General features: G+C 38.1%; 2 protein-coding genes across 3 annotated transcripts in view; both read right to left on the reverse strand.

The window, feature by feature from the left end:
- The window catches only part of hs6st1b (heparan sulfate 6-O-sulfotransferase 1b), an 82,964-nt gene extending 38,485 nt beyond the window's left edge, over positions 1-44,479 (reverse strand). The window contains exon 1 of the mRNA XM_083530003.1: positions 43,395-44,479. Within this exon, the coding sequence (XP_083386129.1) occupies positions 43,395-43,915 (521 nt within the window). The 5' untranslated portion in view covers positions 43,916-44,479. The remainder of the gene's footprint in view (positions 1-43,394) is intronic.
- A 35,954-nt stretch (positions 44,480-80,433) lies between these two features.
- On the reverse strand, positions 80,434-226,157 carry LOC310719842 (craniofacial development protein 2-like). Of its 2 annotated transcripts, none has more exons than XM_083530005.1 (2): positions 224,310-226,157; positions 80,434-80,568 (listed from the first exon to the last, which is right to left on the reverse strand). In XM_083530005.1, the coding sequence occupies exon 1, from the start codon at positions 226,147-226,149 to the stop codon at positions 224,944-224,946; it is 1,206 nt and encodes a 401-aa protein (XP_083386131.1). In that variant the 5' UTR covers positions 226,150-226,157; the 3' UTR covers positions 80,434-80,568; positions 224,310-224,943. The 2 variants fall into 2 exon arrangements, with proteins under 2 accessions (XP_083386131.1, XP_083386132.1); XM_083530006.1 differs by lacking the exon at positions 80,434-80,568 and adding an exon at positions 158,217-158,323 and having other exon boundaries at positions 224,804-226,157.
- Positions 226,158-288,358: the final 62,201 nt, after the last annotated feature.

Here is a 288,358-nt window from a genome sequence, read left to right on the forward strand (position 1 = left end):
GAGCTGGCCGTCCGGCCAAACTGAGCTATCGGGGGAGAAGAGCCTTGGTGAGAGAGGTTAAGAAGAACCCAAAGATCACTGTGGCTGAGCTCCAGAGATGCAGTCAGGAGATGGGAGAAAGTTGTAGAAAGTCAACCATCACTGCAGCCCTCCACCAGTCGGGGCTTTATGGCAGAGTGGCCCGACGGAAGCCTCTCCTCAGTGTAAGACACATGAAAGCCTGCATGGAGTATCTATCTGCTATACATATATTTATCTGCACTTGGCAGTTTGCACAATGCTACTATTTGCATATCTTGTAGATGGTAAACATCATTTAAATGCTGTGTACCTGTTCTCTATCTATCTACCTATCTACCTATCTATCCATCCATCCATCCTAGGGGTGTAACAGTACACAAAATTCACGGTTTTGTACGTGCCTTGGTTTTTAAGTCACGGTTTGGGTTAATTTTGGTACAGTTAGGGGGAAGAATTGCAAAACCTAAAATTGCTTGTTTTTTATTAACCCAGTTTTTTTGTTTAATTAACATTTGTGATCAACATTAAAGAAATATAAAAAGAATAGATAGAACTAAATCAAATAGAACTAATGCAATACACTTTAATTATATTGATTAAATTTGCACAAATTAAATTAAATGAAATTAATTAAGAACATTTTTATTCAATAGTTTACATTTGCTAGACCGCATTTGGTTGTGTGTGTGTGTGTGTGTGTGTGTGTGTGTGTGTGTGTGTGTGTGTGGTTTTTTTACATTTAATACTTAATTTTCTAAAGATATGTCATACATAACTGTTCTACTTATTTCAGCATACTTTAACAAATTACTTCATTCCTTCCATACTTCATTCATTCTTCCCTCGAAATGCGGAAATGTCAGAAATTTTCTAAAATTTAAGAGAAATTCTTTAAGCTGGACATAAAACTTAGATTTGAACTACGTTCTACCTGTAAAAAGAATCTCTCTCTCTCTCTCTCTCTCTCTCTCTCTCTCTCTCTCTCTCTCTCTCACACACACACACGTTTTACCAATCCCATCCATCTTCACTGAATATTTAATCCATCCCAGTTTCACCAATTTCACCCACTTCTGGAAAGAGAAAAAAAAAAAAGTTTTCATAATTCCACCTACTCTGGCAGAGAATTTCACCAATTCTACTTGCACTTGCAAAAGGTTTGACCAATCCTACCCACTCCTGCAACAGGTTTGACACATCCAACCCACTCCTGCAGAATTATTTTCTTAGCCAATAACAACCACTCCTGTAAAAAAAAGAATGACCATATTCACCCACTCTCTCCGTTCTCATTTGTATCCAATCATTTGGTTCTGTTTGAATAAAAATGTAATATATTTGTGCTATGAACTAAAAAAGTTGAGTGTGGAAGGAGTTGAAACTGTTGGCCAGCATCACCAAACTCCATTTCTTAATTAAAATGGCCTTTATTTGTCTAGCGAGCTTTTTTCTTGGGTCCCACAGAACCGCACAAAATGTACATCTCTAAGGTGCAGCATGGAAAAAGCATCAATATCGGGTGGCTGCATCATTACAGGAGTTATAATAGTATACTGATATCAGAGAAGACTGCAGAATGCACAGGCAAAAAAAAGGCCACTTGTAAAACAGTTTAGGGTTTTTCTAGGTGTTTCAATAAATTGTACCACATACATGAGTCAAGAAATAAACATGCAAAGTGATAATATATCGGATTCATCATAAATTTTTCGACTTTCCTTATGCATTGTGCAGCCACAATATAATATTTTTGCTGTCCTATTTCTCTGCTAGTCCTCATTACTCAGCCCTAATGCTTGTCTTAGTAGCATTCAACATTCAATAAAGAAAACAACACTGTGACACAAAGTTTCTAAAGGACAGAGCTGTTTAACTAATGACACACATATCCCATATGGATAACTTGAGTGTGGCAGCTCGTTAGAAATAAAAAATAATTTCACTGTAGAATTAAACAGGCAACACTATTACACTATCCGAATTTTTCCCAAAAAAAAAAAAAAGTCACTGATATTTCATCGGCCCGCCTTTAGCTTTGATTACGGCACGCATTCGGCGTGGCATCGTGTTCGATAAGCTTCTGCAATGACGCAACATGTATTCCTGTCCAGAGTTGCAGTAATTTTTCACCACGATCTTGTATTGATGATGGGAGAGTCAGCGCAAAGTCTTTTCCAGCACATCCCAAAGATGCTCAATGGGATTAAGGTCTGGACTCTTTGGTGACCAATCCATGTGTGAAAATGACCTCTCATGCTTCCTGAACCACTCTTTCACAATTTAAGCCTGATGAATCCTGGCATTGTTACCTTGGAATATGCCCCTGCCATCAGGGAAGAAGAAATCCATTGGAGGAAATCCAACCTGGTCATTTAGTATATTCAGGTAGTCAGCTGACCTCATTTTTGGGCACATAACTTTGCTGAACCAAGAGCTGACCAACTGCAGCAACCCCAGATCATAGCGCTGCCCCCACAGGCTTGTACAGTAGGCACTAGGCATGATGGGTCCTTCAGTTCATCCGCGTCTCTTCTTTCCCTGATGTGCCAATCATTTTGGAACACCGTAAATCTGGACTCAGACCACTTGACCTTCTTCCATTGCTCCAGAGTCCAATCTTTATGCTCCCTCAGCAAATTAATTTTAATAAGTGGTTTTCTTAAGGCTAGTCAACTCAAGTCAAGTCAAGTTTATTTGTATAGCGCTTTTCACAACAGACATTGTCTCAAAGCAGCTTTACAGAAAACAACAGTGAAGGTGAATGGTGTGCGTTTGTCCCTGATGAGCAAGCCGTGGCGACAGTGGCAAGGAAAAACTCCCTTAGATGATATGAGGAAGAAACCTTGAGAGGAACCAGACTCAAAGGGGAACCCATCCTCATATGGGTGACATCAAGAGTTTGGTCATAAAAAGGCTACACAGCTGTTTAGTTGCAATCCCTTGAGTTACCTTCGCATCATGCGTGTGGAAATGCTCTTACTGTTTTTTCTACTGTTTTTTATGATTTGGTTTCAGCAAAGTGATTTAAGTGATTGCCGATCACAATCATTCACGATTTCTTGATGGTTTTCCACTAACCTTCTAGTTTTTAATAACGTGTTGGACAGTTCTTAACTCAATTTTAGTAGTTTTAGCAATCTCCTTAGATGTTTTCTTTCTAAATCATGCACACTTACCAGTTTATAAGCTGCTCTAACATTCTTGCACTTTCAAATACCCTTGTCTTGTCTTGTCTTGTCTTTATTATATTGATATGTTTTTTGTGTTTCTACACCACAGAGGTGTTTAAAGAATTTTGTTGTTTGCTTTGCTTGCAATGACAATTAAGTTATTCATTCATTCTTTGCTTGATAGATGCCAATAATTTGAACCTTCTGAAACAGATTAACATCTTTTCCACGACCACAGAGAGTGTTTTCCGACATGGTTGTTTATGAAATTAGAAGCTACTCACTGCATCTTTAATGGATAAATAACATGTTGCCAGGTGAAACAATCATCCATCCAGTAATTATCCAATGGGAGGCTCTAAATAAATCCAGATGGTGACTTGTTTTTTGGACAGGCAGTGTATGTTTATCTACTTGTACAGTAGTTAATTTACTCTCATTGTTAGCAGTGTTATTTTTTCCCCATTATCGTTTTTTCTGAAATTTTTTATTGAGTTAACATAAGTAAAGTTTAACATGCGCATCAGAATATAATGAAGATTACACAAGTGGACAAATACTATAAATGATGATACACCAGCATAATAACAGTGTGTTCGTCTAATAAAAGGGTCTATTTTACTACATTATGGATTTGCAGTATTTACAAATGTTTCAAGCTAATAGTACATATACACAACAGGGTTTTTGCCTTACTTGTTTATACAGGTGCATCTCATTAAATTAGAATATCATTTAAAAGTTCATTTATTTTAGTAATTAAAAAAAAAAGTGAAACTCGTTTATTATAAAGATTCATCACACTCAGACTGATATATTTCAAGTGTTTATTTCTTTTAATTTTGATGATTTTGGCTCACATTTAACAAAAACCCACTAATTTATCTCAAATAATTGAAAAAAACATTTTTAGTGAATTGTTGGCCTTCTGGAAAGTATGTTCATTTACTGTATATGTACTCAATACATGGAAGGGGCTCCTTTTGCTTTAATTACTGCCTCAATTAGGCATGGCATGGAAGTGATTAGTCTGTGGAACTGCTGAGGTGGTATGGAAGCCCAGGTTTCTTTCACAGTGGCCTTCAGCTTATCTGCATTTTTTTGGTCTTTTGTTTCTCATTTTCTTCTTGACAATACACCATAGATTCTTTATGGGGTTCAGGTCTGGCGAGTTTGCTGGCCTGTCAAGCACACCATCACCATGGTCATGGTCATTTAACCAACTTTTGGTGCTTTTGGCAGTGTGGGCAGGTGCCAAATCCTGCTGGAAAATAAAATCACCATCTTCATAAAGCTGGTCAGCAGAGGGAGGCATGAAGTGCTCTAAAACTTCCTGGTAAACAGCTGTGCTGACCTTGGACCTGATTAAACACAGTGGACCAACACCAGCAGATGACATGACTCCCCAAACCACCACTGACTGTGCAAACTTTACACTGGACCTCAAGCAACTTGGATTCTGTGCCTCTCCTTCCTTCTTCCAGACTCTGGAACCTTGATTTCCAAATAAATTGTCCAAAATTTTCGTTCATTTCATCTGAAAAGACAACTTTGGCCCATTGAGCAACAGTCCAGTCCTTTTTGTCCTTTGCCCGGGTAAGACACAAAAATACATCAGTTGTAGTCCACGGATACGTCTGTGTGGTGGCTCTTTAAGAACTGACTACAGCTTCAGTCCACTCTTTGTGAATCTTCCCAAATTCTTGAATGGGCTTCATTTCACCTTTTATTTACCACATTTTTCCTTCCATTCAACTTTCCATTAATGTGCTTGAATACAGAACTCTGTGAACAGCGGCTTCTTTAGCGATGACCTTGTGACTTACCCTCCATGTGCAGGGTGTCAATGAGCATCTTCTGTACAACTGTCAAGTCAGCAGTCTTCCCCCATGATTGTGTAGACTGAACCAGACTGAGACACCATTTAAAGGCTCAGGAAACCTTTGTAGGTGTTTGGATTTAATTAGCTGATTAGAGTGTGTAACCACACGTCTCCAATATTCACCAAAATTTAAAAGAAATAAACACTTGAAATATATCAGTCTGTGTGTTTTGAATCTATATAATATACGAGTTTCACTTTTTGTATTAATTGCTAAAATAAATGAACTTTTTAATGACATTCTAATTCATTGAGATGCACCTGTATAGAAGTTAAATTGACTTTGTTCGCTGTGGAATAGATCAACAAGACAAAGGTCAGTTATGACATGCTCTGAGAAACACACTGCCATTGCGGTTCTGCCAACATTTGGCACCCAATTAGATTTTACCACGGTGCAAAATTCAGGTTACGCCTCACAAACCTGTGTGAGACTATAAATCTATAATGAGCTGTAAATTCACTCCTTTAATTAAATACAATACAAACAATTATTTACAATCTCTCTATGCAATGAGATGTTAGAGATGTTAAGAATTATATATTCATTCATTAATTTTCTCCCGCTTATCCGTAATTCGGGTCGCGGGGGCAGCAGTCTAAGCAGGCCCCCGCCTTCGACTGCTGCCCAATCCTCACAGCACCGTCCCTTACGGTCCCTCCTGCAGGTGGTGAGCCCACTGGAAGGCGGCCCCACGTCACTCCGACGTCACGGACCTTGATATATATGAGCATAGAGGGTTAAGGGCCTTGCTTAAGGGCCCAAGAGTGGCAGCCTGGCGATACCGGGGCTTGAACCCCAGACCTTCCGATCACCAACCCAGCACCTTAACCGCTGGAGCCACCACTCCCCCAGAATTATATATATATATATTTTATTTAAATAAGAAATCTAGCCCTATGAATAATTTCAGATATATCCGTTGGATAGTACCAAGTTTTCAGTCTTCAAGCTTTGGTTTCAGCAATGATGATTTAAGTTAAGTCTAGTGTGTGTCTCAAACATCAACCCCAATGCACACACATTCCATACGATCTGGCAGGCAGACAGCAGTGTGTGGCTACATGATGAAGACATATGGCACTTGAAAGATTTATGAACGGTAGATACACTCGGGCGGGTTGCCAGACATTCAGAGTGATGATTGCAGGAGTGTTTCCTCTCACAAAAAGGTCAGGGAGTTAGACGAAGTTCAACTGTGACTTCAAAGATCCGTGCCACTGTTGTCTTGCTGAAGGAATGGAGTGCTACATTCCGGCAAGTTAGCGCTTCTGTGATGTACACACAGCGAAAAGACTATGCTTACAATGTAATACTGTTATACGGGACATCAAACAACCTCGACTGAAACTAAAATACACGAAACAAAACCTAAATGCCAAACTTGTAGCTACATTTGATTATTTTTAAAGATTTTGAGGTATTGTCCAAAAATATTATCCATGTGTTTTAATATTCTAAAGTGCTTCCTGTCGCTCCATTTTCTGCTTAGTCATGAGTCATCAACTTCCATATAAACACAGTTGTTTTTTTTATGTGAACCTTTACTAATTTTGAATAAATCAACTGTCATGTGTCATTAAACCAACAATACAAAACAGTCATGCTTTCGGAGGTCAGGCCAGGACAGGCCCACTGTTAATCTGTGCAAATCTGTAGGCTAAAGGTGCTTTTCTGCTTCCACTATGAACGTGTGTCAAGCAAACACAAGCTGGCGAACACTGGTAAAAACAGCAGTCCGAGAATCTCAAGCTAAAATCTAAAATGAAGTGACAAAAAAGAATGCAGTGGATTGAAATTGCATTCAGTGTATTTTTCTGATACAAGCTGCATTTCCTGGTGTGATAAATAAAACCATTTGCATAAATAAAAAGGAAAGTATTTTATCAGTCATGGGAAAGTACAGCGTCTCGTGAAAAAAATGTGACGAGCCAAACAGGTCACCGGTAAACTACAAATTCCCAATCTCGATCAAAAGCTTGTTTCTGCCATCTGTTTTAAAAGAGCTGAACTGCTTCAGCAGAATTAATGACTGAATGCATTAATATTTAGTTTATTAGCCAAATTGTATATATCATGTTCAGATTTCACTTTACTGGCATTTTCACCCAAAAGATTTGTTTATGCTTTTAACAGCTAGTTCAATTACGAATCAGAATCTCAGGTTAAAATGTCCACTGCAGATTAAATGTGGGATTAACGCGAACGTGTGCCACAGATTTGAAAATTTAGACGAACTCAACTAATGGTGCAACAGGTTTCATTTATAATCCAGATTCAATGGAAAAAATAGGGTTAATAAAGAGGCTGAACGCAATGACTGAGTCTTTTTTGCTATAGACTAGCCATCTTTAATTCAACTTGATCAAGTAACATAACCCCAACCCATTGTGCACGGCTTAGTCTTAAATAAAAGAAGCTATATAGAAAGATGAATGTTAAATCAAGGCCGAAGTGTCCTGGCTGTGCTGCTATAATCTCCATTACTGAAATGAGAACGGTCATACAGAGAGAAGAGCACTCCTGTGAGATTAGCCAGGGCCTGAACCTTGCAGTATAATGGCTGCTCTTTTTTACGACTCCTTCCTTGCGTCTCTCTCACACTGGGACGGCGTAAGAGTTCACTAATCTACCGTTAAAACCCTCTTTATGAGTGCATTGCCACGCCCCTACTCCCCCTGGCCTCCATCTTCCAGATTCTCTCCCTCCGCCTCTCCACATGCTGTAATGCCAAACATACTTCCACCAATCCCCATCACTTTCATTACTCTAAAAGCTGCATAACTGGTTCAAATGGAATGGAATGGAATGGAATACTCTGTAGTGATAAATATCACTGGTTCGTGGTCCTAGTCCCTATGCACTGCTTGTTTTTGTGTTTGGCTTCCGCTACCTTGTTCTCATTATGCGATTATAAAGAGCATTAATGAGTTGAGTGAGCAGTAAATTGTAGGCTAAAATTAGCCCGGGGTTACACGCGACAGTCGACTCGGCTTCAGACAGTTTCATGATGCACAATGGAGGAAAGTGCTGTGTACTAAAACCTTCTTAATTAAGTAAAGCGTTTCACCAAAACAAGACGCCGGAGCCAAACTTCAGCGCTATGAACATAACATGAGGTAACCTTCATTCCATACTGCTTTGCAAGACATAGTTTTGTAATTAAGAACACATGGAGCCTTGTTCCGGTCTGCCCCCCAAGCACATTTTAAATCAGAACCATAGACACACACACACACACACACACACACACACACACACACACACACACACAGCATGGAAGCACTTCATTAGGGTAAAACGAGAGGGGGTTGGCTAGTGAGTGTGTAATGCAGGGGTATACAACAAAACAATTGTCAGTACACAAAAGAAGCTACATCTACCAATCAAGACATGGATAAAGAACCAACAATAAAAGCAAAGTGAAGCAAAGCAAAATAACACTGCCTTCTTCACTGGTGGCCCACAGCCAAGAAAACAAAGGGTCAAAGGAAATGGAAAAAAACGGAACTCAAATTTAGAGACAGAAGTGAAAAGGAAAGGCAGACTTTCAGAAATTAGTCGGCACCTGTGCACCAGGGCACTCGTTTTATTCTCGAAAAGATGAATATTTCATTTCACACTAGACATACCACTGCCTTCGCCATTCACACACAGCAGTCGCTCAAAAGACCTCCCCAAGGAGCTCCCAGCTGCCACACAAAGTACTCTCCCCCAAAGGAGTATAACTCAGAAGGGGGAAAAAAAGGGAACTCAGAAAACCGAAAATCACCTCAGCTGCTTCAAAATGCAGCCTTAGAAGATTGGAATAAAGAGAACTTGCAGACTCATGGGCTGGACTGTTAAGAACAGATGATCTCCTAGCATACCTCTGTATCCATTTTGACTCCTTCTCTTGTAGCCTAAAAAACCGTTCTCAAGTTTCCTGGTCTAAAAGATCAGCGTCATAAAAAAAACTGGTCATTGGTCCTGAATTAGGATGAAGATTTTTTTAAGTACCATTTTTTAAGGTGTACAAGTAAATGTCCAGCTTGTCAGGAAAAGATTTTTAATTAGCTTTCATTAAGCAGTGCAACATAGCAGCTTTCTCATGTCAACTAAAGACCCTGAAGGCTGTAATTTCACCTGTATAACTAACTAGAATAATTGTTTTGTAAGCACCAATGTCCCACACCGTACTTCGTGTGTTTTCAGGTTCCCCAACACTTTTTAGGGTGCATAGATTAAGTATTTCAGAAACTTCTGATTTCATGAGACAAGTGTCTACGTTTTACACAGAATGGTACAAACCACCACTGTTAAGAGGCTTGAGGTTAAATTTAGCAAAATACCACTGACGTGAGGAAAATCCTGTAGGAAAATACAACAAAGCAGCCTCACTCTCGAACAAAAAAATAGCAATTGCGTTGAATAGACTATGGCATTTAACGCAAGAGCTCGCTGACTTTTTCCAATCGTATTGACGATTTGTTTTGTATTTTTATGAATAATACCAACACAATAAACCCTACAGCGGCATGCTGCCTCGCGCTTTTCGTCATGAAGTCTTCACCCAGACCTAGCATGGGTGGTTTAGAATTCAACCTATAATCACAATATTCCATGCTATTTTTGTTGTAACTGTATAACCAACAAGGTGAAAATACAACCTTCAAGAGCTGTGTGAACGCAAAAATGGATCCAAAAAAAGTACTTCTCAATCATCACAAGCTAAACTATACTAATGAAGCAGGCTTAAAAACAACAGCAGGCAACGCTAATTCTCACAGGATTCATCTAACCTTGGAAGAATAAAAAAAAGGAAAATATTGCACAAATATTTTTCTTTTGTGAAAGTGCATGTCATCAACTATAGTGTGGAATTATGAATTCTTATTACAGGAGAGAATTTTACCAATACATCATGGATGATGTGATAAGATACAGTTCTACTGAGCAGCAAGTGAAGAGGTCATGTTTTTGAAGGCAGCGTGATATCCAGACTCTGACCGAGGAGTCTCAATATTCTCCAGTGGTCAAGGTTAAGAACTACAGTAGCATAACACACTGAACACTAACAAACGCTACAGCCTCACTATTGCTGCATTGTTCGTCTCCATTTAAACATGCGAGGCATATTTGTTATCCCTTGTCTGCTCCCCGGATCAAAATAGCCCTAGTTCAAATTGGGCTTTAATCAGATGGAGACAATATGATCCCATGGCTCTCATGGCACTCAAGCAGAAGAGCGCTGGCCTCCCGAGGGCATGCTTCAATCACAGTGTGATTCAAGAGAAGCTGAAGGTTCATGTGGCCAAAGCAAAACAAAGTGCTCCTGGAAAAAGCACATGAGGGGGAAGGAAGAGAAAAAAAAGGTTTTCTTACCTTTGGGTGAAAGTGGACCAACAGAAGAAACATGGAAATAAAAGAAAAAGATAAAAACAAGTTAATAAAATGTGTCGGAAATTTATTTTATATGCAGAAATGTGCAGATGTATTCAAAATGGCATGCGCATCACAAACATTTTTCATCTCGTAAAGGAAATTCATCCTTACAGCTTCTGCTGGGATTCATTCAGTTCATGAACATGTGAAAATAAACCTAACTGCATTATCTTTTACATCTTTGAGGCCAGAGGCAATAATGAAAGGTGTTGGTTTGTACATAATCCAGGACCTTAGGTTAATTATGGTTAATCATATTCATCGAAGCAATGTTGGAAATGTGAGTGTATGAACCAACCTGCATATGATTTATTAACCTGTTGTAGACAAAACAAACAGGGACTGCTGAATCAGCATCGAGTGTTATCTGCTAATCACGTTTTTCACATAGTTTGCAGTCAGACTTGACCGGTCACAGCTTGAATAAATGAAAAGCATTATTTGTATTTGTAAATGTTCCCGAATGATCTAACTCTCCCCTTGCCCAGACAAACAGAGACAATTCCTGCCTCTAAAGTGTAATTAATTCAGCATAGGGTAGAGCATGGGACCAGTACAGTGTTCTTCCAGAGCAACAACATTACCTGAAATGTACTAATAATGCCCAAGGCCTTGTGTAACCATAATGATCTGCAAGTCCTTTTGGTTAAACTGGTCTCAAATGAACGTGTTTTTAGATCATTACTGCTACATTCTGTACGCCTCAATAGCCTTGGGTCAAATATCCCTGTTACAACATAGTGCTAATGCGCTTGGCATTGTCTTCAGATCATCTTTCAGGATGCGACTCTTTCGACGGTGCTATGTTTCACCCTCTGAGAGCCTCTGATGTATTGAAACAGTTCGGTACAATATACTGATCTAATGTTACTGAAATGCATTAGGTTAAAATCTACTTATAAAAAAAAATACCATTAATATTTAGCTATAACTACTACAGACAACAAAATCTAAATGCTCAAAAAAAAAATTATATTTAAAAGAACAATAAAAATAAATCATACACCATGTTATAAGACAAGGCTTGATTAAACCAACAATGAATTCATGCCAGAAATGCAGTGTGAACATTAAAGCCAAATCTCAGACAGTCCACATCAGCTGTCTCAGCTACACATCTGTATGTGCTACAGGCAGAAGACACTGGTACAGTAGGTCAGTGGTCTTGATTAATTTGAATCCCAATGCCTACAACTATTGGGCCCTTTTGAAAGGCCCTTAAACACTGCTTCGTTGTACAGATGTGTTGTTTTACCCTGGACATAACTTATATTTAACCATAATGTTCTTGTATATATGTCCCAGGAATCAACAAAATAAGATATTTGTTTCTGCTCACATCCTTGAACCTGAGCGACTTCACAACTATCTTTAAACTACAGTTAACTAATTGAAAGATGCAGCGTTAAAATAGAAGGATTTTACAAGACAATGTTGTGTTATTGTATGCAAGACACGTAATTCATAAGTAACAGTAATTAAATTACTGAACAATTAAAGAAATCCCCCTTTTTTCCATTCTCAAAGTAGAAATCGTTTAAAGCGGTACTTAGAAACACATTACACCCAACACTGGAGGCTGTTAACAGGAAAAATGCAGACGTTTTCCTTCTAATTGTTTTAACTGCCCAGTGGATAACAAGGGGGGGAAGGATCTTTTTTTAGGCTAATATACAATGTTTTTGGCAGCAAAATCATTAAAAATAACAAAGATAACCAAACCCTTTATTTACAAATTTCATGAGACAAAGGACAGCCAAAATATTTGCGATTATATGGTTTATTTTTGCTACTCTGTTATCGTCCATTAAGGAGAGTCAGGGTACAAACATTGTGCTGTTATACAGCTACAGATTCACTGGAGTTTCTTCAGATTAGGATTAAAATCAGTGTCTAAAAATTGTAAATTTTTGTAAATTTGTAAAACTACCTGAAGTATGGTTTTGGATTGGATGGGATGTTTATGTTTATGCTATGCGCTTGATTGCAAATGAAGTAAAGAAAAAAAAGAGAGGAGGAAAAGAACGATGGCAGTACAATGGGCAGTTCTGAGTTTGATGCACTAATGCATTTCTGTCACAGCTGACATGAATTGAAAACTTTGTTTAAATGGAATCGGACGTGATACTAAAGTGAGGCTTGACGTGACATGTCTGGTGTTAATTGGCCTTAACGTATTGAAACTTGATGCGCCAGTGTAATGCATTTCGGAGACAATTCTATGATGTGTTTACGATACTCTTTTCCTCTATCATTGGTGCATGTCAATGTGTAGCTCACATCAAACATCACTATATGATATTGTACTTTGTACACACAAACACAAACACAAACACACACACACACACACACACACACACACACACACACACACACACACAGCCAGCTTTACCAAACTGAAACAGCTCAGTTGTTTGTCTCAGAGCCTTTCATTGTAGAAAGTAATGCCCTTTTTTATATGTAAAAAAATTTAAAAAAAAAATTAAAAAAATGTATATGAGAGAACAAAAAAATAACGGTGTGTAACTTGCAAAAAATAAAAATAAAAAAATGCTTAGTTTTGCCTTTGCCCAGTAGAAAAGAGTTCATTTGCTGCTGGCTGTAAAAGGGTGATTTCCAATGATTCCCAGAGTTTTAGAAGTAGATAATGATATGTGAGGCAAAGCAATCAGAGAGACAGGGAGAGATAAAATGAAAGACAGCAAAGAAGGAAAAAAATGTAAAAGAAAGAAATAGAAGAGCTAACAGTAGCAGAAATAGTAACCAATGATAAGGTCACGCTAAATCTTTTGCCATTTTTTTTTTCCCCCCTCTTTCTCTCTGTATATGCACTCCAATCAGGATGGAGTTTTGAGCGGGTGGTGGTGTAGAGTGGTGAGCGCTGTGGTCTTTCTACCGTACTCTTCGTAGTCAAATTACCTTTCTGGCCCTCATGCCAAAGGGATTCTGCAGAGAATAATCTGAACACCACAGGCAATCAGATGCACATAACCTTTACTTCAAAGAGGGATCAGAGAAAATCACCAACATTGTTATTCCTGTGATCAGCAGTACGTGCCCGGAATGCCAGACCTTAGAAATGAATGTAAAAATTCGGTTTAAAGGGTCTAAAGAGACATTAGGGGCACCTGTTGGATTTCATCAACACATTTTTCCTCTCTATTGACTCCGACCGGGGACTTTTAACAGGTGGCGAACCAGTGGCTCTTGGATCATTGAACCATATGGTCCCCCACTCCACACACTCACTCCAAAAGTGACTTCCAGCCGTGTGGCAGGATAAAGAATGGCTATCTGCGTGAAGCTTTCTGTTAGATTAAAAACATGCGTCCGTGAAAGAGAGCACCAACCAAACGACGCCAATAAAGAAAGAGCATCAATCAACCTAATGTCTTTAAACAGCAAAGCTCATCAGAGAGCATTGAAGGCTTGGGGAAAACAACTCAAACGAACATCACTAGTACAAACCTAAACCTCTGCAATAGCAAAAAATAAATAAATAAATAAATAAAGCCTAAACAAAAAAGCGTCATTTCCAACAGGATCACTCATTAACAGGATGAAACAAGATCCAGAATGATACCTCAGAGGTTTAAGAGTTGACCTGCTCTTGCCCTAATGGACCCTCCTGCCACGCTCAGCGGGATGCTCCCTCTTAGAACCCGCTTAGTCTTCCTGGAACAGTAATTTAATCAGCCTAAAAGGGTCTGCTGCTCCATCAACAATTTAAACCCCTTTTGGAACAGAGGACTTCTCCTGACCTTTAACCTCCAGACCCACTGCAGCCATTCAGGCCAGCATGCAGACTTTTACCGACCTCTGAGTTGACGGGTCTGGGAGTTTTTTCTTTGGTAAAAGGAGATGGAGATGAATAAATGGAAGACAGATGGCATTCTTGTAGAATGAGAAGGTAAACTGGTTAGCCATATCTTTTGTCGGCCAAAAGTCCTTCACCTATATATAAAGCTGGTTACCTTACCTAGTTAATGAATCGATACCTTGCAGTCGATCATCATTTTAAAATTTAGGTTCATCTCTAAAATTACGTCTAATTTGTTATGCTTTAGCGTAAAATAAGGGATGGTTTTTTTTTGTTGTTGCTTTAGTCGTCCCAATGTTAAACAAGTCACAATGCAATTCAAAAATGACTTTCTACAGCCTCCAAAAATTTATAGGAATGTACCTTCTAAGTTTTCATTCTGAAAAGCTGGAAATGTACTCCCTGTAGTGCAGCTAGACGAACAAAGAACAAATGTGATGCTAGCCAAATGGTTAGACCTTGCTCACAATTTTTCGGTTTTACTCTCTAGTGTTGACATAAGTGCTACCTGCATAGTTAATTACATATACAAACCTGGAAAAGTAAAAGCTCAACAGCGAAGATTACAGCTAGGAGCGAAGTTACTGGATTATTGGTTATTGGCTTTTTTTTTTATCCCAGTGATGTAAATTGAGAGTTCAGATGATTCAGGCTGGGCAGCATGGTTTATCGTGTTGGTCTGACTACTCCATCGCTCTTGGCCAGTGTGTCTTCCACATGAACATTAGAAAAAGACATGAACTGTAATCGTGCAGAAGAATCCAACAACACAATGTAGTTCAACACTAAAACCCTGGATCATATTTTGTGTATGGCAGTTAAAGCCAGCCTGGTGATAACACTTCTAATCTGGGCAGGCCATGCCACAAAACCACAAACAGCTGCTGAGCAAAACTGGTCGAGCATAATTACAGCCTTACTGGTAGGTGAGGATGACCAACCATATAATTAGAAAAGTCCACTCTGAGACAGAGCCAAAAAGAGTATTGAACGCTGCATTTAGCACGGCCTAGATTTGACCAGTGCAGCAGGGAAGCAACATATAAGTTATACATTTACACACATGCGTACACACACCCTCACTCACTCACTGTACACACTTGTACAGACGAGCAAAAGGAATGTTCTGAATTAGCTCTGCCGTTCACAAACACCAAATTAGCACAGCAGTTCTGCTCCTGCCTGTGACGTTGTAACATTCCTTTTTTTTTTCAAACTCGGTTCGACGAACAAACAGTTGACACAAAGCTCACAGCCAATAATTTCCTTTCGACTCCTTGCCATAAATACCCACAAGGGTTCTGAATGGAGATAAAAATCCTCTTAGGTCACATTGTTTAAAAACGTTCCCCATTTCTTTATACCGCACATCAGCCATTAGCCATCGATACACCATCTTCTTTGGATGATAGGAGGAGGAGGAGTAGAAAATTAGCATGTGCTCCCAGGCTGCGTTTAAACACATTAGCATGTGAATGGTGGCAATAGGGTCGTGAGCTCTGGGGCAGTCCATTGTGAATTCAACTGTGCAGAACGGGGAGGCGAAGCTCAGTTAGCAAAGCTCAGTCTATTTAACCTGGAGTGCACAATGACGGAGTGTCGGCCTGAACAAAAGAGGCGAATGTGTTTAGTATAACATGATAGCGCATTGATGAAACAGGGTCGGGTTTCTAAGCTTCAGACGTAAAACAGGCGAGACAAGCACAAGAGATGCGTGGCTTGCTTATACGTTTCATTTCTGAACAGAAAGGTCAAGAAAAGCCCCTCACAGCAGGGATCACAAACTGGCTGACCGTGATTTGGATTCAGACCCTGCAATGTGAGTGCTCTTAGTGAAGTATTTTAACTGTAGCAGCAGAGATGAAAAAAAGCTCACATCAACAAACCAAACAGATCAAAACTTTTAAACTACTGACGGATGATGAATTGACGATCATTTCTTTAAAGTGGCACGTATGGAAAGATATTCCGAACTTTTTATCAAAAAGAACTGAAATCGTTTTTGCGAATGCGTTTTTCCATATGTGGATGCATAAATTGTGGCATTTGAATTTCCGATGCCTTGAACGGAAGCTGTCAATCAAGTGTCAGGGGTGGGACCAGATTATTGGGCGTGTTTATAGTGGGAATTAATGTCAGTTACAGTCGACAGCCAAAAGGGGGAAATGGCAGTAATTCTGCGGAACGTTTTGAACAACCGAGGTAGTCTGTTTCCATTATAACCCCTGCCAACTTCTGAAAGCATCTACAATGGCCATTTGAGCACAAAAGAATCATGAATGACTATCTAATTTTAAGGCAACCACATTCCTTATTGGCAGTGGGCACTATCAGAAAGATAATGCCCCCTGCCACTCCACAGGAAAAACATTCAGGGATGGATTGAAGAACATAATGAGTTCAAAATGTTGACTTAGCCTTCAAATTCCCCAGATCACAATCTGATTAAGTATCTGTGGGATGTGTTGAACAAACAAGTCACAGCCTGTGGGGGAACCTGGTAACATACCGGATTTAAAGGATTTGCTGTTAAAACCTTGGTGCCAGATACCACAGCTCACTTTAAGAATGTTTCTGGAGTCCATACATCAATGGGTCAGGACTGTTTTGGCAGCACAATGGGACCCTACATTATATTAGGCAGGTTGGTTTTAAGAATATGGCTGACCAGTGTAGATATTTACATTAATTATTTAGCTAAAAGCAGGACTCTAGATCAGGCACTAGACAAAGATTAAAGAAGGTTTAAAGACAAATGGACTGAGAATTAGGCATTTCTTCTCCAAGTAGAAAATAAACCATAGAAAATAAGAAAAATAACCACTTCAAGGTCGTATTCTAATTTGCCATGAAATGATCGTGGTGACGCATTAAAGAATAACTCTATTTAGAGATTTGAGCTGTGCACAATGAATTTCTTGCTTGTATAGGTCATAGTCATGAACATCCTGTTCCTTTTAAATAAAAGGGAAAAAAAGTACAAAAGCCTTTCTTTTCATATCCACTAACAAGCATGACAACGTGCTACAGTCCACATTGACTTTCTCCTCGTTCAAACCAGTGCTTCATGCTTATAACTTTTCAACAGGAGTGGAAGCTGAAGGCTTTAGAGCTTATGGGGCTTTCCACTGGCCACCACCCAGAGCAAGGTTAAAGCCTTCACTCAGAGACTAGTGGGGTATGATAACCCCAATAACGCTGAGGTACAGCTGCCTTCTTTCAGAAACACACACACACACACACACACACACACACACACACACACACACACACACACACACACACACACACACACACACACACACACACAGAGCTAAGCCTGAAACGACAACATGTATGGAACATGAAACGTGAAAATACATACATGGCGATATACATGCATTTACATAGAGAGAAAAAGAACAAAAGATTTTGGCTCCAATGTGTAATTCGCACCCCTTAACAGCAGGACCATCTGGGCAGCAGCACCCTGACACATAAGGTGATTACTGCCTCAATAAATCATTAATCGTTTCCGCTGTTTTCCTAGCATAAAGACCTGACCTCTACAACCTCTACTGAAGTATGCAGCTTTTTTTACACACATATGCAAAGGCACACACAAACATTCACACAGAATGGGAACTGCGGACAAGGCCCACCTGTTTCACACAGAACAGCTCTGGATAGATAGCTCTGAAGAAGCGTGAAAAGCAAACTTTAAGCCATGAGGAACGGCAGCTGCCGAAGCCCTGCTTTAAACCCACAGACCAAACCAAAACACCATATGTCTCCATTAGCAGACCACTGATCCTTTATTTGTACGTTGTAGTCCGCCAAGATACGAGGCATTTTAGGAATGAAAAAGACATTTATTTTTTTTATATGAAAAGTAATTTTTTAAATCAAGAAAATTGTGTTCATGATAAAAGGCGAGTTCCCCACGTCCAATGACAAACACAGAAATAGATATTTTAGAGCAGTTTGTGCTTCACAGAGGAATTTATTACTCTTTGTTTTTCAAATCCTGTGACACAGTAGCAGAGATGCTCTTTTTTCATCTCAGCCCAAAAAAAGGTGTGAAAGTCCTTACAGGCCTCAAAGAAAGCAACCTCCTACAGTAGAAGAGCAAGCATGAACTAATCAAACATTTCCTGAAGGTGAGGAAAAGCTCTAGTGTGCTACACGGGCCCATGTTTTGGGTTGCCTGGAATTAGAGATAGCTAAAAAGTGCAAGATTAATGTAACATAATAATATGTGGTGAACTACTGTGCCAGTTAAATTCAATAATTCTGTCAAACGAGAGTCTATGATTAATAGTCTCTTTTCACAGAGTTTCTACTGTAATGCGCATCCACATCACATATAAGATATCGATTTTGTCTGGCTAGAGTCTTCATTTTCACATTAAACGCATGGCGTTCCTGCAGCACTTTGGGTTTTTTTTTCTACTCAGTTTAGCAGCTCATCCCCTAAAATGTTGCCTCCAACTCAAATTATGCAACACACCCTTCATGTCAATGCAGGGTCAAATCGCTTTCCTTCTGCAATCGAAGCATGCAAGTGGTCGGGTTGGAAGCGGTCCGAGAATACCTCACACAGATGCTCTAGGGGCATGTTGTTTTGGTCCAAACTCAAACACAACTATTTATGTTCTCATCTGGCTAAGCAAACTGCACCAGTGGGAAACAGACACAAGCATCTAAACGCTGCACAAGAGAAAGAAATGTAACCTTAATAATGCTATAACTGCTCATTTATTGGTTGATTTAATTACATATTTAAATGTACTGTTTCATCAGTATCCATAATACAATACAGTGGTCCCCCGGGTTACGTTCTAAGACCCCCTCCAAACGAGTTCCGAAAATCTGCAGATTTTGGACGCCCCTATGGTACCTTAGTGAAGTCATCTAAACAGTCACTTTAATACAATAATGTGTTTTAAAAATTGTTATGAAATGTGTTAGTTTAAAATGTTATTCCTAACATTCCTAAACATTCGGTCCAGCAAATTTTAAGAGAATACCCAACTTGCTGTTAGTTAGTTTTTAAATGAGAACCAGCGAATTTTCAGAGCCAGGAAATCCAAATTATCAGGGGTTGAGTGTATTAATAAGAAATGTCCATGCTTACTTTAAAAAAAAAAAAAAAAACAGGAGGGGGCACAAATAAATGGCACTGGCTTTGTTACATCAGACAGCTCTATGAAATTGCTTAAAAGAATTTCACAGCACAAAGTAAAGAGTCCCCAGAGAGAATAATCATCCCCAAATAAGCAAGGAAATCAGCAACATCGATGTGATTTCACTGTTTTCCCATAAAGAGCACACTTTCAGATTCTTTCCAAAACAACTGCATTTTGACCGAGACACAAACCAGCATCTCAGGGGCAGACATCCTGTCACTTGTATGTACCTCCAGCCTTTGTGTGGGCCCTAGTACCTTTCTAATTATGTTGGTTGTATATTTGTGGCTCTGGAATTGAGGGAGTAGTTAGAACATTCTTCAATGTGTACATCCCTCGTCCGGTTCAGGGGAACACTGAGGTTCGAGATCCTACTCCTCCTCACATTCTTGTGAGTTTGAAATTCACAGGAGTTATCCATCTATTCAATTATTCGTTGTATGTTCTGGAATATAGGATATTGTAACATGTGGAGTGTGTTTATTGGAAGGCTTTTCAAAAGTGTAATATACAACATTTTAATCAGTGGGTTTAAAATATTAATATTATATTGGTGCCCACATTGGCCAAACAGTAGTCTCCACACACACACACACACACACACACACACACACACACACACACACACACACACACACACACACACACACACACACACACACACACACACACACACACACACACACACACACACACACACACACACTCTTAAAATTCTGATGATAAAAAATTCACTCAGTTCATACACTCCAGCATGGGACAATCCGTGTCACATTTTGCTGCTGTCCCTGTTGAATAATTGGATTCCGTGCCCCATTGGCATTCAACCCGACACAGCAACATCAATCCGAAATGACAGAGAGCTTGAACATGACACTCAATTATGGAGTTATGCTTCACAACCTACCATGAGAGCTCATATATTCTATTTGGGGCTCAATAGATTGAGGGATTACATCTGACACAAGCAAACAGAGACAAGAAAAAGAAAGAAAGAAAGAAAGAAAGAAAGAAAGAAAGAAAGAAAGAAAGAAAGAAAGAAAGAAAGAAAGAAAGAAAGAAAGAAAGAAAGAGAAAGAATGGTTTTAAAAAAAATGATGACAAAGGGTAAAAGGAAAGACGATGAATAGAAATACGAGAAGTGCAGGACCTGGTTTTATTCCTGAGTGAGAGATGACCTTTGATTAAGAGGATCTAGGTGAATCATATGCGGGGGTGTTTCCCAGCAGGCTGAGTCTTGTTCTTTTTTATCAGACGCCCTCATCGACTCACACACACCGGCTGCTGAATGAGGAACAAGCTGACAGGAGACCGAAGTGCAGGGCCTGCAGCACGCAACAGCCCAGAAGAGGGAAGGCTGAAAATCACCGACTCTCATAGCAGTTTTAGGGGAGGAAAATAACGCAGTGCACACAGGAAAATGAAATTTGATCTCTCCGATGATTTGTGCATCTGATATCCAAAACAGACGGAAAATCATTTTCAGCATTTTTTTTTTTCATTGTCCTGAAACTTGTACTACGGGAGCATCAGCTGCTATCTCTTTGTGGTCTAGATCTTTTCCTAAGAAAAGAGGAGTAAAAAACATGAAAAAATAAAAAAGAATCAAGACCTGGTAAATAAATTATCTGAAGAATAACATACCCCCAAACCACTCCCCAAACTCCCTCGTAATTAGAAAGGCAGCGCTAACCAACAGAGTGTAGTTCTTTGAGAGACATATTTCACACCCCTGTGCCTGGGGTTCTCCGCTTAGCTTCCTGTCAGCCTGAGCGGATTCTCATTCAGTGGGGGACGAACAAAATCAGCAGGAGGTAGTGTTTGCTTTTCGTGTGTGACTTAAGGCCCATCCACCATACATTATAATACAGCAAACCATACTTTCACTCCCATAGCTTCTGCTTGGTTTAATGTGCCAAATACTGCACTGCGATGCTTATGAAGTTCTAAAAGGAAAAGAATCATTTTTATTTAAGAGACCAAAAAGAGCCAAATCTCCATAGGAGGAAATCATCTTCCAGAATCTCTTCTCACATTACTTATGGAGTGAAAAAAGATATATTTAATTAATCGACATCCCCGTGCTGAGCCCCACTGTGAAATGGCCCGAATACATCTCTTGGCAGGCATAGTAACCGTCCAACATTTGCATTTTCCACAATTCAATTATCACGCTTGTCGACCGGTTGGCATGGTTCACAGCCCAGCCACCCCAACCCAAGCAAACAGTGACTCGGCCTTGAGCAACTGAGCAGTGATATACACCGTGATCCGCTCTTTTCCCCACTCGACCCTGACCCACTTCTGTTCTGAGTCACCGACCCGATCTCCCGCCAATTACGTCGCAATTCGAACGTATCTACGCTTACACGCTATCACCTTCTATATAGTCCCCTCTGGAATGCGTCCCGGAAGTCTTCTTTTTGAAGCGTGTCGAGCGCCTTCTGCGATTTGTGTGTCAAAACGGCTACCTTTGAGCTGGGTCTTTGTCTTCGGGAAAGAGTGAAATCATGTGGAGCGTTCTCCGACGATCATCATGCACAAGTTGCCGAATAGTTTCGACATTTTCAGAGGTTGAGCTCCTTAAAGGTCTTCTTGATCTTTTCCTTTTTTATTCTAAAATGCCATTATAATGCCTTAATAAATGCTACATGCCCCAATATCATGCAAGTATACATCATTATCATGTTGCCTTTAAAAGTAAGGGCAAATCGCCTAGTTCAATTACACATATCCTATTTGGGCTTTTTATAACAGTACAGGGTAAGAAACACAGCATTTCTGTCCTTCTCCTAATCCACTATCCCTCCCAATGCTAGGAATTGTTTATTTCCTGCAATATCTTATCCTTGTCTAAAGATCAGCAATTGATGTCATCTCTTCTCACTGACGAGATGTTCTAGAAGGAAGCAGAAGCTTTCCTCACAGTCTATGCTGGGTCTAAAGAAAACCCATGCACAAGTATAGGAAAAAAGGAGGACTCTGGGCTGCTAGTCTATAGAATTGAAAAGAAAACCTGAATCCTTTACATTGCGCATTTACATTTCATTTAATTACCAAATTTGCATTCTGAATACTTTCTGTGACTATCCTCCGCTTCACTTTATATTTTGCAGTTTGAATAGTCAACATTAAACGCAATAGTAACCAGTTTCTAATGGCAACCAACAAACAATATATTGTGTTGTACGAAACACAATCTCTTTTAAAGCTTCCCCCACATTGTGTTATTATAATGCTGTTATTCCAAGCTCGTTTTTACAGCACGCTCATAAAATTTTAAAAACAAGCCTCAAGATCTCTTCGCAGCTTTAATTTCCTTCAAAACCCTGCTATTAAATGACCTGGTTTAATGAATTTCAGTTTTGACACCCTTGGTATAGAAAGCTTCATTAAAATAAAACATCAATCTCTTTAGAGTTTGGGTAGAGAAGGGAATTGTACCATATGGTATTCTATTTTAAAAAGCTTTATTACGAAAACCTTACATCAAATCGCAGCTAAAGAGGCCGTTGGCCATGTGCCATTGTCTGCTGCTTGAAGTTATTTCAATCAAAACGACTGAATAATGCAGCATGCAGAGAGACGTTTCAGTCTAGACAAGTGAGTAACATACTGAATCTCATCCTATTCCGGGTCTTGTGATTTTGCCTATGCGAGGAGGGATAGAAGATTTGCATAGTTCCCACTCTTTGCTGTCACCTTCAATTTTATATCTAATGAAAAGCAGTCATCTTAACAAGGTAAGCGATGTGGAAAATTATAGTGGACAGTACTTTCCAAGCCTCTAAAACTGCTGAACTGTTCACACCACACAACTTTCATTGCTCGTGATCGCTTGGATGCAGCCATGCACAGGCTATACAACTGATGGCAAACTACGCAATCCTTCACCTGGAGAGCCAAGACTAAACACTCTTGGCCCACATGTCGACTTTTTAATGAAAGCAAGTGCAAAGGCTGTCAATCATGCGATTTTGTCAAGAATAAAATGGATATAGTGGATATTTTTGCACTTTTTCAGTACAGAAACAAATAAAAAAATGATTTTTTTAGGGTTTTTTGTTCTACACACATACATTTTTTGTCTTATTATTATTATTATTACTACTACTGTGTTCCCAATGACCATTTGGGAGTTATATCCTGAATAAATTGTAGGGTTCGCGTTCGAAGCAGTATTATAGAAGCAATATTACAATGCCCCTGGTCCCACACAAATAGATTGACGACGGAAATAAATTCATGATTTCCTCTTGGCCGCTGCTCATTACTGTTCTTGCTGCTTGTCAAAAAATTTACTCATGCTGCAAGATTCATCGGCAAGAATTACAAGCGGACTTGAACATTTCAGGCACATGCAACATGCTAGCAGGCTGAACCGCTCACACCGCACAAGCATCCACTACAGGGGCATGAGATGATCTGCTAGCACGCTGGGGGTTATGGTTTCAAAACGAGATCGTTTTGGTACTGTGAATACTTTGCTCGTTAACATTTACCGCGTTTGGCAGCCGCCCTTATCCAGAGAGATTTACATTGATCTCATTTGTACAATTGAGCACCAAAAGGGTTATGGGCCTTGCTCAGGGGCCCAAAAAGGGGCACACTGGTGGAGCTAAGATTTGAACTTATGACCTTCTGATTCAATGCCTTAACTACTATGCTACCTCCTGCGCTTGCTTACTTTCCATGCTTGCGATCATTCTCTATCAAATGATTTACGTTTTCCCATTATACTGTCACAAACAAGATTTTAGAAACGGTGTAAACCTCAAATCACAATGATATTCCACAGAAACCAGTCGAGTACCCAGACTAAAGTAAGTAATGCCGCCTGAGTTTTTCTGTAGCAATTATAGCTTGATTTGCACTGGATAAACGATCTCTGAATAACTGCCATCTTTGCAGTTGTCTTCACAATGTACACATTGTAGTCGCAGAAAAACATATCTGTTGATTAAGTTCTGGGGAATTTGAAGGCCACACCTTAAACTCTTTGTCATGTTCCTTAAACCATTCCTGAAGCCCTTCTGTAGAAGCATATATATACACCGTAATTTCCGGACTATAAAGTGCACCCATATATAAGCCGCACAATTTTACAAATATTTTAATTTTAACATAAATAAGCCGTACCTGTCTATAAGCCGCAGGTGTCTACACTAATGAACTTTACACAGGCTTTAACGAAAGACACGTTACACACGGTGTAACGGGTGAAATATTTTGCGCTCCTTTTGGAGCATAGCGGTATTTTGGGAATTGCATGCCACTGCATTTTTCCAGTATTACTGCGTGTGTTCAAGAGGAGGATTATGTCCTTATTATTTTCTAATGTTGATTTCTAAGTTTCTTCGACTAACCCATAATGCTGTTGCCAAGAAAAATAAAAAAGCACGAGTTTTGGAAACCTGTCTGTGCAACTATTTCTCTCGGGAGTTTATCTTTTGGCATCGCCGTGAGTTTAAAAAAAAAAACGTTTATTCTTCCGAAGCCGTGCAGCTCAGAACACAGGTGAGGTGCGTTTTTTCGTTTCCATTCGGAAATTTCATTGGTCTAATGTTTTATATATATATATATATATATATATATATATATATATATATATATATATATATATATATATATATATATATATATATATATAAAAAACATTAGACCAAAAGTTTGGACACACCTTCTCATTCAAAGAGTTTTCTTTATTTTCATGACTATGAAATTTGTAGAGTCACACTGAAGGCATCAAGGGCTATTTGACCAAGAAGGAGAGTGATGGGGTGCTGCCTCCTCAGTCACCGGACCTGAACCCAATCGAGATGGTTTAGGGGTGAGCTGGACCGCAGAGTGAAGGCAAAAGGGCCAACAAGTGCCAAGCATCTCTCAGGGAACTCCTTCAAGACTGTTGGAAGACCATTTCAGGTGACTACCTCTTGAAGCTCATCAAGAGAATGCCAAGAGTGTGCAAAGCAGTAATCAAAGCAAAAGGTGGCTACTTTGAAGAACCTAGAATATGAGATTTTTCAGTTGTTTCACACTTTTTTGGTATGTATATAATTCCATATATAATTCCACATGTGTTAATTCATAGTTTTGATGCCTTCAGTGTGAATCTACAATTTTCATAGTCATGAAAATAAAGAAAACTCTTTGAATGAGAAGGTGTGTCCAAACTTTTGGTCTGTACTGTATATATATATATATAAAAAATTAAAAACAAAAAGCAACTAAAGTTTAGCGCAGTGTCATTGTGGCTACTCGCTCGGTAACGGAAATAAGATTTGTTTCGCATGCATGAAAACGCTAAATAATCTTTAGCGCTAGCGGTTTGCGGCTAATGCTGCCGCTATAGATTCTTAATCGTTTTATGTCTATCTTTAAGAATTTCTCTTAAAAGGAGAAAATCCGGACAGTTACGCATATCAAGGGAGTAAACGAATGAAGGATGGAAGGGATGAAGACATTTGTTAAAGTATGCTGAAATAAGTAGAACAGTTAAGTAGATCATATCTTTAGAAAATTTTATATCAAATGTAAAAAACACACACACACACACACACACACACACACACACACACACACACACACACACACACACACACACACACACACACATTACCCAAATGGGGTCGAACAGATGTAAACCATTTAATTAAATTTTCCCATTTAATTATTTTTATTTAATCATTACCCAAATTAACCAATATAATAAAAAATATTATTTGTTATAAAATATTATTTTATATATTATTTAACCAATCAGGCATTTAATTTAAATGTGTTTAAAAAATGTAAACTGTTCAAATGTTGATCACAAATGTGAACAATAATAAATCGCGCTAATAAAAACAAAAATTTTGCGTTTTTGCATTTCTTCACGCTAACTGTACCGAAACTGAATCAACCGTGACTAAAAATCCGTACAGAACCGTGAATTCTGTGTACCGTTAAACCCCTAGTACGTGGTGTGTGGATGGAAAATCCACATGAATACCAGGACACGTTTCCCTGAGAAGCATTGCCCAGAGCATTACAGTGCATCTATTGTTTTACCTTCTTCCTATAGTGCATGTTGGTGCTATCTCTTCCCCAAGTAAAAACACTCTTGCATCAGTAGGTACTGTGTAATGATTGCTGAAAATAGCCTACAACACAGATCATTTTCTTCTGGTCATATTATACATGGTACAATTTTGTCAAGATTATTTTAGATGCATAAATGCTCAAAGTGCAGTCTGACATATTCAGAATCGGAAGAACGCTAATTGTAAATACCCCACCTCCTCATATAGTTCAGTTCAAATAGAGATAAAATGAAAAGAATATAAAGGGGGAAAAAAAAAAACATAATTTAAGAAAGTAAATCAATGGTACAAGCATTTACAGAGGGTTCATGCACAGGTGTTGGAATCGAATGTGGCCTGATAAGAAAATGACTGCATCTGGCTGAAATGGTTGACTCTTAGGAAAATCCCATCACCCTGTCAGTGGCTTGACTAAAATTTAATTAACCCTTAAAAAAAAAAAACCTTTTTGAAAACAACCAGAAAGAATACTGAATCCATCAACATCCCTCAAGCAGCTCTAGCCATACTGTCCCTTTGTGTATTTCAACAGAACTTCATGCACTCTCATGATAGGCCTTAATAAAACTGCACTCGCTGGAGTGTAAACTAGCCTCTGGCAAGCTCGACATATGTACTTCTTTGTGCACAACAGCAGCAGTGGTGATATAAATAGTACCATACATGGATAATAATTTCACCACTGGAATCTACATCAATCCTGTGTCTGCCTACTCCCACTCGTGTCTTGCATCCATCTCTGGAAGAATGGAGACATCGAAAATGCTGCATGCCTGTCAGATGTCCTAACCTTCAACTCAGCTTGGGCGTTTAGGGGAGTTTTATTTTTCTCCTTTCTTCTTTTCCCTGCCTCCATTTGGATCGTCTTTTCTAATACTATTGGAGTCTTTCTGGCCATCTCGTTTATATACCGTCCCTTCGGCAGGTTAAAGTCATTAAGCTGCCATCAAGAAAGTAGCATGCAACTAAGTGGCAGCAGAGTAAATTGTAGACAACTCAAGTTCCTGCTGTTTGGGAAACGGCTCAACAGCCCTTCCTGACGTTTAAAACGTTTAAAACCGCCGGGTCAACACTGGAATGCGATTTCTATAAGTGACCGAGTATATCTGCGCTACCATCCAATGCTTTGGCATCACATCTACTTTCAAGTAAGACACGTTACAAAAGCTAATAATCAAATATGGCATTAAATCTCCACAGAGATGAGACGGGACGGTTTTTAATGTCTTCATTCACTCACATCTGTCAGACTCATTAGGGCTGATTTATACTCCTGTGTGAGCGTCTCGATGAGCACGTCAGGACCGAAAGTATTCGCACTCGCAGATAGCATGGAGATACTGTGTCGTGAAGCGGCCAGGAATTGAAGAATTACACAATGAACAAAAGGAAAATAAATAAATAAATAACAATGCAAGTTCAGTGTTCAGTGTTTCACTTGTATGAATAATTATAAACCAAGTGATTTCTCTCTGAAAGCATTTCAGTAAGTGTTTTAATCTGTCCGTGTTCAGCAGTATGAGGCTTTTGTGTAAAACGCATTCAACGTAACTGATTGCAGGATGCTTTAGTTTTTATTAATGTGCTACGGTTCGCATCACGTACACTGTACCTTTATGTCTTAAAAGTCCCATTAAAGAAAGAGAAAGTGCCCAATCATGTAGAAGTAAACTGGCCCTACTAATGTACTAGAACTAGCTGAGATAGATAGATAGATAGATAGATAGATAGATAGATAGATAGATAGATAGATAGATAGATAGATAGATAGATAGATAGATAGATAGATAGATAGATAGATAGATAGATAGATAGATAGATAGATAGATAGATAGATAGAGATAGAGAGAGACAGACAGACAGACAGACAGACAGACAGACAGACAGACAGACAGACAGAGACAGACAGACGCATATTGTATATATTTATAATTATACAATGTTTACCGCATAATAGATATTTACACAGACCTCAATGTGAATATGTCAAAGACTATAAACATGAGTACACGGGGGGAAAACTCAGTCTTTTTATACTCACAGTTTAGTGTGACAGTTTGATCATATCGCAAAAGGTTAAGAAATTCGCGAAACGGTTAAATCGGGGGGATTTACAGCTCATTTATCTGCTCCTATCTCAATCTGATATGTGGTTTTAACGGACTACTCTTTTAGAAAGCAGTTTCAGAGCAGGGGCTTTTTTTATAGAAAAAAAGACGAAAGCTCTGGATACAACGATGAAAAAAATAAAACAAACCCAATTATTGTTAGCAATTCAGAGGCTTTGAATAGAATTACTCTAATTAAAAGGAGGGTCCCGTGGTGGTCTAGTGGTTAAGATGCAGCGCTCCCACCGCTGCGACCCGGGTTCGATTCCCGGTCAGGGAACCATCCCCAGCCACTCTTAGTGCCGGTCCCAAGCCTGGATATATTGGGGAGGGTTGCGTTAGGAAGGGCATCCAGCGTAAAACATGTGCCATATCAAACGTGCGGAGGATCCGCTGTGGCGACCCCTAACGGGAGAAGCCGAAAAGAAATCCACTCTAATTAAAAGGACATTCATCAGCGTTTGATGAAACACGTGAAATACATGCCAGAGCATCTCATTAAACTGCTTCAGTGTACACAACAAAACAACTCCATGTCGATCCATTAGCAATTGTCCAACATATGGTGGTAACTCGGTAAGAAATGGTTCTACAGATTGGAAGATAAAATACCAGCTGCCCTTTGAACCCCAGCTGCATAACGGTGTCTGCCAAATGCAATCAATTTTGATGTTGTCTCGCATTTATGCCCACAATACCCTTTTCTGCATCACAAAGCAGAGCTACTATGTAAAATAGTAACACAGAAATACATAGAAATCACCTTTTAGAAGGCATTCTTTCCTCACCTTCAACCTGAAACAGTACACGATCTGCACATCATGCTGGATTAATGGGATTCATTAAGATTTGAGTGAAAATTACACAGAAAAGCAAAAATCTATTTCAATGCTATGGTTGACTGCATTCAACAAATGTAACCACCAATTGGTGGTATAGCAAGAACAAACTCTGTCAAAGGAAAACAGTATAAGCTTGTCCTCTAAAGTTTTAATAGAGGTTCTGGAACAAATGATAGCCTGCTTACCATTTCTGCACTGAATGCAACTGACATGGTTAGTTACACGTTGTGATTAGATGGGTGCCTCACCTTTAATTTCTTTCCCTCAAAATTTAGGTTTAAATGAATTTCTGTGAATTACTGCTACTATTACTGTAGAGTTCAAACTTCACTGGACTTAAACCTCATGTCCCATGACTGTGATTCCACAAGTCGCCTGCTATTGACCTTTCCTGCATCACACTACAGCAATTTCAGCAAACACAGGAAAAGGCCACACAACCTACACCAAATATTACATTTATGTACAGATGATTATTTTAGATGAAACAGTATTTTACAAAAGTGAGTACACCCTCATATTTCAGAAACCGTTTTATTATATCTTCTCAAGGGACAATACTATAGAAATAAAGCCTGGACGTATTTTAGAGTAACGTATGTGCAGCTTGTATTGCAGTATAGATTTACCGTCCTCTGAAAATAACTCAACATACAGCTGCTATTGTCAAAATAACCCGCAGCAAAAGTGAGTACACCCAAAGTGACCATGCCAAAGCTGTGTCCAAAATGTCAATATTTTGTGTGAGCATCATTGTTATCTAGTACTGCCATAATCCTCCTGGGTACGGAATTCACCAGAGCTGCACAGGTTGTTGCTGGGATTCTCTTCCACTCCTCCACAATGACATCTCAGGGCTGCTGGATGTTAGACATGGTGCTTCTCTACCTTATGCTTGAGGATGCCCCACACGTCTAAATATTATTTTATTTGGTATAGTATTAGGCGTACAGTTATGCTTATCTACAGTTCCAAATTTGCTTAGAAGCATACCTGATATGAACTGCTAATTAAACCAATTTCTTTTTTTCACCGCAATGACAAAACATGTACACAACAACTCATGTGTTTACATGTACTACTATCATCCGTCAGTGGTAAGCACGGTAGGATTGGCATTTTACCCACAATGTTTACAAACTTAGCTGTTTTGGCCATAATTCAGATGCTGTTCTTCTACATCATGGACAATTTCTCTGTTGCTATGCTATTTATATGCATTTGTGATTGTGATGAAAGTTGAAACGTATAAGTTTATTGGGTATAAGATTGTTTACCCTAAGTAGTTTATCCCTATGGAATAAGCCAGTGGCGACTCCAAGGATAAACTGCCTGAGATGGTATGAGTAAGAGAGAAACCAGACTCAAAAGAGAACCCAATTTCACCTGGGTGGCACCGAAAGTCATCAATAACCAGCAATGACATCAATCACTGGCACACAACAAAGTCAGAATATAGACAATCTCTAGCATCGAGAAGCACTCTGCCAATTTCCAGCCCTGTATATATACATCTTTTTTTTTTTTTGTATTCATTTTGTTAGAATAGACTAATATATTTGATGACCAAACATTCGGCAACCTTAATTGCAAACCAGTCACGTACGTGTAAAGTGTACCTGACCATGATTCTCTTCACTCAAATTTTATTTAGAGGCCTGCCACTGATAGCCTGGTGTTAATTTCTGCAGCAGGCTTTCTTGTTGCCTCAAGTAGAGGAGGAGGTGACAGATTGCCTGAGATCACCATGATAGGCTTCTAATCTATTATTAGTCTGCTTCGCTGAGATGGGCATCTTTGTATTTAAGTGCGAGACAAAAGCAGAAAAGCATTCTCTCTCTCTCTCTCTCTCTCTCTCTCTCTCTCTCTCTCTCTCTCTCACGTCTACATCTAAATCTGTTCATAAACTTAACTTCAGTAACCAAAAGCAAACCTTTTAGCTCTTTTAATGTATGCATATTATTCAAATTAATAATTTTTTGTAAAAAAAATACAGGGAAAAAAAAAACAAAAAACTTTCCTCTTGGGAAACTTCAGGAAAATTCCCCATCCTTTTTTGCAGAGGTTTAGTTCTCAACTAGATATAAAAAAAAACAAAAAAAAACAACAACATTCTGATGTGAATACACGCACACAAGCACATAGCAAGCTTCAATACAAGCCTGTCTACTGCTTAATCAGTCATCAGTCTGTAATTTGGTCTTTCCAGAAATCAATCTGATCTCTGGATAGCCCATTTTTCCCATGACCAGCCGGAGAGCAGGAAGACTGGGTTTAGTTTCAAGTCAGTATGCGCAGCTGTGGGTTCTTCATTACCGATGATGAGGAATCCAAGCTGTCAATTATATCCTTATTTGTTCAAGTGTTCGATTTTTTCGAACTCTTCTACTTAACATTCCTTAAAAAAAAAAAAAAAAAGAGAAAAAAACAGAGAAAAGCGAAAGCTTTTCTTAGGCAGAGTACAGTATATACAGTCAAGTGTAAAAGGAAGTGCACCATCGTTGAATTCTTTGGTGTTATGTATCAGGACATAATAATCCTCTGGTCCTTATCAGGTCTTAAAATTAGGTACCTCAGATGAACAACTAGAGATGACATATTACACAATGTCATTATTTATTTTACAAAGATTAAGCCAAAATAGAAAAACCATGGTTGGAAAAACTAAGTACACCTTACAATTAAGTAGCTTGTAGAACCAGCTTTAGTAGTAATAACAAAGTAATTGTGTTCCATGTGACTTTACCAGTACCAACTATTCTTAATAACGCTTCTTTAGTTCATTCAGTTTCGCGGGCATTTATTTACGCACAGCTTTCTTAAGGTCCTGCCGTAGCATTTCATATGGGTTGAGTTCTGGATTTTGACTGGTCCGTTGCAATACTTTGATTCTTTTCTACTTCAGACATGCTGGTGTAAATTTGCTGGTGTGCTTAAGATTTTAGGAATCAGGTCTGACCTTCGAATGACTTTGCTGGAATGTTTATTCCTGAAAATATCGGTGACTGTCTTGAATGCAACTTATTTCATTGTTGAATGATGAGCTTTAGATTGTTTGGAAATGGCCTTAGAACCCTTCCCAGTTTGATAAGCAGATACAAATTGTTCTCCAAAATCATTAATGCCTATTGTGTTAACACATAGCTGAATGCTCCAGCCTAGCAAACTGCTCAAACTTTGGCTTTTATAGAAGTGGTCACACTTACTGAAAGTCAATTAATTAAGGGAATTTAATAACTAGCACATGACTGCTACTTAGCCACTTTAATTCTATGATAGAGTGTGTGCTTAGTTTTTCCAAACATAATGACCAGATTATTTTTTATGTCCTGACACTTAAAACCATAGAAATTCAAAAAGAGGGGGCACTTTCATTTTCACATGAATTTATCTGGTAGTGTGAAATTAAAAACTGCATATTTTTTTAGAACATTGACCACTGAATTTTTGTAAGTTGTAATATGCACTAGTGTTCCATTACATATTTTGCACATAGTTGTACTTTCACATGTGATTTGTAATGATGACATTTTAGGACTATTTCTTAGCCATATGTGGGAAAGAATTATGGGGAGGTGATAAGTAGTAAGTGGAGATGTTGGACTTAGGATCAGAAGGTCATAAGTGCACATTCCATCCACACCAAGCTGTCACTGATGATCCCTTGAGCAAGGACCCTAACCCCTAAACTTCTAGGTTGTATAAATAAGATAAGTGTAGATCGCTCTGGATAAGGGGGTCTGCCAAATGACGTAAATCTAAGTAGGTAGTTTCAGGCCCTTGCTTTGAATAACTATTAGGCGGAGTCCTCGTTTCTTTAATTGTGCATTCTTTTTCCCTTTCCTTCCTTCCTTTCTTCACTTCTGCTGAAGAAACAAGGAGCAGAGGAATCAAGGAAAAACATATATCAAATGTTTACCCACTGAAGCATAATTTCAATGTAAAGATACTTATTATGGAGGTCATTGATTAAAGCATTATTACATATGTACAGTATAAATAATACACTTTATTAAATAGGTTTAAGACTAAACAAAACCTTCAAAAACCTTTTAATGCAAGAGACATTTATTTATCATTGAATCATTACCATTGTTTAATTACCGTAATTTCCGGACTATAAAGCGCACCGTTATATAAGCCGCACCCACTGAATTTTACAAATATTTTTATTTTTTAACATAAATAAGCCGCACCTGTGTATAAGCCGCTGTCTTCACTGAAACTAATGAACTTTACACAGGCTTCACCGAAAGAGAGTGACTGTTACACGGTGTTTAAGAGCAGAGCAGCTTTTTGGGAATAGCACGTCACTGCATTCTTCCGGTATTACTGCGTGTGTGTGCATGTGAGACTGAGGATTATGTGCTCATTATTTTCTGATGCTCATTTCTAAGTTTCTTTGACTAACCCATAACGCTGTTGCCAAGAAAAATAAAAAAGCACGAGTTTTGGAAACCTGTCTGTGCTTATATGATTTCTGTTGCAACTGGAGTTAGTGAGCTCTCCCTACACCCAGACTCAACACGCTACAACGGCTTGTATCTAAACAGTAGCCTACCAAGAAAGTCATTGTTCACTGTCTTCCTCCTTCCTTTCACAACTATTTCTCTCTGGAGTTTATCTTTTGGCATCGTCGTGCGTTTAAAAATCAACACCGGTGGAAGTTTTTCTCCCGAAGCCGTGCAGCTCAGAACACAAGTGAGGTGCGTTTTTTTCGTTTCCGTTCGGAAATTTTATTTGTCTAATGTTATGTCGCTCAGTTTTTTGTCTTGAAGTTTTTGAAACCGGGAAAAAGACAGGAAAAGTCCAAAAAGTTCAAAACATGGGGAAAAAAGTAGCGGCTTATAGTCCGAAATATACGGTAGTTTTTTTTTGCATTTGCTCACATTTAATTATTTATTATAATCGATCTTTGGAGAATTAAAGCACTTTTACTGCATAGTAACATTACAGACAACACATAAGAAGTGCCTGTGTGTCCAAAATTCCCCCCTCTCATCAGTTCTTGATTACTCTAAACAGCTTTAAAATACGTATTTTCAGGTGATCGAATGGAGGAATCAATAAGGCATCAATTACAGTATGTGGACAGACCCATGAACACAAAATAAAAAAAGAAGAACAACAGTAGTGGCAGTAAAAAGAAAAAAGAACTGTGACAAAGAAGATAGTTGGATGTCACACTGGGATATTTTGCAAAGAAGACGAAAGAAAAAAAAAAGTGAAGTGGTAAATTTGAAATTTTCCCCTCTGTAGTGTTTTGTCTGCTGCTTTCGTGATTATCATCAAACTAGGAAAGAAAGAAACTACAAATCACACAGACACTCCTCATGGGGACACAAATGACCATGGAGCAATCACGGAGAGTGGGAGGCCTCCGAAATAAAAATGCTGTGTTTAGAAGGGTTGTTTGTTCGAGTGCGCATACTGCCCTATGAAAAAAAAAAACACATTTAAACCATCATCAAAATAAGCTATTTTCTTACCCAAAATCTTTTTAATACTACAAGTTCATACAGTGGAAGGTTTACAAGTCATTACTTGATCCTGTGTAACATTCTGAAATGTTCCCAGCTCAGTGATACCGTTAGAACCACTTTTAGATAACGTGAATAACATTAATTATCTTGTTACTCTGATATCTGTCAAAAGGTGGGATACATTAGCAGCAAGTTTCAGTCAAGTTTCAGTTAAGATTCAAAGTTGGTGTGTTGGATGCAGAAAAAAATGGTAACTGACTTTGACAAGAATCGAACTGTTGACAGCTAGTCGACCAGATTATCTATTAAATGGAAGGTCTTGTAAGAGGTTCCTAGTACACAATAGTTAGACCAAATCATGCTTCAGACCATGTACACCCCAATGGTATTCCCTAATGTTAAAGGCATCTTCCAGCAGGATAATGAACCCTGACACACTGCAACACTTGTTCAGGAATGGCTTGAGGATCCTGACAATGAGTTCAATGAGTTGATCTCCAAATAAAACCGATTTTAATTTGATCAAATATCTGTGGGATGTGCTAGACAAACAAGTCCGATCTAGACAGGCCCCACCTTTTAAGACTTTAATTATCTCCTGCTAACGTCTCGGTGTACCAAGGCCAATACCACAGCAAACAGAACCTTCAGAGGTCTTCTGGAGTTCATGATTCAAAGGGTCAGAGCATTATTTATTGGTGGCACAAACACAATATTATGCAGTTTATAGATGCTTTTTTTCCATTTCATTTTGTATAACAGATTTTATTAAGCAATAAAGCAAGCATTGGCAGTAACTATAGCAATATTAAATGGGTGTTCTCACCCTGCTACTGTGTTTGCTCTTTCTCCTGCTTCCATGATCCAGTACAGTACAGCACCACCACAAGCACTGAAGGGATTTGCATAAACTCCATAGACTGCTTTGGTGTCAAGCGGTTTTAATCCCCGCTGATCTGATTGGATTAGCACACAAAGGGCTGTCCATAGCCAACCAGAGAGATGCACACATACACACACACAGCCGCTATTCTCCAGGTGCCACACCTATTGCTGTTTGGTCCCAGCACCATGACAGAGCTGAAAGTCTACACTAATATCTGAGCACTCCTGGCTATGAACATGGTCTGTGTGAATGACGTGCGGAGAGTGATATGTACCTGCTTTTTAACCTGCACACACAAACTAGCCATCCTTACTGTACCAAATAAGAAAAGGATAAAGCACAAAGAATAAAAGAAACCCTAGTGGCTGGGACAAGCATATCTACAATATTCCAATTTTTTATTGTATAGTTGCTCACAAGGTTTAACAAGAAGGGAAAAAAGTCTACTTCTTATTGGATTTTGCAAAATAAAATCTCCATCAATTTGGATGAGAAGATAACAATGCTAGCTAGATTTGAATATTATGAAGATTTTCCACAGTTGATAAACATTTGCCAACAACTTTTTGTTGAGGGTACAAACAAAAACTACTTTCTTTAATTAATAAGAATAATAATCTTATTAGGGTTGTACTTCCCCTAATCTGTATTAATGCACTTACCTCATTACAGGCCTTGCTTTAGCTTGTTAGCTAACAGCATTGTTAACCTAGTCACCCCTGTTTGCTAGCTAAAAAGAATGATGACATGTCCACCCCTGTTAATGCTGGCAAAATTGGCAATTTCACAAATTAGGCCAACGCTCAGACTCTTGTTCCTAACAAATGAGAATATTTTTTTTCTGGGACACAGCTATAGTGTGATACAAGTAAGGCATTTGTAGAGGTCTAGTTTGCACTCGGCTGCCAGACCGAAACAGCAAGATTACAGTGAAAATGGCCCAATTACTGTCATGCAATGACTATTTGAGTCTTAATGAATTAAATGTAGCAAATTAAAAATCTTACACATTCTGATTTGTTAAAAGTGCAAACTGCTCCTTAAAATGATTCATTTCTTCGCCTCTCATCATTCCCCTGCCCAGTTACACTTTGTGAGTAGTACGAAATGTAAAAATAGTGAATGCTGGAAATACAGCAGTACTCGTGATTTTATTCCAATAAAACATCCAAATGATTTTTAAAGCTTGAAAAGAGGTGAGTGTTCATGTAATGATCCTGGGAGGTGTTGAGGTGATGGGAAGGAAGAGAGAGAATGAGAGCGGGAGAGAAAGAGAGAGAGAATGAGAGAGAGAGAGAGAGAGAGAGAGAGAGAGAGAGAGAGAGAGAGAGAGAGAGAGAGAGAGAGAGAGAGAGAGAGAGGAAGTAAAAGTGAGGTATAGCTAAAGAGAACTTGCTCCTCATTTGTCTCAGCAGACAGGCAGTTAAGGGCTTAGCAAGCTCTGTGCCTGCTCAGGCTGGCCTGTCCTCAGGCTTCCTACTAAATCACATCCTGGAGCCAGCTCTGCTATTATTACCACCAGGATGCACCTTTCTCCAGAATTACACCAGTGGGCCAAAGAGCATTCAAACCCATCGAGAGTCTATCTATAACCCCTGATCCCAGTGCTCTCCTAACCTTCCTTTCATAATCAGCCTCCGAACTTTTATACTGCCCCGTTTTAATAATGCACATGCCCCATTTGCCAGCCTCCTCTCCAGTGAAGGTGAACTGAAAGTTCCAGTGTCCTTCATGCTTGATTGAACTTTATTTAGTACTTATGCAATAACTCTGTTGGATTCTTAAGTCTGACTGTATGGAGAAATGTAGATTTTTTTGGTTAAAAGAAAAAAGGGTTAACCCTTAACCCTCTGTGCTCCAGGGGCATTGAATCATGGCTGACCCTGTGCTCTGAGCCCAGCTTCCTAACATCTGTGGTATATGCGAAAAAACTATTTCACTATGCTTTAATGTACATGTGACAACTATAAAGCACCTTTACCTTTAGAAGGTTGCTTTTCTAACCAGCAGTACGGTTTCTGACATGGGAAAATCCTGAGGAGAGAACTTCCTTGTTTCTGAGTAAGACAACAAGCTGTGTTCATTTTTCTCATTAGCTTTAAAAGAGGGTTAAAACATGACATGTGGCATATGTAGGCATTTCCAAGAATGCTAATATTTCGTATAACCACACTGGGATATTTCTCCACTTAACTGTGTTCACCACAATGTTCCACTCAGGTCGCAGCGTTTACTACAGTAGCGTTAGCAACACATTGACATTGCAAAACAGAAATTTGAAAGTCATGAAAATAAAGTTTAACTTGATTCTAAAAGCTGGAACAAATAAAATTGAAGAGAAACCAATTTCAATGAAAGAACCTTTAACAAAGCTGTATAAAACAATGTAAGCTAGGTAGCATGCTAACGTTCAATAAAGAGAATGTAGGTTATTTCAGATATATTACAACTAGCAAAGCAAAGATATACTGAACATTTGGCTACATTGTGCTAGATATCCCGGTATTCAGTTTGACTGTATGTCTGCTTGCATAATATTGATTAATTAATACGGTAAAAGCGTAATTGTTGGTAAATCGCAATGTTTAAGTGGGATAGCACATTTTAGGTAATAAGGTTTTAAGAAATTAATCTACTATGCGTATAATGCCACTCTGGTGTGGATCATTTTTATCCGCATTTCAGCATGCTCCCTTGAGTGCTATTTTTGTTATATAAGCTCCAACCGTAGCTTCAGCTACTGCACTCATTTTAATAAATGATAGTTTCCACAGTAACGACTTGTTTGGCATATTGCTTAACATTGTTGATATGGTGAAGCAGTAGGAGATGGTCATTTATTTCCGTTTTGTAAGGGGTCACCATAGGGCTTTATAACATACAGAGGTAAAGCTGTTACTTTATGTTTTCCAATATTAGCATTTTCAAGACAAAGGTCTTTCTGGTTTCTGTGTAACAGCTGTTGCTTAAATTCAAGCAGAGAAGAAAACAAGGCTGGTCTGGGAATGATGAATGTTTATAGCTGCTAAGCTTCCTCTCACCTTAAGTACTGTACATCTTGCCAAGTAAGCATGCCGCCATCATCTTGAGACACTATCTGTCAGTTTAGGCCCGCTTTACCTCAAACACTCCTTCAGCTCCGGTTTCTAAGAACCTATTTGATGCCTTCTAAAGCGCAGTTGGAGGTGTGAAACACTGTAGATGCTAAAATGGCAATCCTTAGATCACTGCTTCAAATCCAGCTCAAAGGAGAGTTTGCATTTAGCGAGGTTGTAGCTCAGGGGTTCTTCTGATTAAAGAACCACCAAGTATCCACTGCTGGGCCCTTGACTCTCAACTGCTCAGCTGTATATCTGCATATCTTTCCAAGTGTTTAATATACATTGGCATACATTTGGGCATTGTAGCACCCTGGCAAAAAATCTGATTTTGCTATTACAATATCCTTGGCACCCATTTGCTACTCCAAAATAAAGTCATCTATGCTAACATTGTATGATGTGCCATGATTTTTATTTTATTTTATTTCTTTTTTCATTTGGGAAACATACTGTACCGCAACAATTTTTTAAGGGGAAAGCTGAATCCTTTTTTGCTGCTATAGATTTTGTTTCCAATCTGTCCCTCACATTATTTTGGAAGATGATCCTAAATCAATATTCCTCATCTGAGATATTTGATAAGCACAAGCCTGAATTGTGGGTTTAGTTTGCGTAAGGATAATCAAGTACTGCATACATACAAGAATAAATATCTATATGGCAATCTATCTATCTATCTATCTATCTATCTATCTATCTATCTATCTATCTATCTATCTATCTATCTATCTATCTATCTATCTATCTATCTATCTATCTATCTATCTTTACTGAGATATACTGAGGTAAAGTGAAAAATACAAACAGCCTGAATTCAAATTGAATGCAAACTCTGTGTTTACTGTGTATTTTTTGCTTTCTCAAGGTCTTCATTAACTATGTCTTCAGCGCAATAATGACTCAACTGGGGTTTCGGTGTTTTCCTGAAGACATCCAAAGGGCAAGTCAGCCCAAGAGCACTAATGTCTAAAATCAGTTCCACTGTAGAAAAATCCAGATGTTTTACCAACAACCACATCTTTTTTAAAAAACAGATACATGGGAAAAGCCTTGTTGCATTCTAGTCACCCAGAACACCCTTAAAGCATTAAAGTGGGAAAAGAATAATGCTATTTACTGTGTAATTATTTAGCCAAGCAGCTGCTTAGCCTAGCACACAGATGTTTGTGCACAATCTGCTGCTAGTGGCTATGGGTTAGCGTTAGAGAAGTCAACGCCTGTGTGTTTAATGGGGGCAATAAAAGCTGCTTCGAAGTGATAATAAGTGACTCACCTTGTAAAATCACAGCAAACACTCAGAGGGGAGGCCTAAAGCTAACATTCATGTGGTTAGAGGCCTTAAGAACAACAATAGGATCATTGTCAGAAAGGGATGCCGAGGTTCTTCCCTGGTTACATGAACAGAAACTTTCACTTTCAAATATTCACTGCTTCATGAATGCTTGGTTTTTGGTTTTCATATAACTAGAAAACAAAAAACAATGATATACATATTGTAAAAAAACAACATCAAAAAACAATTGTATTCCAACGGTTTTGTTTAGCTGATGATATAAATTGCAGTCAAAGTTAAGATTAAATTTTGAATGAACTCACTCAGTTATGCATCTAATTCTACAACATGAGCACTGAATATGAGTATATAAACACTGCAATTTAATAACTTAAAATCCAGAGCGAGCACCACTGCCACCAGAATAATCCACCTTATTCCGGGATGCTAATCTCAGTCCTCAATCTTCTGGTTAAGTCACACCGAGTGTGCGTGTGTGTGTGTGTGTGTAATGTATATTACTGCGACATTACCCCCGGGACATGCCCGTAATCCTTACTGCACACACCATGATGATCATAATGAGCTTCTGCCTCTCCCATAAAACCCATTAAATATCAGGAGATTAATCCAACACTCATTCACATCAGAACCAAAGGACCATTAATAAGCCGACCACTAAAATGCTTTTATTAAGAATGTAATGTTTCACTGGAAAATTTAGGAGAAAAAACAGCGGCTGTTTGTGCTACACAAGGATAACGTTATTCTTCTTCCACTGAAAGTGTCAAGTCTGTACACAAACTGTTTAACAGTCTTCTGCCAAAATACAAGAAACGCATCTGGAAACCATGACAGGTGCACGTCTGACCATAGTTTTACTCTTGCTCAAGTTTGCCACGTAGCCCTGATTATATTTATGGTGTATAACCGATGAATTCAAAGCGCTGTTCAGATTTAAACCACTTGATCTGATTTGGAGACCTTGCTCATCCTTGTGATTGAACCTAACCATCTGTGAAATTCCCACTTTCTATCAGCTTTGTCTCCTACACTGAAAGTCTTTTTTGTTTTCCTCCACCAAAATACCACTGAAAACAATTAAAAACACACAAATACAGGTTTTCTTTTTTTCATGTGTGACAACAAGCCTCATTTTCCTAACCAATGACTCCAGCTGTTTGAAAGATGATGTGCATCCCATGCAAGAATAAGCACTCAGAGGTGTTAATAAGCAACGAAGAACTTTCTTCTGCTGGCAAACACAATTTGGCTCAATTCTGTCATGAAACACTCCAAGCTGAGGAGAGTCTGGAAATGTAGCATCTTCCTGTTTTTGTTTTTTTCCTCAGGATGCCTGGGTTGCTATTTTACCTCGTGTAAAATCATAAACCAGGATTATTGCCATATTTCAGGAAGCTCATAACAGGAAATAATTTTTTTCCCCCTGAATTCAGATATTCCATAGAAATTACTCACAACAGGACATGCCATTAAAGCATTACAAAAACCAGTCAGAATTCTTAATTACAATGAGCTGTTTTACTATAATCAGCATTTCCTAGAATAGGTGTAGACTTTTAAAGATTCAGCAAACTACAGGTATCCTCAGTTTGTTTCTCTGAAGAAGCATGTTAAAGGTCGTCTACTCAGGCCTACAGAAGAGCAGTTTTTGTTTTGGTCGAAAAATGAACCATTAAACGCCACAAACATCCCTTGAGATTGTGTTGTTCTTGCCAGCTGGTGTTTAAAACACAAATCACAACAAGTATGTGAGTCAAATTGAAACCAAGATATACAGTGCATTTTTGTTTCCTGCATTTTTTTACTATACGCTGGCGATGCGTGTGGTTATAACATTTATTTTGAACTGCATTTAATTTCCAAGAAACAGAACAAGGCTGAAGTGTGGTTTCTTGATTTTAACACTGTCATCCTTTTGCTTTTTCACAAATCATACAATGGCATCAGACCTCCTTCAAACTCAGTTTGCAGTCATTTTGAAGGAATGGGAACAGGAAAAGACTCAATGACACAATATTAGAACATTAAAGAAACAACATTATTCAGAATTCCCAGTAAGCTCTTTTCCTCAGAACAGTAATCAAGAGTTCTACAGATCGATGGTGCAACATCTGGGGGGGAAAAAAAATCTGGTGGTGTTGGGGGTTGAAACCAGCAGACTACCATATTCTTTACTTTGCCATTCCTACAAAAAACTTTGTGTGGCATGCAAAAGATTGTAAATGTATTCTAGCATTAATAAAACCATTATAAAAAGTGCAGACATTAAGGAGGCAGAACACATCTTTCCAACCTTCAGCAGGAATGTTGTAGATTAAATTTGTACATAATATACCTTTAAATCTTTAATCAGAATAGCAATTTAGTCTAATGTATGTATGTATGTATGTATGTATCTTAAACCATTTCCAGGTTCAACACTGGGGGAAAAAAACCCTCCTTGAATTTGTAATGGTTTTAAAGGATACAATGAAAACTCTAATGGTCCGTTTGAGTCTCCACTTTATTCTGTTGATGGCATGTTATGTCTACCATTAAGGGCCAATAAAACACCTCAGGCAACACCTCCATCACAAGTTGGTATCCAGTGGACACCAGTAGGGACAATTAGGGCATCATTCCAAGTTTCTACAATGTTTTGATTATAATGGTTTAATGATGTACACATACACACTGTGTAATGGAAACCAGGTGGCAATGGTTTTAATAGGGATTTTTTTATGTTCTAAACCATTAAATATTCTGTGCTGGTTAAATTGATATTCTTTAGCATGGAAGTATTCCTCAGTGCAAGAAAGGCACTTTTTTTGTTTGGTGTGCATGGCATGGAGAAGACTAAGTGAGATGTGTGCAAATAGGAACCTTGAGATATCTTTGTATACGAATGTCCAGTATAAGTAAGTACTTTTCCCCTCTAGATCTACAGATTCCCAGTAGAATTTATGATCCTACGATCTTTAAAGGGATCTTAAACTGCACGGTTGTGATCCAGAGCAGTAAATAAACCAATGTTATGCGAGACTTCCAAAATAACCAGACAAAAGCCGAAACTGAGGCATGTCAAGTTCGAGCACTCGGGGGATTTAAATGCACTAGAGACCCTCACCTCAGTTTCTTTGTCTTGCTCTCCTTCCTGTTGAGGACTCCGGGCACGCAGTTGGTCAGCTCGGTCCAGTCGGCGTGCAAGCCGCAGCTCCAGCCGGTGGAAAAGCGCGAAAAGAGCCACGTCTCCTTGCGGTTCGGTCGGTAGCAAGTGCACTTTTTCTGGCCCGGCCTGCAATCACACGGCACCTCGAGCCGCACGTTTTGCACCAGGTGCCGTCCGAAAGTGGTGCCGCCGGTCTTCTGGATGTGCAGGAACACGATCACGTCCTCGCCCTTGATCTCGAAGTCCACGCTGCGCTCCAAGTCCCTTACCGGGAAGTAGTACTTTTTTACATAGTGAGGATCCGGCGTGGGAAAGATTGTCATGTCTTCCTCTGCGAGGTAGCCATGCGCCGGCGAGCCGAAGTTGATCGCGCCGGGCGCAACGTACTGGTACAGGATGAGCATGAAGAACACGGAGCCAACGACGATCAGTACGAATTTGCTGGCCCGTTCAGCCATGGTCCTTCCCGCGATGTGCATCTGTCACCATGTCTCACACAGCGGGGGCTTCGGGGCAACGGATTTGGCTCGGTACTCGCGCCCTCCGCGGATCAACGGGACCCGAGCGTCGCGCACACGCCGATCGCTGGCACATTATTCTCCACCGAGAGCCTTGTGTCTGCCAACACGCCTGATCCAACCGGAAACCGCGGAGCGAGCGCTAAAAAAAAAAGAGGAAAGAAAAAAACGGGACTTGATACAGACTGATTGTTCTTCAACGCTGAACCGCGCCGTCTTCTACGGCTTCCTTGTCTGGTGTGATCATTGTGTAGCGCTCGAAGCGAGCACACAGCGACACCCACTTACTCTCACTCACTCGCGCGCACACGCACGCACACACACACGCGCGCGCGCGGCTCATAGAGAGTAAAAGCAAGCCGAGCAGTTTTAATACTCTGGTTGCTGTCCCACGCCGACTGTGTTTTTGGCAACCGAGTCACCTATGAGATGATCACACTTTAACCGAGACCAATTAAAGTATGCTAAACGATAATGGCTGTTAAAACTATACAATAAAAATAATTAAGCTGCAAACAATCTGAGCTTAATTTTCAAGCATTTTCATTAACTGACATTAATTTCGGTGTGACTTCCTGACAGTGACTATTTTGACCGAATGCCCAGTAACGCAACAAAGTTACGCATATAAGGGTGCACATGATCCGATTTGTTATAAAAAAGTTGAACACTAGTTGCGCCACCCACTGGTGAATGTGGCAATCAGTATGTGGAACGCCTGTTGGTGAGGTCAAAGACTGGGGACCATATTTGAAAGTAGCTTTAAGGTACACAAGTACACAAGTGAAATCGCCAGCACGCGTTCGTACATTTTTCAGTGAGTGACACAACTAGCAGTCCACCTTTGATGGCAAACCAGGAGACGGATCACGTGTGCTCTGCTTTCTTTACTCCCTTAGGTAGTCGCTGCACGAATTGGCTTCGTATTTGGATAAAGCAAAATCTTTTTTCAACTTTGTCCTGTTGTTGTAGTTGTCGCTCACGACGTTGAATGGTTTCTGGTTGTTTTGTCGTTGTAAATCACCGCATGTGTGAATGGAAAGAATTCTCTTTGGCTACCAAAACTACACCATAACCCTAAGCAGATGTATACAAATGCCATAAAGCCAAATAAACAATAAGAAATCATGTGTAACAACAGCTAGGACAGTTTGGACATTGGATCCGTTTTTGAAATACAATATGAATTTGTGTCGTACCGTGTCAGTCTTTATAAAAATGATAGGTATTTATAGAAACTACAAACACTTCAAATATGTCAAGTGCACTGAGTAAAAAATGTTCATGGCCAATAGATAACAAGCTGCAGATCACAGACAAATTGCATGCAATTTGGTAATGCCATAAAATTAAACACATGGCAGGCTGAGTGAGCTCTGGCAGCTGCTATAAAGAACCTATTATACTGCAAAAAACCTTTACCACAATATTATAATGAGTTTTTTAGTTGTTATCGGGCATTATACATCAAAACCTACTTTTTTATAGTTTTTACTCATGCCATTACATTTTGACAGCAGCACAGAGGCCATAACATGAACAACTGAATTTACAGTACACTCAGTGTGCTTTATTTGCGTTGTTTTGTTTTGCATTTTAATTCTTCTAATTGTTGATTTTTATCTAGAATATACAATGTACAATAATTCATTGTGTAATATTATTAAATGATAAACTGTTTCATCAGCACTGGTTATGCACCTAAATCCTTCAAACTGTCAGTTATCAACCCCCTAATTAAGAAACCTGACCTTGACCCTTGACAGCTGTCCAACTACAGGCCAATATCAAACCTCCCCTTTATCTCCTAGATTTTAGAAAAGGTTGTAGCACAGCAGTTATGCTCACATCTACTTTGGAATAATTATTTTTAGATGTTAGTCAGGATTTAGGCCTCATCATAGAACAGAGACAGCACTAGTTAAAGTGATAAATGACCTGTTATCTTCTGACCAGGGTTCTGTCTCATTATTTGTCTTGCTCAACCTCAGCGCAGCTTTTGACACCATTGATCATAATATCCTCCTTGCTAGACTAGAGAATATTATTGGAATAAAGGGAACTGCTCTCTCTTGGCTTAGGTCTTATCTTACTGATCGCTATCAGTTTGTTGATGTAAATGGTGAGTTCTCCACACTCTCTGAGGTAAAGTTTGGTGTTCTGCAAGGATCTGTATTAGGTCCACTGCTTTTCTCTTCATATATGCTGCCTCTGGGTGAAATTATACATAAACTTGGTATTCGCTTCCACTGCTATGCTGATGATACACAGCTGTATATTTCAGCAAAGCCAGATGAGAGAGATCAGCTTAAAAATGTCGAGGAGTGTGTAAATGACATTAGACAGTGGATGGTTGATAACTTTCTTCTTCTCAACCCGGATAAGACGGAAGTACTTTTAATAGGACCACATGCAGCTAGAAGTAAACCTTCTGATTACATAGGATCTCTGGATGGGCTGTCTGTCTCATTGTGTATGGCAGTCAAAGACCTTGGTGTAATTATTGACTCTAGTCTTTACTTTGAGGCTCATGTGAATAATATTACCAGGATCGCCTTCTTTCACCTTAGAAATATTGCTAAAATTAGAAGTGATGTCTTTACAAGATGCAGAAAAAATAGGTTCATGCTTTTGTTACATTAAGATTAGACTACTGTAATGCTTTACTCAAGTAAGTGCATAAATAAGCTTCAGTTAGTCCAGAATGCAGTAGCAAGAGTCTTTACTAGAGACAGAAAATATGAGCACAATTTATCAGTCTACAATGGCTCCCCATTAAATCTCGTATTGATTATAAAATACTACTACTGACATATAAAGCACTTAACAGTCTCGCACTGTGATCCCCCACACCTACTTAGAACAAAAGGTGCAGGCTGTTTGTTGGTACCTCAAATACTGAAGACTACAGCAGGAGGTAGAACTTTCTCTTATAAAGCCCCACAGTTATAGAACAGCCTTCCAAACAGCTTTTCAGTCTCAATGTTTAAGCCAAGGCTAAAAACATATTTATTTAGTCAAGCCTTTTATTGGTAGATTTTTCTCAGGTAAAGGAGCAGATCTGGAGGGATCATGGATATAGAGAATTTGGTAAACTGGGAAATTTGCATGCTGTAGTCCCCTCACTCTCACACGTTCACTCAGGTTTGTTGTCTTTTATCCCAGAGATCCCTCATGTCTGTTTAACCTTCTGGCTCTCCGAGTCTTACCAGAGTCCCCAACTGCACAGTGTCCTTAACTTTTATACAACAATAAGGATACTTAATAATCCATATCCTTCTCTCCCGGTCACCCCTCTTCTCTCTCTCTCTCTCTCTCTCTCTCTCTCTCTCTCTCTCTCTCTCTCTCTCTTGGTTGAGTTAAACATGCTCCTAAGGTTCCAGTGACTACTGTTTGTGCACCACTTTTCTCTACTCGGATCTGCCAACTTCATCCCGGCCGACCTCTAGATGGTGTGTTCTTCCATTGAAGGCCACTCTGTGCAGCTGGGGATGTTTCTCATCAACGGCCTGGGGATCCATCAAATTATGGAGTAAGAACAGGAGCTTTGAGGATTTGGATTTGGACTGTAGTTAATGTCAACAGTCTGCTACACTGACTCAGGACTATAGTTTGCATCTGATCACCATCACTGAACACCTCAACATCGTTTATCTGTAATAAACGGACATTCGGTGCCACCCAGATGAGGAAGGGTTCCCTCTTGAGTCTGGTTCCTCTCAAGGTTTCTTCCTTATGCCATCTTGGGGAGTTTTTCCTTCCCACAGTCACCACCGGCTTTCTCATCAGGGACAAACTTACACATAACGAACATCTTGTTTATTCTTTATCACCACATTATCTGTGTAAAGCTGCTTTGAGACAATGTTTATTGTTAAAAGCGCTATAAAAATAAAAATAAATTGAATTTTAATTAATTGAATTATTGTGACTATGTAAAAGAACAACCTTATTTATTTATTTTTTTTTTTTACCAATTTCTTAACAAACAAAATAATCCTGCATAAGTACTAAATATTACACTTATTCAAGGGTTAATGCTTTAGCAACTATTGTACAGTATTTCCGTACATATGGTGCTTTCTCTGATCCTTAACATTTCCATTGGCTGTTTGTTTCTTTGTTCATTCTAACTGCCGTATCCTATTCATAGTTGTGGTGGACAGAATTTGGGGATATTAGGCACTGAGACAACACGCTAAACTGGATGCCAGTCAATTTCCGACTGGTGATGTTGGTGAAAACCAAAGACACCAGAGAAAACCTGGACAGACACGGAAAGAAAATGAGAAACCCAGACAAACAGTAACAAAGACCAAGCCTAATAAAGCCTGGTGATCTGTTGTTGCAGTCTATCCAGCTAAAGGTTTGTTCTGTTGTGTTGAAGAGTACTTTTCTGATTATACCTGGTTTGATAGGCCACTTTGACTTACATAAGGCTTCCTTTTAACTTGAACCAATCTGTTCATTATCTTCTGACCTTTCTCATCAACATTGTATTTGTACCCAGTGAACTGTTCCTCAGTGGATTTTCACACCATTCTGTGTACACTCCAGAGACAGTAAACAAGTTCAGTCCAAGTCAAATCCCAGGGTATCAGAAATTAGATCTGAAAACAATACTTAAAATAACTTGTCTGGCACCAACAACCAAGTCACCGTACTGATGGTTCATGTGAATGTTGAATGTTAATTAAAGCTCTTGACCTGTATCTGTAAGATTCAATGCTGCTGCTATGGTATGATTGTATATGTATGGGTATCGGTGTTCCTAATGGACACCACAGTGGCAAATGAATGTATACAGTATAATATGCTTTAAGATGAATAACAAAATAAATACCCACAGGCTTAAAGTGGCAGTGTGTCATTTTTTTCAGAGCCCCCTGGTGCCAGTAAATCGAATTGCAATTGTAATAAAATCAACTCCACCTCTTAATTAAACGTGGCTCAATATAATGTTAATTTAAACTTCAATATGTTGTTTTTAAGCAATTTTATTTTTTTAACAATATGTAATTTTAGTATGCTGAACAAACATGACAGGCTTGGTAAAATGTGAATACACCGATCAGGGATAACATTATGACCACCTGCCTAATATTGTGTTGGTACCACTTTTGCTGCCAATACAGCCCTGTCCTGTTGAGACATGGTCTCCAATAGACCCCTAAAGGTGTGCTGTGATGTCTGGCACTAAGATGTTAGCAGCAGATCCTTTAAGTCCTGTAAGTTGCGTGGTGGGGACATCAAGGATTGGACATGGATCTGGGAAATTTGGAGGCCAAGTCAACACTGTGGCTTCTGCATTATCCTGCTGAAAGAGGCCACAGCCATCAGGGAAAACCACTTCCATGAAAGGGTGTACATGGTCTGCAACAATGCTAAGTTGGGTGATATGTGCCAAAGTAACATACATATGGATTGCTGGACCTAAGGTTTCCCAGCAGAACATTGCCCATAGCATCAGTCTGCCTCTGGTTTACTTTCTTCCCATAGTGCATCCTGGTGCCATGTGTTCCCCAAGTAAACAACGCACACTCACTTGGCCATCCACATAAAGAAAACGTGATTTATTAGATGATGCCACCTTCTTCAATTGCTCAGTGGTCCAGTTCTGATGCTTACATGCCCATTGTTGGTGCTTTCGGCAGTGGACAGGGGTCAGCATTGGCACCCCGACAGGTCTGTGGCTACGCAGCCCTCTACACCAGAAATTGCGATGTACTTTGTATTCTGACACCTTTCTACCAGAATCAGCATTAACTTCTTCAGCAATTTGAGTTATAATAGCTGGTCTGTTGGATCGGACCACAAGGGCCAGCCCTCGCTCCCCACGTGCATCCATGAGCCTTGGCTTCACATGACACTGTTGCTGGTTCACCACTGCAACTGTTCCTTCTTTGGACCACTTTAAATAGATACTGACCACTGCAGACTGTGAACATCCCACAAGAGCTGCTGTTTCAGAGATTCTCTGACCCAAACATCCAGCCATCACAATTTGGTTCATGTCAAACTCACACAAATCCTTATGCTTGCCCATTTTTCCTGCTTTTAACACATCAACTTTAAGATCAAAATGTTCTCCTGCTGCTTAATATATCCCACCCACTAACAAGTGCCATCCTGAACAGATAATCAGTGTTGTTTACTTTACCTTTTAGTGGTCATAATGTTATGCTTGATCAGTGTATGTATTAACAATATAGTTAAAAAAACAACCAAACATGGCCAACATAACCAACATATGATGCAGTAGATTACATAGAGTTCAAGTTTGACAAATCACATCCGTGACTGAGAGCTGTTACATTAAAATGTGCTTTACGTCTGATCCTTTCAGTCATCTGAGGGCCGGTGTTGCAACCTACTCCTGTTCAAACTCTATTTGTATATGTGAGTGTGAGCCAGCAGTGGGAGGATCGCTCTTGACCCCTGTCAGGTCACACATTCATTATTCCTCTTCTAAAAACACACCATAAGCTTAAACCTTCAACTAATACGTTTACAAATATGGAAATGTTCAGTTTATTTTCAAGTGACATTTCCATAGTATGGCTGTACATGGCAGTTGTGTCAGTAATGCGTTTTGTGATAAATAGTTTTGTTCTGCCACTGCATGGACAAGGATTTAGGGTACACTCAAAAAATTACAATAATAAAAAGAAACTCCTAAAACCTTCAGTATCACATTTTGTTCAATTACTTTTGCTGCAGTAAACTCTTTGTGGAAAAGCTACAGGGAAATTCACTTACAGTATAGAGTCTCCTGGTCGAAAAGGTAAATTAAAATGTTTGATGTGAAGTTCAACGCATGTTTGGATTCACATCATTTTTTCTACTCCTCATTAACTGTTTGAAGCTTATCAGCACTGAATGAAACAACACGGGCTTTTCTTTATTTAATAAGCTGCCCTCAAATAAGCTTACCCACAAAGAATCACAAGGAGAAACTGCCCTTATACTACATTACTTTATCAATTTGTTTAATTCCTACTAAACTCCTAAAGCAATCATTTGCCTTTAAAGACAATTACAAGCTTAATATCTTTACATTATGGACCCTTTTTTTACCCAGGAGTGTACTAGACAAAGTATGCCTACACATGTCTGCCAAAATGTCGATGTGGAATAATAAAAATAAAAACGACCAAACATCAAATACTAATATTGACTATGTAAACCGCACTCAGGTTTAATCTTCAGGGAGGAAATAACTGTTAATTGAACTGTCATGTATTATGCACAGATACAGATTATCCAATATCCTCCAATCATCCCAGTGTCCAGAAAGTGAAAATTGCATTTCTAATGTTTTATTTTATGTATATTTGTGAGTAACCTCTTCTCAATGGCAGAGTAAGGCAGAGTGATAGTTTTAATTTCAGTTGCTTCAACTATTTTTAAATTCATGTCTAATATAAACTTTTCATGTAACTGTGCAAAAATGTATATGCAACAGTATTAATATGCAACATTATTATATATATATATATATATATATATATATATATATATATATATATATATATATATATATATATATATATATATATATATATTTTTTTTTTTTTTTATATATATATATAAAAAATTCCACCATGCTTTTATTTTCTGGCATGGAACTAATCTGGGTGGCCTAAATGCCCCAGCAGGGCTAAGGTCCTTTGTTTTTCAAGTTATAACAAGACAAAAAAAAAGTTTAATTTTTTGCATCAGATTACATGGAATTTTGTGGAAAAAATAGACTGTCAAAAAGAAAAGTGTGCAATGAAATAAAAAAGTGACACTAAATTTGATTTCCTCCTAGCCCAGTCTGTAGATTACTCCAGCCTATAAATGTCATGTCAGGTGTTCACACATAGCCTGCAAAACAAAGACATATTGTGTGGAAATTGGGTTGTTCATGCAACCTGCTTTACTGACAAATCTGTAACAAATAATGAGCTATGATTAAAAATATGCAATGTAGCTCATTTAATGCATCATCCCTTTTTTTTCGCAATAGTTTTGGACGAGAAACTAAAAGTAGATAGACTGAGCACACATTGTCCAATTATAGTACAAGTTGCACAAAAGGGAAAGTGACAAAAAAGACTAAATGTAGGGCATTGCAGAATTGTAACACTTCCTAACAAATGCATCTACTTAAGTTTATGTAATAATCTGCCCCATTTCCTTCTTGTTTTGACTTCATAAAGATATTGACTGCACTATCAAGTTGAGCAGCACAAAATCAACACAAATGCCTATGGTTAATGAAATACACTCAATGCAGATCACATGAAATCTGGCCTCGGTCAGCGCACCGCAAAAGATTTTTCTGACATTAACCTTAGCTATTTGCCTTTAGGGGCTGAAAGCAGTAAAGCGTGGAGGCCGCTCAACTCGCTAGAAAGTGCAAGGACACGGTACCTCATTCCCTCCCTTAATTGCATTTAATTAGGCTGTTTGCGACCAACAGGCTTAAGGTTTGACCCCTCCTAAGAGAAGACCGCTAAGAGCCAAACAATTTTTCATCTAAGATTATTGTTATTTGGTGTTATGATAACCAAGCACCTTATGACATGCAGATTTGTTGAAGGCATGAGAAATATTTCTGAGCATGTGTCGCATTGCACTATATGTTTTACACAGCCTGTCTGTTCCACAAAACAAAGCATTGTTCATATTCAGCTGGTAATGTTACTGGATAGATTAGGTTCATTAACACAAAATACATATTTATATATATATTTATATCCGTCAGGGCCAGTAAGGTCTTTTCTGCTGGCTTAAACACTATCAGAATCACTGACTTGTGTTTTTATATATTTTTTTTCTATTATCCCAGCCATTAGGGTTGCACAAGCCAGTGCATTTGGTCCCAAGCCCGGATAAATGGGGAGGGTTGCATTAGGAAGGGCATCCAGCGTAAAACATGTGCCAAATAAAATATGCGGCTCACAAATCAGAATTTCATACCGCCTGGGTTACCAACGACCGCCACAAGTATTGTTAGCCAACAGGGTATTGATGGATATTGGGCTTCTGTTGGCCGAAGGAGGAGAAGGAGAGGAGGAAGATGTCTACAGAGACAGCAGGAAAGGGAGAAGTGTAGGAGAGTGAAGGTTTGAGTGGGTACTTCAAATGTTGGTACTATGACTGGTAAAGAAAGAGAGTTAGCTGATATGATGGAGAGGAGAATGGTATGATATGTTGTGTGTTCAGGAGACCAAATGGAAAGAGAGTAAGGCCAGGAACATTGGAGGTGGGTTTAAACTGTTCTATCATGGTGTGAATGGAAAGAGAAATGGTGAAGGGGTGATTTTGAAGGAAGAGTACTGTAAGAGTGTAGTGGAGGTGAAGAGAGTTTCTGATAGGGTGATGAACATGAAGCTAGAAGTTGTAGGGGTGATGATAAATGTCACCAGTGCCTATGCTCCACAAGTGGATTGTGAGATGGAGGAGAAGGAAAAACTCTGGAGTGAGTTAGATAAAGTGGTAGAAGGTGTACCTAGGAAAGAACGATTGGTGATTGGGGCAGACTTTAATGGGCATGTAGGTGAAGGGAACAGAGGTGATGAGGAGGTGATGGGTAGGTATGGTTTTAAGGAGAGGAATGTGGAAGGGCAGATGGTGGTAGATTTTGCTAAAAGGATGGAAATGGCAGTGGTGAACACGTATTTTAAGAAGAAGGAGGATCATAGGGTGACCTTCATGTAGAGATTGGATTTAAAATTATCTCAAAAGTTTAGCTATTTTATGAGCTGCTCAGTAGCTCCTGGTTCCATGAACTCAAATGACTGTATAAGACTGTAGAAAGGACATTACTCATAATCTTACATTAAAGATTTTTATTCACACCCACACTTGATATCATCTAAATAAGGATGGGTTCCCTTTTGAGTCTGGTTCCACTCAAGGTTTCTTCCTCATAACATCTAAGAGAGTTTTTCCTTGCCATGGCTGCTCATTAAGGATAAATACACATTGCTCACCTTAACTCTTAAATTGTGTAAAGCTGCTTTGAGACAATGTCTGTTGTGAAAAGTGCTATAGAAATAAACTTGACTTGAATTGACGTATAAGAGTGGAGGAAGGTGCACACAGATGGACTACATTCTATTCAGGAGTTGCAAACTGAAAGAGATTGGAGACTGTAAGGTGTTGGCAGGGGACAATGTAGCTGGACAGCATCGGATGGAGGTCTGTAGGATGGTTTTGGAGTTGAAGAAGAAGAGGAGGAGAGTTAGAACTGAAAAAAGAATTAGATGGTGGAAACTGAAGAAGGAAGATTGTAGTGTGAGGTTCAGGGAAGAGGTCAGACAGGGGCTCGGTGTTGGTAAGGAGGTGCTGGATAATTGTGCAACTACTGCAAAAGTGATTAGGGAGACATCTAGGTACTTGGTGTGACATCTGGAAATAGAAAGGAAGATTAAAAAATCGTGGTGGTGGAATGAGAAAGTGCAGGAAAGCATAAGGAAACCAGAATTTGGATCAACAGAGTGATGAGAAAAGTAGGCAGAACTACAAAAAGATGCAGCAGCAGGTGAAGATTCATGTGGCTAAAGCGAAGGAAAAGGCACATGAGGAGCTGTAGGAGAAGTTGGACACTAAAGAAGGAGGATGTGCTGCACGTTAGAACAATAAATGATGGAGATGGAAGTGTGTTGACTAGTGAGGAAAGTGTGTTGAGAAGATGGTGGGAGTATTTTGAGCAGCTAACTAATGAGGAAAATGAGACAGAGAAGGTTGGATGATGTGGAGATGGTGAAGCAGGAAGTGAATAGAATTAGTAAGGAGTAATTGAGAGCAGCTATTAAGAGAATAAAGAGTGGAAAGTTGTTTGGACCAGATGAAATAGAAGCATGGAGATGTTTAGGTGAGATGGTTGTGGAGTTTCTAACAGTGGTTGTGGAGTTGTTTACCAAAATTTTGCAAGGTGAGAGGATGACTGAGGAATAAAGAAAGAGTGTGCTGGTACCGATCTTTAATAATAAGGGAGATCTGCAGTGCAGACCTGCAGTAACTACAGGGGAATAAGGTTGATCAGTCACACCATTAAGTTATGGGAAAGAGTAGTGGAAGCCAGGCTAAGAGAAGAGGTGACCATCTATGAGTATGGTTTCATGCTGAGGAAGAGAGAAGGTCAGAAGGAGTTGCATTCTATCTCTGTGTATCTAGAAAAAGCATATGACAGGGTGGAGAGAGAGGAGTTTTGCATAAGAAAGTGAGGTGTGGCAGAGAAGTATGTGAGGGTGGTGCAGGACATGTAGACTTCTGTAATGCTTTACTGTCTGGGTGTTCAAGTAAGTGCATAAATAAGCTTCAGTTAGTTCAGAATTTAGCAGCAAGAGTCCTCACTAGAGCTAGAAAATATGACCACATCACCCCTTTTATAATCAGTCTACACTGGCTCCCAATTAAATCTCCAGTGATTATAAAATTGTACTACTGACGTATAAAGCACTTAATGGTCTCGCACCACAGTATCTGAGTGAACTTCTGTACTAATATGATTCCCCCATGCCTACATAAATGTTGGTATTTGTTGGTACCTTAAATAATAAAGACTACAGCAGGGGCAAATCTTTTTCTTCTAAAGCCACAGTTATGGAACAGCCTTCCAATCAGTGTTCGAGACTCCAACACAGTCTCAGTGTTCAAGTCGAGGTTGAAAACATATTTATTTAATCAAGTCTTTTATCAGTAGATTTTTTTTTTTTTAGGTAAATGAGCAGATCTGGAGGAATCATGGATGTAGAGTATTCGGTGAACTGGGATATTTGTTTCCGTCGTCCCCTTACTCTCACACATTCACTCAGGTTTGTTGACGGTGGTGTGGTGAGTTGTCTCTTATCCCAGAGATCTCTCATGTTGTGTTACCTTTTGGTTCTCCCCTTTAGTTATGCTGCCATAGCGAGTCTTGCCAGAATCCCCAAATGCACAGTGTCCTTAACTTTTATACAACAATAATGACACATAATATTCCACATCCTTCTCTTCCGGTCACCCTCTTTTCTCTTAATTGTGATGCTTTCAGTAGTAAATTTTTATTTTGAAGTTTCCATTCAATAATATTTCAGCCATCACATGTTCCAAGGTCAAAAACAGTGCAGCATCTGTAGCTTCGGATATATTAGAAGGAAGCTGTTGCTCTAACCATTCAGATTTCAAGTTGGTGTCACAATGTCCATCTACTGTAGAAGGCATACAATAACATCAACATTTTTACATCCTTTAAATGGATGGTCAGAGAGTGGACTAGTCAGAGCTTGTAAACGGCACCTGTAGCAAACTGCACAAAGCTCAAGTACTGCATATGTGTGTAGACTTAATAGTTTTTTTTTATTTTTATTCCACTTTGGTTGACGGAGGAGATAGATCACAGATAAACAATACAGACTTTTTAAGAAAAGCTGGACTCCATGAGGAAAGGTCAGCCAAAACATTTCAAAACAGCTGTTTTACTGTTTTGAATAGTCTTTTTTATTAACCATTTATACTTTTGTGTTTTCTTTCCAGTACAAAAACACAATTTCCTTACTTTTAAATCCCCCAGGAAAACCATAATGCATGAAATAAATGCAAAAAAATGCACAGAAAACCTCGGGTGAACTGAATTTTGGTCATTTGAAGAGGTTAATAATTATGCTTCTGCTAGGTGGGCTTGCCTTGGCCTAATACAATTTATTCTAGCTGAATAAGATACCTATCTGTGATGAAGCACACCATTATACCATGTTGTCATTATGATGGTATTAACAGGTGGATTGATTTAGTTAGGACACCAGGGAAAGCCTATGCATAAAATGTCCATTCCACCCCACCACTGCTATAAACTATATATTGTACTGAGATGTTGATAGTTTATTGTTCCATCTGTGAAGGTATTTAATGTTTCAAAACCAATTCAAACCATCTATAGTTTCTAAGTAACAAAAACCTAAACGGTACAAGGTGCATGGTAGCACATTGTTTATCTTTATTAACCAGCTCTAAGGTTTCTGTTTTTTTCCTCATACCTAGAATTTGGTTACTGTCGGTGCGGAGTTTTACATGTTCTCTCTGCCTCTGTCTGGGATTGTTTCGGATCCTTTCTGTCCAGTGGATTGTTAATGATTAATTGCCCATAGGTGTGAATGTGTGTGCTTGGTGCCCTGTAATGCACTGCTGTAGTTCATCATCAAGATGTATTTCTGCCTTGAACCACTGAAATCTTGACATGAATAAATGGTTACTGAGTGATAAGTGAAACTAAGAATTGCAGTAATGCATTAATTGCTTGGTAAAACTTTTCCAGGAAACACAAGGTTAAAATGTTTAACAAATAAAGGTAAACAATTTATTTTCTCTCTGGTGTTTTAGTAGATACAATCAAGTGAGCTCATCCATCTGTTAAGACTTAAACAGCTGAATCGAAAACCATATGCGTCTCTTTAACTACTTGAATAATTAGGAAGTGGGAAAGGAATCAAGCAATCATGTTTAGATTTTAATAAATGGGACCATTCTATAAGTAGAAATGTCACTTCAGGTGTTCAGGGAGGCCATGATACATGAATAACCAAGCATAACTAAAAAAGCATGACTTTGTGCATTGATTAATAGAGTCATGTTTCACATAAAGCCAAATGCCATAAAGGCCAATAGACAATGCTTACCACATTAGCATGTGTCAGATACAGGAGAAAATGAAATCAATCAAAGTGGTGGAGGAAGACAGAAAAATTTGCACCCATATTTTCTATTTGTAAATAAAATTTTAGCAAATTAGTATTGGTTGCTAAATGTTCATGTTTGAAACGATTTAGTGAATTAACACATTACACTGCTGTTTTCAATTCCTCAAAAAATATGTTGTGACAGTTATTTTGAGAATTGTTTTGGGAGTAGTTTCATATTGTTTCACAGTTAAACATCTCATTGTGACATGACATAGAATATTTTTTCATAGTGATTATGTGAAGTCTGGGACATGAGAAATAAAAGACAGATGTAAGGAAAAACCAAGACAAAATGTTGGACCATTATAAGTCTTTATAAGTAAAAAAAACAAAAACAGAACATCATTCTTCTGTAAAAAGCCATAGTATATGATTTATATAATTGTTATGCTCAAAATCTGTCAGTTGGCCTTTGCATATATGGAACATGGACATTTAAGAAGAGGCCACTAACAAATGATTAGAAATGCTTCAACATACTGTAGGTTAACAATGATCAGACAGAATGTCTTTGTTGTGACTCTTGTCTCTAGCCAAAGTCAAACAATGGCAGTAAAATGCAACAGCATAACAGACTTTCTATTGTATCCTTTAAACCGCTGTTTGTAGGTTTACAAATACATTTTAATTTGAACTAGATAGCAATTGGAATATTTCATAAGGTGCTGTCACATCTAATATCCAATGGTTTTACAGTAAAATTTGCAATCTGTGAAATAAAAAGAAGCCATTCTCATTTTGTCTGAGTAAGATCTGTATTTTTCAATGTCTTAAAATCAAGTTTTCTTTTAGTTTCATGGTGTATAAATTTGTTTTTATATTCATAAACAAAACTAAATCATTTTAATAGCTGCCTTACTGCCATATGCTACGAAAATATATCTTAAAGATTTCTTATATGTTTAATATGAATTAGAAAAAAATAAAATAAAATTAGCACAAAAACTCGAGTTTCTTGAGGTTACTTTATTTTTTCTTCTTAGAGCATGCACCAAACAGTGGAGCACGAATCATTCAACATGGTTTCAAATAGAAGGGAAAAAACAAAGTACAAAATGAAACAAAATAAGAGAAAACTTACACAAATGATTAGCACTTTATATTATGACAAATAAGGAATTGGATACTAGTCCTACAAACTCTTAGTTATTCTTTCCCCTCTTGGGAAACAGTAGGGGTCTTTATAAATAAGGATCCTCCCCACAAACGGACCAATAACAATACTATGTAACAATCAGTAATCAGTTACAATCTCATTAGCCATAACTTTTCTTGAGAATTAAATGATCTTCAACATCATCCTCTAAACATTGTCATTAGTGTCTTCTTTAAGAAGCTCTATTTTCAACCAGACAACTAATGAGCATTTTCAAAGATATGCATCCAAAATAACATTTAAATAACATTCTCCACACTCTCCTCCTATAGGTGGAACAAATATGGATTCCTATTTGCCTGTTGGCCTCTCCTACTAGTAAGCTCCAGAGGGGAAAAAAAAGGATCATTATCAAACAAACCAATCTTTGTCTAATTTTCATTTACCTTTACTTAATCACAAAGACTTCAAAACTAACAAACACCAGTCACACTGAAATGTGCACCTTCTATGTGACTGAAAAAGGTGACAAAGGAGACAATGAATAACGTTATCTTACACAGAAAGCATGGTTCTTTAAATGTCACAAAGGGTATTTAACATCTCTCAATATGATATTATCATTTAACAAATGTACAACAGTTATGCCTAATTCTGTATTTAGTTCTTTTTGTCTATTTTTTTTTACATATTTATTTTTATCATGGTTAACTTTAGTCTGATTCTATGAAAAGATAATTCTTCTATCTAACAATGCTTGTAAGAAACAATAATATATATTATAAATAAAACATTTAATGCCTAAAATGCGTGACCCACCACACACAGAGCATGGGTTTCATTTACTTTAAAATGGTAGTTTTGTTAAACTTTGGAAAGTATGCTTCCAGCAGTGGTGGGCTGTGCAATTGGTACCTGGGCCTTCAGTGGGGCCTTAATCAACTTAATCCACCTCTTAATACCACCACTATTATGTCGCAAATTAAGGAAACCAACAATACTATACAAAAATGTGATTTAACAACGCGTGGCATTACAGAGTGAGAGGCATTTCGTATATTGAGGGTGAATACCATTTTACTAAAGCAAGCTCCAAACCTCTCAACTACAACCACAACTGTGCAGTTCACAATCAATGTTTGTCTAATAACAGGACAAAAACATTAAAAATGTAAATAAAATACAACCTACTCACCAGAGATGCATACTTATAATTTGCACCGCTCCTCAGAGGCTGTAATCCAGTGGTACCGCTCGAATTCACGTGTCTGGAAGTGGCGAGCAAACCCTTTCCCGGGCTGAGATAAGCTAGCTAGCTTCAGGGTTGGCCGACCTCCTCACGATGTCTAGCTTCTATTGAAAAAGTATTGTATGTATTTTTAAGAATGTCTGAGACCAAATCAATTTCTTTTCCTCCATCAGACATTGTGAGCATAAAAGAGTCTAACTCAGATGTATTAATGTGTGCAGAGCGCTACAGACGTGCACTAGTCGAACTTGGCTGTAACAGTTTCCCTCTGACCAACCAATCAGAGGACGAAAAAATGCTGACGCTATTCTGGGCCAGCTAGCTGGCCGTGTGAGCCGAATTTGCAATCTGATTGGTTAAAGAAATAGACCCATTGCTAATAGAGACTAAGGTAAAAAGGCCAGTAGTACTGACTTTAAAGGTCCTGGGCAGATTAGATTGACATGGCAGTACATAGGGGCTACATACAAAAAATCTACATACACGTACTGGAAGCAGTACAGCCAAGAGAAATGCTATGAAATAAAGAGAATAGACTGTTGGGAATAAATAAATACAATTTCATTATTCAATTTAGGTTGTGAATGTAGGTCAGTGCTTCTGATAGTGTTTAGACCAGAAGAGAAGGCTTTGCTGGACATGACCACCCACCACTGGCTTCTAGTATTGCACTCCCTGAAAATGTGAAATTTCTCCCTCCTCCACAACCATACACACCTGGTTCTATGTCTCCCTTTTTTAACATACTAAACAATAGTTTTTTTTTAACAGGAGTTTATGCATCAACTGCCTTCAAGGTCAAAAAGTAACTTTTTCAATGCCTAAATGTGTAATCACAGCATCTGTCTTTATAGTTTGAATAAAAACAGCGTTTTACTATTGACATTCAGTTTACAAGTGCAGATGTACACGAAGGCAACATGGCTCTACAAACCTCCTTAAACAGTTTAAATGTAAGGTACACATCAGGTGATTGATATATAAAAAAAAAAGAACAGTATGTCGTGAAGAGTGTCGTTCATGGCACTAACCAGAAGTCGTGAAAAATCTACATGTAGTTTAGAGTGCAGTTTTAAGTTTGCCAATAGACACCTCAAAGATCTTGCATTATCATTACATAATATTTCATTGTCAGTTGAAATTAAGAACGTTTCACAATAAATGAAGAAAAAAAACATTATAACTGTGAAGCATAGTGGTGGGAGCATAATGTTGTGAAGATCTGCAGGAACTGCTGAACCTGTCCAGATGCAGGATGATGGATTGGGGGAACGGATAGATTCTGGGAAAGAAAGGGGTCTGGTGAAGTTTGCAAAATGTTGGAATTCATATTTCAGTAGTACAAACTACTATGGAGTGGAACAAAGTGGATTTGGCATATCCGGGCAAGTTCTGCAAACTGTATTGAATAATTTGCTTTCAATTAGCAAAAAAAAAAATAATAAATGATTAACAGCTTGTAAAGTTCTGCAAAGTGGAGTGGGGGAAGATCTCCAAATACAGGTTTGCCAACCCTATAGAAAGCCTTATAGAGAGCCTCTTCCAAGTATTGACTCTGGACAAGTATACATGTAAGACATGAGGAAACTGCAATGTAATATTTTTTCACTACAATCCACTACATATATTTGGTTGTTTGGTTAAAGGAGAACAAACGGCATTTTAACCCATATAATTTACTGAACCTAATAAAACAATATGTAAAAATTTTTAAATAGTTTGTATTTATGTGCTATCCAGTGTTTTATGGTTCACAATGACAGATTTTAAAAGCTTCAAGCTACAACCCAAGCCATTTTTAGTAGAAACAGATAAAGGCTCGCTCAGTAACATATAAACTCTTCAATTTTTATAACTTAACACCAGGTTCCAGTTCAAGCACTTCCAGTTCCTTACTAAATTTACAAGAACCTCTCTTCTGTTTTAGTGAGGACATGTGTCCTTGCACAGAAAACTGTATGCATGATGTAAGTGGTGCAAAGTTTTGTGGGTAATCAACTGAACATTGCTAGACACTCCACCCAATCCATAGCACTTATTTCACTATAAATCAAATGCTTTCGCTGAAACAGGGTGTGTGTGTGTGTGTGTGTGTGTGTGTGTGGGTGAGTGATTTAGAAGGTTTAATTCCACACTGCTTTGCTTATTTCCATCTATATCTGTGTAACAAGAACAGCTGTTGCATTGGCATGCAGTTCAGCAGATGCAAAAAACCTCTTAAGATTTAATCAGGAGTTGTTAGATTTCTGTCTGAAATACTGAAAAAAAAAAAGAAAACCAGTAATAAAAATGATTCTTCTGTGCAAATTTAATCATACTGCTATCTTTTATGAATTAATTTTAGGTATGACATTGGACATGGCAATAATGGGCAATAAAATGCAGATAAAGCGGCACAAAAATGCCAACCACACAATGAAATATTAGTGCTTACCCAATGAATTTTAATGAGTCAGCTTCAAAGAGCAGGGAATTTTTATGGCCAGGGATTAGTTGGCCATAATAAGCATGTGGCTCATTAACCTAAAACTCACTGACTGACTGCACAGAGCAGAATTAGTTAAAAGCACAGGTATCATAAGCATGTGTATGTCCTAATAGCACTAACTACATTTTTACCATCACATCATTTGTCCAAATAATTTTCAGCATTTCTGTAGATCTGCATATTAAAACAATATAAAAGAAGTGAAGTCAAATATGATCTAATAAATACGCGGCCAACTATGAAGAGTAATGAGTTCATTTAATTTAAATATCTTCCCGAGGCAGGCTTAGCAGTGTGTCGCTAATTCATGACAGTGCCCTGCTGTTATACTCTCCTATAATTAAATGAAATCGAAAAAAAATATATTTTCATAAAAAAACAAAAAAAAAACAGGCTTTATTTAAAAGTTAAATAAATTGAAGAAAAGGAAACGTGAAGAGAAAGAAACTGACTTAAAGTATAAAAATATTATTTTAATACAAGAAATATTCAACACACTGATAGTAAGCAACGATTCTATGATTGTGCCTTTCACCTCTTTCCTAATTTGTCATACACTTGCTTTCAAATAACATACAATCGAGCTGAATATAAAACACTATATTTTGCTATTATAACAAGCTCCACTCCTCTGGGAAGTTGTCCCTCTAGATCTTTGAGTGTGGTTGAAGAGATTTGAAACTGAAGTCATTTCTTTTCCAATTAGCCTCACTAACAAGGGGTTTTCTTGTGGCCACACAGCTGTTCAGTCCCACTCCTATAAATTCTTGTTACATTATGTGTGGAAACACTTTTTATTTTACTATTTAACATACATCTGAATTATCATGACTTGACTTTTGCAAGAATATTAAAGATCCCCAATCATAATAATTCAAAAGTTCTTTATAATAAATCCATGTCTTGATTTCAGTGATTTCAGCAATCTCTTTAGTCATTTTCTTTGCTTGATGCAGGCCAATAATTTGTGCCTTCCCAAATACAGTAACATATTTTCCAAATCCACCGGAAAATTGGTTGTTTACAAAAAGAGGGATTTACACATTGCATTAGTTAGGGTTAAAAAAGATTGTTGGCAGCTGAAACATATAAATTACTGAAATATGGTCCAATCAATGGCTTTTCAGTATACGCTTTTTTAAATCCAGTGACCTTTTTTGACCAGACAGAGTGTGCATGTATGCACATTTATATGTATGTACAGTATATAAGTATGTATCTATGCAGTGTTGGGCAATAACGCAGTTACTTTTGACAGTAACTAATACTGTAATGCATTACTTTTTAAATAAAGTAACTCTGTTACCGTATAGTGCGTTGTCCGTTACTTTTTAAAATGAATTATTTTTGGCTGACGTGTAACCTACAGTCTAACCTGTTTACAGCAGCGACGGATTGTAGGATTGGTGGATGAGAACCACTGTAAACACGAAGAAGACGCACTGTGAGCATGGGCGTATTCAGTTTGTGCAGGTCTGACTTAAATAAAATAGTGTTTAAAAATTACTTTGTGTTTAAGTCAGTTTTGTGTTTGTATAGACCATACGCATAAAAGGGCATTAATGGGAACATTAAAGAACGTTCTTTAAAAAAGTAACTAAAAAGTTAATTTTAACAGTAACACATTACTTTTTGGTGTAAGTAATTCACAAAGTAATTGTTACTTTTTGAATGAAGTAACTAGTAACTGTAACTAGTTACTATTTCTTAGTAACTAGCACAACACTGTATGTATGTATGTATGTATGTATGTATGTATGTATGTATGTACAGTTGAAACCAGATATTTACATACACTTCATAAAAGAACACAAAACATTTTATTTCTTTACTGTCATACATTAAATCAGAGTAAACTTTTTAAATCAGTAAATATTAACATATTTTTTGCTTTTGTTAAATGTCAGAATCGAGCAAGGGAAAATTTTAATGTATTTTTATTATTACTTTCATCAAAGTCAGAAGTATACATACACTTCCTTAGTATTTGGTGGAATTGCCCCGAAACTGTTTCACTTGGGCCAAACGTTTTGGGTATCCTTCCACAAGCTTTCTACAATAGTTTGCTGAAATTTTGGCCCACTCCTCTTGACAGAACTGGTGTAACTGGGTCAGGTTTGTAGGCCTTCTTGCTCGCACTTGCCTTTTCAGTGCCGCCCACAAATTTTCTATGGGATTGAGATCAGGGCTTTGTGATGGCCACTCCAATAGGAGGTATGCTTGGGGTCATTGTCCATTTGGAAGACCCATTTGCACCCAAGCTTTAACTTCCTGGCTGATGTCTTCAGATGTTGCTTTAATATATCCACATAATTTTCTTTTCTCATGATGACATCTATTTTGTAAAGTGCACAAGTCCCTTCTGCAGCCCCACAACATTATACTACCACCCCCATACTTGACAGTTGGGACGGTGTTCTGAGGCTTCAAAGCTTCGCCCTTTTTCCTCCAAATATATCGTTTATCATTATGGCCGAACAGTTACATTTTTGTTTCGTCAGACCACAGGACATGTTTCCAGAAATTACGATTTTTTCCTTCATGTGCAGTTGCAAACTGTAGTCTGGCTTTTTTATGGTGGTTTCAAAGTAATGGCTTTCTCCTCCCAGAGTAACCTTTCAGCTCATGGCTGTACAGTATTCATTTTACTGTGGATAATGACACTGTCTTACCAGTTTCAGCCAGCATCTTTACAAGAAATTTTGCTGTTGTCCTGGGGTTGATTTGCACATTTCGCAACAAAAAACGTTCCTCTCTGGGACTCCTTCCTGGGAATCCGTCTCCTTCCTGAGCGGTATGATGGTTGTACATTCCCATGTTTTTTATACTTGCATATTGTTGTCTGAACGGATGAACGTGGGACCTTTAGGCATCTGGAAATTGCACCTAAGGATGAGCCATACTTGTGGAGGTCAACAATTCTTTTTCTGATGTCTTGGTGGATTTCTCTTAATTTCCCCATGATGTCAAAGAAAGAGGCTCTGTGTTTGAGGTGTGCCTTTATATGCATCCACAGGTGTGCCACCAATTAACTCAAATGGAATCAATTAACCTATCAGAGGCTTCTTAAGCTCAGAATGGATTCATCTGGAGTTTTTTTTTGTTTAAAGGCACTATAAACTTAGTGTATGTATACTTCTGACTTTGATGAAAGTGATAATAAAAATACATAAAAATTCTCCCTTGTTTGATTCTGACATTTAACAAATGCAAAAAATATGTTAATATTCATTGATTTAAAACAGAAAAATTTTACTCTGATTTAATGTATGTTCTTCTATGAAGTGTATGTAAATATCTGGTTTCAACTGTATGTATGTATGTATGTATGTATGTATGTATGTATGTATGTATGTATGTATGTATGTATGTATGTATGTATGTATGTATATTTTTATTTATTTTCCTAAGCTGAACAAAGGCCTAGAGAAATTCTGATAAACCAGATAAGCCAATTTAATTCAACCGAGCATACAGAAAAAAATGGCTGATCATCTTGGCCTAAATCAAAGCATTCACAGTGGCACCAAGTTGTGTATCCTCAGCGATAAGGAGATAATAAGCACCTTGTTTCATCCCAAATGTTCTAAGTGCAAAAGTTAATTGGAGAAAGTGAGTAAGAATTGAAATTCAAAAATCATCTTCACTTCAAGTCATATAATCCTCTTAAGATCAGAAGAGCTGGCATCACTTAAAATTAATAATAAAAAAAATCCTGGGTTATTATAAAGGATTTACTGCAGCAGAGGAATGTTAATGTCAGAATTTAGTTCGAATTAGAAAGAAGATAGGCTGCTTGTACTTATAACTGCATTAAATACTATTAGATATGATTAACTCTAAATATTGGGCCTCGTTCATCAAATTGAATTTGTATAAATGTATTCATGAATTGTTTGCAAAAAGCATTTACACATGAAATGGGGTACGTATGAAAGAAAAAAAGATTTAAATTAGGTGCCATTTATTATTTTGGGCTTCCTGTAAGATTTTTTACCTTTTATAGAGTTTTTAGGATGTCACCAAATGTAAATTGGCTGTGTTGACAGCGAGCGGATACAGGTGAATGACACTGATCAAGAACTTTTTTGTGTCTATGGCTAAGAAAAACACATATTACACTCAATAAAAAACAACCTTACACTAAAAGCAGGTTTGGATATGAATTTAGGAACAATTTGTTCACTGAATAGCTGGACATTTGGTTTCAGTAGGTACACGTACAGGTCACTTAATAAAGAATATCTGCTGCCCTTTGACTGACCTACAAATTATGTATATTTGAGAGCGCAACACGCTATCAAATATACAGCATACGAATGTTAAACCATTTGCAATCTCTGACAAGCTGAAGGATCCCATGAACTTTTCTACATGTAAATGTGTGTGTGTGTGTGTGTGTGTGTGTGTGTGTGTGTGTGTGTGTGTGTGTGTGTGTGTGTGTGTGTGTGTGTGAACAGCAGCTAGGTAGCAAATAGCCTCCTGACTAGCAACTCCTCTCTATCCCTGAGGTAAGTAGATGAATAGAAATAAATAGCCACATTCCCACACCACCTATCATGCATTTATGTCAAATCTGTCCTGCACATGGCCTAGATCTGTGTGTGAAAAATCATAATGTGCGAAACCTCATGAATGAATCTTCATGAGGTTTGAAGTGGATTCCTTCTTACAACATTATCTGTGTAAAGCTGCTTTGAGACATTGTCAATTGTAAAAAGCGATACAAATAAAAATTAATTGAATTGAATTAAATTGATTATTTAGCATTTTTTTTATATTTACACTGTTTCCAAATCATGTAAAATGTAGCATGAGTAAAAATAAAAAGCGCTTAAATAACTGTGTCTTCCCAGTATGTTTTTATGTTTCAATCATTTTTTCATAGTAATACAAAGCAACTGAATGTTTTACCATTTTAATTTCATGAACAGCCATTATTGTATATATTGTATATGCTGTATAAACTTTCCAGATGATTGTTAATTATCATTGCAAACCTTATAAATATGAGTACTCCAATATATGTCTGGTGTCAATCCCCTCTCTTTCCTGAGGGACAAATGGAACCCCAGACAGACTGTCAGGACAGGTGTTTTTGTCCAATATTGTTGGCTGGCTCAACTTTGGGAAAGGAACGGCAAGCTATCACAGAAAACTCATAACCCCAGATGCTGATATTCTGCTTCATAACATGCCGGCATATGTTCTGTGGTTTGCCAGCATATGGTAGTTTCCAGCAAAATGCTCTTGGTCTTCGAGGTTGCAAACCAATCAAGGCCTGGAACATCTGCGTTAATGCATCTAAATATCCAGGAAAAATAAAATAAACTAAGCTTGAACTAGGGCGAGATATTAGCATGTGAATAAAAAAAGAAAATACCGGCCTTATGGAAACATTTAAATGAAGATGCAATGAAAAGGAGTGAATTGATAGTTAGTGGTTGAGAGAAGTGTAGTGGCAGGAAGGTTGCAGAAGAGTTGAACAGATGTAGTGGCCCCCGAGCTGAACCAATAAAAAGCATTTACCTGATTGTCTAGATCTTGTGTATGAATTCTGAAAAATGCGAATGCTCAGCACAAGACTCTTTCTCTCTCTAGCCAATCATGGGCATCTGCAAGTTCTACAGATATGTAAAAGAGCAGATAATCCTTTTCTCAGAGCATTTAGCACCACTCTGTGATATCATCTCTGTGACTGCATAAGTAGTAGTTTAAATGTGATTGGCTAGGTTCACATGTCTTGGCCTTTACTATCTTTGGTTTGTAGGCGGGACCAAGCTGGTTGGTGGGAAGTGACAGGTGACCGAAATGGTAGAACATTTCTAGAACGATTGTTCAACAGGGTTCATATAAATAGAAAATTCGGAAAGTATAGTAATAGAGTATCTGTCCTTGACTCTGCACAGCAATAATCGCCTTTATTTTTAGACACTCAAGAAGCCTTTTTTTTTTTTTTTTTTTTTTAGCTTTGTCTTGGTTTAGCACTCTATTTTCCTTGCTCATTAGGCTGCCTATAGAATTCATGCATAAACCTATAACAAGCATTACTGTGGGGGAAGCTCTGATGCATGTCACACACGTTTCGCTGTGTTCATTATCTGCTCTTTTCAATCAGCCCGAATTTGTTCACTTAATCAACAGTTCAAACAATAAAATGTTGAAAAAACAGATCACACTCTGATGTGTCTCACATCAAGGTGTGTGTTAAAGCATAATCGCTGCAGCAGCACTCACTGTGGCATGCTAATGTGGAGCGTGAAGAAATGAAAAGAAACAAATAAAGTGAAATACATTTCCATAATATGAAATGCCTGCTAGGGGAAAGACAGCACTTGTTTGAAACTTGTTGATGTATTAAGGCAGGCCACAGTGACCTAGTAATCAACACTGAACTAAATTGGTATTCACTTTATTTCCCAGAGGGCTCTCATTTTATATGTTAATATGCTCCAGCTGTTAGAACTGCAGGGTTAATTAACAATTGCGTATAAGAGACCCGTCCACAAAGAAGGACTTCCTGAGCACAGGTCAGGAGTGACAGCTCAGACTTCTTCTGAGGAAAAAATGAGAAGAATGAACGAGCAAGAGGGATAGACAGACAAAGTCACAATGTTTCAAATTATTTTTGATGGCACTTATGAATATTTTTATTACAAAAGTATTTGGGATGATCAAGCACAGTCAGTGTCACATTTTTCATTGCTATGAAAACCAATTAATTTGAAAAAGCTTGAGTTTGTATATCTCAGTTTGGCCTGCTTTGGTTTTGGTGATATCTAGGAAGTTATTTAGCTGTTCAACAGTGTAGAACCATTATATCCCCTGAGGCTGCCATCTTTAGCAACAGCACTATCGTGTGATTTTTATTTTTTTTGCATTACTTAAGGTCATCTGCAGAATCAGTATATTCACTGTTGACTGAACATCGTGCTTCTCTAAAAGTGCATCTGTGTCACATTAGTGGCTTGTGTTTTAAACTCCAGTGAGTTGTCAGGCCCCTCGAGCACACACTGCTCATCCATGGGTGCTGGATCAGCGGGTTCTCTTGTATCCTCTGTGTCCTCTATAACGCCATCACCACAAGTTCACCCTGCATCTGCACCTTCTAATGCAGCAGCGTTCTTGCCGCTGAGGAAGGTTAAGGTAAAAATATGCCACCTTTCATATAAAGTGCAGCAATAATTTTAGGAAGTTGATGATTTGTTTTACTACCGAAAGTTGTATTTTCTGCAATGGCTAGTTTAATCTCTTTTTCTGAGTTATTTTTTCTCTCTCTCTTTTAGCTCCCTGGTTAGTCTTAGATTCGAAATCAGTTTAATGACACAGTATACGATTGCATGCAAGAACATGTTCAGGAGTTTCATGTCTAATAAACATAGGCTTCAAGACTTTCTTGCAGTGTTAGCCAGCATTGGAAAAGGAACTTTATTCATCCTTCAGTAGATGGTGATATAATTTGCTCACCAATCTCACTAGTAATGGCAATCAAACAGTGTTTAGCTGAATCTGACGCCATGCATTTAGAGCTGTGTTGACTCATTAACAACAAAATACTACCTGAATTGTTCTGGTTACATCAATGAGAAATACTGCCTGGGGTACTGATCTACAAAAATGTTAAATTGTGTATCCTGAAAAGTCTGCTAAATCCATGATTTCAGAGATTTACTGGTTTTTTTTTTTTTTTTTTTTTTTTTTTACAGCAATACACATATTTGTTTAGTATAGAGCAGAAGCAATATCAACTTAAAAAAAGAGAGTTTAGCTCACTAAGACAAATCAAAACACAGTTGAGGTTTACATACCATTAAGTGCAGGTCTAACGATATGTGGAAAAGCATGAAAGGAATATGAAAGGAATATTTACAATATTATAAATTGTACAACCAACAGTAAGTTGGCCATTTCACAAAAATGTGGTCTTTCTCAAACTGTTGCCACAAGCTTGGAAGCACACAATTGTCTAGAGTGTCCTTGTGCACAAAGCGAGGTTCAAAAAGACATGGTTTGCCAAAACTGAAAGGAAAAACTCGAGTGGCCTCGAGTGGCCTGGAATTAATTGGAATAATGATAATCTGAAGAAATCTGCTCAGCCAAGCTTCAAAATCTAGCAAAAAATCTTTCCAGATAACTAAAGGTTATCATAACAGCAATGGGGAAATGAATATGGAACGAAATGTTTAAACAGCTTGTATGTATGTTATGGCCGGGTGCGCTGAGACATTCTTAGTGTCCTATATTTGTCACCTTAATGTAAAAAATATATATTTGTTTACATCATATGTGTGTGGCTGTGACAGGAATATTTTTGGCATGTCTGTTAGAGGTTGGTTAGAAGTAATAAATGATCAATGAATGTGTGTTGTGCAGCAGATTTTCACAAAAGAAACAATTAGGGTTCATTAAAGATTTCTGATCACTATTTTAAGGATAGAATTATTGGCATGCTAACTTGTGTATTTATGTTTTTTAGTAGGTGCTTTTATAGGGGTGTTTCTAGAGGTATGTACATTAAGTCTTGTGGTTCAATGTTTTAATGATATGATGTCTGATTAGCCTATGAGGAGACAGAACAGATGCCATTTATTCATTGTTGGCATATATTGGGTAGGAATACAAATCGAATATGAAACTGGTCTATCATAAGTCACTATACACTCACATTTATGCAGTGTATATTATTCAGATATCATGAGACAAAAAATACATTGTCTGATGGGGACCATAGTCTAGTGCCATAATCCTTACACCTGAGCTTAATCCTGAGGGAACCTGAAGCTTTATGGCAGTAGTGCTCTTTCCTGCACCAACATAACAACTCATAGCTTGGATAAAATGGATTCATTATTATAAACAGCTGTATTGAGTTTATATTGCAGTTAGGTGTGTCTATGCACAAAAAAATGACATCACTCTTATTCTGCACAACACCTATATTTATTTTCTGACCGTTAAACATTGCAATTTGGAAAGAACAAAAACATTCTGGCATCTGACCACCATGTAAATAGAGACATCAGTGTAAAAGAAATAAATTTTTTAATGAAATGTGTTAATGCCATGATTGTTTAGTTTGTTCAGCTAGTTAAAGTCTATTGCAAACTATCTTGATCAGAAATCCTTTAAACAGAATGGAACTGAAATAGAATAGAAGCACGAAAAAAGAAAAAGTGAATGAAATACAAACAAACCTCTGCGTTATATACTGTACAGTACAGAGAAAACCATATGCTGTTGTGCAGTGTAAAAGTATAGACTAAGAGAAAGATTCTTGTTTATACACATTCATCTCCATCATGTCTCCATCAGGCCTCCATCTTATGTATCACTCATGTATGTGTGTGTGTTTGTATAAGCGAGCACTCACAGAATTTATATTTGGAAACAGGCAGGCAGAAGCCGGACACATGGGTATCCTCAGGCTGTACACACATGGAGCTGGGTGCTGGGAGACTGTCTATGCCATGATCTCATCAGGCCATCTGTTCCACCAATAAACTGCATTGCCTACAGCAGCACAGAGGCCAGTCTGGCGAGAGAAAAGAAATGTAGCCTCAGCAATCGAAGCTTTTACTCGCCAAGTGTAGGGTGGGTGAGGTATTCAGGAATTCCACTTAGTGCAAGTGTCAGCCTGAATTCTAGTATGTTAAAGCATATGTGATAAAATATGTAGCACAAAAATAAAAATAAATAGGAAGGCATAGAGTAAAACAGTGAGGCATTATAACTGACATTGCTGGTATATGACACTACACACTAAAATTCAAATTGTGGGCATTTGTAGGCATCGGATTTGTTTTGTGTTTCTAACCAAGAAAGACACAATAATTAATTTTTTTGTACATTCACTGGACAATGTATGAATAGTTCAGCTCTATTTATTTTTTCCTGCAAACATATTTCAATGTGAATAATCTACACTATATGGACAAAAGCACACAATTGTTGTTGGAGTGGAAGATCTCTGGCTAATAAACCCTGACTCTTAAAAGATCAATTGGAATTCTGACTGCACTCCAGGCCTACTCACCTCACCTACACCTGACTTTACTAACACCCTTGTGTTTGAATGAGCACAAATCTCCACAAACACACTCTAAAATCTAGAGGAACATCTTCCCAGATGAGTGGAGGGAATTATAAGAGCAAATTGGGACTAAAATGCGATGTGGCATGCGATGCTTAAAAACCACATACTATAATTATGAAACTTTTGGGAATATATTGTAATTATGTTCATGTTCATTACAACAGAAACTGCATTTTAAATACACCTTCTCAGCCATTGCTAAGGCCTTTATTGAATAAATCTTTTAGCAAAATGGGATAAAGCTATGACTGAATTAATCTACAGTCAGGGCTAGACGGGAATCAGCCTCAGCCTTGCTTTTTCATGACATTCAGTGTTCTTACTGATAGTAATCTGGCTTTTATTAACAGTAAATAATCTAAAGTTGATGCTAAAACTGCACATTTACATTAGCTATCACTGCCCACCATGTAAAGAAACAATGCCTGGTCTTTCATTGTCATTGCCTTTAGATTTCTTTGCATGAATGACAAATCAAAGGTGACTTTTATTGTCATTTCAACCATATATAGAACACAGTAAAACAAAATAAAAATCCCCCAGGACCAAGATGTTAAATAAGTCAAAACACACTTACACAAGACAACACAGAACTAACTAGGACATATGCAGACACACATGACTGCATAATGTGCAAATATGCAAAAAACACGGTACAGTAAGAATAACACAACAATAGCACAAACGGTAATATTTTTCAGCACAGTTACATAGTAAAGCAATGTCATGTAAAAAACAAACGTTTATATATAATTTCATACAGTACAGTAAAAACAATACACACACACACACACACACACACACACACACACACACACACACACACACACACACACACTATAGACAAATTTTTCGGGACATACTGCCATACAGCCATATGTGTTTCCACAGAGTTGGAGGCACACAATTGTATAGGATGTCTTTGGAATGCATTCCAAGCCTCCTCACCCTACATCACTACCTGACTTTACTAACACTCTTGTGGCTGAATGAACACACGTGCTGACTAAATGTGGGATTGGATTTTTAAAAATCACATACAGATCTTATAGTCAGGTATATATACACCGACCAGGCATACCATTATGACATTATAACATTATGGCCAGTTAGCAAATAACACTGATTATCTCTTCATCATGGCACCTGTTATTCGATGGGAAATATTTGGCAGCAAGTGAACATTTTGTCCACAAAGTTGATGTGTTAGAAGCAGGAAAAAGGGGCAAGCGTAAAGATTTGAGCGATTTTGACCAGACGACTGGTTCAGAACATCTCAAAAACTGCAGCTCTTGAGGGGTGTTCCTGGTTTGAAATGGTCAGTATATATATACAGTGGAACCGAGTTATGTCAATGTCCTAGGGGGTCGCCAAAAAGCATCGAGGTAACCGATGATCGAGATAAACGAAAATCAAAATGGCGGCAGTATATTAACGTGCTTGAAATTTCTTTATGTACATGATGTGCGTTTATAAATGAGAAGGTACATGCACGTGTTTTTGAAGGTTTTTTTTTACACAACAGCGTTGCCGCGATTTGTTTGATGAAGGTATGCTATAAAAATACATACAGTACATGTTTATCTGTAAGGAATCCACCTGCCACGCCCCCTTCGGCCCCCTTCAGCGTGTCAGGTGCTTTCTCGGCCGCTTTCTCTGAAGCTCCCGGCTTCAATCGCGCACATATGGTGCTCGTTTATCATCATCACCAGCTCCTATTTAAACTTCCACACTCTCACTGTCCGTTATTGTTGGTATATATTGGTTCACGGCGGTCGTTGTTATCGCTTATGTGTATCCCGGTACGTGTCTTCCCACCGGCACTCTCTCACCGGCTGCTCTTTTCTTCCCAAAGCGCACTGCGGATTCCCCCGATCCTGCCGGTGTTCATTCTATGCTTTTGCTCATCCCACGTTCCGCGCCGCTAAGCGCGGCTTTCGCCTCCCGTTCATCGCATAACATTTAACAACAAAAGGCATATGTGCACTAACAGCAGAGATTCACCAGTATACAATACAACACCTGTAGTGCAGTTTGCTTCTGATCATCATCACTGTACCCCGCAGCATTGTATATCTGCTTTAAATGGACATTCGGTGCAACCCAGATGAGGATGGGTTCCCTCTTGAGTCTGGTTCCTCTCAAGGTTTCTTCCTTATGCCATCTCGGGGAGTTTTTCCTTGCCACAGTTGCTCATCAGGGACAAACATACTTACAAAGAACATATTTACGTTTAATCACCACATTATCTGTGTAAAGCTGCTTTGAGACAATGTTCATTGTTAAAAGCGCTATACAAATAAAAATGAATTGAATTGAATTGAATGGAACACCTGTAGCAGCTGTAAGGCTTGATTTTTCCGCCACTTCCGCGAGTTCTTCAAATTTTTCCCCCCTTGTGCTCGAGATATCAGGGTTCGGCGACATAAAAAAAGTCGACATAACCGATAAAAAATTGCTTAGAAAAAGTGAGAATTTGGCGGTTCCACTTCAAAAACGTCGAGGGTTGTCGAGGTAACAGAGGGCGAGATAACCGGGATCCACTGTATGTGTATATATATAAATATAAATATATATATATATATATATATATATATATATATATATATATATATATATATATATATAGAGAGAGAGAGAGAGAGAGAGAGAGAGAGAGAGAGAGAGAGAGAGAGAGAGAGAGAGAGAGAGATTGGGTTATATGTAATTTTATATATGAATAATTCTTTTCATTTGTTTTGTGTTTTGTCTTTTTTTACATATATACCTGAGATGTGTTGCATTTTTTAGAAAAGGACACTTTAATCTGTCTTTGCTTAACCTTTGTATGAGCAAATAGTTTATTTATACAGCTAAATTATGCAGTGTTTTCAGCATGTTGGTTAAGGACATAGGGGCAGAGGAAAGCTGCGTTTAGGAAGAAAGCATTTATTCTGCTAATTAATTTGAACTATTAATTCTGTTAGTGGTTTTTTTTGCTGCTACAGGGTCAAACTTACATTACTGAAGCCTCCTGAATTAAAAGCAGCAGAGTGTTATTTATGAATATATATTTGTAAAGGCTAAATGCTAAAAGAAAATAAAAATGATATTAATACTGTTAATTGGCTCTGTTTAAGGTTGGGTTTACAGAATGTTTTTCAGTATCAGTGGTGTCAGCTGAAGGCTTTGTAAACACAATAATAATAATAATAATAATAATATCAGTAGCATGTACAGTATGCACACAGTGTGTGTGTGTGTGTGTGTGTGTGTGTGTGTGTGTGTGTGTGTGTGTGTGTGTGTGTGTGTGTGTGTGAGACAGAGAGAGAAAGAGAGACAGAGGTGGGTGTGGGTGGTAGAGAAACAGGGCAAAATATGAAGTGCATACAAACCAGAAACTGGCCTGGATAAATCTGCACTTACTGTACTTGCGAAATAAAAGCAATATATTTTTTATATGATTACTTAATTTAGCTGGGATGAAACCCCAGCTCTAGAAAGAACACATGTAAAAATAAAAGTGTCAAACCCTGTGGGATCTAGGGCCAAGAAAACAAGGTCTTTCAGGTCTGTATAAAGCTATAATCCCATGAATCCAAGCCTGTTATTACAGGAAGCCCATATTCCCTCAATTAACACAACCGAATTAGAAAAAGTGGGATTCACAGCTTCGATTAGCTGCTGATGCTGTATACAGGAGGGGCTGAATTAAATCACATCTGGCTGGAGCATGGGGCTGACAAAAAATGGTAATTAACACTTATCTTCACAGCTACAAATGTCAAGAGATGTGTACGGCAGATATTAAAGCTTAGGGCATGGAGTTGGAAGTGCATGTTCAAAACTTAAGCTCATGCTTGCACATGCTTGAGCAACAAAGCAAAATGATTTGTAGCAGAAGGAGTAGCAGACAGGAAAAAAGTAGCAGACAGGAGGGAACAACAATTCAGCAAGACAATATTTGATGTAGAGAAAATCTGCTTGATTTCTTTCACTTACTTTTGGCTTTGCAGCCACAATGGCCACTTGAACCCGCTCGAGTCGTGACGCAGTGATTCCCCCCCTCCCTTAGACACTCTAGCTGGTTTTATTTAGATTCTGACTCAGTGCGTGGGCTGCTGAGTGGAAGTAAAGCAGTGAGGCTATATGTCTAGGTTCTTCAGTGACCCTCACCCACCCGCTCTAATGCACAGAATGAGCAAAAAAGCGTTTCATATCCACTCCACCCTCCTCCATAGCTCCTTGCAAAGAGACTAAGCATAGAGACAAGGTCCCATAGGGTGGGAGGGGGCCAGGAACGCACAATGCTCTCTGAAGTCCTGCAGAAGAAGTTGTGCTCTGTTTGCTGTTTAGTATATTAAAATGACCAAGCTGGGTGCTTTATCTCTCAAACAGTGCACAAAGGCCAGAGAGTTTCCATTCTCATACTCCTATATATATATTTATATAAATATATATATATAACTAAATTTCAACTTGAAGTGTTTGTCTGAAGAGTCTGAAAAGCCTTGTGCAACCTCAACCCTAGGAGTGCCTGGAGGATAAATCTGGGTGGGTGTACATCTCGCTTCAGCTCCCAAGATCAATATTTGCTTTGAGCTCTGAATTCCATTAGAGCTACAAGGACTAAATAACAAACTGCGTATAAGCTGCTACAAATTGCAATTATAATAAGCCTTAAATTTATTACAAATATATATATATATATATATATATATATATATATATATATATATATATATATATATATATATATATATATATATATATATATATATATATATATATATATATGTGACACTGGCTAAGATTAGCCTGTACTATTTCAACTAAATTGATTATCTGTTGGACAGCATGGGTGCTGTGGAATTCAAATGTTGGATAATGTTAATGTTTTATGATTAATGATTCATCAATGCATTGTGCACATTTTAATTTTTTTTAAGAAAGCTGGACCCGCAAGCAATGTGGTATTTATAAAAATACATTTAATCTGGCAAAACATTTATTTAAGAATGATTGGTACTTAGTAATGGCAATTTTCTACAAAACTTACATCTTTAAATATCTTAATTGAACACAATTTCTTTGTTAACAGGTTTTAAGATTGGAATAAGGACAGTGATGCAATGCTGCTGCCTGAATTTGTATCTTGTGCTTATAATACCTGTATGTTGTCTGATTTAAATCAGAGGTGGTTGAGATCCTGATTTATTTTTTATTTTTTTGTTAACTTCACCAGTATGCCATAGAACACTCTTTCTATAAAAAACAAAACAAATGTGTTTCCTGAATGAATAAACTATATTTACATTAGTTTGTAATATCAGCTTGTTAGTTTAATATGTTTTGATCAGAAAGAGTCACTAGACATTCAAATGGAATTCTTTAATATTCATTAGCATACAGTATATCAGAAGAATACTGCTTCCCAAATAAATCCACTATATATGCTAGATGAACTATTAGACAGCATCATGAGTATTAATAAACGTTACCACTTATCACTTATACAGAGCAGCCCTTTAGTACAGAAAACAAGCAGAACAAACTTGTACATGAGTTTAAAAATCATTCTTTTTTTTACCTGAAAAAGAAGAAAACAGAAAAGTTAAATGTGCATTGTGGATTTAAATATAGCTACTGCTTTATTGTGATTACGGTGCAGCACTGTCAGTGTACATGGAGAATTTATTCCTGCACATTGACCTGCTGCAAACTTGTTCATAGCGAACAATGCTTGAGTGCATAGCCCACTCGAACATAACCACTTCAGTTTTTAGTGTAGGCCATTAAACCCATTTCTGCTCTATATTACAATTTGAATATGAATTTGTATATGAATTATTGCAGTGGTTTATCTTATGAAACCATGCAGAGGGTACAGTATAAGACTTTTTCAGCTATACATTCAGGTGTCCTAAATGAAAGTAGTTCTTTTCCAAACTTACCACAAAGATGAAAGCACACACTTGCATTAAACATCTTTGGATGAGAGAGCACTGATTTTTCCCTTCATTTATATTTATGGTATTATAGCAAGACTCCCTTATGCAGAGCAACTTACATTTATCTCATTCATACAGCTGAGCAGTAAGGGCCTTGCTCAGGGGCCCAGGAATTGGCAGCTTGGTGTCGCTGGGATTTTAACTCACAACTTTCAGATTCCATAGTCCAATGCCTTAACTAATAAGCTACCACTTTTCCACTTAAATTAGGAGACACAAACCTGTTCCAGCATGACAATGTCCTTGTGAAGATATGGTTTACAAGGGTTGGAATGGAAGATCTTGAGTGGCCTGCTATAGAGCTCTGATGTCAACCCTATTGAACACCGTTGGGATGAATTGGAACACTGACAGCCATTCTAAGCTGGAGCATTATTACTCTGTTTCTGGAATATTTATTTATTTTGATATTCTAACCAAATAAATGCTTGACAGGTTCAATAAAGGATTATATTTGCTTAATAGTAAGCATTTGCATAAGAAATGCCACAAGATGTTTGAATACACTGTATACTACTATTTCTACTATTACTATCACACCAAGGTCACTGACAATAAAATATTTTCAAAAATGTACCAGCAAAAATGTTTCACCCTTCTTGAACATTTACTATACATATATACAGTTGTTAACAGTAGCAGGCCATCAGGGTCTTCTCTGCTGGTCTAAACTAGAATCACTGACTTATGCTTTAATATATTTTTGGCCATGAAATTGTATTCAGTTATTCCTAATTGTCTATTTTCTTCATTTCATAGCTTTTCTCTCTGGTGTGTTGTTGCTAGTAGTGTCTGTTTACATTGAAATTGCAATCCAATCAGCATCAAAGGAATCTATGTTGAGGCCTTCAACAGTGCGAGTGCTTGCAGCATACAGTTCATGTTGCTTAAAACTGTTGCTTCAATCAATCAGATTTCGAGTTGGTAGGACACCACTAAGGGCCGAGAAGTAAAATGCATGGCTTGCGGCTCATTGCTAACATAACTTTTTAGTAGTCTCTCTTTTCACTTGCACAAAGCATGGAAAAATTAACAATACCATTTTTTTCATGCTCTGCAGAAATGTCATGATATACATTGAAGGCTATACAGTAAACTGCTCTGTAAAGACATCATAATAGAGCATTGAAGACTGTACACTGCTCTGTAGAGGCATCATTATAGAGCATTAAAGACTATTCAATACTCTGCAGAGACATCATGATAGAGCATTGAAGACTGTACACTGCTCTATAGAGGCATCATGATAGATCATTGAAGACTGTATACTGCTCTGTAGAGGCATCATTATAGAGCATTGAAGACTGTATACTGCTCTGTAAAGGCATCATTATAGATCATTCAAGACTGTACACTGCTCTGTAGAGGCATCATGATAGAACACTGAAGTTGATGATGCATAGAGGAAGTGGTAGCAAGTGCCAAGCTGCCACTGTTGGGCCCTTGACCATGATTTTTAACACTCAACTTCTTAGTTTCATTAATTAAATAATTGTAAATTGCTAGGAATAAGTATAAAAATCTGCCAAATGCCATGTAAATGTAATGGCTAAATGCTAAATGTAAGTCTGTACACTGTTTTGTACAGATGCAGTAGTAAATAGAGATCTTTTAAAGCTCGTCTTTTGTGTTTAGTACAATCTACACATGAAATTTACTTCCAGATTTCATCAATCTAATGTTCCAGCTTTGTAGTTTTGTACTTAAAAGCATTACTTTTGTACTTAAACTTCTCCACATTCTCCACTTCTTCTCCCTGCATTTCAATGCATACACACATGTGCACTCTGTCTTACTCCTACTGACTTTCATTCACCTCTCCGGGCTCTTCTGAACCTGCTCCCTACTCTCACCACAAATCACAAGATCATCCGCAAACATCATAGTCCATGGAGACTCCTGTCTGACCTCATCCGTCAACCTGTCCTTAACCACTGCAAACAGGAAAGGGCTCAGAGCCGATTCTTGATGCAGTCCCACCTCCACCTTGAACCAGTCTGTCATTCCTACTGCACACTTCACTGCTGTCATACAGTCCTAATATATGTCTTGCACCACCCTTACATACTTCTTAGACACACCTGACTTCCTCATACAATACCACAACTCCTCTCTAGGCACCCTGTCATAAGCTTTCCTTAAATCCACAAACACACAATGCAACTCCTTCTGATCTTCTCTATACTTCTCCATCAACATTCTCACAGCAAATAATGCATCTGTGTTACTCTTCCTCGGCATGAAACCATACTGCTGCTCACAGATGGTCACCTCTTCCTCAGCCTGGCTTCCACTACTCTTTCCCATAACTTCATGGTGTAACTGATCAACTTTTTTCCCCTGTACTGTAGTTACTGCAGGTCTGCACATCGCCCTTGTTTTTAAAAATCGTTACCTGCAAACTCCTTCTCTATTCCTCAGGCATCCTCGCACCTTCCAGAATCTTGTTAAACAATCTGTTTAAAAACTCCACTCCCATCTCTTCTAAACATCTCCATGCTTCTACTCGTATATCATCTGGTCCAACCAACTTTCCACTCTTCATCCTCTTAGTAGCAGCTCTCACTTCCTCCTAAATAATCCTACCCACTTCCTGCTTCACCATCTCCACATCATCCAACCTTCTCTCTCTCTCATTTTTCTCATTCATCAGCTGCTCAAAATACTCCCTCCATCTTCTCAACACCCTCTCCTCACCAGTTAACACATTTCCATCTCCATCCTTTATTGCTCCTTTATAACTTACGGACCAGAACCAGCAGGTTCAGGGACAGCTTTTTTCCATCCACCATCACATTACTGAACTCTGCACTACACCGCTAAATCACTACAAAACATATATATATATATATATATATATATATATATATATATATATATATATATATATATATATATATATATATATATATATATATATATATATTTTTTTTTTTTTTTTTTTTTTTTTTTTAAATATATATATATATATATATAGTACACTGTTTATTCAGCTTGCTAACTCCTTAAATGCCATAATCTTGTGATCTTGTAACCTTCCATTTCTGCACATTTTTCTTAATCACTGTACGCCTTTATATTTATTCACTGTACTCTTTATACACTGAATGGCCACACATCTCTGCACTGTAATAGCCTTTATATTTATTCACTGTATATACTTTTATATATACCACTTGCTGTAAATATGCTAGATATTTATCTGCACTTTTGCACCACTGCTACATTTTGCACTTCTGGTAGATGCCAAACTACATTTCGTTGCTGTGTACCTGTACTATGCAATGACAATGAAGTTCTATCTATCTATCTATCTATCTATCTATCTATCTATCTATCTATCTATCTATCTATCTATCTATCTATCTATCTATCTATCTATCTATCTATCTATCTATCCATCCATCCATCCATCCATCCATCCATCCATCCATCCATCGATCCATCGATCTATCGATCTATCGATCTATCTATCTATCTATCTATCTATCTATCTATCTATCTATCTATCTATCTATCTATCTATCTATAACTTGCAGCACATCCTCCCCAGCTCAGTCCCTCTGCCTGGCTAGTTAGTACAAATCCTTTTCTCCTTCCTTAGTGTCCAACTTCTCATACAGACCCTCTTATGCCTTTTCCTTGGCTTTCGCAACATTCCCAAAACCCTACAGTTTCCAATCTCTTCCAGGTTACACCTCCTGCATATAATATAGTCTACCTGTGTGCACCTTCCACCACTCTTATGTCACCCTATGCTCCTCCTTCTTCTTAAAATAAGTGTAAAAAAAATAATAGTATCAAAATGATATACACATATAATGGTTAACTTTGATAGTTTAAATACAACTATACTAACAGAAGTGCTTTTTTTTCTGTTCCACATGTTGCAGGGGGTCTTTTTGTAAGTGCACATGGCAGGATTGGATTGTTACGCACCGAGACATTTTTTACATTGTGTGAAACAGTGTTGGATAATGCATTACACAGCAGTCTAAAAACGCCTTTGGCTGTCAGGGAGCAAGGTCAGCAAAGCTGGCTGCATTTTCTATCACCACCCTCGCTTACTGTGCCAAGGCGATGACCCAGGGGAAGGCGCCCTAATTAGTGCCTGTATGGAACTAAGGTGGGGTCACAGCCCTGTCATGGTTGGGCTGATGTGTCCTTGGGAGACATTCACTGTCACAAGGCCTTGGTGTGAGAAATGTGGTGAATAAAGGCATTTAATTAAGAGCTGAGGGGTGTGACATGACAGCCGCAAGGACCCTGAAGAAGAACCACAGAGAGTGGAGGGCAGATCTGACTATAACTCATACCTTATGCTCTTTCCAAATGTGCAACAAGTGAATTTAAACATTTACTGTAGCTTTTATTATCTATTTTGTATAGTGTGAGAAATTGTAATGGTGTTACATTTATTTATATTACACTAATGTGTATTACATTGTGTATTACTGTATGAATGTTTAACAAATAATGTAATGAATGTAACAAATAGAATTAGAATTAGAATTTGGAATTTGTATATGTAAATACGGCATTTTACACAGCATCAAAACTTTTTTGGAATGAGTACTAGTATAGAATACTACCATAAGTTTTAGTATACTAAGATCAAACTATTATTTGGAAATATTAAAATGCAACATTCTTAAAAACACCCTTCATCTAAGTAAACACAATTTGGTTCAGTAAAAGTGTTTTAAAACATTTGGTCTGAAACTGAATTATGAATGTATTTATAAATGTATTATAGAAGTATTTACATGAGAAAATCAGTGTTCATTAAAATGAATGAAAAAACATCATATAATTTTCATATCATGTTTCTGAATTATAAATCAGCTGTGCTATGCCTGGTAAATTATACAGGTTTAGCATTCATAATTGGGTGATGCATACATAAGTGAGTGCAAACCAAAATCAGCACTTTTTAAACATTTAAATTTGGTGAAAATGTTGCTTTGGTTTGCAAAAATGTTATAAAATTTTAATGAATGAAGCTTATTGTTATGTATGTATTGCACATGTGTTTATGGCATTCAATTGCGGTTTAATTGTTAGTTAATTTAAATAAACATGATGAAAACAATGCACAAATAACAATTAAAAGATTTATTTAATCACTACTTATAGAAATGTAGATAACAAATGAATAGAAATACTGGTTATCCTGTGGTGGGCATTTACCTGTAATAGTTTGTCTTTACTTCTCTTAGTAGGAAGAATTGCAAAATTATACAAAGTTATCATAATTAATCAGCAGGCTCAGGCCTCACTCAGTTTTCCATATCTGATGAGGTTGATAATAATGATGATGATGCACTTACAATGCTGTAGTTAGTTTAAAATTAGAAAGTGAAATTTTATGTGGTTAACATAGATGAACATTGTGATATACAAAGACAAATGTCCCTCTGCAGTTAGAGGAATATCTGTACCTTTGAAATGCTCCTTAACCAATCAAATTAGTGGACCAGAAGTGTTCATAGTATAATTTCTACTCTATTAGGATCTTCCAGGATGGGCATCATGTACACTAAATGATTTGATGAGGATAAAAAATATGCAAATCACATGCAATGACCTTCAAAGTCATAAGATCTTAGCAGAGCTGAACACCTATGGGAGATTTTGAGTGATGTGTTAGGGAGCACTCTAGGTCCCCTGGTGGTCTAGTGGTTAGGATGCGGTGCTCTCACCCCTGCGGCCCGGGTTCAATCCCCGGTCAGGGGACCAACCCCAGCCACTCTTAGTGCCAGTCCCAAGCCCGGATAAATTGGCGAGGGTTGCGTTAGGAAGCGCATCCAGTGTAAAAATGTGCCAAATTAAACATGCAGATGATCCGCTGTGGCAACCGCTGATGGGAGAAGCTGAAAGAAAGTTTGTTAGGCAGCACTTTCAAACTCTTTCCAAAGTGTACAGTTTAAACGTGTATAGTTCATAAAAATATTTTTAATTAGATTTAACTACTCTTTTGTTAGTTCTTTACATGTGAAGGTAACATCTTTAACTAATTTGTGTAAATTTTTGTGAATTTGTGCAAACTAATAACTTCTGGAAGAATTATGTTAATCGTTTCATTTCAGTTCCAGAGATTTGTTGAACCATTGCCAAGGTGCACTGAAGCTGTTCTTCATATTAACCACATAGTTATGTATAGATTTATGTTATCTTGGTTCATGTATTAAAGTATTTGATATTGTATTAATGGCAGGCCATATATTTCAGACCTAGGCCTTCAGTGGTGTAATACTTGAATCAATTCGACTCCTAATAAGTAGCTGATATGATGGAGAGGAGAAAGGTAGATATATTGTGTGTTCAGGAGATTAAGTGGAAAGGAAGTAAAGACAGGAACATTGGAGGTGGGTTTAAACTATTCTATCATGGTGTGGATGGAAAGAGAAATGGTGTAGAGGTGATCCTGAAAGAAGAGTACAGTAAGAGTTTAGTGGAGGTGAAGAGATCTGGTATTGTATGAGGAAGTCTGGTGTGGCAGAAAAGTATGTGAGGGTGGTGCAGGACATGTTTGAGGACAGAATGGTTCAAAGTGGAGGTGAGATTGCATCGAGGATCTGTGTCTCTGTGCCCTTTTCTGTATGCATTGGTGATGGACTGGTTGTTGGACAAGGTCAGACAGGAGTCTCGTCATGGACTATGATGTTTGCAGATGATATTGTGATTTGTGGTGAAAGTGGGGAGCAGGTTGAGAAGAGACTGGAGGTACACAATGGAGAGAAGGGAAATAAGTCAGTAGGAGTAAGACAGAGTACATGTGTGTGAATGAGAGGGAGGGCAGTGGATTGGTGCGGTTGCAGGGAGAAGAGGTGGTGAAGGTGGAGGAGTTCAGGTACCTTGGGTCAACAGTGCAAAGTAATGGAGAGTGTGTTAGAGAAGTGAAGAAAAGAGTGCAGGCAGGGTGGAGTGGGTGGAGAAGAGTGGCAGAAGGGATTTGTGATAGAAGGGTATCTGTAAAATTGAAAGGGACTGTGGGAGTATGCTGAGAATGGAGCCACCAGAAAGGAGGAAATGAGGAAGACCAAGGAGGAGGTTTATGGATGTGGTGAGGAAAGACAGTGATTTTTATTGTGTTTAGGCCAGAAAAGAAGGCTAAGCTGGCCCTGACCACCTGCCACGGTATTGTATAATATATTTGATTCAATCATCCTAAAGCAGCAAACCGTATAAATACATAATGTATATACGTTTATATACATTTGATTTGACATGAAATCTAATTGTTTTGATTGCATACTTAAATTACTACATATGATTTATTAAACATATTTGCCTTATATGGTTTTCTAATTAATTTGCACAAGTTAACTAGGAGAAAAGTTTGAACATTCATAAGTTACATAACACATTATAATTGTAAGGATTTTCAACAGAGAACATGTTTCCAAAAAGCCACTGCCCCCCAAGGTGTCATCACACATGATTTACAACCGATTCACATGCTGTGTTAAATAGCACTTATAAGCATAAGCATATAGCCTCGTCTTTTACTGCACTCTTTGTCTTCCGTGTGTTGTATCATGGTTGTTGTTTTCCCACAATGTTTTACTATCACCTACCAAGAAGGGCTAATTACTCAATTACTATGTTTACTGACAATTAAATATTGTCGCATACTAGCCACTTGCTAGTTCTTATTTTCTATGACTAAATCGACTTCTTATTACCGCCTATTCCAACAATTTGCTGTTTTGGAGCCAGAGCTTTTTTTTCATTGATAGCATAACACTCATCTAGCTTTTTGTAATTGAGATGACATGTAGGACTCCTATAGAGGTCATCATTGAATCTGGAATTTGTGAATTTGTGTTTGCTTCTGTTTCGTCTCCTAACTCAGCAAATGGATGATATTCGAGGACATCGTTTCGGAAACTACTGCTGGATTAGATAACTCGATAAGCAAAATGAATTATGCAGCATGCAGTAATATAACCTTTGAATAGCATCACCCCAGAAGGCCGTCAGCCAATGAAGTTTTGTTTTAAAAAAGATATGTCCTCTCTGAGGAAAACAGCTATGATAACATCTAGCTGGCATCTAGGAGGCTACATCATACTGGGCTAGAGAATTTTCCACAGTGCTTATTTCCCTTCCACTGATTGCAGTCTCGCAAAGCGGAAAGCGATGGAAGCAATCATTTATGTTACTGATTCAAAAATACCTCGCAGGAACGTTTGATGCAGAACTCATCTTTGCCTATAAGCAACTTAATGAAAAGTTAATTCAAAGTTTATGAAGACAAACAAACTGAGACTTAAATAAAAGACCCAGAGGAAAAAAGATGAAGCTGTATTAACTTTGTATAAAATGATCTAAAATGATAGATACACAGATGTCTCGGTGTCTCTACTGAAATTTTTTCATGCTTTTTTTCTTTGTTAAGATACCAGTATAGGTTTTATTTTACCTACACATATAAACGAAAAGATTTATCATCTCTACAGCCACCTATACATTGTTTTAGCATCATATATTCCACCCACAAGAGAATACCTTTTGTACTCTTTTCTGACCATAACCCTCAGGATCCTGACAGTTGAGGTCTGATTGACTTTCTTGTGAGTTTTCAATAACAGAATAAATGAAAATTTTGAATTTCATTATTTAAAGTTATTATATGATTTTGAGTGAAGCAAGTGACTAAATTAGTTATGAGCAAATGATAAGTGTTTTTCCAATTGGCTGCAGGAAAAGCTGGTCAGTAAAATTGTCTCTATCTGTTAAGGTAGGCAGCTCTTGGCCCAGTTTAGTTTATTGACAAAATAATACTCTCTGGTTAAGTACTCACAGGAAAAGATGTGGCTTGCTAAATAAACCTCTGCATGTTTTTATTTTTTTTTTTAACAAATGTAAATTGCAAACTAAATGTAATTGTTTCATTGATTTTGATATTAAAATGAATTATTGATATGATATTAGCCTGTAAGCCTGCAATTTCATATCTGCATGTTAGATGAGCTGCATGCCTAGCTTTATCGTATCACATGAATTAAAGTACTAAAACCCATGAATGTTTTGGTTATAAATATTTATTCTAGCAGTCTGACAAGCCCACACTGTGTCATGTGTGGCTGGGGTGCAGCTAAGGGGACACAAGCGCTGAAGCTGGGATGATCATCAGAACGAGAGATGTGTGACAGCTGGTGCCTGAGGGGAACTTGTCTCCCATCAATCACTCACCCACCACCTGCCATAGCTCCCAAATGCGTGTGTGAGAGAGAGAAAGACAGGGAGAGAGAGAGAGATAGAGAGAGAGAGAGAGAGAGAGAGAGAGAGAGAGAGAGAGAGAGAGAGAGAGAGCTTTTGTGTGCTTTTGTTTGATTGTTGTTACAAGACCAATTGTGAACACAAGTGAGACAGACAAACAACCAAAACAAATGAACAAATGGCTACAGGCTGATCAGGGTCATTTTAGCCAGTCATGTCATTTTAGCCAGTCATAGCCACATGCTGTTGGGAGAGATCCCCACAAGGACAAAGGGAGAGCAAGCACAGAAATGTGCATGCATCCAGACAAAATCCCAAACTCAGAATCAAACTAGGAGTTTTTATATATAAGGCATATAGGCATAAATTTAGGCATAAAATTATGACCTCCTGCCTAATTTTGTGTTGGTCCCCCTTTTGCTGCCAAAACAATCAGGAACCATCCAGCATTAAAAGCATTAACATCTTCAGCAATTTGTCTGTGGCCAGCCTTTGCTCCCAATGTGCATCAATGAGCCTTGGCCACCCGTGACCCTGTTGCTGGTTCACAACTGTTCCTTCCTTGGACCACTTTTGATTTTCACTGATTTTTCTGCTTCTAACACATCAACATTGAGGAATAAATGTTCACTTGTTGCCTAATATATCCCACCCACTAACAGGTGCTAAGGTGCTATGATGAAGAGACTTCACTGTGTCAGCTGCAAGTCTTTTTGGGTATGTCTCTACCAGCTTTGCACATCTAAAGACTGTAATTTTTGCCTATTCTTCTTTGTCAAACAGCTCAAGTTTTCAAGTCTTGCCAAAGATTCTCAAAATAATTTAGGTGTGGACTTTGACTGGGCTATTCTAACACATGAATATGCTTTGATCTCAACCATTCCATTGTAGCTCTGGCTGTATGTTTAGGGTCAATATCCTGCTGGAAGGTGAACCGCTGCCTCAGTCTTAAGTCTTTTGCAGCCTCTAATAGGTTTTCTTCTAGGATTGCCCTGTATTTAGCTCCATCCATCTTCCCATCTACTCTGACCAGCTTCCCTGTCCTTGCTGAAGAAAAGCATCCCCACAGCATGATGCTGCCACCACCATGTTTTAGTGTGTGTTTTGGTGTGTTCAGGCTGATGTGAAGTGTTAGGTTTCTGCCACACATAGTGTTTTGCATGTAGGCCAAAAAGATACTTTTTGGTCTCATCTGACCACAGCACCTTCTTCCACATGTTTGCTGTGTTCCCTACATTTCTTGTGGCACACTGCAAGATTTTAGTTTATAGTAATAGCCATCTGTATAATATGTTCATAGTACATACACATTTGTAAATTACTCCTATAATATTATTTTATTACATTTATGTAACTTATGTGAACACTGTATATCCTGCACTTGCTGCTATTGCACTCTGGTTAGACCTAAACTGCATTTCGTTGCCTTGTACTTGTACATGTGTAATGACAATAAAGTTGAATCTAATCTAATTTAATCTAATCTAAATGTGACTTCTTATTTTTTTTGTCAACAATAGCTTTCTTCTTGCCACTCTTTCATAACAGCCAGATTGGTGGAGTGCACAACTAAGAGTTGTCGTATGGACAGACTCTCCCACTTGAGCAGACATTTGAGCAGCTACTCCAGAGTTATAATGGGCCTTCTGGCTGGGTCTTGAATCAATGCTCCCCTTGCCCGGCCTGTGGATGGCCATGTCTTGGTAAATTAGCAGTTGTGCCATACTCTTTTCATTTTCGGATGATGGATTGAACAGTGCTCCATGAGATGTTCAAAGCTTGGGATATGTTTTTATAACCTAACTCTGCTTTAAACTTCTCCACAACTTTATCCCTGACCTGTCTGGTGTGTTCTTTAGTCTTCATGATGCAGTTTGCTTACTAATGTTCTCCAACAAATCTCTGAGGCCTTCACAGAACAGCTGAAATTATACTGGGATTTAAGTACACACAGGTAGACTGAAGGCAGTTGACTGCACTGGATTTTATTTAGGGGTATCAGAGTAAAGGGGGCTGAATACATATGCATGCCACACTTTAAGATTTGTATTTGTATAAAGTCTTTAACACCATGTGTCATTTTCCTTCCAATTCACAATTATGCGATACTTTGTGTTGGTCTCTCACATAAAATCCCAATAAAATGCATAAAAGTTTGTGGTTATAACGTGAAAAAATTTGGAAATATTCAAGGGGTATAAATAATTTTGAATTGCACTATATATATGTTGTTACCTTCAGTGTAGTTTCAGTAAGCTATTTGCAGCACAGTCTGCAAATGCTCTTTTTTCTTCTCTAGTCCCCCTTAAATGGTGACACGGCAGGGTTTTCTCTGCTCCCAATTCTCTGCTGTGGATTTGGAACGTCAATAATGAATCATTTCCATGTTTTACAATCCAAGGCAATAGCTTTGGTACATGGAGTCAATTATTTTTATTTCCATTGATTTGCTTGGATCATGTCTTCTTTGGCGCAGCTCTTTGTACATATTGGTCCACTTGATTGTTGCTGCCAAAGTAGTTGTTATAGTACCTGGGCGACATTCATTCAGCAGATGTTCCTAAACCACCTCAGCCATCTCAATTGAGTCGTCTCTTTGGCTGGTTGTTGCATTAGGTCCCGATGGTCTTGTTGTGAAATCAACAAAATAAAGCATCAACTCCAAGATTTGCCGCAGTCATCTTATTTGGGAAAACTTGAGTTTGTTGAGCACTGGTTTGAATAGAGTCCACCCCTGTGGGCTCTATTCAAGAGAATTCTAATTCTCTTCTATACAAGAGAATTAGCATGACCAGTATTTGGAAAAGATAGTAAATGCATAGAGCCTAATAAACGATTGTTTAGATTATTATTATAATTTTCAATAGCATTATTATTTTAACATTTTTAAACATTTTACTTTAAAACTGTCGCTCATTTTTCAACAAAATTAGTCTTATGCATGATTTGTGTTGAAGCTTGAAGTATATGTGCATATATCACAGCACTGTTGAATTTCAATTCAACAATAGCACATTTAATTTACTAGCAATTTGCAAGTTTCACTGGAATATAACTCAGCTCAGTATTTCTTGACTTATCTGCCCTTGACTGTCCCCATCTGTGATGCTAATTTGGAATGTCTACCATCCCAAATCAAACAAACCCAGCTGGGCTTGTAATAGACTTTTATCTTCATGGAAAAAAAACATTCATAAATAGTAGTAAAAGTAAAAGTAAATGTATCATATATTTGAAAGCACATATCTTACTAATGGAATCCCCTCTACATTCTCTTCGGGAAATTTCATTTTATAATTGTCCAACATCATACTTCAAAAGATGTTGCCTAATAATATTTCAGCTATGGCTTTTTATGTTGAATGCTTGATCTTTTTTCTTTACCTTTGCATTTCATGACATTTGACAGATGCCTTAATCCAGATTGACATCTGTAAAAAATGTATAGGGAAGCAGAAACCACAACTATATCTTAGTATTTTACAGACACACACTTTCTCGCTAATAACAATAATGTACACTGCATGACTATGCCACACTGTCTTGTCCTATTCCCTTCATACATATTATTATTCTTTAGGTTTAAGCAAGGTAAATTATTTTGATGTGACTGCACTACAATGAGAGAGTTTGTTGAACAAGAATGTTTGCTTAGTCTATATTCTTCAGACCTGATTTCTTTCCACTGTGATTATTGTCAGCACCGAAGATTATATTTAATTAGCTTAAACAAAACTTTGAGATATTGATTTAGTGGAAAGAAACAAATATTGACCTTTACCACTTGCGGATGGGGAATTTGACATTTACAGCAGTGCAAATATTAGGAACTTGAAAACACTATGAGGAACTCTGTACATGCAGTTGTACACATTATTACATTATAAATCGGGAATATTTTTTGTTTGGAGTACGTTTATTATTTCTCATGAATAGGTGAAAAGCAAAACATCTTAACTATCTTAAATTATGTTGACTCTGGTCAAATATTTTTGCTAGTTATATTGGAGATTTCATCTCTTTGGAGGTTTTTTGTCAAATAAGATTGAACATATATTATTTTGAGTCACACCCATTGTGTTTATGTATATACATTTCCTACACAACACTAAAAACAAACCAATACAAAAAAAAAAAAAAAAAAAAGATATTTCAGGGAAAGAAAAAAACTGATATAAATAGCTACATTTGGCTACATTATATAAAAAAAAATACTACATGAAACTGCACTTGTATAAAACTATTTAAAGTAATGTATACATTTGCTTCAAAATGTCATGTTCATGGCTGAAAAAAATTGAGATTTAAGTATGTAATGGGTAAATTTGCAAAAAAAAAAAAAAAAAGGGGAACAAATGGAAGATGCAGTGTTTCTAAATCTGAAACATGCTCTAACTGTGTGGTCCTGCTGTTTATCTACTGTTTATGGAACAATTTACCACACACACACACACACACACACACACACACACACACACACACACACACACACACACACACAGATGGAATCTGTTTCTTTTTTCAGCCCAACCAATAAAAACAAAACATGGACGGTCCACCTTTTTTAATCAAATACACACAGTGAGAAGTAATCTTTCCATACTTTTTTTTTGTAAATAATAACCGGTAGTGTGAAATCACTCTATTATTCAGCCAGTTTCCTGTTTAATGGTTCTGACACTACGTAAACAACACTGGTTATTCAAACAATTAGTTTTCTGCAGAAAAGGCGAATTAATTATGGAACTTTGCTGAAAATGTCTCGAGACCCACTTTCTCCTGCAAATATGAAAGAAATGTGCAAATTGAGTCTCAGGTTTGTGCATCCTTAATGACCTCACATTGTTCCATTATACATGTTAAGGCAAATTAAAATATGAGCATAATCTTTCACATGGATTCAACTGGTTTTGTTTACTCAGTCATTACAGAAGCTACATGAATGTACAAATTTAGACATGGTTTTAAGATGCTTAACATAATTGTTTGTATGTGATTCGTGTCAAGGATATATATATTTTTTTTTTACCATACCGTCCGGACATATTTAGAAGAAGTACGTAACAAGTGTGTAATGTTCTGACAAATAACCAGAACCGTGAAAACAAGAACCATATCTAAAACAGAGAAGCACATACTAGGCTAAATAGTTTGGATTTGTGTGATTAATGTGTTTTTTATTATGACAGTGTTTTCCCTTTTAAATGCTAATGTCACACAAAAGAAAATCAAACGGGGGTCCTGGACACTCATGCAAGAAGTTTCTAGACTGAAAGAGGCCATTAAGTCACCACAGTTTCTTGGGAGAGAAACCTCTAGTGTAACCGAAATGAGCTGCGACGTCCTTCACACAACAGTGAGGCAGAGCAATCTCCTCTGTATAGGTAATTGTTGCTGCAACATTCAAGAGAAAGCCAGGGGGAAGCAATGTCCTCCACCAGGCTCTTGAAGGATCTAGTTAGTTTGGGTCCATCTCCTCAAAACATTTACTCAGGGGTGCATGCAACCTATTTCTGAATGGTTCTGATCCAACTTCTCAGCTTTTTAAATGTAGAAAACATATTGTGCAACAATGGTCAGTCAAGATTTCTGTGAAGGCATGGTAAAAGAGGTGGAAAAAACTAGACAGTTCAAGCCTGGAAAAGTATTTCAGAGACTTTGCTCATGATAGACTCAGATTCCAGTTTCTGGCTGAAAGAAGCAGAACCCAAGTAGAACCTGAATGTGGACTCCTGCTTTTTTTTTTTTAGAACAATGTTGTAGATTCTTCAAATATTTTGCCATTTCCCAATTAGAGTGGTATTATTTGAAAAAACATTTTTTGCACCATGTTCTATAAACCATAGAGGCTGTATATGAAACACTGAGGAGAGCAACAGTGTCTAAAAATCCCAAACCAGCACATCCAATACCAACAACCTTTTCACAATTAAAACCATAAAGACCATGCATTTGATATGCTTTATATGAACATTACCAGAGGCTCTTGACCTTTATCTGCACAATTGTATGCACTGCTTCCACATGTTTGGCTGATTAAATAACAGTTGGATAGTAATTGCATTATTTACAGGATACCACCTGCTTATTGGTGTTTACAAGTAATTTCAGGACATAATATATTGAAATGAACAGTCTATGTTTTAATGTGTTTTCATGTGTAATCACAATTTGCATTTATATTCTCAAATCAAATGAGAATTATTCTGCCTCTTTTTCTTTTTTTTATTAATTTCATTTTATCACATTATAATGTTTATCAATACAAAAATAATGTTAAAGATTGATACTATAGTTGTTTGTTTCTGCTGCATTTCACTGAACAGAACCAGAAATACTATAATTAGCAATCAAAAAATCTGTTTCCTGTCTATATTAATGATATTTTCTTACAAATTAACTAGGTTTGTTGACTTAAAACCTTGATCCAAAGTGTACCTTAAAAAAATAAAGCAACAGAAGAACAGAAACATGCCTTGTGAAAACTAAGAAACTAGAAAACTAAGCCCTGTGACAACAGACACTCAAACCATGTGGCATTCTTAGGGGATGCTAGCTGCTTTGTCAAACCATCTGATTTAACACTCCCCTCATCTGTTAATTAGCTGTTGTTAACAGTAGTGTGGAGTGACAAACACATGTTTCACACTTACAGTTCTTTCTGTGAGTGACCTTCTCAGTCTAAACAGAATGTGTAGATCATATGTGAAGGTGTATTTGTGTGTACATGACTTTTACTGCAGGGTTCAAGAGCATGTTTGTCTTGACATTTTTACTTCATTATTATTTTATATATATTTCATATTATTTTCTCTTTTATTATGCAGCAGTAAACTATTTGCGGGAAAACTAGAAAGAGCAATATTCACTTATATATTTTTTTGCATACAAAAATAGTCAAGACAGTGGTTAAAATTTTTTGGTGTAAATTTCAACACATATTTAAATTTTCAAACTGATTTATCAACTGTTAAGACATCAGCTGCCAGGATCAGGGCCTTTGGACCTGTTTTCTATCAGCCACTGAACATCCATGTTTCAGAACACATGCTGCAAGTATAACCCACACCTGTCTCCTGTTTAGTGTCACTATTTCAACTCTGCATTCTCAATCTTGTTTTTGTCCATCCATGGTTTCTGCTTTGGGAATGCTTCCGTGTTGTCTACGCTCTGAATCACATGTATAATCGGTCCAATTAAAAGCGCTGCATGTAATGACCAGGAAGCTATAAAAGCACATGGAGTGGAACTGGCACTAGCTTTTGTTAGTTCAGGAAGCACTCTGTGTGTGTATGTTCGGAGAAAGAAAATTTTAAATGACTGGTAAGAGAAAGCACTCACTGGCCAGTCCATGGCTACCAGTCCATGTCTACTCAAAGGCACCTATGGCTCACCACAGGGCTGGGCTGCTGGACACCCCTCTGGTGCCTTGAGCATACTCTGGTCATGGAACAAGAAGTAGATACTTTCTTGAAGAAGGAGGCAATCAAGGTGGTCCCTCCCTCAGACAGGGAATCCAGGTTTTACAGCTAGTACTTCATAGTTCCCAAAAAAGACTGAGGGTTACATCCTATATTGCATCTACATCAGCTGAACTGCTTTCTTTTAAAACTCAGGTTTAGGATGCTGACCCTGAATACCGGATTTGTTTCTCAAATCCGGTATGAGGACTGGATGGTCACGATAGATCTAAAGGATTCATACTTTAATGTGTCCATTCTTCCATCTCACAGGAAGTTCCCGATGTTTGCTTTCAGGACCGACGCTTACCAATACTGGGTCCTTCCGTTTGGTCTTGCCCTCTCACCCCGCACCTTCACAAAGTTTGTGGATGCGACACTGGTCCCCCTGAGACTTTGGGGCGTCTGCATTTTAAATTATATCGACGATTGGCTGATATTGGCTCAATCGGGGGAAGCTGACAGTCTGGCATTGGAGATGTTGTTCTTGCCTACATAATGGGGTTAAGGCTGGCTTTCTCCATCACAGAGAACCTGGTCGTCATGTAACGCTTATGACAGATGCATCTCTCACAGGTGGGGGATCGGTCATGAGTCACCGCTCCGCCCAAGGTCTCTGAGGATGGACCCATTGGATGTGACCTATCAATTGTCTAGAGATGCTGGCCTTACTTTGACCTCTGAAGCATTTTTTTACAGACCTCAGTGGCCACCATGTGTTGGTGGTGGTTTACTATATCACCACCAGGGGGGTTTGTGATCTCGCCTCCTCTACAAGCTGGCACGTCAGATCCTCCTGTGGGCCCAGGTGAAGCTGTTCTCCTTGAGGGCAGTGTATATCCCAGGCCACTTAAACGAGGGAGCAGACGCCCTCTTGAGACAAGGGCCAAGGCCCGGGGAATAAGATAAGATAAGATAAACCTTTATTCGTCCCACAGTGGGGAAATTTCTTTGTTACAGCAGCAAAGAAAAAAATAAAAATAAATGCAAATATATAAAAGAATAGACAATATAAAAGAATAGACACAAATAAAGAAGAAAGTATGTATTGCAGGTAGTATTGCACATAGGTGGTATTGCACGTATTGCAGGTAATATTGCACACAGGTAGTATTATTACACAGTTAAACAGTAATAACAATGTGTCTTATGGTGACTGGTTTAATGGGAGCAGCTTTGATTGTGAAGTCTAATAGCAGCAGGGAGAAAAGACCTTCTGTAATGCTCCTTCAGACACTTAGAAAGTAACAGTCTGTCAATGAAGGAGCTGCTCAATGATGAAACTGTTTCATACAGGGGGTAAGAGACGTTCTCCAGCAATGATGATAGTTTTGCTACCATCCTCCTTTCTCCCACCTCCTGTAAATTGTCCAGGGGAATCCCCAGGACTGAGCTGGCCTTCCTGATCAGCTTGTCTAGTCTCTTCCAGTCTGCAGTAAAGATGCTGCTGCCCCAGCAGACCACACCATAAAATATGGCTGAGGCCACTACAGAGTCAAAAAAGTTCTGCAGTAGCTCTTCCTGCACTCCAAAAGACCTTAGTCCCCTCAGCAGAAAGAGTCTGCTCTGCCCTTTCTTATAAATTGCCTCAGTGTTGTCTGTCCAGTCCAGTTGTTGTTTAGATAAACACCGAGGTATATGTAAGAGTCCACTCTCACAATGTCCTTTCCCTGAATGTTCACCGATGGTAATGATGAAGTGTGTTTGTGCCTATGGAAATCCACAACCAGTTCTTTGGTTTTCCCCGCATTTATCTGGAGGCAGCTCCGTTGGCACCAGTCCACAAAGTTCTGTATAAGTCCTCTGTACTCCCTGTCATCATCATCCGTGATCAGACAAACGATGGCAGAGTCATCAGAGAACTTCTGCAGGTGACAGGTTTCTGAGCTAAACATGAAGTCTGCAGTGTAGACGGTGAAGAGAAACGGGCTAAAACCGTTCCCTGCGGGGCTCCAGTGTTGCAGACAATCATGTCAGACTCACAGTCACGAGTCCTCACATACTGTGGTCGTTCTGTGAGGTAGTCCAGTATCCAGGCAGACAGATGATGGTCCACTCCCATGTACACCATTTTATTCCTCAGGAGTGCAGGTTGGATGATGTTAAAAGCACTAGAGAAGTAAAAAAAAAAAAATGACTCTCACAGTGCTCCCAGCCTTTTCCAGGTGTGAAATTGCCCAATTTAGGAGGAGAGATGACTGCGTCTTCCATTCCAATGCTAGGCTGGTAGGCAAACTGAAGTGGATCCATTGATGGGCTCACCAGAGGTCCAAGATGATTGAGCACCAGCCTCTCCAATGTCTTCAATAGATGCGAGGTCAGTGCTACTAGTCGGTAGTCCACAAAGTCTTTTGGGCACGACGTCTTTGGAACAGGCACCATGCAGGATGTTTTCCAGAGCTGTGGCACCTTTCCCAGCTTCCGGCTCAGGTCAAATATGTACAGCAATATGCCACACAGCTGGTCTGCACAGGTCTTAAGGAGCCTGGATGTGATGCCATCTGGGCCTGCAGCCTTCCTCGCTTTGATCTTCCTGAGCTCCATTCTCACCTGGTGGACTCCACCCAGGTGTGGTGGAGCAAATCTGGGAGAGACTTTACAAAGCACAGGTGGGCCCTTTTTCCAACTCAAAAGACATCCCACTGTCCCGTCTAGTGCCCGCTTACAGCAACCTTACACCCCCAGGCCCTCTTGGGCTGGATGCCCTGGTACAGATGTTGCCAAAGCAGCACCTGTACGCCTTCCCCTGTCATGCTGCTCCCAGGAGTTTCGGAGAGAGTTCGCCTGGACGGAGTCCGTCTCCACCTGTTGGCTCCACGGTGGCCAGGCAGGTGCATTGGTTTGGTTTGCAGACCTGGTAGCCCTTCTTGAACAACCTTCCTGGGAGATTCCTCTCAGGAGGGATCTTTTCTCTCAGGCAGGGGGCACAGCAATTCACCCGCACCCAGAGCTGACGTCACCCTGCTGGTGATGCCGGGCTTTCCATTAGACTGATTACACACGTATCCCTTGGGGAACCATGGTTGCATATGTAACCTGGAGACGTTGTTATTGGTTTGCTCAAATTCAGGTTATGGTCTATATTTCATGGAAATTAATGTTTTGTTTCTTTTTTTCTGGACTAATTGTTTGTTTTTAAGACAATTGTTTGCCATTTTTGGCTTGGCCCAATTATTATTTTTGGAAAGTAGTGTGTGTATTGATGCTAAAAATTATGAATAACATATCTACATTAACAATGAAATCCGCTGCACTTGCATCTTCCTTCATCTCATTTTATGACAGAAAGCCAGACATTTAAAATGCAGCACAAATATCTTTTCCTAATCAAGATTCCATCCTAGAGAAGTATCACAAGCTTTTTAGGTGCTTCAGTGGAGAGGAGGCTTGGTGAGGTCAATCTGTAAATAGCTGGATGCACTACAGCCATTTACTATATGTCATATCTTGCAGGAGTACTAGCAAACCCAACATCAACCATCACCATCCACCCTTTAAGGACATCACTCAGCCTCCTTGCCCATCTGAGAATGTCACTCTCAATGAAAACTTGGTGCTCTGTCTCTCTGCCTCACTTGGGTTGTTGCTCTGCTTTCTTGCACTGCAAGTGAATGTAAACTTCTGGCTAAATAGTCAAAAGTCTGTGGACTTTGGACAATAAACATTTGCTTGTTGTTCAGTGCATTCCAAAGTAAATACCACCTGTGGTGCTATAACATTTTTCATTCTTCTAGCTGGAATTCCCACTAGATTGTAGACCTTTTCATTGGAAAAATTTGCTTATTCAGCCACAAGCTCATTAGTGAGATAGGACATTGATGTCATGTTAGAATGTCTGGTGAATAGTCAACTGTCTAATTCATACCAAAGCGTTTGAATGGAAATCAGGGGTCTGTGTACGCCATTTGAACCATGACCAACTTTTTGTCACATTCCACATATCAGGTTTTAGAATTTAGGTAAATACAATTACAGAATACACTGTAATACAATGTCATTATTTATTTAGACAAAAATCAAGCACAAATGTCGAAACCAAGTATAATAACTTGTAATTGTGTTCTCCTTGACTTTATCAGAGAAGAGGAGAAGAGACTTTCTCCTGTCCACATTTCCTAACAAACCATATTTGTTTAGTATTTCCTAATTGTTCTGACAAACTTTAACATTTAATATGCTAAGTGAGGCCCATTGAGCTTTAGATGTAACTCTGGTGTTTTTTTTATTTCTCAGAGCATGGTCTGACCTTGGAGTAAATTTGCTGGGATTTCCAACTGGCAACTGTCTAGAATGTTTTTAATTTATTAATGTTTCTCACTGTGGAGAGTGGCCTTAAAGGAAAAGCCTTATAACCCTGACCAAACTGATTGGCAGTTATAATTGCTTTTCTAAGATCATTGCTGGTGTCTTTTCTTTTTAACATTGTGTTAACACCTGAATGCTCCAGACCAGCAAACTGCTAAAACATGGTCTATTATAGAGGTGGTCACACTATTATAGAGGTGGGCATTTGATTAGCAACACATGGCTGCTACTTAGCCTCATTAATCCTATGGAAACAATAAATACATAATTGTTCACATATAGCGTTTAGATTTTAGTTTAATATTAGTAAAATAATAAAAAATAACAAGGTATAATGTCATGTGTCGTTCATCTGAGGTTTTGCTTACCTAGAAGACCTGCTGAGGACCAGATCATATGTATTATGTTCTGATACCTAAAATTTTTGAATTTGAAAAGGGTGTACTTTCATTTCAATGGTTGGTTATGCGATAGTTTAACGATGGTTATGTGTTAACATACTTTTGGCCATATAATGCATGATTTGCCTAATCTTCATCCTCACCAAATTATTTAATGACTTCATCTTTCTTGTGTCTATTTGCAGAATTATCCTGGAAGCAACTACTCCCATCAGGATGAAATTTTCTTTTCATAGGATAAACGTGATTAGTCAGAATAATTACATTTTTATTGACAGTAGCAACCCTAACCATAACTAGTGTCAGAAAAGTGCATAACTGAGACAATTTTTCCTTTGTCATGCATTTCTTTGGCCATATGTTGGTTTTGTAACGTATACAATCCCGTTCATGTTAGATGTTGCATAACCAAAATGCCCTCTGTGCACAATTTAGAATGATTCCTCAGCACAGTTATTAAAAAAAAACAACAACAGGAAATAGGAAAAAAGGTTTCCTGCTGTTCATCAACAACCTTGCTGACTTTTTCAAATCAAGTTTCAGAGGCAGGGTGGCAATCTACGGATCAAATTACATTCAAACACCTTTGAGCCCAGGCCACAAATAGAGGCAAAATTGCAGAAACCCAATGCCTATTTCATTTCCTCTGACTTTGCTTTCAGAGTGTTATCAATATAACACAGTGTTTCTGATTCATCAGACTTCAGAGAATTCGTCCCCTTTGTTTCTCCATTCACCACTATTGGTGCCCGTTTTCCAATGCTGGATTGGCACAGAGCAAATTCAATTTAATTTTTCAGAGTCTGAATAAAGTAATTTGAATTGTGTGTAGCACAAAGATGAATGTGCTCTGTTCCAGTGTGGTGCTAGGCGAGAAAAAAGAACGAAAGAGCAATGAACTGAGATATTCCAGCAAATGCTGAGGGCTTTAGTCATGTTAAGTTCATATCTGCAGAGAATTTGCTTCTGGTGCATGTGATCAGTCACATATATTACCACTGGGCAGAACTACGAGGGCCATTTCACAGTTCACAAAATGTTCTCTTTCTGGATGAGTTCACTAAATGAAGGGAAAAGAAGAAAAGGAAGAAGATGATAGCAGAGCAAAAGCTGAGAGAGGGAGACATTTAGTGATATACATAGCAGAGCTGAAATGGACATTGAGCATTCAATTGAAATAAAGAAAATAACTAAGCAAACCAAGACATCATTTGCTTTACAGTGAGAGGAACTATTCGGTGAAAGTAATTATTAGGTGTTATTGTTTTATTATATATGCGAGTAGAGTTGTTGCTACACATTTGCATCGAATCCTTATCTTATTGCACATAATTATTAGCCAGTGATGGGTTCGTCAGGGCCAGCAAGGCCTTTTTCATAAACTATTTATACTTTTGCATTTTTTTACCATACAATTTACACAAAAATACACAATTTCCCTTCATTTAAAATCCCCAGAAAACTGTAATGCATGAAAAAAATTGACAAAAATGTAACGCTCTGTTATACTGCATTCCTGTATAATATTGATGGTTTCTATATCCATGGTTTCATAATTATGATATTAAAAGGTGGATGGACATTACTGGACATTACTAAAGGCCTGGGTGTGAAATGTCCCACCCACCACTGTATTAGAAGAATATCAATATATTAAGTAATGACTACAAATTCAATAACTACAGTGTAACTCATATTAGGTAAAGAGGTTGAGGCATGTAATGCAGGTATTGGGAAAAATCGGTTTAAAACCAAACAAAAACAAATTAACAACAAATCACGACAAGCTTTCCAGAATTGAAATCTTTAAGCAATCGTAAGCATTTTAAAACATGGTAATTATAATGTAATTATTATTTTCATGTTTTACATAATGCCAAAATAACTTTTATAACCAACACATAAGTGAAATCACTGAAAATGCATTTATTCTTATTTAATATTACCACAGCAGGCAATTACAAGAAAATGTTCCTACCTCTACCCTCAACCTAATTAATATATTATATTAATGTCATTTTATTAAAGACATTGTACAAAGAACAATTAATCGCTTTTGTCAAACTCTGTAGTCTTATCAACAAAGCCAAATATCAGCCACAGCATTTAATGAGCAACAGCCACATTGCCTCTTTTGACTCAACTGTTCTTACATTTGTGTTGAAACGATTGCTGAATAATTTAGTCTCCTTCCCCCTTTCGATTAATATTCAATTTTACGTCCCAGTAGATGTCCGTTTGTGTGGGGTTTTTTTTTCTCTCTCTCTATTGGTTCTCCTTCCTGTCATTCTCTTAAGGTTCCTCCCCGTTTGGATTGCTATTGGCTGGGGGAAGTAATCATCGTTTGTCACGTGACTGCTCTTGTGGCCAATCTGGTTTGCTGCTGGGGTATAAAAAGAGGACTGCAGGAATGTTCAGGAGAGCACCTTTTGTTTTGCACCTTGTTGAAGTGTTCTGTTGTTATCTTGCCTGGTTCATGAGTATTTATATTCTGATAACAACCTTTGCATTTTCCCCAGGAGTGTTGGGCAGGTAGTATGTCACGTGACTTACATCTTGCAACACGTAGACGCTGTTATGTATAGAGACACTAGCTAGGAGTGTGCGTGCTTATGTATTTTTGGGTAGTTTAGCATAGGTAAGCTATGGCGTGTAGAGGCGCCGGAAACTTGCTTTGTTTAGAGTTAGGTTAGTGGTTTATACTGAGTTAGTTGGGTTTGTTTTATTGTGTTCTTTTCTTTAGCGCCACTCCCCGCCCCTCTCTCCTGTGGGATTATTTATGTTTTTGTTATTGATTATTTATGTAAATATTGTATATAATTTGTCACTTTCTTCCCCATGGTTGAATAAACCTTTTGTATTATATTTGGTTTACGTGTCCTTTTCCCCTGCCTATTCACAGAATGACCACAGTATGAATGTTACAGCTTCAAACCCTAGACTAACAACAAGAAGTCGTAACATTTAATGGGGGCTCGTCCGGGATACTGTCCCGAATAGTTAAAGACAAAGGTTAAAAACTGTGGTCGTTTTGTGAATGCTGGTGGAAACTGACTGTGTTTGAGTTGGTGTAACAAGGCGATGTTCTTGTGTGGAATTACGGAGTAGTGTTTGTTTGCTGGCTGTGCATTGCGAGAATGTTTAGCTTGTCGAAATGTATTGTTACTCCTTCGTTAGAGCAGATAGATTTATGTCGGAAGCAGGATTTATTTCTGATAGCTGATCACTATCAGATCGTTGTAAATAGACAAGGTCTGAAAAGAGACATAAAGAGTGAAATAGTACAGTGCTTGGTGGACCTCCAGCTGATGGTGCTTGGTGGACACGGCTGATGGTGAGGACACCGGCCGGGTTATAAGCCATAGTGATGTTGTTGTTGGGCCTCTGACTGTTGGAGATGAGGATCCGCAGAGTGGCATAGCTGATGCTGAAGCGGAGGGGCAGCCCGAAGCTAAGGCCGGCTTGCCGCCCTTTGATCCATTCTCACCCAGCTCTGTTGACTCTGGAGGGGATGCGCGACTAAAAGTCCGCCTGGCTCGGTTATAATACGACGCCCATGAGAGAGCCCAAACACGTCAGGCTGAGCTAACCCTGCGTCTGGAGGTACGCAGACCTGAAATAGAGGCTGACAAGCAGGTGAAGCTGCGACAGCTGGATCTGGAGGCGATGAAAGTGGCTGCTGCTACTGGGTCCGCTGCGCAGCCGAGCCCACGCGAGTCTGATGCTTCTCCTCTGGTTCATTCATCCTCGCCTACGTTTGACATAAGTAAGCATGTTGCATTAGTACCCCAATTTAGAGAATCTGAAGTAGATTCTTATTTCAATGCTTTCGAGCGAATTGCTACTTCCCTTCGATGGCCTAAAGATGTTTGGTTTGGCCTAAAGATCTTTTGTTACAATGTAAATTGTTTGGTAAAGCTCTGGAAGTCTGCTCTAGCTTATCGCTAGAGGAGAGTTTAAACTACGAGTCCGTGAAATCTGCTATCCTTCGTGCATATGAGCTAGTTCCAGAAGCGTATAGGCAGAAGTTTAGGGGCCATAAAAAAAATTCTACACAGACCTTTGTAGAGTTTGCATGAGAAAAAGGAATTCTGTTCGATAAGTGGTGCACTGCTAGCAAAGTGAAAGATTTCGACTCGATGAGAGAACTTGTTTTGTTAGAAGAGTTCAAGAGTTGTCTGCCGGAACGTGTTGTAGTTTACCTGAACGAACAAAAAGTAACTTCTTTGTCACATGCAGCCGTGTTAGCGGACGAGTTCGTTTTAACGCATAAAACAGTTTTTTCTTCCCTGCGCGCAGAGAAAACTCAGTCTGTTTCTCTCCAATCACAAACTTTCCGTTCTAACTCCAGTCCACCGCGATCTCGGGAGAATCGTGAGTGCTTTTATTGCCATAAATCTGGTCATGTAATAGCTGATTGTTTGGTTTTAAAACGTAAGAAAACGCAATCCCAACCTAAGTGTTGGATTTGCAAAATCCCTTAACTCAGCCGTTGCTGTGCCTTGTGAAGAAAGGATTGATGACAGTTACATTCCGTTTATTCTTAAAGGGCTCATTTCTTTGACTGGTAATAGTGAGGATCAGAAAGAAATAAAAATGCTTAGAGACACAGGTGCGATGCAGTCATTTATTGTGGCGGATAAATAAAATTTTTCTGAGAATACCTCCTGTGGTTCGATTGTCATCGTAAAGGGTATTGAGATGGGTTGCGTAAAAGTGCCATTGCACCGAGTACACCTGCAGTGCGACTTATGTACCGGGTTTGTACGAGTTGCTGTTCGTCCTTCTCTTCCAGTAACCGGTGTTGACTTTATCCTTGGGAATGACTTGGCAGGTGGAAAACTAATGCCTGTTTTAGAGGTTGTTGATAAACCTGATCTTTTTTGTCAGTCAGAGGATTTGACTAACTCTGATGTTTTTCCTGCATGTGCGGTTACTCGCGCTCAGTCTCGAAAAATGGGTGATGTAGTCGATTTGTCTGATTCGTTTATTCTTCCACTTTTTTCTGACGAGAACCCTGAAAAAGCTGTTGTATCTGAAGAACAAAAAGAGAATATCAAGAGTTCTAAAGTAGCTGTGACTGATGTAGAATTGTCAAAGCTGTCTTTGTTTCGAGAAGAAATTATTGCTTCGCAGATTAAGGACAAATCTCTTGTTCTTAATTTTAATTCTGTTGTTTCTTCTGATGTGATTAAAGACCAGAAAGTTGGCTATTTCATGAACAATGGCATGTTGATGAGAAAATGGTCCTCTAAAACGGATACGGATTTAGATCGGAATGCGGTGTATCAAATTGTTGTTCCTTCTCCTTATCGCCAGCATTTTTTTTTTCTAGCGCATGATCATCCACTTGCGGGACATCTTGGAGTTACAAAGACGTACAATCGAGTTTTAAAACACTTCTTTTGGCGAAGGTTTAAAAAAGGATGTGGCAAGTTATTGCCGTGTTTGTCATGATTGTCAATTGGCCGGGAAGCCGGATCAAGTTATTCCATCTGCTCCACTGGTCCCCATACCTGCCATCGGTGAACCGTTCGAACATGTGGTGGTAGACTGTGTTGGGCCGATGCCAAAAACAAAATCGGGTAACCAGTATTTGTTAACTATCATGTGTATAGCTACTAGATTTGCGGAGGCAAAACCATTAAGAAAGATCACCAGTCCTGTTATTATTAAGGCCTTAGTGTAGTTCTTTACTACGTTCGGCCTACCAAAAATTGTACAGAGTGATCAAGGTACGAATTTTCTATCTAAGCTTTTCAAACATGTATTGCAGTCTTTGGGGATTACTCATCCTGTTTCAAGTTCGTACCATCCAGAGTCCCAAGGTTGTTTAGAACGTTTTCATCAGACATTAAAATCAATGCTACGAAAATATTGTTTGAAGACAGCTAGAGACTGGGATGAGGGAGTTCCTCTGGTTTTATTTACTGTTCTCTGTAAGAGAAACCGTACAAGAATCTCTTGGGTTTAGCCCAGCTGAACTGGTTTTTGGTCACCAGGTAAGAGGGCCGCTCAAAATTCTTAAAGAACAAATGTTGTCAGTTGATTCTGGTCCGAAAACGAATGTTCTGGATTATGTAAGTAATTTTCGTGATCGTTTGCATGCTGCTTGCTCGCTTGCTAAGGAATCCCTAATCATTGCGCAGAAGGGCATGAAGCTCAGGTATGACCGTAAAGCAGTTGCGCGTTCTTTTACGCCTGGGGATCAGGTACTAGTATTTTTACCAGTTCCCGGATCTTCTTTGTCTGCTCGTTTTTATGGTCCTTATGTAGTGAAAAGGAAAATAAGCGAAACCGACTATATGATCCACACACCTGATAGAAAACGCCAAACGCGTGTTTGACACATAAACATGTTAAAAGCTTACTATGCTAGGGAGAATGCAGGAGAAAAAGCTTCGGAACAGACTAAAGGACCAGCCGTCTCTTCTATTGCTGTAACCGTGGAGCAGATTTCATCCCCCGATGTGTCCGGTGCTAACGAGGATGGCGTAGGACTGCGTAATGCTGCTCAGCAATGTGCAAGGTTAACAAATTCTGAGATGTTAAGAGATTTAAATTCTATTCTTCATCATATGTCTATTGACCAGAAAGCAGACATAGTTAAAGTCAGAAAGTAATTTAACAGTCTGTTAATTGATGTTCCTAAACTTACGAATGTTTTGCATCATGACATTAAGATAAACGGTGCCCGTCTGATTAAACACGCGTTTCGCGTTAATTCAGTAAAGAGATCCATAATGCGTCAGGAGGTAAATTATTTACTAGAGACTGGTCTAGCCAAGCACAGTTATAGCCCGTGGAGTTCACCTTGTTTACTCGTTCCTAAGCCAGATGGTACTATTAGGTTTTGTACGGATTTCCGTAAAGTGAATGCAGTAACGGTGTCGGACAGTTATCCATTACCCCGTATGGAGGACTGTGTCGATAATATAGGATCTGCCTCTTTTGTGAGTAAACTTGATATGTTAAAGGGCTATTGGCAAGTCCCTTTAACTCCCCAAGCATCGGAAGTTTCTGCATTTGTAACCCCTGATAATTTTCTTCAGTATACTGCCATGGCTTTCGGTTCTCGAAACGCGCCCGCGACTTTTCAACGTCTCGTGAACATAGTATTGGCAGGTGTACCTAATTGTAATGCATACCTTGACGATCTTGTTATTTACTCCGCAGATTGGACATCACACATGACTTCGTTGAGAACAGTGTTCAAGCGTCTTGCAAACGCTAATCTAACGCTTAACTTGGCTAAGTGTGAATTTGGCCAAGCTACGGTTACTTATCTTGGCAAAGAGGTGGGTCAGGGACAGGTGCGACCTGTAGAAGCCAAAGTCACGGATATTTCGGAATTTCCTGTGCCTACAACTCGTAGGGAATTGAGCCGATTTTTGGGGATGGCTGGCTATTATCGAAACTTTTGTAAGAACTTCTCGATTATTGTCAGCCCTCTCACTGCATTGCTTAGCCCCTCTAAATCTTTTGATTGGTCCGTTGAGTGTCAGTATGCGATGGATTGTGTAAAGACTCTCTTTTATGTAATACCCCTGTTCTTCTGGCTCCGGATCTTTCTCAAGGTTTTAAACTGGAAATCGATGCAAACGCTGCCGGAGCTGGCGCTGTTCTCCTACAAGAGGATATAAATGGTATAGATCACCCTGTTAGTTACTTTTCACGAAGGTTTAATAAACACCAGTTAAATTATTCCACAATTGAGAAGGAAACTCTTGCATTGTTGCTTGCTATACAACATTTTGAGGTATATATCGGATCCAGTAGTTTACCCATCATCGTGTTTACCGACCATAACCCTCTTGTTTTTCTATCTCGGATGTATGATCAGAATCAGCGTTTAATGCGGTGGTCTCTAATAGTCCAGAATTATAATTTGGAAATTAGACACAAAAAGGGATCTGAGAATGTTTTCGCAGATGCTCTATCGAGGGTTTAGAGATGTCACCAAACTAGTTGGTTCTTAAAGGGTGGAAGTGTTACGTCCCAGTAGATGTCCAATCTGGTTTGCTGCTGGGGTTTAAAAAGAGGACTGCAGGAATGTTCAGGGGAGCACCTTTTGTTTTGCACCTTGTTGAAGTGGTCTGTTGTTATCTTGCCTGGTTCATGAGTATTTATATTCTGATAACAACCTTTGCATTTTCCCCAGGAGTGTTGGGCAGGTAGTATGTCACGTGACTTACATCTTGCAACACGTAGACGCTGTTATGTATAGAGACACTAGCTAGGAGTGTGCGCTGCTTATGTATTTTGGGTAGTTTAGCGTAGGTAAGCTAGGGCGTGTAGAGGCGCCGGAAACTTGCTTTGTTTAGAGTTAGGTTAGTGGTTTATACTGAGTTAGTTGGGTTTGTTTTATTGTTATTTTCTTTAGCGCCACTCCCCGCCCCTCTCTCCTGTGGGATTATTTATGTTTTTGTTATTGATTATTTATGTAAATATTGTATATAATTTGTCACTTCCTTCCCCATGGTTGAATAAACCTTTTGTATTATATTTAGCTTGCGTGTCCTTTTCCCCTGCCTATTCACAGAATGACCACAGTATGAATGTTACAGCTTCAAACCCTAGACTAACAACAAGTCGTAGTAACATAAAAAATACAGTATCTCTACCGTGTCAGCAATGGTGCGTATGCATCACAGACTATTTGACAGCTGGTATTTATACAGTTAACAAAGTTCCTTTATGTCCATTGGCCCTTTAGTCTTATGTTTGTAATGTTTTGATCAAGTCATCATTTAGCAGTCACTTCTTAAGAAAAGCACTTAGTAAAAAAGCTAGCAATTATCAAACCTCCTCAAGGGAGACTGCATTTGTTAAAGATGTGCACTTAAAAAAAAAAAAAAAGTAAAAAATACTCCTTAATGTCTTAATGTGGTCTCTGCAGAAATTCTCGGTACGTTTACAAAGATGATTAAAAGATTTGACATCCTTTATCTACACACAATAGATATTCAGTGTTATCCAGCTGAGTTAGCACAGATAGCTCAATGAAACTGCATTGTATAGTTGCACCGCTCAGAACAATGAAATTAAACATTGGTAGAAAACAGTGAAGGAAAAAAAGGATCTTGCTCAGTTTTCAGTTGGTTATAACTTATGTTTGAGATCATTGAGCTTTTTCTCCTATTAAATGCTATGGGAGCTGTGCTCACAATGTGCCCCTATTAATTCTGACAGAAATAATGAAAATATGGCACAAGCTAACAAGCACCAGAACCACTAAACACATTCATTTTTAGTGTTTTTCAATATGCTAGCATCAAATTATTTTCCGGTGATGTGTACAGATGTACAGATATTTTCTAAAAGTGGAATGATAAAATCTTTATGATTTTTTGGTATACAAAAGCAAAGTTTAACCATAAAGCAAAAATCTAGTGGCTATTAATCAGCCCAACCATATCAGATGAAGCCTGATTCAATGCTTTTTTGGGATTGACTAGAGGAGAGAAACAGAAAAGAAATAAATCCAATCGCATTTTAATATGGTCACAGCCAGTGAACCCTCTGCACTTTCATGGCCACTCATGCAAAAATAACAAAAAAAAAAAAACAACAGATGTGCACTCTCTTTATCAACCCATTGCTGGGTTGCCCCTTCAGAAAAGCATTAGGATTAATAAAGTTCACTAAGCGTTCATTTTGTATCAGTTTAGTATGTGCAATCCTTTGAGCGTGTTAACAAGCAAGGCTATGCAAGCATGAATAATTGAGCATTTATACACACAGCACAGTTCAGATCATTAATCAACTCTACGACATGGGGATTAGAAGAGAAGGACTGAAGCTTAACACACACATATTTAGGAGCTTTCCTGTGAAACATCATTTTAGTAATCACACCACGACGATAAATTATTCTGTAAGTGTGGGACATTTTTTACACTGTACCATGGCAATATTAAATTCTTACATCTGACTGGTAAGCAGGAGCTGATTACATTTCTACCACTGCACCACTGACAAGTATTGCTGGCTGCAAAACTAAATTGAATATACATATGTGATCATTTTATTTGAATATTGTACTGTTTGTATAGGGATACTGTACCTAACCGAAAATAACTTGCCTGGTGTAGCATACCACACTGTTTAATAAAAAAAAATTGTAATGAATAGCAATCATAAATCTTTAACAACAAGTTTCTATGGATTCCAGATTCTAAGATTCCAGTGTTCCTAGTTTGCATCAGCATTTATAAATGTAATGGTTTTGACCTGTGAAGTAAGTTTTCCAGACAGTATAGAATAAAAGGGAAGGTGTCAAAAGTAGTGTTAATAAGGAATTGACTATTTTAGTATCTATATTATAAACGATAGCAGGAAATAATACATTTTACATTTGATTAATGGAACATTAAGTGCCAGCTCAGTGGTTAAGGCAATAACTTTTGATTGAAAAAATGGTGCTGTTTTTTGTGCCTTGAGCATGGCCATTAACCCCTTTACAGCTTAGTTGTATAAATACAGTATGATCATTGTAAATAACTCTCAAGTCAAGTCAGGTAGGTTTTAACCCTAAAAATTGCAGTAAACAGTGAAATGAAATAATGTTTCCCCAGGACCAGAGCACTATAGAGAAGTGCTACATAAAGATGCTGCTTTTAACAAGTAGTCAGGTTGAAGTGTGAGTGAAATAAACCTATAAATAAAGGGATTTGATTAACACCTCAATAGCAATGGAGAGGTGGTAGCTTAGAGGTTAAGGCATTGGCGTTTGGTTCCAAAGTTTGTGAGTTCAAATCCCTGCCACTCCTGAGGCCCCGAGCAAGGCCCTTAACCCCACAGCACTAAGGTTAATGTATGAGGAGAAATGTAAATTGTTCTGAATAAGGGTGTCTGCCAAATGCTATAAATAAAATGGCCTCTCAAGTTCACATTGTACCACAGTCTGCACACAGTGGGGTAGTTTAGATGTTGTGTAACTTATTATTACTATTTTCCTGGAATACAGTAGGTCATAAAACAAAACCACTGAACTTGATCTTACTTATTCCTTTTACTATTATAAAACAGTTAATTTTAGGCTAATAATGTGCCTGGAAAAACATTTTAGACATGCTGATATTTGGTATAAAATCACTTGTATTTTTAGTCTTTAATGTAGGCTATGATCCTACAGATTAATCACAGTTAAACTAAAATCCAATACAACAGCACTAGCTATACGCAGAGATTCGAAAAAATCTTCTTCTTCTTCTTCTTCTTCTTCTTCTTCTTCTTCTTCTTCTTCTTTCGGCTGCTCCCATTAGGGGTCGCCACAGCGGATCATTCGAATCCATACCACCCTGTCCTCTATATCTGCCTCTTTTACACCAACTACCTGCATGTCTTCCCTCACCACATCCATGAACCTCCTCCTTGGCCTTCCTCTTTTCCTCCTACCTGGTGGCTCCATCCTCAGCATTCTTCTGCCAATGTTTTTCATGTCCCTCCTCTGCACATGTCCAAACCATCTCAATCTCGCCTTCCTCACCTTGTCAACAAAACATCCTACATGCGCTGTCCCTCTAATAAACTCATTTCTAATCTTGTCCATCCTTGTCACTCCCAACAAAAACCTTAACATCTTTAGCTCTGCTACCTCCAGCTCTGCCTCCTGCATTTTACTCAATGCCACTGTCTTTAATCCATACAACATCGCAGGTCTTACCACAGTCCTATAAACTTTCCCTTTCATTCTTGCAGATACCGTACTATCACAAATCACTCCCATCACTATTCTCCACCCACTCCACCCTGCCTGCACTCTTTTCTTTACTTCTCTAACACACTCTCCATTACTTTGCACTGTTGACCCCAGGTACCTGAACTCCTCCACCTTCTCCACCTCTTCTCCCTGCAACCACACCACTCCACTGCCCTCCCTTTCATTCACACACATGTACTCTGTCATACTCCTACTGACTTTCATTCCCCTTCTCTCCAGCGCATATCTCCAGCTCGCCAGGTTTTTCTCAACCTGCTCCCTACTCTCACCAGAAATCACAATATCATCCGCAAACATCATAGTCCAGGGAGACTCCTGTCTGACCTCATCCGTCAACCTGTCCATCACCACTGCAAACAGGAAAGGGCTTAGGGCCGATCCTTGATGCAGACCAACCTTCACCCTGAACCAGTCTGTCGTACCTACTGCACACTTCACTGCCATCACACTGTCCCCGTACATGTCCTGCACCACCCTCACATACTTATCTGACACACCTGACTTCCTCATACAATACCACAACTCCTCTCTTGGCACTCTGTCGTACGCTTTCTCTAAATCCACAAATACACAATGCAATTCCTTCTGTCCTTCTCTATACTTCTCCATCAACATCCTCAAAGCAAATAAGGCATCTGTGGTGCTCTTCCTCGGCATGAAACCATACTGTTGCTCACAGATGGTCACCTCTTCTCTCAGCCTGGCTTCCACTACTCTTTTCCATAACTTCATGGTGTGACTGATCAACTTAATTCCCCTGTAGTTACTGCAGGTCTGCACATCTCCCTTATGCTTAAAGATCGGTACCAGCACACTTCTTCTCTATTCCTCAGGCATCTTCTCACCTTCTAAAATCCTGTTAAACAATCTGGTTAAAAACTCCACTGCCATCTCTCCTAAACATCTCCACGCTTCTACCGGTATGTCATCTGGTCCAACCGACTTTCCACTCTTCATCCTTTTAATCGCTGCTCTCACTTCCTCCTTACTAATCCTATCTACATCCTGCTTCACCAGCTCCACATCATCCAACCTTCTCTCTCTCTGATTTTCCTCATTCATCAGCTGCTCAAAATACTCCCTCCACCTTCTTAACACACTCTCCTCACTAGTCAACACATTTCCATTTCCATCCTTTACTGCTCTAACTTGCAGCACATCCTTCCCAGCTCGATCCCTCTGCCTGGCCAATCAGTATAAATCCTTTTCTCCTTCCTTAGTGTCCAACCTCTCATACAGCTCCTCATATACCTTTTCCTTGGCTTTCGCCACATCCCTCTTTACCTGCTGCCGCATCACCTTGTACTCCTGCCTACTGGCCAATCAGTATAAATCCTTTTCTCCTTCCTTAGTGTCCAACCTCTCATACAGCTCCTCATATACCTTTTCCTTGGCTTTCGCCACATCCCTCTTTACCTGCTGCCGCATCACCTTGTACTCCTGCCTACTTTTCTCATCAATCTGTCTATCCCACTTCTGTTTTGCCAACCTCTTTCTCCTTATGCTCTCCTGCACTTCCTCATTCCACCACCACGTCTCCTTGTCTTGCTTTCTATTTCCAAGCCTCTGTCTGACCTCTTCCCTGAACCTCACACTACACTCTTCTTCCTTCAGTTTCCACCATCTTATTCTTCTTTCAGTCCTCACTCTTCTCTTCTTCTTCTTCGCCTCCACAACCATCCTACAGACCACCATCCGATGCTGTCTAGCTACACTGTCCCCTGCCAACACCTTACAGTCTCCAATCTCCTTCAGGTTGCATCACCTGCATAGCACATAGTCCACCTGTGTGTACCTTCCCCCACTCTTATACGTCACCCTATGATCCTCCTTCTTCTTGAAATAAGTGTTCACCACTGCCATTTCCATCCTTTTATCAAAATCTACCACCATCTGCCCTTCCACATTCTTCTCCTTAAAACCATACCTACCCATCACCTCCTCATCACCTCTGTTCCCTTCACCTACATGACCATTAAAGTCTGCCCCAATCACCAATCGTTCTTTCCTAGGTACACCATCTACCACTTCATCTAATTCACTCCAGAATCTTTCCTTCTCCTTCATCTCACAGCCAACTTGTGGAGCATAGGCACTGATGACATTTATCATCATCCCTTCAACTTCCACCTTCAAGATCATCACTCTATCAGAAACTCTCTTCACCTCCACTACACTCTTATGGTACTCTTCCTTCAGAATCACCCCTACACCATTTCTCTTTCCATCCACACCATAATAAAACAGTTTAAACCCACCTCCAATGTTCGTGGCCTTACTCCCTTTCCACTTGGTCTCCTGAACACACAACATATCTACCTTTCTCCTCTTCATCATATCAGCTATCTCTCTCCCTTTACCCGTCATAGTACCAACATTTAAAGTACCAACCCTAACCTCCACTCTCCTATACTGCTCCTTTCCCTGCCGTCTCTGTAAACATCTTCCTCCTCTCCTTCTCCTTCTTCGGCCAACAGTAGCCCAATTTCCACCGGTACCCTGTCGGCTAACGATACCTGTGTTAACCCGGGCCTCGACCGTTCCGGTATGAAATTCTTATTTGTGATCCGCATATTTGATTTGGCACATGTTTTACGTGGATGCCCTTCCTAATGCAACCCTCCCCATTTACCCGGGTTTGGGACCGGCACTACAAGTGCGCTGGCTTGTGCATCCATAATGGCTGGGTTAGAGATTCGAAAAATATGATGCAAATATAATGTGAGGTCCAGTTAAGAGCATGACACCAAAGCAGGTATTAGTAATGGCTATTTTTACTTAAGTACATGTCATATTTTCTGCCATCAGTTTTCAAAAATTGTGTCTTTATTCACAAGTGTGTTTTTCAGTTTCTACATGAATCTATCTTCACAATGCATGTTTGTTTAGTTTTAGATGGTCTCATTTGTTGTTGATAACCTTTCCTTTGACATAGACAATGAACTATGGTTTTCGTTACTCAGTATATACTACAGCTTCAAATCAGGCAAAGGTGTTTTCAATCACATACTAACACAATCTCAGCACAGATCTTTGCAAAGAGTTGCTCTTGCTTTTTGACTTTTGTGACTCAGTAAGACTTTTTTGTAATTGCCAAGTTTCCACATTTGACTTTGAGTTCTTTTTATCAGCATTCCTTTGCCCTTGGTCTGTTATTTATACAATTAACTTTCACTTGCATTCAACCTACCAGTGATAGATACAGCATGTTACTATGGATAGTTTCTACTTTGGATAGTTTCTGCACAAAGAAGCATTGTTAGAGACAGCATCCATGCAGTCTACATGACCCACAACACATAACCCAGACAATCGCACAAATATACTCCATCCTAATTCTGCCCCTCTTCATGCCAAATTGTAGCCATTATTAGTTTTGGCCAATAAGGCTTTAGAAGATTGCTTCTCACATCACTCACTGTAATGGGATTTTACTTCATGTAAATGACTTTAAAGTAAAGTAAATCATAATATACATGCCAGTATTTATCAATCCTGGATCCATCTGTATTATTATTTGACAATCATTGGATAAAAAAAAGATCAATGCAGTTATCAATCTTCAAATATGCTTGAAGACTCACAAAGTGATTTGGGGATTTAAAGACCTCCATAGATTCATCAGATTAATCTGAGAATTTAATGGCCCAACTTACATTTTTTTTTTAATGAGGCATATAGAAAACTGTCATGGACATCACACAATGACAAGATTGTAATACTGAAAGTTATTTTTCTTATGAGCAGAAACAATCCCAAAGCAATATAACAAATTTCACTGCTTCGGCCACAACATGTTTGTGGTAGCCAGCTCTGGTTTAAGAATGCTTAATAAAACATAAAGGCCCAGTTTCCAGGACATCTATCCTCAAACTATTTCCCAATGTACTTTATTGTGCTCAGCAACTCTGAAACCTGACAAGGAAGCAAAAAGACCATCTTCAGAGGTTATTCAATTAACATTTCACAATCCATTAAAGGTTTTCTCCTGTGGACCTGATTGTTTCTGTTTGTTACAGCATGCATTAAAAGATATGCGCACAGACTTTGAAAGCTCATTAGCCAAGTAAAAAAGTCAGTGCACACCCTCCTGAAAAAGAGGTTAGGTGGCATGTCCGTGATAACACAGAATTAAGGAGAAAAAACATCAAAGATCAGGCTTCATACTGGCTGTTCATCCCATTCATTTTAAGCAGTATGTGTGCAGAATACCAGTTGCACGGTAAAAAAAGCTAAGAACAAAGAAAAGAAAAAAGCAGAAAAGCAATGCGACAAATCAAATCCTTATCCACCCAAGTCTGAAGGCTAACAGCAGACTTGAATAGAGCTAAGGATGTCCACATATGTTGGTAACAGACACAGCAATATAAATCAATATAAACATCATGTCTTTAAAGAGACTGTGAGGGAACTGATATAATTTAGTACAGTTTCTAGGAGTTAACAGGTAAGTAATGTGGAATTAGAAGTGATTCCTGATACAGTGGTTATATGCTGGAGTGTTACAGCATGGAACTAAAATAGACCTAATTAAGATTATGCATCATAGATTTCGCCAATAAATGTCCATAATATTTATGGGTGTGTGAAGGGAATCAATACAGTTCATACAATTATTTACAAATAAAACTAGTGACTGCATAAGGTTTCACTCCTGTTGCTATGAAATCTATACATTAGAACTGGCGTAACCAGTTACCAAACACATCTAACATTAACATGAATATCAAGAAGCTACACTATATGGACCAATGTTTGTGAACATCAGACCTCGTAAGACTTGTGTATGCTTGTGTATGTAACATCTCATTTCACATATAGTGCATATTTACTGTTGTAATGACCCACACTCTTCTGAAAAGATGCTCTACTAGATATTGAAGTGTGGTTGTGGAGATATGTGCTTATTCAGTCACAAGTTCATTAGTAAAGTCAAGTACTGATGTAGGGGGATGAGGCCTGGGGTGTGTTCCAATTCATCCCAAAGATTTTTAATAAAGTTTAGGTTAAAGCTCTATAGCAGTCCACTCCATTTCAACCCATGTAAACCATATCTTCATGAAGCTTGCTTTGTGCACAGGGGCACAATTGCTAAAGAAAAATGTAATGTGCCGCTATCTTTGTGTAACAGTTAGGGGAAGAATCACATATGGCTGGAAAAGACAAGTGTATTAAAAGAAGTCTGTATATAGCTAACAAAAAATATAGCAAAATATGAACTTGCTCAGGAAATCTTTTAAATCTTCCATTTAAAAATGGAAAAGAAATCATCCAAACAATGTGATCGATTGGGTAAGTAAAAATTAGTCAGAGAATCAAATAGTCACCTAAACAAGTAAATGCAATCGCTTATAGAGCAGCAGATTATTTTTTAATTGAAGTGACACCAAGGTTACATATGGCAGCTGTGAGTCATTTCTCACATTTCCCCCCAAAGTGGCCTATTCACACACTCAAAGCAAGCTGGGAAGAAAACAAACTAGTAGATTACATTGCTTGTTTGTCTTCGCACTGTGACAGTACGGACAATGTGTGTTTTTACACTCCATTTGAAAGATCTAAAACTCTCACACAGGAAACTTCAGCATAGGGACCTGCTAGTAGTAGTATTAACGAAAAGGTTCAAAAGAAACAAAGACAGACTTTGCCAGTGGGTTGATGGAACATTTTCTTATAATGAACTAAAATGAACCAGACACAAGCGACATTGTCTCAGGAATGTCTTTACAAGTCCATGTTTTTCAGTGTCCTTGAGGAATTCGATAAAGTTGTATCATCTGTACCGGCATTTATTGCTACATTGTTTCCTTTGTCTAGTAACAAGCCATTTTTTGATGATAACTGTTTCAACTGAATGGTTTCATTCCAATGTGACACAAAATTATTGAACTTTGGTTTAGTCTATGAACACCATGAAAATTCCGCCCGAAGAGAAGAGGCAAAGCTGGTGTTATTACAGGCAATGTGATAATTGTCACATGGAAAAGTGGACCTCTGAGGATCCCAAGCGACATAAATAATTAGTCTTAGGACCCTGCTCTGACATGCCATGACACACACCTAACAGTTTTATGTCATCCAGGACACACCAGCGACAGCCCAGGCCACTTGAGACTGTGGAAAATCCAAACAGATGAAATGATGCTGCCTGCAAATCTCTGAGGTACAATGGATGGTTAGTTTTATTTCTTGCTCCTTACTTATTATGTATTGGTTTGTAAATCTAACTTAATTATTCTTTGCCATTAAAATTTTTATTGAATAATAGTCTCACACATTTCTAAGTTGAAAAAGGGTTTAGATAAGCTAAAATTAATAACTACAAAATAGTCTACATTACAGAACTGCCATTACAATAGAATTGTAATTACTGATATGATGGAGAGGAGAAAGGTAGAAGGTGAAGGTTGTGTGTTCAGTAGACCAAGTGAAAAGGGAGTAAGGCCAGGAACATTGGAGGTGGGTTTAAACTGTGCTATCATGGTATGGCCTTAAGGAGAGGAATGTGGAAGGGCAGATGATGGTAGATTTTGCTAAAAGGATGGAAATGGCAGTGGTGATCACTTATTTTAAGAAGAAGAAGGATCATAGGGTAACGTATAAGAGTGGAGGAAGGTGCACACAGGTGGACTATGTTCTATGTAGGAGATGCAACCTGAAGGACGTTGGAGATTGTAAGGTGTTGGCAGGGGACAATGTAGCTGGACAGTATGTATGGTGGTCTGTAGGATGGTTTTGGAGGTGAGGAAGAAGAGGAGGAGAGTGAGGACTGAAAGAACAATAAGATGGTGAAAACTAAAAGTGAAGAGGTGCTGGATGATTGGGTAACTACTGCAGAAGTGATGGGAGACAGCTAGAACAGTATTTGGTGTGACATCTGGACATAGAAAGAAAGACAAAGAGAATTGCAGAAAACAGAATTGGGATCGACAGAGTGATGAGAAAAGTAGGCAGGAGTACAAGGAGATGCGGCAGCAGGTAAAGAGGGATGTGGTGAAAGCCAAGGAAAAGGCATATGAGGAGCTGTATGTGACGTTGGACACTAAGGAAGGAGAAAAGGATGGACAGGATTAGAAATGAGTTTATAAGAGGGACAGAGCAATAGGGATGTTTTGGAGGTGAGGGAGGCAAGATTGAGATGGTTTGGACATGAGGTATATCTGTAGGAGAATGCTGAGTATGGAGCCGCCAGGAATGAGGAAATGAGGAAGGCCAAGGAGGAGGTTTATTGATGTGGTAAGGAAAGACATGCAGGTAGTTGGTTTGAAAAAGGCAGATATAGAGGACAGGGGAGTATGGAGACAGATGGTCCACTGTGATGACCCCTAATGGGAGAAGCCAAAAGAAGAAGAAGACTTTCATTTGAATGTTAATGTTTCCAGAATTGTATTACAAGTTTTAAAAGCAGTACTATAACTTGTAATTGAAATACCAGGAAAAAGATAAACATATTAAAGTTTTTGGAAAATATTGTATGACAAAATATTTACAATGTGTTTTGCCATGTGGAAATGAATAAACATACAGGAAATAACACCTGGGGTTATGATGTGCAACTCAGTCGATAAAAAAATAGAGATGTACTGTTGCCAAACATAAAAATATACAGTCAGGAAAAAAAAAAAAACTTTCTAAAAGGCCAGACTCAGATGAGAGTTGATGAGAGTGATGTTCCATGGACAGAGTGTAAGCATAAACAGTAAATTTCACAAACAAATTCACTTTCCAATTGGACTTTATTCAGAGAATGAGTATCTACACTACAATCATGCCAAAGAAGAATAAAAGAGAGCAAGCAGAGAGTCACAGCAAAACAATTAGCAATATAAGACTAGATAATTTTTTTCTATAAGGCTTGCATGATATTGAAATCTTGAAATCTGTTGAGATCTGTAAATCAGTGGTGGACCATGCATTTCATATATAATCCTTCAGTGGTGTCCTACCTGAATTAATCCACCTCTTAAAACCATCATTATATTGCAACATTGATCGAAACCATCAATATTATACAGAAACATAGTATCACAGACAGGTACAGTATCTTATGTAGAAACAATAAATGCTATTCTTGAACCACAAGAACTCAATTAACACAATTCAACAAGTCTTCTTTCACTGCAGCCACAGCAATGCTGCCCACATGCATCATCTCTAGCAGAAGCATTAATATCAACCTAATGAAATGACCCTGGGTTTTTACTTGCGTTTTTATTAATTTTTGTCATTGCATTACGATTTTTGGGACAGAACATTTTGTTTTTGAGCAAATTGAAAATGAAAAAAAAATGAAAAAGTGAACTTTTTTGAGCTGTTTTGGCAGACCTTTTCTTGAAAAATCAGTCTTGAAAATGGCCTTGTAAATGTGTCTGTAAAGAAATGAATGTATTGTCCTCTGTCAGTCATTATAAAAAAAAACCCTAATATACCTACACAAATATATTTGAACTTGTACAGTTTGCTACATATGCGGAGTGCGAGATCTGACTAGTGTGAGCTATCGGACAATCCAATCAAAGGACATGAAAATGCTATTGTTATTGTGTGCTTGCTGGATGGCCCCAGTCTTAGATGCTCAAAATCTGAATGGTTAAAGCAACAGCCATGAAGCAACATGTACTGTACGCCCACAGGCGCCTGCACCTGAAGGCTTTATTTAATTGGATAAAAACTATAACATAACCATACACTACGGGAAGTTACGCAAACAAGAGTAACACTATGGATTGAAGAGAATAGACTATTGGAAATATTTTAATGCATATAAATAGCATTAAAATATAATAAGTGATTCTAAAAGAGTTTAGGCCAGCAAAGAAAGCCTTGCTAGCTCTGACAGCCCCACAACAGGTGTAAATTAAATCAGAGAATTAAATGGAAATGTTTATCAGGGGTCACAGTAGAATCCCTGAGGACTGCAGCATCTGTCAAAAGGGTCTTGCATGGTGTAATAATTAGTTTTGCCCTGAACATCCATAAGCAATTTATCCAAATAGGACTTTAGTCTGAACAAAACTCATGTGACTGTGTGGCAGTGGGAATGTGGTTGAATGTTGGTTGTGTACTGAGAGAAGGCAGGTTGAACTGGCAGGTAATGCACGATAATAGTGGTAGATTAGTGGTTAAGACATTGATCAGAAGGCTGTGAGTTTATTCAATTCAATTCAATTCAATTTATTTTTATTTGTATAGCGCTTTTAACAATGAACATTGTCTCAAAGCAGCTTTACACAGATAATGTGGTGATTAAAAATGAATATATTCTTTATGAGTAAGTTTGTCCCTGTTTAAATACCAGCACCTCCATGCTGCCACTGCTGGGCCCTTGAGCAAGGGTCTTAACCCTCAACTGCCATAAATACCATAAATGGAATGGAAATGGCATGATGTTTTGCACCTGTGTTTGATTATGGAAATATACTTAATGCTATATTTGTCTTTTTGGTGTCTGCCATGAGTCTGAGAAAGCATGACAGAGCTGGCAAAACCTGCATCACACAGAGCATGAACTCCGAACACTGAGTCGGAGGCTACCATGGAAACCTTTCTACTTTATACATTCATAGTGTCCTTTACTTCCTTCCTTGACCTGTACAATAAGAAGTAGCTGTGCTTTCAAGCCCTTCTTCAGGGAGAGAGCTGACAGGCTCTGCAGACAAGCTGCATCCTAAAACATTTCCCACTGTGTCACCATCCAGCAGCGGCCACCAACCAGCAGCGGACATTCACAAAGATGAGCTCCACCAACAATCTCATATCTTTTATCAAACTTTCCCAGCAGACAGCAGTTATGTGGAAAAGGCCAGAGGATTAATAGTCTCTAGGATATGCTACCCAGCAGCTGCCATCACGGATAAAGCTGAAGTATCAGAGAGTCAAGAGTATGTTCTGGCAGTGGGCTGGTCGGACACCAGAGTAGCACCACTGACACTTCTGGTCTCTGTAGCTCACCAAAGTTGGCAGCCCCTTCATCCACGTGCATCAAGTTGAAGGACTCCTGTAGGCTCTTGACCTGTTCCTGAGCAAGAGCTTTAAAGCACAGTTGCTCTTTGTGCAAGCTGTGGAGTACTTTACATTATTTAGTTTGGTGGAGACTGGAAAATTAGCTAACGATTTTGCAGACTATCAAACCTTCCATGGTGAAATCAAAGTCCTATGTCCATGGTTTCACACATGGTTTCACCACTAATGCACCTGGTGCATGCATGGAAGAAGCATCTGGAGGCAGGTGGAATTTAAAAATGATTTGGCTAATTTTAACTTTTACCCCGAGCCCTTCTCAAAATGCATCCACATGGTAATACAAAGCACAACCGTGTTTGCTGTTTTCCTATACAATACATTAGTGCATGTTTTTTTATTAGGACATTGTTCAATAATCATTTGAGTTGAAACCTCATTTGTAGTGAAATTCTGCTTTGACAGTTCATTCACACCCACTGCAACACAATCATCAGCCATCTCAAAGACACGTGTGGTCCTCATGCCTCCTCTCTCGCTTTCTTTTCTGATAAAGCTGTCTCCTGTGGACAGGCAGACACAGAAAGAGGAGATGGAGAGAGATAGGCTGGCTCTGTGCTGGTGCAGATGGTGGAGAATGATTTAGCAGGTGTGGGATATGAGAGTGTGTGCAGGGGATTATGGGGGATCTTCTCACAGCTGTCTGCCTCACCAGTGCTGCTTCGAGTTAGCTAACTCTTTTCTAGCAGTCCTTATCCCCCCATCTCCTTTGTGTCATGTTCTCTGGGACTCCCTGGGAGTCAATCATATCCCATAATTACAGTATAATAACAGGAGCCACTGCCAGCAATATGTGTGACATTCACATTTAAAAATAAGATAAAGTAAACAAACCACAAAAACAAAAACTTTCAGGTCTTACTTTAAGAAGATTTGTTTTTTGTCCTCAAATTTAATAGCCATTTGATAATTGATATTTATATTCATGTTGAATGTGTACTGTGTTTGACCTTTGCAGCAGATTATGCAAATTATGTATTTAGGGTGAAGAGAGAAAACTTATAGCAACATTGTTCCTTCTACATACCCCAAAACAGAAAGACAGCCAGTGACAATGGGTCTGAGAGGGAAAACATGCTGTCTGATGAAGTTCTACTGATTGTGACAGCCAAAAATAAAACAGCTGTCATCCTGGACCACAGATAGACAAATGATGTCAAAGTATTGGGCAGAGGAAATAAAACACAATACAAAACAAATTGGTGTTCAAAAGATAAATGATAACAAAACCTCCATAATTTTCTTAGAACAGCCTCAGTAGACAAATGATCAGCCTGAATTATTTATAGCATGTAGGCCTGCTGCTATCGATTATTTTAGTATTTAAGTATTATAACGATTAGAACACGTAATCTCTTTCTATTTTAGTAAAAATTTAAATTTTTATTGCATACAAGAATATCGGTGAAAACTAAACCCATTTATTGTATTTATTTCCATATTACATCAAAATGCAATACAGTGAGTGCAAAAACTTTTTAACAAATATCTAGGTTAAAAGTAGGGTATGGGAAACTAGTAATTTAACGAAACGTATAATTATTCTCACTCATGTATTTATTAATTAAATCTCGCACAGTATCAGGGTTTGATGTGGGTTTCTTGTCTTGGTAAAAGCTGCTTGAAATTTTCCATGAGCTAAATCCTTGTATTTATTGCCAGCTTTAAAAACGTGTTCCACTACCTACCTTAGGTGGCCACTGCAGGAGACTTTTTGAACGCACTGTCTTCTTTTTCTTCTGGCTGCTTCCATTAAGGGTCGCCACAGCGGATTATCCGTCTCCAAACTACTCTGTACTCCACATCTGCCTCTTTCAAACCAACTACCTGCATGTCTTTCTTCACCGCATCCATAAACCTCCTCCTTGGTCTTCCTCTTTTCCTCCTTCCTGGTGGGTCTATATTAAGCATTCTTCTACGGATATACCCCATGTCCCTCCTCTGCACATGTCCAAACCATCTCAATCTCGCCTCTCTCACTTTGTCCTCAAAAAGTCCTACATGCATTGTCCCTCTAAAAAACTTGTTTCTGATCCTGTCCATCCTCGTCACTCCCAATGAAAATCTTAACATATAAATAAAAATATAAAAATGTATTTTAAATTACTTTAAAAAAAGCAGTAACCAAACTGTATGGTTTTCTTTTTGTTTTTATTCAAAATTATATATATTATTTATATCAAAATTTCTGGTGTTTTATTTGCCCTGAATCTTCTTCTCGCCCTGTGCTGTTTTCTTCCCGTTCCTTCATTTTTTCATTCATGCTTCTGTGTTTACCTGGCCACAGCGCTCCAGAGTTTAGTGGGCAGTGCATCAGTAATAATGGTCTGTGGGAAACACAGTGCTCCATGTGTAGTTAAATGGACTAAACGAATCATCAAGGCAAATAATTTGCCTTAAGGAATGCTTGTAATCGAATTACTTTATTTACTTGAAAAATGGCTTCAGCCCTATTAGCATGGTATTCGAAACACAAAGTATTAGAATCATTCATTTAAGATTGTGGTCCATATTGACATACAAGCATTGTGTAATTGCTTATTTGAACTCCACAAAATGGCAAAATATGAAGATGGCCTCAATAATAAAAATAAAATAGCAACAATTAAACAAGTAGATAAAGTAATCTAGTATGGGATAACTAATTCCTTTGATTTCTTCAAACCTTAAAGCTTTAGGGTTAATCTGGAGGACAGCATTTAACCAAAAGTAGAATCAGTATTGTTATACTACTATTGTTGATAAGTAGTTGAACAATATTGTAAACATTTTAACTATTAACCTGATTAGCTTTGCATCCATGAAATAAATTTTCTCTAGCTTTTCCCCCAAACAGTTCACTGCAGCAAAAATAAATGAGCAAATGGTGGCTCAGAATCTCTCAGAAGTGCATTTGTTTTCATTCTTGCTAATTTCCTGACCAATTATTTGTTTTTTGCTTAATATTTTGCTACTTTATGGGTAAACATTGTTTGCATGTTTTTTCTGTTCTACCCCAGTCAGATCTTGTAAGTAAGGAGGTTAATGAAGTATACTGAAGGCATTGTTATATTCTTGCAATCATTTTGAGGCCACTTGTGGTTTTTGACTTGATGAATTACCTCAATGAAATGTAATCAGCAACAATGTACAATTTGTTCAGCCAAACCAAACATATCCCTCACCATTATACCACTAACACCAGCTTGAACTACTGATGCAAGGTAGTTTCTACATCTACAAATGTTTTCAAGTTTTCCAATTGTCCCAGAGGGGGAACCAGATATGGCTTTCTGTTGTAGTAACCCATCTAGAATCAAGCTTTGAATTGATCAAGCATGTTATATGTAAACATTGAACAAGATACCATAAGACTTAAAATTAAACCGAAAAAGTTTGTGTTTATGTATTCAGTATAGTATAATGTGATTCACCATAAATTTCATGCTAGGCCAAATTATTGTGACGATACAGTATTTATTTTTGCACTGTGGTTTTGTTATTATTTTGTTATTTATTAATAGCAATGGCAATTATTTTGTCCTGTTATAATTAAAACTCTTTTTGGGTACACTTCATAGCTGCTGTAGCAATCATGGTACCTAGACTGCTTTTCTCAGGTTGTTTACAACATCCCATGAATCTCATACATTTTCAAGGCCCGTCATTTTTCACATACTCAGCATATATAATAGTAAAGGTTGAAGGCTTTTACCTATTCCTTTGGACTGAGATGTCCTGTGTGAATCTTATCAAACACTCAACAAGTGTGTCACATTTGCTATATACAGGTCGTATTTAAATTTTTTTTAATTTTTAAAATCATGTGTTTAGTCAGGAAATTTCAAGCAGAAATAAAAAGTACAAAAAAAAAAAGAAAAGGAGACAGAAAAAGGGAAAGAAAAAAGAAAGAAGGAAAAAGAAGTAGTGTTTGAAGCTGGAAAGGATAAGATTGAACATGGCACAAGAGCGACAGATGAAATCATATCTTTACAAAGCTCATTAATCATCTCTTCCGGGCTATTTCAATTAAGCATAAGTAAGGCATTGTAGATCAGGCAGCCAGAATTAAGCAGCACTGAGCAACTTAGCCTGATTCATTTTAAAAAACCTATTTGCAGCATAAAAGTGCACTCTCTAATTAGACTTGATATATGCATGACTTTCAGAGAGAACGTGGCTCACACACCATTTTTGTTCCCGACTTGACACTGACGAAAATAAGAAGAGTCATATTTGCTTAGTGTTTACATTAACTGAAGACATTTTTCAGCCAATTAAAGGATTGAATAAGAAGAGTTCTACACGCGCTGTATAGTCTGTACCTCAACCCGTATATTTTGTTTACTGTGCAGTTTTTTTGTACATGTTGTTTGTACATTTGATCCTGCCCTTTTCCCACACCCCAATGTGGCTTCTTCCAGATTGCAGCTGTGTGCAGATGATTATCTATATAGACTTATGATCATGTAATTATAACAGAACAGTTGTACTTCACTATGTTGGTTGTACTTCACTATGTTACTCTCAAAATAGTAGGAACATATTAAATATAAATAAGAATGTCTTTAAAAAAAAAAAAAAAAATTTAAGATGTAATTGCTAAGAGTTTTATTTTTTTGAAGTACTTTGCTGTAAGTATTGCTATTACTATAATTATTATAATTGCTATAATATTTGGATTATCTGATGTGATTTATAGTGTTATTTACTGTACACCTTTACCAATGGAATGTACAATTTCCCCCATATTTCAACATTCTGTATAAATGGAACATGTTACATATGGCTTTTTAGAGCATTTAATTGACAATTTTAACAATGTTAACTGTTGAAAAAAATTATAATCTGTAATCTTTAGTTTAGAAATAGTTGCGTTGTTATGGTTAACAGTGGCAGAGCTAAAAAAAAAGAAAAAAAATTTAAATATGAGTAAACTAAGGAATATTTACACCATTTTTTTTACATTCTCATCGTTTTTTTTATTTGTTGAACCAAAAATAATCCACCGAATATTCCTAATAATTAATAGTAATAAAAATAAATAAAAAAACAAAAAAATTGTAAATACTGTACATAATAATCAATAAGTAGTTAAAAGTAAAAAAATTATTGAGTGTGTGTGTGTGTGTGTGTGTGTGTGTGTGTGTGTGTGTGTGTGTGTGTGTGTGTGTGTGTGTGTGTGCATAGTGCGCTGCGGTACACTGGCATCTCATCCAGGAAATGTTCCCACCTCACACACAGTGATCCTGGCCTGGGTTTCTATAAAATAAATGACACATAATCATCAGACAAAACTAGCGTTAAGTTGAAAAGAAATTGTATTATTGTTTATTTCTTCCAAAGCTGGTAAAAATGTGTCCAGATTTCAAGAAAAGTATATTTCTATGAAATTAATAAAAAAAAAAAGAATGAAACTGTTGATATAATCACATAACAGGTGTCGGTATGTACCCCAATGATTTTACCTCTATAATGCAAGACAGCTTCTTTGAGTAAGGATCTCACAAACAACTTCATGAGATTAAAGTTGGTGAGCCTCCAAGGTGAGGAATAATGATTGAACCCTTTCCAGTTTATATTTGTTGAGGTTCTCTAAGGGCTGACAAGTGTCACATTTGAAGAGCTACAGCGACAGCTCACTCCACCTATATAGCACACACTCTTAAATTAATTGCCAGGAGAATGCGAGCTGTCATGTATTAGCGCCAACACATCAAAAAACCAGGAATAATTTCACGCTGCAGGCATTTTAGAATAAATTAGGGTTGGAGAAAGGAAGCATTTAGACCATGAAGATGCACAGACAAAACACAAAGAAACACACAAAAAATATGCTAATGTTAATACATAAAGTCCCTGATATCTCTCAGGCGATGGAAAAGCAGTCTGATGAAATCAGAATCTGATTCAATGTTTCATGTTCATGATCCAAGTGCTTGCATCGTAAAGAATCTAATATCCCGTTTTTTATGAATTACAGAAATGAGGGCAAATATAAATCCTGCAGCAGTGCTTAGTCAAAATGGCAGTTCATTAGAATAATATAGCAATTTCTGAAATATTTAATAGGCATGATTTCATAACTGCAGCTAGAAACACATCATTAATCACCCAGTTTACATGCAACAAAAAAAGCCAAAACTGCAATCCATGAATTATGCCCTCTAGACTGATACACGCAACTCAATAGCTTTCTCTTGATTTAAAGCAATTTTACAGATTTATAGCAGACATCCTTATCCAAAACAACTTACAAAAGTACTTTGTAGTCTCTGAGAAAAACATATCTTTATTGTAGTACCAACAAATCAGGGATTAAAAATCTTGTAAAGAGTAGTTTGAAGCATGGCACTCTTGTTTTCCATTCCTTCTTTTAGGAATATACAGTATTTTTGTTTGCTATATTACAAAATCCTGTAGACCTGCAGATTATTAATAATCTTTATTTTATATAGCCTCTTTGAAAGTAACATCTGAAAGCGCAAAAAAAATAAATAAATAACGATACAAAGCCAAAGCAATGACTCCAAAACTGGAGAAATATGCTCACCAGACCTGGTCTTAGTCAGAATCCTAGCAACTGAATATTGGAGAACCTGTAATTTATTTAATGTAGGTTTTGATTATCAGCCAATCATGTGGTAGCAGGGCATTGCAAAAGATCAGACACAAAACCAGAGCTTTAGTTGATATTCACATCAAACACCTGAATAAGGAATAGTGTGATTTCTCTGAGTTTGATTGTGGCATAGCTGTTGTTATCAGATGAGCTGGTTTGAGTGTTTCAGAAACTGCTGATCACCTGGAATTTTCACACATAATCTCTGGAGTTTAAAAAGAAGGATGCGACAAGCAAAAAATAAATAAAGTGCGAGCGAACTTATTGTGGGTAGAAGGTCTGAGGAAAATGGGGAGATTGGTTTGTATCATTTAAATAATCTTTCTTTACAACCTTGGTAAACAGAAATATTTTTCAGCATGCAGGAAAATATCACAACAGCACTACAACAGCAGAAGACAAAATTGGGATTGACTCTTGGTAGCCAAGGACAAAAATCTCAGGCGCAGATTCAAATTTAAAGTAGACAGAATATTGGAAAAACAATCACCTTTTATTTATTTATTATTTTTTATTATTATTATTATTTTTTTTTTATATACAACGTAGTTTGATGTGTTTGGCATTTTGAAATGCTTTACTGCCCAACACAGCTCTAATGAGTGCTTATTTGACTTACTATACAATTCCTGTCATCTCTGATTTCCTTATAAAATCTCTTATGACCTTTCTTACAAAAAAAAGGTTTCAGCGTGCAGAACATCAAAGGACGACAACTCACCATTCTGTATAAACTCAAGCTTACATGTTCTCCCTGCCATGTAATGCAAGCAGGAAGTGGATGTACAGGGAGCACAAAATATACATTATATGGACAAAGTATTGGGACATCTGACCTTCCCAGCCATATGTGTTTCTTTCACAAACTGTTATCACAAAGCTGAAAGCACACATTTGTACAGGGTGTCTTTGGATGCAGTAGCATGAAATTTGCCCTTCCCTTAAACTTGGAGACCCAAACCTGTTCCAGCATGGTATTGCACAAAGAATACTCCATGAAGATATGCTTTAATGAATTGATATTTCACTACATCAACACCTGACTTTACTTATTCCCTTTTGTCTGAATTAGCACAAATCTCTACAAGCACACTCCAAAATCTATTGGAACATCCTGAAACAGAATGTGGAACGTGATGCCTGTAAAAGAGGTTTATGAATGTTTATGATGCTCTGAGATGGACTGCAGGTTAAGGGGTTAATAAAATTTAATGAATGAATAAACGATCGAATGAACAAATGAACGAACGAACAAATGAACAAACAAACAAACAAACAAACAAACAAACAAACGAATGAATAAATAAATGAATGGTAAATAAATTACAACCTGAAGGTTAATGGTGCTTTGTATAAGTGATGCACAGTTGAACTACAACCTGGTACCAATTTAGTTTAATGTGCCTTTATTTTTATATCAAATTTTGCTCATATTTTCATATCCATTTTGTGGCTCCATACCCTATCTATAAAGTTCTTCGATAGTCCTTACAGTATGTTAATAATGTATGTGGAGTCACATATTTCTGCTATGGTCATATTTACAAGGGCACCTGGCCCTGCGATAGCAGGAGCATGACACTTTGCCTTGCGCACCTGTGATGATAAATTGCCTCACTGCGTTTTTTTAATTTTCAGTTTTTCGGCTTACAACAAGGGGAGAGTGAAGAAAAATGACTTCCTTCTCTGAAATCTCAGGATTATGGAATTTCCTCCTACATATGGCATATGAGATTTATAGCAATCTGAAGCATGCTTGCCCGAAGTGTTGCTCTGTCCTCGTGCTGTCTCATGGAAGTCAGATCATTTAGCAAGCCATTTTTCTTATCCAAGTGTATAAAAGAAATCCCAACATATCTTGTAGAAATTCATTCTTCAGCATAAAAAAATATTTTGGGACGATATTTACTCTGATCCAGCTTGGTCAAGTTCTCTTAAAATCTGAGTTAATTTACTTTGCTACTAGTAAAGTGAGAATGCAACATAAGAGGAAAATAGGAGAAAAAAAAGGAGCATCATTTCACCTGCTCATGTTCAATTTCACAGAACTCTGTTCCATGCCTAAGGATCATTTTTCTCCTCCATTCTAGTGCAATCGAGGATGATCAAGCGTGGCTAGGATCAAATTTGTCTCCCTTCGGTCAGATTTGTCATTGCTGTGACAAGCGTGACCTTTCATGGTGCCCTCACACATCATGCTTGTCTAAAGAATCCCCTTGCTGTAACCCCCCCCAAACACACACACACACACACACACACACACACACACACACACACACACACACACACACACACACACACACACACACACACACACACACACACAGATCCCTTGAGGTTATATTCATTTTTAGACAATATAGCACATGCTGGAGCAATAAAAGTTCAACACAGCAGACTCTAGAAGAACTACCAATCCTTTATTTCTAGCATCACATTAAATGTTTATTTTACAATAAATGTTTATTTTACAATAAATTGAATTTCAATCATAATTATGTTTTTCCTAGCTCAATTGAATAAACATAAGCTATAGAATATTTAATATTAAATAAAGTTAGTTCCCTGGTGTTTCATTATAATGTTTACTTCATTGAGTCAAATGTTTCATACTTAAATTGTGACCTGAGCCTTATATCTTTGCAACCTGTTGCCAGCTTTACTATTGTCTTGCATAATATCACCACTTTTAACTTTCTGCCATATTATCTTCTGTAGATTGGGAGGTTCAGATCAGTTTGTGTTACAAACTTTCTGGAAAAGAAATGTAGAGTTTTGCTGTTGTTCTGCTGTTGTAGCCTATCTGCCTCAAGGTTTGCTTTTCTGCTCAAAAGAGTTATAAAAAATGGTTATTTAAGTTACCATAGCTATTCTGTCAGCTTGAACTATTCTCCTCTGACCTCTTTCACCAAGAAGATGTTTCCACCTTTAGAACTGCTGCTCGCTAGTTTTCATCTGCTTGTTTGTTCTACTCCATTCTAAAAACATTTATAAGTGAAATACTGTTAAATCAAGGAATCAGCTTAAACCAACATGTCTGGCAACAACAACCATGATATGGTCAAAAATCACCCAATCTTCCAGTACTCAAACAGAAACTTACATTACTTGAAGCAACACACCTGAGAGAAAAGCCTCGAAATGAAGCAAATAGACTATTAGGAATAATTTCAAGTCAGATAAATAATTTTAAATCAGTGATTCTAAAAGAAATTAGGCCAGAAAAGAAGGCCTTGCTGGCCCCTCCTCACCACTGCTACCTTAATGGTTTTATGGACTGCTAGAACATGGTTGCCTGATTATATGTGCAGATGTTCTGGATCTCTAAATAAAGTGACTGGTGATATAAGGCATTCCACTTTCCCATACCATTCAGTGCAGCAGTTTGAAAGTTTGTGATTCTTTATCCTTTTTTTTCTGGTTTAATTTGTTTGAAATACTGCTATCTCCAACATTAGCTAGAGGGAGGATTTCAGGTTTGAAACACTTTCTACTATCTACAAATATCAACGTGGAGTGTGGAAAAAAAGGATGGGCAGAACTGCTATACTGGCATGTTATTTTCATCGTTTTCTGTCTGTCATAAATGTATTTTATTTCCCACACCTACCAAACTGATTAATATGGCAAGATTGGATGATGGCAGATTGCACACCACCACTACTTCTGAAACTGTCTGGCTACTACCCAGAAAGCATGAGTGCATACATTTTAAATGTACAGATCCCAGTATGTTATGATTTAATTCAGCATATTTCTATCATATCTCTAAATGCTATATTACTTAAATTAAGCGCTATTTAGTTTTAACATGAAAAGAATATTCTTGCCACGGTTAATGGTCTATTGGCCCTGGTTTTTGTTAGTTCAGGAATGTTAGTTTGACACCCCTGTCGATACACTGATACTCATACTTTATTGCTTAAGTATGTTTTTAGTATACTTTTTTTAAGTATACTCACACATGCTCTTCCATGTTTTTTAAAAAGCCAGGAGAGCAATCTTTACATATACCAAATATGGAGGTCTTACAACTTGCTGGAGTGGACAAATAAAAGACCCTGTGACACTTGAAGTCCCTCTTCCTAACACTCTGGGAATACAGCCAGGCTATGATTATACTGGCATGATGTGCCAGTCAGCGCTAACAATTTGACACGCCTGGCCAGTGAAAAACACTCAAGGCCTAAGACATGTAAATGTGCTGACAGGGCCGACACCAGGAAAAGTGCTGACAAACTATAAATCCCAAGCATGCACATACAAACTGGTGCAGTAAATAGATGCAATAAGCTGCTATGACATCTAAAAAATTTAGCAATGGCTACTGTATCTATATCTGTTTCTACTCTAAAGTCTAATGCTTTTACATAAAAAACTGTCATATTTCACTGAGTGTGTAAATATTATTTAAAACAAAAACAAATTATTTGGAGAAATCCTGAAATTTTAGACTTGTTTTTTTTCTGACTGTGAAGAACTGAGCACCAGAAAGACTGAAGTATATCCTCTGAGCCAATAATAATCCAGCAACCGTTGTAAAAGAAGAGAACTGCTCTCCCCTTTAAATAAATCACACATGCACACATAATCAGACATATCCTTTCATTGTGAAATTCCCAATTCTCTGATCTGTGAATTTTCATTAATGGTATTTTAAATTATTAAACACATAACATTAGGCTTGCACTCCTCAATTCTCTTAGCTCAAATCTTGCACTTGTTCCCTGATTCGTCGCGTGCTGAGCTCCAGCTATCATTCCATTTTATTTATTTATTTATTTATTTATTTATTTATTTATTTATTTATTTATTTATTTAAGCAATACATTCCACTTTAAAGACCACTGCCAACAGTACACTGTAACAGTACACAATGACTGAAACAATCTCCACTGAGAGACAGGATCTCATTATTTTTGTCCAACATTTTTACGATTCTGTCAGCACACCTCCAATGCTATATAACTTTAAGTCCAAAAGAGCTTATCTTATCCACCTATATGCCAAAGTATGAGCAGAGACTGAAGACTGTTATTTAGAATTTTTTAAGAATAAAATGATACAGTATAAAGGGAGGACGTGTGCGGTGGTAATAAAGACTACAGGGGAAACACACAATGTCTTGTCACTACACAGTAAGGGCTGTATGGAGAATTGACAAATTAATATTAAAAAAATTCTATATTTCCGCAGGGAAAGTTACTCCTATTCAGGGTTACACAGGTGCTTAAATTGATTTTCTGGCCCATTCAAATTAATAAGAATTACCTGTGTGTCATTCATTTCCCTGAGGTTACCAGATTTTCCTTGAGTGGTATAAAAGATGAGATGTTTCCGTTATGTCTAGATCACTGCCTTTAAACACAATAAATTTAGAGGGTATTCTGTTTGTTGAAACTCAATGTCAAAATAATAGTTCAACTTTGTTGTGATTCTTGAGATGCCTTTCTTCTCAAAACAATTGTGCAGAGTGGTTATCTGCAATACTGAAGTTTTTATGTTAGCTTTAAACAGTCTAGGTATTCTCTGTTGACTTCTCTCATTGTTTCCATCATACAGAACTGATGATCACTGGAGGATTTTTTCAGTTAATACTCTGATGGCTACTGTGCATAAAAATCCCAGGGGCTCTGCAATTATAGAAATAAACAAACCAGCCTGCCTGGGACCATCATTTATGCAAAATTCTAAATTACTGATTGCTTTTTTTCCACAATGACTGATTATATGATTGCATAGATAAAGTGTACAGGTGTTCCTCATCAATTTTTAGATAATTGAATATAAATGAGAAGATAACAATGTAAAAATATTAGTTTTAATAATCATAATATTCACAACAAAACTGTATTATTTGCTAATATTCATTCCACTCTCATTATTTGACAGCTTATAAAATAGCCCTTCCTGTTATTTTTATGTTACTAGAACTAGAACTACATTGGCAGAAATGTGAAACTAGGGGTGGGGCTGTATCTGATCTCGTTTTTTCTATTGATCACATGCCAACAAATAGATCTGTGCATATGATGAGGCCACAAGATACTAAATCAAGGTCAACTGCACCAAATCCCCCGCCCCCCCCCCAGTAAACCAACATGACAACTGTAATGTGTACTTTTCACTAACTATCACAACTTTAAACACAACATTACACCAAAATACATTAACAAAACTTCTGACTTCTTCTGGTAATATCAGACAGTCGCTTCAAAACCATTTAATCTGTGCTCAAAATCAAACAGTGCTTTCAGTTCATACACACAACCAGACAACAGACAATATATATATATATATATATACACTACACAGAATTCATTAGACACTACATCAAAAAAAGGGAGAACACAGTATCCAGTGCATTTAGTTATTTAGTAATACAGTATGTTTGCATATTCAGCACTTGCATACTGTGAAGATACACTAATCCAATGGTAAAAGCTAAAAAAAAAAAAAAACTTTGCACAATACAGAACTCTCAGAAATGTTCCAGTTCACAAGCAGTGTTGTCCCTTGCCAGGCAACAGTTAAATACCTTTTGCTGTGCAAGATCCATCCTTGAAAACAATCAACACCTACAGTATGTCACCACGGGCCAATTCCATCATCTGTAAGAACTTTTCCATAGTAAGACATAGACCTTTCATGGCCACACAAAGAATAACTCTACTGTTGGGTTGGGGAAAGTGCTTTGTGGAGGAAGGCAAACATTTATTAAATATTGGTTTATGTTCAACCACTCAACTATCCAGACACAAGGTAGCATTGTTCCAAACTACAACAAGGACAGGATGCACTGCCTGCTTATGATCCTGCTGCTCATATTTGAACAAAACATGACCTCAGGGTTTCACTGTTGGTGCAGAACCACACATTTACTTATAGCTGCACAAATCAGAAAAGCTGTATGGTATTGGCCCTCTTCACCAGAGCAAACTTGCTTTGTCTACAAAAATGCATTTATGTGATTTTTCCATGTAATTCAACCAGTTGTGTTAAACTGTTTTGCATCATGTGTATTACAGTGTGAAATGTGCGAGTGACTGAGAATTCAGCAATTAGAGTGGATGAATCTTTTGTAAAAAAAAAAAAAAAAAGACGGATTTAACAAATGGTTTGGAGAATTTGTATTAAGTCCAAGTTAAGTCTGAGACATAATGTGTCTGCAGATAAATGCATTCCACTACACACACACACACACACACACACACACACACACACACACACACACACACACACACCATTGCTGACGTTTGTCCATCTCTGAACATCTGAAATGCCAATTTAGACTAGGATAGGAAAAAAGAGAAAAATAATAATAAGGATGAAGGGAGAAAATTGAAATAGAGAGGTGATAAGAGGTGTATATTAGAAGAGAAAAGAAGAGAAAGAGATTTAGGACAATTTTGCACAAAAGAGAACATGAGAGGAAAGGGAAAATGTAGAAGTAGATCAACTCTCCAGAGAAGAGAAGAGAAGAGAAGAGAAGAGAAGAGAAGAGAAGAGAAGAGAAGAGAAGAGAAGAGAAGAGAAGAGAAGAGAAGAGAAGAGAAGAGAAGAGAAGAGAGCAGAGCACAATATAACAGGGGAGAGGGGCAGAGTACATGAGACTTAGGAAGGAGTAAACAAGTAAAGAAAAGCATAGAAAAGGATAAGAAAAAAGAAAGCAGGAAAGAGGGACAAGCAATGAGAGAGTATAGGACTCTGAGAAAGAAGTAAAAGATGGAAAGCCAAGCAGGCTGTCTGCCTCCGCAGCGGGGGAGAGAGTCAGTGTTCTCATATGGAGCCCAGAACAAGGTCAACACTGCCCACGGCAGATCATCAGACTCCCAGAATCCTCTTAGTGTCCACTATTCAGCACGAGGATCTTAACAGGTGGGAGGAAATGCCCATGACCTAAAATCAAAATTATTTTAAGAGCAAAGAGTGGGTTATTTACAGTATTACATAGAAGATTAACTGGGAGGGGTTTTATAATTTAAGAAGACCAGAAAGTTTTATACAATCATTTGTATTGTTACAATCATATGTATGTATTATAAAACTAACTCTAACACCTATTGTAGTGTATGAACAGTAAAGCAGAAAAAGAGGTCAATAGAAGTTCAATGCAGTACAGAAATACAGAATAAATGCACAGGGCATTGTATTTAACTACAAAATAAACTCTATACAAATATAATAAAACGTTGCAGACCTTTTAATTGAAAAATGTGAAGAAACAGAATGCTTTAAAATGATGAAAAACAAAGATGGCAAGTGTTAAAAATTTAACGTAACTATTTAAATTTAAAGTTTCCACACTATTTTTAGGTCACTATTTACAGTAATCAAATTGTCAAAACTGACAAATATAGGTTTTTTTATACATAAGCTTTTCTTCTTTTCTTTTTTTTTAAATAAAACTGTTAGTGCAAATATATATATATATATATATATATATATATATATATATATATATATATATATATATATATATATATATATATATATAATATATAATATTTTAAATAAAACTGATCTGTACATGGGGCCACTTAATTTGCTTTTATAAAATGTTTTATTAATAGGGGCACTTTATTCATTTTTTATTGTTTTGTACATAAACACTTTATGTTTTTAATGTACACAATTTATTCCTTATACCAAAGCACATCTATTTGTGGGATTTTGTTAGGTGTTCTGGTTTTACACACACACACACACACACACACACACACACACACACACACACACACACACACACACACACACACACACACACACACACACACACACCAAATTCTGCAACTTTTAAATATTTATTTAAATAAATATTTAAGGTTGGAAATAAACTTTACATTCAGGTTTTTGCAGAATTGTTTTGTATATGAACTTCAATGAATTCTGGTAATAAAACCAAAGAAACAACATAAAAACTTTCAATAATATTTATATTGCAAAACTATATAAATATATATTTATATTTATATAGTTATAAAGTTCATGTGGAACAGTTATATAAAGTTGATTACATTAATTAACTTAGTTAACTTAATTATCTTCCAATTTTGCCATTGTTTTAAATAAAATAAATAAAATCTCCCAAATAAAATAAAAATAGTCTCCACAAAGGTTTGGACTTCATCCCTAATATTTACTTACTCTTGGGAGGAACGTTATCTGTGTTCTATAAAGCTGTCAATGAATACTTTTTCACTGTTTAATAAATGCCATGCTAAAAGCTGGTTGATTTGTGTTTTTGAGTAACCTTTTAACTGTTATTTTTGGTTATTGTATTGATTTAAATAATACACCCCTTTTTGTAGTCTGATTAGTAACATTTCTGATAATAATGTAACATGTATTACTGGTTTACTAAAATAAAACATTACAGCTCATGATCTGTTAATGAAAATGTATGTCACGATTATATTTGGAGTTGTTAATAATAATAAACTAATTGTTTGATTTTGGAGCTACACATTATAAACCTACTATCAATTCCACATGCAGTAATGCCCATTTAAAATAGATGTGAATGAAGGTAAAGTGCAGGAACCTTGGGCTGTGTTTGGACCAAATAGAGCTAGAGTGGTAAGATGCAGGAAAAGGAGGTCAGAAAAGGGGATCTATATAATAATTGTTAATTTTATTTAATTTATTGGTAAATTAGTATAACTTTAGTACCCACTTTTACATAAAAGTTCTACTCTCCCTGTAAATAAACTGTCCTCAGACAAGCTATGAAAGTCAGGAACACCACTGCGTACATCAGGAACACCACTATGTAAAACATTCTAATTCATTTAAAATGTTGTACTCCTTGAAATTTATTACACTGTATTTTATATTCAAGTGTTTCTTTTGCTTAAGTTGTAGGTCTTACTGTCAGGATCTTCCGGTTTTGCGGTGCGTGCTTCCTGGGTCGGCGGCCATCTTGCCTAAATCACTGAGATTATTCTTTCCACCCTGCCTGTTCTGATCCTGTTTCCTGATCCTGCTCCTGTTCCCTGATCCTGTCCCTGATCCCTGCTTGTCCTTGATTTCTGCTTCTGTCCTGTTTCTGGTTTGGACATTCGACTTGTTTTTGGATTGTGTTTTTGATAAGCCCTACAATGCTTATTTTGACTCTGTTCTGACCCTGGACTGTTTATTTGACTGTGTTTTTGCCCTTGCCCCATTGCTCTGTCAGTTGGCTGACCCTGAAATAGTTTTTTTCTGTTTGCTACCCTTTACTAAAGACTTAGTGTTAAACTCTTAGTTTGTGTATGTTTACAATGAAAGTGCTTACATAGTTAGGTGGCAATATTACACATAGATCTTCATGACTCCAGTTGTATCTATGATTTGTACTATATTAGGACCTGAATAGTCTGGGTATTTGATTCATTAGTTTCTTTTCAGGAACTTGAGCTGTGTCGAAAACACTTTGATTTGTGTGTAAATCTGTGCAGCATGGCTAAAAAGCAAACAAACTTTTGCATGTGTGTCCCTCCTTGCCCCCTGTTTTATTACGGGGGGCGGGGAGTTAGTGGGTTGCACATGAGCTTTGCTTTGCTTTTGCGTTGTTTGCTTGGGAGTGGTGCATGCTCAATCGGCTCTCGAGAGAGTCGAGAGAGACGTCCGTGCTGTAGCAGTATGGTTATCCGCACTCTCCGATCCCAGAGATCACTCTTTGAGGTGCAGACGTTACCGAGGCTACGTCTGTACGCCTTTTCCCCTTTCGCTCTGCTCCAGGGAGTTCTGAAGAGAATCCACCAGAAAGGAGCTCTTCTCCTCCTGGTGGCTAGGCAGACCATGATTTACAGACCTGCTGTTCTTCCCAGGAGGGATCTCCTCTCACAGGCCAGGAGAACCCTGGTTCACCCCCACCCAGAGTTATGGAAGCTGTGGCTGTAGCCCCTGGGGGGGCAGTTCCTAGCAGCTGGTCTCTCTACTGAGGTAGTAGAAACCATTTTCCATTCCAGACCTACCGCCACGATGAGGTTTTATGCTGCTAAATGGCATCTGTTCACCACGTGGTGTGAACACCACCAGTTGGACACAGTTAACTGCCCGGTTGGTTCAGTTCTGGAGTTCCTGCAGGAACAGTTTGCCGCAGGGGGGGCACCATCAACCCTGAAGGTTTTATGTCCGCTATCGCAGCTTTTAAACATGACACATTTCCTTTGCGGCACCCGGAGGCTGTTTGGGACTTGGCTATTGTGCTGGTGGCTTTATCTGAGCCCTCTTTCTAACCTTTGGTCGAGGTGGCCCTTAGGTATTTGTCGGTTAAGACCAATTTTCTCCTGTGAATCTCCTCCTTTAAGAGGGTTAGGACCTATAGGCTCTTTCCGTGGCTCCGTCTCTTCTAGAGTTTGCCCCTGGCATGGCCAGTGCTATTCTTTACCCCAAACCGGGGTATGTGCCTAAGGTGCCTGCTGCTCCCTCACGACCTGTTGTTTTGCAGGCATTCTGCCCTCCTCTTTTCCTAGCCCATAACCAGGAAAAGCACGAGTCTATGGAGGAAGTTGGAGCAGCTGTTCATCTGCTATGGCCCTCACAGGAAAGGTTTCCCCGGTAATAAGCAGATGCTCAGTAGATGGATTGTGGATGCCATTTGTCTGTGTTATGAGTCTTCTGGTCTTCCCACTCCTTTCTGAGTTAAGGCTTATTTCACCCGAGGTATGGCGGCCTCCATGGCCTGGTCCGCTGGAGTGCCACTCCAGGACATTTGTAACGCTGCGGGCTGGTCCGAACCCGCTGACCTTTGTCAGGTTCTATGACCTTGACATCAAAGCCACTTCCATTTAGTAGCTTCCTGGCCCACCAATGATGTCACGACGGCCTATTGGCCAGATTTTACACGTGATTCAAAGCGTGAACAACGCAAGGCGTTTCCAAAGCATTTTCGACTGAGCTCTCGTTCCCTCAGGGAACTAGGGTTACATACGTAACCTAGTGATGATTATAGTAAACAAACTTATAATTCAGATGATAAAACATGTACCCGTATTGTAAGGTGATACCTTAATGTCTACAAATAATGTTTCAGATATTTGGACCCCAGTATTCAAAGAACAGTCTGTTTTGGGGGGTTTCAGTGCGGGTGAGGGTCAATCATCCGATTCAGATAATGCAAATCCAACATTTACGGCATTTGACAGATGCACTTATCTCGAGCGATTTGAGAATTAAGGGCCTTGCACAAGGATCCAGCAGAAAGCCACTGAGCCACCTCTTCCCACAGTATCAGAATCAGAATCAGAATCAGGTTTATTGGCCAAGTGTGTTGACACACACAAGGAATTTGGTTCCAGCTGTTAGTGAGTCTCAAAAGTACAGACATAAATAAAACCTATACATGACAAAACAGACAAGACAAGACAAAAACAGACTATACAAGACAATACAAGACAATACAGACAATACAGACAATGTGAGACAGTATAGACAGTGTGGGTAATAAATAGGGATTCAAATCAATAATGTATATAAAGTGTGAGAGTGCATGGTAGTGCAAATGACAGTATTGTGTGTCAGGTATGATTAGAGAGTTACTATAAAACTTTGTACAGTATATAGCAGCCATAGTGTGTGCAACATATACAGATGATGTGATGACTGACAGTTCTGTGCAGTACTTATAAATATGAGCAGGGAATATAATTATGGTCAGTTGTTAGTGAGGCTGATTGCTTGGGGAAAGAAACTGTTCCTGTGCCTGGCAGTTTTGGTAAACAAAGTTCTGTAGCGCCTGCCAGAAGGGAGGAGCTGGAAGATGTTGTGACCAGGGTGTGAAGGGTCATTAATGATTTTTTCTGCCCGGTTTCTGGTTCTTGTTTGGTACAAGTCCTGGAGAGTGGGCAGAGGAACACCAATGATTTTTTCTGCTGTTTTAACAGTTTTCTGCAGTCTGTTTTGTTGCTGCTCCAAACCAGATGGTGATTGATGAGCACAGGACAGATTCAATGACTGCAGTGTAGAACTGCATCAACAGCTCCTGTGGCAGACTGTACTTCCTTAGCTGGCATAGAAAGTACATCCTCTGCTGGGCCTTTTTCAGAATCGAGTTTATGTTGCATTCCCATTTCAGGTCTTGGGAAATGGTAGTGCCCAGAAACTTGAAGTTTTCCACAGATGACACAGGGATGTTGGATATTGTGAGGGGAAGTGGTGTTGAAGGGTGTTTCCTAAAGTCCACTATCATCTCCACAGTATGATGCAACTTTTTAATTATACAGTATTTTCCTGTTCACATGCATATTCTGAAAGTATGCAGTATTACAGCAAAAATAAAAAGATGCCTCATGCTTAAAAAAATTACAAAAGACCTAGCATGCAGAATTTTCATATTTTATATTATTCCTTTAACTTATTTGAAAAAATTCCATTCATGTGATTCGGCATTAGCGGGGGTTACAGAGTGATTTCTCAACCATGTCCTGAGTAGATATCTGCTCACATACCAAACACTGCTTGCCATTATAATTTGCTACACTAAAAGGGCAAACCAATTTCAGCTTCTTTCTTACTTATCAACCATTTTCTTTGGAAGAAATTACTTTCTCCCTCCCATCTCCAAAAAAAAATCCAATACTTATTCTTGTAATAGCGCTTGTAATGGCTCTGTCTAGGTGATAGCTTAATGAAAGAGACTCGGCATACATACATTCACACAAGCGAATGAGTCGAGTCACAATGAAACATCTCAATATCAATTATTGCAGTGCAGCCAATTACTGTGATTGTGTGAGCCTGCCTTTCTTTCTCTCATTCCATGTCTAATTAAGATGGGGGTAGGGGCTGTGATAAATGTCCTCTTGCTAAATGTTTAGAGTCCTGCTCAGCAGGGGTTGTTCCATGGATTTGGTTTTACAGGAACGCTAATCTCTCTTTTGCTGCAAGGCCGAGCACACATCTTCTGGCAAATACCATGTCAAAATGCAAAATGTGTTCCTACCTTGTTTTTCTTTATCAAACAAAATTCTTTTAATTGAAATTACATAGTTCAAATACAAATAGAGCAAAAGCTAAAATTTATATATGATTAGTTATTTATTAATCAGTCCTTTATGCATGATTCCTTGTCATCAGTTGTGTCAGCACAACACGTTTATGTGCCAACCTTTTGACCTTGTATATCTCATGAACCTGTTTAAAATTTTTAGTAATGCACTTACCGAACACCTTTAAAAAAATGTTTTATTCAATTGTCAAATCAGTCAATCATGTAGCAGCAGTGTAAAGTATTAAATCAAGAAAATGAAGGTCAAGAGCTTGAGGTAATGTTAATTTCAAATTTTGCACCTGGTCATACGTTTGGTACGGGCTTTTTGAGCACTGTATTACACATTTAGTCCCAATTTGCTCTTATAATTCCCCTCAATCTTCTGGGAAGATATTACACTTTGGAGTGTTTGTAGAGATGTGTGTTGATTTAGACACAAGGCTGTTAGTAAAGTCAGGTACTGGCATACCTGATGTGAGGAGGCCTGGGGTGCAGTCAGTGTTCCAATTTATCCCAAAGGTGTTGGGGTCAGAGCTCTATAGCAGGAAATCTTTCACTCCAACCCATACAAAGCATATTTTCATGGAGTTTACTTTGCGCACAGGGGCATTGTCACACTAGAACAGGTTTTCATGCTATTGCATCCAAAGACACCCTATACATTTGTGTGCCTTCAGCTTTGTGATAATAGTTTCGGAAAGAACCACATATGGCTGGGAATGTCAGATGTTCCAATACGTTTGTCCATATAGTGTATCAGCATGGTAGCAAACTGTGATCTTGACGATGACATGATTGTTGGTTCCAGATGGGCTGGTTTGAGAATATCTATAACTGCTGGTCTCTAGAGTTTACTTAGGATGGTGCAATAGAGAGAAAACATTCAGTCAATGGAAATGCTTTGTTGATGAGTGAGGTCAATGGAGAATAGACAGACTGGTTCATATGAACTGACAGTCTACTCAGATAAGCATTTTATGCAATTGTGGTGGGCAGAATGGCATCTTAGAATCCACAACACATTAAACCTGTAGGTTAATGGACTTAATTAGCAAAAGACCATGTCAGAGACCACTTCTGTCAGCCAGGTACAAAACACTGAGGTTGCAGTGGGCACAGACCCACCAAGACTGAACAGTTGAAGATTGCAAAAATAGCGAGCCTGGTTGAATCTAAATTTCTGCTGAGGAACACAAATGGTAGGATCATAATTTAGCACCAAAAGCATGAACCCATGGACTCACCCTGCCTTGGGTTAACAGTTCAGACTGGTGGAGGTGATGTAATGATGAGAGGAATGTTTTAGTAATACACTTTGGTGGCATTCATTACAATCAGACATCATTTGCATGCAAACAACCTATTTCAGTTTTGTTGCTAACCATGTGCATCACTGCATATCTACAGTTTACCCATCTAATGGCTTTTTATACAGTGTATTTTTATTTATTTACAGGACCAGCATCTAAAAGAAATGTTTCCAACATTTTGTGGAACCAATGCCACAGAGAATTGTTTCCATGCCAGTATTAGTATAGTTTTCTTAATAAAGTGCTCTAGGTAAAACCATTTAGATGTCACAATAGATAACCTATGCAGATGTCAGATATACAGTATATACATATACCATATATACATGACATAAAATAGTATGAAGAATATTTGATAGGTAAGTAGGAATGTGTTTACAGATTTTCACCTCAATAATTAAAGTAGTCTTAAAGTCACCAATAGGAGAACAGCTTTTTAGACCCATGTCCTCTTATAAGCAAAATAGGACAATTTTCTTTTATATGCTGGTAAAATTTTTTTAAAATTATCATATATGATCTTACTCTGTTCTAGAATAAATTTGTAAGAAATCTTTTAGATCATGTAAAGCCATGTCCTATTCATCATGTGCAAGTTTATGTCGGTTTGACAGGAACATACAGTACAATTGAGTACAATTCTCTCATACTGACCACTGGATGTTCAACATGGCACTTCATGGCAAAGAACTCTCTGAGGATTTGAGAATTAGAATCGTTGCTCTCCAAAAAGATGGCCGAGGCTATAAGAAGATTGCTAACATCTTGGTTGATCAAAGAAGTTGAGTCCTCGTGCTGTGCATCAGGTGCAGTAGCTGCTTCAAAACACAGATGCTTTAGGCGTTGCAGAAGCACAAGGTCCGCTTGTCAGTACACAGACCATACACCGTTCACTGCAACAAGTCGGTTTGCATGGCCGTCATCCCAGAAGGAAGCCTCTACTGAAGCTGGTTCACAAGAAAGCCTGCAAACAGTTTGCTGAAGACAGCCTGTCCAAGAGCATGAATTACTGGAACCATGCCCTGTGGCCTGATGAGACTAAGATAAACTTGTTTGGCTCAGATGGTGTCCAGCATGTGTGATGACACTCTGGTGAGAAGAACCAAATAAATTGTGTCTTGCCTACAGTCAAGAATGGTGGTGGGTACTATGGGATTTTATTCTTAGTTCCTGAAATAGAAACATGGTATATTTATTACTTTTGTAAATCTCTGTGGATTAGGGCATCTCTAAATGCCCTAAAGAAATACAAATGTACTTATAAAAGAATTCTGAAATTTTACAGTTTGTTTTAAGGATAAGCTGGCAAGAAATTTGTCTCTACTATTACAAATCACTGTAATGGAAGCATATTTTGTAATTTTTTTGTAAAAATAAATAAATAAATAAATAAATAAAAAAGGTCCAGGACCCTACATCTTTTAATTTCTTTTATACAGAATAAACACATACAGCACACACACAAAGACACAGGCATCCTAAGGTCCAGTCACATCCTACCTCATGAAGATTATAGACCTTCAAAGAAGTAGCTGCTGACCCTGCAAACATCCCAAACCATCTAGAGATGTACCAGCGCTATTTGAATTTCCCTTCATGTAGAGGAGCTGGTGTTGGATCTATGATGATCTCAAATGTTGAGCTATTTTATGAGTTGCTTAGTAGCTCCTTGTTCCATAATGCCTACTGACTGTATAAGACTGTAGAAAGGACATTGCTAACAATCTTACATTTCGGGGCTCATGTTAGTTCTCACTCTCCGGTGTTTTGTATTATTTTTAAGATTTATAATCATACTTTTAAAATCACCCGAATGAGGATGGGTTCCACTTTTGAGTCTGGTTCCTCTCAATGTTTCTTCCTCAATTATCTAAGGAAGTTTTTCCTTGCCAAAGTCACCCCAGGCTGCTCATCAGGGATAAACACAGAGCATTTACATTAATTCTTAAATTCTGTAAAGCTGCTTTGAGACAATGACCATTGTAAAAAGCGCTATAGAAATAAACTTGACTTGATTTGACTTGACTTGACTTGACTTGACACACACCCTTGCAAATAGACAGATACTGAGGTAGAGTAAGGAGGCCATGGGGTCCAGTCAGCCAGTTTATTCCAAAGGTGTTTAGTATGTTTGAGGTTAGAACTCTATAGCTGGCTACAGAAGCTCTTCCACTCCAAACCATGTAATCCACATCTTCATCTTAACTTTGTGCACAGGAGTATTGCCACGCTGGAACAGGTTTCAGGTTTGGATCATGTGAAGGTAAAATGTAAGGCTGCCGCATCCACAGACATTTTATACAATCATGTGCCTCCAGCTTTGTGCTAACAGATTGTATAACCACATAAAGCTGGAAAAATCAGATGACCCAATACTTTTTTTGTCAACCCTCAAGAGCCTCGGTATCCGTGGAACAGCATTGGAATTGTTTGCTCATACATGGGTTTTCTTAACACTGCTATGCAGATGACACTCAACTAATCTTTTCTTTCCATCCATCAGATACCTCAGCTTTTCAGCTCTTTTCATTTCAAGACTCGACTACTGCAACTCTCTGCTGGTAGGTCTTCCCCTGAATGCTATTCGTCCACTGCAAATGATCCAAAACGTGTGTTCAATCTGCCCAAGTTCTCCCACACCACCTCACTGCTGCGCTTCCTTCACTGGCTTTCAGTAGCTGCACGTGTCAGATTCAAAACACTGATGCTTGCATGGACCAGCTCCATCTTACCTCAGAGACCTCATCACATCTCTCAGAATGAGAGGTAAGTATACTTCAAGGCTCTTCTCTGTTTTGGCACGTGGTGCAATGAACTTCCCCTAGATGTCCGTACAGCGACGATTGAAGACCTACCTCTTCCTGAAACACCTAAATTAGCACTTTCCAAGTTTGTTTTGTAGAATTCAAGAGTTATATTTATATTAAGTTTGTAATCTGGTGTACCAGTGTAGATTTATTCATTGCTAGAGACTCAAAGCACTTTTGTACGTCGCTCTGGATAAGGATAAGGGTGTCTGCTAAATGCCGCAAATGTAAATGCAAATGTACATTTGAATTTTAATAACTCTCTTTTGAATACAATTTTTTTTGTTTTAGTGTACTTAATATTGTTTAGATGCCTTATTTTACTGTCATTGTGTATGATCACTACAGTATGATCACTGTTTCCTCTGTATTCCTTATATACATAATTCAAAAAGTGTTCAATGCAGATTAAAAAACAACCAGTATTGTATTCATCACATATGTATTACTCTAAATTTGATGTAACATATGAATCTCCTTTATGGTTGAAAGAACAAGTTCAGAGAACTTCAGATGGAACCATATTTGGAGGGTTCATATAGACCCTAGATACAGCTAGAAGGAATGCACTATTGGTTTTGATTTCTGGGGAAAATAAATATATATTTTCCTGCATCCTGCCTTGAGCTTAAAAAGCAACACAGGACTTTAACTCTTCCTCCTACACTACAAGCAGAACCATCACCCATCTGTGGGATGGATCTGTTATAAATAAAAAAAATGCATTTGTTTTTTAAAATTGACATTAAGCATTTGTAATACACGAACATACATGAACCTAAAGGCTAAAGTATAATTCAGGCCTACAATGTACATCATTCTATTTATAAAGCTTAAGTGCATTTACAAAGTTGTTAGTAATGCCTTATACTTAAGGGAAGCTGTATACAACTAGATCTTTTTAGCTCACTTACTGTATGTTTCAGATAGCTGATATTTTGACATTTATATTGAAATGATTCCCAACAGCCTAGTGAATATTTGAATTGATGCTATTATTGAAAAATAAATTCACCTTCCTTTAAATTTCATGCATGCTTAGCACTATCTGTAATGCAAATATAAGATGCATTAATACATTTTTTTATATCTGTTTTTACTAGAGACGAGGCTTAATCGGTTTTGGGGAAGATAATAGAAAACATAATATGTTGATAGTGTTGGAAGCACAGGGACCAGAAGCCAGTCACTTAAGCTCTAGTTTATTAAGAGATAAAGAGTTCATTATACACATCTCTGTTGTAAAATGGCTGTGAACATGAAGATGTAACTCAACTGTCACTAATACAGCAATGCTGCTATTCCTGTGACCATGATTATCTTGTTTAATCCATATTAATATGCACACAACACTCTGGTTTTTAATTGTTTTTTGGTCTGATTATATAAACTAGACTTTAGAATGCATAAAATATATGTTAGGTCAATGTTGCATTATTAAATAGTATTATTATTAAAAAATATTACATATAAAGAGATTATGTACAAGAGATTTTCTAATTCTTTGAAAAGGTGTTTAATTAGTTTGCGGTCACAGCATTATAGCAGGCCACTCATGATTCTCTCCAACCCTCGAATATGTCAATAATATTAAATATGTTTTTTCCAGACATTTCATATTGCCAACACTTCCAACTATTGCGCTGGGGGGGACTAGAATAACAATCAGCTAGAATGACAACTAAAATAACAATCTAAGTAACTAAAAAAAAAAAATCATTATTGTGGCTCTTTTTGATGACAAGCATCAAGGGAGAATCACCAGCGTACAGGAAGGCTCTGGTATGCAAATAAAAAATAAGTAAAAAATAAATAAAAAGGCTAAAACAGCAGAAGACTGGGATCTGGGACTGCAGTGGATAGATGTACACCAATCCTGGACAGCTGAAAATAGCAAAAAAATACCATCAATCTTTATTCAATCTTTAGCTACCCAGATAGATAGAAAGATAGAATAATTTTTTATCTTTGTATCTATCTATCTTTTTTTCTATTATTAGTGTTATTTTAACCAACATTGTCTTTTCCTTGAGAAGGCAGATGGACACGAGAAGTTCCCACCTCATGTATATTCATAGTTTGGTGCATACTTTATGAGAGAGAAGGTGAAGGAATTTCCTGGGACACTTTTAGATGTTTCTTGAGCATTAAAAAAACATATTAAACAATTTATTATTCATCATAGATTATTTTTTAATGATTTAAAATGACACCTTCAGGGGTACTTTAAAAGACAGAGAACTCAGGCTTGCTGCAAAACATTTAATGAAATGCTATCAATTAGGCTTGCGAGAGCCTGTCGGGTCATTTTACACCCAGCAGTGGGGAGGATTTCTTGCTATGTACAGATTCTGCTGTCTCACAGTCTTAGCACAGCTATTTTGAGTTATCTGAGATCTCTTCGCCTGTCCGTGTGGGGCTCACTGACTTATTTGCATAATAGCGCAGGTAATTAATTTCCCCTACCTGTCAAGCTTTTGTTTGTGGGCTGGGTGAAGAGAGAATTAATCAGAGGGACAACGCCAAATTCCAGCATCGTATGCTCAAGCGTGAAATTGCTTTTTCCAAAGGCTTGCTTACGAGTTCATAAAAAACGAGCTCTTCTAAACCCGTCTGCCTGTTGGGGTGAATTGTTGCAGTAAGATTAAAATACCACATTTTTTCTCTTGTCTCTCTCTTTCATTTGCTCACTTTGTATCTTGCCACACGCACAAATCACAGCATTTAGTGGTGTGTTTTTATTTAATTGCACATTTCACAGTGGCTGATACTCTCAAGGATTAGGATCACTTTAAGAAATATTAGTTTACTATGTAATGGTACCACATCCAATGTCATTGCTATTAATTGTGTGCCTCCAACTTTGTGGTAACAGTTTGGTGAAGAGCCACATATGGCTGGAAAAGTCAGGTGCCCCACTACTTTTGTCAATATAGTGTATCAATTCATATAACCTACTCACTTTCATGCCCAGTTATCAATACATTTTTTCAGATTCTGGAATATAGGGAGTTGGTCTCAGACTTTTTCATCCAAGGTGAGCATATATGTACTATTGTTTTGAATGCAGTATACAGTATGATGCATAGATGTAAGATGCAAGCTAAAAACAATGCAATATTTTCTGTTTTTTTGTATGACAGCTTCTACAAATATTATTCTTCATTTCTGTGGAACTCAAATCCACTGAAACAATCCAAAAGCTCAAGTTCCTTTTCCCCCAAACCCTTACCTTTGCTGCCTCATGCAATCAAAGCCCAATAAATGCTGCCATTATTCAATGTGACTGAAATTCCACAGGCTGCTAACACCAGGACTGTGACTGCAGTTCTGATACAGACCAAAACCAACAAATTGAGATGATTCACCACGTCCACTCCCTGCACTCCCCCTACCCACCAAGCTAATTTGATAAAAAATACTTTTTTTTTCCTCTTTGAGGTGCAAGAAAGCTGTAATTATGAGTTGTGAGCTCATCGCTGGAGACAGGTTTTCATCTCAGTTATGCCTCATTGTCTGTGCAAACACTAATAAATGGCTCTTACTGATTCAAAGCAATGATTTCATCCACCACTGAGTGGCATGTTATTTGGAAATTATAGAGCATAAATGAATTGTTTTCTTGGAGTGCAGTGATTTGTAAAAAGCAGAAGCTATTGATTAAAAATATAGAGAGAAATTATACAACTACTACTTATGTCTAACATCATCACCAGGCCATGCAGAATCCGAGTATATAAATGCTGTAAAATGCTTTATCATAACTGATTATACAAGGCAATTTAGATCCAGGAGATCCAGCCTGAGCAGCAGGAATGCATCAATGCTGATACAGTTATCAGGCATCTCATGCTCATTTACTCAAATATGAATTCTTCAATTCTATGCGATTCTAGTTGATTTAAAAATGTGCTCTAATAAGTGAATGACTTGATATAACAACAGAAAGGTACTACATTTTACTACAGGTAACCTGATAAAATGTTTAAATAATATCTATAATAAAAGGTACAATGGAGTACAGAGAAGCACCTTAAGAAACTTACATACATACATTTCCTTTTTAAATTTGTCCAAGGTAAAATTAACAGCATCTTTAGAAACTGTTAATTCCAATAAACAAATTCGATTTGGTACTCCACAAACGCTTATTTTTCCTATAACCACACCAGAACAGATGTCACATGAACAGATGTCATGACCAGAAAGTAAAAAACACCCCTGAAGAGAAGCTGGCTTCAGCTTCTGTTTGTTCATGAAGCGCTCTGTGTAAAATTAAGTGTTTTGTCTGTCTGTTTGTCAAAAAAGAAAAAATGAAGGCATCTAGGAAAACCAAGCACCGCTTCGGCCATGTGCTTTGTTTTATTACGGGAAGGGATACACACAGCCTGTGTATGGCTTGTTTGGGAGCAGAGCATGCTATTTTGGCTATCGAGAGAGTTGATTGCCAGCACTGTGCTTGCATGCCTATGCGGCTGCTGAGCTCCTGGAGGGCGCTCTTTGAGGAGGGTGCCCCCACTCCTCGTGGTTCCGGTTCAGCTCTCACTGAGGCTGAGCTCCGCTCCGGTTCCTGGGGTTCACTCATGGATCTCGCAGAAGGTTTGGAGACCTTTCTCCTTCCTCCTCTGCTTGGTCCAGCCCTCATTCAGCTTCAGAGGCATGCCTCTCGCCAATGTCTTCCCCCCGTCGTGAGAGTGCACAGTTTCGCCTCTCTTCCTCTGTGACACATGCCGTTCAGAAGCTGGAAATTGCTTGGCCGGCCAAGAAATACCATGACATACCAGTAGAAGCATGAAAATGTTTAGGAGAGATGGCAGTGGAGTTTTCGACCAGATTGGCTAACAAGATTCTGGAAGGTGAGAGGATGCCTGAGGAATGGAAAAGGAATGTGCTTCTACCAGTCTTTAAGAACAAGGGAGATAACTACAGGGGAATAAAGTTGATCAGTCACACCATTAAGGTATGGGAAAGAGTAGTGGAAGCCAGGCTAAAAGAAGAGGTGACCATCTGTGAGCAACAGTATGGTTTCATGCAGAGGAAGAGCACCACAGATGCATTATTTGCTTTGAGAATGTTGATGCAGAAGTATAGAAAAGGTCACAAGGAGTTGCATTGTGTGTTTGTGGATTTAGAGAAAGCGTATGACTGGGTGCTGAGAGAGGAGTTGTGGTATTGCATGAGGAGATTAGGTGTGTGTAAAAGAAGTATGTGAGGGTGGTGCAGGACATGTATGAGGACAGTGTACAGCAGTGAAGTGCGCAGTACAAATGACAGACTGGTTAAGGGTGGAGGTGGGACTGCATTAAGAATCAGCTCTAAGCACTTACCTTTTTGCAGTGTGATGGACAGGTTGACGGACAATGTCAGACAGGAGTCTCCGTGGACTATGATGTTTGCGGATTATATTGTGATTTGTGGTAAGAACAGGGAGCAGATTGAGAAGAGCATGTAGAGGTGGAGGTATGCACTGGAAAGAAGGGGAATGAAAGTCAGTTGACAGAGTACAGAGTACATGAGAGGGAGGGCAGTGGAGTGATGCAGTTGCAGGGAAAAGCAGTGGAGAAGGTGGGAGAAAAGGATTTGTAGCAATTGGCCAGGGAGAGGGACCAAGCTGGGAAGGATGTGCTACAAGTTAGAGCAATAAAGGATGGAGATGGAAATGTGTTGACTATTGAGGAGAGTGTGTTGAGATGATGGTGGGAGTATTTGAGCAGCTGATGAATGAGGTAAATGAGAGAGAGAAAAGGTTGGATGATGTGGAGATGGTGAAGCAGGCAGTTGATAGGATTAGTAAGAAGTAAGTGAGAGCTGCAATTGAATAATGAAGAGTGGAAAGTTGGTTGAACCAGATGATGTTCAAGTGGAGATGTTAAGGAGAGATGGCAGTAGAGTTTTTAACCAATGGCATACACAGACCCCTGATTTCCAATCAAACCCTTTGGTATGAATTAGACAGTTGACTATTCACCAGGCATTATCCTGGAAGGTGAGAGGATGCCTGAGGAATGGAGAAGGAGTGTGCTGGTACCGATTTTTAGGTATAAGGATGATGCACAGACCTGCAGTAACTACAGGGGAATAAAGAGTTTAGGTACCTGGGCTCAACAATGCAAAGTATTAAGGAGTGTGTTAGAAAAGTGAAGAAAAGAGTGCAGGCATGGTGGAGTGGGTGGAGAAGAGTGACAGAAGTGATTTTCGACAGAAGTGTATCTGCATGAGTGAAAGGGAAAGTTTATAGGACTTAATTAAGACCTGCTTTGTTGTATGGTTTAGAGACAGGAGGTGGAGCTGAAGGTAGCAGAGTTAAAGATGCTGAGATTTTCATTGGGAGTGACGAGGATGGACAGGATGGACAGGAGTTTATTAGAGGGACTGTTCATGTAGGGCAACCATCCCCAGCCACTCTTAGTGCCGGTCCCAAGCCCGGATAAATTGGGGAGGGTTGCGTTAGGAAGGGCATCCAGCGTAAAACATGTGCCAAATCAAACGTGCGGAGGATCCGCTGTGGCGACCCCTAACGGGAGAAGCCGAAAAGAAAGTTATATACACACGTGGACAAAATTGTTGGTACCCTTCAGTCAATGAAAGAAAAACTTACTTACTAAAATGTAATCTGACAAAAGTAATAACCAATAAAAATTCTAAGAATGTTAACCAACGAAAGTCAGACATTGCTTTTCAACCATGCTTCAAATAAATTATTTAAAAAAATAAACTCATAGAACAGGCCTGGACAAAAATGATACCTCTAACTTAATATTTTGTTGCACAACCTTTTGAGGCAATCACTGTAATCAGATGATTCCTGTAACTGTCAATGAGACTTCTGCACCTCTCAGCAGGTATTTTGGCCCAATCCTCATGAGCAAACTGCTCCAGTTGTTTCCTGTTTGAAGGGTGTCTTTTCCAGACGGTATATTTCAGCTACTTCCAAAGATGCTCAATAGGATTGAGGTCAGGGCTCATAGAAGGCCACTTTAGAATAGTCCAATGTTTTCCTCTTAGCCATTCTTGGGTGTTTTTGCTGTGTGATTTGGGTCATTATCCTGTTGCAAGACCCATGACCTGCGACTGAGACCAAGCTTTCTGACACTGGCCAGCACACTTCTCTCTAGAATCCCTTGATAGTCTTCATATTTCATTGTACCCTGCACAGATTCAAGACACCCTGTGCCAGATGCAGCAAAGCAGCCCCAGAACATAACAGAGCCTCCTCCATGTTTCACAGAAGGGACAGTGTTCTTTTCTTGATATGCTTCATTTTTCTGTCTGTGAACATAGAGCTGATGTGCCTTGGCAAAAAAGTTAAATTTTTGTCTCATCTGTCCATATGACATTCTCCCAGAAGCTTTGGCATATTCCAGTCTAGCTTTTTATGATTTGTTTTCAACAATGGTGTCCTCCTTGGTCGTCTCCCATGTAGACCACTTTGGCTCAAACAACGACGGATGGTGCGATCTAACACTGATGTTCCTTGAGCATGGAGTTCACCTTGGATCCCTTTAGAAGTCTTTCCGGGCTCTTTTGTTACCATTCGGATTATCCGTCTCTTTGATTTGTCATCAATTTTCCTCCTGCGGCCACGTCCAGGTAGGTTGGCTACAGTCCCATGGATCTTAAATTTCTGAATAATATGTGCAACTGTAGTCACAGGAACATCTAGCTGCTTGGAGATGGTCTTATAGCCTTTACCTTTATTATGCTTGTTTATAATTTTTTTTTTTTATCTCCTGAGACAACTCTTTCATTCGCTTCCTCTGGTCCATGTTGAGTGTGGTACACACCATGTCACCAGACAACACATTGACTACCAGGAGCCCTATATATAGGCCCACTGACTGATTACAAGATTGTAGACACCTGTGATGCTAATTAGTGGACACACCTTGAATTAACATGTCCCTTTGGTCACATCATTTTCAGTCTTTTCTAGGGGTACCATAATTTTTGTCCAGGCCTGTTCCATGAGTTAATTTTTTTAAATAATTCCGTTGAAGCATGGTTGAAAAGCAATGTCTGACTTTCATTGGTTAACATTCATAGAATTTTTATTTATTATATCTTTTTATTTATTATAATCTTTTGTCAGATTAGAGTTTTTCTTTCATTGACTGAAGGGTACCAACAATTTTGTCCACGTGTGTATATCCCATACTACGCCTAAGTATGTGGTTCTCTGTAATGAAGAAAGCACACTCTTTTTGACATTCAGCTTTAACCCCAGTTCCTTTATTTGGGCATGAGCAACATCTCTAAGCGACTGACAATTACCCTAATTAAACCAATATCGACCATTCGCTTCCCCTCAGCGGGACCAGTGCCGCATCCCCACGCTTTGTGACGGTGCGGGGTGAGAGGGCAAGACAAAGAGAAAGGACTCGATATTAGAGGCGGCGAACCCCCCACGTCCACTACGGTGCCGGGTAAAAAGTTAGGAGGGTGTTCACTGGAGCTGGCTGTGTCCTGAAGCACCAAGAATTGCAGGGATAAAGATCCAGCTTCCTGAGAAAGTCGAGGTTGGGTGGGCACTGTATAATGCAATGCATGGCAGCCCTTCCCAGCCGGGTCCCCAGATGGTCCTTGGTCAGGACCCTTTGGACTCATCATCTCCCAGGTCTTCGACCTCCAGCATCGCACCGGGTTCCTTTTGGGGAAGTGTGCACTGCCACGCTCTCTCATTGCAACTCTTGATGGCAGGAGGTGCCGTGTTGTGGTGGTAGGGGCTGCGCCCACAATCTTTGACTCCTTAAAGTTTTTTTGGGGAGATTTATAGAATCATGGAAAAAGATTCCCACTCGACAAACCTTTTAGAGTTCCTCAAGAAGGATAAACATTCTCAGAGTGTAAATTTCCACTGTGAAATGAGGTAGTTACACTCAATACAAATGAAACCAGCGGTGAAGTCAAATTAATTTTGTGTGTAAAATTAAGGTCTTTACTTGCAATATTAAGTGGTTCTCAAACTTATGCAGCAGGAGAGCCCTATAACTGTGAAATAAATTCCACGCCACCCTGTTGGGACAGATTTCTTTGTTTAACATAATACAGCTATTCAGAATATTATAGACATATTATTTTAATGTGTACACTATTAATATATTTATTTATTAGATCCATGTAGTTTTTCAATTTCTTAACCTTTAAATGCCAGAAGGGTCCAGGTAATATTGTTTCTGATGAAACTCAAACAATTGAAAAAATGTGAAAAAAAGGCTCCTCAACACACTACACTGAAACTCACACGCACAGACTAACTTAACTGTGTGTTAGTAAGCTGAAGATATGGCAAAAGTACACACATGCTTTATTTAAGTAGAAGTACAAGATACTCATGTTTTAAAATACTCTGGTAAAAGTTAAAGTACTGACTATACTTCTTTACTCAAGTTAAAGTAAAGAAATTTGGGCTCTGACATGGACTTAAGTAAAAAACAAAAATTACTACTACTGTTTCAGTGTCATGCTGGTAAGTGGACCTCACATCAAAATTAATATTAGAGCTGTAAATCACAAAAAAAAAAATGTATTGTGATTAATCGCATGATTGTCATGAGTTAACTCGCGATTAATCAAAACTTAATTGTACATTAGTATCTGTTCTAAATGTACCTTAAATTAATACTTTTCACGTTTTTAATACTCTAATCAACATGGGCATGGAAAAATATGGATGCTTTATGCAAATGTATGTTTATTATTAGTGGAACCATACTCAACATAGAGCATAAAGACAAAATATTTATGTAAAAGTTTTATAGTAATTATGTTTTTTTTAATTATATAAATCGTCAGGACACCAAATGGAATCTTTGCTACAGTATGTTTCCACATAGATGGTTAATGAGGTGATACAGGAGGAGATTTTGCGATTTTACATAATCAGAGAATAATTGTAATCGATGTGAATTGGTTAATTTAAAAGTATATTTGGAGCTTTTTATTCATATATTTAAGATATCTGTGATACCACAGCTTCTGCTCAGATACCGGCATGCTTGATAGACACATCTTCACGGACGAGTGCTCATCAATTAAAACACAACCCTCGCAAAACAGAACTGCCGGTCATCCTAGGTGATTATTCACCAGGTCAAGATCTCAGAATAACTCTTCATGACTCTCTGCTCTCCCCTTCAGCCACTGCTCGCAACCTTGAAGTAACTATGGACAATCAACTGTCCTGCTCCCCACATGTTGCTAATGTGGCTTGTTCTTGTCTATTTTTTCTCCACAACAGCCGAGGGATTCAACCATGTCTATCCACACAAGCTGCCCAGGTGCTTGTTGAGTCATTTGTCGACCTCTGAGGGTTTATTATGTATATAATCCCGTATTTTGGTGCTGATTTGAGACGCATCAGTAAAACAAATATGTTCTGATTAAAATGTAGTTAATTAATTTTTTTTTTATATCTGAGTAAAGAAAGGACTTCATGAATAAACGTGTGTTGCGCTGAAGGTTTTAATTTCACCTCTTCTTCTTCTTCTTCTTCTTTCGGCTGCTCCTATTAGGGGTCGCCACAGCGGATCATCCGTCTCCATACCACCCTGTCCTCTACATCTGCCTCTTTCACACCAACTACCTGCATGTCTTCCCTCACCACATCCATGAACCTCCTCCTTGGCCTTCCTCTTTTCCTCCTACCTGGTGGCTCCATCCTCAGCATTCTTCTACCAATATAATTCATGTCCCTCCTCTGCACATGTCCAAACCATCTCAATCTCGCCTCCCTCACCTTGTCACCAAAACATCCTACATGCGCTGTCCCTTTAAAAAACTCATTTCTAATCTTGTCCATCCTCGTCACTCCCAACGAAAACCTTCACATCTTTAGCTCTGCTACATCCAGCTCCACCTCCTGTCTTTTACTCAATGCCACTGTCTCTAAACCATACAACATCGCAGGTCTCACCACAGACCTATAAACTTTCCCTTTCATTCTTGCAGATACCGTACTATCACAAATCACTCCTGTCACTCTTCTCCACCCACTCCACCCTGCCTGCACTCTTTTTTTTACTTCTCTAACACACTCTCCATTACTTTGCACTGTTGACCCCAGGTACCTGAACTCCTCCACCTTCTCCACCTCTTCTCCCTGCAACCACATCACTCCACTGCCCTCCCTCTCATTCAAACACATGTACTCTGTCTTACTCCTACTGACTTTCATTCCCCTTCTCTCCAGCGCATATCTCCACCTCTCCAGGCTCTTCTCAACCTGATCCCTACTCTCACCACAAATCACAATATCATCTGCAAACATCATAGTTAAGGGAGACTAGTGTCTGACCTCGTCCGTCAACCTGTCCATCACCACTGCAAACAGGAAAGGGCTCAGGGCCGATCCTTGATGCAGTCCAACCTTCACCCTGAACCAGTCTGTCGTTCCTACTGCACACTTCACTGCCGTCACACTGTCCTCATACATGTCCTGCACCACCCTCACATACTTCTCTGACACACCTGACTTCCTCATACAATACCACAACTCCTCTCTTGGCACTCTGTCGTACGCTTTTTCTAAATCCACAAATACGCAATGCAATTCCTTCTGTCCTTCTCTATACTTCTCCATCAACATCCTCAAAGCAAATAATGCATCTGTGGTGCTCTTCCTCGGCATGAAACCATACTGTTGCTCACAGATGATCATCTCTTCTCTCAGCCTGGCTTCCACTACTCTTTCCCATAACTTCATGGTGTGACTGATCAACTTAATTCCCCTGTAGTTACTGCAGGTCTGCACGTCTCCCTTATGCTTATAGATCGGTACCAGCACACTTCTCTATTCCTCATTCCATCTTCTCACCTTCCAAAATCCTGTTAAACAATCTGGTTAAAAACTCCACTGCCATCTCTCCTAAACATCTTTACGCTTCCACCGGTATGTCATCTGGTCCAACCGACTTTCCATTCTTCATCCTCTTAATCGCTGCTCTCACTTCCTCCTTACTAATTCTATCTACATCCTGTTTCACCAACTCCACATCATCCAACCTTCTCTCTCTCTGATTTTCCTCATTCATCAGCTGCTTAAAATACTCCCTCCACCTTCTCAACACACTCTCCTCACTAGTCAACACATTTCCCCCTCCATCCTTTACTGCTCTAACTTGCAGTACATCCTTCCCAGCTCGGGCCTGGCCAATCGGTATAAATCCTTTTCTCCTTCCTTAGTGTCCAACCTCTCATACAGCTCCTCATATGCCTTTTCCTTGGCTTTCGCCACATCCCTTTTTACATGCTGCCGCATCTCCTTGTACTCCTGCCTACTCTTCTCATCACTCTGTCTATCCCACTTCTGTTTTGCCAACCTCTTTCTCCTTATGCTCTCCTGCACTTCCTCATTCCACCACCACGTCTCCTTGTCTTGCTTTCTATTTCCAGATGTCACACCAAGTACTTTTTTAGCTGCCTCCCTCATCACTCCTGCAGTAGTTGCCCAATCATCCAGCACCTCTTCACCACCACCAAGCCCCTGTCTGACCTCTTCCCTGAACCTCACACTACACTCTTCCTCCTTCAGTTTCCACCATCTTATTTTTCTTTCAGTCCTTACTCTCCTCCTCTTCTTCTTTGCCTCCAAAACCATCCTACAGACTGTCCCTGCCAACACCTTACAGTCTCCAATCTCCTTCAGGTTGCATCTCCTGTATAGCACATAGTCCACCTGTGTGCACCTTCCCCCACTCTTATACGTCACCCTATGATCCTCCTTCTTCTTAAAATACGTGTTCACCACAGCCATTTCCATCCTTTTGGCAAAATCTACCACCATCTGCCCTTCCACATTCCTCTCCTTGAAACCATACCTACCCATCACGTCCTCATCACCTCTGTTCCCTTCACCTACATGCCCATTAAAGTCTGCCCCAATCACCAATCGTTCTTTCCTGGGTACACCATCTACCACTTCATCTAATTCACTCCAGAATCTTTCCTTCTCCTCCATCTCACAGCCAACTTGTGGAGCATAGGCACTGATGACATTTATCATCATCCCTTTAACTTCCACCTTCACGATCATCACCCTATCAGAAACTCTCTTCACCTCCACTACACTCTTACTGTACTCTTCCTTCAGAATCACCCCTACACCATTTTTCTTTCCATCCACACCATGATAAAACAGTTCAAACCCACCTCCAATGTTCCTGGCCTTACTCCCTTTCCACTTGGTCTCCTGAACACACAACATATCTACCTTTCTCCTCTCCATCATAACAGCTACCCCTCTCCCTTTACCCGTCATAGTACCAACATTAAAAGTACCAACCCGAACCTCCACTCTCCTCCACTTTTCCTTTCCCTGCCGTCTCTGTAGACGTCTTCCTCCTCTCCTTTTCCTCCTTCGGCCAACAGTAGCCCAATTTCCACCGGTACCCTGTCGGCTAACGATACCTGTGGCGGTCGTTGTTAACCCGGGCCTCGACCGATCCGGTATGAAATTCTCATTTGTGATCCGCATATTTGATTTGGCACATGTTTTACGCTGGATGCCCTTCCTAACGCAACCCTCCCCATTTACCAGGGCTTGGGACCGGCACTCAGAGTGCACTGGCTTGTGCATCCATAATGGCTGGGTTAATTTCACCTCTTATATTTATTTATCTTTTTAATAAAAATAGTCAGAAATTCGCGCTGCATTAATTGCGCGCTAATAAAATTTGTGCCATTAAAATGTTGACAACCCTAATTAATATATTATTACAAAACATATTTCAAGTTTTGTTACCTAATGAATGTATCCAGGGTGAACATCCACCACATAGAACACAAGCAGAGAAAAGATTATGATGATCAGGTGATCAGGAACGTTACTGTTCTCAGTCATGTTTACATCGCTGACTCCCTATGTCTCATCCACGTTAACCCCATACTTCTTTTGCCTTCTGCCTTTCTCATTGTTGCATAAACTAGCCTATGTCTGTGGTGCGTGATAGCCAGGAAAAGATACACCTGTGGTCGATTTAAAATGACAGGAAATAGGTTTATGGGCTGAAAACAAATAAAATAAATATTGACATTTCACAAAATAATGTACATTCTTAAGTTCAGTAACAAAGTATTTGTACTTCGTTACTTCACACCTCTGCTGAGCTGCTACATATTGGAACTCAAACACACACTCATTCTCATTTCGATTCACACACAGCCATGTCTACAGCACCACCCATTTTATATTATTATTTTCTAATAGCTATTCCCTGGTGGTCTAGTAGTTAGGATGCAGCGCTCTCACCACTGCGGCCCGGGTTCGATCCCCGGTCAGGGAGCCAACCCCAGCCATTGGGGTTGCACAAGCCAGTGCACTCTCAGTGCCGGTCCCAAGCCCAGATAAATGGGGAGGGTTGTGTTAGGAAGGGCATCCAGCATAAAAACATGTGCCAAATCAAACATGCGGATCATGAATACGGATGAGAAGCCAAAAGAAAGTTTAATTTATAATAACTGTTTACATGCTGTTTTGCACATCTATGTGACTGCTGCTGAAAACATTTTTCTTGTTTACATTTTGTGTTTATTTACAAGTACACTCAACAAGTTTATAGTTCTCTCTTTTGCACACTGTATTGTATAACACCTTATACAATAGGTTTACTGGTGGTGCTATTATGTGTTTTGTGTATTTGTCACAAACTGTCTTGTGTTGTCTCTCTACACTGTCTTTAGTCTGGACTGTTTGCACACGATGCACTTTATGTAGTGAGGACACTTACTTTAGTCCTTAGCTCTGTGTTTTGTTATGTAGCTCCATGTCATTTGATGTAGCTCTATGTTGTATTATGTAGCACCAGGGTTCTGGAGAAATGTCTCATTTCACTGTGTACTGCACCAGCTATATATGGTTGAAATGACAATGAAAGCTTCTTGACTTTTGACTTGAATTTATGTGATCAATCAAAAAAGTCATTAACTATAAGAACTCAAGAATAAACTAAATAACAATAGTTATAATTGGTGTAACAAAATTAATAATAAAAATCACAAAAGTTGCACTTTTAAATTTGTCATCTATCCAAACAGCTGAAGTGGTCAGTGTATGATACCCTGACAGTTGAACCAAATCCTACTGGGAGAAAGAAAGCAATCTCAGGTCATTTTTAAATGTCTTGTTAAAGGTCATGTTTAGCAATTTCAATGGAGGTCCATGCAGAGAACAGAACTCCCTAGATAAGGGCACTGGACTCATAAGGCCAAAGCAGATTTCTGCTGAAGAAAGTTTCTGATCATTGGTCACCTTCAGCACCTTTAAGTCCATGAAAGAGCACTGATCATGTCAAAAGACATGTGTTCTGAGTAACATTGAGCAGAAGTGTGTTCCACATAGACTTAGTGTTGTTGAGGTATTTGGACTGCCATGAAAATGTCATCAGAGAGACACTATAAAAAGAATGTAAATTCATTCATTGGAGAATCCTATAGCCTGCCAGGACAACTGCACAGTGGAATGTCTGCATGAGATATAGGGTGTGAGTTAAACAGCTGTGAGCTCTAATAAAAAGTGGCTTTCCTTCTAGCATATCAATGCAGCCTTTAATGGGACAGAGATAGCTGGTGTAAGTGTTGCTGACTAAGCCTTGTTTGTGTATTTTTTAAACATCAGTATTGGGTTTTATTTATGGAATATACATGATTGTTTGCTTGTACCAAATATTTGAATAAAAATTATTTTAGACATTTTAGAAATCAACCAATCACTTTAAGAATACAAACATACAAATACAAACAAGTGATAACAGGACTGATTATATACTGACCTAGACTGTAGATTTAGGAACATTATTAGTGACAGTTATGTTACTTCTAGCATTTATCTAATCTGATATTTTGAGGGTTATGAGATTAACAGCAGTAACATGTCATTAGCAGCGAATGAGAATGTGCATGTGGAAATTTAGTCACCGATGTAATTAAGGTAGTTTTTTTTTAAGAACTTAAAGATTAAAAAAGTGTTTTTACCTATAGGCCATCAGGCCTATATCTCCCTCATCACTGCAGATACAGATACCCTTTGATCCTGAGAGGTTTCAGGATGTCTTTGTACACTGTAAATTTAACCCCACAACCCACCCCCATCTCACTAGTGTCCAAACCTGTTCCAGCATTACACTGCCCTTGTGCACAAAGCAAGGGTTGAATAGAAAAACTTAAGAAGCCTGAGCACTTACCTCAAATACTAAAACCAAACACCTTTGGCAAGATTTGGTATGCCGACGGCTACGGACCTTGTTGGTATGCTGACCTTCTCCAGATATCAGTGAATGAGCAAATCCCTTAACCACGTTCTTGCCCAAATCTAGATAAAGGACTTTACAGAAGAGTGGAGCAGCATGCCCATGGTTTTGATATCCACATTAAGCAAATACAGGGTGTCAGGTGTCCATTTTTGAGCTATATAGTGTCAAAAATAAGAGTACACCAAAATACAAACCACACAAAAGGACAGATAACAGAACATTAAGTTCAGCCATCACATTTAATAATATATCGAGCAGTCACTGCAAAGGAACCGGTATGTGTAGCTATATCTATCTTTATGCACAATAATATTATATCTGTACATTTATGATAAATCAGAGATATCCATGAATGATTCAGAATAATTATATCCTTTATGTTTTAGAGAGTTGATATGGCTCATCATCCCCATAATTTCCAAAGCACATTTTTTTTTTTTATTAAAGTATACCTACAGTAAGATTTAACCAGTGTCAAAGCTGACATAGCAATATTATTATCTGTCATTATTTTTGGTGAATGTCCCTGGCAATTACTGCATATGTATCTGACACTCTGCATTCTTCTGCCACAACTCCTATATAATTCTATGATGCCACTTAGCTAGAAATACTGCCGTTTGCTTTTTATTTTCAGTGACATGATTATTGAAAGTATGCTTTTATTAACCCTTCATCTCAGCTCATCTCAAAATCCCTCCAGTGCTTGCACAAGCCCCTTAGAGAATAGAAAATACCCATAGATCAAACAGCTACTCGCAAACACTGCTGTCACCACTTGTCATAAGTGAAATCAGGACACTGTGCACTCCACCAGAATCATGCTGTGGCACTTTTCCAATTAAAATGCCCCCCTCTTAGTTTTGGCATTAGGACCAGATGGAGTGGTATTAATTATCAGACAAATCAGGGGGGAATAAATCGGGTCACTTTTTTCCCTCCCTCAACCCCTTGGCCATGCCTCATCACTGGACCATACCGGTGTCTCTGATTAATTAAACGGCTGAGTGGAAATGTGGGGTCAAAATGTATTAAACTGTCAGCATTGACCTCTGCCTGGCCACTCTCTACACACCACACTGAACGATGAGTCTCATGCAGACAAGACCCCTAGTGCGACAGAAATTACATTTGAAGTGGTTGATGTAAGTGTAATTTGTGCATGTGGGATGTGATCTGAGTGAGAAAGACAGAGTGAGAGCGAGGGTGTTAAATAAGGTGGTGGGTAGTATGCTAAACAAATTGATTACACTGAATATAGCACTTTGACAGATGTGTAAATGTCTGCATGATCTTCCGTAATTGGTAACAGTTATGACATCGGAAAGATAGGTTTAAAATCATTTAGAAAAAACATCTACTGACATCAATTACATTTTAATCAACATTCATCAATTGACTAATAGAACCATCTGTACACTTACACATTCGTGCAGTAAACAAATTGGCCAATCATGTCGCAGAAGCACAATGCATAAAATCAAGCAGATACAGGTCAAGAGCTTCAGCTGATGTTTACATCAAGCATCAGGATAAAGATCAAGTGATCTCTGTTACTTTGATCGTAGCATGGATGTTGGTATTAAAAAGGTTTGTTTAAGTGAGATTTAAGTCTCTAGAGTTTAGAAAGAATGATACAAAAACATTGAGTGAGCAACAGTTGTGTGGATAGAAACACCTTATTGGTATGGAAGGTCAGAAGAAAATGACCAGATTGGTCCAAGCTGCCAAAAAAGATATAGTAACAGAAATAATCACTCTTTTAAACTCACCACAGGAAACACAACTCATCAAACCTGGAGATGTACTGACTACAAAAGCACAAGATCCCATTAGGCTCTAATTTGTCCACTGTCAACCAAGAACAGGTGTCATAGGGACAGACTCACACAAACTGGTCTTAATCCTGTTTGTTAATTGTAACCTACAGTGATCTTCTGCTCTTGGAGCACATCCACCTCAAGGTTTTGATGTGGTGTGTTCTGAGGCGCTTTTCTGCTCACCACATTTGTAAAGAGTGATTATTTGAGTTAATCGAGACTTCCTGTCAGCTCAATAAGTCTGATCATTCTCCTCTGATCTCTCTTATCGACAAGGTGTTACAGCCTTCAGTCCACTTTTCAGGATGTTTTTTTGCACTATTTTGTGTAAACTGTTGTACTGTATGTGAAAATGACAGAAAACCTATACCACAGTTAAAGTAACAGAGATCACACTTTTTCCCCAATACTGATGTTTGGTAAAATTATTAAAGGAAGCCCTTTAACTAGTATTTGTATGATAGTGTGCATTGTACTACTGCTATGTGATTGGCTGCACACATGAACAGATGTACAGGTGTTCCTATTAAAAGTAACTGATGAGTGTACGTATATGTGTACTGTGCTATTTTTATAGCTGTATAATCTAGCTGTGGACAGAACAATAAACAACATGATTACGTGGCATGTAAGATTCTAAGAAATAGAACCATTGCATTGAAAATTGCCTTGTCAATCAGGGTCATTCATGGTGCCAGTTTACACAAATTATCGTGAATAGGGTGTTTGATGGAAACTATAGCTAATGCTGAGGCAGGAAAACACAAGGAGATCTTGCCGTACAACTGCTGCTCTGTTACATTTTTCATTAGCTTTGAAGTACAATTACTGCATCAGTTCATCATTCCCATGGCCCCTGAATTTCCAAGTCATCATCTTTTTTATGACAGGATGAAAAGCAATGACTATGACCAGTGTTTGATTTATGGGCACCCCATGACTCCCAATTCCAGCCATTAAACCCATGAATTACTACATGTACAAAATCAAACCAAAGGGGATTTTCTTTGTACATTGTATAATTGATATGTTTAAGAGTCCTGTTTTTTTCCTATTCATCCAGTTATCCTGGAAGCTCGCACAGACAGTAATGTGTCCATGTTTAGCCAAGCTCAGAACCAGCACTTAATTAATCGAGTTAAATTGAAGACAATAATCGCAAATGGGTTGTATTTTATTTATTAAATCATTAATAATAAATCACCACTGTGTTACTTTCATTTGTCTGCACTTTTGCAACTTTAAGAGCATGTAGTACACTCCTGGGAAAAAAAAACTGTCCTGAGATCACTTTGCTACATTGAACTGCTTGGTAAGAGTCTAGAAACAGGGAAATTCACTTATAAAGTTGTCTTTTATGCAAATGAAAAATCATGTTTTCATGTCAAATTCAACACATCTAAGTTTACAAATGTCAAAACACAGTCCAACTGGTCATTAACAATATTATAAGAAGAAAAAAATGAATAAACTTCTTTCTTTTTAAAATAAAAAAAGATATCAGATGTTTTTTGATATTGTTTAGACCATTAAAAGTATCATATTTTGTTATTTTCACTCTTTTTTTGACACTGTGCAAACTTTCCTCACTTACTATAATGACTAGAAAATGGGGAAATAAACAGAAAGTGGGACTAACGTGTATTTAGAACAAAAACAAAGATCCCACAGTGCACACTGTTGGAATGCACAATGGATTATTAGTATGATTTAAACATTGTTCAGATATATACAATATCAATCTTAGATATTGTAAAAAGAAATGCCCTGCTATAAACTAGCGACCCATCCAGGCTTCATGTGCGGTGTTCATTAAATCGGCTCTGGATTCACCATAACCCTGACCAGGCTAAGGCTTACTGATTTTGAATGAATGAATAAACCCTTCCTATATTGCTCTGCTCTCTCTTTTAAGTCCCCTCATCTCAGCATAGAGCCTCATAAACAACACAAGACACTTTCATGAATAATTCATTGCAACAAAATGTCAAATAACTCTCAAGCCAGAACCTTCTTTAGATAAAATAACACAAGCCTGCTGGATACCAGCCGGTAGCTCGTTATTCAGATAGGGAATTCCTGTTGAATTCTAGCCAAAACATAGATATTTTTTTGTCCCTGCACACAGTCTTCAGCCTGGTAGCCGAAACTTAATCATGTATTTTTTTCTCTTCTAAATGTACCTCAAAGTATTACTTTTAAAGTTTACAATACTCTGATCAACATGGGCATGGATTTGGGTTCTTAAATTAATTGTTTTATATCTGAGTTATTGAAGGATGTTATGAATAAATGTGTGTTTTGTTGTAGGTTTTATTTTTGGCTCTTTTATATTTATTAATAAAAATTTTTACTAAAAATGGTCAAACAGAAATGTGAGCTGCATTTCTTGCATGTTAATAAAATATGTCTCGTTAAAATGCATTAACACATTATTAATGCATTAATAATATATATATATATATACGATGACAATTTCAGACCCCCCCCATGATTTCTAAGTTGGAGAACTTGCAAAATAGCAGGGTGTTCAAATACTTATTTTCCTCACTGTGTATATATATATATATATATATATATATATATATATATATATATATATATATATATATATATATATATATATATATATATACACAGTGAGGAAAATAAGTATTTGAACACCCTGCTATTTTGCAAGTTCTCCAACTTAGAAATCATGGGGGGGGTCTGAAATTGTCATCGTAGGTGCATGTCCACTGTGAGAGACATAATCTAAAAAAAAAAAATCCAGAAATCACAATATATGTTTTTTAAACTATTTATTTGTATGATACAGCTGCAAATAAGTATTTGAACACCTGTCTATCAGCTAGAATTCTGACCCTCAAAGACCTGTTAGTCTGCCTTTAAAATGTCCACCTCCACTACATTTATTATCCTAAATTAGATGCACCTGTTTGAGGTCGTTAGCTGCATAAAGACACCTGTCCACCCCATACAATCAGTAAGAATCCAACTACTAACATGGCCAAGACCTAAGAGCTGTCCAAAGACACTAGAGACAAAATTGTACACCTCCACAAGGCTGGAAAGGGCTACGGGGAAATTGCCAAGCAGCTTGGTGAAAAAAGGTCCACTGTTGGAGCAATCATTAGAAAATGGAAGAAGCTAAACATGACTGTCAATCTCCCTCAGACTGGGGCTCCATGCAAGATCTCACCTCGTGGGGTCTCAATGATACTAAGGATGGTGAGAAATCAGCCCAGAACTACACGGGAGGAGCTGGTCAATGACCTGAAAAGAGCTGGGACCACCGTTTCCAAGGTTACTGTTGGTAATACACTAAGACGTCATGGTTTGAAATCATGCATGGCACGGAAGGTTCCCCTGCTTTAACCAGCACATGTCCAGGCATGTCTTAAGTTTGCCAATGACCATTTGGATGATCCAGAGGAGTCATGGGAGAAAGTCATTTGATCAGATGAGACCAAAATACAACTTTTGGGTCATAATTCCACTAAACGTGTTTGGAGGAAGAAAAATTATGAGTACCATCCCAAGAACACCATCCCTACTGTGAAGCATGGGGTAGGTAGCATCATGCTTTGGGGGTGTTTTTCTGCACATGGGACAGGGCGACTGCACTGTATTAAGGAGAGGATGACCGGGGCCATGTATTGCGAGATTTTGGGGAACAACCTCCTTCCCTCAGGTAGAGCATTGAAGATGGGTCGAGGCTGACAATGACCCGAAGCACACAGCCAGGATAACCAAGGAGTGGCTCTGTAAGAAGCATATCAAGGTTCTGGCATGGCCTAGCCAGTCTCCAGACCTAAACCCAATAGAGAATCTTTGGAGGGAGCTCAAACTCCGTGTTTCTCAGCGACAGGCCAGAAACCTGACTGATCTAGAGAAGATCTGTGTGGAGGAGTGGGCCAAAATCCCTCCTGCAGTGTGTGCAAACCTGGTGAAAAACTACAGGAAACATTTGACCTCTGTAATTGCAAACAAAGGCTACTGCACCAAATATTAACATTGACTTTCTCAGGTGTTCAAATACTTATTTGCAGCTGTATCATACAAATAAATAGTTAAAAAATCATACATTGTGATTTCTGGATTTTTTTTTTTTTAGATTATGTCTCTCACAGTGGACATGCACCTACAATGACAATTTCAGACCCCTCCATGATTTCTAAGTGGGAGAGCTTGCAAAATAGCAGGGTGTTCAAATACTTATTTTCCTCACTGTAATCTGGAGCAGTTCAGAATCAATATTTGTCTAATAATATTACAAAAACATTAAAATTAACATAAAATACAACCTACTCACCAGAGATGCATACTCATAATTTGCATCGCTTTTAGAGGCTGTAAGCCAGTGGTACCGCTCATATTCACTGGTCTAGAAGTGGTGAACAAACAATTTCCCGGGCTGAGACAAGCTAGCTAGCTTCAGGGTTGGCCGACCTCCCCTCATGATGTCTAGCTTTTCTTAAAAAAGGATTTTTAAGTATGTCCGAGACCAAATAAATTTCTCTTCCTCCGTAAACATAAAAAAGTCTAACTCTATAGTGCAGAGCGCAACAGACGTGTTTAGCTAGTCGAAATTGGTTGTAACAGTTTCCCTCTAACCAACCAATCAGAGGACTGAAAAATGCTAACGCTATTCTGGGCCAGCTAGCTATATATATATATATATATATATATATATATATATAAAATACTTGAAAATCAAAATCCATGCCATCTGTATGCTCCATAAGGGGCCAGTGGTAATTCTACAAATAAAATTTTTTGAGGTATTCCAAATTCACATTATTTTTAGTAGTCGAAGTAATAGTAATAGTGGCAGAAATAGTAGTTTGAGCTTAGATTTTATTTCAGCTGTACAATATCATGAAAGGCTTGAGACGTAAATAAACAAATTTAGATGCCAAGGAAGCTCATCCGACATGCTGGTGATTATGTTTGCCAGCTTTCAAATTCAGAGCTGCTGTGTTGACACTCTAAGACTTAATCAACAGAGGATGGGGTGTGCTCTGCTTGCTGGGTTTAAAATGCTGTTTAATCAAGGCGATGCATGAATCATTAATGGGAATTTTCAATAAAAACTAAATGTGCCTCAAAGTATGTAGCATAAGTCAAAATGGCAATGGGAGGGATAACTTGCAAATTCATCCAATCAGAAAGCTTATATCATAAGATACATTAAGGCAACAGTATGCTAGTTTGCATTCTTGTTATTCCCTCTAACAGTGATGATGATAAATAATGTGATATGCAATATTAATTGATTACACAGCCATGTCAATTCCACTGATGCTTTCATTCAATTACCTCATTTAAAGCTAATTATGGAGGTGCCTATTCATTTATTAATCTCCGCTGAAGCGATCCATCTTGGCTTGCCATTAATTTCATGGAGAATTCATTAATCATTTTTTGTAAATTATGTATAATTTTTTTATTATTATTATTAGCATGAGATATGCACAGAGAACAGGCTAAGATCTTGGTTTCATTGCAGTGTATTGCCCAGTGTCTCTCTGGAAACAGCAGGAGTGCATCCTGACAGCGAAACTGACCCACATGTGACCTCAGACAGATGCACACACTCCGATGCTTAGCTAAAAGTGCACGCTGTTGACCACGGGTACTTTTTCTTCTGATGATTAGCCGTGCAAATTCGCCATGCACACTTACAATTCTACTGATTATATCTGACTAGTTTTAAAGCATGCATGTTGCAATTGTGTATTATTGTTTTTCATGCTAAAAAAGTCCATATGGCAGTCAGGACCATGCTGAAAAAAATTGCCCTACAGTACATCACTGCTTTGTAGAGGATAAGACCCTTAATTCAGTGCAATTGCAGAGTATTGCTGCATTAGGAGTACAACTTTTATCTTCACTTCTTCTACATTGGCTTTCTTATCAGTATGACACCGAACATTGATTAAAATGGTGAGTGAAAAATGATGGTGGGGGTTCTGTTAAACACTTTCTCCTTATGAATAAATAAAAATACAAGAACAGCCAACAGCAGAATCCTTTACACATCTCTACACAACCAATTAGTCAAAACAAATATTTTTTCAAAGGGTCAGAATTGCAGTGGAGTGTAATCTATGTTGTAAAAAGAAACACTGGTCATCAATCACGTCAACAGCTCCTATAGAGTTTTTATGTTGGACCCAAAATTAGTAGGTGAATGCTGGTTTCAGTATTATAGGATGATTCAGGTTAGTCATATGTTAATAGAAAATATACCACAGTGTGGTTAAATTCTCATATCTGGTTGCACTCTATGTCTCAGACAGTATTTTTTAGCTATAACAGCAATGACTTCTATATAAATGGACTTGTTCTGGCACTTTTTTAATAGTGGAAGCTCATACACAGGTAATAGAATTAATCATCTAATAGCCTAAAACTAAAACAAAAAAACATTAATGTGATGTAAAAATTGATAATCGTTGCTGTGTGTGTTTTATGGTGGGAGAGTAAAAATCAAGGACCGAGGAGTTTATGCGTTCCAGTTTCTGTATAATATAAAATCTGCAGGGTGGGGCAGCTGAATTAACATTAAATGAAACTATAAGCCATTAAGAAGTGCAATATGTTGATAATTGGGAAATCATTGTGGTATTACAGGAATAATATATCATATGGTCTTAATGGGTAATATTAAGTCACAACCTTAGGCAAGATAGATTTTTAACCATAGACAATCAAGAACGAATCAAGACTAAATATGACAGGAGGAGTGACTAAATATGACAGGATTTATTTATTTAGATTTTTAATAAAAATGGTCAAACAAAAATGTGAGCAGCATTTCTTGCACGGTAATAAAATATGTCTCGTTAAAATGTGTGAACACGTTATTAATGCATTAATATTGACAGCCCTAATATATATATATATATATATATATATATATATATATATAGTGAGGAAAATAAGTATTTGAACACCCTGCTATTTTGCAAGTTCTCCCACTTAGAAATCATGGAGGGGTCTGAAATGGTCATCGTAGGTGCATGTCCACTGTGAGAGACATAATCCAGAAATCACAATATATGATTTTTAAACTATTTATTTGTATGATACAGCTGCAAATAAGTATTTGAACACCTGTCTATCAGCTAGAATTCTGACCCTCAAAGACCTGTTAGTCTGCCTTTAAAATGTCCACCTCCACTACATTTATTATCCTAAATTAGATGCACCTGTTTGAGGTCGTTAGCTGCATAAAGACACCTTTCCACCCCATACAATCAGTAAGAATCCAACTACTAACATGGCCAAGACCAAAGAGCTTTTTCAAAGACACTAGAGACAAAATTGTACACCTCCACAAGGCTGGAAAGGGCTACGGGGAAATTGCCAAGCAGCTTGGTGAAAAAAGGTCCACTGTTGGAGCAATCATTAGAAAATGGAAGAAGCTAAACATGACTGTCAATCTCCTTCGGACTGGGGCTCCATGCAAGATCTCACCTCGTGGGGTCTCAATGATACTAAGGATGGTGAGAAATCAGCCCAGAACTACACGGGAGGAGCTGGTCAATGACCTGAAAAGAGCTGGGACCACCGCTTCCAAGGTTACTGTTGGTAATACACTAAGACGTCATGGTTTGAAATCATACATGGCACGGAAGGTTCCCCTGCTTAAACCAGCACATGTCCAGGCATGTCTTAAGTTTGCCAATGACCATTTGGATGATCCAGAGGAGTCATGGGAGAAAGTCATGTGATCAGATGAGACCAAAATATAACTTTTGGGTCATAATTCCACTAAACGTGTTTGGAGGAAGAAGAATGATGAGTACCATCCCAAGAACACCATCATGCATCGTGCTTTGGGGGTGTTTTTCTGAACATGGGACAGGGCGACTGCACTGTATTAAGGAAAGGATGACCGGGGCCATGTATTGCGAGATTTTGGGGAACAACCTCCTTCCCTCAGTTAGAGCATTGAAGATGGGTCGAGGCTGGGTCTTCCAACATGACAATGACCCGAAGCACACAGCCAGGATAACCAAGGAGTGGCTCTGTAAGAAGCATATCAAGGTTCTGGCGTGGCCTAGCCAGTCTCCAGACCTAAACCCAATAGAGAATCTTTGGAGTGAGTTTAAACTCCGTGTTTCTCAGCGACAGGCCAGAAACCTGACTGATCTAGAGAAGATCTGTGTGGAGGAGTGGGCCAAAATCCCTCCTGCAGTGTGTGCAAACCTGGTGAAAAACTACAGGAAACATTTGACCTCTGTAATTGCAAACAAAGGCTACTGTACCAAATATTAACATTGACTTTCTCAGGTGTTCAAATACTTATTTGCAGCTGTATCATACAAATAAATAGTTAAAAAATCATACATTGTGATTTCTGGATTTTTTTTTTAGATTATGTCTCTCACAGTGGACATGCACCTACAATGACAATTTCAGACCCCTCCATGATTTCTAAGTGGGAGAACTTGCAAAATAGCAGGGTGTTCAAGTACTTATTTTCCTCACTGTATATATATATATATATATATATATATATATATATATATATATATATATATATATATACAGTGGAACCTCGGAGCTCGCGGCCTCAGCGTTCGCGACCTCACATGCTCGCAACTTTCATTCCGACCGGCGACTCTCATTCAGATCGGCTCATGAGCAACCGCGAGCTGCTCAAAACGCTAGTTTTAACATTTCTAATTAAGTTTATCTCATTAAAATTGTCTAAAAAATGCTTTAAAACTATTTTTATCATGTATTATTATACTGTACTTCTCTACTGCATACTTTACTGTACCTGTACTTTATTATTTTTTTATTAAGCATTGTAATTGCTGTTAATTTACATAAAGTATTGTTAATATAGTCTAATAATTAAGTGTTATGAAGTGAAATAGTGTTATTTACTCATTTAAATCGATTTCATATAGTGTTCTTTGGGTTTTTACTGGGTTGGAAGGGGCGTATCAAAAGGTCGCGAAAATTCGAAACTCGCGACAGGTCTTGGTCCCTAAACCTCGCGAGCTCTGAGGTTCCAATGTATATATATACACACACATCAAAAACATCAATGGCATTACAGAGAGAGAGACAACATTGCTTGAAACATTAGCCATGCTTAACATGACTAATGTTTCAACCAAGTGCTGCCATGTAATCCTTTTTTTTATATTATTACATACATAAAACACCTATAGTAAACTAATCTGTTTTAAAACTAAAAGTTATGGTTTTAATTATAAAAATAAAATAATTATAAAATTTAGTAAAACTAAACTTTTACTTTAGGACTAAAATTGCCACAAACAGTTTTGCACTCAAGTTTCCATCAGTGAAAATTTTATATCTGCAATACAATAAATTTCACATCTGATTAAGTTTTCCTTGCCACTATCACCTCGAGTTTGTTTTTAATAAATTGCTAAAATTAATTTACAATTGTAATATTTGTATCATTAATTTTATGTCTGTAAAGCTGCTTTGTGACAATGGCCATAGTTAAATTCACTATACAAATCAAATTAAATGTAATTAATAATTGCTATGCATTTATGACTTTATTGGTTGCTGAAGTGTTTGTGCATATACTATTTAATCATTTAGAAAGGAAATAACAAAAGTGAGATATTATTACTATTATTGACAAAATAGCTGGCAACAAAAGTGAGAACATCCTAAGTAAACATGTCAAAACTGTGTCCAAAGTGATAATATTTTGTGTGAATACCATTGTTATCTATCACTGCCTTAATCTTCCTGGGTATGGAATTCACCAGAGTTGCACAGTTTGTTCCTGGGATCCATTTTCACCACACATGGTGCCCTACCACCTTCCACTTGAGGATTCACCACAGTTACTCAATAGGCTTCAGATCTGGAGGCATACTTGGCCACTCCATCCCCTTCAGCTTCCTCAGCAAGGCAATTTGGTGTGTTTGGGGTGTGTTTAGGTTCCCCTTCAGGAACCTGAGCTGCATTGAAAGCTTTGGGAACGCCTCTGCATTGTCTATGCTCTGAATCATGTGTATAATCAGTCCAATAGACATAATGTTTTAGTCTGGTCAGGGTCTCAGGTGGCTCGTGAGCTCAGGTTACAGTTAGGTTTCTGATAGGTGGACTTTTCGCAGTGGTGAGTACATGTGCATGTGTCCTGGGACAGACTGGTGTCCCATCTAGGGTGCATTCATCACTCACTCGCAGTGGATCTAGGATAGGCTTCACTTTGATCCTGACCAGAGAAGCCTATTCAGAAACTAGATGAGCAAATGAAAAAGGCAAACATGAAGGAATGTATGATATTTACAGCTGTATGATAAAATATGTCTACAACAGAGAGCAGTAATGTACTCTAGCACTTTGACTAAGAACACATCAATGACAAACTGAATCAGTGAATCAGATGTATTTTCTTTATTGAAGCAAATTAAGTCAAAAAGACCCTTCCAAGTCAAAGAATTATGTGATCTAGCTTCCTGTCCTTCAATAGTGAGATGTGAGAAACACTCATGAACTGCATCTTGCCAGAAAAAAAGAACAGAGGAAGATTCTAAAGCAGGGAAGATCAAACACACCGGATATATGAATGCAATCCTTATTGCCCTTGTGCCTGTCAGTTTTATACCAGGTGTGGGTCAAATGTTTTGCTGGCCCAGAATATCTCTTTGATTTTATAACAACGTATTTTACCCAATTTGTGCCAACTGTTTGTTTTGATTATTAGTAATATGAGAAACAATTTATGGAAATGGAACTCATCATGCTTGGGAAGCATGCTGATTGAAGGTTTATGTGTGTGGGTATGCATAAATTTCAATGCAAATAAGCAATAAGGAAAATATTACATGAACAAAAATGCACTTCTCTTCATATTTACAAAGAACAATAATTTCTACTTTTACCTTTTTCCTGTTGATGATTATCAAAGCTGATTTTTTTATGATAGAGAAGCATGAGAAGTACACATATTCCTTGTATACTAAAAGCAAAAAATAATGCATATCAGTTAATTTTGTTTCCCAAACCAAACATCATTTTATTTCCTGACAATTTCCCTTAAATACATTTTTTATGTCCATCACAAAAAGATTAGCATTATCATTATTATTATTTTTATAATAAAAAATTCTCATTTTTTAATTGTGTATACATAGCAGAAAGTTGTCTGATAACCACAGAGATGAATTGTATCTGAAAATGTACTTTAATATGGATAGATAGAAGCAATGGAAATCAGCAGTCAGATCCTAAATCTCCACTGATCATCCTCCCCTGAGTCTGAAAGGCCAGTGGGAGGATAAAATATGAGGACAGCATGATCGGCATGATCGATGAAAGCGTGTCAGCAGGGTCAGAACGACTGTCCCCAGGCACTGCTATGTGCTCTGTTCTCTAAGTAGTTCATGCTTTACTGTAAAATATGGCAACAGCATTAGAGGCAATCTAATTTCTTGTGTTCCACTCATTCTTCTTCTTCTACTGGATAATTGTGCAATATATATATATACTAGCTGAAAGTACCCGTGCTTCGCTACGGAAGGCAGAATGCTAAGCAATATGGCAATAAGCAGTAAGCACTGAGCAGGACTGGATGATCAGAGATCAAAACGTAACGTCAACAAATAACGTACTACCCCTTTGTAGTACCGATACAGGGCAAACTACTTTGAAAATAATTTTTATCGTGCATCTAACATGTAATAAGAAACAATGTAGTAAGTTTCATGAGGATCCGTACTGTTATTTCAAAGAGTTTACAATGCGTGAAAAATCGCGTTTTTTCGTGAGTTAGCCGCGATCCAGGGCGAATTTTTCAAAACCCTTTCTTAGTGAACACCTAATACCCAAGAGGAAGGTATGTTCCAAATTTCATTGCAATCCGTTCAGTGTTTTTTGAGATTTCGTGATGAGTGAGTGAGTCAGTCAGTGGTATTTGAGCTTTATATATATATATATAGATAACTTTGATCAAAATTGATCAAATCCTATCCTGCTTGCTAAATTTGAGAACGTTGGTGGAAAAAAGAGAACAGTTCTCACCTGGCTTAAGTCTTATTTGACTGATCACTATCAGTTTGTTGATGTAAATGGTGAGTTATCCACACTGTCTGAGGTAAAGTTTGGTGTTCCACAAGAATCTGTCTTAGGCCCATTGCTTTTCTCTTTGGCATGGCATTTCCTTCCATTGCTATGCTGATGAAACACAGTTGTATATTTCAGCAAAGCCAGATGAGAGAGATCAGCTTAGAATTGTTGCTTAAATTAGAAATATGATGTCGTTACAGGATGCAGAAAAACGAGTTCATGTTTTTGTTACATCTAGATTAGACTACTGTAATGTTTTACTGTCTGGGTGTTCGAGTAAGTGCATAAATAAGCTTAAGTTAGTTCAGAATGCAGCAGCAAGAGTCCTCACTAGATCTAGAAAATATGACCACATCACCCCTGTTTTAATCAGTCTACACTGGCTCCAACATTAAATCTCGCATGATAATAAAATACTACTACTGACGTATAAAGCACTTAAGAGTCTCGTGCCGCAGTATCTGAATAAACTTCTGTACCAATATGATTCTCCACGCCTACTTAGATGGTGGGGGCTATTTGTCAATACCCCAAATAATAAAGACTACAGTAGGGAGCAGATCTTTCTCTTAAAAAGCCCCACAGTTATGGAACAGCCTTCCAATCAGTGTTTGGGACTCAGATACAGCCTCTGTGTTCAAGTTGAGGCTAAAAACATTTATTTAGTCAAGTCTTTTATCAGTAGATTTTTCTTAGGTAAAGGAGCAGATGTGGAGGGATCATGGATATAAAGTGTTTGGTGAACTGTGATATTTGTATGATGTCGTCCCCTCACTCTCACACTTTCACTCAGGTTTGTTGACAGTGGTGTGGTGGGTCATCTCTTTTCCCAGAGACCACTCATGTCTGTGTTACCTTCTGGTTCTCTCTTTTAGTTATGCTGCCATATCGAGTCTTGCTGGAGTCCCCAACTGCACAGTGTCCTTAACTTTCATACAACAATAAGGACACATAATAATCCATATCCTTCTCTTCTTGTCACCCCTCTCCTCTCTTTCTCTCTCTCTCTCTCTCTCTCTCTCTCTCGGTCGAGTTAAACATGCTCCTGAGATTCCAGTGACCACAGTTCATGTCAAATAATGGACATTCGGTGCAACCCAGATGAGGATGGGTTCCCTCTTAAATCTGGTTTCTCTCAAGGCTTCTTCCTTATGCCATCTCGGGGAGTTTTCCTTGCCACAGTCACCACCGACTTACTCATCAGGGACAAACTTACACTTATAAAGAACATCTTATTCATTTTTATCACCACATTATCTGGGTAGAGCTGCTTTGAGACAATGTTCATTGTTAAAAGTGCTATACAAATAAAAATGAATTTAATTTAATTGAATAATGTTTTGAGATAAGAAAGAAGGGAGATGTAAAAGAAAACCTGTCGCAATAGATTTGCACCACAAAATTATTCATTGTGTTTATATTCACACATTTGTAATAAAATAATTTTCAAACTGTAACTGTTGAGGAAACAGCAAACCTCTTATACTCTGGTTTGTCTGCAATGGTCTGTTATTTAAATTGATGAGGATGTTAGGGGAATTTCAAAAATGTTTCTTTGCAGAACCTCTCAAGCTCCATCAGGGGAGGGGAGCATACTTGGTTCCAAACTTCTTCCATTTATGAATGATAGAGACTGCAGAAATGTTGCTGTACCATTTCCCAGATCTGTGTTTTGATACAGCTTTGTTGCTTCCGCATTGTCCTCCGAATCACGTGCGTAATCTGTCCAATGTTAAGCGTGGCATCAACAGCGGAGTGACGTCATGACCAGGAAGTTATAAAAGCACATGGAGCGGCACTAGCTTCTGTAAGGAGAAGGAAGTGCTGCAGGGATGCCAGCAGTGTGGCATGGAGACGCAGCATCACAATCCCTAGGATTACCTACGTAACCTGGAGACATTTCCTTTCAGGAACTCGAGTCAACAGCCCTTTGGGAACAAGAGTCTAATAGCGCCAGACTGATCAGTCCCTGCCTAGTGTGTAAGAGCACAGCTAGGTGAAAGGACAGAGGGGCCAGGAGTGCAGTGTTGCAGATGTCATGGATGGAAAATCCAGAGGACCAAGCTTTAGAGACTGCCACACACTTAGGGTTGAGTGCGCTCTGACCCCGAAGGGAGCGGGGTGACCAGAGGACTCGAAGAAGGATGCAATTTTATCCACAATCCCCCTGCTCAGCATCTGCTTTTTTCCAGGGAGGTCTTTCCTTGGGGGGCCACAGATGAATAGTTGTTCTGACTTCCTCCACGAACTCATTCTGTGGAAGTAAATGTCCAGTGTGCGCACCGAACACAGCTGGTTCAGTGTTTCCTGGTCTGGGACCTGAAAAGGAGGAGGAGAGATGCCTGGAGCCTAACAGTTCAGGGGACGACCGAGGGCAACCTTAGGGATGTAACCCATTTAAGGATACAGGAAGTCACTGGCCATGCCTGAAGTGAACTCCAGAAAAGAGGGGGCCACAGAGAGGGCCTGCAAATGCCCTACTCTCTTAAGAGAGGAAATGGCCAGGAGGAACACAGTCTTAACTGTGAGAAACCTTAAAGATGCCTCGACCAACAGCTTGAAGGGAGGTTCAGATAGAGCCTCCAACACAATGGCCAAGTCCCACACTGGCACTCTAGGTTGCACCGGAGTCCACGAACCATGCTCTGCACGGCCACAGTTAGGCCACAAGGAGGAGACAGACTCCATCCCGGCAAACTCTCCAGAACTCTAAGAAGTAGCGTGACAGGGGGAAAGGCATACAGGCATAGCCTCGGCCACACCTAAATCATTGCATCCAGCCCTAGAGGGGCTGGCGGTGTAAGGGAAGAAGCAGAGGGGACAGTGCAATGTCTCTTGAGTTGCAGACAAGTCTACCTGAGCCCTGCCGAATCTCTCCCAGATCTGCTCTACCACTTGAGGGTGGAGTCACCATTCCCCGGGTATCAGCCCTTGTCTCGAAAGGGTGTCTGCTGCTTTATTAGATAGCCCAGGATGTTATCCCAGATGAGCAAGCCATGGCGCCTGTGACAAGGAAAAACTACCTTAGATGTTATGAGGAAGAAACCTTGAGAGGAACCAGACTCAAAAGGGAACCCATCCTCATTTCGGTAACATCAAGAGTGTGATTATGAATATTTAAACAATACAGCACACTGGAGAGTAAGAAGAGGCACCCTGTGATGAGGTGCACCATGCCCTTTCCTGGCAGGATCCCCAGAACATCCTGTGTGAGGACGTCTTGGCCATCACGCAGGATCTTAATACCAAAATCCACTAAATTTGCTGTAAAGCGGAGCTCCTGGACTTCCTGGCCATTAGAGATGCCCCCCACGTCTAGCTCTCACAGCAGGTCAGCCTGATATGCCTGTAACACCACCATGGTGTGCAGGCATGCAGCAGCTCGACCTGCTGAGGCTTAAGCCTTACCCACCAGCACTGACATGTTATGCAGGGGCTTGGTGGGCAGTGTCCGTGTCTTAAGGGACGAAGCGACACCCAGAAAGAGATAGCTAGCTAGCTCTGATTCGAGTTCATGGACTCGAATTTCCCTCTTTTTTTCGTCTCCACAGCAACTAAGGCAGAGGGTCATGGGTAATGCTGACAGAAATGCCATAGGTAATCTTTTTTCCCCTTGTTTTATCAGAGAATAAAACAGGAAATATACAGTTAGGGTAAGGGTTAGGGTTATACTGTAATAAATGTGTGTCTCCTCAATTTTCCTCGGGAAAATATATTTACTATATTTTGACTGGAAGGAACCACAGACAATGGTTTATAATAGCAAGTAGCTGACCGAATATGAGGCAATAAAAACAAGATAAAATCTTCTGTTTGAATGTTGAGTAATAGTGCTTGAAAATTAAAAAAAAATCAATAACAATTGACAAAAAAACAATACAGCATCTGTGGTATCCAGTGGCAGAAAAAAAACTTCAGTGGAGGCACCAAACAAACTTTCTATCGAAATACATTACATAGAAAGTCATCCTGAGTGACATGAAAAAAGAGAGAAATTTGTGTCTATGACCAAAAATCTAAAGATTACATTTCATTACCATATAACGAAATGCTGTGAGACTGGGCTAAATCAGAAGACAATTTTCTGAAAATCAACAGCTTTCATGATAGGTGGCTCACAGGAAACAGCTTAACATTGGTAAAAGTAAACAAGTCGCAGTTTCAACTGTGAAGAGAAGACGTCTACAGGTTTGACAGGTCAAGTGGTAGTAAGAAAGCCATTGCAATGATAGTAAAATCAGAAAATTAGGCTTTTTTTCAAAAGAAGACTCCATTACTGCCATGCATTAAACTTCCTATTAGAGGTTTGGGGTTAAAACATTCTGATAATTTACAATACAATGATAGAGTGGATCTTCATAGGCCTTAACACAGCCAGTGTCAGTGATTGCCACCCTATACTACCATGTGGATCAGATGACTTTTTCTTTTAACAAAACATGTCTACTGTGAATGATTTGGAATAAATGTTTGATTTTGTTCTGACAGCAACAGAATTCCAAATGTAGTTCTGATTATTTTTGCTAAATTGCTCTCAGTATGAATGCATTTGTGCCTGCCAAACAGCTTGTTATTATGAATACAGTGTCTAAACCTGACAACCTCAATTACAGCTAAACTCTGAAGTTCTAAAACGTTGATCTTTAGGGTCTTCGTGGCCTCCCTCTGCTTCCACTGATTCACTGATTGTGCCAACTTCTCAATTGTTCTGAGTTTGAGTTTTTATGTCCATTATATGCTTAAAAATATTTTTACAGTCATCAATACATAGGACTTCTGATCAGAAGGTGATACGTTAAATTTCCAGCACTACAAAGCTCCCAATGTTGGACTCTCAAATAAGGCCTTTAACCTCAACTGTTCAGTTGTAGAAATAAGCTAATTGTTATCCAATCTGGATAAAGGTGTCTGTCCAATACCGTAAAAATAAATCTAACTGCTTATGTAGTAATAAAAATTATACAGGTCATTTATTATTTGTATCTTATATTATATAATCATATTGTGTCTTCTTTGTTGAGAGCTCTGTGATCCTAGCATTGGATAACAAATGCGTTATGTGTGCAAACTTGAAATGTATTTATAGGCTACATTAGAATTTTTAAAGGCAACAAATCAGTATTTGTTATTTTTAATTATTATTTTCTTTGAAATATGGCTGTAGTGTTGCCACATATGTGTCAAAATAATTTCCATCTTCGTTTGAGTGGAACATTTGCAATAGTTGGAACTATGCGTTATCATTGTAGCTACCAAGAAACAAAGACAGACATGAAATGTGAAAGACATTAACAAATCAACTTTTAGTTTATGAAACTGTAATAAGTGGTCAAAACACTTATTTCTACACTTATAAAGAGCATCTTGTTTATTTTTATCACCACATTATCTGTGTAAAGCTGCTTTAAGATGTTCATTGTTAAAAATGCTATATAAACAAAATAATTTGAATTGAATTGAATTGAATTGAATTGAATTGAATTGAATTGAATTAAATTGAATTGAATTGAATTGAATGGAATTAAAAACAAGCACTGGTTTGAGGAAGGTAGTTACAGCCACCGCGCTACCAAGAGGAGGCTGTTGACAAAAAAGTCAGTGGACATGTAACCGGGGCATTAGTCAGGAAATCAATAAAGTGGACAATCGTAACTCTGATGACTGGGAAGATCCACAATTAAGATAGCTGATCACAAACCCTGTTTTAGTCTGCTAAAAAAGAAATCTTGTGATAAATTTCAACTTTAAACAGGACAATGGGCCCAAACACAAGCTAGAGCATTGCAGGAGTGATTAAAAACAGTAAATATACAGTGATCTAAATCCCATAAAAATTCTGTGTAATTTTTAAAAAACTAGAGTCATCAAACAACATCCAATTAACTGGAAGAACTTGGAGCAAATCTGCTGAGAAAATTTTGAAAATCACTCCCAAAATGTGTACAAAACTGGTATTAACTTTACTTACCAGACTTTTCCAGCACGACTTTAACCAAGTGCCTGACTGAAAAGTTGCTTGAATACTTATTCAAGCAACAATGCATGTGTTTTTTGAATTTTTCTGATGACTAAACATCAAAAGAAAAAAATATATAATTTTGACACATTATTTAAAATTTGCTTTCACTTGGCAGGTAAAGCAAGAGTTATTTTATATATCATCTGAAAAGGATTAAGTAGTCAAAGTAGCCTGTGCTTTACAGCAAATTCTAAATTATAAAGTTAAACTTTATAATTTAGAATTTGCTGTAAGGGCTAATTATGGATTATTAAAACAAAATTACCTAACTTAATGGACAGAACAGTGCAACGATGCTGTATCTCAGGCAACAAAGCAAGCAGATTTTGCTTCATGTTCAAAAAAGAGCACTTACGAATTTTAAAATTGCTTATGTGTGTACCAAATGGCTACACATAACCATTGCCTGCATTCCTTAAACATATTTAAAATGTTCTGACTTTGACAAATAAAACATTACAGATGAGCAACATCAATTAACAAGAAACCATCAATTACAGTGGCAAATAAGTAGAATATTTCTTTGCATTTATTTCCTGTTCAGCTGCTCTATAAAGGTGCAAATAACCTTGTACCACTAATATTTTGGGCATAGTGCTTCAGGTTTAGGCAGTAGATGATGTTTGCTTACACTTTCTTCTTGGAATCTTAGTATGGCCACAGACATAACAATAGCAATACAATGTATTGTATACAATGTTATATAACAATAGCCATATTCTCCTACTAATACCTGTGGGCTAAGAGTTGAGATCTAGTTTTAATTTTTACACTTGACCCAAATATGTATATAAGTACATGAGCCCTCAAGACTAATTATGAGCTTGTTTAAAAGAGAGGCTTATAATTGCAGGTTTGCTTTCACATTGAATTTCGTATGAGTACCAGAATTCTCATAACTTTTGTACATAATTAGAATGACAAGTAATTTTAGTTTTTTTGTAATTGTAAAAATTTGAATCAAAATATCTGCAAACATAGCTAACACATGATGATTTTAGTGGAATCACTTGCTTAGTGGGATCACAAAGCTAAGCCACTGAAAGTGGAGTTTATAAATATATATATATATATATATATATATATATATATATATATATATATATATATATATATATATATATATATATATATATATTAACTACTGCTTGTAGTTAAACTTTATTTGGAATGCAGAGTATTAAAAAAAAAAATCAGAAAAAGTTTATAATTGGAAGTTACTTTTTCATTTAAAATGTCAAAATTCAATGTAACTTGCTTTACCTGTTAAAAGTAATATAATTAGGCCTACATGTGCCCAATTAAATTTCATGGTTTGATGAGTCAAATAAAAAAAAACCTTTTTAACAAAAACTCTTAAAATTGGGAAAGATCACTGTCATACTTGTCAGAGTGGTTACCAAGCTGAAGTGAGATGATAGCAGGCTGGCATGCTCATGATTAGGGAGGATGGACTGTCTCGAACTGTCAGTATAGGGGTGAGGCAGGTGAGCTATTGAGTTTTGCAAGAACCCTCCATCAGCCTGGCTCCATTGGACGTGAGCTGTTGCTGTTGCAGGTCCAGTAATTGGCCCTGCTTAGCCACAGCTACAGACAAGCTCTCAACACCTGCCATCTCCACATAGATGTTTAAATTTTCTGTTAAACACACACACTGAATGCTAGAGATTTACTTGGGGGAAAAGCTAGATTAATTAAATAATTAGTAGAAAATAGCTTCCAAAACCATCAAAAGTTAGATGAATCAGTATTCAGATCAAATGAAATGGAAAGTGGATGCTGCTGTTGGCTAAGGATTCTGGTTTTTGGAGTTCTCAGAGAATGGGAATTAGATTTGTGGACTGTTTCCAAAAATAAAAAAAGACAAAGACCAGTTGATTTGTTTAATTGCAACAATAACAATGCCAAAGTCAATATTGGTGAGACAATGAAAAATAATTTCCTGGCATAAAATTCAGTTCAGTACAATACTACAAAGCCAATTAGAACTAGTAAACAGTTTCTTTGCAAAGAATTTGAGCATCCCAAGACAAATAAACCTTAAATTCTGATGTAGTTCAAAAAATGAAAACATATTGTAAAATGTATACTTTATTTTATAGTAAGTAACTGGTAATGAATAGGGAAGAATGCGCTATGGGCTGGAATTCATTAGATGGATTTGTGTTAAGTAATCAGTATGTATTAATAAAAATATATTTTCTGGTACATACAAACTAACACTTTTAGGTTATTACTGTTTACATTAATGTTTACAAATGCTACCATATGCCATTAAATAGTGTCATTTGTAAAAATATGGAAATAAAATTTTATGCATAGTACCTAATGACTATTCATCTCTCTTGTAATCAAACCCTAACTAGAAATAGACAGTATTTTTACATATACAATTAACTTCTTGAATAGTGTACATGTTTATGATTTAGTTAGTAAAAAAAAAGGGGGGGGCAACAACTAGCCTGTATTTCAGCGGTGAGTCATGTGTATCACACGTAGTTAACCAATATTTTTAAAGCACAGATGTAGAAATCATCAATAACATACAGAAACACCGTATAACAGAGCCCTGCATTACAGACAGGTATCTTATGCAGTGAGAATGAATGTCATAACTAAAACAAGAAACCTATAAAAAACAATTCAACAAGTCTCCTATCACCGCAGCTGCACTGCCTGCATACATTATATCTAGCAGAAGCATCAGTATTAACCTCATCAAATGACCCCGGATGTTCTGTGCATTTTTTGCATTTTTCAATGCATAGCAGTTTTCCTGGGAATTTAAAATGAAGGCAAAGTTATAGTTTTCTACAGAATCAATTTTCTTAAATTCTACCTAAAAGCTACAGATGCAGGTTGCTAGCTCTGACTACTGTGCTAATGTGATGGCTGAAATCTGATTGGATAGAAACTCCATCGTAAACTTTCACTCTGTGGCACAGAAGCAGCAGAGCACCTGAGAAGAATGCTATGAATTAAAGAGAATGGACTATTGGGAATAATTTTATACATATTCATGAACAAATATATATTAAAACATAGGTAAAGTTAAGGCCAGTAAAGAAGTCATTGTTTGCCCTGATGGCTTGCTACGGCTATATTTCATGCTTAACCACTTCTACATCTAACAGTAAATTTAAATTAAACATGTAAATCACTAACCCTGCATAACCCTATATAATCTGTTCATGTAAAGGAGAAGGAGAAGGAGATACTTCCTTTTGACATTATCTTGTGGAGAAAGTAGAATTTATTACACACACATGTGAACAAAAACTAGCAGTTTGACTCAGTTTTAAGTGTGAACCCACTCTTCTATAACATGTTTTTTAGCTTTTGTTTTTAAATATGGCAAAAGATAATTCAATATGTATATGTAAATTTTATTGTAATAGGATTATAAATATAGTGCACTTGTTAAGTAAACATACATTATTCTCTCTTTTTTAGTAATTTATTCTTTGTTGCATTATAATTAAAAAAAGAAATCTGAAAGATTTGCATAAGGTACTACTTACATGAATATGCAGTAAAGTTCTGTTTGGTATGTACTTGGAAACAGGTATAATTGACAAATTCTTGTATACTACATACCAGTAATTTGCAACAAAGTTCTTCATTGCATACTAGCTTATTACCAGATATTTATTGCATACATTTTATTTTTACTAGCTACTTACTACAAGCCTACCTATTAATTACTAGTTACATACATACACTGTAAAATACATTTCAAACAAACTGAAACCTGTCAAGTCTATAGCAAATACATGCCAGGGCACATGTTTTCAATCATAATGGTGTTTTAATGACCTTAGTCATGTCACTTATGAATAATTCTTTAACTGTTTTTCTCATGTTGATTTGCCATATGCTTGTTCAAATATTGATATATACAGCATTAGAGTTTTTGTTCCCAAAAACATAGTGTTCTTAAGTAACGTAGCAGCAAAAGACAAGAAAATAAAATGCAAGAAAATAACCCTGAAGATCACAGCATATTATACAATCAAATACTGTATACAAAAAGCTGTGTAAAGCGCACATCTATGGCCAACTGGGATTTCTTTTATTGTGTTCGCATTTCCTAGAGTGCAGCACTGGGTTCTAGTGAGGAGAAAATTGGAGAAGAAAATTTCACTATGGCAGGAGGTATCTGACTCACAGTCTGTTTTTTTATGCTTGCAATCTATTGTGTTCCTTCATTACTTTCTTTACTACATACAAAGTGGATAGACCATACTGTGAGTGTAAACCTGAATGTGCCTCCACGTGACATTTCATTTCACCTTGCTATAATTATTAATGCACTCAATTAATGTGACTTTAAACTAACCCTTACATCAGTAACCATAAGAAAACACACACACAAAAACAGATCTTGATATACTATGCCTTGGAGAGTGCATTCGGATGGAAAATCAATATACCACCAATCATCTTATTTACTAGAGGAAAATCATGACAGGGAAAAAAGAAATGTAGTGTATGTTTCTCTTTCTCTGTATGTGTGTGCCAGTGCAAATGAGAAAAAAATAGAAAGAATGTAAATTCATATATTTGTTGTCTGCATACACAGCTCTGAGTGCACCAGTTTCCTCTGCTGTCACAGCAGTGGGGTGTATAGGCAAAAGAACGCCAAAAGGAGGGACCAGATGATGAATAAAACATTGCGCTTACTTTATCTGAAAGAAGAAATAGCCTCACACACACACACACACACACACACACACACACACACACCCACACACACACACACACACACACACAGACAAACTTATATACACACACAGACACACACACACACACACACACACACACACACACACACACACACACACACACACACACACAAGCGTCACTTGTAGAACCAGTGAACTTCAATCAGCTCGACTGTTTTGGTAAACAGCGAGCACATTTCAACCGTAAGTCAGTTCCTCATATTCTAGGAAATCAAGCAAACCATTAAAGCTGGAAGAGTCAAATAGTCTAGCTGGCTTTTAATGTGCATTTTATGTATTTTCAACTGGGCCATAGCACACTGCTAGCTTAGAGACAATATAAATTGGTTTAAAATAAGAAAAGAGCAAAACATGCACTGCAAAGCAAAGTATAAGCTTATATAAGAGGTCTAGAAATAGACTTAATGGTCATATATTGCAAGCATTACTAATATTAGATACATTTTCCTTTATTGAAGATATTTTCTTTTGCTAAAATGTCATGTTGCAGTCGGGGCCTATTAGTGTATTCCAAATCCATGAAATACTGAATCCTGGCCATCACAACACAATGAATACAAATTATCTTCTCCATTCTGGATAGTTTTTGTTACCCTTAACAACTTTAGATATAATTAATGTTGGAAGTCTTGCATTCATTCAACGTGCACAAAATAGCCAGAGTTATAGTTTACAACCTATAAAGCAACTCTATGTTCATCATCATTATCATCAATCTATGATCTCATAGTATTTTTTATTAGGTCAGAAAGCACATTAACACTTTATTACCAATAACCAAAAGCCCCACAAGCCTTTCTGAGTAATCTCAGAAAGCACTCTTATTTCGCCTGATTAAATGGCACATAACAATTTTGAATATATTGATCAGAGCTTAAAAATTCTACCTGTCTGACATTTCGAGTAAAGGCATATTTATTGAAGGCTCTCTTTCCTGTTAAGGTGAATGAGTTTTGACACTGCTCAAGACCTCTCAGCGCTGAAACCATACCTGGTCCAAACTGAGCCAAATGTTTTATCGAGCTGTTTGCATCCATTATTCATTGAGTCATCAATGGCTCAGGAAAATGTGCTCATTGAGCAGCATACCAATGAATACGGATGAGGAGGAGAAAATATCTATCTCAAATCCATACACACTCTGAGTACTATCTCCAGCAAACATAAAAACTACACACTATTCCCTTTTCTCTTTCCTTATCACACATTCACATGACCTATATTTTTCAATTAGTGTGACATTTTTTCTCTATAAATTTACAGGCGATGCAACAGCCGCGGACATTCTTATGCTGCTTCCAGCAGTACAGACTGACTTTGATTATGTCCACGTTAATTTTGGAGAAATCTTAAAACTTTATTTAGTTTTAAACCATTTTCTGTCTAAGTTTTTTAAAGATTTGTCAGTCCACAATGAAACGTTTGAAAATGCTCATATCCCTATACAGCCACCATTGTAAATAAACACCATTCACCTTAACTCTTAAAATTCTGTAAAGCTGCTTTAAAACAATGTCTGTTGTGAAAAGCACTATAGAAATAAACTTGACTTGATTTCCATACCCAGTCAGTTCAAATAGATGGGTGTATAAATCCAGGATAAAAAGATGCCTTAAATACAAAAAAATGCATATGTAAAGTGGTCAGGCTACTGCATCTTTTAACTTGCTCAAGTTTATATGTGTAAAAAAACTGTTACATGTCATTATAGTGCCCAATCTTCATTCACCATTCAAAAAACATACAGCATTTTATCATGGACAGCAACTGAATGTGTCAATTTTAATCTATTATACATTTATTTCACATGGCAAACATTTGTAAATGTAGCAATCTCAATTATACAATTAAGCAGAGGAGTGTTAAGTGACTTGCTCAAATGCCCAGCTGTGGTAGCATGGTGGTGGTGGGACATTCTCATTAGAAGTCCAACGATTTAACCGCTGACTTAACCACTACCACTTCCTTTGATGTTCATAAAGCTACATGACACTTGCATAAGAGTAGTATTCAGTTATGTTTTTATTACTTCCAAAATGTAGGTCTTTAAAAATTAGTTAAAAAACTAATTTTATAATTCTACAATTGTTGGTTTACCTTCATACATGCAAATAAAATATGAGCGTACATACATGTACAGTACCAAACCAGAAATAACAGGAAAATAAAAACAAAAAAGAGAAGTCCTAGAGTACAAAACAAATGGGGAGTTCCAGCTACAGTTACAGCATATAATGAACAACAGGCAACAGAGGTGTAGCTTTGCTTCCAGAAAAATAATGGCTGTGAGAAAGAAAGAAAGAAAGAAAGAAAGAAAGAAAGAAAGAAAGAAAGAAAGAAAGAAAGAAAGAAAGAAAGAAAGAAAGAAAGAAAGAAAGAAAGAAAGAAAGAAAGAAAGAAAGACTCCGGTTTATACAGTTAATCAATAATGCTTTTTTATATAATTGGGTTGCAATATCATCTATATTGTGTCTTTAATGGAAGAACATTAGACCATACAGAAGTAAATTGTCCATTATAATAACTGAACCAGTCGGTATGAAGTTCACTATATTTGTGCTGACTGCAGATGTCTGTAAACAAATCTATCATACAATAAGGTAAGTATATTACCTTGTGAAGCAGACAGGAAATGTGTTTAAAAATAATTTGTTAATTAATCTGGAATAAAGACAATTTATAACAGACACCAAGAAACTAAGAGTGTAAATAGGGCTGATATTTTTTGAAAGTTTTTTCATCACTTTCTGTTGTGAGCTTTTATTTATAGATTTTTTTGTAATAGACTCCATTGCACATTTCAGCTCAAAGTAGTTCGACACAGAAACATAAACCATACCTGGGAGATTGAAAAATAAGTAATCTCAGAAATAAGAAACTGCGTAACCTTCTTATGGTAAATGTCAACATGTTTGCAATGAAATAATGTTATATAATGTCTTGTTATGAAAATTCTTGCTATCATATGCCAGGTACAGTGGAGCATTTTTTTTTTTACTTAACTACACTATGGCACACCACCCTGGCTGATTTTGACATTTCAGAAGTACTCTGAGCTACAAAGTCAGTGGTCACTTGAATCAGGTATTGCATTAATTTGACATCAGTACAGAGCTGGCAAGTGAGCCTTTGAATGAGCCTTTAAAAAATATATGGAGTTTCATGTCAGTTGTCATCAACAATTCATGTGTCATGTGCCACGTAACCATATGAATATTGCATATAAAGTGAAGCCACTTGTTTCTTTATTCATCTAAGCACTTTATTCTGCTCTGGTTACTGCTGGAGTCTCTTTCCTGAGAAAGTATGTCATTTCAGGAATACATGCACCTTTCGTATGTGTTGTGTCTCCACCCACTTGCCATGGATGAAGTGCAGTTCCTGCTCACTTTTGGCATGAGTTTTACAATTACTGTTGATTACATTGATTGCGGGTAGGTTTGTGCTTAAATCACATTTGTGATTCAATGCAAAAACATAAATCAGCTTCTGTGCTGTTTGTAGAATTATTCTAAATGTTTGCAGGGTTGCCTGGTCTGCTTTGTATATGCATTTGCTTACTTGTTACTAATCTTAGTAGTAAAGAAATTGGATTACTAATAAGAAGGTTCTTTGTTCAAATTCTCACCCAGGATTAGGGCATCATCTATATGCTATTTAAGATGCAAATCTTTTACTCTGTATGATTTGCATGTTAATATCTAATTTTAGAGTAGTTAAGTTATACATGTCTGCTCTCGCTGCATCTTAAAATTAAACAGTAATTCATTTAGGTAGCGTACCACCACTTTGAAGCTTTTTTCACAGTTATGGGTGCTGCTGCAATGAACCACTAACACTCTACTCTTGCAGTGACAGATCTGAAATACCAAAAAGAGTGAGAAAAATGTTCGAAAGTAACACACATATAAACCCACTGCAGGTATGAAAGCTGCAGGTGGTGGTTGCACTCTGACTGTTTACATTGGGCCATCAGTAATAATATGTGTAGTGTTTAAGCCTACACTCCTGCATGCCAAACTATGACAGGAAATACCCTTTTACTTAAAAATCGATTTTGTTTTTCTTTCACAAATGTTACAGAGAGTGGGATAGGAGAAATTTGACATAGTGTACCAACGGATCCACATGATTGGACAATAAGCATTTTGCCTTCTTCTATAAATCACATATCCATTATTTATACAAACTGTTTCACTATCATTCTTTACTTTTCTTTAAAACAACTTGAGTTGAACTATAACTGGCCTAAAGAAGCTGAGGTTAGTTTGGGTTTGATTAGTTGGCAAATAGCAATAATGTGCAAATAACAATATAATATAAAACAATAGTTTTGTTACAAGTGCAAGCATTTATTTATTAGCAGCAGCAAGGAATCAGTACAGCCACATAAAAAAAACTGTCATTAGTCTTTTTGTGTAAAAGTGCAAAAGTTTTTGTAATATCTTCACTACGGTGGCTGAGAAGTGCAAAACACATTAACAAATCCGAAAACAAAACAACAAATGCAAAAACAAAACAACAAATCCGAAAACAAATTAACAAATCCAAAAACAAAATAACAAATGCAAAAACACAATAACAAATCCGAAAACACAACAAAACCGGTTTGTCTGAATCGTTGCACGAAACACAATAACAAATTCGAAAACACAACGACAATTCAGACAAACCGGAAAAGGTAGGTATAGTTTGTGAATAAAAACTTACAGATCATTGGACAAGACACCTGTCATTCAAGATATACAGGAAGTACAACAGTCTTTTTTTCCTATTTATTTATTTATGTTATTTGTTTATTTATGTTTTTATTAAGCAATTAACCATATACAAGCAACATGGCAATAAAATGTACAATTTACATTACAAATGGTAATGTAATGAGTGCATGAAAATTCAAATATATACACATATTTAGGGGGAAAAGGGGAAAAAATAGATAGATAAATAAATACAATTTATAATAATAATCAAATTAAAGTAAAATAAATAAATAAATAAACAGGGCTATGGTTTATTCTGTAAATTATATTTTTCTATAAAGGACAAAATAAATTCAGTGCATTTTTCTTTTTAATCACTTTTAGGGCTTTTGTGAAAGAAATAAACACAAAAAAAACATTGGTTTCACTTATTTCGATTTTGTATATAAAATTTTCCCATCAAAAGTAAATTATTAACAAGAAAGTTGTCTTTGTTATTGTTCATTACAAGTACAAAGATAGTGTAATACAGTCTGCGGCAGGAGAAAGTTGGAACGTATGTGTATGTCATGATATACTGCAGATTCTCCAACATCACTGCATATGAATGTCTTTCCCCAAAGTAGCTTTGAATTAATTCCATCTTCTCCTTGCTTGCCAATGTTTACTTCTGTCATTTTCTTATATTTAAAGGTGCACTAATCGAAATAATAAAAAAAATAGTTGAAAGTAAATGGAGAACTTTACACATGTGCAAGAAACAAAGTTATAAGATTTCATAACATCCTGTGTTTTATTGACAGGTGTCTCGTCCAATGATCTGTAAGTTTCCATTCACAAACTATACCTACCTTTTCCGGTTTGTCTGTATTGTCGTTGTGTTTTCGGATTTGTTAATGTGTTTCGTGCAACGATTCATTCAAACCGGAAAAGGTACAAGTCGGTAAGTTTCCATTCACAAACGATACCTACCTTTTCCGGTTTGTGTTTTCTGATTAGTTCATTTGTTTTTGGAATTGTTCATTTGTTTTTGCATTTGCATTTGTTATTTTGTTTTTGGATTTGTTCATTTGTGTTGGAATTTTTTATTTTGGATTTTGCGTTTGTTATTTTATTTTCGGATTTGTTGTTTTGTTTTTGCATTTGTTATTTTGTTTTGGGATTTCTTAATGTGTTTTGCACTTCTCGGCCACCGTACTTCTCTGATGGAAGACATGCAAACAGTCTATGTTGGTGATTGGAGATGTCCTTGATAATACCTATTGCACTCTGCAAAAAAGACACTGATGAAATGAAGTCCACCAGTTTTGTCAGAACCAGACCTATGAATTATTTATCTGCAATTTCCACTATTTCAGGCCCTTTGCATATTTTAGAATTTGATATGCGAGAACAGCATGAGAACATTTAAGAAGCTTTCATCATCTTTTAAGGCCTGAAAAATAAATTATGACAAGTGTCTCCATAATTCATGATGGATAAATAACAGAACATTATGGTTCATGGACCGTAGAGGTACCAACATTTCGAAAAGTTTAACAGGCAGAAAAAAAATTTGAATTTTAGCACAAAATATTCAGGCTGAATGTATGCTAAATGAAACATGAATGGAAGAAGACATGCATTCGGTAACCTCAGATTTAATCTTCACATGTCCAAGGTTAAAATACATTTACACTATATTAATTTAGATGAGCTTATAAAGGTGATTTTTTTTTTTTTAATCATTAATGTCTACATTACAACCTCATAGTCCATTTCTGGATACCCACATCCTGGACAGGTCCTTGAATGTAGGTGTTAGTGTTTGCAAATAGTTTAAATTTAAGAGATAAGAGTAATCATGACAAACTATATATTTGGTTGCCGTTTTAGAGGTTTGAGATCTCAGGGCTATTCTTCTAAATCAAGCTCAGCAAACAATGGTTTATGTACTTATGCTTTATTCACAGGGCTACAGTGATGATAAATGTGGCTTGAGGCCTTTAATACCATTGAAGGACAATTTCTACAGTATACAGATACATTCCGAACATCAGGTGTGATGGTCACGTGTCCACAAACTTTTGGCCATCTGATGGAAAAATGTCTAATAACAACATAAAAACGCCCAGACAAAAGAAAGTCTAAACGAAAAGGCCAAGCAAATGCATTTAATATTCAGTTTTATTTCTAATTAGGCTGCTAACACACAAAAAAATTGCAACAGATTGGAGACTCAGCCAGAGTGTATTTCTACCTCACACACAGTGTTTCTGAGCTATACTCTGGATCCAAAACCAAAACCCTGACCAGGATTGACCAGGTACTAAAGACGAATGAATGAAGTGGATTTTTCTGTATAGCCAGCCGTTTCATATTTACATATTTATTTTTATATATTAGCTGTCATATGCTGAATTGCCAAACAGGAGACACAGAGAGGATCACCCAAGCCTTGCAGGCAGCACATATACTCCTGATATCATCCTGAAGAGTGGCCTGTCTGTCTCCCTGCTGTTTTTCTCTTGGCACTTTGCTTCTGTTGTGACAGGGAAAAGGAAGAGAACGAGAGAGTGACAGCTGCTGCAACCTGACCACCTCTGCTTAGACCTAACAGCTCACACATCACCCACGTTGAACCAGCTGGACGTCTGCATCAGCTCCTTCCCTGATGGGTGAAGTGTGTGGGATCACAGGGGTCAGACAGATGTCTGGGGAAATGAAGACTATGGAATGAACAGGAAATATTGCCAGGCGAGAAAAAATGAAGCAGAAAATGAGAGTTAAATTGGATGGAAGTTTTTTGCCTTCTGTGTTTTGGGAGGGTTCCCTGTGTGCCATTTGCCTGAAGCCGGAGACAGATTAGGCATCTGAGAGAGGAATAAAAAATGATGAGGATGAACTCACGGAGACATTCAAATAGAGATTGCACAGCCTAGTTTACTGGTTGGCTAATTCACTTGTCATCATCATGGGGAGCTGTCAACTATTCAGCTGGTAGCTGGAAAAACTAGCCAGGCAAATGAAAATTAATTTTTAGTCTGGATGTATTTCAGACTGGTTGAAACAAATTCTACCTTGTATAAGACCGTGAGTAGGAAGTTGAAGGCAAATAATTGCCACTTTGTAAGAGGGAACACTACACATGAGATTTTCACCCACTTTCTAACTTCCTAACAACTATCTTTTTATTGTGTTAAAACACTGCATTGTGGCAGACTGAAGTCCATTGCGACCAGCACTGTCTGACAGGGCAATTCAGTCTGTGGGTTGCACATTAATATTCATATATTTTATCTCATTCAGCTAAATTAGAGTCAGATGCTTGCCAGCTGACAGAGGCTAAGCCAGACATGTTTTCAGACGCTACTGAGGACAGAGTTTAGCATTACGTTAAATCTCCCAGACACTGTCGTTAGAACTATTAGAAGGGGTGTCTGAAGAAGAACATAAGCTTCTGCTCTGCATCCTGTCAGTACCAGAATCGCTTATTTCATCTCAACCGTCACTTATGTGTGCATTTTAAGAATATGTACATCATTGAATAGTATTTTTTGTGTTTTTTTGTGCATTTTTCTGTTTACTGTGTAGCTTATAATCATATAAATAGAGTGTGCCATAATTTGCTATTGAAATGTATGTGATGTACCTCATTTTTGGACAGCATCAAAATGTGTCTTATTATATACATGCACTTGATTATGTTTTTGTACAACATGTTTCAGTTTAAAGACAGAGACACCCTTCATGAGCTGCCTATTTAAATAACTAGTGATCATAAATAGTCATGCAACCCCTACACTTAAACCAGCTTGGACAGAGAATGTCACTTACACAAGGATCTTAAAGCTTCAATCCAGATGATTGAGCCAAAAACCAATCAAATGGTCAAAGGAACAGGCTACAAAGTTGTAATAATAAGACTTTAAAATCTTTTGCAAGGCTACATATAGACGGAATACAGATGAGACCTGTAAGAATTTCAACTAATCACTGAACAAAGATGAAAAAAAGAATCTGAACAAAACAAAATTCAAGCCACATCATTGTCACTATGGTAACAGAAATACACTGAAGGCTAGAAAAAGATTATGACATATACAAAAGAATGCTTTTGTGCACCCCATTTAGGTCAGGATTGGGAGGCCTGAGGTGACCACAGACACAAGCAAAAATTTACATTCAACAGTGCTTTGTCCATACTTTCATATATGTGGTGAAAAAAAAATTGCCAAAAGTTTCATTATAAAATAAATTGATGTATAATGAACTAGCTTTGTTAGTTTCACATTGCTTTATGTTATTTTCTAAAAGACATAATTGGTCAAAATTATAATATACAAAAAATTCCATTGTAGAAACCCTTCAAGAATACAATAAACATTACAAACCATTTTCACCTAGACAATACCTAGACACCATGCATTAATTATATAAGGATATAAGCGTATATTTTCTTTATAAAACATATAAAGCAAATTGACAGTTATTCTTGACTGTCCCCATTAGAATTAGTAGTGGACAAGGGGTCAGTGGAAGAATGTGACCTGGTCTGATGACTCACTTTTTTTTTTTTTTTTACATGTGCGTCAATAACTTGGCACTGAATGGCACTGGATGCTTGTGTCTTATTTTGAATTGTAGGGTTCTTGTTAAACCTCCAGTAATGTCAGGGTGCAGAAAGAACATTCTCAGCCAACCTAAAAATATGAGCCTTGTACGTCATTCTAATGTAACAAATATCACTGATGATGCAGGACCAAATGTCAGATAAAACATGTGCCTTTTACAAATGGCAAAGAACTGGTGCCATGTTATTAAGGAGTAAAGGTCTTGCTTGTTCAATCTTACACTGAGTGTAGAAATAATAATTCTTAAACCAGCTACTCCTAAATATAGATCTAAATGTAAGATCTTTATATATGTATGTATGTATGTATGTATATATATATATATATATATATATATATATATATATATATATATATATATATATATATATATATAAATACAGAATCATTTAGTAACAGTAACACCAATTTTTTTCAGCACCAACCAAAGGTTGAGAAAAACATAATCAAAATCAATGTCTGTAAAATGACAAGTGATAAGCAGCCTACATAAAAAGCATGCGACTGAACAGACACGTTAGCATACAGAGGTCAAAAGCAGGCAGTATTTCACATGTTAACATGCCAGCACAGCAACATTTAACTATAGAAAAAGAATGGGTTTTAAACTGTCTAGCAAACAAAGAAAGAAAAAAAAAAAAAGATAGTAAATTTGATGTGGCAAGCAGTACTGAGAAAAAGAACAAATGGTGCTGCCTTAATCCACATTTGCACAATAATCAAATATTTTATATTATATTAAAATGTGCTTTACTATCATATACATGTGTAATATTCCAGAAGTAAGAAGGTACTAAACATTTAAATCATTTGCATTTGTTTTTAAAAGATTTTGCTTTTTTTAAATATTTTTTTAAGCAGAACCTGAAAGTTAAACATGTAAATATAAATATAAATGAACGTGGGATGAACATACACATACACTCCACACAGAGATTAAGCTGAATTTATTATTTAACTGGGAAACCCTGTAACACTGACGCAGCAGTGTTACCCACTGCACACCACACATCAACACACTATAGTGCTCTACTATGAAACCTCTAATATACTTTGTAACTTAATAAAGGTGATTGGTAAATGGTTATTGGTATAAGATCAGCAGTGAGTATTTGCTGATACACAGAACACTGTTTTTTATATTGTTGAGAAAATGGAAAACTATGCTTATGGAGTATTTCAATATTATATGCTGTTGTAGCACTTAAAAATTCCACAAATAAGCAGTTCTTTGAATATAAAAACAAGTGTAAAATAAAATAAATAAATAAAAACTGATTTTAACAGAACTAGAGAATGACAGAACTTTGTTCAACACAAAGTAAAAAAAAAAAGGACAATGCAACAACTCCTGAAGCTTTCATCACCCTTCATCCTTGATAATTATCAGCTACACTTTTTGGTATAACCCATATGAAGCATCTGTTCAAAAACCTTCTCTAATAATATAACACTCACATTGCATGTAAAATAGTCTCTTGGTAATTCATAGCTTTTTATTAAGTCTACAGACACAAGCATCAGCATGTCTTGGATTGACTGGCCTGTCTAAAAGAGACAAGGGCAGTCGGATATGGAAAACATGTCTTCTCTATTCAGGAACAACATACAAAAAAATAATAAAAAGCTGTGTGTGGGTTAGAAGTTATTGTACAGAAGTAAAAAAAAAATCATGAACATTTAGGATTCACAATGTCCAAAATGCTGTTTCTCTGAAACTCTTTCGTTGACTTCAACTGAATTGCCACTACATTTATACCAACTCATTGTTTGTCTGATCTTCTTGCCTGGTGTCAGATGTGGAATACAGTTGCTTGGTTTAAATTATAGCGGATTGATTGCATATAACAAGAGTGAAATTTACCTACCGCTTTGAATATCCACAAAAATAAAGCTCACATGTCTCTATTTTTGCTTGACCCTCAGAAAATGAGAGTGACAAATGGAGGGACATTAGGGTTCACTGAGAATTTGAAATAAGTGTAAGAAAAAGAAATAGAGAATGCCAGATTAAATGTCAATAGCAATTCTGTTCAGCTTCAGGAAAGACATTCGAGACAAAGAAGAAAAGAGTAGATCCATTCTTTGTTTTTAACTGCACCCATTTCTGTCTAATAACAGCTTACTTTTTAAATGCCATCATCTTGACAGCTCATTTTAAATCAATTTCAATTTTCCCTTAAATTAGCTTTTTGTAGAAAAAATAAGGCTGTAACTGAGCTCAGCAAAGGGGTTTCTCTTTCCATCAATAAAGTACAAGAAGGTGAGGGATAAAAAAGCAAAGCATTTAATCAAGATAGGTTCCAGCTTAATATCTCCTACAACCTGAAGACAACATTGTCTTTGTTCTCTGTTTCAAAGTGTTTAAGAAATTGAGCATTATATACAGTATAATGACATCGTCAGTTTGATTGTGAGGCTTAGTCTAACTTAAATTGTTTGAATTGAAATGTATTAAGGTAAACATTTCAACTAAATCATTGATTTAAACCCTAAAACCACTGACAGTTGAATTAAATAACATTATTATCTTATTATAATGGCAACTGTCTAGGAGTGGGATAATTTAAGCAACAAGCGGACAGTCAATGTTTAAAGATGTGTTTTAGAACAAGGAAAAATGGGAAAGCTAACCAAGCCACTTTGACATGAACAAAATTGTAATAGCTATATGACTGGTTCAGAGCATCTTCAAAATAGAAGGTGTTATAGAATACTCCTTACATGCAGTGGTTAATTACATACCAAAATTTGTCCAAAGAGGGACAACCTGTGAACTGCTGACAGGGTCATGGACGGCCAAGTCTGAGCATAAGGAGCAAAGGCTTGCCAGTCTGGTCCTATAACAGAAAAGTGTCTGAACACACAGTATATCTCAACTTGCTATGTATTGGTCTGTGTGGCCATAGACCAGTCAGAGTACCCATGTTCTCTTTTGGAGAAGAAGAAGAAGAATAGCTTTTATTTGTCCCATACACCTTACAGCACAGTGAAATTTGTTTTTCACAGATCCCAGTTTGCTCAGAAGCTGGGGTCAGAGCGCAGGGTTGGTCATGATACAGCAGCCCTGTAGCACAGAGGGTTAAGGGCCTTGCTCAAGGGCCCAAAAGTGGCAGCTTGGCGATACCGGGGGTTGAACCCCCAACCTTCTGATCAGTAACCCAGCACCTTTACCACTGAGCTACCACTAGCTCCTACAATGGACATGTGAGCACCAGATCTGGACCATGAAACAATGGAAAAATGTGACATCTGTTGAGTCATGCTTTCTGTTACATTATTTAAAAAGTCGCATGTTCATTGTTTATATGGGAAAAGAGCAGCTAGAGGAATTATGAGAGGAAGGCAAGTCAATGGAGGCAGTGTACTGGTAACATTCTGCTAAGAAAACTTGGTTGCTGATATTCATTACTTTGATATTTTTAGATGTTACACCTACTCCTTATCTAAACAAATCCAAACCCCTTCATAGCAAATGTTTTTCCTAATGGCAGTGGTTTCCTTCAACAGGACATGTGTGGTTTGGAGAATATGACAAGGAGTTAGGAAATAAGGTTGTTGTCTTGGCCTTCAAATTCCCCAGATAGTCTTGTAGAGTCCATGCCTCTATGGATCAGACCTGTTGTGGTGCCACAAGTGGGTCTACATAAGATTAGGCAGGTGGTTTTACTGTTATGGCTGATACACAATAAATACATACATACATACATACATACATACATACATACATACATACATACATACATACATACATACATACATACATACATACATACATAGAGTACATACCATTTGGGGCATTTTAAATTCAGACAACAGTCATGATCAAGCCAGTTGTGATCCTTGGAGCACCCTAAAACCAATATACCCTGAAACCAAAACAATGCAGGGCATCATGCAGAGACATTCACACCCAGGGGCAATTCAGAATATCAAATCAACCTTGTGGCCTGTTTTATGAGGTTGACTTAAACTAGAGTTTCACATGGTCAGTAAGAAAACTTGGACAAAAACTTGAGTGCAGAGTGCAGCTCACCTAATACATCTTATATGCAATTATGCAGTTTAGAGACTATATTTAAATTACCTGGTTTACTTCATATAATAATTCTTGTTTTTCTTTTGTCAGATATACCTGGATTTGTTTCCATTTCCTTTACATTTTTCACATCATTGCCCCTCTGTTTCATTTTATTTGGTATTTTTTTTAAACTAAACATTTACTGTATGTTTTATTAAAGAGAGAGACCTCAAAGCAAGCCCCTATGTTTTTAAAGTCATCTGACAGAAAAATAAATCAACACTAAAAGATCCTTACAAGAAAAAAACTAAACAAAACAAAACAATAATCATATATAAAAAGAGGCTTTTTTGAACAGGTAATTGCTGTTATTAAAGGCATGTTCATGGCAGACATGGACATGTGCACATCATTTATCTCTCCCACAAAAGCCCAGTGCTGCTTTTTGGATAGGAACTAAACAGTGATGAGGCTGACTGAAAGGGAAGAAAGTAACAAAGAAAGTTCACATAGTTGCCATCCATCAGTGCATTTAACCAAGAGCAATTTGTCTCCATTGGGAAACTTGTGTACTATATAGCCATACATTGTGTCAAACATTGAGTAGAGGACATGTGGGAGACCAAATAGAGCACAAAAAAGTTTCTTTTTTATTTATTTTTTAAATATATAGCCACCCTTAAACTATGGAGGCAATTAGAGGACACAATACGTCACCTATACAATTCTCTATAGTATCACATTTGTATCCAGCTTTAAATGATACAGAGATGTGGTATGTGGTATGTACTGGAGAGATCTCTGAAAGGCTTGTTTTTTTATCCAAAATTCTACCACAATATTCCTCAATATTGTTTGTTTATAAAAAATATTCAAGCGAGCTTATGTTGCATAACAAGCAACATGGGAGAAATAGAATCTAAAAATATATAATGCATGATATCTATCCAGCAATAAACTATTTTTGTGTGATATACAGAGGAAAAAAGATTCAGATCATAAGAAGACTCTGAAATACCCAAGTCAAGTCAAGTCAAGTCAAGTTTATTTGTATAGCGCTTTTCACAACAGACATTGTCTCAAAGCAGCTTTACAGAAAACAACAGTGAAGGTAAATGGTGTGCGTTTGTCCCTGATGAGCAGCCGTGGCGACAGTGGCAAGGAAAAACTCCCTTAGATGATATGAGGAAGAAACCTTGAGAGGAACCAGACTCAAAGGGGAACCCATCCTCATATGGGTGACATCAAAAGTTTGGTCATAAATCTTTCAACAATACAGAACAATTTGTGATCATCATAGATCCAGCATCAGCTTCTCCATGCCAGGGCCTTTAAACACTCGGCATCTACTTCTCCATGATCATCCATAGGTCCATAATCTTCACGAGGTGGGACGTGACTGGAGCTGGCCAAACCTCAGGAAGCCTCGGGATGGGGAGAGAAAGAGAAGCAGTGGAGAGGAATTAGCGTAGCTGCTGTTCATGATATTAACAGCACAAGTTGATAATGTGCATGTGATCAGATGTTCTGGAGCACAAGGTTGTGATGTGATGTGCGTGATGTGTGTTATGTGTAGGCTTTGCTAAAAAGATATGTTTTTAATCTACACTTAAACTGGGAGAGTGTATCTGAACCCCGAACACTGTCAGGAAGACTATTCCAGAGTTTAGGAGCTAAATGTGAAAATGCTCTACCGCCTTTAGTGGACTTTGCTATTCTAGGAACTACTAGAAGCCCAGAGTTTTGAGATCTCAGGGAGCGTGACGGATTGTAGCGTGTTAAGAGACTGGATAGATACATGGGAGCCAAACCATTTAGTGCTTTATAAGTGAGTAGCAGTAGTTTGTAGTCTATTCGAAACTTAATAGGAAGCCAATGTAGGGACGATAAGATTGGGGTTATATGATCGTATTTTCTTGACCTAGTAAGAACTCTTGCTGCGGCATTCTGAACTAACTGAAGCTTGTTTATTAATGATGCAGGACATCCACCTAGTAATGCATTACAGTAGTCTATTCTAGAGGTCATAAACGCATGGATGAGCTTCTCTGCATCAGATATAGATAACATATTTCTTAGCTTAGAAATATTTCTAAGGTGAAAGAAGGCTGTTTTTGTAACTTGATTGATGTGATTTTTAAAAGATAAGTTGCTGTCTAAAATAACTCCCAGGTCTTTTACCGTTGAACTAGTAGTTACAGAACAACCGACCCAGAAATATTCTACTTTATTGCTTAGGGATGGTTATCAGCAGGGACCTGAGGTCTTAAGGGTTGCTAAGCAGCAAAGTAAAAAAAAAAAAAAATTATAATTAATTAAATAATGTGTGGATGTGAGGGATTAGTGATCACTAGGAACACTAAATTAAAACTCATTTAAATTTTATCAGCTAATGTCTCCTACACTGCCTCATTATTTGTCAGCGTGTTATTAACAGGTAATCTTTCTATGCATCCACTTCATTAGCACCAGAAGAGAATAGATCTGCTGTACTCCTTTGATGAGCAAGGTGAAATTCAATGTGCTTGACAGCCAGTTCACAGCTGATGCTGAAAAGCTGTCAGATAGCACAAGGTGTCAGCATAAGAAAAAAAAAAGATTTTTGTCCCTCAGATTAAAACCTTGATTTATTGCTAAACACAAAAGGTGCTGCATCACTTAGCTGGGTAATGATTCTTTCTCAAGGGCAGTGGAGGCAGCAAGAGAGGTAGCTGCATGACCTATAGGCATGGAAATAGTCTGCTTTCCTGTTCATGACTGCAAAGACCTGTCCATGCTGATCAAGCATCCTGGCCAGCTTTGAAACTTCACCTGAAGCTGCTGAGATAGGGGAATAAGTCAAGCGAGAAATGCTAACGTTAAGGACAAATTTGTGCAGGTGCAATGAATGCCCTGGAACATAATCCCTAGGGAAAACAACAGCACAATGGCAACTACCTTATCCCTTTTTATAAAACACTATGTAACAAAAACAATTTCTTTAATAAAAGATGGCAATATTCCACATATTTTCCTATTAACTTAGGTCATGAAAATAATTTCCAAAATGTCCACAGCAACCCCTTAAGCAGTGGCAGGCTTTTAGGGCCAGCAAAGTCTTCTCTGCTGCCTTAAACTCTTTCAGAGAGTGTGGAGAACTCACCATTTACATCAGCAAACTAATAGCGATCAGTTAAATAAGACCTGTGCCAAGAGAGAGCTGTTACCTTTATTCCAACAGCGTTCTCAAGTCTAGCAAGCAGTATAGTATGATCAGTGGTGTCAAAAGCTGCACTAAGGTCGAGCAAAACAAGTAAAGAGACAAAACCCTGATCAGAGGCCAATAGCAGGTCATTTACCACCTTAACTAGCGCCGTCTCTGTGCTATGATGAGGCTGAAATCCTGACTGATACATTTCAAAAATGTAAATGCAAAACGCATTAAATTAATTACATTTAATTCTATATTCATCTTCATATACATAAATTTTTCTTTCAACATGGAATCCTAATTCTGAGATAAAAACAGAAATGTTTTTTGGGTGCACTGATTTGAATGAACCGTGATGAATTCAGTGAATAATTTGTTCTCAATGAAACAGACAAAAAAAAGCATGGAATTGCTCTCTAATTGTTGAATGAGATAAATGGGTTTTAGAAGGGTCCCCTGATTCCTGACCCATTTCCTGTCCATTTGATCGGCACAAAGAAGCTCTTTCAGTGTTTTTTCTGTACTGATCCCAGACAGTAAACTGTGGAGGAGCTGGTATGATGGACGACCGTAATTTCTCTTGCTTTTCTCACTGCTGTGAGAGAGATAAACCAGCTCCTCAGAGGCCTCTGTGCCGATAAAGCTATGCCAACAGCAAATAGACAACTGCAAAACCTCAGTAGTGTTTGGATAGATAAAGCTGCAAGACTATAAAAAAAAAAAAAAAGGAGTAGACAACAATTTCTACAACACCAGCTATCCAGCCATTCTTACCGTTAAAATAGATCAGAAAATATAATCCTATGGGACAGAAAAGCTCAACGATTGATTTTAGAAGTTTTGAACTACAAGGTGAACTGTTTTATCCATACAATTGTGAAATGATTGCCAGATTTGCTCATTGGAAGGCTTTTTAGACTTTTAGACCTGATTGTTTCGCTCAGCATATTTTGTAGGTAAAGACACTAGTGAAAAGAAAAATGGGGACGCAAGGATTTATAACACAAATTGTTCCTTAGAAGCTGGACATCAGCCAGAAGGTAGTGATTGTCTTTAAATAGCAGTCAAAGAGAGATTCATAATCATTACAGAGGTATTGATCAGAAGCCTGAACTCACTGACCCCACTCAGAAAACCAAATAAGTCAGCCTTTTATATAAAAATGGTAACATTGGAAGTATAAAATATATGCCTATAAAAAGACATACTGTACAAAGAGGTGCAGAAATATATTGTGTCAATTTAAAAAAACTTATTTCCAATTTTCCAGGACTGAAATCCTAGACGAGGTAAAGACAAGAGTCTGATCACATGCAGCTATGATAGGGAATTATTTTGCACTAGTCTATTTTCATACCTCATAGTGTTTTTAAACACATCACATTAAGTAGCAAATAGGAAAGTGAAATCTAATCTGCTTAATCAATTGTGAGCATGAACTGTTCACTGAACCACAGTGACCTGTTGGCCAGAGAGTTTCATATAATTTAATCAATATATATAATAAAATAATCATATCATTATATCTATAATATAAAATATAATCTATAATTAATATAACTAGATATATTAAAATATATCTAGTTGAGATTGTCATAAAGGAGTTGATTATAGAATTCATGTTGACTATTGATGAATACCTTTATTCATGGCAGCAATCTGGTTGCTTCATTTATAAAGCTAAAATGTATCAAATGTAGCTGATATAGCTTGAAGCAAATAATATTGTAAATGTACTCAATATTTCCTGACAAGTTAAGGAAAGATTGAATGAAGAACAGAAGGAGGGAGACAAAGGTAAGGAAGAGCAAAATAAGGGAAATTAAATGCTACCTCTTAATTCTTAGTTATTCCAAACTAGTTAATTTTTTTATTTATTAGTTCTTTGTTGATGTGATAGAAGGGCATCTGCAAGAGTGAAAGGGAAAGTTTATAGGATGGTGGTGAGACCTGCTATGGTTTAGAGACAGTGGCATTGACTACAAGACAGGAGGTGGAGCTGGAGGTAGCAGAGCTGAAGATGTTGAGGTTTTTGTTGGGCGTGACGAGGACAGGATCAGAAAGGAGTTCATTAGAGTGACAGCGCATGAAGAACGTTTTGGAGACAAGGTGAGGGAGGCATGACTAAGATGGTTTGGACACATAAAGAGGAGGGACATGGGGTATATCGGTAGGAGAATGCTGAGGATGGAGCCCCCAGGAAGGAGGAAAAGAGGAAGGCCAAAGAGGCGGTTTATGGATGTGGTGAGGGAAGACATGCAGGTAGTTGGGTTGAAAGAGGCAAATGTCGAGGACAGGGTGTTATGGAGGCGAATGATCTGCTGTGGCGACCCCTAATGAGAACATCCGAAAGAAGAAGAAGAAGAAGATTAATTCTGTGTTGACTGAACTACAATCTTTAACAAGTTAGTTTAGATTGGAAAAAATAACATTCTTTTATCATTTTATCAGTAATCTGTCACTGTTTACATCTGTTATAAGAATGGGATAGACCACTGTTAAATTAAAGCTATGACAAACAAATTTGTATGGAACTCCATTTCCAGAATGGTAATAGGCCTCATTTAGATGCTGATTATTGTATTTATATAAAATCCTAAAACAAGATCTATGACATGGACAGTTGTCAGATTTTTTTGCATAACCAAATTTAAGTTAAGTGTTGCATTGTGGTATTGCAGTCATATATGGAAAATTGGTAATTTAATTAATTTGCCCTCTTTATAAAAGTAATTACTTAATTGCATGCTTGATAACAATCCCAGATGTTTTGGTAGTCCTAAATGGATTGTGTGTGTGTGTGTGTGTGTGTGTGTGTGTGTGTGTGTGTGTGTGTGTGTGTGTGTGTGTGTGTGTGCGTGCGTGCGTGCGTGTATGTGTGTGAAAGAGAGAAAGTTAAAGCCCTGCTTTTTAGCGTTATACATCCAGCACTAACCTTGCACAGTGCCTCTGAGCTATACCAAGTGGTGTTTTAATCTTCAAGGGTAATTTTCGGTCCCAATATAGCCTACTGGTGTGATGCTGTCCTGGGGGAAAATTTGCCCTGGTTTAGTCGAACATAGATTTTACCACCTGACAAGTAACCTAGGTTGTTACATATAGGTTACAAAGCAAAAAATAAATAAAAAATAGAGAAATAAGTATGGGGCTGTCTTGAATAAATTAACTTGAGCTGCTTGCAGTAGCAAACTATAGTTTATAGCATTAAGGGTTTACATGTTTTAAATCTAAGCAGGATGAACTGTACTTTGCTTGATGCTTACTGTTTGCCTGAAAACTAAAAATAGCACTGCATGATGCAAATTTAAAAATAGGTTTCATATGAAAATGAGACTTTCATATGTATCATATTATGGTCTCAAATAATGAGCACTTTTCACCAACCTAACACACTCTTATTAACACAGCTCTTTAATCAGACACGTTTCCAGAAAAAAACTTTTGCTGCTCATTTAGGTATAAGGTTCGTGACTGGAATGTCAATTCATTTGCAAGATCAAGATACAAGTCAAAGCTCCAAAGTCCTTGCACAATGGTAAGTCCTATTTAATGCCAGTAAATAGGTAAACTAAATTGCTCCAAACATATTTTAAAAGTTTATAGCTAGATTGCTAGTGATTTACACATGATCTACACATAAATCATTAACATTAAATTTCTGACATTCTGACAATCTTGGATTTGTATATTCATACATAAGAAAATGCAAATTAGACAAAGGTGTAGTCCTTTACTTTACTATGATTAGAATAGAAATGTGCAAATGTGCATAACACACGGACATAAAAAAAAGAATGCATGGAATCGTTTTGCTTAACCAAATTTACGTTTTTTTGCTTCATTAAAAGTAACCACCTTTGCATATATAACAGCCATACACATTCGTGGCGTTCTTTTTACAACAGAAAACAAATATTGTTACAAAGTTTCGAGATTTGAGATTTGAATCATTTTATGATTTAAAGCCTGTCATTATTTTCTTCTTATTGTTCTGACACACCCTGCTGGTACGTTTTGGGTCATTATTTTGAAGAAGAATGACCAGCTAGATGTATACCAGTGGGTATTGCATGATGATGCAAAATGCTATGGTCATAGTTTTGGTTCTGGAGTGCCATAACTCTGTGCAAATCAGCGACTCTGGATCCAGTAAAAGAGCCCAGACATCATGCTTCCACCTACATGTTCGACAGTTGTTGTCACACACAGAACCATTTTTCCACCTATTCAACAGTGTTCAAAAACCCTGAAGAAAATTTTCATTCATAGGTGAATACGACCTTCTTCCAGTCTCGGTAGTCCACTTACAGTGCTTTATGGCCCTGGCAATCTCTTTTTTTATTTTATTATCTTGCAATTACTTTCTTACTGCTACTTGACTTGTCAAACCTGCAGCTTGAAGTCTTCTCTTTACAGTTGAAACTAACACTTGCTTACTTTGACCAAACTTACTTTGTTTAAAGATGTTGTCCTGTGAGCAAACTAACATGTAAGCTATTCACGACTCTGTTGTGGTTTGGGGTCTGCCAGACCTCTTCCTCCTACCTAGAGTTTCCTCCAGTTTCCAAGTGGCTTTTAATAGTTGATAGGAAACTGTACTCACTGACACCATGGTTTTGAATTTCTAAGAGTTATAATGGTCTGTCTGTCCTCCTTTGTTAATTGCGGGGGTTTTTTTCATCATTGTGAGAGCAATATACAACTTCCTGCAGTAAAATACTGTCCAAATATTGCGTTCAAATGTGTATTAACACAGTCTGTTCCAAAACTGCTTTTAGACAGACAAGGGGTTTATAAGTAAAAGGTGGGACACCTGTAGGAACTGTTAGCATTTACTTTCAAGGTTTAATATACTTCTATTGCTGCATAACAGCTGAAAGATACTATTTGAATTTTAATCTATTTATATTGAATGTTGCATATTATTTTTGTATTAAAATTTTTTGCATCCATATCATGTTGTTTTTGCAGCTAGAAAAAAAAGTTTTTGCAAACTGCAGACAATAGCACCACCAATGGTCATAGAAAAAGTGTATATAAAGTTTTTAAGGCTAACTGTAAAGAGCCCAGTGCTGTTGATACATGCATCTAATGAGTGAGCGTTACACCAAGTGATTTTTCAGAGCGAAACTCCCCTACATTTTAGCTTAATTTGAGGTATAATCTTGTTGCTTCCTTCAATGACACTTTCATAATACCTTGTCAGCATGCAAATTAAGGATGCAGCAATGACAATGAAACATGCAAAAGGAAATGCAGAATGAACCAATCATGCATTATGGGCTTTAAAAAAAGGTCAAACATTATAATGATAAACTTTAAATACAAAAAGTATAAATCACTAATTCAGCTTCCAATGTACTTTGTGTGTGTGTGTGTGTGTGTGTGTGTGTGTGTGTGTGTGTGTGTGTGTGTGTGTGTGTGTGTGTGTGTAAAATAATTATTTTATATTATTAATTATTGCATTAATTATTAATTATTTCTTTTGTAATCAAGATCAAGGAGCTAAAAACAGAGCAAAATAACCCTATAGCTCTGTAGCATTTTATGATTGATAAGCTTATTACACTGTGCACTGAAGTCTGTTTATAAAACAGATGACCTTTTTTCTAGTTTCGGTGTACAAGCAAATGAAGAAAGTGAATTAATTTCTAAAAAAAAGTGTGAAAAAAATGCAAACATGAAAGAATGTTGTACTGGGCACTTCAGTGTGCTTTGAAAAGCTCAAGAGAAGCAATTCACTCCTCAGATGTAATGGTATTGATTTCTTTAGAGTAGGCAAAGCAGCTTAGTGTCTTAGGTGCCTGTGCTATTAGAGAGTAATCAGGTATTAAATTCCCCTCAAGTCCTGCAATTAGGTGTAATCTTCAACATCCCCTTGAGGAAGAAAGAGCAATTTACTGTCATCTGCTTTTCAAGTCCAACAGAGTAGAGTAAAGAAGTTAATACTCAAAACCCTGGTAACACTTCAAAATACTGTTTAGCAGCTCATAGGAAAGTATTTGGAAACTGAATGAATAGTTCCTAAAAAAAAAATTAATTCCCAGTATTTTTTACGACTTACTACTTAATTACAGGTTAATTGCTAACATACTAGTAAGTTAGTAGGAAGAAACTATTAACTATTAAATAATTAATGTTCTTTGTTTAATGATATATGAATAAATGGAATGCTAATGTTTGTATGTCAAAAAAATATAACTTTCTTTTGCATTTATTTGTCTCTCTGAACCACAAAGCATTGTATGAATCAGATAAAAATGGTATTTAGTGATGTGTTTTTCTACTATATGGGTATAAATGTAACAATTACTAATGACTGAAATGTTTACTGTGTTGTTCTTACTTTGTTAATTAGGACATATATAATAGTGCATATGGGAAATTTGATATATAATATAAATGTAATTTGATGTAATAATGTAATAAAAAAATTCTGACAAATATGTAAATGATGTTAATTAAAGTATATTTTATACACATTGCTACATCACAGCCATGTACTTCTGTTGGTTATAGTTATTGATTTCTCTCTATAATTCTTGACTAGATAAATAAAAACAATGTTCACCATTAGCTCCTTTGAGGAGACCTATAATGACACATATAAACATTTACAATTTGTACACTGACATAATATGAGGTATATAAAAGTAGTAAATTTCCAGCAGGAAGAGGAGGGATATTTATTCAGAAATAATGTTGGGCTGACTAGTATTGAATTAGTAGTTATTATTAAAAGTGCAATAATTATTTATTAACTCTACAGGAGAAATGTGAGACTCAGTTATTTCTAATGTAAGACACATTAGTATAGTTAACAGTAAACTCCTACTATAATACTTAATGAATATTGCCCTAAAAATTATTTAGGGAATACGTGTTAATAAAGCCTCAGTTCCAGCATAGTTTCTGCATCGTTACCTATACATTATTAAACAGTATTGAAAAGTGTTGCCAAACATTGCATATAATATGCATATAATAGATGTTTAGGGATTATCCCCTCACTCTGAACTCAGAATGCCAGCTTGTGGAAAGTGAGCTGGTTTGCAACACTAGCGCATTTCCACATACTGCATACATGTGTACTTGTTGTCACGTGTCTCCACCCCGTCAAGCCATTAGTTCTGTATCATGTGTTTTTGTTTTTGTTCATTTAATGTCCCCACCACTGTCTCTTCATTAGTTCATGTGTCTATTTGTCTGTTCATCCATGGTGTCTCCATGTCTGTGTTTATTTTATGTCCATATATTGTATATATAATTTTTTCCATATTAAACAGCAGCAAAATACTGTGTCTAGTTATTTTGCCAAATACTGAGCTGATTGTATCATGTTCATGTTACACATTTCCCGGTTTTTGATCTCGCATTATTGTTTCTCGTTTACAATTTTGCTTAGCCCTTGTTTTGTCCTTAGCTGATTGCCTAAACGTCTGCAAGTTTTTTTGTCTTTGATTTTGCTTTATAATCTTTTTTGTTTGCCTATTTGTTTAAATAAATGCTCCTATAACCGCACTTGCATACACCTAGCCTTGCTTTAATTGACAAGGTGTATATTGCCCAGAAGATAAGATGAAGGAATTTTGCCAGAAATATTCTTTTTTTCTGAAATATATAAACTAGAAAGCTTGCAATGAAATAGGCATTTGAGCTGTCAGCAATGTTATGTCCATTGCCATTGATGTATCTTAGGATAAAGGAGAGATCCTACATTCTAATATTACAAATATGCTTTAAAAAAAAAAGTCTTCTATTGTTTTTTTTCCTAATTAACAATGATTGCTTTCTCTCTCTCTTGCAGAAGAGACAATAATTTGGTGAATTCACCTCTAGGATCAATAAAGTGAAAGATCTATAAAAAACAAAAAACCCTGGCAAAAAAATATCCAGATCCTTTATGCCCTGTCAGTAACTCTATTAATAATTTGGCATAGAGAAACATCTAGAGCAGTTGTATCCAGATTTGCTGTCATTTCTCATTCGTTTTATGAATTGAATTCACTTCTGTCAGAGATATTTTTTCCCATCTGTATCTTAAAAAAAAAATGCAGTCTCAGAAGGGTTTCAGACATATTTTAATAAACCATCAATGCGGTTTCCTGGTGGTCTAGTGGTTAGAATGCGGCGCTCTCACCGCTGCGGCCCGGGTTCGATCCCGGGTCAGCGAACCAACCCCAGCCATTAGGGTTGCACAAGCCTTAGTGCCGGTCCCAAGCCTGGATAAATGGGGAGGGTTGCATTAGGAAGGGCAACAGCGTAAAAACATGTGCCAAATCAAACATGCTGATGGTCCGCCGTGGCGACCCCTAACGGGAGAAGCAGAAAGAAGAATAAGAATCATTAATACATCAATGTATTTGTTCTCTTAATCCAGTGCTATAAAACACTGCCACAATATATGAATATAGTATATGTGCTGTATAATAGTCATAATGTGTATGTTTATCTAAATTGTATTTAACTCAATATAATGGACACAATGGACATTGCCACCGAGCAGCTTTAGAGAAATAAAAAAAAAAATTTGCCTATAAATTCTAAATGTATATAATATTATTATTATTATTTTTTTATAACTACAGAGCGTGTCAGAAACAGTGCGTATTTTTATCTGTCATTTTCACATAGAAGGATCGAGAAAAACACCAACATGGCCATAACGGAAATGAAATCATGGAATCACTGAATGCCTGCAAAGAAATAACTTCAGGCGAAATCCCAATGGAAACTGAATCCCATCCAAATAGGGCTTCTTTTTCTTTTTTTATGATATGCAGTAGTTCTCAAAAACATGTAGATTTATAACCATGGGTTTTTTATGTGGGTAAAAACTCTGGAAAAACATAATTTTGTGTTATTTTACACGCTGTTATAGATTTGAGTCTAAAGCAGCAAGCACTCATGATTGATTGTAAAAAGTTACAGAGCCTAATGAAAATACTGAGACTCCCTGGAATGTAACTCTGACACCAATAATACAGATAGATAGGGACCGCCTGTTCGTTTTGCTCACGTCCGATTGTCGCACACAGCAAGGCTTCACTTCCCACATCATTATTTATTTTGAACATTAGCAGTGTGAAAGGCTGATGAAGACGGATCTGCACATATTCGAGAGATAGACACCAGAAATGAGTGATATTAATGTGCCTCCTCAGCTACTTGCTGTTTCACTGATGTTCTCTATTACGACTGCTGCCGTTCAGCGCACTACCCAGTGCCTCACCCTGCAAAATGACGAATGACAATGTAATTTTTCAATTTCCTCTTTAGGCTTCAGAAAAGTAATGACCACTATCAACAGCCATTTCAGAGCTTATAGCAAACGTGTTCAATGGAAATGAAAAAAATAAAAGTTCTTTTATTCGAAAGGTGTCTCTATATAACGCTGACTAGAGGAAATATTTCACTAATGGCTTTTTATAATCAGCAATTTTCTCCTCTAGGAATGAAAAATTACAAGAACCACTTCTAATTCTGTTTTATTTTTCTTCACTGTTCGAACCCCTTATTGCCCCAAACCCTGTTAGCATGCTTTCTAATAGTGAAAAGTTCTAGAAGTCATTTGCAAGTGCCAAACACAAACACCTGCAGCATCACCCACAGACTAGCCAATGAACATTCTCGTAATAAATTAGAACTGTTTTTCTTAAATATAAAAGTTAGCAGGTTTCATAACGGGTATTTTTTTTCTTTGACAAAACTGAGCAGCAGGTATATAACTTCATATCAGATCCACAGCTCTTAACCAAAAATTTAAATCAGAGACCCATTGCCCACTTGAAGAGGATGTAAAAACATCCTCTAATGTGGTTATGCATTGCTACTGTACATAAGCTACAAGGTTACAAAGTTACTCCCTCAATGACAATACGAGTACTTGCATATTTTTTGTAGTCTTTATTAATAATCTATTGGGACTGATTATAAAATGCTGTCTTTTTGTATTAATAGAAAGTGGCAGGAAATAACAGAGACCCTGTTTACACTTGGTCTTTTAATGTGCCTTCATGCAACATAGATTATCCACATAAAAATATAATACTGTGTAAGTGCTCTCAAGATGCATTTGGAACAGAATTCAATTCAATCACTGAAACCACTTCAGGAAACAGGCCAAGATGCAATTTAGCTACAAGTTATACAAGTGTAAATGCATCAATCTCACCAAGCAACGTTTTAGAACCAAAAACTCCCTGTAAGTGATGCAGGCACTTTGTTAATGCTAAAATTAAGCTTTCAAAAAAAGAGAGAGCGAGAGCACGAGAGAGAGAGAGAGAGAGAGAGAGAGAGAGAGAGAGCGAGAGAGAGAGAGAGAGAGAGAGAGAGAGAGAGAGAGAGAGAGAGAGAGAGAGAGAGAATAATAACACCATGTTGTTCCTGTTCTACATCAGTCTGAGCACATAAAACAGGAAGGTCAAAAGACTGCTGTCTGCTGGGCCTCAGAGACACAGAAGCACAGAAAAACATTAACTGTAAGTGCATAGAAGACCTGGCCATGACCTTCTACATTTCAGGAAATCAGAACTGGAGTCCTGGGATTTGGTTGAACTGGCGATAAAATTCCCTTTGATAATTTATGGGAGACAAAACAAGAAATGCTTCACATCCTATAAATTTTAAATAAGCATTTGTCAAGCAAAACTTAAAATTTTCTACCTTATAGAAATACATTAGAATCCATTCTTCACCAAAGCTAACGAACATTTTTAATTTTAACCACCACGTTATTGTAGTTTCGACTGATTTCCCTCTCTGCTTCACAGTTCCCATAGCAACAACCATGTGTTTTTGTTTTTATGCTTTGCAATATGAGGTAGTTTTGCTTTCCTGTTTACCACCCCTGCTATGTCAGTTGTCTTTTACCATTTTGTCTTAACCTGTTTCATAGTAATTGTTGATTAATATTTTTTTTTTGTATGCTGTTGGGTCTTTTTTTTTTTGTACTTTTAATCTATGCTCATGATAGCCTCAGATTTTTTGTTCTAGGTTGACAAACAGTACTTGTGGCATTCTTCCACTGAGATGCTTTTCTGATCACTCACTCTGTTTTTTCTTTCACTCAATTCTGTGTAAACTCTAAAGAATCTTTAGTGTGAAAATCCCAATAGTTTGACCATTTACAAAGCTTTAAGTATCGACATCCATGCCACGGGCAAAGCCATAAAAATCACACCTTTCGTTCATTCTGATTTGAACGTTGCCTGATTGATTTGAACGTTACCTGACCTTTATCTGCATGATTATTTTCCATTAAGCTGACACATTATTGGTTCATTAAATAACTGCATGACTGTGCAGGTGTACATAGGTTCCTAATAAAGTGGATGCAAGTATATGGGTCCACAAAAAAATCATACCAAGCTATTACATGTTCGTTATCTATTTCATGTCCAATTGTCACTACGTGCTTGCAAAAAAAACATGATTTTATGAACTGATGTGAAAATTCTTCATAGAAATTCCAATCTAAGTTTTAAAGAAACCTTTTAGCAATGACTTTATTAAATGGGTACATTATGTACAACAGTACAATTGAAACAAAGTGAAATGCCTCAAGCATGGTGCTAATAGAATAAATTATCCTGTGTTTGTATTCTTTGTCTGAGTCTGTTTATGCTTTGGTGCATGAAGCTAATAATTTTCCTGTCAAATTGTTCAATGGATGCATCATGAATTTGCTATAATTTTGTATGTTGGAGAAAACTCCTCTTTCTGAAGACAAGCAAAATGTTTCCCCTGCAAGCATGAAGTCAAAACAGGATCTCACACACAAAGACAGGTGCTGAGGCAGATTTGCATTTATTGCAGTGAAAATAAGAGGGCACAAAAGAACCAGGTTTTACCTTCAAAGGAACTGGCAGTTCATTCTTTTGATCTGACACTTAAGAGCACACATTCTGAAGGTGACACAGATGTGAAGGTTCCCATATAAACTTAAATAATATGGTTTATGGGATCCTGTTATCCTTTTATTCTTAGCAGTTGTATCAGAAACGTCTCTAGGTTACGGATGTAACCCTGGTTCCATTAAGGAAAGAAACACTGCATCAAGAACGCTTTGGGAACACTTCCGCAGCTGAGGGCACCCTGGGGACATACCCTGGTCTGGGTTAAGGGAAGGCACTGGCCATGCCTGGAATAAAATCTAGACAGGAGGCTCACGGAATAGGCATGAAGGTCCCAACCCTCTTTAGAGACGAGATGGCGAATGGATAAACTGTCTTGAATGTGAGAAATTTCAAGGGCACCTCAAACAAGGGCTCAAAGAGAGGCTCAGACAGGGCCTCCAGGACAACGGCCTAGTCCCATAATGTCACTCTGGGTCGCAGCTGAAGCCTCAGTCTCAGGGTACCGCAGAGGAAACATGACACTGAAAGGGTTTTTTCCTACAGACTGCTCGGCAATCAGAGCATGATAAGCCGCAATAGCAGAAACGTATAAACCAGGGGTCTCCAATCTTTTCCAGAAAGGGCCAGTGTGGGTGCAGGTTTTCATTACAGCCAATCAATGGTCACACCTGATAGTCATTGAAAATGAAGATCATTAGGTTTGAACAGGTAGAATTTGGTGTGGACTTGCTTGGTTGGAATAAAAACCTGCACCCACACTGGCCCTTTCTGGAAAAGATTGGAGACCCCTTGTATAAACCTTTAGGGTGAAAGGAGACAACCCTTTGGCAAACTGTTCTTAAGGAAATTCCAAACCTGTCCAACCGGGCAATTGATTGGGTCTAACTGGTGACTTCTGAACCATGTAGTGAACAGGCGCCACTTTGCGGCATACGGCCGCCTCATAGAGGGAGTTCTAGATTGGAGAATGGTCTATACAACCTCGGTCGAAAGACCAGTGTCTAAGAGCTGCGCCCCCTCAGGGGGAGACAGACTCCATCCTGGCGAACTCTATCCAGAACTTCCAGAAGCAGCGCTACAGGGGGAAAAGTGTACAGACTGAGCTTTGGCCATGCCTTTACCATGGCATCCAGCCAAGAGGGGCTGGGTGAATAAGGGGGAACCAGAGGGGACAGTGCAATATCTCTTGAGTCACAAACAGGTCCACTTGTGCTCTGTAAAATCTTCTCCATATTTGCCCCACCACTTCCAGGTGGAGCCTTCATTCCCCAGACCTTAGCCCTTGCCTCAAAAGAGTGTCTGGTCCTTGATTTAACCTCCGTGGGATGTATAGTGTTCTCAGTGAGAGCAGCTTCCATTGGACCCACTGGAGGATATGTCATGCCAGCTTGTAAAGGAGGTGAGAAAGCAGACCCCCCCTGGTGGTTGGTGTAGGGGACCAGCATTGTGTTGTTCATACAGACCAGCACATCATGGTCCTATAGGTCTAAGAAGAAATGCTTTAACGGTAGAAGCACAGCCAGCATCTCTAGGCAGTTAATGTGCAGCCAAAGATGGGGCCCTTTCCATAGATATTGGGTGGAGTGGCCACTCATGCGCGGAAACATGGAAGCTTTCCGAAAGCATTTTTTAAGCAGCTCGAGTTCCTAAAAGGGAACAGAGGGGCTTCACTAGTGAGTACTATACAGCCGTAAGGACTGAAAGCTAAAGTGAATAATTTGAATCACAATAAAGTGCAGGGATGTACATAACATACATTTATTAGTTAGATCACCAGGGATGTGTAAGTTTCAGTGGGCTGAAGGGCCCATGGCTTGCTTGTCTGGAATACATAAACATTTTTAACTAAAATAGTGTAATAGATAGAATTGTTATAAGGCTTGTTACATAGTTGCCGTGTTTGTAAGTCAACAAGCAAAGGCCAGCATTTTAAGGAGCTATTAGCAGTGTTGTTATTTCTTGTAGTATATCTGGAGTTGACTGATTGTAGTAAGCAGTTACATGACAGCTTTTTAATTCACCACTCTTTGGTTTCTTGTGCCTAATTCTGAAAAGATCCTCTGTGTATGCTAAATAATCCTTTCTACCGAGAGCAAACCAAGCTTTGGCCAGTTCCCTTTCAAGAATTTGCACCAACAATGCTTTGGGAACGCTTCTGCGCTGTCCATGCTCTGAATCAAGTGTGTAACCTGACCAGTAGAAAGACGCGACGTCACCGGCAGGGTGACGTCACAACCAGGAAGCATAAACCGCGCATGTGGTGGAGCCAACTCTAGCTTCTGTTTATCCAGAAAGCACTCTGTGTGTGTTTGTCCCCTTACAGGTAAATGGTAAATGGGGCTTGCAGGTGGATGTGGCAGAGGGCTTAGAGGACTTTCTCCCACCTCAACTGCCGGGTCCAGCGCTCGCTCTCTGGGTTCAGAAGCTCTGCTCTGCTCGCTCTGCTGGGCGACGATCTAAACCCAAGCCTAAGGAGTCGGCGGACCTAAGAGCCATCATCTCCAGCAAGCAAGCTTCGGCACAGAAACACTGACATCAAGGGGGCTTTGGTCATTAGACAGTGGCGGTTCCTCTTCAGCGCCACCAGGAGGTCAGCCTGTTAACCTTGCCACATTCTTGTTTCAGGGAACAGTGACCTTCAATGAGATGCATCCCTCATGGGATGGGGAGAGCAGTCATGAGTGGCTGCTTCACCCCCAAAGTTGATGGAGCACTTCTCCCAGACTTAAGGGATGGAGTTCATCTTTTTCTCGTAGCCCATGGTCTTCTGGTAGCCCATGGCTGAGCAGACCATGGTTCACGGACCTGGTGCCCCTCCCCGAGGAACCTCTTTGGGAAATTCCCCCCAGGAGGAATCATCTCTCCCAGGCAGGGGAAACCTTTGTTCACCCCTGGCCAGAGTTATGGAGGCTTTGGCTGTGGCCGCTGAGGGGGCACAGTTCTTAGCAGCTGGAATCTCTACCCAGGTGGTGAAGACCATCCTACAATCCAGATCTACCTCTATGAGGAGGTCATATGCCGCTTAATGCCACCTGTTCTCTGCGTGGTATGAGCACCACCAATTGGACCCAGTTAACTGCCAGTTAACTGCCAGGTTGTTTCAGTGCTGTAGTTCCTGCAGAAGCAGTTTCCCTTAGGGTTGTCTCCATCGACCCTGAAAGGTTAAGTGTCCACTATCGTGGCTTATTGTGCTCCACTGGATAAGCAGTCACTGAGTAAACACCCTTTGGTGACATGTTTCCTGCATGGTTTCTGCAATTGTGCTGGAGGCTCTGTCAAAGCCTTGCTTCGAGCCATTGGCCGAGGTGGCCCTTAGGTTTTTGTCAGTTAAGACTGCCTTTCTTCCGGCTATACCCTCCCTAAAGAGGTTCAGGGTCCTACAGACTCTATCCATGGCCAGGAACTGGTCAGTGTGGCGTGATTGGACATGTTCCCAAAGCGTTGTTGACGCAGCTCGATTTCCTGAAAGGGAACGGATCTAGGTTACGTATGTAACACTAGTTTACTGAGGGAACGAGACGCTCCGTCTCCTGCATCCCTGTGGTGCTTCCTTCTCCTTTCAAAAGCTAGCATCGGCTGCAACGCATGCAAGGTTTAGAGCTTCCTAGTCATGAAGGTGCATTGCACTAGAATAAAACAATGGTAAAGCAAACATACATACCGTATAAAATAAAACCATTTGTTGCATATGTGTTTTTTTTTTTTTTCTTTCTTTGTCTGACTGCGGAAACTGACTGCTGACCCATGGGCAAAGTCAATAAAAAACTAAAGTAATAAATCTGCTTGCCCCTGAGCTAAAGCAATAAATCATCCAGCTACTGATTTGTTTGTTGCCTATAGCACAATATACAACCCTATATTGTTGTCATGCACACTTCAAAACCATCAATATGCTTTCTGGGTATCATTTGCATACTCCAAAGATAATGTTTGTCCCATTCAGAAGTTATTTTGACCAGTCCTGAGGGTGGCAATTCAATTTTACTTTATAATTATGTTAATAGGGTGGGAGTTTTTTTGCAGAAATTGCATAAACAAAAACAAATAGACATGAAACAGAATGGATAAAAATATAATGTTCACAAAGCTATCTCAATTTCTGATCCTAGCTAAAAATGTTCCTTAATATTGTAATTAGCTGTAAAAAAGATGTTCTAAATGGTTTGTTACAAATTTTAAATAGCTTTCTCATATAGAGAATTTTCTCATATTTCTCATATCACAACAGCGAGCTTTTATAATCTTAATCTCTTAACAAAATCGACAGTTTTTATTTGCTATTGGTTTTCAAAGCTAGAAAGGTTTTTTTAGAAAGGAGTTTTGTATGTAAAATGTGTGTATAATACAGTATTTTTATATCATGATGGACGTTTGGGAAATTGTGTTGTAAGTTAACAATGCATTTACACTTAAGTGGTTTTCATCCCAACTGCTATTAATTTTCTACACAATAAATAAATACTGGCAGCTGTGGCAGGTCCATAGAAGTCGACCCAAATTATATATGGTTTATTATTCATTTAACAAATGTTAATCTTTATATAAAGTCCTATTTTACAAGTCTATATTTTTTATATTTGATTGAATTACTACTGACATTTTTATTAATCTTGCTATTTATAAGACAGCAGGTGTGGTGTGGGGAAATATAGAAGTTAAAAATATTACCTCAGACTTCGTACTATATAGATTATTGTTATATAAATGAATAAAAATCTGAAAATAAAAAGCAGAAACTATTGAAATTCTGATTTCAATAAAGCTTTGATTGGAAAATTTGCAAATCTGAAGGAATAGCACATTAGCAGATGTGTCCGGGTATGGTGTCAGTTTGATCAGCTAAGGCAGTCATATTGTCTGGCTTTTTTTTTTAGACTAGTCATTTAGGCTGGAGGCACTGGCTTTTAGAGCAGATTACATCTAGTACCCGTTCTCTTGTTTAAAAGTGGTGTACATAGTTGGCATTGTTCAAGTTCTTTTAAGTCTAGTTGACTCTCAGCTAAGTCAAGTATGACTGCCTCTTGACTTAATTATGTATGTCGATGTTAATGCCAAACAGCCCCATCAAAATATATAGTCAAAAACTGTTGCTTTCTACTGATGAGTTTTGATTCGATATTTTCATTAAACACATTATGGTCAATTTTATTTTTCATAACTAGTCATGAATTCCATAAAAAAATAAACAGTTAAAGGATAATTAATGGATGTAACACCCCAGAAAGCACACACTTCTTACCAACAAATTACTCTCAATGACCTTATAATTCAGCTTGTTTACTAATTGCAAAAAAGTCTTTAAAATGTTTTCGATCACTGTTAATACATATTTTTTACTAAAATATTTTCTGGCTAAATAAAATGCCAAAAAGTATGTTGTTTTGATTAATAACAGCAGGAAGGCTGTGTGAAGAGAACCTAAGCTGCATCTGCTTAATACATGGATGGTGTGCTACTGTAATAAATTATCAAAAAGAAAAGCTTTCTGATGGGTTTAAAATCACACATTACATGTAAAAGCGTTTGTGAAAAGCTGGTAATAAAAAAATATATATATTGTCACAACATCTCTGCAATTAGCAAAGTAGGTAATTGCCATAGTGTTGCAATACAAAAAGTTAATTACATGCTATATATTGTAACAGATTTGTGCTACCTATGTCCAGTTTGCTATTTTTTACTCAAATAGCAAATAATATTAATATTAACATTAACTAGGTTATATTCCTGGCTTTCACATTTTAGTTAATGGGCTCCCTTTTGAGTGTGGTTCCTTTCAAGGTTTCTTCCTTATGTCATCTCGGGGAGTTTTTCCTTGCCACAGTCGCCACGGGCTTGCTCATCAGGGACAAACTTACACTTATAAAGTACATTTTATTCATTTTTATCAGCACATTATCTGTGTAAAGCTGCTTTGAGACAATGTTCAATGTTAAAAGCTCTAAAAAATAAAAAAATAAAATTATTGAATTAAATTAAATATCCCCTCAATCACAGCACCTGGCGGTCCAGCATCGAGATGTCATTCTTGCCCACATGAAAGAACTGGGGTTGACGAAATGGCAAAAAGAGTGTGCTTTCTCCATCACGGAGAACCACTTACTTAGGCGTAGTATGGGATTTGACCCTTATGCAGGCACATCTGTCCCCTGCTCATGTCAATTCTATCCTCGAGGCCATCAAGAGAGTGAAGGAAGGCTAGTCGCTCATTGTGAAGCAGATTTAGAGACTGGTGGGTCTGATGGCAGCCGCGTCCAATGTGGTATCACCTGGCCTGCCGCACAAGGGACCTCTTCAGTGGTTGCTCAAAACCTGGGGGTTTTCTTGGAGGGACAATCCACTCTGTACGATCAAGGTCATGCGGTGAGCCCTACGTGCCTTAGATGTGTGGAGAGATCCCGGGTTCTTGATGCACGAACCTGTGCCGGGAGTTCCTGGGCTTCGCAAACGTTTACGACAGATGCGTCCTTTATGGGGCTGGGAGCGGCCATGCGGCCATGCCCGCCCCACTCAAGGTTTCTGGGGGAGGTCCCATCGAACGTGGCAAATAAATTGCCTCGAGATGCTGGCCGTGATCCAAGCTCTGAGGCATTTCCTCCCAGACCTCAGAGGCCACCATGTGTTGGTCCGTACCGACAACACTTTTGTGGTTTCCTATATCAACCACCAGGGGGGTCTACAATCTCTCCTCTTGTACAAGCTGGCACAGCAGATCCTCCTGTGGGCACAAGGAAAACTACTCTACTTGAAGGCAACACATATCCCAGGCCGCTTAAACCGGGAGCAGATGCCCTCTCGAGGCAAGGGCCGAGGCGACTCAATCCCGATGTGGTGGAGCAAATCTGTGAAAAATATCAGAGAGCACAGGTGGACCTGTTTGCGACTCAAGGGACATCGCACTGCCCCACTCTGGTCATTTTCCCACACTTTCCCTAACACCCCTAGCCCCTTTAGGGCTGGATGCCATGGTCTCGGCTGCACCTGTACACCTTTCCCTGTCATGCTGCTCCCAGAAGTTCTAGAGAACCTCCTTCTGGTGGCCCTGCGGTGGGTGAGCAGGCCATGGTTTGCTATGTTATTGCACATAAGCACATTTTTTGATTATCTAAACTCAAATTTTTTTATTGAGGGGAACTTTTCATTTATTTAATTTTAATGTGTAATATATTCCTTTAACTCCTATACCTTTAAAAAAGAATGCAGTTGCTTTCTATTTTGAAGCAAATGAATAAATTGTGTTAAATGATAAAAGATAGCAAGACCACAACCATAACACCAGTGTTGTTCAGATGAGGCTAAAGTTAAATCATTGCAATATAGTTCTCAAAGATCAGTGAATTTTAATGCAAATCCTTTTGTAATTTTATTTAACAGGTAATGTAAAAGAAGTATTTTACTTTTGACGAAGTAATATATAAGCAAAGTATTTCTACTTTTACGCAACAGAATTCTTCATCCATCAGTGTCTGAGAGGAATTGACCAAACTTGAACCGCAATGCTGCAAAAAGCTATTAACTTACTGTAGCTGGCCCAAAACGTGGCAAACAAAAGTTTGCCTAAGTATTAATGTAGGTCATTAGTGGTGCCTTATATGTTTTTCGACAACTATTTTTTTTATAATTAATTTAACATGTGTTTACTTATGGATTACAATATTTTCAACAGAAAATAACAACAGATATTGTGTGTAAGTTTAAAGTTTGTATATTAACTAAAAGTATTCTTCTTCTTCTTCTTCTTTCGGCTGCTCCCATTAGGGGTCGCCACAGCGGATCATCCGTCTCCATACCACCCTGTTCTCTACATCTGCCTCTTTCACCCCAACTACTTGCATGTCTTCCCTCACCACATCCATGAACCTCCTCCTTGGCCTTCCCCTTTTCCTCCAACCTGGTGGCTCCATCCTCAGCATTCTTCTACCAATATAATTCATGTCCCTCCTCTGCACATGTCCAAACCATCTCAATCTCGCCTTCCCTCACCTTGTCCATCCTTGTCACTCCCAATGAAAACCTCAACATCTTCAGCTCTGCAACCTCCAGCTTCACCTCCTGTCTTTTACTCAATGCCACTTTCTCTAATCCATACATCATCCCAGGTCTCACCACAGTCCTATAAACTTTCCCTTTCATTCTTGCAGATACCCTACTATCACAAATCACTCCTGTCACTCTTCTCCACCCACTCCACCCTGCCTGCACTCTTTAATACACACTCTCCATTGCTTTGCACTGTTGACCCCAGGTACCTGAACTCCTCCACCTTCTCCACCTCTTTTCCCTGCAACCGCATCACTCCACTGCCCTCCCTCTCAATCACACACATGTACTCTGGCTTACTCCTACTGACTTTCATTCCCCTTCTCTCCAGCGCATATCTCCACCTCTCCAGGCTCTTCTCAACCTGCTCCCTACTCTAACCACAAATCATAATATCATCTGCAAACATCATAGTCCAGGGAGACTCCTGTCTGACCTCGTCCGTCAACCTGTCCATCACCACTGCAAACAGGAAAGGGCTCAGGGCCGATCCTTGATGCAGTCCAACCTTCACTCTGAACCAGTCTGTCTTTCCTACCGCACACTTCACTGCCGTCACACTTTCCTCATACATGTCCTGCACCACCCTCACATACTTCTCTGACACACCTGACTTCCTCATACAATACCACAACTCCTCTCTTGGCACTCTGTCGTACGCCTTCTCTAAATCCACAAATACACAATGCAATTCCTTCTGTCCTTCTCTATACTTCTCCATCAACATCCTCAAAGCAAATAATGCGTCTGTGGTGCTCTTCCTCGGCATGAAACCAAACTGTTGCTCACAGATGGTCACCTCTTCTCTCAGCCTGGCTTCCACTACTCTTTCCCATAACTTCATGGTGTGACTGATCAACTTAATTCCCCTGTAGTTAATGCAGGTCTGCACATCACCCTTATGCTTAAAGATCGGTACCAGCACACTCCTTCTCCATTCCTCAGGCATCTTCTCAACTTCCAAAATCCTGTTAAACAATCTGGTTAAAAACTCCACTGCCATCTCTCCTAAACATCTCCACGCTTCTACCGGTATGGCATTTGGTCCAACCGACTTTCCATTCTTTATCCTCTTAATCGCTGCTCTCACTTCCTCCTTACTAATCCTATCTACATCCTGCTTCACCAACTCCACATCATCCAACCTTCTCTCTCTCTGATTTTCCTCATTCATCAGCTGCTCAAAATACTCCCTTCACCTTCTCAACACACTCTCCTCACTAGTCAACACATTTCCCTCTCCATCCTTTATTGCTCTAACTTGCAGCACATCCTTCCCAGCTCGGTCCCTCTGCCTGGCCAATCGGTATAAATCCTTTTCTCCTTTCTTAGTGTCCAACCTCTCATACAGCTCCTCATATGCCTTTTCCTTGGCTTTCTTCACATCCCTTTTTACCTGCTGCCGCATCTCCTTGTACTCCTGCCTACTTTTCTCATCACTCTGTCTATCCCACTTCTGTTTTGCCAACCTCTTTCTCCTTATGCTCTCCTGCACTTCCTCATTCCACCACCACGTCTCCTTGTCTTGCTTTCTATTTCCAGATGTCACACCAAGTACTTTTCTAGCTGCCTCCCTCATCACTCCTGCAGTAGTTTCCCAATCATCCAGCACCTCTTCACCACCACCGAGCCCCTGTCTGACCTCTTCCCTGAACCTCACACTACACTCTTCCTCCCTCAGTTTCCACCATCTTATTTTTCTTTCAGTCCTCACTCTCATCCTCTTCTTCTTCACCTCCAAAACCATCCTACAGACCACCATCCGATGCTGTCTAGCTACACTGTCCCCTGCCAACACCTTACAGTCTCCAATCTCCTTCAGGTTGCATCTCCTACATAGCACATAGTCCACCTGTGTGCACCTTCCTCCACTCTTATATGTCACCCTATGATCCTTCTTCTTCTTAAAATACGTGTTCATCACTGCCATTTCCATCCTTTTAGCAAAATCTACCACCGTCTGCCCTTCCACATTCCTCTCCTTAAAGCCATACCTACCCATCACCTCCTCATCACCTCTGTTCCCTTCACCAACATGTCCATTAAAGTCTGCCCCAATCACCAATTGTTCTTTCCTAGGTACACCATCTACCACTTCATCTAATTCACTCCAGAATCTTTCCTTCTCCTCCATCTCACAGCCAACTTGTGGAGCATAGGCACTGATGACATTTATCATCATCCCTTTAACTTCCACCTTCACGATCATCACCCTATCAGAAACTCTCTTCACCTCCACTACACTCTTACTGTACTCTTCCTTCAGAATCACCCCTACACCATTTTTCTTTCCATCCACACCATGATAAAACAGTTCAAACCCACCTCCAATGTTCCTGGCCTTTCTCCCTTTCCACTTGGTCTCCTGAACACACAACATATCTACCTTTCTCCTCTCCATCACATCAGCTACCTCTCTCCCTTTACCCGTCATAGTACCAACATTTAAAGTAACAACTCGAACCTCCACTCTCCTGCACTGCTCCTTTCCCTGCCATCTCTGTAGACGTCTTCCTCCTCTCCTTCTCCTCCTTCGGCCAACAGTAGCCCAATTTCCACCGGTACCCTGTCGGCTAACGATACCTGTGGCGGTCATTGTTAACCCGGGCCTCAACCGATCCGGTATGAAATTCTCATTTGTGGTCGGCATATTTGATTTGGCACATGTTTTACGCTGGATGCCCTTCCTAACACAACCCTCCCCATTTACCCGGGCTTGGGACCGGCACTAAGAGTGCACTGGCTTGTGCATCCATAATGGCTGGGTTTATATTAACTAAAAGTACTGTATAATAAATAACACAAACAAAAGAATTCAAATGCTAATTTCCCCCTTTTTTTTATGCCTTCTCTCTGACATCATGAGAGACTTCCACTATTGTTGGAACAGAGTGCAGTGCAGAAAGAACTAAAAAGCTGGTAGTTGTTTTTTAATTTTTGTTTCACAATCTCGCCTGTGTGATGCACCAAAAAAGGCTGACAGAAAACAAATACCCTTGGCCTGTTGTAGTCTCCAAAAAGAGCACTCTCTCTATTTAATTACGGTCAATATCTGTGGGTTTTGCTGACATTTCTTTATAGCTTCCTTCATATACAAGATCCTAATTTTTGTTTATGCTTGTGTGTTAGTGTGTGTGTGTCAGTGATGCTACATTAATTGTAACCTGTTTTTATATATACTGTATTTGTATGTATGGTGGAAATTGAATGGAACAAGATCATGAAGCATTACCTATGATCCTCTAATTCTCACTGAACTACACCACTGGTCACCATTTCAACTTTTTATCCAACTTAGTGGATGTCAAACTAAGATGCTTATACAACAGCATTACTGAATGTTCAGATTGTCATCAATGTTGTTGTAGCGAATTTATCCACCAAACAGAAAGTATATACTTTATCAATTCTACAGAAGGGTTATCTCCCCATCCAAGAAAGACATGGCCCCTCTTTACTTCATACCGTACCAGTAATTTAGTATGTAGCAAGATCAAAGTATGCAGCCACCTTGAAATCTAAAAGCAGCACTCAGACAATCACTTATGAATATAAAGACTTAGAATATAAAGGCTGTGTTTGACTTGTTTGCCGCGAGTTACGTGTTTGTATCTCTCGGCGTCTTTCAAACAAACTTTGCTATCTATCTATCCGTTTTTCCTCTTTTAATAATCCTTAATTGTTTTTGTCTTCCTGACTTGTGCCTGTAGTTAGTTAACTCGACTATAACTAGTGTTGTTTATATTTATTTTCTCTCACTCACATCTCTGTATAATAAATCTGTTCGTGACGATAAGCACTATGCCGGTTGTTTGTCTGCATTCGAGCACAGGTGAGGACTCGTTCGAGTTGCAAACGGTGGCGTTGGAGATGGAGGCATTGGAGAAACAGATTCGCGAGCTGCATGTAAAGCATGACCGGCTGCGAGAGCGGAAAGCGGCGCTGGAAACATCCCGGGCGGACGCGCACTCATCCCAGGTAAACTCCCAGGTTGAACCTAACGCTCCCAGCACATCAACTCCGCGTGCTTCTATGCCCAGGCCCAGCGCACCTACAACTCCGGCACCGGTGCAACATGGACCCTGGATGCGACCGCGGCGGAAGAGACAAGCCAAGCCCCGATCGAGGACGTCTCCACCTCCACCACCGGCCTTCGAGATCTCGACCGAGAACCGCTTCGTCCCCCTCCGCGAGACGGAACGCGACACTGTTATTCTCGGAGATTCCATCGTCCGGCATGTCCGCGCTACCCGAGCTAAAGGTAAGGTGCACACTCGCTGTTTTCCTGGTGCTCGTGTTCTGGATGTCGCTGCGCAGGTACCCGCGATCCTGAACGAGAACTTCGGAGCGGTTGTTCTCCATGCCGGATCAAACGACACCAGGCTGCGGCAAACGGAGATCTTAAAGAGGGACTTCAGGATCCTGGTGGAGACGGTACGCAGCACATCACCCACAACGAGGATCATTGTGTCAGGACCTCTTCCCACTTACCAGCGAGGGGCTGAGAAGTTTAGTAGACTTTTAGCTCTAAATGAATGGTTACAGTCATGGTGTCGAGAACATAAACTTCTCTTTGTTAATAACTGGAACTGTTTCTGGGAGCGTCCTAGGTTCTTCCGCCCTGATGGCCTGCACCCCAGCAGAGTTGGAGCAGCAGTGCTATCAGATAACATCTCTAGGATACTACACACCATCTGACTGGTAAGACATCAAGAAATCTTCAACTATAAGAACACGCATACTACAGACCAAATAGTTACAAGTTCACACACAGCCCAGTTTATAGAAACCGTATCTATTCCTCGTGTAGTAAAACCAAGAATTACATACACAAGATCCAGAAATAATCTTATTGCAGTTAAAACTGAAAAATGCCAGATAAACAAACACAACAAAGTTCTAAAGTTCGGTCTTTTAAACATTAGATCACTTGCACCCAAAGCACTGATTGTAAATGAGATGATCACAGAGAATAATCTCGATGCACTCTGTCTCACTGAGACCTGGATTAAACCAGGTGATTATATGGGTCTAAACGAGTCGACACCGTCAGGATATGTTTATAAGCATGAGCCCCGTCAGACTGGTCGTGGGGGGGGTGTAGGAACCATTTATAGTGCTTCTCTTAATGTTAGTCAGAGATTAGGATTCAGCTTTAAATCATTTGAAGTGCTCGTTCTTAAAATTGCACTTTCAGAGATGCATAGAAAACTCGCTCTGGTCACCGTGTACAGACCCCCAGGACCCTACGCTGATTTTCTTCATGAGTTTGCTTGTTTTCTCTCAGACCTCCTGATCAGCTTTGATAAAGTGCTGCTTGTAGGAGATTTTAATATTCATGTAGATGATGAAAACGATGCCCTAGGATTATCATTTGTCGATTTACTAAACTCTTTTGGAGTTAAACAAAACGTCACCAGACCAACCCACCATTTTAACCACACACTAGACTTAATAATATCCCACGGAGCAGACGTCACTGATATAGATATTTTACCCCAGAGTGATGACATCACAGACCATTATCTCCTACTGTACACACTACCGGTAGAGCAGATTAACCGTGTTTCACCACGTTATCGACCTGGTAGGACTATTATTCCAACCACTAAGGACAGATTCATAAATAACCTGCCTGATTTATCTCAGTTTCACATTAAACCCATAAATGCTGATCATCTTGATGAGATGGCGAACAACATAGACCTTATCCTCACTAGCACTTTAGACACTGTTGCCCCCATCCGGTTAAAAAAGGTTCGAGAACAAGCACCTGCACCTTGGTATAATAGTCATACGCATGCCCTAAAGAGAACAACACGTAATCTGGAGAGAAAATGGAGGAAAACTAAATTGGAGGTATTTAGAATTGCGTATAAAGACAGTATGCTTAGCTACAGACAGGCGCTAAAAGCTGCTAGAGCTAAACACCTGAGCAAACTCATAGAAAATAACAAAAACAACCCCAGGTTCCTTTTCAGTACAGTCGCTAAATTAACAACAAATCAGGGATCTGAAAAATGTGTTCCATCACAGTTTAGTAGTGAAGACTTTATGAATTTCTTCACTGAAAAAATAGATAACATTCGAAAAACAATTGTGGCAGTTCAACCTCTGACAGCATCTCCCGACACAATCGTACTTACAACCCCACAACTACACTGTTTTACATGTATAGGACAGGAAGAGCTGTATGATGCTATTATGAAAGCTAAATCAACAACATGTCAGTTAGATCCAATTCCCACTAAACTACTGAAGGAAGTGTTATATACAGCTGGTGAGCCTCTTTTAAATATTATTAACTCCTCACTATCGTTAGGTCATGTCCCTAAATCCCTCAAGTTAGCAGTTATTAAGCCCCTCATTAAAAAACCTAATCTGGATCCAAACACGCTATCGAATTACAGACCAATTTCAAATCTCCCATTTATGTCTAAGATTTTAGAAAAGATTGTCGCTGCCCAGCTATGTAACCACTTGCAGGAGAACAATATCTTTGAAGAGTTTCAGTCAGGTTTTAGGCCCCATCATAGCACAGAAACTGCTCTAGTTAAAATCACTAACGACCTGTTTTTAGCTTCAGACCAAGGCTACATCTCCCTATTAGTTTTACTAGATCTTAGTGCTGCGTTCGACACTATAGATCATGATCTTCTCCTCGATCGCTTACAGAATTACATCGGTATTCAGGGACAGGCATTAAGCTGGTTTAAATCCTACCTGTCCAATCGTTACCATTTCGTAGATTTAAATGGAGAGCTATCCAGGATAATGCTAGTAAATTATGGCGTGCCACAAGTTCTGGGACCCCTGCTTTTTACAATATACATGCTTCCATTAGGAAATATTATTAGAAGGCATGGAATTAGCTTCCATTGTTATGCTGATGATACCCAGCTATATATTTCATCCAAACCAGGCGATACAGCTCAATTAGCTCGCATAACTGAGTGTGTTGAAGAAATAAGAGATTGGATGACCCATAACTTTCTGCTATTAAATCCTGATAAAACGGAGATTTTGCTCATCGGCCCAAAAAATAGTACACAGAAGCTCCAGCATCTCAGCCTGCATTTAGACGGTTGTTCTGTAACTACTAGTTCAACGGTAAAAGACCTGGGAGTTATTTTAGACAGCAACTTATCTTTTAAAAATCACATCAATCAAGTTACAAAAACAGCCTTCTTTCACCTTAGAAATATTTCTAAGCTAAGAAATATGTTATCTATATCTGATGCAGAGAAGCTCGTCCATGCGTTTATGACCTCTAGAATAGACTACTGTAATGCATTACTAGGTGGATGTCCTGCATCATTAATAAACAAGCTTCAGTTAGTTCAGAATGCCGCAGCAAGAGTTCTTACTAGGTCAAGAAAATACGATCATATAACCCCAATCTTATCGTCCCTACATTGGCTTCCTATTAAGTTTCGAATAGACTACAAACTACTGCTACTCACTTATAAAGCACTAAATGGTTTGGCTCCCATGTATCTATCCAGTCTCTTAACACGCTACAATCCGTCACGCTCCCTGAGATCTCAAAACTCTGGGCTTCTAGTAGTTCCTAGAATAGCAAAGTCCACTAAAGGCGGTAGAGCATTTTCACATTTAGCTCCTAAACTCTGGAATAGTCTTCCTGACAGTGTTCGGGGTTCAGATACACTCTCCCAGTTTAAGTGCAGATTAAAAACATATCTTTTTAGCAAAGCCTACACATAACACACATCACACACATCACATCACAACCTTGTGCTCCAGAACATCTGATCACATGCACATTATCAACTTGTGCTGTTAATATCATGAACAGCAGCTACGCTAATTCCTCTCCACTGCTTCTCTTTCTCTCCCCATCCCGAGGCTTCCTGAGGTTTGGCCAGCTCCAGTCACGTCCCACCTCGTGAAGATTATGGACCTATGGATGATCATGGAGAAGTAGATGCCGAGTGTTTAAAGGCCCTGGCATGGAGAAGCTGATGCTGGATCTATGATGATCACAAATTGTTCTGTATTGTTGAAAGATTTATGACCAAACTTTTGATGTCACCCATATGAGGATGGGTTCCCCTTTGAGTCTGGTTCCTCTCAAGGTTTCTTCCTCATATCATCTAAGGGAGTTTTTCCTTGCCACTGTCGCCACGGCTGCTCATCAGGGACAAACGCACACCATTCACCTTCACTGTTGTTTTCTGTAAAGCTGCTTTGAGACAATGTCTGTTGTGAAAAGCGCTATACAAATAAACTTGACTTGACTTAAAGAGTTTAATGAGACTACGAAAACACAGAACTAAACAACACAAACATACATAAAGAAATAGGGAAGTTAAGAATATGGAGAGAAAGAAAGAGGAGAAAAAAGAGAAGAAAGAAAGAAAAAAGAAAAGAAATGGCAAGTTTAAATTCAAATTGACCACAACCTAACAGAATCATCAAGGAATTTAAAAGATTTATCACGCATTTAAATAGTTTTAAAACGTTTACTCGCATTGGCTTTGTTGCTAAACAAGAGTTTGGATGTGGTAGACAGAAGAAGATCCTTGAAGAGTTAGATGTTTTGCCAGGTTCTCCTAAAGATCAGAGTGAGAGACAAAGTTCTTGAAGGTAAAGCTTGCCGGAAGATCTGTCTCAAAGGGTTAAGTCCCGTCATGAAGAAAGGTTCTTGAGCAATGATTGGTGGGGGTTCAGGACATTTATAGGTCCCCTAGCCACACCCATCTTTGGTGGAATGGCCAATGCCAGGCATGTACATTCAGAAGGAGAAACTTTTGTTGTCTCCGTTTTAGCCTGCTTGCATGTTTATGGTTGGTTTGGAGAACTTATAAAGTTTTACCCAAAGTGTATTAATAACAGTACGGTAAACTTCATGATATAACATGCACCATTATTTGAGAAATAGAGAGCAGATCATTTTGATATTTGGCATGAAAGAAAAAGACAGCATTAAGGCAAAGATACATTAATATCTCAAAACATAAGACTTTAAAGTGTAACTGGTGTTAATACAAGTCAAGTCAAGTCAAGAGGCTGGTACAGTGATACACAGTACACAGTGAAAACGAGACAACGTTCCTCCAGAACTCTGGTGCTACACTAAACAACATAGAGCTACAACACACAACATAAAGCTACATAAAGTGCATCGAGTGCAACCTAGTGCAAACAGTGCAGACGAAAAACAGTACAGACAGACAGACAACACAAGACACATAACACAAGATAGGGCAGACCAGTAAACCTACTGTATACTCTGAATATGCAGTACTGTGCAAAGAGGACTACAAAGATTATAACCGAGAGTATATGTAAAAAAACACAATGCAGTGCAAAAACAGCAGTAGCAGCAGTAGAGAGGTGCAAAAAAACAGCATGTAAATGGTATAGTATGGGTGAATAGAAATAATAATAAATAAATGGTGGTGGATTGAGATGAGTAATGAGCGTGTGTTAAGTTCAGGTTGTACAGTTTGCTAACACACATTTGAGTGAGTGAGTGAGTGAGTGAGTGAGTGTGTGTGTGTGTGTGTGTGTGTGTGTGTGTGTGTGTGTGTGTGTGTGTGTGTGTGTGTGTGTGTGTGTGTGTGTGTGTGTGTGTGTAAGTTCCAGTTCAGTGCTGTGTATTGGGGAGCCTGATGGCTTGCAGGAAAAAGCTGTTACACAGTCTGGATGTGACAGCCTGAATGCTTCTAAACCGCTTCCCTGATGGCAGGGTGAAGCATGTGTGTGGGGTCGTCCACAATGCTGTTGGCTTTGCAAATGCAGCGTGTGGTGTAAATGTCCATGATGGAGGGGAAAGAGACTCTGATGATCTTTTCAGCTGTCCTCACTATCCTTTGTAGGCTCTTGCGATCCGAGATGGTGCAGTTCCCAAACCAGGCAGTGATGCAGCTGCTCAGGATGCTCTCAATGGTCCCTCTGTAGAACATGGTCAGGATGGGAGGAGGGAGATGAGCTTTCCTCAGCCTTCTCAGGAAGTAAAGATGCTGCTTGGCTTTTTTGGTGATGGAGCTGGTGTTGAGTAACCAGGTTTGGTTATCCGCCAGATGAACACCAAGGAATTTGGTGCTCTTGATAAACTGCACTTAGGATCCATCGATGATCAGTTGGAGAATGGACGCTCTGTGCTTTCCTGAAGTCCACCACCATCTCTTTGGCGCCACACCAGGCTGTTAACTGATGCACCTTCACTCTGTATGCTGGCTCATCGCTCTTGCTGATGAGACCCACCGCGGTCGTGTCATCTGCAAACTTGACAATGTGGTTCGAGCTGTGCATTGCTACACAGTCGTGAGTCAGCAGAGTGAACAGCAGTGGGCTGAGCACACAGCCCTGAGGGGCCCCAGTGCTCAGTGTGGTGGTGCTGAAGATGCTGTTCCCGATCCAGACCGACTGAGGTCTCCCAGTCAGGAAGTCCAGAATCCAGTTGCAGAGGGGGGTGTTTAGGCCCAGTAGGCTTAACTTCTCAATCAAGTGCTGAGGGATGATGGTGTTGAATGCTTAGCTAAAGTCTATTAATAGCATTTGTACATACGTGTCCTTGTTGTCCAGGTGGGTGAGAGCCAAATGGAGGGTTGTAAAAATGGCATCATCAGTGGAGCGGTTTAGACGATACACGTGGGGTCTAGTAAGGGTGGAAGCTGTGTCTTGATGTGCCTCATGACAAGCCTCTTGAAGCACTTCATCAAGATGGGTGTGAGCGCGACGGGATGATAATCATTGAGGCAGGAGACAGTAGACTTCTTCGGCATAGGGATGTTGTCGCCTTGAGGCACGTAGGAACAGCGTTGCTGCTCAGAGAGATGTTGAAGACATCCGCTAGTTGTTCTGCACATTCCCTGAGCACTCTGCCAGGAATGTTGTCTGGTTTAGCAGACTTCCATGGGTTAACTCTCCTAAAGTTTTCCTCACTTCAGCTGTGGTTAGACACAGCACCTGGTCACTGGAAGGAGGGGTTGACTATTCATTCAGCACATCTGGGAGGAAGGCGTCATGGTCACAAGCAGGTGATATTGATATTATCGCCTGGATGCCCTGCCACATGCGCTGGGTGTCTCCACTGTCCTGGAAATTTTTGTGGATTTTTTTGGCATGTGTGTGCTTCGCCTCTCTGATGGCACAGAACAGTTTGGCCCTTGCTGTTCTTAAGGCTATCTTGTCCCCTGCTCTGAAGGCAGAGTATCTTTGTTTCAGCAGCGCATGCACTTTTGTGTAAACAAGATCCAGCGTGTTTGCTCCTCTTGTTGCAAACTCCACATACTGATGGAGTTTAGGGAGCACAGTCCTGAGATTCGCATGGTTGAAATCTCCAGCGATAGTAATCTTTCGGAGTGAGCATTCTGCAGGACGCTAATAGCGCCATAGAGTTCACACAGTGCCTACTTAGCATTAGTGCTGGGAGGAATGTACACTCCGATAGTGAATATAGTGGTGAATTCCTGTGGTAAATAAAATGGTCTGCATCTTACAGTCACAAACTCCACTAGCGATGAGCAGTAGTGTGAGACAAGCACAGAATTCTTGCACCATTCCGTGTTGATATAAACACATATCACACATATAACACACCACCGTGAGCCTTACCGCACAGAGCTGTGTTTCTGTCGGCACAAAACATGGTTAGCACTTCTAGCTGGATGGCGGCTTCCAGAACTCACAGAGTTATATGCTGGCATATAACATGCATACTTGTTCAAAATAGAGAGCAGATCATTTTGATATTAAGCATGAAAGAAAAAGACAGCATCATGGCAGAGATAAATTAATATACCGGGACATAAACCTTAAAAGTTTAATTACTGTCAGTACTGTCAGGTTGGTATGAAAAGGAGGAAATACATACAACATATCATACAGCGTTTGGAACACTTTATTGCTACCTGAATAACACAAAAGGCATTTTGTGTGTGTGGTTCTGTGTGTGTGTTTGTGGGGGGGGGGGGGGGGGGTTTGGAGCATAAACTGCCTTATCATTTGAATGCCCCTCTGAAGTAGGCTGGAGAGGCCAGGGACTACCATTTTTTTGCCTCTTTTGTTGTGGGGTATGACACTGTGGCATGAAACCCGCCAATATAAGTATAAACTGTGAAGCCTAGTCTGTGATGGATATGCAGATGTTAAAGGTAAAAAGGAATGCCTGGGACATGAAGTCTAAATGATCCTATCCAGATGCTACATTGTTGTATAACATTTAATGTTGATTAAATCTAATGTTAGATCCCAATCTGTAGTTTCAGCTGACTTATGTTAACAGGCCCATTCTTATACCTAATCATTTCCATAAGAACAACTGAAAAATGACAGATGCTACAGACAGTCTCCAGTGTTGACACATTCTCATCTGACACAAGAAAATCATTATAGTTCGAGCATTTTACAGTTTCTCTGAAACACTAGACACAGTCAGTTAGCTTCTCCTGGTCAGGGGGTTGAAAACGAGGAGAATAGAATGCCTGCAGCATGACAGGTCATTGGGGAACCGAGGGCACCTTAGGTACATACCCCAGTCTGGGGTTAAGAAAGGCAATGGCCATGCAAGGAGTGAACTCCAGGGGGGACGGGGCCTTGGTAAGAGCCTGTAGGTCCCCATCCCTTTTCAGGAAGAATATAGCCAGAGGAAAGGCAGTCTTAACTGACAAAAACCTAAGGACCATCTCGGCCAACGGCTCGAAGGGTTGTTTCGACAGAGCCTCCAGCACAACGGCTAAGTCCCAAAGAATGTTACCCAGCAACTCCTCAGCCAGCGAAGCACAACAAGCCGCGATAGTGGGCACGTAACCTTCAGGTTTGATGGAGACAACCCGGAGGCAAACTGCTCCTGCAGGAACTCCAGGGGGCCACAGCCTTTATAACTCTAAGGGCCACTAGGTAGGGGGGAAGGCATACAGGCATAAGCCTTGCACACCGGAGCCAAAGTCAATCGCATTGACTTTGTGGGCAGAGCCTTGGCCTTGAGGGATAATGCTGCGCTCGGGAAGAAATAGCCAGCCAGCATCTCTTCAACCCGAGGCACCGCTTACTAACTGCTTTCTTTCATCCCAACTACGTTTGCATACCACGGGACATGTGGGGTGAAGAGGTGGGCCGAATATAGGCTGTCTCAGGATCTAGACACCTAATTATGCAGATCAGGGAAATGGCAGGCCCCGGCATGGAGGAAGTGCTGTATGGCGCAGAGAACATTCATCCACTCTGCTTCTGCTTCTCATCTGACCAAAGCCAATTCGAGCTTGGACACAGCATGAGCCATTACCTCCAGGAGCTCCTCATATAGCATAGGCTGGGAGTAGTCCATGGGCTCACTTGTCTCCATACTTTCCCCCTTCTTAGAGGAAGAGAATAAAAGAGCAGCGCTGCTTCTACTGGGGTAAGAAACTGTCAAACGCCGTGCTTCTAAACCAGAGAGCGAGCGAGCAGGTGAGGCGGGAGAAAGGGACAAGCCCATCTCCAAGCCCTCTGCCAGGTCCATCTGTGAGCCCCATGACATCTGACGCCGCCTTGCCTCAGCAACAGCGGGGCCCGAGCTGCAAGAGAGATCGCCCTCCTCAAAAGCAAGGTCTTCCTTGTGCACAGTCAAAACAATCGCTTGCTTTATTTCTTTCGGACATTAACCACTTACCTGTAAGGGAATAAACAGACACAGAGCGCTTCGTAAACAAACAGAAGCTAGCGTCCTTTGCATACACTTATTATGCTTCCTGGTCGTGACATCACCCCATCTCAAATGGCCGGATTACACACGTTATTCAGAACAAGGACAGCGTGAAAGCGTTCCCAAAGCATTTTTGACACAGCTTCAGTTCCTGAAAAGGAAAGCATGACTTGCCATTTTTTATTGATCAATCGCTGTAGTGTGATTTTAATTTATAATAAATAAATAATGTAAATAATTAGTTCATATAATTCATTCATTCATTTTCTCCCGCTCATCCGCAATCCGGGTCGCGGGGGCAGCAGTCTAAGCAGGCCCCCGCCTTCGACTGCTGCCCAATCCTCACAGCACCGTCCCTTACGGTCCCTCCTGCAGGTGGTGAGCCCACGGGAAGCGATGCAAATATACAGTATAATATTTTACCTTCACCACAAACACATTCACACAGATGCTATGCAGGAGGCACTGTTCACACAAATTGTTTGCTTTCATATCTTATGTACATCTGGAGGATCAAAAGAAACATCCAATAGATGGCACGTCAGAGCCAAAACATCCCTGTCCATCTGGCATTCAAATCCAACTGTAACATTTAGAAATTTAATGCACAGCACTTGTTAAAAACACTGACACGGTCTGTTTTACTTGAAAACCTCTTGCTTTCTTTTTGATTGATAACTTTATGAATATATATATTTTTTTATTTATCTACTTAAAAAAGATTTAAGGCTAGTACACAAATGTATTAGTGGTGGTACTTGATAATGGTTTAGAAAATACTTGTTTGCTAGTATGTGATTTGAGAAACAATTTTAGTTGTAACATGATGCTACTGTATACAGTCTCCACGATTTATGTTGGCATTGCACCACACAAATGTGTCACATTCATTTCTTCTATTTCTACCAGTTGAAGTGTAAATCAGCTTTTGTTGTAATCTTGAAGACCTCCTCAGTTCAGAATAGAAAAACATCTTCATAATTACAACCCAAGTCCTTTTACCTTGACTTAGTTCTACTAGGAAAACTTTAGTGATTAAAACTTCTCTAATATGATTAGTGTGCGGTTGTTCAGTGTTTGCAATGAGATCTGGCAGGACACCAGCAGGTCTGATGGTGCAGAAGGAGGGTACACACAGGATTGAAAGAGCGTGGAGCTGAGTTCATTACAGCAGCCCCATGGAGCGTGCAGAGCTTTTAAAAGCTCATCATACCCACTAATGCTCATTAGCCAAGATGAGCATGCCTTAAAAAAGCATTAGTAATTCTGGCAGTTCACAGGAGCAGCTTGTCCCATGACGCTCTCTTGTAGTCTGCCACCTCCTGCTCTGAGCCTCAGTTATAGGCCTGTTCTGTGAGATTAATGACAGAGGTGCTGCAGGGTTTGGGGAACTCTCGGTCGTGCAAACTTTGCTGTTGACAGTCAAAGTGACCTTCACAGGAAATAATCAATGTTGAGGCAGGCAAAAGAAATAGCATGTTATGTGCCTATGGTGAATTTTAAATGGGAAAAAAGAAAAGTCTATTTTTTTACAAGTTATCTACAAAAAGAAAACCATATTTAAAATATTTTATGGAGCTTGCCACCTGCAAAAAGACAACAATCCAAAGGCAAAACAGTCTATGCCAGAAGAAAAGTTATTACAGAACTATAATACAACAAAATTAATCATTTTATATACATATAATATGCAATTTACAGAATTTACAGAATGCACTCTTTCGGTTTAATTCGTGGTCTGTGAAGAAGTTTCTGGATGAGTTGTTCATGATAACCTGCAGCAGATAGCACAGACAAATAGCAAAGGCAGAAAGAACAGGCAGTTTGGATGAACCAAGAATTAAGCTCCACTAAAGATAAGCTGCTTTCCTGCTTCCTTTCTTATGGGTTTCATGTGAGATAAAACTTACTTAATACTGCATAAATGTTTTTCTCTCCCTTCACTAAGCCATTTTACAATATGAGCGATTAGAAAGTAATTTATTTTTTATTTTTAAATAACAGCTCAGCCTAATTCTGTTTGCTATTACTTTTGCTTAATTATATAAAGCATCTGTCCTGTTCCTGTGACAAATCTCTGTGGCTGCGCTTTATACAGTGCATGTCAAAGGTTTGGAAACACCTAGTCTTTTATGGGTTTTGAGACACATGCATGTTCCTTTTGTTTTTATGCAAGAAACTAGGTAAAATGCCAATATACATATACATTAGACAGTAAATGACTAGGAGAACGTTTTGTGGACTGATGAGACCAAATATAACTTTTTGACTCCAACAAAAGTACTTATGTAAGACAAAGAACAGAAGAGTCTTACACCCCACAGTCAAACATAGAGATGGAAGTGTAATGTTTTGGGTTGTTTTGTTGCAGAGAAAGTTGAAGACTTATCACAGGTGAAATGAATACTGAACCAACATGACTACTGGAAGAATACGTACAAGCTGTGTAAGCATTACTTAAAGAGCAAACAGTCAGGTGGAGTGTTATTTATCATAGAACCTCAATCTTACAAAACTGTTCTGGAATGAACTAATTCGCAAAAGTCAGAAAGAAATATCCAACTAGAACTAGAAGGAAACCTTTGGCAAGTTTTACAAGAGTCAGTAGTAGAAGTATTTTAGTTGGATATTGAGAAACAATACTAATTGACTGAATCCTATCAGTGTGTAAAGCTGTTATTCATGCTAAGGGAAAATTTTTCAATGAAAATAAAATTTCAATTCTGTACATTTATACATTTGTTAGGTCAATGTAAATCTTCATACTGTGAAATTACCTAATTTGTTGCATATAAACAAAAGGAACATGAATGTGTCTCTCAAAAACTAAAATAGACAAGGTGTTTTCAAACTTTTGACAGGTGCTGTAAAATATAACAATGAATTTGGATGTGTGCATTCATATAAGCCTATGATATGACTGGAGAGTCAGGAGACCATGAACCAGGGTTTAATAAAAGAGATGGTTTATTGTGCCTGCAGAGAAATCCTGAACACACTATAGTCTAAACATACTGTAAGTTGAACACAGTCAATTTCAAATGTACGTGCAGAAGACACTTGGGGCATCTGTAAATAATCCTCAAGGCTAAAATAAGATAAAAGCATACAGAAACAAGGAGAAATACCCTCTAAAACAGGAAAGCAGAAAAACAGCAAAACATAAGTAATCAAAGAATAGACAACTATGTATAATTAATAAATTAAATCACAATATTCATGATTATTAAATCATGTATACTGAAAAATAGAGAAACAATCCCACACCTAAACTGTGATTAGCATCAGACACATCAACACATTCTGATCAATCACCATCATGAATTTAACCCTGTTTTTTTTATTAAATATGAGCAAACACATTCTAACTTGTGCCATTTTCTTAAATGTTAACTAAACATTAGGGCAGCATTGGCTCTATATTTAAGGCTCTGGGCTACTGATCATAATGTCAAGGATTCAACCCTTGGCACCACCAAGCTGCCACTGTTGAGCCCTTGAGCAAGGCCCTTAAGTCAATATTTTTCCTGGGATGTCCCACCCTACGCTCTGACCCCAACTTCCTAACAAGCTGGAATATGTGAAGAAAGGAATGTTACTGTGCTTTAATGTATGTGTGACAAAGCTTCTTCCTCTCTTCAAAAATGCCTAGATACCCTTTTTTTTCATGATCCCAAAAGTAAATACTTTGTTAAACTCTGATATCCAATAGTACAGTGATGCCCAACCCCCAGGGGTTAGTACTGGGCCGCACAGAAAGAATACATAACTTACATTATTTCTGTTTTATTCATCATTTGATTCTGAACAATGTTTTATTTTGGATATTTACTGAAATGAACAAAAAACAATACAGTGGATTCACGATTATTTCGAAAATACAAGTTTTAATGCCATATAATTTTATTTTGTTGTATTTATCCGCCACACCTTAAAGGCCGGTCCGTGGAAATATTGTCTGATATTAAACCGGTCCATGGCGCAAAAAAGTTTGGGGACCGCTGCAATAGTAGATGATATAATTTTCTTGAGTTATGAATTATTCAACAATTAAAAATGTTTCTGGTTCCTATTTATCAGTCATTAAACCTAATAAAGGTATAAACATTTTGATGACCCATATTATTTGTGAGCCTTTTGTGAGCCCTTAATGTTCATTCATGCGTTGAATAATATTATTTACAAGCAAACCATGTGCAATGATTACAAGTACAGTGTACAGTTCCTATAATTAGTTTAGACCTGGAGACAAAATTATTCATTCACAAAAACATTCATTAACTGATAAACAAATTTTTGTAGGTTTATTGAGGTTTCACAGAGCTGTAATTAGTCTCAAAATGTTATTTTTGTCACACAGGGACTGAGTACCTTATTACAGATTTGGACAGCCATGACCTTTTACTGAAACACTGGGACAAGTTGTTGCACAATAAATAAACAGACTGCAAAAATAAGCTCCAAACAGTTATGAGTTTGGGTCAAAATGTTATTTGGGTTATTCTGGTGCAAAAATAATTGCTAAATAATATTGCACATCTTTCTGAGATTTCAAAAAGGAAATCATTGTCAAACAGAGGCAAGCAAATGTCACAACTGCTTAAAGAATTAAATAGAGACAAAGCCAAAAGGAGGATTCACAGAATGCAAACAGGAAGTGCCATCCATCCATCCATCTTCTCCCACTTATCCGTTGCCGGGTCGCGGGGGCAGCAGTCTAAGCAAAGATGCCCAGACTTCCCTCTCCCTAGACACTTCTTCCAGCTCTTCCGGGGGGACACCAAGGCGTTCCCAGGCCAGCCGGGAGACATAGTCTTCCCCGGGGTCTCCTCCCAGTGGGACGCGCCCGGAACACCTTCCCAGGAAGGCGTCCAGGAGGCATCCGGAACAGATGCCCGAGCCACCTCAGCTGACCCCTTTCGATGTGGAGGAGCAGCGGATCTACTCTGAGCTCCTCCCGAGTGACTAAGCTTCTCACCCTATCTCTAAGGGATCGCCCAGCCACCCTGCGGAGAAAGCACATTTTGGCCGCCTGTATCCGGGATCTTGTCCTTTCGGTCATGACCCAGAGCTCATGACCATAGGTGAGAGTAGGAACGTAGATTGACCGGTAAATCGAGAGTTTCGCCTTGCGGCTCAGCTCTTTCTTCACCACGACAGACCGGTACATCGACCGCATTACTGCAGAAGCTGCACCAATCCGTCTGTCAATCTAGGTATCTTGGGGCAAACAGGAAGTGTTTGTGAGAAATTTTGATTTTAACATATTAATATATCATTGTCACAATATGCTATTAGTACTTTATCTTTAGGCATTTTAACTTGGCTCTTTAAAAATCGACAATAAAAAAGTTTTTTTTTTTACAAAAGCTGGTTCAGTTGCTATCCTGTTAGACTACTGCATTATTCTCACACAGTGACTGTCAATGCTTTGATAAATTATTTGGTTTTGCTGCATAGTGAAAGTTTATAAAAAGTTTATATAATGTCTATACTGTCTATTAAATTATCCCAGATATACACCCAAAGTGTAAACAGTGATCACCTAAAATAAGTGTAACAAATAAATGTTACACTTAATAAATAAAACAAATGTTTTTCAAATAAAGTTTTAAGACTAAAGAGAAACTGATGTGTTTGAGATTTATAATCAATTCATTGTTCGTTTTTTTATAAGAAGGTGTTTTTAATTGTCAATAAAATATTTTTTCCATTAATTGATTGTTATTATTATTAATAATATATTATTAACATATTATTATTCTTGTTATTATTCTTGTTGTTGGTGTTGTTGGTTATATATCAAATTATCTCAAATGGTTTAGTTGGCAATACAAAACATTCAAATTTATGATTAGGCATAGTATAAAAAAGGAAGCCTTGGTCCTGTTCAAATTACTCAAAAAGGTTTCGAGGATGTGGATGTGTGAAAAGCATGCGACTGAAATGGTTACAAAAGGATTTATAAAGGCCTCCACAAATCCACAGTTTGCTAGGTGCTTTTCAGATTTTTTTTTTAATCGCCATTGCTACTTCCACTAGATGTACGCTTCCTGCAAAGATCAGTGCAAAAGAAAACTCCTTAAACATAAAGAACTCTAGTGGCACCTAAGGATCTGATGGTATATCACAAACTTTCCAAGGTTTTCTAATGTTCTAATGACAGACCTCTAAACATATATATATATATATATATATATATATATATATATATATATATATATATATATATATATATATATATATATATATATATATATATATATATATATATGTGTGTGTATATGTGTGTATATGTGTGTGTGTGTGTTTTCTATGTGTTCATGGAAGGTATTCACAGGATGATCCAGACCACAAATAGTATGATTTAATTGAACTTGTTAGAGGACTGCAGTGCTGCCTGGCTAATCAGAATATATATTTCTTAATTAATTTAATAGTCATATTCAGAGAGAAAAGAAGTAACAGCAACAGTAACAGTAAGAAGACTATTCAAAAAGCTCAATCCTTCCAATCATGTCTTCACAAAATGATAATGGATTTTACACTACTACACTAATTGTGCCAAGTTAAAGCTTTTACATATTTATTAAGAAGTGATTTCAAAATCTAATGTTGTTTTTTGGGTTCTAGCTAATATGTGAGTAACAACTGAGTCACTATTAGTGCCACTGGATTTTGGACAGTACTTGCTTGGTGATCAAACTGATATACTAGCTTCTTTCAGATTTAGTGGTTGATCCCTCAGGTCACAACTTGTTTGGTCTATGGCCTGAGGGATCGCTACATGTTTTACTGTGTGGGCCACTGCTTTTAGACATGTCTGTATGAAAGACAGCTGGCAACCTGTACATGTGGTTGAACCATCTTTATTTTCATCTCTGGATTTTCCCCTCATGTGTGAGTTGCAATTCACATTGTAGCCAGATGGTCTCATTCTTTCAGAAAACGCTGAAGTTGAGATTTTACTATTTAAAACCACACTAAATTACCACACTGCCTGAAATTTCCCAAACATTGGCAAATGAAACACAATTTAAATATATAATCAACCTGTGCATGGACAATAAGGTACAGTTTTATTCTGATCTATTGATATTATATATTCCAATCCTATCCCTTCCCCAATCTTTGCAGTATATTTTTCAATACCATATGCAGTCATAGTATACTTCAGCTTTGTTAAGAGACATTTGTTAGATTTAATTCCAATTATTATGAAACCAGATACTGGCAGCTATGACTCATTTTAAAGTAGCTCCATTTGGTGTAAAAATCTAAAATCTGTCTACTTGGTTGTATTAATCTTCCTCACTAAAAAGGTTAACAAAACAAGTATAGGAAGCAGTCTTGCACCAATAGACTTCAATTTGTGTTTATTGTAGTTACCATTTTTGACCACTAAAATGTTTTTATTTCTAGCTACACTGTATCTCCAACCAATAGAACTGTGAAAAAAAGCTTTTATAAAAGCAAAACTTTTTACAACATATGGTTTAAGTTGTACTTGGAACAATATTATTCTGAAACTTTTGAAAAAACATGCTAAATACGTCATCATATCTCATTACAACTTTTCCAGGTATGCACCTTCCCCTTATGACTGGATTCCTGTTCTTTGCAGACAGTGAAACCCAGGATGGTAATTGGAGTATCAGCCCATCTGCCATAAAGTTTGACATGTTTTGGGCCCTGAGATTCTGAATTCTCAGTTGTGAAGAGTGTTTATATGAGTTATCTTTGCCTTCCTGTCAGATTGAACCACTGTGGCCATATTTCTTTGACCTCTCTCATCAACAGGGAACTCAAAGCACTCTATCTGGCACCAAGAAGCATGAAGCAAACAATGAGATCACATTTTTCCCAATTTTCTAAATCTAACATACTCTCTTGACATTTTGAATTTGCATCATTTTATGCATTGTGCTCCTTACATATGATTGGCTGATTTGACTGAATTGCATCAGTGCTGAGGTTTTCAACTAGACAATTGATTTTACAGAAGGGATTTTACCCTTGAGATTAAATTAACAGAGCAGACATGCAAAACCAAGGTTGTGCCCCAATCAGCTGTTATTGCATTGTATCTTGTAATGTTGGTAATAATTATTGTTGAAGTGCTGCATCACTTATACTTCTTTCTGCCACCTTCTGCTGAGTAAAGTTCCTCATTAAGATAGCACATGTGGCTTTATACATCCTGTTTCTGACCTTAATTCCACATGCTGTGTTGTGATGTCCACAAGTCAAGATAAACTTACTTATAAAGAACATATTCACTTTTAATCACCACATTATCTGTGTAAAGCTGATTTGAGACAATGTCCATTGTTAAAAGCACTATACAAATAAAAATTAATTGAATTGAATTGAATATCCACAGAGGGGGAGTGGTGGCTCCAGCGGTTAAGGCGCTGGGTTGCCAATCGGAAGGTCTGGGGTTCAAGCCCCGGTATCGCCAAGCTGCCACTCTTGGGCCCTTGAGCAAGGCCCTTAACCCTCTATGTCCTGGGGGTCCCTTACGAGGGAAATATCAAGGTCCGTGACGTGGGGCCGCCTTCCCGTGGGCTCACCACCTGCAGGAGGGACCGTAAGGGATGGTGCTGTGAGGATTGGGCAGCAGGCGGGGGCCTGCTTAGACTGCTGCCCCCGCGACCCGAATTACGGATAAGCGGGAGAAAATGAATGAATGAATATCCACAAACTGAATTTTTCTGTAGACAAAAGTGCATTGTTTTTGTCTACAAATCTGTTCTGTTTACAATTAAACTGAAAATATTTTTGTCCCAAATGTAATATACTGTGGACAATTCAGTGGTAATAAGCGCTTCCAGATTAATAAAAAAAACTCTATTATCTATCATATCCATTTTCAATATTCTTGGTCTATATATTGTGTCTCTGTAAGTTCTTCAAATCTTTTGAACAATATTTGCGGTATCACTATGAATTGAATTGGGTATGAACATTAAACAATGTCTAAACAAGAATATATTTTCATCTGAGTTTCCATTTTTGGTGCTTAATTAAACTGTTTTATCTACAGTGGATGCAGTATAAACTTTTAACACACCCATATGGAATTGCAGTTTTTTTTAAATGTAATGAAATAAATAACATCATAAACATAACAACATACTAAATGTCAGACTTGTTACATATGTAATGTGATCTTTCAACAAACAAAAAGGAAAAAAATAATATTTAATAGTTTGGAACATTTTAAATAAGCAAGCCTATAACACCCTGCTTGCATATGTCTGCACACCCTTTCATAATGGGGGCTGTAACTGTCCTCAGCATTAACCAGTCACATACAAAATTAGGCCTGTAGGCATACATCTATTAATTAAAGTGAGTCTGATTAAAACTAGGTAAAAGTCAGCTGTTGCTGTAGCATTTGCTTGAATATTTGGGTTTGCGATCTACTATAAGCCATGGGCCACAAAGAGTTGCCAAAAAAACTGCAAGACTTAATTGTTGAAAGGTACCAATCAGTCTGGGATGTGAGGTAACGTGGCAATAAGAATATGCAATCCTGTCTGAATTATGACAAATGATGTGGAAAAATGTATTATGGTCTGATGAAATAAAAATAGAATATGGTCTGATGAAATAAAAATAGAATGATTTGGCCATATTTCTAAAAGGTATGTTTGCCTCAAAGCCAATACTAAGCATAATACAAGGAACACCATGCTAATGGTGAAGCATGGTGGGGGTACTATTATGTTTCAGAGCTGCTTTTCTTTAGCTGGGCCAGGGGCACTTGTCAAAATAGATGGAAAATAAATAATTCCAATACCCAAGATATTTTGGCACAAAACCTTCTGTCCTCTGTCAAAAAGCTAAAAATAAAGAGGAATTTAACATTTCAACATGACAATGACTGACAGCACACATCCAAATCAACAAATACATGGCTTTAGAAAAGGATAATCAAAGTCCTGATATTACCTTGCCAGAGCCCTTTGAAAATCTATAGAATGACCTAAAAAAGAGCCATACACAGGTGATTAGAATTTAAAGGAACTTGAACTACAATTTAGAGTGGGATTTTATCAGTATTTATCTGAATTTTTGTTTGTTGGAAGTTTATAGATGTTGGAAGATTAAAGCCGATCATTAAAGATGTAACAAGTCTGACATTTTTGTTGTTATTTCTGTCTTTGTTTTTTTAAATTATTTTAAGGTTTCATTAGTTTATCTAGACTTTTATATATATGTAGTATGCACTTGTCTTTCTCAATCCAACTACATTAAGCATTTTACAGGGTATTGGGAGCACTTCGGTTTACACATATCATCAATGACATGTCAATAAGTAAAGATCTGTTTTTTCAAGATTTAATAAAGATTTTTTTTTTTACACCAAACAAGCTTTTTTTATGCCACAAATGGCAAGCTGTAACAGACTGTAATAGTAGACTTTAAATATATCCACTATATGCTAAATTCACTGCACTGGGTCAGTTTTAGGTTCCATTATTAAAAAATCAATAACAAAGGCTTAGGGAAGTGACTTTTTATATCACTTACACTCAGAGAATGATACTGAAAAAAAATGTCAGACTCACCAGAAACCTGGTCATCAATCCATTTGTCCCATCTATTTGCTATACGTACACAGGAACACACATAAAAACTATGGGAACTATGTTCCTGTCCACCTCATCACAGTGTGATATGGCAGCTCCATGGTGTGTGAAAGAAAAGCCCTGCAGAGGATGGCGAAAGCTTCTCAATGCATCATTGGCACTCAATTACATTCCATTGAGCATCTTCACTATAGTAGATGTCTAAGCAAAGCATGCAACATCATTAGTTAATTCTCCATTCCAGTCACAAATTACTTTTATCAAGGAGTAGATTCAGGGTCAGTGCTTTTCCTACAAACATCACGTTACTAAACATTACACTACATCACTAGGTCACTGTTGTCCAACTGATGTTTTACTGTTCTTTCTGCCTATAATCTAAATACAATTTAATATTTTCAGCACAGTTTAAATGCCATATTCTATTAACTTATTTGATATTCATATATTTAAAAATTTAAGTGCACCTTTTAATTTGAACAATGTTACTTTTTGGACTTGGAAATGCTAAATTGCATTTCAATGCTGTGTACTATGCAATGCCAAATTAGGCTTTATCTATCTATCTATCTATCTATCTATCTATCTATCTATCTATCTATCTATCTATCTATCTATCTATCTATCTATCTATCTATCTATCTATCTATCTATCTATCTATCTATCTATATTTCTTTCTATCTTACCTATCTATCAGAGAAAAAGTATAATTTATAAGTATAGGTATAAGTTGTGTATTATATGCTGTGTAATAATGTCCAAGGGTTTATATATATTATGTAAGTAAGATGTCCTTCAAACTCAAACTAAAAAAAAAATTCTTAGAACAAACCCCCTTGCTCTTTCAAACTATCCAATAAAAAAGAACTTTCTTTCTAATATATAACCAATAAAGAAGTATGTTAGCATTAATATTTAAAATTGTATAGCTGAAAAATTGACGAGATTGTTGGAGAGCATTGTTGCTATTGTTAATTGTAAATTGTTAATCTCCAGGTCATAAATAAAGACTTTGCTTGAAGATTTTATTTTATTTTATTACCCTTTACTTCAATTTGCAACCTGATCTCAGAGAGACATTGCACAAATGTGCACAAAGAGTACAAAGCCTATATTCATCAATAAGTATAACTTTATCATGTAAGTTATATTACCAAAGTTAAAGTTGGTAATGATGTATTTTTATAAACACAAATGATGCCACATAAGCTCTAATAGCATGCTATAAGTAATCTAATGATAACATAATTATGTTGTAATGCAAGTGCCACTGTTTATTATTATGCTATGTGGTGTACTACACGATAGTCATAATGATAAAATATGATTAATTGTGCATAATGTGCAAAAAGATGTATGGATGGATGGATGGATAGATAAACTTAGGGCTCAGGAATTAAGGTCAAAAGGTCATGAGTTCAAATCCCACCACCACTAAGCAGCCACTGCTGGGCCCCTGAGCAAGGCCCTTAACTCTCTCCAGCTTAGTTGTATGAATGGGATAATTGTAAGTTGCTCTGGATAAGGGTATGACAAATTTTCTAAATGTAAATGGATAGATGTATGTATAGTTGGATGTACAATGTATGTATGGTTAGATGGATTAATTGATTTCTGATATTTGAGTGTGATGGCAGTAATTTAAAATTGATTAAATCATTTTATTATATTTAATTATAAAATAATTGTAATATATATAAAGCATTATAAAAGCATTAAACAATACTAGTAACAATAGTAGTAAGTATGACCATGTTGGTTCTTTTTGCTGATCTGAGAGCTCTACCTAGCAAATATCTAACAATCAATTCAATGACACACAGTAGAGCAGGACCATGAAGGCATTAGAGAACTCAATAAAAGTAAAATCTAAAAATCAGTAATAAACACACACAAGCCACCCACACACACATAATACACACTCACACAATGTTACAGTGTTTGAGAACAGGTAAAATGTGATCTGTCCTTCTAGTCAAACTTTATCTGAAATTTTACAATGAAACTTCTGTCTAAAAGTTAATATTTTAACTGGTTCCATATAACAAATATAGCAGAAAAAGAAACATCTAGTGTAAGAATGATGTAATATATACTGTAGATTTTGGGTTAGAGTTAGGGTTAGGGTTATGGTATAACAAATAGTACATTTACTTTATAATTTTACACACTTATTAGTTAAGAAAGTCGTGCACTACACCACATAGCTCCAGAATGAATAGTGACATCAGGCTTCCAACATCACTGTAGACGAAATGACTCATATTAGAGATTTACAGGCCTTTATTAAGTTAATAAAAATACATACAGAGAAATCATGACCAATTGACAAAGAATTACAGACTTTATGGTAAGTATTACAGACTGGAATGAAGCCATGAGAAAAAAAAGCATGAACTCCAAAACCCCACCTCTAACCTTAGCTTTGACTAGCATATCTATTTATTATGTGAATTATTGCATAATCTGTGCAATGCTAGTGAGAAAAACTGAAACTGACAGAGCTATAATTGAGAGTTTTATATTCAAGGTCTCAAAAGTCACTTCAGTTTTAGAAAGAAGCAAAGTGAAATTCTGGAAGTGATACATCTATAAAGCAAAGGAAAGGCACTGTGGCATGGGTGCACCTGAACTCTTTTTATAATGCATATGAAGTTTGACTGATATCAAGCTCCTTTTAAGTAAAAGATAACTTTCATTTGTATCTGTCATTCAAGCTTTAAATAGTGTATCTGAATCTGTGTGGGAGAACAAGGGCAACTGTGTGTGTGTTTGTGTGTGTGTGTGTGTGTGTGTGTGTGTGTGTGTGTGTGTGTGTGTGTGTGTGTGTGTGTGTGTGTGTGTGTGTGTGTGTGTGTGTGTATGACTCAGCTATGTCTAAGTAGCACTTCCTCCAGTTTGATTGTCTCCTCAGGGACCTACCTCCCTGGTGGAACATCATGCAAAGACCAATTAAATGCAGCCTCCTTGTGACAACCAAAGTTGGAACATTTCCGTTTCAGATGTCATTCGTGGCATTTATGCTTCCCCTCTTCCATCCTCCTGCCATCATCAAACATCATCTTAGCTTTGAGTGACAGCCCACCACGTCCTAACTTCTTACAGACTGCTCATTAGGAACATTCTCACTGACAGCTAGCAAGGGAGCAAGCTACATCTGCATGTGGAGGAAGGTGACTAAATATATATATATATTGTTTTTAAACAAGACAAAACCATCTGCATTGTATAATTGCCACCCTGCATTTCCATTCCCTTTTGGAATAAGGTTATTATGTGATATTATTATTATTATTATTATTATTATTATTATTATTATTATTATTATTATTATTATATATAATTAATTACATTAATATTTGCTTTACACATACACACACCTGCAGATGAGCTGGTTGTGTAGAAATATTTTACTGCATCAATAATATAGTGTGGTTTTAATGATATAAAGTTTCAATTAAAAAAGTATCCCACAATTTCAGACTTCACATAAGTGAAAGTCAACATAAAACCAAATCTATTAACCTTATTTTACTGTAAGAGAGTAGAGTAGCGTAATAAATAGCATTTAACTTTAAAAGTTGTCTGAAAATCTGAATGATTTATTAATATTTAGTCCATTACTTTTAATGTAATTACCTACTTTTTTTTTTTTTACGTTTTACATTACTTTTTGACATATGTCACTTTACACATAAACATAGTTAAGCATTCAACTAATAATCACATTTTTGTGAAAGGTGCTGTACTGTTACAGATTGAGTAGAATAATTTGGCAACACAGCCACAAAAACAGACATCAAGGACTTATATAAATAAATAACACATCGCAAAATGATTTTAGTAATTTTTATTGTCGAGTATATTAAGTGCATAGAATAATGTATTTTTCTCTGTCCATATTCAGATGTAAGCCTTAAGTTATTATTATATATATATATATATATATATATATATATATATATATATATATATATATATATATATATATATATATATATATATATATATATTTCTAAATTTTTATTTTTATTCAAGTTCCTGTAATCTAACCTTTACCAGGCCATTTCTACAGATGAATACTGTAAATTCCTTACTGTAAATATATCAGTACATGTTAATGCATACAGCTTTCTTTGTTCAATGAGCTTCATATCTTACTGCTCATACATGTACAATTTAAAAACATGCCACAAAATTAAATACATTTTAATTGTGAATAATAATTCACCCTAAGATATTTCTATGGGCATTCCTTTTTTCCATTCAATGCCAAAAAAAGATTTGTGCACAGTTTTATAGGTTAACAATTGATGGTGATATATGATAAAGGCATTTACCTTCTAAAGTTTACCCAGTTGACAGAAATATGCCTTGTAGATGGACATAGATTTCCCAGAAATTACATTTGTAGCTGTAACTTCAGCCAAATGTGGTGATACCAAGCATTGCCCTAAGGGGTAAATACTAATGCAATCACCAAGCATTTGTTGCCTTTTTTTGTTTGTTTGTTTGTTTTATCTGTTTTCCATAAAATAAGATTAAAATGCACTCTCGAATTAGACAGTGTGTAAATCTAATGGTTTAATCCCAGGCAAATCCATTTTAGCTCCAGGTTGTAACACTATAAAATGTGCAAAGTTTGAAAGAAGGTGAATATTTATGCAGGGCACTGTATTTATTATATTTTTTGTTTGAACAGTTCTTTGCTGTTATTTAAAAGACAAGTCATTAATCAAAATGATTTTTTTGGATGCAAATTAAAATTTTACAAGCGTGCCAGGAAAAATTTGGAAAAGACTGTTGTTGGAGAAATTCTCAGTGATTAGGGATTTATTTTTTTTTTTTTGCTTCTCATTCATTACATATTTGAAACCAACATAAAAGATTTTATGTGAGGAAGTTTTATTTTGAATAAGTACAGACTCAGGACATACCTAGTCATTATGCATACATCTGTGACAGGTCAAAGTTGAATGAGGTAAAATATTCATAAAGGTCACATAAAACAATAAAGCTTCCGGAAAAACAATCTAAAGTCAGGCTGAGTCAAACGCCCCCTTCAAAAGTGAAGCAGTCTGAAGCAAGGTCATGCCGCTCTCAGTTGCACCAGAGGCATGTATCTATGGTCTGTGAGCCACCCAGAGGCCAACTACAACAAACTCCAATAATTATACACATTGACCAGAAGGGTATGTGCACTGGCTGAGAGCATAGGCACAAGCCCCCTTGAGAGCCTGTCTGCATGAGTCACTAACTATAGCTTTCATCAATATAAAGTGCTAATGCTTTATTCCTGATGTATTCCCCAGGGATCTCAGCATGATCAATCTCTTTAAGAGTTCTTGTTGCTTAATGAATGGAAAAAAAAAGTGTTGACACAGATCCTGTCTCAAATTTCTTGCTCTTCAAATGGACAGTCACAGTGAGATAATTTACTGTGGGCAAGAAACACAGTATTATAAATTTGTTTTAATTTACACAGATTATCAAACACTCATTGCTGAATTATATAATGACCAGAGGTGCTCACAGTATCCAAAAATCTTATTCCAGTTTCCCTAGTCTCCTCCTTTATGTGTATGCAATTTTGATGGGGGTGGTGAATAAGCAGACAGCCATATAGAAAGCTTGATATTCCATTTACATTTATATTTATGGCATTTAGCTGTCGCTCTTATCCAGAGCAACTAATAGATAACTCAAAGTGTTTTGAGTCTCTATCACTAAATAAATAAATACCAGTTCGGTAGATTACAAATTTAAGATTTTTTATTTTTTTTTTAAAGACAACGCAAACCATGTAAAGTGCTAAATCGGGTATTTTAGGAAGAGGTGGGTCTTCCACCGTCACTTGAAGATAATCAGTGACTTCGCTGTTCGGACATGTAGGGGAAGCTCATTCCACTACCTCGGTGCAAGAACAGAGAAGAGCCTTAAAATATACTTGCCTGTTACCCTGAGAGAAGGTTCCCTGTGGATTTTAACCAAAAGTATATAATCTAAAATGTATAAATTAAATGTGGATGCATTTTATAACAGGGTCACTATGAAAAACATGAAGCAATATTAACAAGAAATAGAGATTAATATTACACTTGGGAGAATCCAAATGCTTTCTAAGTCTTTTTTAGATTGTCATGAGATGAGCATACTTTCACATCCTTCTGTATTTAGCTCAGATTTCTGTCTTTCACCTGAGTCATTGATTTTCACAAAGAAATGCTAAAATGTTATGTAGTTTTGAAGTTAATAAAAAAAAAAAAATCTAAAACACCTAAGCAGGAGTGGGCCATCAGTAAAAGCAAGGCCTTCTCTGCTGGCCTAAATTCTATCACAATCCTTGACTTACATTTAATTTAATTTTTTTCAAAAGTCTTCACAAAAGTCTATTCCTTCCATTTCATAGCATTTCTCTGCCACAATCAGGTGCACTGCCACACGGAGTGTTTGTTTACACTGGAGTTTCTATTCAATCAGATCTCAGCTGTAACATCATGTGTTCCCAGCATCAAATAAATCTTCCTTGAACCTAATCCTCGTCCTAATACTCAACCTCACCTCAGTTTATGATACTTGAAGGCTGTTACTTTAACATTTTTACTATTATTTTTAGTACAGTGGCTTTATGGATTTTTTTTACTGAAGAAAAAATGAAATGATCAGAAACACAATCGTGGAGGTCCAACCTTTGACAGCATCTCGTGATCAAGTCTCATCTAAAGCTCCACAATTAAACTTACAATGCTGTACAAGTAAAGGACAGGAGGAGCTATATATTCTTATCACCAAAGCCAAAACAACATGTCTGTTAGATCGCATTCTTTTACTAAAAGAAGTGTTGCATACAACTGAAGAGCCTCTTCTCACTATTATTAATTCCTCGCTATCTTTAGGTCATGTCCCTAAACCCCTGAAGTTGGCAGTTAATAAACCCCTTATTAAGAAACCTTATTTGGATCCAAATTAAATATCAAAATAAAGACCGATTTTAAACCTTCTGTTTATATCTAAGATTCTTACAAAAAAACAATACATTTAAAGAGTTTCAGTCAGGTTTCAGGCCCCATCATACACAAAAACTGCAATAGTTAAAATCATAAATGACCTGTTTTTAGGTTCGGACCAAGGCTACATCTCTTTGTTAGTTTTACTAGATCTTAGTGCTGCATTTGACACTATAGATCATGACTTTTTCCTAGATTGCTTGCAGAATTACATCAGCATTCAGGGATAGGTGTTAAGTTGCTTTAAATCCTACCTGTCTGATCGTAACCATTTTGTAGATTTAAATGGAGAACTATTCAGGCTAATGCAATTAAGTTATGGGGTGCCACAAGGCTCAGTTCTAGAATCCCTGCTTTTCACAATATACATGCTTCCCTTGGGAAATATTATTAAAAGGAATGGAATTAGCTTCCACAGTTATGCCGATGATACCCAACTATATATTTCATCAAAACCAGACGAAACATCTCAATTGGCCATGTTAACTGAGTGCGTTCAATAATTAAAAGATTGGATGATGCATAACTTTTTAGTATTAAATTCTGATAGGAAATGCTCATCAACCCAAAAAACAGTACACAGAAGCTCCAGCTTTTCAACTTGCATTTAGAAGGATGTATTGTAACTTCTAGTTTAACATTATAAGACCTGGAAGTTCTTTTAGACAGCAACTTGTCTTTTGGAAATCACCCTTATTACAAAAACAGCCTTCTTCCACCTTAGAAACATTGTCTATGTCTGATGCAGAGAAGTTCATCCATAAATGTATGACTTCCAGACTGGACTTTTGTTATGCATTACTAGGTGGTTGTCCTTCATCATTAATAAACAAGCTGCAGTAAGTCCGAAATGCAGCAGCCAGGGTTTTCACAAGGTTGAGAAAATATGACCATAAAAACCTAAGTTTATCATCCCTACACTGGCTACCTGCTAAGATTTAAATCGACTACAATCTATTGCTACTTACTTACAGAGCCCTTAATGGCATGGCTCCCATGTATTTATCCAGTCTTCTAACACGCTACAATCCGTCACTCTTTACGATCTCAATACTCTGGACTTCTAGTCATTTCTAGAATAGCAAAGTCAACTTAAGGTCATACAGCATTCTCACATTTAGCTCCAAAACATTGTAATAGCCTTCCTGACAGTGTTCAGGGCTCAGACACACTCTCCCAGTTTAAGCACAGATTAAAGACGTATCTTTTTTAGCAAGGTCTACACACAACACACATCACATCGCATATCATAAATCATAACCTTGTGCTCAAGTACATCTGATTAAACACATTATCACCTGATGCTTGTTAATATTATGAACAGAAGCTATGCTATTTCCTTTCCACTGATTTTCTTTCTCTACCCATTCTCTACCCATGCATTCTGAGGTTGCGCCAGCTCCAGTTGTGTCCCACCTCATGAAGATTATGGACCTTCAAATTGAAAATGCCGACCCTGCAAACATCCCAAAAATCTAGAGGTAGTTCCCACTCTCCTATGTTTTGTATTGTTTTTAAGATTTATAATCACACTCTTGATATCACCCAAATAAGGATGGTTTCCCTTTTGAGTCTGGTTCCCCTCAAGGTTTCTTTCTCATAACATCTAAATGAGTTTTTTCTTTGCCACAGTCACTCCAGGCTGCTCATCAGGGATAAACACAAATAATTCACTTATATTAACTTTTTTTGGTTTGTACTATAATTCTTACGTTCTGTAAAGCTGCTTTTAGGCAATGTCCATTGTGTAAATCGTTATATAAATAAACCTTGAGACGAACCAGACTCAAGAGGGAACGCATCCTCATCTGGGTGGCACAGAATGTCCATTTATTGCAGCTAAATGATGTTCAGATGTGCAATGAAGTCACACTGTAGTCCTGGCTCAGTGTGGCAGACTGTTGACATTAGGTACAGTCCAAATCCAGAGTCACCATCATTAGCCAGAGTCCAATCAAAGTTTACACCATCCAGAAGCAGGCCAGGATGAAGCAGGAGAGGAGAGAAGAAAAGAGGTTAGAGAGATTTTCTAGATCTAGTAAGGACTCTTGCTGCTACAATCTGGACTAACTAAAGCTTATTTATGCACCAACTCTAACACACAGACAGTAAAGCATTACAGCATGAACTAGTTTTTCTTTAGCGACATTTTCTTTCTTTCGGCTTCTCCCGTTAGGGGTCGCCACAGCGGATCCTCCGCACGGTTTTGATTTGGCACACGCTTTACGCTGGATGCCCTTCCTAACGCAACCCTACCCATTTATCGGGGCTTGGGACCGGCACTGAGAGTGGCTGGGGTTGGTTCCCTGACCGGAGATCGAACCCGGGTCGTAGCGGTGAGAGCGCTGCAGCTTAACCACTAGACCACCAGGGGACCTTTCTTTAGCGACATCATTTTTAAAATTTTAGCCACATTTTTAATTTGAAAGACTGCTATTCTGGTAATGTTATTAACGTGAGCCTTAAAGGAAAGACTAGGGTCAATAATCACACCAGGGTCTTGGACTGTTGTACACACTAAGACAGAAAGACGATCCAGAGATGCTATGTAATTGGAAAGTTTACTTCTAGCTGCAGTGGTCCTAGTAAAAGTACTTCAGTCTTATCCGAGTTGAACAAAAGGGAGTTATCAAGCATCCACTGTCTAATGTCCTTTAAACACTCCTCAACCTTTTTAAGATGATCGTTAAGATATCTGACCTAAGCCAGGAGAGAGTTGTTCCCTTCAACATTTTCTAGTTTAACAAGGAGGATATTATGATCAATGTTTCAAAAACTGTACTAAGGTTGAGCAAGACAAGTAAGGAGACACAACCCTGATCAGAGGCCAATAACAGGTCATTTACCACTTTACCCAGCGCTGTCTCTGTGCTATGATGAGGCCTAAATCCTAACTGATTCCTAAGTAGGTGTGAGCATAACTGCTGTGCTACAACCATTTCTAGAATCTTGGAGATAAAGGGGGTGTGGATTTATATTAATAGTCTGGATTTCTTTTGCTTGATGTTTTAAATTTTATTAATAAAATCATGAAATCATCACGGGGAGTGGTGGCTCTAGCGGTTAAGGCGCTGGGTTGCCGATCGGAAGGTCTGGGGTTCAAGCCCCGGTATCGCCAAGCTGCCACTCTTGGGCCCTTGAGCAAGGCCCTTAACCCTCTATGCTCTGGAGGTCCCTTACGAGGGAAATATCAAGGTCCGTGACATGGGGCCGCCTTCCCGTGGGCTCACCACCTGCAGGAGGGACCGTAAGGGACGGTGCTGTGAGGATTGGGCAGCACTCGAAGGCGGGGGCCTGCTTAGACTGCTGCCCCCGCGACCCGAATTACGGATAAGCGGGAGAAAATAAATGACTGAATGATCACTACCTACTGATTTTTTGGTTTTCATATTAGTGCAGTGCTTTTATTCCCTGTTAATATTGCTACAGTACTGAATAAAAATCTAAGATTATAATTGTTGTTTTCTATGAGTGTAGAGAAATATGCTAATCTAGAAGCATTAAGAGCTTTTTTATAACTCAGGATGCTCTCCTTCCATGCTATTTGAAATACTGTCAATTTGGTTTGACGCAATTTACGTATGATCATTATACCACGGTGCAAATTTTTTCTCCCTGATCATTTTGTTTTTAAGGGGAGCTACATCATCTAGAGTGTAACAGAACGTTGATTCAAGGCATTTAGTGTGCCCAGTCGAGCACTGCGGGGTCAGACGGAGATCTAATTAATGTTGATAAATTTGGAAGATTATTGATAAAACTTGCTGCAGTAGTTGACGTGAATATACGCTTAATACATTAACATGGTGAGGTACTTATGCAATGACCGAGGCAGATTTTAAAGCAGATATGGTAATGATAGCTGAAATAGCTTCAGACTGTTGAATTATGACTATATTTTTTTTATCGAATCTAAATGTTTGTATTAAATCCAAGGTCTGCCACTAACAGTGGGTTTTATGATATTCTGATCAATTCCTACTGATTCAACACTCATATTAAACTTATATGACAACTATTCTTACAAGTACATGTTTTTCGAAAAAGGAATTTACATCAATGCTATTGCGTAAATATACCGAATACACTTAATTTAACCTGCTTTACCTCATGTAATTGTAAGGATGAGTTAAAGAAGTTATTTTAAATGATTTAAGGATTTTATTGAACTGCAGCTCTGTGCTGTCTGTGCTGAGGCTCAACCCCAAAGACTACCTGTGCTACAATGCCACTCTATTCCATACACAAACACCAACAGACACACAAACAGCTACAAATTGAAATTTCTCTTATAATAGAGCTGTTGTCAAATGCTGAGAGGCTGCAGAAATGCACAATATTGTCATGCTGAATAGCGCAATCTGCTTCAATAAATGCACTGGACTGGCAAACAGCACTACTTGAGTTTTTCTGAAGTGGCCAATCTGCACACATTCGCACATAGAATAGAAAATCTGCTACAGTGGAGGTGGCAAAAAAAAAGCGTTGTTTACTGTCAGTGCACATGATAACCACTTGTGTTTGCCACTGAAATAAATTGAACCAATTTTCTGTCTATTGCCAACAGTCTCTTCTACTAGCCTACAAAGAAACAGAGACCAACAGGAACCATGAAAGAACCATCACAATCTTTTATAGTTCATGTGGGGTGTTTGTAGTTAATTAGATATGTCTGTCTGTATAGCACTGTGTGTGTGTTTGTGTGTGTGTGTGTGTGTGTGTGTGTGAGTGTGTGTGTGTGTGTGTGTGTGTGTGTGTGTGTGTGTGTGTGTGTGTGTGTGTGTGTTTGTGTGTGCGTGCGTGCGTGTGTTCTTGAGTGTGTGCATTAAAACTGACATCAGGTCAAAGGTTGATCTTCAGAAAATGTTATGAATGTGAAACAAACCCAACATGGCATAAGTAAACAGCATGACAGATTGCAATGTTTTGGAGACATGATTCTAACACAGATGTCACAGATTCTTTCTTTATATTACAGTTCCCACTGTGTCCTGTCCCTTCCTTCTGTTTTATTCTTATTATATATATATATATATATATATATATATATATATATATATATATATATATATATATATATATGTGTGTGTGTGTGTGTGTGTGTGTGTGTGTGTGTGTGTGTGTGTGTGTGTGTGTGTGTGTGTGTGTGTGTGTGTGTATATATATTAGGGCCTTTATGTTTATACCCTTGTGAAATGGGAAAGTCATTGTTGATCAATTATCTGTTTCTAGTCACCCAGGCATACAAACAAAGTTACAATGGAAATACACTAGACAGACAGACAGACAGACAGACAGATAGACAGATAGATAGATAGATAGATAGATAGATAGATAGATAGATAGATAGATAGATAGATAGATAGATAGATAGATAGATAGATAGATAGATAGATAGATAGATAGATAGATAGATAGATAGATAGATAGATAGATAGATAGTTTGCCTTCCTGTAAAATAGCTTATTAAAATTTATTTAGTCATGTTATTTGGTTGATGATAGTTTTTCACTAATTGATTTTAAGCTCACCAAATTTCTGGTTCCTTGTGTTCTTTAACTGGTCTAGAATCTGATCCTGAACTTTTAATGGATACTTTCATACTAATATACTTATTATAAACCTACCTTTAAGGTCAAGCAAGTGCAATAAAATATGAAAGAAAACAAAAATGCTATATATTTGTTCAAGTCCAGCTAATTGTGTGTGAATATTATCCATTCTCATTTGTTGGGTTTTTTGGACGCTTTTAGATTGTTTTCTTTTATCTTGACTGTTTCTAGTCTGTTTTTTCCATTTAATGACAGAAATACTTCTTACTTTCTTCTTGCTTTAAATATTATATTATATATTGTTTATTCATCTTTCTTAAATGTTGTAAGTAAATGTTTGTAAAAGTCAAATCAAACTATACATTTGTTAATGTATAGTTTAATTGATAAACAGCAAACACCAATGCATTGCTTATTTGCATTTAGTGATGCTCATTTAACTCCAGAAGAGGCAAAGCTTACAGAGAAAAAAAGCAAAGTGACTACTAAAGTCAAAAGTGGGAGTACTTCTGACTCACATGTATGAAAATAAATCACATAATATTTAGCAGTGGAACTGGTGGAGTCGCAGTACCTGAAAAGGCCAAATATATGGAGAGAAATCAACCATATATTTGTGCTCATTGACATTCTCTTATAAAAAAAAAGTGAATGTGAGATATGAAATTGTAATAATAACTCTTGCTACATTATGTTCAAGAAATAGATGATTTTTTCCCAATTATGGCAGAAAGCCTTTCACTGCAGTTGCTTAATAAGGTATTGAAATGCAGTAGCCTAATAACATCCTTAATACATTCTTTAAGATCTGTCATGTATCTTTTTTTGAAAATAAAATCCAAACATGGACAAAACTTGGACAAACACAGGAATGGAACAGGATCTTGAAATTCTGCCACTTTCAACATCTAGTCTTACAGCTATCATATACACAGACCAGCCTGACCTCTTGTCATACAATGACATTTCTTTTTAATTAGTTGATAAATTAGTGTTTTACTAAACATCTTTTTGGGTGGACTTTCCTTTTCTATATATTTTATAATTCATTAATGTGGCTTATAGCAGCCCCAACCTTTTTTTGCACCACAGACCAGTTTCACACAAGACAATTTTTGTTTGGTTTAATAATTAATAATGTATTAATACCTTTATAATGAACATGTATCTCAACTCACCACAATACAAAATTAGAGGGAGCTTAATTTATCAATACACAGAAAAAAAATTAAACAAGGGTGGGAAATTGACATAGGTGTAAGTGTTCTTGGTTTTTCTTTTTAAAAGTGACATTTATATTCTTTTGACTACTACAATTAACTAAATTGGCAATTTTCTGAGGTTTACTTTAGTTAACATTTCTGGTTTGTTTTTTTAGAGTTTTTCAAAGATAATTTAATTTTAATGTAAACAGTCATATGAATACACCAGTTCATATTCAACTTGATAAATGATGCTCAATGTGTGCACAGCAACTTTATCTTAAAATAAACAATATTTTTTGGAACTAACACACATAAACATTACCTTAAGTTCACATCTGGTTAAAATATTTGAAAGCTCCAAAAAACAAATTGTCACAATGGTTATTAAAATGTGAAGGAGGCATTATAGGGGTTCAAATACTGAAATGTAATCTATAAATATAATATAGTGTGCAGAAATAATATTCTTTTAAATTATAAACAAAACAAAAAAACAGAGTAATTTGTAACAACTCATTCTCTAACAGATTGCAACCCATTTTTTTGGCAAATAAACTACCAGACAGAGAGAGAGAGAGAGAGAGAGAGAGAGAGAGAGAGAGAGAGAGAGAGAGAGAGAGAGAGACACTAGGGAATGAGTCATTTTTATAAAATATTTTTTTATATAGTAATTCTGATGCCAGCCCACACAGCTGTGTAATTGACCCTTCAGGGGGCTGAGCTGCTATTAACAAGTCAGTGTAAAAACTGTCCCTAACAATTACATGAAATCAATCAGGAAGTGAGAATGGAGCGCTGGAAAGGCAAAAAGGCAGACTGTCCTCATGAGAGCCCTTGTTCTGTTCCCTGTTACAGCAGGAAACAAAAAAGGGCCCATCAGCTCTGCTATTGTCCAATACTCATCCTCATATCATTGAAAATACTCATAGTTAGAGTGTTTCACTCACACCGATGAGCAAACTAATATGAACATTACATTAAGTGCTCGTCTGTGAGTGAGAACACAAGAGACAAGCAGAAGCAGAATGTAGGTGGTGTGACTCTTTGCAGATCTTTGAGATATGAGTCAGTCTAAACTTAACAGATCACCAAATTTAGGAGCGCTAAATAATGAAAAGCATTCCTACTAGCAGGGATCTTACAGCATGTCTGATTTCTAGATTAGGGCTGCATTTTATGACAATATATTATTATAGATAAATGCATTATATGGACAAAAGTTTGTGGACAGCTGACTATAAGATTTAAATCTTATTGCATATTTAGTCCCAATTTACTGTAATACTAACTTTTTGATAAGATGTTCCACTAGATTTTGGAGTGTGCTTGTAAAGATTTGTGCTCTTCAGCCCCAGTTAGTAAAGTCAAACACTGTTGAAGAGTAAGGAGGCCTGGGGTGCAGTCAGCATCCGGATTAATCTCAAAGGTGTTCTAAAGGGCTGAGGTCAGAGCTCTGTAGCAGACCACTCAAGATCTTCTACTCCAACCAATGTAAACCTTATCTTCGTGGAGCTTGCTTTATGCAATCTAATTATTAATGATAATTCCACTGTATAATCATGAATCATGGCTGATGATAAAGGGTGATTTTATGTTTAAAAAAATGTGAAAAAAAAAAAACATTTCACAAATAAAAATGTGCAATATTTACACATGGAAGTGGTAACTCAGTGAAAAATAATAGTTGGGAAGTAGAATGTAGGACTTCTAACCAAAAATCATGAGTCTCAGCATCACCAAGCTGCCACTACTGGGCACTACTACAGTTTTTATCTTTTCTTCCTTGTTTAATACTTCAATCTTTGGAATCGTTAACTAAACATATTCTAACTTTATTTCCTTTTTGAATGCAAGGAATGCATCTAAAAGAATTTGTAAATTCTTTTGCAAACTTTTATAGCATTCATTTATACTCCTACATGCATCCAAATGGAAATTCCAACAGATTATTGATTTATTTGACAGTCTACAAAATCACATACGGTATGGGAAACCGTAACATTCAGCATAGTTTATGCAAATGTTAATAAGCATTGTATACAACACAACATGCAGTTGTCTAGTTTATCTAATCTAGTTTATTTAATTATAATAAACATGCAAGATAGTCACCAATGCAATATTTTGGATTCACACACACACATACACAACCTTTACAGTGTGAACAACTACCAAATCTACCTCTTCAAGACTGAAAAAAATTCAGAAGGTTCATTATAATGTCAAAAGTTTGTGGACACCTGGTCAAACAGTAAGTATTGAATGTGCTTTTTGAGCATCGCATTCCACATTTAGTTCCAATTTGCTCTTATAATTCCTTTCACTCTACTGAGAAGCAGTTCCACTAGATTTTGAAATGTGCTTGTGGAGATTTGTGCTCATTCAGACACAAGGGTGTTAGTAAAGTGAGGTACTGATGCAGGTGAGGTGAGGAGGCCTGGGGTGCAGTCAGCATTCCTATTTATCCCAAAGGTGTTCAGTAGAGATGAGTTCAGAGTTCTATAGCAGGAGATCTTCCACACAAAGCATTTTTAAAGCATGTTTAAAGCACTGTTATATGAGAACTATATTTTGATTTAATTTAATGCTTCTTCTACACATCATAACTTTTAAATTACCAGGTTTTGTATTTTTGCAAGCACTCAGCAAGAGTTGACTTAGTCCACAGAAACATAGGCAAAACCATTAGGTGTCTCTTGACACGTGTGAACACAATTTATCTGTTCTCCGAAATTTTTTAAGGAATGCTTTGTTTTTTTAAGTGTAGTGGAGTAAACAGTAAGATATGCATTAAAATGTAGTGAAGTTGAAGGAAAAGAGTTTCCGAAAAAATACTCAAAAAAAAAAAACAGGTACTTTATGTGTATTTCAGTATATGTATTTATGTAAATGTACAGTATATGTACCCCATTACTGTCCACAGTTATCTTCAGTACATGGACAAACCTGTTAGTCACAGGATAAGTTTAATAGTCAGGTTTAATTTTATTATCATTTTATCATTTGAGTACTAAACAATCACTCTTTTTCTCTAGTTATTTACAATGTTTGGATACATGTATCAAATATTCAGAACAGTATTCAGCAGGATATTGAAATAAAGAAAGTAATTATTTGCAGCCCTAATAGATATTTACACATATAAGTGTATTCATTGTATAAAAATAGGATTATGCCATTTTGTGTGTAGAATCATCCAAATCATTCATATGCAGCAGCACAAGTGATATTCTGTTTGCATTTTTGTCCAAATATTTTCAGAATTACTGCAGAAACACATAAATATAGAGTGCATAATGCTGTCAAAAACAATACAACGATAAGATATCTTTCCTTTAAGCTCACTGCCACAAGCAAACAGATACACACACACACACACACACACACACACACACACACACACACAAATATAAAAGTCTGTACTAATGCTGTAAGGTGAGATAGAGATGAATAGCTGTCATAATGTGTGCTGGCGTGGCTGCTCCAGTTCCAAAGGGTCACAGGGAAAGGACAAGCAGCATGACCACAAGCACACACACACACACACACACACACTTCAACCCTCTTTGAGCACAAGCTTCCAGTAAAGTATCTCTAGTCATTTCCAAACACTGCTCTTTATTACTGCTGAACACTTTCGGTGAGAACGTGATATCGAATGGAATTGAATGGCCCAAGTTCAAGCAGGTAACAAATTGGTGCGCCTCTGATACATCTGTATTCAGTGATGATGGATTCTCCTGCATTGCTGAACCAGATCAATGTTTGCTCCCCTGCTTGAAGGAAACAATAACGTTAGCTGCAGCAATCAGTCTACAGGCAGGATTGCAGCTGGACTGTTTTGCATGCCACAGGAAACAGGAACAACAGTGCCTCCTACAGCCCACATACACATACACGTTAGATTATTATGTGGGTTTTTTTTAAAGCTTTTGAGTGGCCATGGGTTTCGGCTTGTGCCACAGAATGATTTATGGATTGTCCTTTGCTGTATACTGCAGCACAGAAAGCAGGTCACATCTATCATGTGCAACACAGGGTGATCTTAATATCTTCAACCTTTGAGTTGGATCTGCAGGTTTGGTTGCCCCTTTGTTTATTGCAGAGGCCACTGTTCACAATCTATACAGGAAAACAATTCTGATAATGCTCATTCAATCAACTCCACATATTGCTGATGTTTTTGGGAGTTCAAATGTGAAAACCAGCTAAGCTGATTGTGGAGTTTAGGCAATTGATACAGTTCTGAGTTGGATGAGATTCTGCTATGGTTGTGATAACCCTAGTTTTCTCCTGACAGATTAATATATCCCAGGCAGGAGGAGGAGGAAGAACAGAAATAGAGCACTGTGAATTAGACATGGGGTTAAGGGTCCGGGCAGATTTAGTTGGGCATGCTGTGTTTTCGATAAGACTTCCCGCTACTGATTAGGAATGGGTGGGGTGTCAGTACTTTAAATAGTAAGCACATGCAAAAAAAAGTAGTGGAACAATATTCACAGTTTATAACTGTGTTTACCTAGTTTATAAGCAAAAATCAGAAGATGCATCACATTACAAGATCTTTCAGCAATTACACAAAAGTGGACAAACCAGTAGTACTGGCAAACAGGGCAAATGTTTTTCAAGTCTGGTCTATCAGCATTTTTATTTGTTGTTGTTGTTGTTCTTGTTCTGGTTGTTGTTATTCATGGCTATCCAGCAAATAAAGAGATTTAGCAACTAGGACACGAAACAACAATGCCTTCTTTTTAAATCATGGGTTTTTAATTTAATTTGTAACTCATTCATTGTTCATGTTTTTCAGTTTTTGACTCATTCCTGTTTTTTCCTAAATAATAGATTATCTGTATCTGAACCTGCCTACCTGAGTTTTGACCAATGCTAGGAATTAGGATGATGGTTTTGGAAATTCTTCTAACAATAAAGATGTTGATCACTAACATCCTGCCTCTAAAGTGCATGTTACAAATACCGATTCAGTAAATGTTTATATGTTCCTTTTAATCTGTATAAATGTACTGAACAAGATAACTAACTTATCATCTGTATTTACCATATTTTCACTTAGACAAAGTTTGCACTTGAGCTTGTTAGTAAAGCTGGGTAAAAGATTCAGGTGTCCATTTTCTATCTAAAGAAAAGTGTGGATATGTGTAGGTCTGACATGGTTAATCGTGCAAATCTAATGCCAAGACAAGGTGCAAAAAAACTCACTAAAGTCCAGTAGTACCAATATAGAGATTAAAAAGACAGATCATTTCCAAACAGCCTCTTATCATCTATATATTCTTCAGGCTCATCATCACTGATGTACGGTAAAAGCATTCAACACTGTTTGGGTCCACAAAAGCTTGAGTGAAAAATTTCACTTGACCTACAAATTATCTACTTAGCCAGAAGTTAAGAAGTTTCAATACTAATGCATCCTGTATTACAGTAGAACATTTTGTCTACTTTAATACTTTAATGAAATTCACATTTATTGATATAAATCATTTTACTGATATATTATATTTTATATGAATAGCGTTATATCCCAGTTGGTTCTGTTTCTGCTGACAATATATGACAGTCTTCTTTAGATCTTTACATGATTTACATAAAGTTACTTTTTCAATTTGCCCTCTAATGACAGTTTGTTTGCTGATTCATTTATTTGGAGAAACAAAGACAAATAATATTAAGTAGTACCCACATAAGGGACAGAGTAAATGCCTGAAAATATACTGTAATGAACATCTGTTTAGTCCTATAAGTTGTAAAATGTATAGCCACCACTCACAATAATGCCAGGACACAAAGTTTTCCAGCAGAACACTGCTCTAAGCATCACTCTACCTCTGCCAGCTTTTCTTCTTCTCCAGGTAAACAACATACAGGCACCTAGTCCACACAATTCCCACCTTATCCACCTATCCATTAGTGGATAATCCATGTCTGAAGTTTACGTTGCCTACTGAAGGTGCTTTAGTGATGGACAGATGTCAGCATGGGCACTCTGAGGGCTCTGCAGGTATGCAGCTTCATACACATCAAGTTGTGATTTATTGTGTGTTCTGACATTTTTGAATAATAGACAGCTTCAATTGTATCAGCAATTTATGCTACAGAAGATCTTCTGTCAGATCTGGAATGACAGGGTAGCCTTCACTCCCCACGTGCATTAGTTTTAGCATTTACCTAGGTGTAATTTCTTGGTCCAGTTCCGGTAGGTACTATTTACTGCAAACTAGGAAAACTTTACAAGATGTTGCACATTGTTATGCTTTTTTCCTGCTTCCAACACATCCAGTTCTGAGCTGACTCACACACCTCCAAAACAGACACTTGCTGCCTAATATATCCTACCCCATGACAGGTGCCACTATAAAGAGATAATCAATGTTATTCACATGAACAGTGGTTTTAAATTCATAGCTGATTTGTGTATGTAACAATTTTTAACCTTTTTAAGGACTCATACATTCACAAAATACATTTTAAGTTACATTATATTACATTACATCCCAAATACGTTTTTGAGTGACTACTACATACTACAAATACTACAAATATAAGCCATAAAAAAAATTTATATTCATGTTGATTTGTTCACCTTTCTAAAAGGTCATTTAGAGTCATTGTCTCCTATTTAGTTCATTAAAATTAATGAAAACTATAACAAGTGTTAATCATGCTGCCTCATGCTTCAGACATGAGCCACAAATAGATGGTTTGTTTGTTTGTTTGTTTATTTGTTTGTTTGTTTGACTGATTGCATTTATTGGATTTGATTAAGAGCAAATACTCAAAATTAAATATATTCCCACAAACAAAGGCAATATGTTCTAGCTGTGTTTGATAGAAAAAATTAGCAGGGATTGATATCATTCAGAATTTTTGGAAGAGGGTTACTTGTGAAAGTAAGATTTAGTTAAAAATAGATAAAAACGCATTTTATGTTCATAACCATAACTCCAATTTATATAAATATAAAAAAAAAAACCTCAGACAGTTGTTAACTCTGAGCCAACAACTGTCTTATGTTGACTCTGTAATTGAAATACTGTTAGCCTTCCTCTCTCTCTCTCTCTCTCTCTCTCTATATATATATATATATATATATATATATATATATATATATATATATATATATATATATATATATATACAAATACACACACACGCACACACACACACACACACACACACACACACACATGCAAATGCACACACATGCACAGACACAGCGCATTCAGACTCCCTTTTTCCAAATTTGTTATGTTACAGCCCAATATTACAACTGTAGCTTCATAATAGCAATATATACATATCCAAATGTAATATAGCTATACCCTATTTTTTATTATGAGGTTACATATGGAGTCATCACTATATTTTCAATCTAATTATTAGCACACAATACCGTTTGTAGTTCAGTTTTTAATCTGATGCTGCTGTTACATTATTGATAGTGTTGCTTTTTTTTCAAACTGTAGGCAGCATTTCATTAACTGCACCATATTCAAAACCATTACATATATACACACAGAATTGTAGCTAACCAAACACACTGTTACTCTGAAGATTGTGAAAGTTTATTATTAAGTATTATTACAGGGTGGTATGGAGACGGATGATCCGCTGTGGCGACCCCTAATGGGAGCAGCCGAAAGAAAAAGAAGAAGAAGAAGAAGATTATTTTTTAATTGATGTTACATTGTTTTCCCCCAGAGAATTTCTGTGTATTATAGGCATATGTACCACTGCCTATATACTTCATTATGTCCTAATACTTGTTTCATTTAAGTGCTCCAAAGCACTTTAAAGACCTTGGCAACTGTAGACAAATATTTGAATATGAGAAATGAGTATAAAACCAACAACCCTAACACTTATACAGCCTAGTTATAAAATGGACTTTGAAAAACATTGTCAGTAAATAAATTGTTTGTGTACCTGTTTACGTACTAGATAAGATACTGCAACGATCTCTCATGAGTAGCAACAAGCATTGGAATAGAAATCAATGTGTTGATTAACAGGAGACTTGGCCCAGAACAAAAACCTATAAATAAATGAGTATAGAATTTACTATGTCGGTGAGTTTGCTGTTTTGTGCAGTAATAAAGCACATGGGGGAATGGTCTTGACTAGATTCAATGTTTTCTTACCATTTTATTTAGAAAAAAGAAGATTTGTGATACACCAGACTGTACATAGACTGTGTATATGTACTCTATGTGAAATCAAAAGGCAGTTTATTTATTACAGATTATACAGTTTTGCCATACAGGATTTACAAACAACCTCATGCTAGTAACTATATAATTAGTTATAAGTGATCAAATATACAGCTGAAACAACTGCTTGTGATGCTTACCTAGTGTTTGCAAGTGCTTACCAATTAACCATTCTTATCAAGCAAATGCAATATGGTGAAATTGTGAGATGGATGGCTTTATTTAAAGCAACACTGATCACAATGATTTTTCATATATTAAATTCTGTATTCTGTAATAATTTACTACAACAGAAGTTTTTAAACTGCCCCTGTACACTGTGCGGCTGAATTAATCTGGCAATCAGCAACATTTCCATAAGCCAAGTTAATTAAGATGTTGATACAATCGAAAATGTGCAACAGGCGTTTCACTGTTACCAGAGGCGTGTGTTTGGATATCGGATCTTAGTATTAATTTACAATCTGTACTTATATATATACTCTGTCAAACTTATATATTTGTGTACTGAAGACAAGTGTCATGGATCAGTTGCAAACTTCAGAGACCAGCAGTTTGAGTGTGCACACCAGCGTACTGAATAGATCTCACACGAACGATTTCCTTCCTTCATTTTACTATTAAAGGCGGAATCTCAGGGAAAGACATTCTGGCTGGAAGAAGAAGTGTAGCAGATGGTGCATCAGTGGCTGCACACACAAACAAATTTTTATTGAAGAATTTGAACACTCATTAGGCACTGAAACACTTAAAAGAATGACTCTGATTTGTTAGATCACAAATACTGTGCAGTGCAAGAGACACACGGTAGCAACCAGAATTATAATGACCTCCACAGAGCATTTCTTTACTGCCCTTACAGTACAGAGAATAGAGTTTGGTAAATGTATTGATGAATTAATAAGCTAATAGTATAATGTTACAAGCATTGTTTATGTGGCCAAAAAGAACATTCACCTAACACAAGTGTACATAGTGCAAGCTGGACTCTTAATCCCTACGGTTATGCTCCTGAAAAAAACGAGGGATAAAAAAAGTCTCTAGGTTACAAAAAGCATCAACAACGCTTTGGGAACGCTTTTGCATTTTTGCATTAGAATCACATGTGTAACAGTCCAATGGATAGTATGGTGTCACCAGCGGGGTCACATCATTGATATCAGTGTCTATGGACCGGCCAATGGACTTGGTGTGCAGCGGCAGGGTTTTTAGTGATGACGCAGCACCTGGGGAGAGATATCTATACCGCATCTCTACAACCCAGTGGATCGTCCCCCTAAACATAGCTTTTTTATTTGTTTGTTTAAGGGGCAGGCAGAATAATGCTTCGCTCAAGATGTGGACACCTTTCCAAAAAAAGGTCGTTTCTCTTTGGGAAACGACCTAGCATGCTCCGCTCCCAGACAAGCAACACAGAGATTGTGCGTAGCAAAATAGTTTAAATTATATTATATATATTTGTTTTTAATTACCACTGTCATTTGACAGTCCAAAAATTTTTTTTTTTCTGCAGAAACCAAAATATGAAACAACGGCACTCCAGTTCCTGGGGTTTGCTTATGGACCTCACAGAACAATTCGCCATATGGCGGATCACAAAGGAGACCGCTAAGGCCATTAGCCGGGCTATGACCACCCTAATAGCCACTAAGAGACATCTCTGGCTTACCCTGTCCGAAATACCGGACAGGGACAAGGTCTTGCTGCTGGACGCCCCACTCTCTCCTTTGGGCCTGTTTGGCGACGCCGTTAATTCGGTAGTCGACAAATTCCAGGAGTCCAAGAGACAATCTGCGGCGTTCCATCTGTATTTCTTACGCCACTCTCATGGGGCTGCTTGGCAGGTGCATGTAGCACCGATTTTCTTGCCCCCATTTCCTCCCAGCCCCTTCAGGGACCTGGTTCGGTAATCCTGCCACAAAATGTGCTTCAGGGCACACTTCTTCGGTTCCGCCCGGCAACGTTGCGGACCAGGGGGTCTCATTTCCAGAGCCGTGTTTGGGCACTGCCATGGCTCTGGACACACAGGAGGTCAATCTCGAGAGACTGATACCCTTAAGGGAGAACCTGGCAGTCTGGAGGGCTTTGCCAGATGTGTCCATGTGGGTCCTGTGCACTGTAGAGCGAGGCTACATGATTAAGTTCGGGTCTCGCCCGCCCCGGTTCAACGGGTTTTCTCTCACTCTGGTGAGAAGCAAGCAGGCTCTGGTCCTAAAACGAGAAGTAGATACTCTCCTGAAAAAGGAGGCCAGCAAGGTGGTCCCTCCGTCAGACAGAGAGTCTGGGTTCTACAGCCAGTACTTTATAGTTCCCAAAAAGGAGGGTGGGTTGCGTCCTATCCTAGATCTATGTCAGCTGAACCGCTCTTTGATGAGGCCCTCAAGTAGGTTGTGTCTCAGATCAGATCCAAGGATTGGTTTGTCACAGTAGATCTAGAGGATAAGAACTCTAACGTACCCATCCTCCCTTCTCACAGGAAGTTCTTCCATTCGGCCTTGCGCTGTCACCCTGCACCTTCACGAAGTGTGTCGATGCGGCTCGAGCTCCCCTGAGACTTCAGGGCATCCGTATCCTCAATTATATCGACGATTGGTTGATATTAGCTTAATCAGAGCAGTTGGCATGTCGTTCACACTGACATAAAGGAGCTGGGGTTTTGGCTGAATACCGGGAAGAGTGTGCTTTCTCCATCACAGAGAACCACCTATCTTGGCGTCATTTGGGATCCACCTGCCCGCATATCGTCTATCCTGGCGACGTTCAGGAAGGTCAGAGAAGGGCAGTTACTCACTGTCAAGCAGTTCCAGAGACTGCTAAGGCTCATGGTAGCAGCATCCAGTGTCATTCCACTTGGATTCCTGTACATGGGACCCCTTCAGAGCATGAGCCTGAGCCACCCCTTCAGTGGTGGCTCAGGGTTCTCTCGGAAGGGTAATCCCCTCCACACGAACATGGTCACACGGCGATGCCTACGTGCCTTAGAAGCGTGAAGAGATCCCGGGTTCCTACTCCAAGGCCCGGTGCTGGGAGTTCCTGGTTGACGCATTGTGCTTACGACGGATGCGCCCCTTACTGAATGGGGAGCGGTCATGAGTGACAGTGTCCATCTGAAGTGGCACATCAATTGCCTAGAAATGCTGGCCATGCTTTAGGCTTTAAAGCAGTTCCTCCCTTTGAAGCATTTCCTCCCTCAGAGGCCATCACGTGTTGTTCCGGTCAAACAACAACTCAGTGGTCTCGTATATCAACCACCAGGGGTGTCTGCGTTCACCCCCCTGTACAGGCTGGCACGCCAGATCCTCCTGTGGGCCCTCAGGAAGCTCCTCTCCTTCAGAGCAGCTTATATCAGCAGCTTTGTGGACAGTTCTGACAGCAGGTATTAAACTAAACAAATCTCCTGACTAACCTGGGTTGTCAGATGGGTTGAAGATGAACATGTACCAGCGAGCCTTTTCAAACTACCCACATGAGGTCAAGGTAAGTCAGAAGGAACCCATTATTTGTACTAAGCCAGAATCCAAGTACTTATGAAAAGACTCTGCTAGTTCTGATGTACTTCTTCACTTCATTGCAAAATAATGCATCCTTCCAGTGTTTAATATGGAAATTACATTACATTTTGAAAAGTTCTCACTGTAAGTTCCCCCTCTCCTGGCAAACAAACTTTTATTTGCTGAGATATTCATTGTAAATTATCTCGTTTTGAAAATTCTTTATAGAATACAATATCATGTATAAACACATGATTTCTAATATAACACTCACAGGCTTTGCAATACTTATGCAACGATTCCATTTTTATATTTTATACAATTAATATTATTTACATTTACATGTACATTTGTGGCATTTAGCAGACGCCACTGTCCAGAGTGACATACAAAAGTGCTCTGTGTCTCTAGCAATAAATAAATCTAGACTGGTACGCTGGATTACAAACTAAAGATAAATCAGACTACAACTCTTAATTTTTACAAAGCAAACTTGGAAAGTGTTAACTTAAGTGTTTCAGGTAGGTCTTCAACCGTCGCTTGAAGATAACCAGAGATTCCGCTGTTCAGACATCTAGTGGAATTTCATTCCACCACCTTGGTGCCAGAACAGAGAAGAGCCTTGAAGTATACTTACCTCTCATTCTGAGAGAAGGTGGTTCTCAGACAGCGTGGTACAGTGCGAGGTGTGATGAGGTCTCTGAGGTAATAGGGTGCTGATCCATTTTTGGCCTTGTAGGCAAGCATCAGTGTTTTGAATCTTATTGAATCTAATTAAGACCAAAGGAATTCTCTGAGCAACTATATTTCATGTTAAATTGTAATTTCCAATGTGAAAGTGTGGTAGCAGTTGCATGGTCAAGTGCTGGTTTGTAAATGGAAGGTGGAGCCATAGGAAGTGAGTTGTAAGCAGTGAACGCTTGTGCGTAATTTCCATTAATGAGTGCTATTTGTTTCAATGAGTAGCAGAGAGGATAAAAGGGGAAAGACAACAGCCTCAAGAAAGCTGAACGAGCAGAGCAGTATTTGTGTGTGTGTGTGTGTGTGTGTGTGTGCTTGTGTGTGTGCGCGATTGTGTGTATGTGTGCTGGACTGAAAAGTAAAAAATAAATGTGAAGATATGACTTTGCCAAAATAAATCCAGTTTGTGATATTGATAACATGTTGCCTGCCTCTGATTTCATTTACTCTGAGACACTGAGCTCTCTATAGATATTTTGTGCTGTCTTTCCTTTGACAAAACCTTTAGTGTGCTCAATGGAAGGACACAAGACACAAACCAATTTCTAATGCCGACTAGTCGTATTGAACTGAGGCTGAATGTCCTGGCTGGTGGTGGGGTTAAAGCAGTCAGTCTTTCTTCCAGTGCGGTACCAGTGAGTGTGTTACAGTACTGGTGAGTGTGTTACAGTGCTGGAAGAGGGGTATGATGCCAGGGAGACTACGCCACGGGGGGGGAGTGGGACCAAGTCAATGAGGAGTGCTGCAGCCACTGCGGTGCCAACTGCATCCTGTGCAGAGAGATGTGACCGGCAGCGAAAACAGGCACTCCATCAACTACCACACCTCTCCAGGTAAGTCCAGATGGCAGTGTACCCAGGGACAGGCAGTTTATTTCTCTCGCTCTCTTTCATCCCCTCTCTTCTTCCCCACCCGCATGCCCGCCCACCTTCTCCTAGGAATTTGGGAGCACTCTCCTCCACCTTCTGCCTCTCATGCCGAGGAGGGGGGGGAGTCAGCTCAGGCCGGACGGTTCCCTGGTTTGAGTCGGGCTATGGGGGTATGTACCAGCGGTGCACGAGTGGAGACAGAGCTGGCTGGAATGAGCGGTAAGAAACACCTGTAGCTGATAAGACTAATCAGTGCGCTTTGTTTCAGTCTAGTGACGCCAATGAACTGAGGCTGAATGTCCTGGCTGGTGGTGGGGTTAAAGCAGTCAGTCTTTCTTCCAGTGCGGTACCAGTGAGTGTGTTACAGTACTGGTGAGTGTGTTACAGTGCTGGAAGAGGGGTATGATGCCAGGGAGACTACGCCACGGGGGGGAGTGGGACCAAGTCAATGAGGAGTGCTGCAGCCACTGCGGTGCCAACTGCATCCTGTGCAGAGAGATGTGACCGGCAGCGAAAACAGGCACTCCATCAACTACCACACCTCTCCAGGGAAGTCCAGATGGCAGTGTACCCAGGGACAGGCAGTTTCTTTCTCTCGCTCTCTTTCATCCCCTCTCTTCTTCCCCACCCGCATGCCCGCCCACCTTCTCCTAGGAATTTGGGAGCACTCTCCTCCACCTTCTGCCTCTCATGCCGAGGAGGGGGGGGAGTCAGCTCAGGCCGGACGGTTCCCTGGTTTGAGTCGGGCTATGGGGGTATGTACCAGCGGTGCACGAGTGGAGACAGAGCTGGCTGGAATGAGCGGTAAGAAACACCTGTAGCTGATAAGACTAATCAGTGCGCTTTGTTTCAGTCTAGCGACGCCAATAAAGAGGAGAAAGATGCCAAGCTCGGGGAGAGAGAGACAACAAGCAGAGAGGCGAGTGGAAGGGTTACCGAAAGGTGATTTAAGCGCAGGCTGACGCCGAAGGAGCAAATCTGGAAGGGACTACTGCCGGCAAACATCGAGGAGAAAAGGCGTCATGAACCTCGAGTGTGTGGGTGAGCCCTGGCGTGAGTACTGGAAAGGAAAGCGCCAGGGGGAAAATAAAAGTGAATAAAGAAAGCTCTGCTTGGTTAACTTTTTTTTTCTTTCTTCCAGTGCGGTACAGTTTGATACAGAAATATTTAGTAATTATCGATAATTAGTAATAACCCATTAAGTCAGGAAAGCATAAGGAGAAAGAGGATGGCAAAACAGAATTGGGATGGACTGAGAGACGAGAAAAGTAGGGAGGAGTACAAGGTGATCTGGCAGCAGGTGATGAGAGATGTGACGGAAGCCAAGGAAAAGGTATATGAGAAGCTGTATGAGAAGTTGGACACTAAGAAAGGAGAAGGATTTATAGCAATTGGCCAGTCAGAGGGACAGAGTTAGGAAGAATGTGCTGCAAGTTATAACAATAAAAAATGGAATTGGAAATGTGTTGACTAGAGAGGAGAGGGTGTTGAGAAGATGGAGGGAGTATTTTGAAGCAGCTGATGAATGAGGAAAATAAGAGAGAGAGAAGAATAGTTGATGTGGAGATAGTGAAGCAGGACGTGGATAGGATTAGAAAGGAGGAAGTAAGAGCATCAATTAAGAATAGAAAGTCAGTTGGACCAGATGACATAACAGTAGAAGCATGGAGATGTTGAGGAGAGATGGCAGTGGAGTTTTTAACCAGATTGTTCATCAAGATTTTGGAAGGTGAGAGGATGCCTGAGGAAAGGAGAAGGAGTGTGCTGGTACTGGTTTTTAAGAACAAGAGAGATGTGCAGACCTCCAATAACTACAGTGAAATTAAGTTGATCAGTCACACCATAAAGTAATGGGAAAGAGTAGTGAAAGCTAGGCTAAGAAAAGAGGTGACCATCTGTGAGCAGCAGTATAGTTTCATGCCGAGGAAGAGCACCACAGATGCAGTATTTGCTTGAGAATGTTGATGGAGAAGTAGTAACGTTGTTAAATGTTAAAGTGTGCAGAACGACGGTTTGCATCAAGGATTGTCTCAAAGCCCATTCCTGTTTGCACTGGTCATGGACAGGTTGATGGACGAGGTCAGACAGGAGTTCCCGTGGACTATGATTTTTGCAGATGATATTGTGATTTGTGGCAAAAGTAGGGAGCAGGTTGAGAAGAGCCTGGAGAGGTTCAGGAACATTCTGGAGGGAAGGGGAATACAAGTCAGTAGGAATAAGACAGAGTACATGTGTGTGAATGAGATGGAGGGCAGTGGAGTGGTGCAGTTGCAGGAAAAAGGGGTGGTGAAGGTGAAGGAGTTTAGGTAACTGGGGTCAACAGTGCAAAGTAATGGAGAGTGTGTTAGAGAAGTGAAGAAAAGAGTGCAGGCAGGGTGGAGTGGGTGGAGAAGAGTGGCAGGAGTGATTTGTGATAGAAGAGTATCTGCAAGAGTGAAAGGGAAAGTTTATAGGACTTTGGTGAGACCTGCAATGTTGTATGGTTTAGAGACAGTGACATTGACTAAAAGACAGGAGGTGGAGCAAGAGGTTGCATAGCTGGAAATGTTGAGATTTACATTGGGAGTAACGAGGATGGACAGAATTTAAAAAGTTTATTAGAGGAACAGCGCATGTTTTGGGTACAAAGTGAGAGATGCTTTGAGATGTGATGGACATGTGCAGAGGAGGGACATGGGGTATATCAGTAGAAGAATGCTGAGGATGGAGCCACCAGGAAGGAGAAAAAGAGGACGGTCAAAAAGGAGGTTTATGGATGTGGTAAAGGAGGACATTCAGGTAGTTGGTTTGAAAGAGGCAGATGTAGAGGACAGAGTAATATGGAGACTGATGATCTGCTGTGGCGACCCCTAATGGGAGCAGCCGAAAGAAGAAATAGAAGAAGAAGTGATAATGCATTAAGCAGTAACAGCTTTACATATAAAATGTTACAAATGTGTTTTATAATGGGCCACAGTGTATATGATCATCAAAAGCATACAGAGTTTTATTTTTAATAGATTCAATAGAAATGCAAAGGCATTGTTTTTCACTAAAATTCAAAGAAAAATAAATACAATACAATCATAATGTATTTATGAAATGAGATTTTTGAGCTGCTGCATGTATTTATGCACCAAAAGTCACTGAATAATATAACTTTTAAATGAAAAGAATATCATGTTGATATTGTTTGTGTTATATGAAAATAATGTTACAGCATTATGATGTTGTTTTAGGCTAAATTTATGCAGGATGTCAAACACTTTATATAATATTATTTAGTATTCAGACAAAAGGGGTTTCTTTCTGTCAGTAAGCAAAGTTCATTTGCTGTATGATGCCTGTGGCAATAAGAACCACCCCTGAGTTATGGTCACTGTGTTATTGAGCATCAGTGCACAGTAACAAGCTGCCTGCCAGTCGCTTTCATCTGCTCTACAGCTCTGTGTGAAACCAACCTCCATTTATTCAGAGTGATAAGTCACACACAGACCTCCTCACATCAGTACACCTAATACAAGTAGCTCAGTCGATACACCCAGTGCCCATGGCCTTCTATCCAAACTCTGTGTCCTGTTTATCCTTTGTCCTTTTAATGATATTACTGCACATAATTTATAGCCCTATCACTTTGTTCAGTGATTCAAAATAACAGCAAGGTGCATAAACTGAATCTTTTGACCTGTGATTTGAAAAAATAAAATGCTCATAAAATGGTTTATGACTGTAAAGTGTGGGAAAAAAGTCTAAAGCTCTGATTTACTAAAGTAAATGTTAATTTTGTTGTAGATTTAATATTAAAATTAATTGTTATCTTTTACATGCTCATTTTATTGAGATTTTTTTTTTTACTTTATTAAATATTAAAAACCAAATAGTACATAAGTATATAGAGACACATTCCAAACCTTTATTCAATGCTAGTAGAAGTACTTATGGCTTCAATTACAAAACGGGGTCATTTCTTCCTAGCAGATCCTCTCAGATTGGATGGGGACAATCTGTGAACTTCTCCACAGATGTCCGATTAGTGTGAGATCTTGGATTTGGCCACAAAAGCAGATGCAAAGGTCAACACCAAATCCACTCTTACATATTCCTGGATGTATGCTTCAGGGTGTTCTCATATTGAAAAATGATACTTTGCCCCAGACTGAGGTTTTGTGCACTTTATAGCAGGCTTTCTTCAAGGACATATCTATATTTGGCTGCAATCTTCCTTCCATCAATTCTGTCCAGTCTTCCTGTCCCCACTACCGAGAAGCACTTTCATAGCATGGTGCTGGCACCAGCATGATATACTGTAAAGACTGTATTAGCCAGTTGATAAGAAGTATCTGGTTTTTCTAGACATGGCACCAAAGTGTTCAGTTTTTGTCTCATCAAATAAGAGAAACTTTTTCCTTTATAAGATGGAGTATTTCAAACCGACTGTGATGGCTTAAACAACAGTCCACTTAAGCAATATTAAGCAATATAAGTAATAATATAGAAAATCATCATTCTTGCACAATTATCTTTTTCCCAAACCATGATATGCAGGGGCCCCACCTATAACATTATTTGCTCAATGTTTCGAACAGTTATTCACAAAGTTAACAAGAATTATATTTTATTTTTTCAGACCATATAAAATTTGGATTTAGCTGAGAATAAAAATATCTAATCAGTGTCTCCTGTTTCATCGGACAAGGCTTAAAATGCCAATCATCAGTACAACATTAATCTATAGTCTTTCTTTAAAATTTTTTTGTCTCTGTGATTCAAAGAGAATTGTAGTCTTTTAGTCTCCCAGAAGGAACAATCAATGTGCAGCTACAGTATATTAATTTAATCCAGGGCAAAATATATTTCAAGCCAAGCAAATCGAAAAAAAAAAAAGATATTATTTAGTAAATATATAACAAACAAGTTAACAAGTCATAAAGAAAACAAGATGCAATTGAGGTATATACTATAACTGATGAAGCAGACAACATCAATACAAAGTTTCAATTTAATCTATTATGCAGAAAAAAATAGTTGTGAAAAAGACAACAGAGAGCACCACAAATAAATCCAAGGGGTTAGTAAGTGTTAGTTCTCTGCGCTACAAACACCTACAAATGATCGAAGTAGGATGCTTGATGTTTAAAACTTAAACTAACATCATAACAGATGATTCTTTATAATAACTATGAATTACCTCAACATATACACAAGTGCATGCACTCAAAAAATTAGTCATGAGAGTTTATTTCTATGAATACTTGTGTATGTTTTAAAAGCTGACCCTTTCAGTGTGTTGTATCTTCTTCTTCTTCTTCTTCTTCTTCTTCTTCCTCTTCTTCTTTCGGCTTCTCTTATTAGGGGTCGCCAAAGCGGATCATCCGTCTCCAGACCCCCCTGTCCATTTCTTTCTAACCAACTACCTGCATGTCTTCCATCACCACATCCATAAACCTCCTTCTTGGCCTTCCTCGTTTCCTCCTTCCTGGTGGCTTCATCCTCATCTTTCTTCTACCGATATATCCCATGTCCCTCCTCTGCACATGTCCAAACCATCTCAATCTCGCCTCCCTTACCTTGTCTCCAAAACGTCCTGCATGCGCTGTCCCTCTAATAAACTTCTAATTCTGTCCATCCTCGTCACTCCCAACCAAAACTTCAACATCTTCAGCTCTGCTACCTCAAGCTCCACCTCCTGTCTTTTACTCAATGCCACTATCTCTAAACACCAGGTACCTGAACTCCTCCACCTTCTCCACCTCTTCTCCCTGCAACTGCACCACTCCACTGCCCTCCCTCTCATTCACACACTTGTACTCTGTCTTACTCCTACTGACTTTTATTCCCCTTCTCTCCAGTGTGTACTTCCACCTCTCCAGGCTCTTTTCAACCTGCTCCCTACTCTCCAGACAAATCACAATATCAGACATCAAACATCATGAAATGTATTAGAATGCTAACAGCATGATCAAACATTTTCTGGTCCAAAATACAATATATAATATATACAGTATTTTATAGTATAGAAGTGTCCTGTGTATGCTCACATTTGCTTTGTTTTTACAATTGTGATGCCATCAATTCTAGAGTAATGTATTATTTGCTATCCATTAATATTATCCTTGCTTAAGCAATGAATGCATTCTTGTAACCAAAAACACAGCATCCATTTTTCTTCACATCACACCAAGACACAGGCCTAAACAAGGATCTTTACGTTAGTATCTTAAGGAACTGAAAGCTCACCTGTTTTTGTTTTTTTTCCAATTTATTTTTTATATTTAAAACAACAAAGAAGTGATATTGTCAAGTTAGTTCAGCTCCACGTGCTGTGTTTTTATTTTTATTTTTTTATGATTGATGTTACAATACACACTATGCTGTGTTTTTTTTTTGTGATCGATGTCAGCTGGCTGACAGGTAAGGTCTACTCAGCCCACCCTTTCCCTTCAACTCTCCCACCTTCACTCAATGTGTGTTCTTTTAACAGCCAAAAGTTAAAAACAGCTCCCCTGGGTTTGAAAGAATGGTTTAATAAATCAAATATTTCATTTTTAAGTGGACAGAAAATACCCGGGTGGCTGACAATATACTTTGACAGGTTCCCTAAATGTAACCTTATAAGAGAAACATTGCTAATTGTATACCTACATTTCTACATTAATCAAATTATTTCTTGAAACAAAATAACAATATATGAATTACTATATGAAAATATTTACTAATAATCTTGGTTTTGACTGGCTCGAAAACAAAACGATAATAAACTAAGCAATTGATTACAAATCATTCTTGTTTTGGGTACATAAAATCTCAAATAAAATGTCTCAAATAAAATTAGTGTAAAAGCAGCACCTTAGGTATAATGTTAAGCAGTGGTGAGCCATGCATTTGGTACCTGGGCCTTCAGTGGGGATTTAAACGACTTAATCCACCTCTTAATAGCACCACTATCATGTCTCAATTATAGAAACCATCAAAACTATACAAAAATGCAATATAACAACAGAGAGAGAGGCATTTCGCATATAGAAGGTCAATACCATTTTACTAAAGCAAGCTCCAAATCTCTACACCAGCGGTCCCCAACCTTTTTTGTGCCACGGACCGGATTAATGTCAGAAAATATTTACATGGACCGGTCATTAAGGTGTGGTTCATGAATACAACAAAATAGAATGATCAGACTGGAATAAAAACTGGTATTTTCTAAAAATAATAATAAAAAATGTGAATCCACTGTGTTGTTTTTTGTTCATTTTGCCAGCTTGGGGGTTTCAATTTAGCGGTAATGTACAATGCTTGATTTCTGCCGGCTCTTTCTCAGACACTGGAGGGCACTAAGTCATTTAAAAGCTATTGAAAGGCTCTTTTTAACAGTTATACCCTGAATATTCAGTTTTTATAATGGTGAAAACTATTCATGAGAGAGCACTATCATGTGGTAGGTGTGCTCCTCTTGGGGTGCAATGATTAATGATGTCCCACCAGTGACAACAAAATCTGATATGGAAAAGAACAGTATTTGAAAAATACCCCTCCTCCCCCCATATACAAACAATCTTTACCAAATGTAGTGCTTCGCTGCACCAGATAACTATGATAACTCTGATTTTAATGGGTTTATTCAAATGTTTCCCTGTTATTATATAGGTCAGGCAGCTAGCCAGGTCACATTCACATACTTGCTTCAGGGAACAGGAAAAAGAAAATCTCATTATTCACTGCTGCCTTGTGTTTTAGTGAATGCTTAGATAGCTATTACATTAAATGTCACGAAAAAATGTCATACAAAAGAGGTACAGAAAGGCCTAGCAACAGGCAGAAAATATATCATGATTTAGCTATGTGGTGCATTCCCAGGGATTTGCTACATGTAATTATGATAATAGCATTCACCATGCCATTTGCTGACACAGCCACTGCATGTGACATCATTCACAATAAACTGGCTAGATGACAGATTTGTCAACCATGGACGCTATTCCTGATCTTTGCAGATTTTCCAACCACTCTTACATTAGACCAACTTTCAGTCAGTAAGTTAAAGGTCCAATTACTGAACTTGTTCATTTCAAGGATGTATTTATTGGAGCTCTACTCACCCAGAATCCTCCAAACCTTTATCAACTTGTCCTTTAACAAACAGTGAATGAGTGTTTTTGAATCACTGCCTGGGGTAAACTTCATAATGCACTCATTACCTGCATCACACTCTATATCAACTTCTAATTAAATAAGGCTGTGCATTCTATAACTAAGAGTAATTTTCAAACAATAACTTGTAAGAAAAACAGGAGAAAGACGAAGAAAAAGAAGAAGAAGAAGCAAACTAAGAACAAGAAAAGCCTCTAACATTTATAACAGGAATAAGGTGAAGCAAGTACAAAAGGTGAGAATCAGAAAGCGCAAGACAAGATAGGGGAATAATAAGTGTAGAATGAAAGAATCATGAAGCGAAGGAAAATGTGTTGAAGGAAAACAGGCTGAATTGTTTCTTCAACCAGTTTATTGGTCCAATCATCTCAATAACACAACCACCTAGCAGGGCCTCCTCTCATAACATCCCTCTCCCCATCCTCTATTACCTCTGCATGATCATTTACATTTAATCATCTATCCGGAACAATTTAAAACCAACAGGAATACAACTGAGAGACGCTCTAGTATACAATTTTGAAAAATTGAACTTCTAATCATTATTACCAGCAGCCCATTACGAACAATCTTACATAGACAATACAAAAGGAAAACACTGTTTATGACATCTTACTCCTGCTTTATTGCTTGTGACATTACTAAGCGTGATTGGTTTGAGTTAAACTGTTGCTGTTTGGTACTGCTCTATCCTGCATTTTTACCTATCTTATTTGTTAATTCATTACATTCATTCATTACATTACATCTCCAAGTTTTGTGGCCAATAATGCTTTTGTAGTTTATTTAACACTCAGGGAAGCTTGTATTAAAAGCGAATACATACTCATATGTTGACATTAAGAATCAACCGCCCCTATTATTGGTGGATATAGTATTTCATAAACAACATACAGTATAGGCAGTGTGAATTATTTATTTCATGCACAAAGTGAAAAAAACACATGGCAATAATTTAACTCAAACACTTTTTTAGCACTCAAGTCATTACTTAGAGTAGAGTGCACCTCTGGGCTTGTTCTGAAGCATCTGGTTTTGTTGAGGCTTAATGGGGATGTCAAGTGCATTAACTGATTCCCTTTTCTCTTTCTAGATCTTTCTACATCACATTTTAGTGGCACTTTGTCCACTCTGTGTCTGGAAACCTTTAAAAATTCTTTCAAATTTCACAGTACTAAGCTCCAATGTCTCTCATATCAGGCTCAATCATCAGACTTTACATCTATGGATGATGAGTTTCTTACTGTCAGTATTTTGCATGAGCATGTATCATAAATTTGAAATCAACAATCAACAATTCAGAATGTTTAATATATATAAATAGATATAATTCAGAAAAGTAAAAATGTTTTAACTAGATTTTTTTATAAACTTTACCTTTAGTTTTTATTTCGATCCCAAAGAACGATAACAATGATGGTCAAGGTTTTATCACATATGAAAAATATAATAAAAAATATATCTATCTACTCATGTCTATCTATAATAGAATCATAACAGTTTACATTTTTATACTATCTTTTATTCATAGCCAATTCAGTAAACACCCGCTTAATATCAATGTTAAATAAAATGTTCAAACAATCTTTGTTGGTTATTAGAAAGCAGTATATTTACATGAAAAATTAGCATCTAACAATTTGACATTCAGCGTGTGGAAATTACAAATATTAGACATAGTCAATTTAAGCAGATTGACTGTTTTTACCACTGCATTTTTCCAACATTGCTTGATGTGATCTAAGTGGGCAGAAGTAACCTAGACTAAGATCGCTAAGACCTGATCCCAATTTTACCTAATATTTGACATTGTTCCACGTTTCAGCCACGGTGATACCTCTGAAAAAAATTGCTAAATTATTTCAGGGGCATGAGACATCGTTCAGTTATTTGAAGTCCTCAAGAAAAAGGAATGAAGAAAGCAAAAGAAAAAGAGGAGCACATTTTTTGTATTCCTTTCCTGTCTATATAGCAAGCCTTAGGGAGTGCTGCAATCCCATTGTCTAATGTAGCACATCAAATTCAACCCGAGTAATGCAAGCTAAGCAGAAAGCACCGATCCCAGAAGTAATTTCTTTTCTCTCCCAATGTCAATAGAATACAGGGTAAAAAAAAAGACTTTCAGAAACCAATATAATGTATTAGCTATTTGATGGCATCATGCCCGTATCAGAGACTTACAAGAGAAATTTAGCTGCAAGTCTGACCTATCACTGCAACGGTCATCAGCCATCTGGAAATATATTTTATATTACAGCCATACACTGGATGTGTTGACTGCTCTCGGACTGAGTGATGTCAGATGAATGCCGTGGTTTCAGAGAAGAAGAAATCTGAGTTATAGCTGGTCAAGTTGGACCATAAAGACATGAGAACCCAAAAGACAGAGACACAAGGGGCAGACAGACAGATTATCTGTAATCTAGAAGACAAAAAGCACCACAAAATCTATTTTTTGGAATTTTTTTTGCAATAGTAATATCAACCTGCTTTATCATTTCCCTTAAAAACAATCAATCACAGATTTTATTTTATACTTACAGAAAGTCATTCAATCAAACCACAGAAACTCAAAACTAATGTCAATTTTACAAATGATGTCTAACCTTCATTATGATCTGGTGTCTCCTACACAATAACAAAATAAATATCAGTATACAAAAAAACAATATATTGCAGGTCCATAAGGCATTTATTTTAAAATGTAATAATCTCTCTCTCTCTCTCTCTCTCTCTCTCTCTCTCTCTCTCTCTCTCTCTATATATATATATATATATATATATATATATATATATATATATACATATATATATATATATATATATATATATATATATATATATATATATATATATATATGTATATATATATATATATATATATATATATATATATATATATACATACACTCACCGGCTACTTTATTAGGTACACCTGTCCAACTGCTCGTTAACGCAAATTTCTAATCAGCCAATCACATGGCAGCAACTCAATGCATTTAGGCATGTAGACATGGTCAAGACAATCTGCTGCTTTTCAAACCGAGCATCAGAATGGGGAAGAAAGGTGATTTAAGTGACTTTGAACATGGCATGGTTGTTGGTGCCAGATGGGCTGGTCTGAGTATTTCAGAAACTGCTGATCTACTGGGATTTTCATGCACAACCATCTCTAGGGTTTACAGAGAATAGTCTGAAAAAGAGAAAATATCCAGTGAGATCTGTGGGCGCAAATGCCTTGTTGATGCCTGAGGTCAGAGGAGAATGGCCAGACTGGTTCGAGCTGATAAAAAGGCAACAGTAACTCAAATAACCACTCGTTACAACCGAGGTATGCAGAAGAGCATCTCTGAACACACAACACATCGAACCTTGAGGCGGATGAGCTACAGCAGCAGAAGACCACACCGGGTGCCACTCCTGACAGCTAAGAACAGGAAACTGAGGCTACAATTCGCGCAGGCTCACCAAAATTGGACAGTAGAAGATCGGAAAAAACGTCTCGATTTCTGCTGCGACATTCGGATGGTAGGGTCAGAATTTGGGGTCAACAACATGAAAGCATGGATTCATCCTGCTTTGTATCAAAGATTCAGGCTGGTGGTGGTGGTGTAATGGTTTGGGGGATATTTTCTTGGCACACTTTGAGCCTATTAGTACCAATTGAGCATCGTGTCAACGCCACAGCCTACCTGAGTATTGTTGCTGACCATGTACATCCCTTTATGACCACAGTGTACCCATCTTCTGATGGCTACTTCCAGCAGGATAACGCACCACGTCATAAAGCGCGAATCATCTCAGACTGGTTTCTTGAACATGACAATGAGTTCACTGTACTCAAATGGCCTCCACAGTCACCAGATCTCAATCCAATAGAGCACCTTTGGGATGTGGTGGAAGGGAGATTATATTTATATATATATATATCTCAATCAATCAAATTTCTAATAATGTTTATATCAGCAATTGGGTATTAAGTAATCTGTTCTGTAAACAATTTTTAAGCGATTACTGCCTGATATAAAAATCTGCAGAAATATTTATATTATACCAAATCATTATGTTCTGCATACATTAATCCAAGTTTTACATATATTTTTTTAAAACTAGAGCAAGGTTCTATACTACACATTTAGAGAGGAGGTAAGACAATGGTCTTTTTTTTTTTTTTTGGTGAAGTATGAAGTAATTTCTTATTTTAATGCCCAGCCAGCAATAATAATAATAATAATAATAATAATAATAATAATAATAATAATAATAATAATAATAAACAAGATAAATTAAATAAAAGTCAAACTTAAAATTTAATTCTATTTTGTTTTTCTGTTTTGATTTCAGAAAGAAATGAATGAGCACTGAATGAATACATTTCAATATGACAGGATACTATAAAAATAAAGGATAATGCCCAGTCACGTTTAAAGAGATTGCAGGATGGTCTACTATCAGATGCATCTCTCTGTTTTGGGGATTTGGCTCAAAAATCTTTAGGTATTGACTCTCGGGGTGTTTTTCACAGGTCTGAGCCAGCAAAGAAGATTGGCTCAAGTGCTTGTGGCATTTCAGAAGCTGCCTTTAGCTCGTGGACACGCTTCACCATCCAGACATTTTAATTCCTCTTGCATTCTGTACAATGTCTGTCTGAAAAAGTTCAACTTTAGAGGTAGAAGTGGTTCTGCTGTCAGCCATGCCCCAAAGGATGACATCCATCAAAGGCTTTTGTGTGACATTTATTACATTTATAACATTATCAAAAGGGCATCCGACAGAGGTCCCTGGTGAAGACGACTTTATAATCGCTCTTATATCCTGCTCTATTCTGATGGGTGTAGGATTATTGCACCAGCTAAAAATTGCTGTGGCCTCATATTGCCTGACCCCAATAGGAACGAAAGCCAGGCGGTGGCACAGGAAAAGAGATGAGAAACCTATCAAGTGGAATAAAGGGTGGCCTATGTAGGACAGCCAGGGATACTCCTTTTTCCAGGCATTTGGATTGCAGATATATAAAATCTAAATCACCTCCAGATAGATAAGAGTCAAAACCATGTCTGTCAGATCTTTTGCCTATTTACAGATTTCTGTGAATATTCTGTGATTATGATTGATTCATTTTTATTCTCCACAGCGAACATGT

The sequence above is a fragment of the Silurus aristotelis genome (genome assembly GCF_946808225.1).
Source record: "Silurus aristotelis genome assembly, chromosome: 25".
NCBI lineage: Eukaryota > Metazoa > Chordata > Actinopteri > Siluriformes > Siluridae > Silurus > Silurus aristotelis.

Excerpts from the sequence above, each read along its gene's own strand:
- LOC310719842 (XM_083530005.1), bottom strand. The coding sequence starts at position 226,149 with ATGGAGAGGAGAAAGGTAGATATGTTGTGTGTTCAGGAGACCAAGTGG.